Source organism: Peromyscus maniculatus, chromosome 20 (assembly GCF_049852395.1).
Source record: "Peromyscus maniculatus bairdii isolate BWxNUB_F1_BW_parent chromosome 20, HU_Pman_BW_mat_3.1, whole genome shotgun sequence".
NCBI classification, from domain to species: Eukaryota; Metazoa; Chordata; class Mammalia; order Rodentia; family Cricetidae; genus Peromyscus; species Peromyscus maniculatus.
The window spans coordinates 55,224,035-55,494,682 of NC_134871.1; the positions used below are offsets into that span (position 1 = coordinate 55,224,035).

General features: G+C 50.2%; 4 protein-coding genes and 1 pseudogene across 11 annotated transcripts; 4 read left to right on the forward strand and 1 right to left on the reverse strand.

Annotated features, from left to right (window-relative positions):
• The first annotated feature begins 19,236 nt into the window (after window positions 1–19,236).
• LOC102919088 (PRAME family member 12 pseudogene) lies at window positions 19,237–23,424 on the forward strand (annotated as a pseudogene).
• Window positions 23,425–31,830: 8,406 nt separating this feature from the next.
• On the forward strand, window positions 31,831–57,237 carry LOC102918781 (tetratricopeptide repeat protein 38-like). Its single transcript, XM_076556508.1, has 14 exons — window positions 31,831–31,908; window positions 32,649–32,726; window positions 33,899–33,980; window positions 35,514–35,685; window positions 37,962–38,135; window positions 39,973–40,048; window positions 42,731–42,850; window positions 44,199–44,258; window positions 45,606–45,644; window positions 49,281–49,362; window positions 49,682–49,847; window positions 50,450–50,609; window positions 50,816–50,889; window positions 55,406–57,237. Exons 1-14 carry the CDS (start codon window positions 31,888–31,890, stop codon window positions 55,494–55,496), a joined length of 1,395 nt encoding a protein of 464 aa, XP_076412623.1. The 5' UTR covers window positions 31,831–31,887; the 3' UTR covers window positions 55,497–57,237.
• A 793-nt stretch (window positions 57,238–58,030) lies between these two features.
• On the forward strand, window positions 58,031–77,008 carry Gtse1 (G2 and S-phase expressed 1). Of its 3 annotated transcripts, XM_042264523.2 has the most exons (12): window positions 58,031–58,240; window positions 58,436–58,508; window positions 60,584–60,641; window positions 60,734–61,355; window positions 62,914–63,069; window positions 64,610–64,736; window positions 65,939–66,316; window positions 71,397–71,469; window positions 74,144–74,380; window positions 75,300–75,558; window positions 75,928–76,143; window positions 76,585–77,008. In XM_042264523.2, the coding sequence occupies exons 2-12, from the start codon at window positions 58,484–58,486 to the stop codon at window positions 76,666–76,668; spliced, it is 2,235 nt and encodes a 744-aa protein (XP_042120457.2). In that variant the 5' UTR covers window positions 58,031–58,240; window positions 58,436–58,483; the 3' UTR covers window positions 76,669–77,008. The 3 variants fall into 3 exon arrangements, with proteins under 3 accessions (XP_042120457.2, XP_076412622.1, XP_042120458.2); XM_076556507.1 differs by lacking the exon at window positions 58,436–58,508 and having other exon boundaries at window positions 58,132–58,240; XM_042264524.2 differs by lacking the exon at window positions 58,031–58,240 and having other exon boundaries at window positions 58,247–58,508.
• Window positions 77,009–80,224: 3,216 nt separating this feature from the next.
• Window positions 80,225–97,766, forward strand: Trmu (tRNA mitochondrial 2-thiouridylase). Of its 3 annotated transcripts, XM_015991335.3 has the most exons (12): window positions 80,246–80,381; window positions 84,099–84,264; window positions 85,831–86,064; window positions 86,248–86,354; window positions 90,121–90,243; window positions 92,510–92,623; window positions 93,770–93,823; window positions 93,898–93,964; window positions 95,000–95,100; window positions 96,523–96,667; window positions 97,080–97,162; window positions 97,353–97,766. In XM_015991335.3, the coding sequence occupies exons 4-12, from the start codon at window positions 86,259–86,261 to the stop codon at window positions 97,503–97,505; spliced, it is 936 nt and encodes a 311-aa protein (XP_015846821.3). In that variant the 5' UTR covers window positions 80,246–80,381; window positions 84,099–84,264; window positions 85,831–86,064; window positions 86,248–86,258; the 3' UTR covers window positions 97,506–97,766. The 3 variants fall into 3 exon arrangements, with proteins under 3 accessions (XP_006998576.2, XP_015846821.3, XP_015846820.2); XM_006998514.4 differs by lacking the exon at window positions 85,831–86,064 and having other exon boundaries at window positions 80,225–80,381; window positions 92,451–92,623; XM_015991334.3 differs by lacking the exons at window positions 80,246–80,381; window positions 84,099–84,264 and having other exon boundaries at window positions 85,928–86,064; window positions 90,048–90,243.
• Window positions 97,767–99,405: 1,639 nt separating this feature from the next.
• Celsr1 (cadherin EGF LAG seven-pass G-type receptor 1) lies at window positions 99,406–243,063 on the reverse strand. 4 transcript variants are annotated; one of them, XM_042265391.2, is made up of 35 exons: window positions 239,331–243,063; window positions 178,963–179,601; window positions 161,702–161,924; window positions 158,417–158,532; window positions 157,505–157,593; window positions 142,671–142,828; window positions 141,155–141,318; window positions 140,555–140,680; window positions 139,498–139,664; window positions 133,583–133,768; window positions 132,608–132,721; window positions 131,902–132,076; window positions 131,039–131,180; window positions 130,629–130,749; window positions 128,514–128,697; window positions 128,071–128,172; window positions 127,112–127,206; window positions 126,471–126,680; window positions 125,410–125,593; window positions 123,792–123,935; window positions 121,452–121,656; window positions 120,296–120,463; window positions 118,052–118,178; window positions 115,667–115,867; window positions 108,055–108,229; window positions 106,551–106,663; window positions 106,086–106,165; window positions 104,691–104,817; window positions 103,972–104,097; window positions 103,277–103,371; window positions 102,914–103,017; window positions 102,581–102,730; window positions 101,950–102,183; window positions 101,448–101,709; window positions 99,406–101,255 (listed from the first exon to the last, which is right to left on the reverse strand). In XM_042265391.2, the coding sequence occupies exons 1-35, from the start codon at window positions 242,914–242,916 to the stop codon at window positions 101,231–101,233; spliced, it is 9,117 nt and encodes a 3,038-aa protein (XP_042121325.2). In that variant the 5' UTR covers window positions 242,917–243,063; the 3' UTR covers window positions 99,406–101,230. The 4 variants fall into 4 exon arrangements, with proteins under 4 accessions (XP_042121325.2, XP_076412633.1, XP_042121326.2 ...); XM_076556518.1 differs by having other exon boundaries at window positions 99,406–101,222; window positions 101,950–102,180; window positions 239,331–243,032; XM_042265392.2 differs by having other exon boundaries at window positions 101,950–102,180; window positions 239,331–243,032.
• Window positions 243,064–270,648: the final 27,585 nt, after the last annotated feature.

Sequence of the window (270,648 nt, forward strand, 5' to 3'; positions counted from 1 at the left end):
AAAGCATGATCAGGCCTATCACAACAATATTCCAGTCCCTGGTACAACTTCTGTCTTAGTTAGGGTTTCTAAGGCTGAGAAGAGACACCATGACCACTGCAACTCTTTGTCTGTTTTGTTTTTCTAGACAGGTTTTTCTGAGTAGCCTTAGCTATCCTGGAACTCACTTTGTAGACCAGACTGTCCTGGAACTCTGAGATCCACCTGCCTCTGCCTACGAAATGCTGGGATTCAAGGCATAGGCCCACCACTGCCTGGTGACCACAGATACTCTTACAAAGGAAAACTTTTCATTGGAGTGGCTTACAGTTTCAGAGCTTTAGTATATTATAACTATGGTCAGACATAGTGATGTGCAAGCACACATTGTGCTGGAGAAGGAGCCTAGAGTTCTAAATCTTGATTAGTAGACAGCAGAAAGAGTCTGTGTGCATACTGGCTGTAGCTTGAGCATAGGAGACCTCAAAGCCCACACCCACCGTGACACACTTCCTCCAACAACGCCACACCTATTCCTACAAGGCCACACCTCCTAATAGTGCCACTTCCCATGGGGGCCATTTACATTCAAACTACCACAGTGAGGACAACTCTCCATGCTATTCTCAGGAACACTATGGACCTCCTTTGAAGAAGGGATACTCATTGGCCTGGGCTCATCAATTAGGCTAGGTTGACTGGTGTGAAAGCCCCAGAATCCTCCTGATTCCACTTCCCCAAGTGTGGGATTATGAGCAGGTGCCACCACACCTTGACAGTAGGTTACATTCTTAATGCTTAAATAATGATCCATTGAATAGTGTGGTCATAGCCTTTAACTTTAGGATAAATGTCTCAGAAATCAAATAATTAAGTATAGACTTGGTTTATACCAAAATATCTTCTGAAAACCAAGGGTCTTTCCAAATCGTTTCTAGAAACAATCCAGGAAGAACTCCTGTTTGGTAGGCAAACAGCACTCACAACATCAGTTTCCTTTTATCCCTAAGGCAGTCAGGCCCCGTGTGCATCACACTTCTCAGGAAGCGAACACAGTTGGATGTTTCCGACTTAGGAGATGTTTCAGATATTTTCTTGTTTTGTGCTCTCACTTTTCTTTTCCTCTTAACTGCAAACATGGTTGGAGGTAATTCTAATATCTTTGGATTTTACACTGGGTTCCTATAGAGTATTGAAACATCCACCACTAACAAAATGGATCAGTAGATTGTTACTAAATTAGCATATTTTCTGATTCAAAGGGCACTGTCAGGGAAAGAAAAGATAAACTGTAGCAGGGGAGAAATAGTGTATTAGATAAGGGCCTAGTATCCAGGATCTATAAAGAACTCTTAGGACTGGAGAGATGACTCAGTAGTTAACAGAACTTGCTGCTCTTGCAGAGGACCAGCTTTCCTTACATGCAGAGCCAAATTCCATGACCCCTCTCTTGGATCCTTGACTCTAAAGCCAGAACCTCAGGGCTGAAGCTGCCAAGTTCTGCCCCTTGCTTGGGTTGGAATGTGGTCCCTTGTTCAGTTCGATCTTCACCAGCATTCTGCTTTTGATTGTTACCTTCACTGCCTGAGCTTGGCTGTCCTGAAACTGGAACTGTAGACCAGGCTGGCCTCAGACTCAGAGATCTGCCTTCCTCTGACTCTGGAGTGCTGGGATTAAAGACATGCACTACCACACCCCGCTCTAAGCTTTTCTTTAATTCATATCACAAGAAGGAATTCAACTGGGTAGGAACTTTCCCTGAGGTCACCAGGCCCTTTATGTAATTTCTTAATACATTTTGTATTTTTATTTGCTCAGCTTGCTCCTTTTCATAATAGATCTATATGGAAATGATCACTAATAATCACACAGCAGAGTCCATAAAAGGCTGTTTTGAGATTTCCTCTAAAATGGAGATAATCTAAATCTCTTTAGTTTAGCCTCAGGAAGACTCTTTGGAAAAGAGCAAATGGCAGCCATGTTGTTGTTCTTCAGCAAAATATCACAAGAACAACCTCTAGGACACATGTGAATGTTCTTCTCCTCTGAAACCTCTTCAGCCAGCCCCCACAGTTCAAATAACCCTCAGTACCTGTCTCTTCCATCTTCCTACTAGTATGGCCTATTAAGCAGCACTTAAAGCATTCTTCTGCTTTACTAACCCAAACTCCCAAAGTCCTAATTCCTCCAAACCAAAGTATGATCAGGCCTATCACAACAATATTCTAGTCCCTGGCACAACTTCTGTCTTAGTTAGGGTTTCTAAGGCTGAGAAGAGACACCATGACCACTGCAACTCTTTGTCTCCTTAGTTTTTCTAGACAGGTTTTTCTGAGTAGCCCTATCTATCCTGGAACTCACTTTGTAGACCATACTCTCCTGGAACTCTGAGATCCACCTGCCTCTGCCTACGAAATGCTGGGATTCAAGGCATAGGCCCACCACTGCCTGGTGACCACAGCTACTCATACAAAGGAAAACATTTCATTGGAGTGTCTTACAGTTTCAGAGCTTTAGTCCATTGTCACCATGGTGGGATATGGTGATGTGCAAGCAGATAGTGTGCTGGAGAAGGAGCTAAGAGTTGGGAGGTTCACAGTGTTGTAGCTAAGTGAAAGAAATCAGGCATAAAATGACGCACATCACCACCTCTGCCACCACCACCACCACCACTACCACCATCACCACCACCACCACCACCATCATCATCATCATCATCATCATCAGGTACAATAAGTCTATCATCCAGAATAGCCGATTGGTATAAACAGAGGGCAAACTGCTGGAGGCCAGGGCAGGGAAGGATAAGAGACAAGTGTCAGGGGTGGCAGGGTTTTTTTGTTTTGTTTTTTTGGTGGTACAAAACCTTGTATATGTACTTAATACCACTTTCTTTACCCTTCTGAATGGGTCACTTCATGTGATTATCACTTTGATAAAGATCCTGTCTTGATGAAGGAGGTTTTGTGCTGCATCCCCTTGAATCTTGCCCCTGAGTTGGGTTCTTGTTCCCGTGTCATACTCCATACCCTGGTGTCAACCCGATCTTCACTTTAGAGAAGAACCTGGGCACTGCTGGCCTCCAGTGAGGCTGGAGTGTCCCAGATCCCAGATGACCAGCATCCCATCCCTGCACAACCAGAAGGCCCCCAAATACCATGAACAAACCAACGGGGTGAGAGAAGGCTCAGTGGTGGGTGCTTGCTGTCAGGCCGGACAAACTGAAATTAATTCTTAAAATTCAACTCCAGCAAGCTGTCCTCTGATCTCCACATGTGCATGTATTTGCCTGCCCCGCCCCAACAAACAAACAACTAAATGTAAAAAAAAAAAAAAAAAAAAAAAAAAAAAAAAATGAAGGGTGTTGTTTTTAACTAAATCTCAATCCTTCGATTTTTACCAATAAGGACACCAATAAAGGGAGCCAAATGCTGGGGTGAAGCCTGCCAGCTCTGAGAAGCAGAGAGAGCACTCAGCTGGCCTTCCTCCTCAGCCAGTGTCCCTGAGAAAACTCCCTCCCTCCTCTGCTTCCCTCTCAAACAAAAACCCTCAAACCTGATGTCTCTCCTTTCTACTTCCTGTACGTCTCTCCATCTGTTCTCCTGACTCCCTCTTACTCTCTATGGGTTTTCTTTCCTATGTTCACTTCCTGTCAACTGGTTGCTTGCTACACCTCATGACCTATGGTTGATTTTGTTGAATCATGCTGACAATACTCAAGCAGAAGCACTTGGATTAAAGTGTGTGCAAGGGTTAGCCACACCACAACTAGAACATGTTATTCCAGTAAATAATGAAATTTCGAGGTTCACAGTGTGATCAATATCCTGCAACCTAAGAGTTTCAAGGAAGCCTCTGCAGAGGCCTCTGGGGGCCTGGGTCTGTCTCCTTGCTTGCTTCAGGCACAGAGGCTGAAGAGGCAGCAGAGGGCGCCCCTGAGAGCACTGGAAGTGCCAGCAGGATGTGCTTTCCCCACTTCCCCACCCCACTGAATAGCAGGAACCTCCTAAAGCCCTCTGGCCCACACCTCTGGGTCCACTAGCTGGGGCTGCTGGGCAGCAGCTCTAAGGTATGAGCAGGAGCAGGGCTGTGCTCTCCCAGCAGGGCAGAGGACACAGGTGTTCATGTTTACTCCAGCCTTGATATAGCCTTGACCGTGAGGGGAGGCTGGTCCAAACTCTACAAACCCAGGGCTCAAGAATGTTCTGGGAAGTCCTAGTTAATTGAGGGACCCCAGGTGAGAAGGAGAGCCTTGGAAAAACCAAACACCAATCCTCAGGGAAGAACCAGGTGGAGGATGTGCAGCCTAATGGCATCAGAGACACAGGCTTCCTCCTGACTCACTTCCACTTTGGTGGACAGAGGCGACTTGAGAAACAGCAAAGGCCAGAACAGGGATGGCGAGGAGTTAATGTAGTTAATAATCAGAGTTTTACTATTTGTTACCTGTCAAATACTGGGAAGTGAAAAATACAAAGCACTTTTAATATAGACTTCTAACTATTATACCTCACATTCTGAGGCCTGAAATCTAAGAGAAACAGCATGGTCCCGGTCTTGGTGAGGACCGACTTCTAAGTCTGCAGATGGCCACAGAGAGAGAAGCAGGGAGAACCTTTGTATAACACCACCAACCTCATCATGAGGCCCCTTTATGTTCATTAAAACACGCAGCTCTCACTTCAAAGGAAACAAGAGTTTATTCTCGAGCCAAGTATGTCTGATCAGGACCCAATACACAGATTTCAGGTTGTCCCCAAAGTCATGTTCTTCTGTGGACGTGTGGTGATCTGAAAGAAAAGGACAGCCATAGGCAATGGCATTCCTAGGAGGTGTGGCTTCGTTAAAGTAGGTATGGCCTTTGTATAGGAAACCCTAATACAGAAGTTGGTATCAGGGACCAGGGTGTGATAGGCCTGACCCTGTTTTTGCTTGGAGGAATTTGGACTTTTGTACTTTGGGTTAGGAAAGCAGTGGGATGGTTTAAGCACTGATTAATGGACCATACCCATAGGAGCATGGAAGACATTGGTGCTGAATGTGATTTGGACTGTGGGGATCAAAAGGGTTCTGAGAAGAAACATGTTAATATATGGCCTAGCGATTGGTCTTGTGATATTTTGGTGAAGAATGTGGCTGCTTTTGGCCCTTGTCCAAACAGTCTGCCTGAGGCTAAAGTGAAGAGTTTTGTATTAATTCCATTGGCAGAGGAAATCTCAAAACAGCCTAGTAGAGACTCTTTTGTGTGTTGAATAGTGTTAACTCTGATGAAGATTCATAATGAAAAGGAGCAAGCTGAGCAAATAAAAATACAAAGTTTACAGATTGAGAAAAGGGACATCAAGAAGTAGAATAGAGATAATCCTGTGTACAAGGAGACAAACAGACTAAGAAATGAAACAATGGTAGTGGTGACTTCAAGGCAGTATCCCACCCAGCTAAGTTTCCAACTAGTGAAAAGGAACTAAAGAAAAGCTTAGAGAGGGGTGTGATGTTGCATGCCTTTAATCCCAGCCCTGGAAAGGCAGAGGATGGTGGATCTCTGAGTTTGAGGCTAGCCTGGTCTACATACAATGCAAGTTCCAAGACAGCCAAGCTAAGGCTGTGAAGGTAACAATCAAAAAGAGAAAGCTGATGAAGATGGAACTGAAGGAGGGTGGCATTCCAACCTGTGCAAGCCGCAGAACTTGGCAGCTTCAGCCACATGCTTTTTGCTTTAGAGTTGATGAAAGAAGAAAGGAGTTATGGAATCTCCCTCTACATGTAAGAAAAGCTGATGAGGCCTTGCATGTGTCAGGGGTGTCACTGAATGGAGGCCTAGAGAGGCCATTTCATGAAGCTGTGAAGGTGTAGCCTGAATTGCATTGCAGTCCCCAAGATGCTGGAGATGCCAGAGCCATGGATACCTGCCACGGTGAGGTAATACCATGGAGTAGAACCAGCCCAAGAGAAAGAAGTGTGCTGCAGTCAACGAAGCTGAATGGAGCTGGAAACATGAACATTTTGACCTCAGACATGGAGATGCAGAGTTTGGTTTTAGCCCAGCTTGTTTTGGATCTTTTCTGGTCCAGTATTTCCTCACTATGTATGCTCCATTACCTGTATTTTGGAATAGCAATGGATATACTGTGGCATCATATGTTGGAAGTATGTGATCTGTTTTTGATTTTGATTTTATAGGGAATTAGTTAAGAGATTGCAGAAATCTCAAAAGAGACTTTGAACTTTGGACTTTTAAACATTGTTGAGACTGTAATACACTATTGTTTTTTGACTTTTGATGTTGAACTAAGTGAATTTTTTTTTATGATATGGCCACAAACCTTTGTGCTTCAGGTGGTGGAATGTGGTAGTTTGAATGTAATTGGACCCCATAAACTCATAGGAAGTGGAACTATTAGGAGGTGTGGCCTGGCAAAAGTAAGTCTTGTCAGATGAAGCAAATCACTGGGGGGGTGGGGGGGCTTTGAGGTCCTCTATGCTCAAGCTAAGCCCACTGTCACAGTCCACTTCTGCTCCTGCAGATCAAGATGCAGAACTCTCAGCTCCTTCTCCAGCACCATGTCTGCCTGCACGCTGCCATGTCCCACCACGGTGATAATGGACTAAACCTCTGAACTGTGAGCCAGCCCCAATTAAATGTATTCCTTTAAGAGTTGCCATGGTCATGGTGTCTCTTCACAGCAATAGAAATCCTAAAACACTCACATATGCACACATGCACATAAACATGCATACGCATGTACACTCTCTTTAAAAAATCCAAACTACGGGTGCTAGAGAGATTGCTCAGGAGTTAAGAACACGTGTTGCTCTTGCAGAGGACCCAGCTTTGGTCCCTAGCACCCACATTGTATTTCACAACTATCTGTAACTCCAGTTCCAGAGTATCTAATCCACTCTTCTGGTCTCCATAGGCTTAACTAAGCACACACTCAGACAGACCACTCACACCTAAAGTAAAATAAATAAAGCTAGTAAAAATGTTTATAATTTCAAGCACAGTTTGTGCAATAGCCAAGCCATAAAATGTCTCTATGTCCATCCCTAATCATACCTGTGTCATGATATTTAGAAGGTAGTTAGGTCTTCATAGTTGCAAACTAATTTTCTAATCAAACAGAAAAGCTGCAGGCTGTAGAGCAGTGGATCTCAACCTCCCTAGAGCTGTGACACTTGAATACAGTTCCTCATGCTGTGGTGACTCCCAACCGTGAAATTATTTCATTGCTTCTTCCTAATCTAATTTTGCTAATGTTATGAATCATAATGTAACTATCTGATGTGCAGGATATCTGAAATGTGACCCCAAAGGGATTGAGACCCACAGGTTGAGAACTGCTATTGTAGAGTCTGCCACTCCATATGAGTTTATGGGGTCCAATTACATTCTAACTATCACATTCCTCTCCTTGATCCCTGAAAGTCTGTAGTTATATCATAATGGAAAACGCATTTAGCCCAACCTCAAAAGTTCACATAGTCTATCAGAGTCTCAACAATGTTTAAAAGTCCAAAGTTCAAAGTCTCTTTTGAGATTTCTGCAATCTCTTTACTCAGAGATCTTCCTTCGTTTGACTCTGGAGTGCTGGGATTAAAGGCATTCCCTACCACACCCAATTGGAAATTCAGGGGTGGGATCTTGCCTTGAGGTCACCATGCCCTTTATATAATTTTCTAATACATTTTATATTTTTATTTGCTCAGCTTGCTCCTTTTCATTATAGGTCTGTATAGAAACAACCAGTAATAATCACACAACAGAGTCCATACTAGGTTGTTTTGAGATTTCCTCTAAAATGGAATTAATCCAAATCTTTTTAGTTTAGCCTCAGGCAGACTCTTCGGACAAGAGCAAAAAGCAGCCATATTCTTCAGCAAAATATCACAAGAACAACCTCTAGAACACATACAAATATTCTTCTCCTCTGAAACCTCTTCAGCCAGCCCCCACAGTTCAAATAACCCTCAGTACCTGTCTCTTCCATCTTCCTACTAGTATGGCCTATTAAGCAGCACTTAAGGCATTCTACTGCTTTACTAACCCAAACTCCCAAAGTCCTAATTCCTCCAAACCAAAGCATGATCAGGCCTATCACAACAATATTCTAGTCCCTGGTACAACTTCTGTCTTAGTTAGGGTTTCTAAGGCTGAGAAGAGACACCATGACCACTGCAACTCTTTGTCTCCTTAGTTTTTCTAGACAGGTTTTTCTGAGTAGCCTTAGCTATCCTGGAACTCACTTTGTAGACCAGACTGTCCTGGAACTCTGAGATCCACCTGCCTCTGCCTACCAAGTTCTCGGATTCAAGGCACAGGCTCACCACTGCCCGGTGACCACAGATACTCTTACAAAGGAAAACTTTTCATTGGAGTGGCTTACAGTTTCAGAGCTTTAGTATATTATAACTATGGTCAGACATAGTGATGTGCAAGCAGACATTGTGCTGGAGAAGGAGCCTAGAGTTCTAAATCTTGATTAGTAGACAGCAGAAAGAGTCTGTGTGCATACTGGCTGTAGCTTGAGCATAGGAGACCTCAAAGCCCACACCCACCGTGACACACTTCCTCCAACAACGCCACACCTATTCCTACAAGGCCACACCTCCTAATAGTGCCACTTCCCATGGGGGCCATTTACATTCAAACTACCACAGTGAGGACAACTCTCCATGCTATTCTCAGGAACACTATGGACCTCCTTTGAAGAAGGGATACTCATTGGCCTGGGCTCATCAATTAGGCTAGGTTGACTGGTGTGAAAGCCCCAGAATCCTCCTGATTCCACTTCCCCAAGTGTGGGATTATGAGCAGGTGCCACCACACCTTGACAGTAGGTTACATTCTTAATGCTTGAATAATGATCCATTGAATAGTGTGGTCATAGCCTTTAACTTTAGGATAAATGTCTCAGAAATCAAATAATTAAGTATAGACTTGGTTTATACCAAAATACCTTCTGAAAACCAAGGGTCTTTCCAAATCGTTTCTAGAAACAATCCAGGAAGAACTCCTGTTTGGTAGGCAAACAGCACTCACAACATCAGTTTCCTTTTATCCCTAAGGCAGTCAGGCCCCGTGTGCATCACACTTCTCAGGAAGCGAACACAGTTGGATGTTTCCGACTTAGGAGATGTTTCAGATATTTTCTTGTTTTGTGCTCTCACTTTTCTTTTCCTCTTAAACTGCAAACATGGTTGGAGGTAATTCTAATATCTTTGGATTTTACAGTGGGTTCCTATAGAGTATTGAGACATCCACCACTAACAAAATGGATCAGTAGATTGTTACTAAATTAGCGTATTTTCTGATTCAAAGGGCACTGTCAGGGAAAGAAAAGATAAACTGTAGCAGGGGAGAAATAGTGTATTAGATAAGGGCCTAGTATCCAGGATCTATAAAGAACTCTTAGGACTGGAGAGATGACTCAGTAGTTAACAGAACTTGCTGCTCTTGCAGAGGACCAGCTTTCCTTACATGCAGAGCCAAATTCCATGACCCCTCTCTTGGATCCTTGACTCTAAAGCCAGAACCTCAGGGCTGAAGCTGCCAAGTTCTGCTGCTTGCTTGGGTTGGAATGTGGTCCCCTTGTTCAGTTCAATCTTCACCAGCATTCTGCCTTTGATTATTACCTTCACTGCCTGAGCTTGGCTGTCCTGAAACTGGAACTGTAGACCAGGCTGGCCTTGGACAAAGAGATCTGCCTTCCTCTGACTCTGGAGTGCTGGGATTAAAGACATGCACTACCACACCCCGCTCTAAGCTTTTCTTTAATTCATATCACAAGTTGGAATTCAACTGGGTGGGAACTTTCCCTGAGGTCACCAGGCCCTTTATGTAATTTCTTAATACATTTTGTATTTTTATTTGCTCAGCTTGCTCCTTTTCATAATAGATCTATATGGAAATGATCACTAATGATCACACAACAGAGTCCATAAAAGGCTGTTTTGAGATTTCCTCTAAAATGGAGTTAATCTAAATCTCTTTAGTTTAGCCTCAGGAAGACTCTTTGGAAAAGAGCAAATGGCAGCCATGTTGTTGTTCTTCAGCAAAATATCACAAGAACAACCTCTAGGACACATGTGAATGTTCTTCTCCTCTGAAACCTCCTCAGCCAGCCCCCACAGTTCAAATAACCCTCAGTACCTGTCTCTTCCATCTTCCTAGTAGTATGGCCTATTAAGCAGCACTTAAAGCATTCTTCTGCTTTACTAACCCAAACTCCCAAAGTCCTAATTCCTCCAAACCAAAGCATGATCAGGCCTATCACAACAATATTTCAGTCCCTGGCACAACTTCTGTCTTAGTTAGGGTTTCTAAGGCTGAGAAGAGATACCATAACCACTGCAACTCTGTGTCTGGTTTGTTTTTCTAGACAGGTATTTCTGAGAAGCCCTAGCTGTCCTGGAACTCACTTTGTAGACCATACTCTCCTGGAACTCTGAGATCCACCTGCCTCTGCCTACGAAATGCTGGGATTCAAGGCATAGGCCCACCACTGCCTGGTGACCACAGCTACTCATACAAAGGAAAACATTTCATTGGAGTGTCTTACAGTTTCAGAGCTTTAGTCCATTGTCACCATGGTGGGATATGGTGATGTGCAAGCAGATAGTGTGCTGGAGAAGGAGCTAAGAGTTGGGAGGTTCACAGTGTTGTAGCTAAGTGAAAGAAATCAGGCATAAAATGACGCACATCACCACCTCTGCCACCACCACCACCACCACTACCACCATCACCACCACCACCACCATCATCATCATCATCATCATCATCAGGTACAATAAGTCTATCATCCAGAATAGCCGATTGGTATAAACAGAGGGCAAACTGCTGGAGGCCAGGGCAGGGAAGGATAAGAGACAAGTGTCAGGGGTGGCAGGTTTTTTTTGTTTTGTTTTTTTGTTTTGTTTTTTTGGTGGTACAAAACCTTGAATATGTACTTAATACCACTTTCTTTACCCTTCTGAATGGGTCACTTCATGTGATTATCACTTTGATAAAGATCCTGTCTTGATGAAGGAGGTTTTGTGCTGCATCCCCTTGAATCTTGCCCCTGAGTTGGGTTCTTGTTCCCGTGTCATACTCCACACCCTGGTGTCAACCTGATCTTCACTTTAGAGAAGAACCTGGGGACTGCTGGCCTCCAGTGAGGCTGGAGTGTCCCAGATCCCAGATGACCAGCATCCCATCCCTGCACAACCAGAAGGCCCCCAAATACCATGAACAAACCAACGGGGTGAGAGAAGGCTCAGTGGTGGGTGCTTGCTGTCAGGCCGGACAAACTGAAATTAATTCTTAGAATTCAACCCCAGCAAGCTGTGTTCTGATCTCCACACATGCATGTATTTGCCTGCCCCACCCCAACAAAAAAAAAAAAACTAAATGTAAAAAAAAAAAAAATGAAGAGTGTTGTTTTTAACTAAATCTCAATCCTTCGATTTTTACCAATAAGGACACCAATAAAGGGAGCCAAATGCTGGGGTGAAGCCTGCCAGCTCTGAGAAGCAGAGAGAGCACTCAGCTGGCCTTCCTCCTCAGCCAGTGTCCCTGAGAAAACTGCCTCCCTCCTCTGCTTCCCTCTCAAACAAAAACCCTCAAACCTGATGTCTCCCCTTTCTACTTCCTGTACGTCTCTCCATCTGTTCTCCTGACTCCCTCTTACTCTCTATGGGTTTTCTTTCCTATGTTCACTTCCTGTCAACTGGTTGCTTGCTACACCTCATGACCTATGGTTGACTTTGTTGAATCATGCTGACAATACTCAAGCAGAAGCACTTGGATTAAAGTGTGTTCAAGGGTTAGCCACACCACAACTAAAACAGGTTTCTCCAGTAAATAATGAAATTTCGAGGTTCACAGTGTGATCAATATCCTGCAACCTAAGAGTTTCAAGGAAGCCTCTGCAGAGGCCACTGGGGGCCTGGGTCTGTCTCCTTGCTGGCTTCAGGCACAGAGGCTGAAGAGGCAGCAGAGGGCGCCCCTGAGAGCACTGGAAATGCCAGCAGGATGTGCTTTCCCCACTTCCCCACCCCACTGAATAGCAGGAACCTCCTAAAGCCCTCTGGCCCACACCTCTGTGTCCACTAGCTGGGGCTGCTGGGCAGCAGCTCTAAGGTATGAGCAGGAGCAGGGCTGTGCTCTCCCAGCAGGGCAGAGGACACAGGTGTTCATGTTTACTCCAGCCTTGATATAGCCTTGACCGTGAGGGGAGGCTGGTCCAAACTCTACAAACCCAGGGCTCAAGAATGTTCTGGGAAGTCCTAGTTAATTGAGGAACCCCACGCGAGAAGGAGAGCCTTGGAAAAACCAAACACCAATCCTCAGGGAAGAACCAGGTGGAGGATGGGCAGCCCAATGGCATCAGAGACACAGGCTTCCTCCTGACTCACTTCCACTTTGGTGGACAGAGGCGACTTGAGAAACAGCAAAGGCCAGAACAGGGATGGCGAGGAGTTAATGTAGTTAATAATCAGAGTTTTACTATTTGTTACCTGTCAAATACTGGGAAGTGAAAAATACAAAGCACTTTTAATATAGACTTCTAACTATTATACCTCACATTCTGAGGCCTGAAATCTAAGAGAAACAGCATGGTCCCGGTCTTGGTGAGGACTGACTTCTAAGTTTGCAGATGGCCACAGAGAGAGAAGCAGGGAGAACCTTTATATAACACCACCAACCTCATCATGAGGCCCCTTTATGTTCATTAAAACACGCAGCTCTCACTTCAAAGGAAACAAGAGTTTATTCTCGAGCCAAGTATGTCTGATCAGGACCCAATACACAGATTTCAGGTTGTCCCCAAAGTCATGTTCTTCTGTGGACATGTGTGGTGGTCTGAAAGAAAATGACAGCCATAGGCAATGGCATTCCTAGGAGGTGTGGCTTCGTTAAAGTAGGTATGGCCTTTGTATAGGAAACCCTAATACAGAAGTTGGTATCAGGGACCAGGGTGTGATAGGCCTGACCCTGTTTTTGCTTGGAGGAATTTGGACTTTTGTACTTTGGGTTAGGAAAGCAGTGGGATGGTTTAAGCACTGATTAATGGACCATACCCATAGGAACATGGAAGACATTGGTACTGAATGTGATTTGGACTGTGGGGATCAAAAGGGTTCTGAGAAGAAACATGTTAGTATATGGCCTAGCGATTGGTCTTGTGATATTTTGGTGAAGAATGTGGCTGCTTTTGGCCCTTGTCCAAACAGTCTGCCTGAGGCTAAAGTGAAGAGTTTTGTATTAATTCCATTGGCAGAGGAAATCTCAAAACAGCCTAGTAGAGACTCTTTTGTGTGTTGAATAGTGTTAACTCTGATGAAGATTCATAATGAAAAGGAGCAAGCTGAGCAAATAAAAATACAAAGTTTACAGATTGAGAAAAGGGACATCAAGAAGTAGAATAGAGATAATCCTGTGTACAAGGAGACAAACAGACTCTGAAATGAAACAATGGTAGTGGTGACTTCAGGGCAGTATCCCACCCAGCTAAGTTTCCAACTAGTGAAAAGGAACTAAAGAAAAGCTTAGAGAGGGGTGTGATGTTGCATGCCTTTAATCCCAGCCCTGGAAAGGCAGAGGATGGTGGATCTCTGAGTTTGAGGCTAGCCTGGTCTACATACAATGCAAGTTCCAAGACAGCCAAGCTAAGGCTGTGAAGGTTACAATCAAAAAGAGAAAGCTGATGAAGATGGAACTGAAGGAGGGTGGCATTCCAACCCGTGCAAGCGGCAGAACTTGGCAGCTTCAGCCACATGCTTTTTGCTTTAGAGTTGATGAAAGAAGAAAGGAGTTATGGAATCTCCCTCTACATGTAAGAAAAGCTGATGAGGCCTTGCATGTGTCAGGGGTGTCACTGAATGGAGGCCTAGAGAGGCCATTTCATGAAGCTGTGAAGGTGTAGCCTGAATTGCATTGCAGTCCCCAAGATGCTGGAGATGCCAGAGCCATGGATACCTGCCACGGTGAGGCAATACCATGGAGTAGAACCAGCCCAAGAGAAAGAAGTGTGCTGCAGTCAACGAAGCTGAATGGAGCTGGAAACATGAACATTTTGACCTCAGACATGGAGATGCAGAGTTTGGTTTTAGCCCAGCTTGTTTTGGATCTTTTCTGGTCCAGTATTTCCTCACTATGTATGCTCCATTCCCTGTGTTTTGGAATGACAATGGATATACTGTGGCATCATATGTTGGAAGTATGTGATCTGTTTTTGATTTTGATTTTATAGGGAATTAGTTAAGAGATTGCAGAAATCTCAAAAGAGACTTTGAACTTTGGACTTTTAAACATTGTTGAGACTGTAATACACTATTGTTTTTTGACTTTTGATGTTGAACTAAGTGAATTTTTTTTTATGATATGGCCACAAACCTTTGTGCTTCAGGTGGTGGAATGTGGTAGTTTGAATGTAATTGGACCCCATAAACTCATAGGAAGTGGAACTATTAGGAGGTGTGGCCTGGCAAAAGTAAGTCTTGTCAGATGAAGCAAATCACTGGGGGGGGGGGAGGGCCTTTGAGGTCCTCTATGCTCAAGCTAAGCCCAGTGTCACAGTCCACTTCTGCTCCTGCAGATCAAGATGCAGAACTCTCAGCTCCTTCTCCAGCACCATGTCTGCCTGCACGCTGCCATGTCCCACCACGGTGATAACGGACTAAACCTCTGAACTGTGAGCCAGCCCCAATTAAATGTATTCCTTTAAGAGTTGCCATGGTCATGGTGTCTCTTCACAGCAATAGAAATCCTAAAACACTCACATATGCACACATGCACATAAACATGCATACACATGTACACTCTCTTTAAAAAATCCAAACTACAGGTGCTAGAGAGATTGCTCAGTAGTTAAGAACACATGTTGCTCTTGCAGAGGACCCAGTTTTGGTCCCTAGCACCCACATTGTATTTCACAACTATCTGTAACTCCAGTTCCAGAGTATCTAATCCTCTCTTCTGGTCTCCATAGGCTTAACTAAGCACACACAGAGACAGACCACTCACACCTAAAGTAAAATAAATAAAGCTAGTAAAAATGTTTGTAAATTTCAAGCACAGTTTGTGCAATAGCCAAGCCATAAAATGTCTCTATGTCCATCCCTAATCATACCTGTGTCATGATATTTAGAAGGTAGTTAGGTCTTCATAGTTGCAAACTAATTTTCTAATCAAACAGAAAAGCTGCAGGCTGTAGAGCAGTGGATCTCAACCTCCCTAGAGCTGTGACACTTGAATACAGTTCCTCATGCTGTGATGATTCCCAACCGTGAAATTATTTCATCGCTTCTTCCTAATCTAATTTTGCTAATGTTATGAATCATAATGTAACTATCTGATGTGCAGGATATCTGAAATGTGACCCCAAAGGGATTGAGACCCACAGGTTGAGAACTGCTATTGTAGAGTCTGCCACTCCATATGAGTTTATGGGGTCCAATTACATTCTAACTATCACATTCCTCTCCTTGATCCCTGAAAGCCTGTAGTTATATCATAATGGAAAACGCATTTAGCCCAACCTCAAAAGTTCACATAGTCTATCAGAGTCTTAACAATGTTTAAAAGTCCAAAGTTCAAAGTCTCTCTTGAGATTTCTGCAATCTCTTTACTCAGAGATCTGCCTTCGTTTGACTCTGGAGTGCTGGGATTAAAGGGATTCCCTACCACACCCAATTGGAAATTCAGGGGTGGGATCTTGCCTTGAGGTCACCATGCCCTTTATATAATTTTCTAATACATTTTATCTTTTTATTTGCTCAGCTTGCTCCTTTTCATTATAGGTCTGTATAGAAACAACCAGTAATAATCACACAACAGAGTCCATACTAGGTTGTTTTGAGATTTCCTCTAAAATGGAATTAATCCAAATCATTTTAGTTTAGCCTCAGGCAGACTCTTCGGACAAGAGCAAAAAGCAGCCATATTCTTCAGCAAAATATCACAAGAACAACCTCTAGGACACATACAAATATTCGTCTCTTCTGAAACATCTTCAGCCAGCCCCCACAGTTCAAATAACCCTCAGTACCTGTCTCTTCCATCTTCCTACTAGTATGGCCTATAAAGCAGCACTTAAGGCATTCTACTGCTTTACTAACCCAAACTCCCAAAGTCCTAATTCCTCCAAACCAAAGCATGATCAGGCCTATCACAACAATATTCCAGTCCCTGGTACAACTTCTGTCTTAGTTAGGGTTTCTAAGGCTGAGAAGAGACACCATGACCACTGCAACTCTTTGTCTGTTTTGTTTTTCTAGACAGGTTTTTCTGAGTAGCCTTAGCTATCCTGGAACTCACTTTGTAGACCAGACTGTCCTGGAACTCTGAGATCCACCTGCCTCTGCCTACAAAATGCTGGGATTCAAGGCATAGGCCCACCACTGCCTGGTGACCACAGATACTCTTACAAAGGAAAACTTTTCATTGGAGTGGCTTACAGTTTCAGAGCTTTAGTATATTATAACTATGGTCAGACATAGTGATGTGCAAGCACACATTGTGCTGGAGAAGGAGCCTAGAGCTCTAAATCTTGATTAGTAGACAGCAGAAAGAGTCTGTGTGCATACTGGCTGTAGCTTGAGCATAGGAGACCTCAAAGCCCACACCCACCGTGACACACTTCCTCCAACAACGCCACACCTATTCCTACAAGGCCACACCTCCTAATAGTGCCACTTCCCATGGGGGCCATTTACATTCAAACTACCACAGTGAGGACAACTCTCCATGCTATTCTCAGGAACACTATGGACCTCCTTTGAAGAAGGGATACTCATTGGCCTGGGCTCATCAATTAGGCTAGGTTGACTGGTGTGAAAGCCCCAGAATCCTCCTGATTCCACTTCCCCAAGTGTGGGATTATGAGCAGGTGCCACCACACCTTGACAGTAGGTTACATTCTTAATGCTTAAATAATGATCCATTGAATAGTGTGGTCATAGCCTTTAACTTTAGGATAAATGTCTCAGAAATCAAATAATTAAGTATAGACTTGGTTTATACCAAAATACCTTCTGAAAACCAAGGGTCTTTCCAAATCGTTTCTAGAAACAATCCAGGAAGAACTCCTGTTTGGTAGGCAAACAGCACTCGCAACATCAGTTTCCTTTTATCCCTAAGGCAGTCAGGCCCCGTGTGCATCACACTTCTCAGGAAGCGAACACAGTTGGATGTTTCTGACTTAGGAGATGTTTCAGATATTTTCTTGTTTTGTGCTCTCACTTTTCTTTTCCTCTTAACTGCAAACATGGTTGGAGGTAATTCTAATATCTTTGGATTTTACAGTGGGTTCCTATAGAGTATTGAGACATCCACCACTAACAAAATGGATCAGTAGATTGTTACTAAATTAGCATATTTTCTGATTCAAAGGGCACTGTCAGGGAAAGAAAAGATAAACTGTAGCAGGGGAGAAATAGTGTATTAGATAAGGGCCTAGTATCCAGGATCTATAAAGAACTCTTAGGACTGGAGAGATGACTCAGTAGTTAACAGAACTTGCTGCTCTTGCAGAGGACCAGCTTTCCTTACATGCAGAGCCAAATTCCATGACCCCTCTCTTGGATCCTTGACTCTAAAGCCAGAACCTCGGGGCTGAAGCTGCCAAGTTCTGCCCCTTGCTTGGGTTGGAATGTGGTCCCCTTGTTCAGTTCAATCTTCACCAGCATTCTGCTTTTGATTGTTACCTTCACTGCCTGAGCTTGGCTGTCCTGAAACTGGAACTGTAGACCAGGCTGGCCTTGGACAAAGAGATCTGCCTTCCTCTGACTCTGGAGTGCTGGGATTAAAGACATGCACTACCACACCCCGCTCTAAGCTTTTCTTTAATTCATATCACAAGAAGGAATTCAACTGGGTAGGAACTTTCCCTGAGGTCACCAGGCCCTTTATGTAATTTCTTAATACATTTTGTATTTTTATTTGCTCAGGTTGCTCCTTTTCATGGTAGATCTGCATGGAAATGATCACTAATAATCACACAACAGAGTCCATAAAAGGCTGTTTTGAGATTTCCTCTAAAATGGAGTTAATCTAAATCTCTTTAGTTTAGCCTCAGGAAGACTCTTTGGAAAAGAGCAAATGGCAGCCATGTTGTTCTTCAGCAAAATATCACAAGAACAACCTCTAGGACACATGTGAATGTTCTTCTCCTCTGAAAGCTCCTCAGCCAGCCCCCACAGTTCAAATCACCCTCACTACTCTCTTCCATGTTCCTAGTAGTATGGCCTATTAGGCAGCACTTAAGGCATTCTTCTGCTTTACTAACCCAAACTCCCAAAGTCCTAATTCCTCCAAACCAAAGCATGATCAGGCCTATCACAACAATATTTCAGTCCCTGGCACAACTTCTGTCTTAGTTAGGGTTTCTAAGGCTGAGAAGAGACACCATGACCACTGCAACTCTTTGTCTCCTTAATTTTTCTAGACAGGTTTTTCTGAGTAGCCCTATCTATCCTGGAACTCACTTTGTAGACCATACTCTCCTGGAACTCTGAGATCCACTTGCCTCTGCCTACGAAATGCTGGGATTCAAGGCATAGGCCCACCACTGCCTGGTGACCACAGCTACTCATACAAAGGAAAACATTTCATTGGAGTGGCTTACAGTTTCAGAGCTTTAGTCCATTGTCACCATGGTGGGATATGGTGATGTGCAAGCAGATAGTGTGCTGGAGAAGGAGCTAAGAGTTGGGAGGCTCACAGTGTTGTAGCTAAGTGAAAGAAATCAGGCATAAAATGACGCACATCACCACCTCTGCCACCACCACCACCACCACCACTACCACCATCACCACCACCACCATCATCATCATCATATCATCATCATCATCATCATCATCATCATCATCATCATCATCAGGTACAATAAGTCTATCATCCAGAATAGCCGATTGGTATAAACAGAGGGCAAACTGCTGGAGGCCAGGGCAGGGAAGGATAAGAGACAAGTGTCAGGGGTGGCAGGTTTTTTTTGTTTTGTTTTTTTGGTTTTTTTGGTGGTACAAAACCTTGAATATGTACTTAATACCACTTTCTTTACCCTTCTGAATGGGTCACTTCATGTGATTATCACTTTGATAAAGATCCTGTCTTGATGAAGGAGGTTTTGTGCTGCATCCCCTTGAATCTTGCACCTGAGTTGGGTTCTTGTTCCCGTGTCATACTCCATACCCTGGTGTCAACCCGATCTTCACTTTAGAGAAGAACCTGGGCACTGCTGGCCTCCAGTGAGGCTGGAGTGTCCCAGATCCCAGATGACCAGCATCCCATCCCTGCACAACCAGAAGGCCCCCAAATACCATGAACAAACCAACGGGGTGAGAGAAGGCTCAGTGGTGGGGTGCTTGCTGTCAGGCCGGACAAACTGAAATTAATTCTTAAAATTCAACTCCAGCAAGCTGTCCTCTGATCTCCACATGTGCATGTATTTGCCTGCCCCGCCAAAACAAACAAACAAATAAATGTAAAAAAAAGAAGGGTGTTTTTTAACTAAATCTCAATCCTTCGATTTTTACCAATAAAGACACCAATAAAGGGAGCCAAATGCTGGGGTGAAGCCTGCCAGCTCTGAGAAGCAGAGAGAGCACTCAGCTGGCCTTCCTCCTCAGCCAGTGTCCCTGAGAAAACTCCCTCCCTCCTCTGCTTCCCTCTCAAACAAAAACCCTCAAACCCGATGTCTCTCCTTTCTACTTCCTGTACGTCTCTCCATCTGTTCTCCTGACTCCCTCTTACTCTCTATGGGTTTTCTTTCCTATGTTCACTTCCTGTCAACTGGTTGCTTGCTACACCTCATGACCTATGGTTGATTTTGTTGAATCATGCTGACAATACTCAAGCAGAAGCACTTGGATTAAAGCGTGTGCAAGGGTTAGCCACACCACAACTAGAACATGTTATTCCAGTAAATAATGCAATTTTGAGGTTCACAGTGTGATCAATATCCTGCAACCTAAGAGTTTCAAGGAAGCCTCTGCAGAGGCCACTGGGGGCCTGGGTCTGTCTCCTTGCTGGCTTCAGGCACAGAGGCTGAAGAGGCAGCAGAGGGCGCCCCTGAGAGCACTGGAAATGCCAACAGGATGTGCTTTCCCCACTTCCCCACCCCACTGAATAGCAGGAACCTCCTAAAGCCCTCTGGCCCACACCTCTGGGCCCACTAGCTGGGGCTGCTGGGCAGCAGCTCTAAGGTATCAACAGGAGCAGGGCTGTGCTCTCCCAGCAGGGCAGAGGACACAGGTGTTCATGTGAACTCCAGCCTTGATATAGCCTTGACCGTGAGGGGAGGCTGGTCCAAACTCTACAAACCCAGGGCTCAAGAATGTTCTGGGAAGTCCTAGTTAATTGAGGAACCCCACGTGAGAAGGAGAGCCTTGGAAAGACCAAACACCAATCCTCAGGGAAGAACCAGGTGGAGGATGGGCAGCCCAATGGCATCAGAGACACAGGCTTCCTCCTGACTCACTTCCCCTTTGGTGGACAGAGGTAACTTGAGGAACAGCAAAGGCCAGAACAGGGAGAGGGAGAAGTTAATGTAGTTATTAGAGTCAGAGTTTTACTATTTGTTATCTGTCAATTAAAGGGAAGTAAAAAATACCAACCCCTTTTAATCTAGGGCCTCACAATCTGAAGCCTGAAATCTAAGAGGCACAACATGGTCCCATGCTTGGTGAGGACTGACTTCTAAGTTTGCAGATGGCCACAGAGAGAGAAGCAGGGAGAACCATTGTATAACACCACCAACCTCATCATGAGGCCCCTTCATGTTCATTAAAACACACAGCTCTCACTCCGAAGGAAACAAGAGTTTATTCTTGAGTCAAGCATGTCTGATCAGGACCCAATACACAGATTTCAGGTTGTCCCCAAAGTCATGTTCTTCTGTGGACATGTGTGGTGATCTGAAAGAAAATGACACCCATAGGCAGTGGCATTCCTAGGAGGTGTGGCTTTGTTAGAGTAGGTATGACCTTTGTATAGGAAACCCTAAGACAGATGTTGATAACAGGGACCAGGGTATTGCTGTGATAGGCCTGACCATGTTTTTGCTTGGAGGAATTTGGACTTTTGTACTTTGGGTTAGGATAACAGTGGGATCCTTTAAGCACTATTTAATGGATCATACCCATAGGAACATGGAAGACATTGGTGCTGAGTGTTATTTGGACTGTGGGGATCAAGAGGGTTCAGAAGAGAAGAATGTTAGTATATGGCCTAGCGATTGGTCTTGTGATATTTTGGTGAAGAATGTGGCTGCTTTTGGCCCTTGTCCAAACAGTCTGCCTGAGGCTAAAGTGAAGAGTTTTGTATTAATTCCATTGGCAGAGGAAATCTCAAAACAGCCTAGTAGAGACTCTTTTGTGTGGTGACTAGTGTTAACTCTGATGAAGATTCATAGTTAAAAGGAATAAGCTGAGGAAATAAAAATACAAAATGTATAGATTGAGAAAAAGGACATCAAGAAGTGGAATGGAGATAATCCTGTGTACAAGGAGATAAAGAGATTAAGAAATGGAATAATGGCTGGGCAGTGGTCGTGCATGCCGTTAATCCCAGCACTTGGGAGGCAGAGCCAGACAGATATGTTACTTCAAGGCCAGCCTTGGGCTACCAAGTGATACCAGGAAAGGTGCAAAGCTACACAGGGAAACCCTGTCTCAAAAAAGCAAAAAAGAAATGGAATAATGTTAGTGGTGACTTCAGGGCAGGATCCCACCCAGCTAAGTGTCTAACTAGTGAAAAGGAACTAAAGAAAAGTTTAGAGAGGGGTGTGGTGTTGCATGCCTTTAATCCCAGCCCTGGAAAGGCAGAGGATGGTGGATCTCTGAGTTTGAGGCCAGCCTGGTCTACATACAATGCAAGTTCCAAGATAGAAAGCTCACTTAGTGAAGGTAACAATCAAAAAATAGCAAGCTGGGATACTCAGAGACCTGGAGCCTGGAGTAAGTGCCTGGCTCAGCCGGGATAAAGAGATTGTCACCAGTGCTCAGAACTGTAGCCTTCTGACTGAGTACCAATCGTGACGAGTGTTCAGACCCCACCTACAGTCACAAAGCTGCCAAGGCACGAGCTGCTGAGAAATGAGGCCTTGGCCATCTCTGCTCTGGAGGGACTGGCCATGGAGCTCTTCCCAGCACTGGTCAAGGACACCACACTAGGATTGTGAAGGCAGTGGTGGCAGCCTGGCCTTTCTCCTGCCTCCCTGTGGAGACACTGATGAAGACCCCCAATTTGGAAACCTTCCAGGCTGTGCTAAATGGATGAGACATGCGGCTGGCAAGAAAGGTTCACCCCAGGAGGGAGAAACTTCAGAGCCTCTGCCTGAGGAATGTGCGTCATGATTCTGGAGCATACAGACTGGAAGAGAGGATGGGGCCTGCTCAGCAGAGACTGTGGATGAGAGGCCTATAGTGAAGGTCCTTCCCAGATATGCACTGAGGCGGCGGCATCTGAAGGTGGTAACTGACCTCTACCTCAGGCTCCCTCTACATGAACAACAAGCATGCTTCTTGCAATGGGCCCAGCAGAGAAAAGGCTCTCTAAAGCTCCGCTGTACCAAGAGGAAGAGCTGTACTCTGCCAGTATGCCCTATCAAAGAGTTCTTGACTGTTGTTTACCCTCCAGGACACACTGAGGAGCTGGAGTTGAACATGGGGTGGGTTGTGTTCACACTGGCACGTTTTGCTCCCTGCCTTGGACAGATGAGAAGTCTTCGCAAACTCTCCCTGGCACACCTCCACAAGGTCACTTTCAGGATTGGCAACAGGACAGCAGACATAGAAGAGAAGTGTGTCAGCAAGGTTGCTGATAAGTCCCCCAAATCCAACTGTCTGGAGCATCTCTCCATGAATTGCATCTACTTTATCCAAGACGACATGGAACAGATACTCAGGTGCCTGACAAGCCCCTTGGAGACTCTCTGCATCACTCACTGCCATCTGTCACAGTCCGACTTGAATTATCTCCCCTGGAGCCCCAGCCTGTGTCAGCTAAAACCTCTGGACTTGAGAGGAATCATGTCATTCCCTTCATGTCTCAAGCCTCTTGGAGTTCTGCTAGAGAATGTAGCAGACACTCTGGAGTCTCTGGACTTGCAGGGTTGTAGGATCAAGGACTCTCAGCTCACTGACCTCATCCCTGCCCTCAGCAAGTGCTCCCAGTTCACCAAGGTTAACTTTTGGGACAATGACTTCTCCATGCCCATCCTGAAGGACCTTTTGCATCACACAGCCAACTTGACCAAGATGAATGTGGAGCAGTACCCTGCCCCTCTGCAGTACTATTTCGGTTTGAGTTTCATCTCCATACAGAGATTTGCCCAACTTTGTCTCAAGCTCAGAGCCATAAGGCAGCCCAAGAGGATCTTGTTTTCCACAGACACCTGCCCTGAATGTGGTGAGTGCTGTGTCTATGACCTAGGGCCCAGACTTTGTCCTTGCTGGCTGTAAATAGGGAACATGACTTCTGGATTTGGGTGCTCTTCCTCTGGGGTCTTCCTCAGTCATTAGCCTCCCTGCTAGGTCCAGACGCCCTGGAAAGTCTCTCAACTGGCTTCAAGCATCTCCTGAATGAAGGAACTGTATTTGAAGTCTTCCATTGTGATCTCTTTATTAATTGTGTTTTTAAAAAGTCCCTATGCCTACCCATTACATTCTCCTTTTTTCAGTATAATTAGGCAGCAATAAAATAATTCAGTATAAAAAAAATAGAAAGCTGATGAAGATGTAATTGAATGAGGGGGCCACATTCCAGTCCCAGCAAGCAGCAGAACTTAGCAACTTCAGCCACGTGCTTCTGCCTGTAGAATCAAGGATAAAAGAAAGGAATCATAGAATCTGCCTCTGCATGTAAGGAAAGCTGGTGAGGCCAGGCATATGTTAGGAGTTTCCCTGAATGGAGGCCTAGAGAGGCCATTTCGTGAAGCTGTGAAGATGAAACCTGGGTTGCCTTGCAGAACTCAAGATGTTGGAGATGCCAGAACCATGGGATACCTGCCAAGGACAGCTGACATCAGGGAGTGGAACCAGCCCAAGAGAAAGAAGTGTGCTGCAGTCAACAAAGCTGAAAGGAGCTGGAAACATGAAGAGCATTTTGACCTCAGACATGGAGATGCAGAGTTTGGTTTTAGCCCAGTTGGTTTGGGGTCTGGCTTTGGTCCAGTATTTCCTCACTATGTATGCTCCATTCCCTGTGTTTTGGAATGACAATGGATATCTTGTGCCATTATATGTTGGAAGTATGTGATATGTTTTTGTTTTGATTTTTATAGGGAATTGCAGTTAAGAAATTGTAGAAATCTCAAAAGAGACTTTGAAATTTGGACTTTTAAACATTGTTGAGACTGTGGTAGACTATGTGGACTTTTGAGGTTGGGCTAAATGCATTTTCCATTATGATATAACTACAGGCTTTTGGAGATCAAGGAGAGAAATGTGGTAGTTTGAATGTAATTGGACCCCATCAACTCAGAGTGAGTGGCAAACTCTACAACAGCAATTCTCAACCTGTAGGCCTCAATCCCTTTGGGGTCACATTTCAGATATCCTGCACATCAGATAGTTACATTATGATTCATAATATTAGCAAAATTAGATTAGGAAGAAGCAATGAAATAATTTCATGGTTGGGAGTCACCACAGCATGAGGAAGTGTATCCAACAGTCACAGCTCTAGGGAGGTTGAGATCCACTGCTCTACAGTCTGCAGCTTTTCTGTTTGATTAGAAAATTAGTTTGCAACTATGAAGACCTAACTACCTTCTAAATATCATGACACAGGTATGATTAGGGATGGACATAGAGACATTTTATGGCTTGGCTATTGCACAAACTGTGTTTGAGATTTACAAACATTTTTACTAGCTTTATTCATTTTACTTTATGTGTGAGTGTTCTGTCTGCATGTGTGCTTAGTTAAGCCTATGAAGACCAGAAGAGAGGATTAGATCCTCTGGAACTGGAGTTACAGATGGTTGTGAATCATGATGTGGGTGCTAGGGACCAAAGCTGGGTCTTCTGCAAGAGCAACACGTGTTCTTAACTCCTGAGCAATCTCTCTAGCACCTGTAGTTTGGATGATTTTAAGAGAGTATACATGCGTATGCATGTTTATGTGCACGTGTGCTTATGTGAGTGTCTTAGGATTTCTATTACTGTGAAGAGACACCATGACCATGGCAACTCTTAAAGGAAAACATTTATTGGGGCTGGCTCACAGTTCAGAGGTTTAGTCTGTTATCACCATGGTGGGACAGGTGATGTGCGGGCAGACATGGTGCTGGAGAAGGAGCTGAGAGTTCTACATTTTGATCTGCAGGAGCAGAAGTGGACTGTGACACTGGGCTTAGCTTGAGCATAGAGGACCTCAAAGCCCACCTCCCACAGTGACATGCTTCTTCTGACAAAACTTACTCCTACAAGGCCACACCTCCTAATAGTGCCACTCCCTCTGAGTTTATGGGGTCCAGTTACATTCAAACTACCACATTGCACTCCCTAATCCCTAAAAGTGTGTAGCCATATCATAATGGAAATTGCATTTAGTCCAACCTCAAACGTTCACATAGTATATCAGTCTCAATAATGTTTAAAGGTCCAAAGTTCAAAGTCTCTTTTGAGATTTCTGCAATCTCTTAACTTAATTTCTCTATAAATCAAAATCAAAATCAAAAACAGAGCACATACTTCCAACATATAATGGCACAGGATATCCAATGTCATTCCAAAACACTGCCTATACTTGGCTGTTTTGGAACTTGCATTGTATATAGACCAGGCTGGCCTCAAACTCAGAGATCCACCATCCTCTGCCTTTCCAGCGCTAGGATTAAGGCATTCATAGTGAGGATATACTGGACCAAAACAAGATCCAAAACAACCTGGGCTAAAACCAAACTCTGCATCTCCATGTCTGAGGTCAAAATGCTCTTCATGTTTCCAGCTCCTTTCAGCTTTGTTGACTGCAGCACACTTCTTTCTCTTGGGCTGGTGCCACTCCCTGGTATCAGCTGTCCTTGGTAGGTATCCATGGCTCTGGTATCTGCATCATCTTGGGTTCTCCAAGGTAATCCAGGCTTCACCTTTTCAGCTTCACGAAATGGCCTCTCTAGGCCTCCATTCAGGCAAACCCCTGACTCATGCTGACCTCAGCAGTTTTCCTTACATGTCCAAGCAGATTCCATGACTCCTATTTTTTAATCCTTGATTCTACAGCCAGAAGCACATGGCTGAAGCTGCTAAGGTTTGCTGCTTGCTGGGACGGGAATGTGGCCCTCTCATTCAGTTCCATCTTCATCAGCTTTCTATTTTTTGATCTTTACCTTCACTGCCTGAGCTTGGCTGTCTTGGAACTTGCATTGCATGTAGACCAGGCTGGCCTCAAACTCAGAGATCCACCATCTTCTGCCTTTCCAGGGCTGGGATTACAAGCCATGCACCATCACACCCCTCTCTAAGCTTTCCTTTAGTTCCTTTTCACTAGTTGGAAACTTAGCTGGGTGGGATACTGCCCTGAAGTTACCACTCCCTTAATTTCACTGATTTTTCTGTTTATCTCCGTGTACACAGGATTATCTCTATTCCACTTTTGCTGTCCCTCTTCTCAATCTGTACACTTTGTATTTTTATTTGCTCAGCTTGCTCCTTTTCATTATGAATCTTCATCAGAGTTAACACTAGTCACCACACAAAAGAGTCTCCTCTAGGCTGTTTTGAGATTTCCTCTGCCAATGGAATTAATCCAAAACTCTTCACTTTAGCCTCAGGCAGACTTTTGGGACAAGGGCCAAAAGCAGCCACATTCTTCACCAAAATATCACAAGAACAGTCTCTAGGCCATATACTAACATTCTTCTCCTCTGAACCCTCTTGATCTCTACAGCCCAAATCACATTCAGTACCATTGTCTTCCATGCTCCTATGGGCATGGTCTATTAAATAGTGCTTAAAGCATCCCACTGCTTCTCTAACCCAAAGTACAAAAGTCCAAATTCCTCCAAGCAAAAACATGGTCAGGCCTGTCACAGCAATACCCTGGACTCTGGTACCAATTTCTGTCTTAGAGTTTCCTATACAAAGGCCGTACCTACTCCAACAAACCACATCTCCTAGGAATGCCACTGCCTATGGCTGTCCTTTTCTTTCAGATCACCACACGTCCACAGAAGAACATGTCTTTGGGGACAACCTAAATTCTGTGTATTGGGTCTTGATCATATATGCTTGGCTCAAGAATAAACTCTTGTTTCCTTTGAAGTGAGAGCTGCATGTTTTAATGAACATAAAGGGGCCTCATGATGAGGTTGGTGGTGTTAAAAAAGGTTCTCCCTGCTTCTGTCTCTGTGGCCATCTGCAAACTTAGAAGTCAGTCCTCACCAAGACCAGGACCATGCTGTGTCTCTTAGATTTCAGGCCTCAGAATGTGAGGCACAAAACTTTGATCCCTACATTAAAAGTGCTTTGTATTTTTTACTACCCAGTAATTGACAGATAACAAATAGTAAAACTCTGACTCTAATAACTACATTAACTTCTCCCTCTCCCTGTTCTGGCCTTTGCTGTTCCTCAAGTTACCTCTGTCCACCAAAGGGGAAGTGAGTCAGGAGGAAGCCTGTGTCTCTGATGCCATTGGGCTGCCCATCCTCCACCTGGTTCTTCCCTGAGGATTGGTGTTTGGTTTCTCCAAGGCTCTCCTTCTCACCTGGGGTCCCTCAATTAACTAGGACTTCCCAGAACATTCTTGAGCCCTGGGTTTGTAGAGTTTGGACCAGCCTCCCCTCACGGTCAAGGCTATATCAAGGCTGGAGTTCACATGAACACCTGTGTCCTCTGCCCTGCTGGGAGAGCACAGCCCTGCTCCTGTTGATACCTTAGAGCTGCTGCCCAGCAGCCCCAGCTAGTGGACCCAGAGGTGTGGGCCAGAGGGCTTTAGGAGGCTCCTGCTATTCAGTGGGGTGGGGAAGTGGGGAAAGCACATCCTGCTGGCATTTCCAGTGCTCTCAGGGGCGCCCTCTGCTGCCTCTTCAGCCTCTGTGCCTGAAGCCAGCAAGGAGACAGACCCAGGCCCCCAGTGGCCTCTGCAGAGGCTTCCTTGAAACTCTTAGGTTGCAGGATATTGATCACACTGTGAACCTGGAGATAGCATTATTTACTGGAATAACCTGTTCTAGTTGTGGTGTGGCTAACCCTTGCACACACTTTAATCCAAGTGCTTTCTGCTGGAGTATTGTAAGCAAGATTAAACAAAATCAACCATAGGTCATGAGGTGTAGCAAGCAACCAGTTGACAGGAAGTGAACATAGGAAAAAAAACCCATAGAGAGTAAGAGGGAGTTGGGAGAACAGATGGAGAGACGAACAGGAAGTAGAAGGGAGAGACATCCAGTTTGAGGGTTTTTGTTTGAGAGGGAAGCAGAGGAGGGAGGGAGTTTTCTCGGGGACATTGGCTGAGGAGGAAGGCCAGCTGAGTGCTCTCTCTGCCTCTCTGAGCTGGCAGGCTTCACCCCAGCATTTGACTCCCTTTATTGGTGTCTTTATTGGTATAAATCGAAGGATTGAGATTTAGTTAAAAACAACACCCTTCTTTTTTTTACATTTATTTGTTTGTTTGTTTTGGCAGGGCAGGCAAATACATGCATGTGTGGACATCAGAGGACAGCTTGCTGGGTTTGAATTCTAAGAATTAATTTCAGTTTGTCTGTTCTGACAGCAAGCACCCACCACTGAGCCCTCTCTCACCCCGTTGGTTTGTTCATGGTATTTGGGGGCCTTCTGGTTGTGCAGGGATGGGATGCTGGTCATCTGGGATCTGGGACACTCCAGCCTCACTGGAGGCCAGCAGTCTCCAGGTTCTCCTCTAAAGTGATGATGGGGTTGACACCAGGGTGTGGAAAATGAGGCAGGAGCAAGAACCCAACTCAGGTGCAAGATTCAAGGGGATGAAGCAAAAAAAACCACATCCATCAAGACAGAATCTTTATCGAAGTGATAATCACATGAAGTGACCCACTCGGAAAGGTAAAGGAATGGTATTAAGGACATAATCAAGGTTTTGTATCCCCCCAAAAAAGCCCACCCCAACTGACTCTTGTCCCTTATTGTTCGCTGTCCTGGCCTCTAACAGTTTGCCTTCTGTTTCTACCAATCTGCTATTCTGGATGATTGACATATACCTGATGATGATGATGATCATGATGATGATGATGAAGAATGTGGTGGTGGTGGTGTGTGTGTCATTTTGTGCCTGATTTCTTTTACTTAGCCTCAAAACCGTGAACCCTCCAACTCTTAGCTCCTTCTCCAGCACACTATCTGCTTGCACATCACCATATCCCACCATGGTGACAATGGACTAAAGCTCTGAAACTGTAAGCCACTCCAATGAAATGTTTTCCTTTATAAGAGTAACTGTAGTCACCGGGCAGCTGTGGGCCCATGCCTTTAATCAAAGCACTTGGTAGGCTTAGGCAGGTGAATCTCAGAGTTCCAAGCCAGTCTGGTCTACAAATTGAGTTCCAGGACAGCTAGGGCTTCTCAGAAAAACCTGTCTAGAAAAACAAACCAGACACAGAGTTGCAGTGGTTATGGTGTCTCTTCTCAGCCTTAGAAACCCTAACTAAGACAGAAGTTGTGCCAGGGACTGGAATATTGTTGTGATAGGCCTGATCATGCTTTGGTTTGGAGGAATTAGGACTTTGGGAGTTTGGGTTAGTAAAGCAGAAGAATGCTTTAAGTGCTGCCTAATAGGCCATACTAGTAGGAAGATGGAAGAGACAGGTACTGAGGGTTATTTGAACTGTGGGGGCTGGCTGAAGAGGTTTCAGAGGAGAAGAACATTCACATGTGTCCTAGAGGTTGTTCTTGTGATATTTTGCTGAAGAACAACTTGGCCGCTCTTTGCTCTTTTCCAAAGAGTCTTCCTGAGGCTAAACTAAAGAGATTTGGATTAATTCCATTTTAGGGGAAATCTCAAAACAGCCTAGTATGGACTCTGTTGTGTGATTATTAGTGATCATTTCCATGCAGATCTACCATGAAAAGGAGCAAGCTGAGCAAATAAAAATACAAATTGTATTAAGAAATGGAATAAAGAGCCTGGTGACCTCAGGGAAAGATCCCACCCAGTTGAATTCCAACTTGTGAAATGAATTAAAGAAAAGCTTAGAGCGGGATGTGGTAGTGCATGTCTTTAATCCCAGCACTCCAGAGTCAGAGGAAGGCAGATCTCTGAGTCTGAGGCCAGCCTGGTCTACAGTTCCAGTTTTAAGGACAGCCAAGCTCAGGCAGTGAAGGTAACAATCAAAAGCAGATAGCTGGTGAAGAAGGAATTAACGAGGGGACCACATTCCAAGCCAAGCAAGCAGCAGAACTTGGGAGCTTCAGCCCTGAGGTTCTGGCTTTAAAGTCAAGGATCCAAGAGAGGGGTCATGGAATTTGCCTCTGCATGTAAGGAAAGCTGGTCCTCTGCAAGAGCAGCAAGTCCTGTTAACTACTGAGTCATCTCTCCAGTCCTAAGAGTTCTTTAAAGATCCTGGCCCTTATCTAATGCTTTGCAAGCATTTTCTCCCCTTCTACAGTTTATCCTTTCTTTCCCTGACAGTGCCCTTTGATTCAGAAAATACGCTAATTTAGTGACTATCTACTCATCCATTGTATTAGTGGTGGATGTTTCAGTACTGTCAACCCAAAGACATTAGAATTACTTCCAACGATGTTTGCGGTTAAAAGTAGTATTGATCCTAGCTGGGAGGCACATGTCTTTAATCCAATATTCTGAAGGCAGAGAGAGGTGGATCTCTGTGAGTTCAAGGCCAGCCTGGTCTACATGGTGAGATTGTCTTTAAGAAGAAAAAAAAAAGTATCTCTTCAGATTATTTAAGACAATAATTTAATTTATTTCTGAAAGTTTAAATTAACAGAAAATCTGTGACAAAACCCCAACATTTTAAACAAAGAATGATCTGCCTCTGCACCCTTCCTGCTCCCTCAACTCAAACACACTGGCTAGAAACTTTCTCACAGAAGAGGGGGGACTGAATTGTACTCCAAGCCCCGGAAAAGGGAGGGGCACTGTCCCAGGGGAACAGCAGAGGAGTGATGGGTGAACCTTGTCAGTGAGGGATTATCCAAAAACTGAGCTGTGAGCACCTGAGGCTGCAACTGCCTGAGGAGGGCTGCCTAGAACTTGCTAGGGGCAGGTCCGCAATGCTGTTAGGCATTATAAGCAAGTAATGAAACAACTCTAGGCAGGAGGATCGCAAGTTCAAAGTCCACCTAAGGTAAGAAGCTGATCTCAGACTAGCTCAGGCAATTTAGTGAGAACCTAACTCAAAACTGGGGGAGGGGAAGATGGGGGGAGGGTAGTATCTCAATGGTACAGCTCTTGACTACGGTGCCTGAGGCTCCAGGCACTGGACCAGGGCTCCCATGCCTCCTGAGGGCCCTCTGGCCTAGTGAAGGAGGCTCAGGCTGGGAGAGGCTGGACCGTGGGCACCCTTGTCATCAGATGGCAAGGTGAACATTTAAGTTCTTTCCTGAGCTGGGCACCCCTAGCAAGGTGGGGTTTGGTAGCAGGGGCAGCAGTAGCTAGCCACCAGACTAGTTCTGGGCATCCCAGATGAGGAATATGGTCAGGATGCCCAGGTGTGTCCTCCCATCCACCTACATCCTCCCCCTTCTTTATCCATACCCACACCTACACCCACACCTCCCACACCCACTCTGGGTTTCAGGGGGCAGGCAGGTCTGGGCACTGAGCTGGACAGGATCCCTTAATGCCACCAGTGAGCAATCAGGAGAGCCACCCATGCCCCGCCTCTTTCTCCAGCAATAACACCCACACCTCACTGGAAGGCCTCAGTGACTCCTGAGAGCCTTGAGCCTGTGGCCTTTATTCTGCAGACCAAAACCACAACTATGTCACTGCGAGACTGCCAGGTATGCGCACCCCCTCCGCTGCGTCCTCCTGGGTCCGGGAGTTGGTCCAGGGCCGAGCAGTCGGGAGCAAACCTGCTGCTGGTCACCCGGTCAGGCCGGCTGGGGACCCAGTCCTGAGCATGCTGTGTCTCTGCAGCTGAGGGTGGGGGCGGGGGACCGCCAAGTTGTTCCCAGGCAGGGCACCAGAGAAAGCTCGTGCACTGGGCTTGGCTCCAGGAGGCGTTTCCTATGAAGCCACCCAGGACGGGGACCTTGCGTCCATTTTTCAGACGAGGAAGATGAAGGTGGGAGCAGACAGGCACCTAATTTCCAAGTCCTTGGAAGTGCAGCCCTTTGCTGGCCAGGACTCAAGGTCATGTCCCACACCCTAGGGAGACACTGGCCTGTGCACCCTGAAAGTCAGGACACTGAGGGCCGCTATTATAATCTGAAGGATTTCCAACCTGTCAGATTCCTCCCACACAGTGGGTGAGGACTGTTAGGTGTCGGCGGGGAGAACACACCTTGCTAGGCAGGTGACAAGCCAGACATCCTTTGAGATGCACACCCAGGGCCCACCTTCCCATCAGTCCTGGTAATGAGACTCTGACTTACTGTCTCCCATTTCCTGGCTGACACTTGGACTCACCTCGCTGGGTCCTCTTAGATATTTTACAGAGGGGTAACCAAGGGTTTGGGGGCTCAGCCCAGTAACACCCCTTCACCCTCCCTTCCCCCGGTGTTCCTTCCCTCTTGTGTAGGCTTGGAAGGATGCTGGTCTCCCGCTCTCAACCACAAGCAATGAAGCCTGCAAGCTGTTTGATGCCACCCTGACCCAGGTACACCCACCAAGAGACTCGTGTCCTCCTTGAAGGGTTCTGAGGAGGAATTTCGATTGGCGAATGGTCTGTAAATCCCATCACAGTAAAGATCTGCACTTTACCACCGAGATCCAACAACATGGGGAGTGTCTCTGCCGCCCCAGTGGCCCTTTCCCCAAGATCCCCAGTTCCAGGGTAGATAGCAATGGATGACTCCAGGGGTCTGAAAATACTCTGCCTCCACGGCTGCCCCACTGTGGCCTGCTGGGGTTTGTTGTGAGCTCTGCCCTGAAGACATGGGGTCCTGTCCTGAGGCTCATCTCCAGTTAGCTGGACCAAGACCTTCCACCCATTCCCAGGTTCTTCCACACCAGTGAAGAATCCTGTAGTTCAGGGACTTGGGGGCTTCTGGGAGAGGGGACAAGGTCTCAGAAGGAAGGTCAAGTGGCTTTTTTTTTCTAGGTGGGATAATGGAGGCTCAGAGAATTGAGCTGTCTTGAGTCAAATGTCACCCAGTCCATCGGAGGCAGAGCCAGGGTACACCTGAGTCTGCAGACAGAGAGAAACAAAGCTGCCTTTCCATCTCTGGTCTTTGTGTCTCTCACTGTAATGACCACGGGCCACGGTCTTTGTGCTTGTTTGGGTCACACACTGTAGCCCAGACTGGCCCGGAACTCAGCAAGCGTCCTGACTCAGTCCCCCTGTTGTTGGCATTATGGATGTGAGCCGCCATGCCTGGCTTACTGTGGTTATTTTTGAGAGAAATGAAGCAGGAATTGTGTAAGTGACTCCAGGGCTCTTCTTGGCGTGGAAGAAAGGGACATGCTGTACCTCATTTCTTGGAGAGGACCTCCTTTTTCCCCACAGTTCTTTTCTGGCAGTGGGCATTCCTGCCCTAGGAGGTGTCTCCTAATTCTGCGTATTCAATCTCATCTTAGAAGGCCAATTAAGTTATGCCTTCTTTGAATTAGAGTCCAGAAAATGCTCAGTGTTCTAGAAAGAAAAATAATTTAGATCTGTAACTTCTGCATTCATAGAGCCTACTTGAGACCCCGAGTTTGATATTCAGCACCCCTGACAGAAAAAAATTGGAGTTTATATACACCCCCTCATATAGTATAGGGCTCCATGAGGACAGACTTGTTTTTTGTTTTTGATTTTGTTTTTTTTTTTTTTATTTCTCACTCCAGTTTATCAAGTGGACCAATGACAAGAGTCTTGGTGGCATTGAGGGCTGCCTGTCAAAGCTCAAGGCAGCAGATCCAACCTTTGGTGAGTAAAGCTCTCCCTAGGTAAAGGAGCTCAGTTCACACGCCCTGACTCTAGAGACTCACATGGTTGGAGGGACACAGTGACTGGGCTGACACTTGCACAGAGGAGGGATGATGACAGCTGCTGTGGAACAACGGCTGCTCCCATGAGGATGCCATTTCCTCAGAAGGTTCTAGATCTTTTCTCTAACTATGATCAGTTTGACATGAGACATCATCCCCACTTCTTAGATGGGGAACCTGGGGCTCAGGGAAAGACAGACACCAACCTGAGTCTAGCCGGCTGGAAAGCCCAGAATCCTGGAACCCTAGAGATGGCTCCTGAGACCTTTGTCAGGGATCTCAGGACTCGGGACATCTCCAGAGCCACTGGAGCTGGGTGGAGATGGAAGACAGAGCCTGGCTCGTGGGCAACCCTTGTGTGTAGTGGGGCTGGGAGAGGTCAGTCCAGTACATTTCAGAATCCAAGATGGGTAGCCCAAGTGTGGGGTGAGGTTCCTGGCATTTGAGAAGACTTATAAAATGAAGATGAAGATGGCTGTTAGGGATATTCTTTTCTTTCTCTCTTTCTCTCTTTCTTTCTTACTTTCTCTCTCTCTCTCTCTCTCTCTCTCTCTCTCTCTCTCTCTCTCTCTCTTTCTCTCTTTCTTCTCTTTTTTTAAGATTTATTTATTATGTACAGTGTCTGTCTGTATGTACTCCTGCCTGCCAGGAGAGAGAACCAGATCTCATTATAGATGGTTGTGAGCCACCTTGTGGTTGCCAGGAACTGAACTCAAGCCTCTGGAAGAGCAGCCAGTGCTCTTAATCTCTGAGCCATCCCTCCAGCCCAGAGACATTCTTAATACATGCAGCAGCCTAGCTAAAGCCAAGGGCTCTATTAACCTGGCAGGGACAGAATTAGAAGACCCAGAGAAATGCAGCCCTAGGGACAGCTAGTGGTCAGAGAGACTCAGGCTATAAGCAGGGTCCAATAGCTGGGCTGGGGGTGGGTATCCTAGCACTATGGTTCTTATCTTCAGGCCAGTGTCCTTGATTGAGTTCTGCCAATCAGGGGACACCCTGTCTTTCTGAAGAAGGGGCTGGGAAGCATGGGTAGGCCTGGACCTCAACACCTCCAGTTAGGACCACCCATCCCATCATCACGTGTGAGGACAGGGAAATGGGATCACAGTCTGTGCCCCAGGGCTTCGTTGATTCAGCTCCCTGAATGGCTTTCACTGAGCACCCCAAGAGGTCTGGACTGGTTGTGGGAATAATACCAACCAGTGAGCTGGATCACAGTTTCTGCCAGGCTCATGAGGGCAGAGGGAAATACTTCAGACTTCGGGGTCCAACAGAAGCCCAGGTAAAGAAATAACCTCGGGTACTTAGAAGGAGCTGCTGCCCTCTCTGCCTTCTGAAGCCAGAGCTGAGATCCAGGTTTTGATAGGGGCCTCACACACAGTGAACCTGTACCCAGTGTGGCTCACACCTTATAGAATGTGTGGCTGGACTAGGCTGAGTGACCAGCTGTTTTCCAATCTTCTGCTAGCCATGGGTCATGCCATCTCTAACGGCCTTGTGCTCATTGGTACGGGAAGTTCCGTGAAGCTGGACAAGGACCTGGACCGGGCTGTGAAGACGATGGTGGAGATCTCCAAAACCCAGACTCTGACATCTCGGGAGCAGCTGCATGTGTCTGCAGTGGAGACGTTTGCCAAGGGGTGAGGAGCCTCCCTGGGCTGGGGGGTTGGGACACTAAGCTTGTGCAAGGTGATGCCTCAGAGGTTGAGAGTCTCACCAGCCTGCTCTGCCCCAAATTGAATGCTGAATGAAGAAGTATTTAGCAAGGGTTTCCAGTTTATGGTTCATAAAAAGCTATGGTTCATTCACATGGTTATTATGTTAATCACCACATCTAGGAGAGAAAAGGAAACAATTAACCCATTTGTTTCTGCCCTGACGGCTGTGTTTGTCAGCTGTCTGTTGTAACAAAATACCTGAGACAATACATTTATCAAGAAGAAAGGTTTATTTTGGCATATGGCTTGGGAGGCTTCAGTCCTTGGGCACTTACCCTACTGGACTTACTTCTTGGAAGTAATAGGTAGTAGAGGAGGCTGCTCACCTCATAGCAGCAAGTGAAGTCAAGACGGGACTGAGGTCCTGATGTCCCCTCCAAGGGCATGCTTCCAAGGACCTAACTGAATATCACTGGGCCCAAACTCTAGAAGGGCGCCCTACTTCCCAACAGCACCACAGGCTGAGACACCCAGCTCACCACATGCAGGTCTTTAAGGTTTGTTCAGGATTCCAACACTATGTGCCCCAGCTCCATTCCTTCCAGATGGTTCCCTGTCTCCATTCCCACAGTCCTCCAGGGCAGTCCCATTGCTTAGACAGGTGAGATGTACTTAGAACAGATACCTAAAGCTGATTGTAGAGTTGCAGGGGCTTAGTCCAAGAAAGTCCCACCAGTTTCTAAGGACTCAGTGTAGATGTGGGGTTCTTGAGTGCCTTGTAGTGTTGGTGCAAATTGTCCTTGACAGTTGGTTAAGTCTCCCCGGGCTGAACGATGGCTCAGCTGTTAGGGTGCTTGTGACACAGGTTTAAGGATCTGAGTTCACATGCCCAGCACCCAGGCAATAAGCCAGGCATGGTGATGTGTATTGTAACCTTTGGGAGGTGGAGACAGGCAGATCCCTGGCGCTTATTGGCCTACCAGTCTGGCTGAATTGGTAAGGTCCAGGTTCAGTGAGAAACTATGGAAATGAGGGGAGATCACTTGAAGGGGACACCTGATGTTGACCTCTGGCCTGCCCGTGCATGCATGCACACAGGCACGCACGCGCGCTTGCACACACACACACAAACAAACCTGGTTTTATCTTTCTTCTTCTTTGAAGATTTATTTATTTTTATATTATGTGTCTTGAGTGTTTTCCTTATATGTATGTATGTCTGTATCACATGTGTGCCTGGTGCCCTAGCAGACCTGGGGAAGGCACCAGAACTCCCGTAACTGGAGTTAAAGATGGTTTTAAGCTGCATGAGGGAAGCGAAGTACTGAACCTGGGTCCTCTGCAAGAGCAGCAAGTGCTGTTAACCACTGAGCCATCTCTCCAGATCCTATTGGTTTTTTAATGTTATGAGGTACAACCTATTGTAGAAAATGTGTGCCTATATATGTCTATAACGTTTGTTTTTCCTGTGCAGTGTTGGGTATGGACTCCAGAGCATTGCCTGCTAAGCAAGCTCCAACTAGTTCAATGGAATTTTTTTCTTAATTGGATACATTTTCTCTTTTTATGAATTACTCTTAGTATACAAAGCAGTGGATGTTATCATACCTTACTCTCCTTCACCAGTGCCCCTACTGTCTGTCCGCAAGCCCCTGCCCCACTCTGGCTTATTTTCTTCCTCCCCCAAAGAATGTCCCTCTGTTTTCATCACACATAGTCCATTTCCTTTTCTATCCCCCATTCAGATTGCACCCCCTTTAGTTTCGTGCTCCCACTGACAAACACACATAGCTAACATATATATAATTTTATTGATTTTGTGTGCAGGGGTGTGTTATGGTGTGTGTTCACATGTCTGTCTTGGTGAGAATTCATGTGCCCTATGCTCAGAGGCCAGAGGAGGATGTCAAGTGTCCCATCTTATGGCTCTCCATCTTAGTCCCTTGAGACAGGGTCTCTCACCGAACCTAGAGCTCATGGTCTTTCAGCAGACTGGTGCCCAGCAAGCCCCAGACACCCTCCTTTCTCCACCACTGGGGTTACAGGGACATGGCCATGCCTGAATTTTACTCTGCTGCTGGGGATTTGAAGTCAGGTCCTGATCTTGTGCAGCACGTCCTCTTACCCACTGTGCCATCTCCCCAGCCCCAGATATAACTGCTTAAAGCAGCCCAGGCAGATAGTGACATAGGATGGCTTTCCACCACCCCCAGACCCGTGGATGTGGACTTCATGCTCAGTGTGTTCTTGTCTTGCAGGAACTTCTCCAAAGCTTGTGATCTCTGGGAACAGATTCTCCTGGATTACCCAACAGATATATTGGCCCTGAGGTTTGCCCATGATGCCTACTTTTACCTGGGCCAGCAGGAGCAGATGCGGGATTCTGTGGCCCGAGTTTACCCCTTTTGGAAACCTAATGTCCCTCTTAACAGGTACATGCTGTTGAGAAAGCCACATCATCTCATTTTTCCTTCTGTCCTCTGCCCTAAAGACTCAGAAACTCTATTGGCCCCGGCCTAGAGATAACGAGACTCCTGCTGCTCATCTAAAAGGCTTCTTTCTCTTCATTTCATCTTCATCCCATCCTGTGAATGAGGTAGTATCATTGTGTATTAGTCAGATAGGATTTTCAGTGCTGTAGTAACAAGCATCCCCAAGATTATACTCTCCAAAGTGTAACACCCTACTTCATGTCCATCATTAGTTTTATTTTTTTAAGATAAGATCTGATTCTGTAACCCAGGTTGGCCTCAAATCCATGGCAATCTTATGCCTCATCCTCTTTGGTATTGGCATTACAGGTAATGAGCCACCATGCCTGGCTATTTCCTATCATCTGCCCGGGGCCAAGGGTTCTGTGGCCACATCCTTGTCTGTTTTCAAGACAATTAGAGCAATGGACTGTGGATATACCAGTTGCTACAGGGAAAGGGGTGTTCTCCAGAGGGCAGTTTCAGAACCTGTAGGGCAGGGCGACAGGCTAGAAATTCCCACAAAAGTCAACTTCTTCTTTGTATCTAAAGGAACCTGGATAGGCGAGTGTCTTTTTCTTTCTGGGACTTTGTCTCTATGACTGTCACTTGATTGGACAAGACGCAACTCCATTATTGAGAATCTTGTTTGTGTCTAAGTCTACTGATTGAAAAGTAATCACTTCTAATACAAATACCTTTGTGCTGACCCATAGAATGGTGCCTGACCACAGGTCCAGCTACCATGGTTCAGCCTAATTGAAAATTAAACAACTCTCGAGCTAATTAGTACCTGACCTACAGTAATCCCTTGGTAAATTTTTTTGTTTGTTTGTGCCTTTTTCGAGACAGGGTTTCTCTGTGTAGTCCCTGGCTAGCCTAGAACTAGCTCTGTAGACCAGGCTGGCCTTGAATTCACAGAGATCAGCCTGCCTCTGATTCCTGAGTAGCAAATATTTTTTAAAGTCACCTGCTAGCCACTGCTCTCCAGTAAAGGCTGTCATGTGTCCCTGTGGTGGACAGTAAAAGTGACACCTGAGTCTTAGACAGTAGCTTCTGTCTTTGCTCACACAGAATAGAGCCCCTCCGTCACCTGTGACCAACCATCTTGGGGCTCAGTGCCTGGGTGACTGATGAGAAATGCAAGTATGTGGGCCAGAATGGAGGGTGAGCTGGACAAACAGGGCACTGGGATCAGTTCTGGGGATTGGCAGGCTCGTCAGTGGGTGCTCACAGACTGGGTGCAGGATGCTGCAACAGAAGACTGAGTGGAGTTACCCATAGTGCCAGGGTCCTCAGGTAAGTGCCCCTAGACCCTGTCATCCTCTGTGGAGAGACTCTGCATTGATGTCTGAGGGAGCAGATCTTGCTGAGTAGTGGGTGAGCCATGTGGTCAGCACAGGATTCTGGGAAATCACCATCAGGTTGAATTTCACTTTGTCTTGTACTAAAGGAAGTTCAAAGGAGGACTGCTGAGCTCAGCTCCTCTCTGGGTTGAGGTCATGAGTCAGTCTTTTAGTCCTGCCCCTTGCTGAGGTCCTGAGCAGAATCGGGGTGTCAGCATGTCCTTTCTTTGTTGACACCACCATCTCCACATGGCCGTCTTACAAAGAGGACAACAGCGATCAGATTGCCACCCACCACATCTCACCTCAGTTCCTTCTGTGAAGCCCCTGTGTCCAAACACAGTCACATGCAAGCCCTGGGTGTGTGGACTCCAGCCGCTGCTGCTGGGAGACTCCATCCCACCTGTTCCTGTTTGGCTTCCTGGGAACTGAAGTCTTTTCTCTGTTTACAGCTATGTGAAAGGCATCTATGCTTTCGGACTGATGGAAACCAACTTCTATGACCAGGCACTAAAGCTTGCCAAAGAGGTGAGTGGCCCTTCTCAAGGTGTGAGGCCCTTTAGGGTATGGCCCCTCATGTGAGGACCAAGCAGCCCTCCTCCCCACTTTGGAGTGTCCTCTTGGGAGGGGCTGTTGTTAGGGGAAACAGCTCCCTGTTCATGACTGCTCTAGAGCCTCCGGAGGTCGCTGGAGCTGATGAGGCAGTGACACTCAGGGAGGTGGTGGCTCTGTCCCTCAGGGGTTACCCGAGTCGTGGCTCTCTGCTCCTGTGAGTTCCTTTCGGCTCTAGAGCCACAGGCCAATTGGGACTAAAGCAGTACAGGAAGAGCATGCAAACCTTGGTTCTCCCTGCTTGAATTTCACCTTTCCACTGGGTCTAACCATGACCCATGAGGCTTGAGGTGGGTGGAGATTTCACAGGTCATGGCCGGATCTTGTTATGTTCTTCCTCCCTGAGTGGGGAGGCCGAGTGACTTTGTCCTGCACTCAGGATATTAAAAATCCATCACTCATCACTCAGGGTGCTTGCCAGCGGGAGGGGTGGAGCCATTGTGGAGCCTGCTAGATCCTCCAGCCTCGGGCACTGTTTTCTGTATTCTGCTGGGATGTGCTGGCTGATCTGCAGCTCTGGGGACTCCCCTGTGGGCCTGAAATCTGGGACAAGTGACAAGCGTGGGTACAGGGTAGCTCAGGCTCTGGAAGTCCTTCTCTGCCCCTCGTATCCTTGCAGGAGTAGAAACTACTGTGCAAGGAGGCATTGCCATGCATAGACAGTGACGTGTGCTCTTGGTCCCAGGTCATACCTGTCCTTGTGCCCATGGTCTCTGCCTACACGGTTAAACACCTTGGGGCCACAAAGGAGAGCTGCAGCTCAGAGAGAGGCTAGGCAGAGTCCTCCCATGGTGATAAAGCTTAGGGGTCAGATTGTCACCTAGGCCATCGGTGGAGATGGCTGTCTTTTAAGCAGTCTGGACTAGTACTTATCTTCCCTGCATCCCTGCTGTGGCTCCTGACCCAGGCATTGCCTCAGTTGGCCTGAAGTGCCCCCTCTTCAGGACAGCAATCTCAGGGTGTCTGGCCCTTGCCTGAATCAACTCAATTCAGATTCAGGAATCAGGTGAAAGCTTTTTGTTTGGTTGTTTTTGGTTTTGTTTTCTTTAGCTCTGAGTCAGCCCTGAGGGCTCCAGGTAGCTTCTTGGCCATCTAAGCTCTAAGATCAGGGTAGCCAGGTCCTGCATCTGTGGTTAAGCCACAGAAGGCTCCTCTGGTTGGGGGAACCACCTAGGCATCTGGAGGAGAGCAGGGCGGTTGAGGAACTCTGAGTGGCATTCTGACAAGCTGATTCCAAAGAGAGATGGCCAAGGATGCAGACTCAAGTCAGAACAGAAACAAGATGTGGCAGAACAGTGTCCCCACCCATTGCTTATTCCTGCCTTTGCTCCAGCTCTCCTGGTGCTATGGCCACACTGACCTTAGCCCCAGACCCCACAGACAGGTGGTAGATATGAAGACAAGGATGTAACAGTGTCCCCTAGGTTTCCGCAAGGCAAGAGTGGACAGCACCAGGTCCACTGAACTACAGTGACCTTACAAGGTGACAGCAAGCCCAGCAGATCAACCTCTGGTGTGAGGGGCAGGCAGAGAGTTGGAGTCTCCCAGGGAACCTCGCAAGGACTCCAGTTAAGTGAGGATGCTGGTCACAAAGAACAGGTCTGAGTCCTATTTCTCAACTGTCGCGTGTGAAAGCAGAATGCTTGCAGAGGTTCCTTAAAGGTGTGCCAGTGACCAGCATGCTCAAGATGCACCCTGTCATGTCCCCAGCTCCCCTGGTTCTCAGGCTCCCTGCACCAAGACCTCACAGACATGCTGTGTGAGTCCTGTCTTCCCACAGGGAGTGGACAAGACTGTGAAAGCTGAGGGGCAGGGCCAGGGGCCAGAGACTGAGGGGGACACATTGCCAAAACCCTTGCATCAGATGCCAGGCCAGTGCAGAGGCACTTGTAATTCTAGATATCAGGGAAGGCGGGCCTAAGGGACCCATGATTTGATGTGGGGCCCTGAGGACAAGCCAGTGATGGGGTTGCAGTGAGCCCCAGTTCACTGCTTCATGTCCAGCATTTAGAAGGCACTCAATAATCGTGAACTGACCTGGTGAATAGATGGACAAAGAGGTAAGAGCTAGTTCATGTGTCCATAGGCCTCTCTGTGGACTCCGGGGACTTGTAGATTTGGTTGTTAACAACAGTGCTGCTAAACCCAGTTCCTTCTAGCGTGGGAATCCGCCTGTGTAACCATCTCCTGAGTGTTAGTGGACGAGGCAGCCGCTTGTCCTTCACCTGAAAAGGATGTGACTGTCTACGCTATTCTGATAGCCCTGAGAGGAAGGCAGCCCTAGAAGCCATCATGGGAAACTGAGGCACAATATCTTGGGTAGCATCTTGCAGATGATGCGGGTGTACCCAGGAAGCAAGTGCTGGCCTCCTGGAGCCCCAGCTTCCTCATCTGTGAGGCTGTCAGTGATGCCCTCCTCAGCAGCTGCTGTGGTGGGTAAGGCACACACCGTTACCTCCCAGGCACGTAGGACATGGTGCTGGTGTCAGGATTGTCATTATTCTGAATTAGAGCTCAGTCTCACCCTTGTTCTTTTTGAGCCCAGGTAGCCGGTCTAACACCCATTTTCTTTGACCTCCCATCTCCTGCCTCATGCAGGCTTTGTCTGTTGAGCCAACAGATGCATGGTCAGTGCACACTGTTGCCCACGTACATGAGATGAGAGCCGAGATCAAGGACGGCATGGAGTTCATGAAGAACACCGAAGGCCACTGGAAGGTAGGAGTTGAGACTTGGATGATCCAGTCTGATACCCGGAATCCCACCAAGGCTTGCTGGGTAGGACTTACAGATGTGGCTTAGTTCCCCAGGAGCTTAGGTTCAGCTTGGAGGCATCCCTGACTGCCAAGCATCCTCTGGGAGCTCCACAACATCTCAACATCTCCAGCATTTTATAAGTGATTGTACAATTGGGGTCTCCCTGAGGTGTTTTGCTATGAAAGGAATGGACCCAAAGAGTCCTGGGGAAATAAGAGCCCAGCAAGTGTGGGCATGCTTAGGGCCTTGAGTTGCATGTGCCTCTGCTGCTGCCAGCAGGATCCCCATGGAATGATGGAGTGTCCTTCTGGACCACATGATGCAGTGGGTGGGAGAGAGGCAGGCCAATGGGGTGATGGTCCAATGATGTAGAACTGGCATATGGGAGTTAGGGTGGTTCAGACCCCTAGTGTCTAGCCTGACCCTTTCCGTGTACTGAACACAATGTGGCCTCATTGTCCATATTCCCTATTCTCAACGTTACTCATGCCTGCTTCTGTCAGGCTGGTACCCCTCTGGGGCTATTTCCCCCTTCCCCACTAGCTCTGGTGGTCCTTCTTCCTCTTTGTGTGCCTGTTTTCTCTGGACTTGCCTCTGGTACCTGACCTCGCGACCTCTCCAGGTGCCCTTGCTGCCCTGTCCTTCTGTGCCACAACAGGCTCCAAGGACACCACCAGCTGGGGAAACAAGTCCCTCCACAACCTGACACTGAGTGGCAGATGTTCAATACTTCAGAGACCGGCAGGATGCTGTGGCCACCAGCATCCCTCTTGAGCTGTTCCATAGGCTAGGACTGTGATTGACAGCCAGGCCAATTCCCAGCATCTCCAGCCATGACTCAGGGTTCAGCTGGCTTACAGGGAGGTTCATGAACATATCCATCCTAAAGATGCCCAGACTCCTGGGTCTGGAAAATTCTAAGCAGCTCCAGACTCTGCCATGGAGGCCACTTTTTCCTGGAACTTATTGATTAGGCAACACTATCTGGCTAGAAACCTCCTGGCTTCCTCTGTGATTACAGGCATACACCATCATGTCCAGGTTTTAAGTAGGTTCAGGGAGTCAAACTGAGCTCTTCAATGTTTGCACAGCAAACACTGTACCTAGTGAGCATCTCCTGAACCCAAAGTTGAACTTCTGATCCTCTGTTTCTACTCCCTGGATCACAGTGTGTGCTGGGATCACAGGTGTGGTCCACCATATCCAGTTGATTCAATGTTGGGGATTGAACCCAGGGGTTCGTGTATGATACCAACTGAACTTAGGGCCAGCCCACAGATGCTCTGACTTTCTCTCCTTCATTCCACAGGACTCGGATATGCTCGCTTCCCATAATTATTGGCACTGGGCCCTGTACTTTATTGAGAAGGTAGGATGCTTGTCTCTGTGGTTGTCTCACTCAGTGCAGATGTTCAGAGTAAAGCCCTAGCCCCTGCCGTGTGTCTGAAATCCGAGCAGCCCCTTCATGTGTTGGTACAAAAGATGGTGTCTTAGGGTTTCTATTGCTGTGTTAAGACGCCGTGACCAAAAGCAAGTTGGGGAGGATCGGATTTATTTGCTTTGCTTTATCCATCACTGAAGGAAGCCAGGGCAGGAACTCAGACAGGGCAGGAAGGAACCTGGAGACAGAAGCTGGTGCAGAGGCCATGGAAGAGTTCTGCTTACTGGATTTCACCATGGCTTGCTCAGCCTGCTCTCCTATAGAACCCAGGACCGCAAGCCCAGGGATAGCACTGTACACAATGTCCATCCCCCATCAATTAAGAAAACACCCTACAGACTTGCTTAGAGCCCAGTCTTACGGAGACATTTTCTTAGTTGAGGTTTCTCAGATGACTCTAGCGTGTGTCAAGTTGACATAAATCTGTCCGGCACAGATGATAGCTGAAACAATACTGCACATTCACATTCCAAGAGCTTTGTATGCTGAGCTCCTCAAAGACATTTTCCACTCTTGGGAACTGGGACTCCTTGACTTATTAGTTACTTTCCTGTTGCTGTGATACAACACTGTGACCAAGACAACTTGTAGTAGAGGGAAGGGTTTATGTGTCTGAAGGTTCCAGAGGCATTAGAGCCTCCATCATGGTGAGGAAGCTGGCAGCAAGCTGCAAACATGGATGCAGAACTGGGTGCTGAGAGCTCACACCATTCAGGCACAAAGCAGCATTGACTGAGAATAGGGTGAAGCCTTAAGCTCTCAAAGCCTACCTGTAGTGATACACTTCCTCCAGCAAGGCCACACCTCCTAAGCCCACACAAACAGTGCCACTAACTGGGGACCAAGTATTCAAACATCTGAGCCTATGGGGACCCTTCACACCTCCACAGGTGGTTTGCAACCCAGTGCCTCTTTACTGCCTGGGATACAGGGAGGGTCTCAGATTGGACCTACAGCACCAGAAACAATTCTAGGAGAGGGGGCAGGGACAGATGATGGAGATGGGTAGTGGCCCGTTTGTCAGGGTGCTTCTTGCAGTACTGTTACTGTAGAGAAAGACTTGGAGGCTCCTAAGATGCCAGAGAGAAGCATGTATGTAAGGTGAGGCCCTCATGACCCAAGGGTTGGGTTCACCTTCTCCCTTCTCCACATTGGGTGCCATTGAGACCTGCCCATCTCTCTTAGTGGGGTCCTTGGTCAGCTATTCCTAGTGTATTTCCAAGCATTGCGTTTTGACTTCTCCAGATGTTAACCACAGCAATTTCACCTCTGCAGGGAGACTATGAGACTGCGCTAACCATCTATGACAGCCATGTAAGTACACTCACATTGTATATGGTTTGTTGCTGCAGTTGGCTTTTGTCTCTCACAGCCTGGGGGCCTGTGTGTGTGTCCCAGCCAGAGCTAATGGTGGCAGCATGCCCCAGGGTTTGTGGGATAGCTGTTGTCAGAGCCATGTCCTGACTCTGTACCATGGGGTCTCTGCTGATGTTCACCCGTGGTGTTTGGAGACTGACATGTTTAAGGCTGTCTTCGACTGTCACTGTCCTTTAGATGGGTCCTCCTCCTCCTCCTCCTTCTCCTTCTCCTTCTCCTTCTCCTCCTTCTTCTCCCCCCTCCTCCTCCTTCTTCTTTCTTCTTCTTTTGAGACAGGGTTTCTCTGTGTAGCTTTGAAGCCTGTACTGGAACTCACAATGTAGACCAGGCTGACCTCTAACTCACATTGATCTATCTGCATCTGCCTCCTGAGTGCTGGGTTTACAGGTATGTGTCACCATTGCCTGGTTTGTTCACTTATTTTTAATTTTTAAAAAACAGCAGAGCCAGGCCAAGTGTCACATGCCTGGATCCCAGCACTCAAGAGGCAGAGGCAGAGTGATCTCTGTGAGTTTGAGGCCAGCCTGGTCTACAGAGTGAGTTCTAGAACAGCCAGAGCTACATAGTGAGACCCTATCTTTACAAAATCCCATTTATTTATTTTGTATGTGTATGCATGCCATGCCATGTCTGTGAAAGTCAGAGAATACCTTGCAGGAGTCACTTCTCTGCTTCTACTATGTGAGTTCCAGGCGTCAAATCAGGCTTGGCTAACAAGTGCCTTTACTAAGCCATATGGCCACTTGTGTGTGCCTATCAGTGTGTGTTTCATTTTTTAAAGAATTTGTTTATTTTATGTGTTTTGCCTGCATGTATATATGTGCACAGAGATTAGATGAGGGGACCAGATCCCATAAACCTGGAGTTATAGATGGTTTGTGAGCTACCATGTTGTCTTAGTTTGGGTTTCTATTGCTCTGAAGAGATACCATGACCATGGCAACTCTTGTAAAAGAAAACATCTAATTGGGACAGGCTTACAGTTTAGAGATTTAGTCCATTGTTGTTATGGTGACATGACATGGTGCTGGAGAGGTAGCTGAGAGTTCTACATCTGGATCTGAAGGCAGGAGGAGACTGCCTCATTAAGGCCTACCTTGAGCATGTAAGACCTCAAAGCCTGCCCCCACAATGATGCATTTCCTCCAACAAGGCCACACCTCCTAACAGTGCACTGCCTATGGGTAAAGCATTCAAACACATGATTCTATGGGGGCTATACCTATTTAAACCACCACACATGTGAGTGCTGGGAAATGAACCCTGATCCTCTGGAAGAGCAGCCAGTGCTCTTAACCATTGATGCATTGCTCCAGACCCCTGTCTGTTTTTACTGTTTTAAAATCTATATTACAAAAATTAATCTAGTCATGGTGGAAGAGACCTGCAATCAGGAGGCTGGGGCAGAAGGATTGCAAGCTCAAGGTCTGTCTGGGCTACTAAGTGAGTTCAAGGCTGGCCTGGGTAACTCAATGAGACTGTCTCAGAATGAAAAGTTTTAAAAAGAAGCCTGAGGCTATCATTGTTAGAGCACTTGCTTAGCATGCTTGGGATCCTTGGTTCAACCCCCAGGGTTACATAAAAAAAGGAAGGAACAAAAAGTTGTGGGACTAGAGAGATGGGCAATGTTTAAGAGTACCGACTGTTTTCCGAACTCATTATGTAGACCAGGCTGGCTTTGAACTCAGAGATCCAACTCCTTCTACCTCCCAAGTCCTGGGATTAAAGAAATGTGCCACCACACCAAGGTTCAAGAAAACATTTTTTTTTTTTTTTTTGGTTTTTCGAGACAGGGTTTCTCTGGGTAGTTTTGTGCCTTTCCTGGAGCTCACTTGGTAGCCCAGGCTGGCCTCGAACTCACAGCGATCCGCCTGGCTCTGCCTCCCGAGTGCTGGGATTAAAGGCAAGAAAACATTTTTTAAATTATACATGAAGCTGGAATTGTAGTTCAGTGTTATTATTTGCCTAGGAAATGTGCAGCCCCAGGTTCAGTCCCAGCATTGAAATAAATACATACATAAGTGAAAAAAAAGAGAGAGAGTGTATACCAACTGTTGTTCCAGAGGACCTAGATTCAATCCCAGCAATAACATAGTAGCTCATAATTATCTGTAACTCTAGTTTCTGGATACCAGAATCCACTTCTGTCCTCTGTGGGCATCAGGCACACATGTGGTACAAGACTTACATGCTGACAAAACACTCATATGCATAAAATGATGATGATGATGATGATGATGATGATGATGATGATGATAAATTGTGTAGCATTGCAGTATTAGCATTTTTACCTCACTGGGCCCCATCCTACCCACCACCTCCAGAACTTTGCCATCTCCCCAAACTCAAATTCTCCTTTGTTAGGGTCCTGGATGAGTCCCACAAAGACCACCATCCATGTATGCAGTCAACAAGAGCGTTTATTATCTTGAGAAAGCTTCCAGTGTCCTGGGACGGACCATTCTACACAAAGGCAAAATGCTGATGACCTCGAAAGGAGCTCACAGTAGCTCCTTGTAGGCATAGCCCAGGGGAATTCCTGAGCTTTTAGGTCACTTTAGATATGATAGGCCTAAGCAAGTGACAATCATATTAGTAGGTTCTAATTGGCCAGGACTAGTCAAAGGCTGGTCATGGCTACTGTTTTTCATTTTGGGACAGGTGTGGACAAGTCCCAGGCTTTGTCCTTATTTGGTTATCACCTTGAGCTTGATGACTGTGATGGCTTCAGCCATGGGGTGCCAGGCATCCTCATCCTTGCTGTCAGAGGTGTTGATTAATGGCCCTTTGGTTGTGGGTCCCTCTGAAACTGCTTGTTCAATCTCAGGAAACTGAAATTGAGGCCTAATCTCTGAGAGAAGACTGAGCAGTCTGTAATGACATCTACTTGTTCCTCTCACGCTGGTCCTCTCACTCCCAGTTCTTGGACAGTCTTTGAAAGGAAAAACTCCCAAGTGAGGACTTAGCAATAATATTTTGGTACAGGGTGCTCATGATATGGGGACCTGAATACTAGATAAATGCCTGCCAAACAATGGTCCCTGGGAAGAATCCTTATGTCTTAGTGAGAGATGGAGCCGAGTGGTGGTGGCACACGCCTTTAATCCCAGCACTCGGGAGGCAGAGGCAGGTGGATCTCTGTGAGTTCGAGGCCAGGCTGGGCTACAGAGGGAGATCCAGGACAGGCACCAAAACTACACAGAAAAACCCTGTCTCAGAAAACAAAAAGAAAAAAAAAAAGGAAATGGAGGTGATGTACACTGTGTTCTTTGAGGTGTAGACAGGTCTGTTAGTAAGCCAAGTTGAGCTGAGAAACATGACCAGGCAAGATAGGTGTCCTCTGCCAGACCAGCCTTAGGCACAGGGCTGGGGGGTATCAGGTGACAGGGCCCAGCACAAATCCAGGAGAGTAGAGTGGGCTGTGTGTGTGTGTGTGTGTGTGTGTGTGTGTGTGTGTGTGTGTGATGCTCCTGATGGCTGGGATGCTGGGGATGATACTTATAGCTTTTGTGTGCCGTGAATTGTTATTATTTGACTCTCTGAGCCCGGCTTCCCATGATCCTTGTCTTCCAGATCCTCCCTAGGCTGCAGGCCAAAGATACCATGTTGAATGTGGTGAACTGCTGTTCCATGCTCTACCGTCTTCAGATGGAAGGTAGCTGAATCTCTTCCCTCTTTGTATACAAAGAGAGAAAGTGTGATTCCTGGTCCTAAGGGCCAGTGCCCGAACCACAGCTCTTGAGATGAATGGGCCTGGCTGTAGCCCTGCATGCGAGCTTATGCAGCTGTCTCCATGCCAGTCTAAGACAACTGACCTGGCCTCAGCTGCCCTTTATTCTATTCTCCACTGCTCCTTGGTGTAGTGGCCTTAGACTCAGAACCTTGCCACTCTCATAGCCTGCCTGACAGGCCTTCAGGGCACAGGTGCCACCTGGCTACTGGCTGATGCCCTTGGCTCTTCTTTTTCTCACCAGGGGTGCCCGTTGGCCAGCGCTGGCAGGCTGTCCTACCTGTGATTAAGAAGCACAACCGAGACCACAACCTTCTGTTCAATGACGCTCACTTCCTGATGGCCTCCCTGGGTGCACAGGACCTCCAGACCACACAGGAGCTGCTGACCACCCTGCAGGAGGCCAGCAAGTATGTGAGGCCCTGAGACCTTGAAGCCTGCCAACTGAGAGGGTGAAGGAGGCAAGGGTTGTGCCAAGGCCTGCTAGGGGCCACCCTGCCTTGTTGGGGAAACCTTAGAGTGAGGTCTGGCTGGTGAGCAAGGCTTTGAAGATACCCATGCTTCTAGGTGGGAATCCCCTAGGTGGGTGCCCATGCAGGCATGTATTTCATAGGTGTCTGACTTCCAGGCGTCCAGCTGGTGTCCTCTTTGCTCTGAGCCTCAGTTCCTTTATCTGTTGGAAATGGTGTCTTCCGGGCTGATAGGGGCCCTTGGGGACAGACTGCTGCAGACACATTCATTGGTAACCATGGTAGTGCTGGCTGTTGGTGCCCAGACATTGCCTACAATGTGTGCAGTCCTGATCTCTCCAGAAGGGCTGTGATATCACACCCCTTTCCAGATGGGCAAACTGAGGCTGGAAACAGGGAGCCTTGTCCTCTCCCTACAGTGGGCAGATGCTTACTGCTCCCATCAGAATGCCATCAGGCAGCTGGGGAACGGCCTAATTTTGTGTCCCTTGCCTGGGTGAAACTTTGTAGAGGTGGATGCTTAACTTTGGTCTTGGTGACAGGTCTCCTGGGGAGAACTGCCAGCACCATTTGGCACAAGATGTGGGTCTGCCCCTGTGCCAGGCCTTTGTGGAAGCTGAGAACGGGAATCCTGACCGAGCCCTAGAACTTCTCTTGCCAATCCGCTACCGAATTGTCCAGATTGGGGGCAGCAATGCTCAGGTGAGCCATCTGTATACAGGGAACCAGAGGCTGGAGTGCCAGGTGTCTCCTGTGTTGTGGGTACTCGTGGGGTAGGGGTACCCTTGTTTCACACTGACACCAGGCTGTGCTGTTCAGGCTGGTGTTCGTCTCAGTGGTTCCTTTGGGTTGGGAGCCCATCCCTGGTCCCCAATGCAGATGCTTAACTTGCCTAACTGATTTCATAGAGAGATGTCTTCAACCAGCTGCTGATTCATGCGGCCATCAACTGCACCTCCAGCGCCCATAAGAATGTGGCCCGGTGAGCACTCTGCCCTCCCCACAGCCAGGCTGTTCCCCCATGATATCCCTATGCATGCCCCTGCCTTGGCATGTGTCCTTCTGATTTGGGGGTTCAGAAAGCAGGAGGCAAACTGGGGGTTTGGTTTTCTTTCATTAGCAGGCTGAACTTGACAAAGGGGGACAGCCAGTGCCACACTTTTGCCCAGCCTCCTGCCACCCCAGCCTACTTCCCATTTTAGCCATGCTGAAGTGAACAGATAGCCAGTGCACCTGCTCTCAGGTCCCTGCATGTGCTGTGCCCTCTGCCTGGGACATCCTGACCCCTTTTTTTGTCTGCTCTTTTAGGCCTCAGCTTGCAGTAATTTAGAAACTTCCTGGGCTGGGTGTGGGATGCAGGACTGAGTAGGTGAATGTGTGGATCCTATGAGAAAACTAGTTCATCACCAGTTCATCTGGACAGTCCCTTAACTGTGGTCAGGGGCAGAGGATGCTGGTGGATCTGGTGAGGGGTGGAGGCACATAGGGGTGTCCTGTGGGGGTGTGGAGGGAGACTAAATGCCCAGTGCACTTAGCCAGTGGGCCTGGTTAGCAGAGAACGCCATAGGCCTAGAGGCTAGGGGTGTCTGGACATCCAATAAGGAACTCCTACAGCCCTAACCATTATACTTCCCTCCCTGGCTTACCCCCCACCCTGCCAAGGAGAGGGCCCCTGGGTTCCTGTCCTGTGAGAAGTGTCTAGGCAGGTGCCCTGGCCATTGAGCCGGACCCCAGCAGTGCAGGTGATGCCTGGGAACATTTGAACTACTCTGAACTCAGAAACGCCATGGACACATGTCCCTGTATGTCACTCTGTAGATGTAACCAATCGTCTTATTAAAATAAGAAACACAGAGCCAATGCAAAAGAGAAAGCCAAGAGGTCAGAGCTCAGAGATAAAATCTTACCTCCTGCAGTGCTCCTAACTTCCCCGCGAGAGAGCTACTTCCTGTTTGTCTGTGTTTAAATAGTCTTTCTCTTCTGCCTTCTCATTGGTTGTAAGCCCAACCACATGACTGCCTCATCACTGCCTGTAAGTACCGCCCTCCAGGTCTTAAAGGCATATGTCTCCAATACTGGCTGTATCCCTGAACACACAGAAATCTACCTAGCTCTTCTAACCACCACACTCTTGCTATGGCTCTAATAGCTCTGACCCCAGGGCAACTTTATTTATTAACATAAAATTAAAATCGCATTTCAGTACAAATAAAATATCACCATATTTCCCCTTTTCTATTTTAATAAAAGAAAAAAGGCAAAAGGTTATAACTAACAAAAGAAAAACTATATACAAAAGTACAATAACTATATACAATATATACAAGTAACAAATACCTAAACGATGTCTAGTCCATTTGTATTTGACAAATCAGAGAAAATAATTCCCTTATCTATCCTATTTTAGTAAGTCCAAAATGTATCTAATTCACTTTCTATCCTAATTAATCTTCAACTATAACTAACTAATCTTCAACTCCCTCAGAGACCCAAGAAGGAAATAATATTAGCTAACAAAAATAAAAGCAGGAAGTGCACGCAAGCAACTTCCAAAAAATTTTGTGAGTTGACAGAAACAGCCAGCTGCCTGGACAGTCACCTGAGGTTTCTCCGCAGTGTTGGGGCATCATCTTCAGCCCATAGGCTTATCGTATCTGATAGACTCATTTGTGAAGTAGGTTGTACACAAGGTCAACAGTTCAACCTCACATTGGGTGAGAGCAGTCCATGTACCAGAAACACCTGAATTCCACTAGTGTCATGTCATGATTCAGGATTTTAAATTCTGGAAATTGTTGACGGTTTTTGAATTCAGCTGTCCATTCTTCTTGGCTGTGTATATATGGCTTCATCTCAGCATCCCCTTCTTCTCCACATCCGTCTATTAAATGCCAGTCTACTATTGAGAGGCGTGAGCTTTCAGTTGCTGTTCCATTGCACAACAGAAGCCATCGGCCCACTGCCTGTTCAGCTGCCTTCGAAGAAAAGGGTACTGTACCTTTTCCAGATTGTGAAGGCCACTTCAGGGATGGTGCCATATTGTCCTGGCCTCAGAAGATGCCTTCTGATAAAGCCATAACCACACTTGTTTTGGCAGGAATCAGTAGTCCTTTGTTTCGTGTTCTGTCTGTCCATTTTGTCCTGTTGATTTGAGGATACTTTGTTGTCCAGTGGCGAACTTTTGCCACAATGAAAATTAACTCCATATGCAGTTTCTTCAATGCCCATATTTTCTCTGAAGTAGATTGGTACTGCCAGGAGCCGACATGTCTCAAAAAAGAAAAATTTCTAACTTATTAAAACATTTTAAATGCCATATTCGGTAGATCTCTGAAGGGTTTGAAGATGACCTGTCTAAAATATATCTGCTCAATTTTTAAAACATATCTAATATGACTACAATTTCTATTGTAATGTCTAATTACTAACTTTCATTTCTTTATATCCTAATAGTTGGTAATAATGTAAAGTATTTAAAACTAGTAATTGTCTTTTTCTTTTCTTTTTTTCTTTTTTTTTTAAACAATAACCTTAAGTCTAATCTCCTTTGCTTAGCCTTTTTCCTAACCCTTGACAACAACTTGTAACCAACCCCCCTAAACAATGAAAATTATCCCAGACCCAAAACCCATTAAAAGAACCAAAAAACCACCTGCCCCACACCACTTCTTTGGCAATGTGGGTGTCATATTCTTAAAATTGCTTCCTGCTGGGTATGGGCGAAGTTATCTTTATCCTGAAAGAAAAATTTTAGGTTAATTGTCAAATTCTAGGAAAGGTAACTATATCCTTCATTATTATCCAGTCTGTGTATAAAGCCAAAGTTCAGGGTTTATCTCAAGTCCTTATTCAAGTAGTCTTTGAGACTGGATCATCTCAGCTAGTCATCCCAAAATTGCTCTAAGCACCTTGTAGTTCAAAGCTGATCTGTAGATGATGTTTGTCAGTTCAGTGATATTATTATTGTCCACGTGGAATTGTTGTTGTTGTTGTGGTGGGGCCCCATCTTCTTCCCGGAGACTTCAGTTGATGTTAGGCCTGGCCGTGATTTCCTGCAAAAAACTGATAAGAGACTCGAACACAAAGACATATATATGCAGCTAATTGAAGCCTTTTTTCTAGAATTAGTTAGTACTCTATATGACCATTCATATCTTTTTTTTTTTTTTTTTCGAGACAGGGTTTCTCTGTGTAGCTTTGCGCCTTTCGACCATTCATATCTTAACAAAGTTTAAAATGTATATGTATATATTAATCTTGTAAATTTTGATATAAAATTTATACTTTAAGAAAAGTTTAAAGAATCAGAATAGAATCAAAGAGTTGAGATTAGTAATAGAATAGTCCCTTAATTAATTTGGCTTTTGTCCTGTCCCATAGCAGAAAATGGCTCTTTTATTCTGGCATGATACAGGGAGTTTGTATTTTCCTTTTAACAACATGCTTGAGTTTAAAGAAGGAGAGAGCCATTCTCCAACTCCAAAGTCAGCTTTAAATTTTAATTGAACTGGGACTATTAGAAGACCAATAGTGTTCTTTGTTTCCTGGGATAGATGATTTGTCCCTTTTCTTCAGTTGTCTCATTTGTCTTGTGTTCTTCAGATTCCTTAACCTTCATCCTCCTAAAAGACAAAAACAAAAACCTTTCCCCAAGACTAATTTTGGGGATGTTCCCTTTTGGCAAGTTATTATCTGATTAAATGAAAAGACATGTGTTACTGGTACAAGTTAGTTTAAATTGGATGTTCATGCTGGTTGATGAACTATCACCTCCTCTAATTAAGAGGTTTCTCTTGTTCAAATCGAACCTTTATCAATTTTGATGGAAAAAAACAAAAAACAAAAAATAAAACAAACCAACCCAGACATGATGGTTTGTTCACACACCAGACTCATCTCGTCTTGTAGTTCTGAATCCTGAAATGTCCTGGATCAGTGCCCAGCAGGGTTCAGACTCTGGCGCTCCTCTTCCTGGCTTCAGAGCTTCTTGCTGTGTCTTGCTTCTCCTGAGCACTTAGAGAGCAGGCCCTTATGTTTCTCACTGGGACTCTAATCACAGTGTAGGGGTCCTACCCCCTCAGTCATGCTGATGACCAGGGCGTCAAGGGTATCAGGATTGAGCCACAGCAGGCTTTGAGTCTGATTGATCCCGTCTTCCTTTCTTTAAATTAAGCCTTCCCTACACCTGCCTGTTCTTTCACTTGCTTTTCCTGACCAGTCTCACATGTGGCTTCCTGCCAGACACCATATCTATCTCCTGTCCCTCTGGTCCTCAGTCTTAGCCTGTGACAGGAGCTTGAGCTATGAGGACTTCAGCCATGGCTTCCCCAATACAGGCTACGCCTCAGTGATAACCCCACACTGGAATCCTTTTCTCTAGTGTTTTCTCTCAGGCAGAATCAAAGTACTATCCAGCTGCTGTATCCATTTGCTCCTGCCTGTCTGCTCCCACATCCTTCTAGAAGGTTCTATAACAAAAACTCTGTGTGTTTCCACAGGAGTCTTCTGCTGGAGCGTGATGCCTTGAAACCCAACTCACCCCTGACTGAGAGGCTCATCCGCAAGGCAGCTACTGTCCATCTTATGTAGTGACCCAGGCCAAGTCCTTGGTCTACAGCTCAGCACTGACCTCCTGGCATTGGGTTGACTTGTCTGGTTGGGTTAGAATTAGGAAACAGAGGATAAGATTCAGTCCTGAGCAGAATCCTCCAAATCAGTAGTTTGATAGAAATAGGGGATACAAGTTAATTTTGAATGTTATTCAGACGTCTCAGGGCCAACATGTATTTTTAAGCCTCTGGAACCCGAGCAGTGCTATTATTTGTAGATGCCTTGAGCATTGGATTTTCTTGTCCTGAGGCTGGCAGTCAGAGCAGAGCTGTGGCCAGCTCAGCTGGGAGGTATAGAAATGCCTTCCACATATAACGGGTACTGTGAAAGCTTTTCATTTACTTTTTCTTATATTCTACACAGGTTCTGCTGTCCCATTTCCCTGGGGGTGGGGATTCCAGTGAGCTGCCTGGGGTTCCAGCTAGCAGAGGATTTCCCTTTGAGTGGGGGAGGGGACTCTGCTTCATTGGCTTTGGTTGTCAGCCTCAGACTGCTGCACCTGCCACCATCCCTAAAGATGAGGGGAAGGATGGCTTCTGTGTCCCTGGGGAATTTGGTGGTGCCAACTGGAGCTTCTCTGAAACTGCACATGGGAGTGAATCTTGAGGGGTGTGGCTTCCCTGGCAGACCTGATTCTGCTCCTATGCGTAGGTCTGAGCCCTGAGCCCAGAGCTGCTCTGCTGTGGCAAATAATGAGAACCCTGACATGGCTGCCACAAGACTTCAACCCATCTCCTGCTTCCGTGACTGGGACATCCTCCTGGAAGTGCTGGTGCAGGCTTGATGCTTCCTCTGGAAGGGCAGGTGCAAATGCAAAGATGTTCCTCAGGTCCCTTCAGTTCCCACTCAAGTGTGGACTGATTGGGCAGGTCTCCCAGGGGATATGGAGGTCTCCACACCCCCCAACCTTTGCTCAGTCTGCCCAGACCTGGACAAATTCTGGGCATTAAAATCATTTAACTGGTTCTTGTGATTATTCACTCCTATGGGCACCTGTGAGCATCTATCTCCTAGGTGCCAGGTTTGGGTTGAGTCCTGGGTCAATGGGCAACTCCTTCAATTTTCAATGGAGGGGGCAGCAAGTCAAGAAATTGTATAATTGCTGTAGGATTTTAAGAGGTACTTTCTCACTGGGACAGGTGCCCAGTGGGGAGCCTCCACATGATTTTTTTTTTTAAATCGGATACCAAATGATACATAATTTACCCTGGAAGCAGAAGCCTTCCTCCCTCTTTCAGGAAGCCTGTCACCCTGGCTGTGGGCTGGCGACAATGCCTTCTCTTTGCCTGACGGCCCTCAGCACCTGCTCTTGCTATTACCCCACTTTCTGCTATGATTTCTCTCTGGTCAGGAAGCGTAAGCTCTGTACCACCCAGCTACTCGGTGGCTTCCACTGAATCCCTGCCTGTAAAAGCTGGTGTGTAGGCTTTAATGAAGAACAGCATGAGTCTACCCAGTACAGACACTGATTTAAAGACAAAGTGTGAGTGTCTGTGTCTGTGTGTGAAGAGATGGCCCCATAGTTAAGATCAGATGTTGCTCTTCTAGAGAGGACCAGAGTTCAGTTCCCAGCACCCATGTGGCAGCTCACAACTGCCTGTAACTCCAGCCCTCAGGGGATCTGACACCCTCTTCTGGCCACTGTAGGCATCTGCATTCTTTTACATATTCACACATCAACAAAAAAGGAATAAAAGTGTATTGGTAAAGCCTAAAGAAATTGCAAATAGTGAATTATTAATGTAGGGGTATGCTTTACTGATCATCTACTATGAATGATATGATACAAGGTGAAGTGTTGGTGGACTTGCAGATGCAGTGACCTAACTCTTTAGAGGGCACAGAAGGAATGGGGAAGGAATGGGGCCAAGAACTCTCCGGGCTTGGACCGTATGTAGATCATCTGCCACTATGGTTCTGCCCATCCTCTTGGGTATGAGTCACGAGAGCCTGGCTCTTACAATTCCAGATATGGTGCAGGTCACACGGAACTGGTCACCATCCCTGGCAGGTGGGAAAGCTTGGGCTCAACAAAGCCAGCCTGCCTACTGGTGTGCAAAAAAAAAAAAAAAAAATGCAGAGAACACAACCAAACTTGGTCTTGCGGTTCCCTCTATCCAGGCCACCCCTAGACTTCCTTGAGCGACAGTCCTTGAAGCTGGCTGGCTCCGTCATCCTCACTCTTCTCCAGTTGAATGAAACACGGAGCTAAAGATCAGAGGATCTGGGGGACGGGCGTGGGGGTGGGGGGAGCAGAGAGGGCCAGCACATCAGAGTACAGGAGCGTGGCCTCAGGCTGCGGAGAGAGTCCCCGGACGCAAGAGAAATCCGGATGCCAAGACAATCACCGAAGAAAGCAGCGGTCAGGACGAACTCCTTCCTAGCTGCCTGACCATCCTCCATATCCCACCCTCACCTCCTCAGCCCGGTTGCCTAGAACAGCCACAGCCTGAACGCAAATACACTCGCAGTGCGCATGTAGAGACTTCCGGGGACTTCCGGTGGGAGTATCCGGCGCCTAACGGAGCCAATCGGTGGCGTGGAGTCCCCGAGAGTGCGCATTGGTCTCTCACGTCAGCATTCTGACTACAATTCCCAAGGTGCACCGAGAGCGTCTCCCTGTTCAAACGGGCCAATCGGCGGCCAGCGAAGGCCGGCGCCGCATTTAAACCCGTATCCGAGTATCAGCTGGGATATTTGACCCTCCAAGTGAAAATCTAGGGGTAAGAAGTGGGCGCCGGGTGGAAGAGAGTGGGGTGCCCGGCCTCGCGCCGCAGAGTTCGAGAAGGACGGGGTGTCGGGCCTGCTCTGCAGCTCAGAGTCCGGAATCCGTTACTCCGTCTCGGGGCGCACTGTCTCTGGGAGACAGGGAACAAGCTGGGAGCAACCTCACCCTCTGGTCCCCTTGCTTCCCGCAGCGAACTTTGTGGAAGGTGCCTTTGGCCAGCCAGGCGAGAGAAGTGAAGATGGATGCTGGTAGTAAGCAGGAAGGTAGGTCCTTTCTGTTCGTTGCGACTGTGGAGTTCAGGCGTGTAGGGTGACTGTTGGAATAGAATCGATGACTACAACAGACATAAGAAATGAACAAGTCTGGCTGGGTAAGCTAATGGATTTGGATTTAACCGGAGTTACATTAGCAACTTAACAGCTTCACCGCCAAAGAAAAGGTCCCCCGCCCCCAGCAATTGTAAACCACTGACATATTTTCAGAGGGACCTCCTGTGCCTCCTGAGTCCGTGGGCCCTCCCCCTACTTCCAGAAGGGCATTACTGGGCTCAGTCTTGTGAGTGTCTCCTGTGGGTCATCACAGTTGCTGTGATATCAAATTGGTAACAGCTTCCTCAGGCACAGAGGACAGAGTACCACCACACTCCACCCCTTCCTTTGCCTTTTGCATTCTTTTTTTTCTTTTGGTTTTTCAAGACAGGGTTTCTCTGTGTAGTTTTTGGTGCCTGTCCTGGATCTTGCTCAGTAGACCAGGCTGGCCTCGAACTCAGAGAGATCCGCCTGCCTCTGCCTCCCGAGTGCTGGGATTAAAGGTGTGGGCCACCGCCGCCAGGCTGCCTTTTGCATTCTTTTCTCTTCTTCCTCCACCTTCCTTTATTTTCTTTTTTTGAGACAGGATCTTACTTTGTAGCCTGGAACTCACTTTGTAGACCTGGCTGTCTTTGAAAGCACAGAGATCCACCTGCTTTTGCTTCATGAGTTGCTAGCAGACTCTTTCTTTGAAAAGAAATTCTTGCTGGGCGGTGGTGGTGCATGCCTTAGGTGGATCTTTGAGTCTGAGGACAGCTTGGTCTACAGAGAGCAAGTTCCAGAACAGCCAGAGCTACAACAGAGAAACTGGGTCTCGAAAAACCAAAAAAAAAAAAAAAAAAAAAAAAAGAAAGAAAGGAAGAAAAAGAAGAAACAAAACCTCTGTCTCAAAAAAAAAAAACCCAAACCAACAACAAAAAAAAAACACAAAACAAAGAAAAAAGAGAAATGAAAAAATTCTGTACATTCATTAATTTTTGGACGCAGATGCTGTGATGCACATGCCCCTGTGGAGGTTCAGAAAGCAGCTTGCAGGAAAGAACTCTCCGTTTGTCTTGTGGGTCCCAGGGCTTTGAACTCAAGTCGTCAGACTTGGTGGACAGTAACGTTACTTCCTGAGTCTTGCAGGGCTGATGTAGGGTTTACAACTGTTTTCCTCCTTTTAGGGCGGAGCACTGAGCCGCCATGCCCTATCAGGTTATGCGTCTTCTTCACTTTGACCCCTAATGAGGCTGCTTCGTACAGTCACTGCTGCCCACTACAAGACACGTCCCTGACCAAGGCTGGCAGCGCAGTCATCTAGGGGCGTACACATAAATGTTTAGAAGACAACTTGCCAGCCATGCCTGTTTAGCAAAACGACAGCCGTGAGTCCCGACTGGAGCCTGTGACCTCCCTCAGCCATAGGTGTCTGTTTTGAGTGACAGTTCCACACATAGGCTCCCTGTAATGCAATTGGGAAGCCGCTGGTCTGTTAGAGGGAGCTGATCAAATCAACATCTGGGCCCACCAAGGCCATGCTAGGAATATGGACTGGGTGGAGGACAGAGTGGCCCGGGAAGGCATCCGAGGAGCAGCGGTGGTCCACAGGTGCTTACTGAGTCTCTGGTGTGAGTTTGTCTCACCCTTGAACTCACCGCTGATGCTGCATAGGTGTCTCGTAATCGACAGCTCCAGGGGAGCTGAAGTAGGTGGTCTTTAGAAAACCTCCTGTACCCGAAGGGGGCTTAGCTCTCTCGGAAACCCTTGGGACGATCTCTGGATGTGTGTAGATTGTCACAAAAGCGAGGTTCTGTGTTTCGGGGTTGGATCAGCACACTCAGAATGGCTTCTGGAACTTGAGAGTGAAAACGGAAAATAAGATGGACTTGAGTTCCCCACGAAACGCGATTCCGTTAAAGCAACAATTGATAACTTTTCTGAGAGCGAAACCTTATAGCAGCTGTGAAACCAATAGAGACACTGGTAACGTTTTTCCCTGTTCTATCCTAGCCCTAAAATAACAGTGGACTTTTCCCTCCACCCCCTAGACATTCTTCTTTTGGAAGATGAAAAATTTGACTTCGATCTTTCCTTGTCTTCTTCAAGGTAAACAAAAGCGTTTTCTTCCCTCCCCATTAAAGCCCTTCATCTGGATGCCGGTGTAACTCCCCACTGATAATCCTTTTCTTTAAACACAGTGCAAATGAAGACGATGAAGTCTTTTTTGGGCCGGTTGGACATAAAGAAAGATGCATTGCTGCCAGCTTGGACTTCAGCGGCCACGTTCCCGAGCAGACTCTTGCCGCCGCCCCCGGCAGCCCTTGTACCTGGAGCCCGCTCACTGGGGAGAAGTTTGTAGAGGTGTACAAAGAAGCCCACTTACTGGCCTTACAGATTGAAAGCCACAGCCGAAGAGAGGTGACCCAGGCTGCCAAGCCCAAACAGCCTGTGAACCAGACCGTGGAAGGATTTGTGCAGAACTCACAGTTAAAAATCAGCCTCTTTGAAAAAGAGCAGAAGAAGGAAAAAAGCCCCATGTCACTGAAAAGAGAGACATTCTGCCTGCCATCTTCAGGGGTGCAGCCTCTCTTGGGGGAGCCCCAGCTTCTGGCTTCTCCAACCCTGCTCAGCTCCCCTGTCCCAGCTGGCCCTGCTCAGACCCAGAGCAACCAGGGTCTGTCCTGCTCCTCTCAGCCAGGGGAGTCAAGGACCTCCCAACCTCCAAATCAGCCTGGGCCTCAGAGGAGGATCTCCAGCAAGCTACAACCACCCCGAGCTTTGCCTGTGAGAGGAAGACATCCTCACCTGGCCATGGAGAAGGTAGACAGAGTGCATAGAAACAGTCTGGGGTACACGGCTCCCTGCCTCTCCTCAGTCCACGCCCTGCCATGGAAGCCTCACGGGAGGGCTTGCTGCTCTAAGGATTGGAACGCCCAGGAGTAGTGCCAGGATCTGGACAATGACGGGGATAGTGATGGGGAGCTGCCCAGTGTGGGCCCCTCTGATGAACACCATCCCCCAAGTTGGGCTCTGGTTGTTCTCTGCGGCTGTGACTTGATTTCTTTCCAGGCGTTGCATGAGTGGGCTGTCAGGGAAGTGGCAGGTGACCAGTTCACTGTTGAGCAGCCGTGGAAAACTCAGGGTCCTGGAGGCTGGGCTGGGGTAGGCAGAAAGGCAGATTGCAGAGCCAGCTGCCTCCAGGTTTGCCCGCTCTTGCTCGGGAGAGGGGGCGCCTGAGAAGAGACACGGGCTAAAGGTGTGCTAGGGTGGCGCCTGTCACGATGTCCTGCACCAGCCCCATCGTAAAGAGGGTTGCAGTTGGAGGAACGGCTCTGTGAGGTGGTCGGAGGTTGAAGCCCCGCACTTCTCCTTACCCCCCCCCATCTGTAGGCCCTCTCCTGACCACATCTGCTTCCCCCAGAGGCCAGGATGCTCTGGGGGGGATCTGCTAGCAGCACATGTGGACGTGGAGCAGGACTCGAGTGGGATTCATGCGTGGTGGTAGGGCAGGGGGTGTGGTCACAGCCCATGCAGGGTACCAGGCAGGGTTCATCAGCTAACGTATTCGCAGCAGCATTCGTGATGCCAACCTGGATGTCTATGAACTGATGAACAGATAAATAAAATGGGGGCACACCCAAATAATAGGATAGTTTTTTAGTAAAAGTTGCAGTATCACTGAGTATGTCTTGAGGCCGTGGGTTTTATGTCTCATGAGTGCTAAAAGGAAAGCATCACTGTCACACTGTCACACTGAAGCTACTGCTTGTGCCTTCAGGACACCCTGGCTGCTTATGTGCACGTGGAGCAGGTCCCTGATGTCCTTGTCCCCGAATGTGTCAGGGATTTGGCCTTTGACTTGCAGGCCAGAGAATGTGGCTTTCAGCACTCAGCCAGAAAGCCTCGCTGCGGCCGAGCTGTTACTGTGGCAGAGGGTGACCACACAATGAAGAAACCTTTCCACATAGCGTGTAGAACACGTGTGGCTGAGGCAGCTTCCTCACTGGGGCTGCTCTTTGTCTGTTTTCAAGATAGGGTCTCACTATGTAGCTCTGGCTGTTGTGGAATTCACTATGTAGACCAGGCTGGCCTTGTAGAACTCAACGAGAACTACCTGCCTCAGCCTCAAGTGCTAGGATTAAAGGCGTATGCCACCCTACTGGGCTCCCTCACTGAACTGAGGGCCTGACAGAGGAGAAGCCTTAGAGATGTTCCTGCAAGCCGCCCGCCCCCGTCTGACATGGCTTTAGTGGGCAAGCCAAGTCTGTCATTCTGTGCTGTTTCCCTCAGTTGGCAGTGGCAGGGTTTGGGAGAAATGGTGCCAGCTCTGGGCTTTATCAGACCATGTAGTCCTCACCTTTCAAATTAACATTTTCAGCTCAGAAAGGAGGTGCCAGCTGGTCTTCAGAAGATGAAACTGCTGAATGAAAAGGGATCACAGAGTGATGTGCCCCTGGACAAACCCAGCACTGCTCCAGATGCTGTCAGTAGAGGGAGCCGCCCAGGCAAGCGGTCCCTCCCTGTTCCTAGCAAGGTGAGTGGCTGGGGTGCAGGGCTGCCACTTGCCCTGCATGGGAACAAGGTGCCAGTTTTGTATATTTTGATTAGATTACGTTGGTGGGGTGATAGTTTATTTGATGAGTGCTTGCGTGAACATAAGTGAGATCCTAGGACTCGCTATAAAAGTCCTCGTGTGGCGGTGTGCACTTGTAATCTCAGCACTGGGGAGACAGAGACAGTTGGATCCCTTGGGCTTGCTGGTCAGCCAGCCTAGCCTACGTGGTGAGTGCCAGGCCCGCGAGAGACCCTGTCTTTAAAAGAAAAAGGTGTCTGGGCCTGGCAGTGGTGCATGCCTTTAATCCTAGCACTTGGAGGCAGAAGCAAGTGGTTCTCTGCAGCTGATCTGCATAATGGATTCTAGGTCAACTAGGGCTACTCAGCGAGACCCTCATCCAAACTAAATAAAAGTGGAGTTGTCCTCCAGTCTTCATGTGCACGTGCGCGCACACACACACACACCAGTTAAGGAAAGTTGGAAACAATCCACAAGAGGTGGCTGGGTTGCAAAAAGAGAGGCCTGAACAGGCAGTGTGCGCTGAACTGGCCTTGCCACTTGGGCTGTGGGGGTTAAGAGTCTACACTTGGTTCCCAGCAACTGGTTTCCACTGATCCCTCATAGCCTCTATGGGAGACTTGAGGTGCTGGGTTTTATAGTCTGAGCTCACATAGAGGTGATCACCTTTTTGGTACTCTGAGTTACCTATTAGAAGTCATTTATTAAAGTTGCCCAAAGCTACGCCTACAGCAGGTGACTAGGTTGAGCCCCACAATCTTGATTGCTGCTCGCTCTCCTACCTCTCCTCTAGCAGAGGTTTGGACATTACATTCTAGACACAGTCGCCCTTCCGGGTCCATGGGCTCCCCATCTGCGGATTCATTCAGTCAAATTGAAACTATTCAAAAGAGAAGTTCCTCTGTGCTGAACACATACTGCTTTTCCTTGTCAGTGTTTCCTAAGTGAGTGTGATGGCATCCACAGCCTTACATCAAAATTAGAGTCATCCTGAGGTAACTTAAAGTCTGGGTGGATCTGTGTAGGTTCCAGGCAACTATCACACTCTTACATTTGGAGGACCCCTGTAGGTTAGTATCCACAGGGTCCTCAAAGCAGTGTTCTCGGAGACTGAGGGATAACTGTGCTGCTTAACTCTTTTCTGTAAAGTAATTATTACTGAAGATTATAGAGTTTTTAAAGATTTTTAAATTTTATTTTATGTGCATGAGTGTTTTACCTGAGTGTATGTTTATGTACCATGTATGTTCCCAGTACCCAAAGAGGTCAGAAGAGAGGGTCAGATCTCCTGAAACTGGAGTGATAGGTGGTTGTGAGCCACCACGAGGGTGCTGAGAATGGAACCCGGGTTCTCTGCAACAGCAACAAGGGCTCTTACCTGCTGAGCCATCTTTCTGGTCTCACTAAAGATTATTTTTAAATCCTACCTTTGCAGAGCTAACTGTGTGTATGTAGGTAACAAAATCCTTGCTGATTTTCTTTTTTTCAACCTTTTTCTCAGTTGGGGCTGAAGAAGACCCTGTTAAAACCACCAGGCTGTACTGGCAGTCTCACAAGGAAATCCTCCGCCTCAGGGTCCGCCTCGAGCCTCATGTCTGGTGCCTGTGTGTCTCCAGCAGCAGGCAAAGGTGAGCAGATCAGCTAGTCAGGTGAACCCTGGAGCACCATATGTTTTGGCCTCCCAGAATGCTGTGGAATTACAACTCAGGGCTGAGGGCTAGGCAGGAAGAGACTCATTGTCCCTCTGCCCCTGAATACTTCCTGCAGTAAGGAGGTAATGGTTTCGATTGGAGGCACACAAACTCATGAATCCACATCATTGGACCACAGGTACTAAGACAGATCAGCCCAGCCTGGGTCATCTGGGGCATGTGTCCTTGGGTTCACCTGCCTAGACAAGGCTGCCATCTAGTGGTGAAATGGTATAGAGGCCAGGGAATGCATCTGTTTCTGGAGTTTGCCTTGCATTCTGGCCATGTCCATTGTAACCAGCACGGTGAGATGTGAGAGTAGATGTGAGAAGTCTGAGCTCTAGAATCAGCCTGATCTAGAGTCCTGACTGCTACTCAGTGGTTAAGAGAAGTCTGCGTCCTTACCTTTAAGTCAAGTGATATTGTTGACCTTGCAAAGTTCCTATGAGTCTGGGAGCGTTCCTGGGCCCTTCTGTGGCCCATGAGTCCATGATGAGGAATGCATGCACCTGCTGCTGCCCAGGTGTTGTGAGGTGGGTCTTCCTCCACTGATTCAGGACTTCGACCCCATGTGTTGTATATGGTAGAGTCATAGGGTCAGATTCTCGAGATTGTGGGAAGGGCCCTGGTGGGGCTAACACACAGTGTACACATGGCTACAGCATTATTCCCTAAAGTTTCACTTTGAGCCTTCACTGTGTTAACTCACACAGTGAATCCATTCCTAGGGGAGCAGATGTCATCCTTGCTATCCACACACCCTGCTCTGTTTCCAAACCCAGTCCCAAGTTTTCTGTCCTTGAGTTCCTGTCTACCGTGAGGGTGGGGCAGGACATGTGACTAGACTGTCCACTTTGTATACTCAGCAAGGAAGTGAAGGAAGGAGAGCTTAACCTTGTGACTGGACACACATTTTAGTAACTACTGAGCACTGGACAGCACTCAGCTCGGGTTAGGTGTCCTGCTGGTCCTGATTTGATGATCACTTTGGGCATCCACATGTTGTCAGTTAGGTAGTCTGATGTTAGGTAGCCAGTCTCGAGGTGTCAAACCTTGTGTGTGTGTTGGCGTGTTGGTGTGTTAAAGTGTCTGGAAACAGTGTGGCTTGAGTGACAAGTCTTGATTATCTCCTTTTGCAGCAAAGTCCAGCGATCTTTCAAATATTCCCACCAGCAGCTCTCGGCCTCTGTCAAAACCCAGCAAATTGGGCAAAATAGGCCCCGCCTCTCTGCACCAGGCTTTGCCAACAGCCCCTGCCAGGGCATCTTGCAGACAAGCCAGAAGGGCTAATGCTGCCCAGACAATGGCAGAGCAGCCCAAGGCCTCCATCCTGACTCCTGTCAGCCAACAACCCCAGACTCCGGAACAAAGAGGACCGAATCTGGATCCTGACACCCTGACATCGTCTCATTTGAATAAAACTGGCAGTGTACAACGGCAGGACTCCGATCTGAACCGCAAGCCAGAGGCTGTGTGTACCCCTACAAACCCATTTAAAGTCCCCCAGTTTTCTGTTGGTAAGTACTAGATACGTTTGGTGGTTTTTAAGATTTGAGGAGGTTACCATTGTAGCTAGTGCTGTTTTCACTGAGCACTGACATTCTGTCCAAGGCGTATTGTGCTGCCCACTTGGTGTGTCCATCCTCCTTGTGGTGAGCCACAGCTGCCCACTTGGTGTGTCCATTCTTCTTGTGGTGAGCCACAGCTGCCCACTTGGTGTGTCCATCCTCCTTGTGGTGAGCCACAGCTGCCCACTTGGTGTGTCCATTCTCCTTGTGGTGAGCCACAGATGCCCACTTGGTGTGTCCATTCTCCTTGTGGTGAGCCACAGATGCGCACTTGGTGTGTCCATCCTCTTGAGGGTCGACATAGCTCCTGGGCTGCTTCTTGCTCCCTGTTGTCTTCAGTGTGGTCATTACGTCTGGAGCTGTGGCTTTTAATTTGTCGCCTGGGTGGTTAGAGCTTTGTGGGTCTGTTGGGATGGTATTGGTGGTTCTGCTTCTGTGGGTCTTTGTTTTTAATCATCTGGATTGTGTTTTCCTAAAGAGGCTGAGCTTGGCAACCAGTGAATGTGCAGATCAGCCTGCTCCATGCTGGCCTTTTTAACCTCTCACAGATGGTCTAGAAGGGTGTTGTCTGGAATGGTCTAGCCCCGTCACTGGTGTGGGGTTTTGCCCAGATAGCTCTCTTCTAAGCATCCTGTTATTTTGTTTCATCCACTCAAACTGGGTGGAATGGGCTCCTTCCCAGCCCTTGTTCCCCACTCGTTTCTTGTGGTTGTTTATTTTTTTTAAACTCTTTGTTCTTTGGGGACCTGCCACCCATCTCCCCAATAAAGACAGACAGACAGACAGCCATCTCCCCAATAAAGACAGACAGACAGACAGACAGACAGACAGACACACACACACACACACACACACACACACAGTCTTATTCTTTCTTCTGAATGCCTGGCCTTAGCTTGGCTTATTTCTAGCCAGCTTTTCTTAAATTATCCTATCTTACAAAAAAAAAAAAAAATCCCATCTACCTTTTGCTTCAGGGCTTTTACCTTCTCTATTTCTGTATATCTTTTTCTTTCCTTCTTACTTTGTGTATGGCTGAGTAGCTGGCCCCTGGCATCCTCCTCTGTTCTTATTCTCACTCCTCCTCCCACATTCTTCTTCTATTTATGCTCTCTGCCTGACAGCCCTGCCTCGTCCTCTCCTGCCTAGCTGTTGGCTGTTCAGCTCTTTATTAGACCACCAGATGTTTTAAACACACATAGTAACACAGCTTCACAGAGTTAAACAAATGCAACATAAAGGAATGCAACACATCTTGCATCATTAAACAAGTGTTCCGCAGCATAAACAAATGAAACACACCTTCAACTAATATTCCACAACAGTTGCTCCTCTTGACCTCAGGCCTGTCACCCTGCACGGTGAGCTGCTGCTGTGTAGCTGCCTATTCAGGAGATTCCACAGAGTTTCCAGAGTTCTTTGTCTTCGTGTGACTTTTCTCCAGTTCTCTGACTCTCACGTTCTCGTACCTTAGTCCTCCCGACTCCAGCCATTGTCTGCTCCAGCCACTGAGACTGTCCTGCCCTGTTTTATCAACACCAGCTTGTGCTACATAATGAGTTCTGGGCCTCCCATGACCACACAGTGAGACGATGTTAAACAAAATGGCCAGGTGATGGTGGCTCACACCTTTAATTCCTGCACTCTAGAGGCAGAAGCAGGCAAATCTCTGTGAGTTCAAGGTCAGCCTGGTCTATAGAGTGAGTTCCAGGACAGCCAGGACTGCACAGAGAAACCCTGTCTTGAAAAACCAAAACAAAAAACCTAAAATGTTCTGATTGTCTTTTCCCATTTAAAGCACCTCTTAAATCTTGGGCTGTAGTTCAGTGGCAGAGTCCTTTCCTAATATTTTAGTCCCTGGATTCAATCCCTACCTCCACACACAAATATAAACAGAAATCTCTTCATCAAAAGAATTTTGAAAAATTTTTATTACCTGTGGGTGTGTGCCTGCACCATGACACACCTGGAGTTCAGAGTACAACTTACAGGAGTTGGTTCACAACACTCAGGGGCAAGCATATCTGAGTTCAAAGCCAGCCTTGTCTACAAAGCAAATTCTGATTGAGCCAGGCCTACACAGGAAGTCTCCAAAATAAATAAATGAATAAATATAAAAATAGAAAGAGAGAATCAGCAACAGAAGAAAAGCATTGGGAAGGATTGTCCCTGGTGAGGTGGTGGAGCCTTTCAGTCTCCAGAGAGCAAAGGAAGCCCTGAGCAAAGAGCAGTAAGGCTTGACAAGTGGTCAGAATGGGAATCTTTCTCCTTGCTTGTTCTGTGGAGGTCAGGCAGTCGCTGCACCAGAACCTGTTATCAGATAGGGCGCTTGCACATGGGGGCAGCCGCTCTGTTGGCTCCTAGTTGGCTGGTCTCGGCCCCCCATTCATCATTTACTATTACTAATTGAAAGTTCAGCAGAAATAGGGGAGGCAGAGGAAGGTGGATCTCTGAGTTCAGGGCCAGCCTGGTCTACATAGGGAGCTCCAGGATAACTAGAGCTGCAATCCCTCCCTCAAAAACAAAACAAAAACAAAAAACACAACAGAAGGAAGAAGAGGAGGAAGGAGAAGAAACAGGGAAGGGAAAAGTGAAAAAAGTCAAGACATAGTGGGAGTCTGAATATGAGGGAGGCTGAGACAGGAGATCACAAGTTTTAGGCTAGCATGGGCTACAGAGTGAGACCCTGTCTCCAAACAAAACAAAACCCCATATTGTGGCGTTCTGCTGAGTATCTTTATGTGTGGGATTGTTTTGCCTGAGTGTAAATGTGCACATCTGTGTGTTGCATGACTTGTGTAGAGGCCAGAAGAGAAGTATTAGATCCCTAGGAACTAGAATTGTGGACAACTGCGAGCTGCCATGTGGGTGCTGGGAATCAAACCTGGGTCTTCTGGAAGAGCAGCTAGTGCTTTTAACTGCTGAGCTATCTCTCCAGCTCACGTTTACATTTAATAGAAGACTTGGCTCCTATCAAGGAAGTGTCCTTTCAGATCTTCAGTGCAGTGGAACAAAAAAGGTTGGAGACAGATTTAATGGGTGCTTAGGTGTGGTTGTTGAATGAGGACGGCCGCCATAGGCGCATGTATTTGAATACTTGGTTCCCAGTTGGTGGAACTGTTTGGGAAGGATTAGGGAGTGTGGCCTTGTTAGAAGAGGTGTGTCACTGGAGGGTGAGCTTTGAGGTTTCAGAAGCCCATGCCATTCCCAGTTAGCTCTCTCTCTGCCTCCTGCTCATGGTTCAGGTATAATCTCTCAGCTGCTGCTCTAGCGCCATGCTTGACTTCCTGCTGCAATGCTTCCCGCCATGATGGCATGGACTCTTTGAAACAGTAAGTCCCCAGGAAGTGCTTTTCTCTAAGTCTCCTTGGTCAAGGAGCTTCACAGCAGAAGAAGAACATTGGAGACACTTCTAGTTTGCTTTCTGTTGCTGTGATAACCACCAGGACCGAGGCACCTTGAGGAGGTCATTTGGCTGACACTCCCACATCCCAGCCCATCACTGAGGAAAGTCAGATCAGGAACTCGGGCAAAGACCACAGTGGAGTGCTGCTTCCAGGCCTATCTGCCCAAGGATGGTACCGCTTACGCTGCTGGGCCCTTTACTACATCGATTAGCAATGGAGAAAATGCCCCATAGAGCAGTCTGATGGAAGCTGTTCCTCAACTGAGGCTCCCTCTCCCGCATGTGTCAAGTTGACAACAAAGATGAGCAATCACGGATGGGGTGGTCCTTTTGGCAGAATAATTGCTCCAAACAGCAATGCTGAGCTGAGATCAGACGCCCAATAAGGAGCATCCACTAGATAACCCAAAGAGAACGTTCCAGGCAGAGGAAATGATGTTGTCAAGGTCCCATGGCAGAAAGGCCTTGAGTTCCTAGAGGAGAGGGAAGACAGAGTTGTAAGAATGCAGCTGGAACAGATCCTACTGCAAGCCCAAGCACTGCTTTTATTTAAAGAAGAAAGATTTATTTCTTTCCCATATCAAAGGCTAAATAGAGGACATGGGGACACCTGTGACCCTCTGTGTGCAGCTGTTAGGAGGAGTGAGGCGAGAGGCTTAGCGTGGTTGGTGACAGAAGGGTGCTTCTAGGGTGCAGAGGAGGACATAGTACTGTCCGTGGTAGTGGTCTGGAGCCTTAGGGTTACTGTAGCTGTGAAACACTGTGACCAAAAGCAAGTTGGGGGGAGGGGTGTTGTTTCACTCTCAATTCCATATAACAGGTCATCAAAGGCAATGGAGGCAGGAACTCAAGCAGAGCTGCTGGGGTGCAGAGGCGACAGTACTGTGGGCAGTGGCGGTGGCCTGGAGCCTTACCTGGCCTTGCATGGCCTGCTAAGATGGGCCCCTTTGGTGGCTAGGGCCAAGGATTCTGGTGATGGCCTCTTTGTCCATAGCTTCTAAGACAACCAGGTAACACACGGAGGTTCTGCTCCTGAGACTTTGGGGTCCCAGATTGACTCTCAGGATCACGAGAGGCAAGTTTGTATTTCATCTGGAATCTTATGGTAGAGGGACCGTGGTGTGACAGGCCATCTGGGTTATGCTGGATTTTGCTTAGGGACTGATGAGCCCACACTGAATTCTGACTGATGCCTGTCACATACCAGCTGAGGCATCCACTTGGAGACACTGGTCACTTGTAGAAGGTGTATGTGATGTGTCTCTGAGCTAGGGATGCGACAGCTCTAGGACTCCATGCACACGACATCCTTGTGCCTGGGAGTTCAGGGAGCAGCCTGACAGGCACAGGAGACTGGGGATGAGCCTGCCACAAACTCAGACCCAGGCCAGCTGGGGAAAGGGACTGGTAATGGTCCAGAGGGTTCTCAGCATCAGACCCAGCCCATGCCTCAATTGGGTTCTTAAGAGGATTTCCTTGTGTGTCTTATCTGACCTTCTGTCTGTACTTTACATGGACAGTTGGGAAAGTGGGGACATCTAAAGGAGAGTGCCCGGGTGGTAAGGGCACATGCCAGCTTTTCCACATGGCTCTCTTCTGACCAGCCTTCTCTCTTGTTCTTAGGCGACACAACTGATGGTGTGACCCCGAAGTTCTCGCGGACACATCAGCTGCAGTCCTGGACACCAGCTAGCAGGTAACTGACAGCAGTTTGCCTCCTTTCTTACCTTTGAGAACCACTGATGTGTCTGCAGGCTCCTGCCGCCTGGGCTTCGGGTCCAGCTTCCGAGGTGAAGGCTTTCTGTCACACTCACTGTGTGCATGATGCCGAAAATCCCAGCTGGGTGCAGACCAGGCCGAATCACAGAAACCCCTTCAGCTGCTTTAGGTGCTGTGCCCAGACCCCCCAAGGCTTCTCACTGAGTGGGTCAGGGATGGTGTGGGGACAAAGAGGTAGAGTCCAGCGTCCACGTATTTCCAGAGTCCCCAAGTCACTGGTTTGTGCAGTTAGGGACCATGGGATGGTGCAGTTGCTCAGACTTGGGTTTCAGTCCTGGTCTGTGACCCAGTATGAGTCTATAAATACCCTGAGTATGTTTCCTCATCTCTAGACGAATTTCTAATTAAATAAAAAACATGGAACCAAATATAGGGGTGAAAGCCTTAGAGATCAGGGAAATAGTGAGAGCCACTAACCAACCTTACCTCTCCAGCTCTGCAGCTCCCAAAAGTGAGCTACTTCCTGTCTACCCGCACCTTTATTGCCTTGCTGTTCTGCCCTCTCATTGGCTCTTAGCCTAGCTACCTCACTTCCTTGTCACTGCCTGTCTATATAGACCTCCAGGTCTCTATGGTTGGTACTGGGATTAAAGGCATGTGTCACCATGCTTGGCTCTGTTCCCTAGTAAGGCCTTGAACACACTGAGACCCTGCCTGAAAAGTGATCGGATTAAGGGCGTGTGCTATCACTGCCTGGCTTTTGTGTTAATGGCTTGCTATTTCTTTTGATCTCCAGGCAAACTTTATTTATTAACATACAAATAAAATATCGCCCCGTTTCAGCACAAATAAAATATCACCACACTCATCTGTCCCTTGAGTGCTCTCTGGCCCAATAGGGCAGTTACAAGGAACACTGAGAAGTTGTCCACTCACATGCAGGTTCCTGGGGACCTACAGGAGCTCCTAAAATGGCAGCCCTGACCCCTACTGCCCCTTTTGTTACATCCTTTACCACCCATAACCACTGGTTATGACATGGTCCAGCTGACGGCATCAGCCAGTCTTGGGCAGCTTTAAGCTTTCACATCCTCAGGGTGATCATGGAAGTACACTTGAGGGGCTGGGGGTTGCTGTAGCCATGCCCAGGTGCCTTCCCCCCATGCAGTGTTAAAAAAACCAACTCTGGTGCTGGGTAGCTGCTTCCCACTTCTCCTGCCTCCATGGCTCAGCTACCTAGAAAAAGAGAAAAACTGTGGGCACTTTGGTCTTCTCTGGAGTTTGTGGCAGAGCCAGCGTGTCTACAATAGCAAGATGAGTAGGCTTGGCCCTTGGTGGGAGCTTGATCTGAGAGCACCCCTCATGCCTGGATGTGCTCTGTGTAGGGAGCCCTTCTTTCAGATCATGCCATTGGAAGTCTCTTTCCAGACTCTTTGAAGAACACAGACGTTGTCTTTGATGGATGGTAGAGTTGGTGGGTGACTCCCTAGGCCTGCCAGGGCTCTATGTTAGTAGTATGTCCTAGAGCTGCTTTAGCAGAACGTCTTAAACTCTGGGGCTCTTGTAACAAGCGTACCAACACCTGGTTTTTGTTTAGTTATGAGTTGGGGGGCGGGGTGTCTTCCTGTGTCTGCTGGGTTAACCTTACACTCAATCTTCCTGCCTCCTTCCCCGATGTTGTTATTGGCTTGTGCCACCATGCTGGGCATCTGGGGATCTAAACAGAGGTGTGTGACAGTTCTGAAGCCTGGTCCTCCAGATCAGGGCATCTACAGATGGAGTGTCTATGGGTCCATCGCTTGCCTCATCATGTCTTCACATGGAAGGACAAACATGGCGTCCGGGCCTTCTTTGTGATGGCACTAATCCTATTGATCGGGGCTCGCCTTCTGACCAATCACCTCCCAGGGGACCTGTCTCCTATGCCATCATCTTGGGGGCTGGACTTTCAACATGAATTTGGGGGATGCAAACATTTAGCTGGTAACAATTGACATGACAGTCTCTGGTTTAAGAACAACAACAGCCAGGTGTTGGTGGTGCTTTTAATCCCAGCACTCGGGGAGGCAGAGGCAGACGGATCTTTGTGAGTTCAAGGCCAGCCTGGTGTACAGAGCGAGTTTCAGGAAAGGCTGGAAAGCTACACAGAGAAACCCTGTCTCCTGGGGGTGGGGGGTGGGGAGGAGAAGAACAACAACAAAGTAACATTTGGATAGTTGGTGGTTAAGGCATGGGAACTGCCTGCCGGGAATCACCCAGTTCCCTGACTTGGTTTTTACCTTTGACTCTAGGATGTTAAGCCTAGGTATGACTGACCAAGTGGGGGAAACCACCATCAGGTCACCTCTTAGCCAGACTTTGATGGAGGACAGATGTCTTTCAGAGAAAATCTGCTGGCACAAGTATCTGTTTAAGACCCTTCTGACTCTTCCGTGGATGGCACCATGAATGCAGCCATGGTCAAGGATGTTCTGGTTTCCTGAGGCATGGCTTGCCGAGGAACCTGGCACTCGTCCAAGGTCTCACGGGGGCTGCTAGTGCCTTGAGTCCTGCCCATGCTGGAGTCCCTTCTCAAGAAGCACCCACTCCGGCTCCCTGGCTGCCCATTCAGCCTCAGTGTCTGGTGTTCAAGATTTCCATGTCTTCTCCAGGGTCCTCAGCAGCACTCCTGTGAGACGCTCGACAGGCCCCACTTCACAAGGGCTGCCCAGCAGTATGAGGACCCCTGTGAGCGCAAGGCGGATGTCAGCATTGCCCACACCTGCCAGTCGGCGCCTCTCTGGCCTTCCATTAATGGCACCTCAGTCCCTGCCCAGGGCTCTGGCATCCCCACTGTGTGTGCCTGCCCAGCGCCTTTCTTCTGAGCCCAGGAGAAGATCTGCAGTCAGGTAAAAAGATGGGTTCGTGAGCTTTTGCCTCTAGTTCCCCAGACCTCAAGGTCCCCTGTGCTGGGAAGGTGCAGGCAGCAGATAGAAGAATTATGAAACGAGGCTCAGCACGAAATTAGGCATGTATGTGTGTATGTGTGTGTTATGCCTTGTATGTGGTGTGTGTATGTGTGTGTGTGTGTGTTGTGCCTTGTATGTGGTGTGTGTGTGTGTGTGTGTGTGTGTGTGTGTGTGTGTGGTGCCTTGTATGTGGTGTGTGTGTGTGTGTGTGTGTGTGTGTGTGTGTGTTTTAAGTATAATCCAGAAAGAGCTCTCCTCAGGTTGTTGTGAAGCCCATGAACTATGACAGAGAAGGTGTTGTGTTCTGGTTTGTGGATATCGCTGCTGTTCCGTGTCCTCGGTTCATTCAGATGCTTAGGGGCATGCTAGGTGCCGAGAGGTCTGGCCTAGAGGGGAGCATGGTGGCGTACCAGATGTACCCGTTAGTGAGAGGCATGCTGTAGTGTGGAAGGCGTGCGAGACTGGGGCCCCAACCTGGTCAGCGTGCAGGACCAGGCCTCCTGAGGGAGCCGTGGGCCTGGGCACTCGGGCAGGCAGGCACTTGGCTCACCTGGGCCTGGAGGGCTAGCCACAGCCTGTGGTGGGCAGAGTTAGAGCCCTGCCTATGTAATTTAGTAGCTCTAAAGGAAGGGGCTGACGTGGACACAAGGTGAGCTAGACGGCTAGAACTGGAGAAGTGCAAGGAGCCTTGGAAATCTTTGGTCCTCTCGCACAGAGACCAGGGTCTGGCCGTTAAATTGTCCTCAGAGTTAGGCCACCGGCCCCAGGGTCAGGTGCTGCTTCAGAGACTGCTGTCACGTCATAGCTGGTGAAAGGTGTTTTAGAAAGATCTTACAAGTCTCTCCCCCTCCCCCGCCAGAGCGGAGCCGACCCAGGAGAAGCCGACCCAGGAGGAGCCGACCCAGGAGAAGCTGACCCAGGAGAAGAGCAGCAGCAGTGCCAGTGGTGGGCAGGGCCAAGGCCTGTCCTCAGATGAGAGCTCTTCCCCTCCGTCCTCCTCCGTGCCTCACGCACTTGACTTTTCTCCACAGAAGAGTGACTTTCCTCCTCCCCAAGGCTCCAGCACAGGGGCAGCTCAGGGTGAAGCAGAGCCTCATGAAGACACGAGCCCCAGTGAGGTACATGGAGGTGGTTGTAGTTACATGCCGTCTGAGGTGCATGGAAAGTCATGGTTTCCTTCCTCCTTCACCCTGGGCCTTTGGTTCCAGGAGACTCACAGGGGGGCTCAGGACTAGGGACTAAAGAAATGTTTGACAAAGGAGTTGGTTGGGGGTCAGAGGGCAGCAATGGGAGCAGGCTGAAGCTCCCTCCTAGCTGTGGGTAGGGGTGCAGTGCCCAGAGGGAACTTACTCCCACTCAGGGCCCACTCCAGCCTTCCTTGGGCTCCAGGCTGTGAGTCCCAGGTCACAAGCAAAGCCTGGCTTCCCAGGGTGGTTGCTGGGCACCAGCGTGGTACTGGACTTTCCCTCTCTCCGTGCCCTGCCTAGGGTCTTCTCCTGGACATCAAGCTGGACCAGCTCACCATCACTCCTGAAGCGGGGGGCAGAGACCTGGCGGATCGCCCTCTCATTGACTTCAGCAACACCCCTGAGTCGAACATGGCTTTGGGACCCAGCAGCTGGCCCCTGATCGACCTTGTAACGAACACTCCAGACATGGATAGAAATGGTGTGGGGAAACCTCCAAAGGCTGAGCTCGGGCAGGTGAGAAGCGGCAGGGGATTCACGCCGATTTCAGCCCAGGGTGCTGTCGTCAGCCCTGGACCCTGCACAGTGCCCTTGGGGCTCACAGGCTTTGTGTCTCACACTCATGTTGGGCAGGCTTGGCTTCTCTACAGTCACCCATTGCCATCAGGCAGCTTGCTGGGCCCGGAGCAGCCCTCAGGGCAGCAGTCATGTCCCTGTCCCCGACACCACACGTCCCTGCCCGCTCTGTCAGGGAGTCACACGGGGCTTGGGTTTGAGGGTTCTTCTAAGAGTCTTTGACGGGGTGCTTGAGTCTCGTTGGCCTCTGTGCAGTGCTGGGTTGTTTTTCTGTCCCTGGGCTCCAGTGGGATTGATTGGCTCAGCCACTGCAGCTGCTCGGGTCTGTGCGATGGCTGCCCGGACAACTGTGTTCACCTTGACATCTCCGTTCTCTTCCAGCTGATCGACCTGGGCTCCCCGCTGATCCAGCTGAGCCCTGAGGCTGACAAAGAAAATGTGGACTCACCCCTTCTCAAGTTCTGAGCAGAGAGAGCACAACCCTCTGCCCTGTAGTCTGTTTACTTCTGCTGTGGCTTTAGACTCCGAGAAGCACATTTGGGAAGGAATTGTATTTGATTTGGGGGGAGCCTATTATACTGCTGGTGTCTGGAGCAGGTGAGGTCCCCACTGTGGACCTAAGCAATCCACCTCTGTGGCACTCTGCTCCTTGCCTTTTCTCTGGACTTGAACATAGCTCTAAAAGCTTTGTTTTGATTCTTTTGTATATAAAATAGAAAATGACTGTCTGTACACTTAAATTTGTTTGAAAGGTTAAATATTCTAGATTTAAGTTATAAAGTAAAATGTATTAAAGTATGCTTGATTTTCAGACTTGTTATTTGGACATGGAGAGTTGTTTTTATCTCTCCAGACACTATGGGAGACTCTCATTATCCAGCCTTGAGTGTATAACATGTAGGGTAATAAAATTGGTATAAATATCAGTCTGTGGCCCACCCCAGGTACACCAGCCTGTCATCTGGGCTGGCCTCATAACCTGCATTGTTAATACAGTTGGCTAATTCTGATGCAGTGGTCTAAGGACCACACCTTTCTCAGGATGCACTAGATAGCTAGCGTGCAGAGAATAAAGGGAGTTGGGCTGTGAAGGAGGGTCTGCTCCATGATAGTCAGGGGCTGAGCTGCAGCTCCCTTCCCTGGGGTACCTCTGAGGACACACCAACCAGACGATGCGGGACACTGGGAAGAAGAAGGTCATTGGAGAGCCAGTCCCTGGCTTCCAGCCTCACTTGCCAAAGACTAGCTGCCTGGAAGCCACTGACCTATGGATGACAGCAGAAAGCATTATGTGGACCCCACTCACGTCTCTGCTTCAGTCCAGGGCCTCTCATTGTCCGCAGTTGAAAGGGAAGTCTAGGTGGGTTTCTCATTCTCCGGTTATGTGGTGAGTACAGAGCTACCGGCTGGAGTATGGTTATGGCATCAGCAGTGACAAAGTGAGGTGTCACATGGCACTACTGCTTCCATCTGCCCATCTAACATAGATCTTAGATGGGTTCGGCCTAGCATGCTGCGTTCCCTGAAAGGATGGCAGATTCTTCCCCAGTGGGCAGTAAGTTCTGGGCTCCTGAGCATTAGCACTGTAAAGTGCCCTTATTTTCCCAGATCCACTCCTCCTAAATGGGAAAAGGGAAATGTGGACTTGAACTCATCAAGCAAGTATTTATTGAGTTTTCAGTAGGGACTGGATTGCATTTCCCTCAGGGTACAGTGGGGTGTTTGGTGGGAAAAAGACATTAACCCATGGTAATAACCAAGCTATCTTGGTGGTGTCCACTCAGTGTCTGTACTTAGCCCTTAGGTCTGTCTGGCTCAGCCCATGTGCCTTTTCCTTATGTAGCTGGGCTCTTCGCTGTCTACCAGGGCACCTGACGTTTGGCGGCATGTGTTAAACAATCCCTCTGCTTTCCCCTCCGAAGATGCTCTAATTCCCTAAGTCCTTGCTCTTCATGTGTCCTAAGCTGTTCAAAGGGTCAGCTCTGTGTCGCTGGTTGGAGACTTGGGCTGAGGGGCTGGCGTGAAGTACACAGTCGTTTTTAAAAAACGACTTTGTGGGGCAGTGTTTCTGAGACCTGCATGCCTTGTGTATTGTTGCCACACAGCCCTTTACCATGTCACCTTTGCCACAGCGGGCCCATGCGTCACACTGAAGACTTGTAGAGCTATAGGTTAGCTAAATACCATGTGTTTCATCAAAAAGACATGTCTAGGCTAGTGTGCTTTCTGGTGTCCTAAAACATGGACCAAAAGCAGCTTGGGGAAGAAAAGTTTTTTATTTATTTGGTTTGCACATCCTGAGCATAGTCCAACCTGAAGGGAAGTTAGAGTAGGAACTCAAAACAGGAACTGAAGCAGAGGCCTCAGAGGGATGCTGCTTACTGGCTTGCTCCCCATGGCTTGCTTAGTTTGCTACCTTTTACAATCCAAGATCCACCTGCACAGGAGAGGCCCTGCTCACAGTGGTCTAGGCTCTCCCATGTCAGTCGTTAATCAAGAAAATCCCCCCAGGGGCTGGAGAGATGGTTTATCGGCTAAGAGCACTGGCTGCTCTTCCAGAGATCTTGAGTTCTAGTCCCAGCAACTGCATGCTGGCTCACAACCATCTATAATGGGATCTGATGCCCTCTTCTGGCATAAAGGTGTGCAGGTAGTATTCATATACATACAATAAAAAAATAAAATCTTAAGAAAATCCCACGGGCTGGAGAGATGGCTCAGCTGTTAAAGGCTAGGCTCACACCCCAAAATAAAAGAAAATCCTACAGACTTGCCTAAGGGCCAGTCTCATGGAGGCATTTTCTCAACTGATGTTCCCTCTTCCAAGATGACTCCAGCTTGGGTCAAGTTGACAAAAAAATTCTAAACAGGACAACACAGGTTGTAAGTTTGCCAGGTTTCTGCTACTTTGTGGTTGGCCCTACCACGGGCTCTGGCAGAGAAAGTGAGACTTGCTATATTAAATGCCCACGCTCAAGGAGAAAGGTGCTGGTCCTCTAGGCTGACCTGTGTGTGTTATCCTTGGCTGGGATACTCCAAGGACATGACCCCTTGTCCTCTTGCCTGCCCAAGTCTCCTACTTGGCTTTCTTTGCTCATACCCTGCCCCCCTCTTCAGTTTTTAGGTCCAGTACATTTATATAGCTTCTTCCAGCAGCCACCCACCATCTGTCAGGTGCCAGGTTCCACACACCGAATTCAGAAAGAGCCACAGCTCCAGTCGGAGGTCGCAAAGGCATCTACTCACCAGAGCTGCCCTGCAGAGTGCTGTTCATCCACCAAGAATGGCCTATGAGACACACACATTTTTATTTTTCCGAGATAGGGTTTTTCTGTGTGGCCTTGGCTGTCCTGGAACTCTCAAGCTGTAGACCAGGCTGGCCTCAAACTCAGAGATCGCCTGTCTCTGTCCCCCAAGTGCACTCTTACTTAAGTCGTGGTATTTCCATGGCCACAGCGCCAGGTTGGACTCCAAACGCTCCTATCCGCTGTGGCCCACCCTTCCCAGCTCCCTGGGCCTCCTAACCATGCTCCCATCGCCTACTCCAACACGCTGACTGAGCATCTAGGAAAACCTTACTGAGTAACAGTCCACTCTATTCTGTCCACTGGCCTCTGCACCCTCCCGGCCTGCAGCAGCTCCAGGAGGACCCGCTGTCAGCTCTCAGGACATCTAGTTTGTCTAGAATTCAGTAGGAACGTGATGACAGTTCAGTCCCTCTAGCTGGTAACCGTGCTGCAGACACAAGACGGTGTCCTCGCCCTTGGGACCTCAAGCCAGGCTGTTAGAGCTCCTGCTGTTCCTGGTGCAGCTAACAGGTGAAACACAGTTAGGAACAGAAGAAAAGGCGGAGCAGGAGCAGCGGGTAATAGCTGGGAAGCCCGACCCGTCCAGTTCATCGCTGACCTCTCCCGGACAAGACCCGCCTAGCACATCTCAGCCAATCGGCGGCGCGGAACCAGAAGGCCGGCAGAACGCTGGGTGGGCGGAGCACGTTTCCGGCCGGGTGAAGAGTGAGGACGCCCCGGAGGCCGGGACTTCCGGCGTAGCGTAGACGCGGCCAGAAGGCTGCTGGTAGGAGTTGCCGTGCGGGCAGATGTCGGCGCTGCGGCACGTCGTGTGCGCCCTGTCTGGCGGCGTGGACAGCGCGGTGGCTGCGCTGCTGTTGCGGCGGAGAGGTGAGGCCAGGGTTCCTCACTGGGGTCAGGAACTGGGCTCATCCAGGCTGTAGGCCTGGCCTCTGCAGACTCCGCGGGCCTCCACTTGAGGATGGCCAGCTGCTTGCCGATTAAATCATTCATGTGATCCCCCTTCGTTGGATAACAAACTTTCCTCTAAACGGCCACCCTTTCTTCCTGATTTTTTTGTTTTGTTTTTGTATTTTTCTTTTTGGTTTCTTCGAGACAGGGTTTCTCCGTGTAGCTTTGCGCCTTTCCTGGAATTCACTCTGTAGCCCAGGCTGCCCTCGAACTCACAGAGATCCACCTAGCTCTGCCTCCCGAGTGCTGGGATTAAAGGCGTGCGCCACCACTGCCCCGGCTCTTCCTGACTTCTAAACGTAACCCTACAGGACCTTAGGGTCTGGATCTGGTACCAACTACCCATCTAAATTCCTCCTGCTGTGTGGCCCCACCTTATTTCAACCTCATTCTGCTTTCACGTGACTGTTTATGGAGCCTCCGCCGGGGATCACCTTCCCTGAGGCGTGGGCAAGGAGCCTGAATTTGAGCCAGTTAATTAAGCACCCCACTGTAAAGTGGGATGACCCCAAATTTGGGGTGACTGGAGAGATTAAATGATATAGTATGTATTGAAAGGGTTAGCCATGCAATGTGAGATAGTTTGGAAAGCACGAGCAATTCTTGTATATTATAATCACAGCTGCCATCAGAGGTATAATAAAGAGATGCCAGAGAGGATGGGCACAGCATACACGTGTGTACTGTGTGGGAAATGGGGAAGGAAGCTACGTCTAGAGGCAGAGGTGCTTGAGGCAAGACTGAAGCTCAGTAGGAGTTCACTATACAGGGCTGGCTGCTCAGGCAGAGTCAGTAACACAGGCAGGAGTCAGGAGACGGTCTGGCCAGGGTAGGATGTAGGTATTGAAGCTGACACGGTATTAGGGACTTAGGGGTCATGTTGAGTTGGCAGCTGTGAGTCTTTGAAGGTTTCCAATGAGGATTGTAGACTCGATGCTTTGGGAGATGCAGTAGGTTCTGTGCTCTCCCAGATCTATCATTTTACTACTTAAGGAAGATAAGCCCTGTTGGTAATATTTATGTCAACTTGACACATGCTGAGGCCCTCTGGGAAGAGGGAACTCAGAAAATGCCTCCATCACACTGGCCTATAGGCTAGACTGTGGGGCATTTTCTTGATTAATGATTGATGTAGGAGGGCTCTTCCCGTTATGAATAACGCCACCCCTGGGCAGGTGGTCCTGGGTTGTATAGGAAAGCAGGCTGAGCAAGCAATGGGGAACTAGCCAGTAAGCAGTGCTCCTCCATGGCCTCTGCTTCAGTCTCTGCCTCTAGGTTACTGACCTGAGTTCTGTGGTGGTATTGTGTTCCCCAAAATATTATGCACCCTAATAAACTTATCTGGGGTCAGAGAACAGAACAGCCACTAGGTACAGAGGCTAGAAAATGGTGGCACTCATGCCTTTAATCCTAGCATTCCAGAGGCAGAAATCCCTCTGGATCTCTGTGAGTTCAAGGCCACATTGGAAACAGCCAGGCATGGTGACACACGCCTTTAATCCCAGGAAGTGATGGTAGAAAGCAGAAAGGTATATAAGGGGTGAGGACCAGAAACTAGAAGCATTTGGCTGGTTAAGCATTTAGGATTTTGAGCAACAGTTCAGCTGAAATCCATTTGGATGAGGACTCAGAAGCTTCCAGTCTGAGGAAACAGGATCAGCTGAGGAATTGGCAAGGTGAGGTAGCTGGGGCTTGTTCTGCTTCTCTGATCTTCCAGTGTTCACCCCAATACCTGGCTCCAGGTTTGATTTTATTAATAAGATTCTTTAAGATTCATGCTACAGAGTTCCTGCCTTAGTTTCCCTTGATGATGGCAAAATAAACCCTTTCCTCTCCAAGTTGCTTTTGATTGTGCTATTTATAACACATATAGAAATCTAGCCAAAACATAGGCTCTCTCCCTCCAGGTTGCAATATCTCTTGTTTCTATCTTTCTTTGGATTTTTTTTTTCATGGAAGAAACTGATGGACATATCGGGGAAAGCATTATCCTCTCATTTTGGCATCGAGGGCTCTTGGAGGTGATGTTCTGTCATGCACTCCCTAGAAAGCTGACCCCTCCTGGAGTGCCTGCCCCCCTGTATGTGGGTCATGTCTCTTTGTGAGACAGTTGACCAAGCAGATATGGCATGGGAATAGTGAGGTTCTAAAGCTCTGTGTAGTCTGTTCGTTCTATAAGCTTGCCGGTTTTTAGCTCTCCTTGTGAACTGGGCATTGTACTGGCTCTGGGGATATAGGATTGGATTATTGCCACCTCTGCCCTCGAGGAGTCTTCTGCTTTAGTCAGTTAAGTGCAAGACTAGCTCAAGAGCTGAGCCCAGCATGGTTAATCTCTGTGGTAAAGCAGAGTCAGGTGCTTCCAGATGCAAAAGAGGGCCTCATCCCATATTGGGATGTGTATGACCTTAATGAGCATGGCATTTCATTTGTCAAAAGATTTGTCAGCAAAATCCCTGGAATTTTTGGGGGTGATGGGGGACGTGCTATTTGAGGCTTTTAATACAGCTGCTGTCTTTTCTTACATTCAGCTTATTCAGGAGAAACAGGGTTTTGATGCAGGTTGAGCATCTGTGAGTTTTCTGAGATGCTGGTGAACCAGTGCTATCCTATGTGATATTTGGTTGGATGTTTATCACAGTAGAGAAGGAGAAGATGGATCATAAAATATGTGGGTGGTAGAGCCCTTATGGAATATCCAGCACCTTAGTTTTCATTTTTGGTGTCGAGGATTGAACCCAGGGCTTCACATATGCTAAGCCTGAGCTTCCCCCTGCACTACACCCTCAGCCTGATAAAATGTCTAATAATTTAATTTGTCTTTATAGTTGATGGCTTAGAATGTAAAAGTCTTAGGTGGTAACTGGGTAACTTTTAAAATGAGTTTACTTTAAAAACAACTGGCTGGTGATTAGTTAAAAATATTTTTAATTTTGTGCGTATGGATGTTTTGCCTGCATGCATGTCTGTGCACCATGTGTGAGCTTGGTAGGTATTAAGGCAAGCCAGAAGGAGGCATCAGAGCTCCTGAAACTGGACTTACACACAGGTGCCTGTGCCTGCCATATGGGTACTAGGAATTGAACCTGTGTCCTCTGGAGAGTCAGCAAATGCTCTTAACCTTAGAGCTATCTCTCTAGCCCTGATTTTTTTGTTTTAACAGAATCTTGATATGTAGCTTGGGACTAGCTTCAAACTCAGTATCTTCCTGCCCTAGCCTCCCAAAGACTGGAATCATAGGTGTGTGTTATGGCATCTAGCTGAATGATAGCTTACATTTGCATTGGAATCTGAGTTTCTGCTCACTGTTCAGCCATTCAGCATATATCTGAACAGTGTTTTATATATATCTGCTGTGAGTTAAGCATTGTATTGATATGTAGGTAGAGACACAACATGGGAGAAAGTTCATTCTATTTACTTTGGGAACACAAACAATTTCAATGCACAGTGTGCTACAGTGTGGAGGCCTTAACAGAACAAAGAGCTCTAAAGGGAAGAAGAGCCTGCAGGGATTACACTACAGTGTAAGCCAGGCCCCAGGCCACATGGACTTGGACTGCCATTCAATATATACAGAGGCATCAGGGCTGGAGGGGCACAGAAGTCCCTGCTTTTTACCCTACCTTCTCTCTCCAGGTTACCAAGTGACAGGGGTGTTTATGAAGAACTGGGACTCGCTGGATGAACATGGTGTTTGTGCTGCTGACAAGGACTGTGAGGATGCGTATAAAGTTTGTCAGATCTTAGACATCCCTTTCCACCAGGTGTCCTATGTGAAGGAGTATTGGAATGATGTGTTCAGGTGAGTGCAGGCCACTGCACATGCAGGGTTTATTGTACTGTGAATTTCTTCCAAGGAAGGAAAAAAACGGTGCTTCTCCACAAAGGTGGCCAAGACTGTGCTCAAGTTGGAGCACCAGAGGCCTGCCCCATAGCACCCTCACACTCTTTCTTTGGATATTTCCCGCCTGCCAGAGTTTCTTTAATGCTTTTCTGAACCATGACATTTGGAATGAAGGCTGAGGTCTTCCCAGAAGGTGCTGGGAGATGAGTGTCAATACCCATGTACAGTGCCTAAGTGGTTATGGGAGTGTTCTGGTTAGTTTTGTATCAACGTGACAAAAGCCAGGGTCATGTGAGAAGAGGGAATTTCAACTAAGAAAATATAGGCAAGTCTGTGGGGCATTTTCTTGATTAACAATAGATGTGGGCAGATACAGCCCACTAAAGAGCAGGTGGTCCTGGGCTGTGTAAGAAAGCAGGCTGAGCAAACCATGGGGTGCAAGCCAGTAAGCATCATCTCTCCATGGCCTCTGCATCAGTTTCTGCTTCCAGGTTCCTGCCCCGACTTCCCTTAAAGATAGACCGTGATCAGGACATATAAACCAAAATAAATCCTTTCCTTCCCAAGTTGCTTTTGGCCGTGATCTTTCTCATAGCAATAGAAAGCAAAGTAAGACAAGAGGTTGGTTGGGGGGAGTTTTGTAAGGTACTGCCCTTGCCTTCTGAAAACAAACAACAAGCAAAACTTTCATCAAATCAAACACAGTAATATTTATTTGCTTTTTTATTGGTTTTTCAAGACACCACCTGCCTCTGCCTCCAGAGTGCTGGGATTAAAGGCGTGTGCCACCACTGCCCGGCCCAAACACAGTCATTACTGTTTACTATATGCTACGCACTGTGCTATATCTAAGAACACAAAGTATGTACATGGTGGCCGATTTTGTGGGAATTGACTGTCTAGTTGGGTGATAGAATCCTTACCAGAGGTGCTGATGGTGGTGGGCATCCTGTGGGAAATCCCCTGGTTTGAGAGGAGGGAGAAGGGTATGGCACAGAGTGTGGTTGGACAGCCTCGTGGAAGAGGAGAGGGCTGAGCCGCTTCAAGGAAGGCTTAAGTAGAGGCTGTTATGTGGGGTACATGAGTGGCAGTAAAGGGGGAACATCCCCTTGTCTGTCCCAGGAATGTGTGAAGTTTGGCTAGCCACTTATTCCTGCAGAGAAAGACACCCAGGGCTAGTCTCTGGTGAACCCTGACAATGCTCAATGCCTGGAAGGCCTTGCATATCTCGGAGACAATAGTCCATGTTCACTGTGGGGTTGCCCTTGCCGAAACAGGCCTGTCTCAACTCTGCCACTTAGAAGACCTTTGACAATTTATTTGATTTTTCAAAGTCTCAGTTTTCTTATCTTTAAATTAAGGATAATGCTCATACCTGCCAGGAGCATTGTAGGAATGAGCTGAAGTCATACAAAGTTCTAGAACAGTGTTTGGTCCATTTACAAGTGTTTTGGGTATTTTCTGTTGCTGTGACAAAACACTATGACCAAGCCAGCTAATAGAAGAGTTTATTTGTGCTAACAGTTTCAGAGGGATGAAGGTCTACCATGGCAGCAGGCAGCAGACATGGCAGCAGGAACAGCAGCAGAGAGAGTGACCTGGGAATGGCACATGGCTTTTAAAACCTCAAAGCCCGCCCCCCCAGTGACACACTTCCTCCATCGGGGTTACACCTCCTAAGCCTGCCCAAACAGCACCACCAACTGGGGACCAAGTATTCAAACATCTGAGCCAATGGGGCTGTTCTCATTCAGACATGTGAGTTTTGAGAAGCCGCTTGACATAGTAGGATGATAATATGGTTTGATAACGAAGTTCTCGTGGGAGGCGAGTACAGTTTGGGGACAATAAAGTGAAATTCCACATTAAATAAGCAGCTTGACTAATTGGTTTTTTAAGGGTTGTATCACTTAGATCTGAGGGTATTTTCCTTTGTTCCAGTGACTTTTTGAATGAGTATGAGAAAGGAAGGACGCCCAACCCTGACATCATCTGCAATAAGCATATCAAGTTCAGTTGCTTTTATCATTACGCCGTGGACAATCTTGGTAAGGAATTGGGATTTCTTCATCTGCTTGTTGAAATCATAGCTTTCCATGTAGTTTTGACTTTCAGAAGGAAAGTACTCACTGAAGAAGAAAGAACTCTAGTTCAGTGTGAGCAATAGGAAAGGGTGCCCTCCATCGTGGCAGGCAGCTGGCTTCACCCACTTCAGTACTCTAAGCAGAAGACTCTCCGGAAGTAGGATCAGATCTAAGTCAGTAGTGACTCAGGAAAGCGCATCAGTCAAGGAAACAGCAACAGCACCACGGGTCACCTGTCTCAGCTGGACCGTGGGAACGCTGGAGATGGATGGCAGAGCTCTCGAGTGTCTGCCAAGCAGAGAGCGATAGTACACACTTGTAATCCTAGTACTGGGAAGGCTGGGGCAGGACTCTTGGGAGTTTAAGGCCAGCCAAGCTTCATAGCAAATTCTAAGCCCTTCTAGCCTATATAGTGAAACCCTGTTGTAGCTAGAGTTTTTCTGCCTTGCCCACAGTCAGGACAAACTTTTTCACCTGCCAGTCCCACAGCCGCTCAGACCCAACCAAGTAAACACAGAGACTTATATTGCTTACAAACTGTATGGCCGTGGCAGGCTTCTTGCTAACTGTTCTTATAGCATAAATTAATCCATTTCCATAAAGCTATACCTTGTCACGTGGCTTGTGGCTCACCGGCATCTTCACATGCGGCTTGTCATGGGTCATGACGGCGGCTGGCAGTGACTCTTTCTGCCTTCCTGTTCTTTCTTTTCTCCTCTCTGTTAGTCCCACCTATACTTCCTGCCTAGCCACTGGCCAATCAGTGTTTTATTTATTGACCAATCAGAGTAATTTGACATACAGACCATCCCACAACACTTCCCCTTTTCTTTTTTTTTTTTTTTAAAAAAAAAGAGGAAGGTTTTAACTTTTACACATCTCCAAAGCTAGCTTGGTATATTTGGGAATTTGGGCATAACTTCTCTTACTACTTCCTGCTGGAGGGGGGCGCTGTATCTTATGGGGACACAAAGAAAATTTTAGGATTATGGAGCAGTCCATGAGGCTGTATCATCTGAGCCAGTTGCCTTGAAACGGTTCTGGATGTTGGATCATCTGGGCCTTGGTGTCATCGGAGACCTTTCAGGGGGTCTTGGCTGGTCAAACCTGATGTATCTTAATCTGGGACAAATCCATAGCCTCTGGCTTTCTGTAGAAACAAAAGCAGAGCCTCTTTTCCAAAGCAACATATCCTTAAATCCAAATTTTGAAGTCAAGGTACCTTTAAAATATACATTTTGGCATAACTCAACAGATTTTGCAATCAAATGTTTTTCTTCAGTTACGAATATCAAAGATTCTCTGTGTGGTAGCCATCTTTATGTGGCTTATTTTTTATATTACCTTGAGCCTATTGCTTTAAACTGCAGCATTCTAAGACTGAAATGGCGCTGGCGCTGTGGCTGCTGGCTCCACCCACTTCAGCTTCCCAACATGGCGGTGGTACATTTCTGGAGCCCTCAAGTCTCAAAAATAGTGGGTCTATGCTTCTATCAAAGCAGCATGTAGCCCAGAAACCTCTTTTTGTTTTGTACTAGCAAAGCCTAAATCCACCATGCAGCTTAATGTGCCACTTGCAGAGGCTTCATTCCCACCATACTGCAGGTTGAGCTCGTACGCCAGGAACCCGCCATAGTAGCTCAAACACGCAGTCTGACTGCTAGCTTGAAAAAGACAACTAGGAACTGTTTTTAGCTCTATTTTAGAATCTTTTTACTCAGGTTTTAAGTGGAAACTCTTGCCAACACGTTGGGCACCATTTGTAGCTAGAGTTTTCCTGTCTTGCCCACAGTCAGGACAAATCTTTGTTACCTGCCAGTCTCACAGCCGCTCAGACCCAACCAAGTAAACACAGAGACTTATATTGCTTACAAACTGTATGGCCGTGGCAGGCTTCTTGCTAACTGTTCTTATAGCTTAAATTAATTCATTTCCATAAATCTATACCTTGCCACGTGGCTTGTGGCTCATTGGCATCTTCACATGCTGTTTGTCATGGCGGCGGTGGCTGGCAGTGACTCCTGCCTTCCTGTTCTTTCTTTTCTCCTCTCTGTTAGTCCCGCCTATACTTCCTGCCTAGCCACTGGCCAATCAGTGTTTTATTTATTGACCAATCAGAGTAATTTGACATACAGACCATCCCATAGCACCCTGTCTCAGTGAAGGAAAGAAGGAAGGAAGGAAGGAAGGGTGGGTGGGCACATGGGCAGGCCAGTAGGCCAGCCTGTCCAGGGTGTGGTCACGGGAGCCCAAAGGACACCTAGCCTCTTAAATGCATTTGTGCTGAGGTTCAGTCAAGCTGTGACCTGGTGTGGTGATCTGTGTCACATCTTACCTGGTTCCCTGTTGCAGCATTTCCCTGCCTCTCTGGGTCCCTGTTCTGTTCTGTGTTGGAGACCTGCACTCGAACCCACCTGATGGTCAAACACCTGAAATCTAGGCTTCTAAGGTAGTAGGGCTTCTCTTAGAAGAGCTCCACACTTCTTGCAGCATAGGTAGTAGTCCCTAAGAACATGAGAAGATGTGTCATGTTGTGTCCCTGAAGGTCCTAGTTGAGTGGTTTGCGTGCAGTGCTAATTGTCTGGAGGCTTCCTGTGTTAGCCCCGCAGTCCAGCTGCTCCGGTCGGAGTCTGCTTCGCTGTGCCTTCCAGGTCAGTTTCCCGCAGTGCCAACACTTGAACTTCTCATGGTGGAAAGGTATCATGGGGACAGAAGAGATTAAGTATGTTGAGTGGTCCTTCCGTATGATAAAATAACACACTTACCAAAACTTACTGCCAGTGAAAAAAGAGGAGTCGCTTATCTACGATTTCACACTAGTATCAAAGGAATTAGACTGAGGTTGTCCATTTTCTCCTGGACATTAAGTCATGGGTACAGTATGACGTCCCTTTCCTCTGCTTTCCACTGCCATGGGTGTGGTCTCTTATCAGTCAGGGCTGCAGCATCAGGATTCAGGACTCCTGCTGTTGAATGTTTTAGTTTTCAGTTTTTCCTTGGTGTTGTAAGAAACAACACTTGTGTGTGTGAGCTAGAGTAAGTGAGTGGGTCGACTCTGACTTTTGAAGGCTCTTTAAAGATTCGCGGTTCTGTTAGCTCACACTGGGAGTTGAAGGGAGCTGCCCAGTGGGCTGCCCCACGGGCCTCTGTGGTCAGATGGGTCGACGGTTGTGCGGGTTTCAGGGTGGGGCTGGTTCTGCAGGCTGCTTTATCTAGGCTGGTGTCCTAGTTTACCTTCTGTAGCTGTGATTAAAATTATGACCGAAAGCAACTTAGGGAAGGAAAGGTTCATCTGGCTTCCATGTCCCAATCACAGTCCGTCATCAGGGGAAGTCAAGGCAGGAACTCAAGCAGAGGCCCTGGAGGGACGCTGCTTACTGGCTGCTCTCCTTCATGGCTTGCTCAGCCTGCTTTCCTTTACAACACAAGACCATCTTCCTGGTGTAGTGCTGCGCACATCAGTCATTTATCAAGAAAATGCCCACAAGCTGGTGGCAAGCTGGTGGTCCCAGCATTCAGGAGATAGAGAGAGTTCAGAACCAACCTGGTCTACACGGTGAGTTCCAGGACAGCCAGCACTATGTAGAGAGATCCTGACTCGAGAGAAAGAAAAGTCTGATGGAGACATTTTCTTAATTAAGGATTCCTCTTCCCAAGTGACAGAAACTGCAACACAGTGCCAGTAGCTGTGAGTCTCACACTGGATCCCTGTGTGTTGAAAACCCTCCAGGAGCAGATGCTGTTGCCACTGGCCACTACGCAAGGACCTCACTGGAGGACGAGGAAGTCTTCGAGCAGAAGCACACTAAGAGACCAGATGGGCTGTTCAGAAACCGATTTGAAGTCAGAAATCGTAAGTTGATGTGTGTGGCCAGAGCTATAATCTCTGAGCACAGGAGCACTCAGAAGGATGGCGGGGGTGGGGTCTGAGCACACAGCTGCCCGCCTGATCCTCTGTGCTCCTGACTAATGAGCGGTTCGTTTAGGTTCAGATTTGCAAAGGCACAGGTAGCCACAGGGTCGCTTCCCCAGGGCCTGTGGTTGAGCATTGCGATGCCCTGGTCAGGAGCCAGGGTGAGAGCTGAGGAAGGTGATCAGGAAACTTATCTAGGTTATTACATGTTGGTAAGTTGAACTTCTGAAAATATTTGGGAAAATATTTGACAGTAATAATTGGAGTGGTTTTAACAGGGTCCCAAGCAGATGGAGAGTCACTTCCCATCTGGAATGGCTGCATCTGCTGGTGTCAAGCACATGCTCACCTTTGTCTATCCATGCTTGTTCTGCCCCTCCTGAGATAGCTCAGCACTGTGTGGAGTGACTTGACTGTGGTAGTTGAATGATGCCTTGGTTTCCAGCGTGCGTTTTAGGCAAACCAAAGCTGTTTTGTGGCTTTGGTCTGAGTCCTAGGGGATCATCCAAGTGGAGGCAGATGAGGTCTTGGGCTCAGGGGATGGCTGTAGTTGTGGACCTGACCTTGTAACCAGCTGGTTTTCATCGGAACATGGTGCTTGCAGTGTGTAGCAGAATAGGAGGGCAGGATCCCGGAAACAGAGAAGCTCTGAACTCCAGTAGGCTTCACCAGATGTTACCTCCATCCTGCTTTTTCCTCCATGGCATTTTTGTTAGCATTGCCAGCTTCCTGTTTCAAAGTCATAGGTTTTCATTGTGTTTTAAAATAACTCAGAAGGTGGATGTGGGGACACCTGTAAATTACTCAGCACTTTGGAGGCACAAAAAACCGTCAGAAAGAATCGAGGACAAAATAACTCAGAACCAAGAGAAAATGCACACAAATACTGTTTGAGAATTTTGTTTGGACAGAGATTGAATTCTAGCCTTATTTCAGCCAATTGCATTGTTTTTGACCAAGTAGCAGGACAGCAATGGGAGGCAGCTCAGTCTGTAGCACAGCTTTTCAGCAGACCTTAGTCCTTCCTGTAAAGATGGGGGAAATTCTCCTTCACAGGAGATGTGAGAGCCAGCGGGGGGAAACCTACAGGCAGTATGATGCTTACTGCTGGCTGGTGTAGGAAGTGTGCAGTGGTTTAAACTGTGTGGAGCTGAGGAAATGGCTTCGCTGGTAAAGACCTCAGTTCGAGTCCCAGAACCTCTGTAAAATCCGCAGGCATGGTGGCATGTCAGTAATCCCAGCACTGGGGAGGCAGAGATAGGCTAGACAGTCTAACCTCGTTGGTGAGTTCCGAACCAGTGAGAGACCATCTCAAAAAAGAAAGGAAAATAGGTGACACCTGACTTCCACCCTCGTGTACTGGCACGGACAAGCTCTCAAATGCATGTGCACACACACACAGAACTGAGCTGGTATGTGTGAAGTGCTCCACATTTCACTCCGGGGTGTCTCCTAGCACTCTGTGTGAGAAAGGGTGGGAGAAGCAGTCTACCCAGCAGCCGCAGCAGCCCACAGACCTGAGTAGGAACTGTCTTCTCAGGGAAATTTACCTGGCCACCTTCTCAGTCCAAAGACACCAGGGCCAGCGTCACTCACAGCTGTGTACATGCACAAAGAGTTCCTTACAGTTACCTGGAAAGTCAGAGAAACCACAGCAGGGCTGGCGACAGATGTCAGTTTGGACCCTATAGCAAAACTGTTTCCACCCTGTGGCTGGGCTGAAGGCCAGAGCCTGGGTGTTCCTTTGCACACTTCACGTGCCTGCAGTTGATAGGCAGGTAACACTGCGGGCACTACTTCAGCATGATTCCGAGTGAGCCGTCTGGTCCGGTCTCCACATGGGACTAGATTTATTTTAGGACCATTGCTTCTCACTTCACATTTTTTTTTTCATATGGTGTTTCATGTTTGAAAGTCTTACAATCAAAATCACAAGCAGGGATAAATCTCCCTTTCCTGTGTTGTTCCTTATGGATAAACCAGGGGCCAGCATTTTCTGTACATTAGCCATGCTGGTATTTTTCCCCGTAGTCTTTTGAGATGGGTTTGCTTCGGGCGGACTGGGGGTAACTGCTCGCACAAGGGCAAGAGAAGAAAGAGTTGTCGTCTGTGTCCCTGCAGTGACTTTTGTTCTTTCCTCTTGGCAGCCGTAAAACTTCTCCAGGCAGCTGACAGCTTTAAAGACCAGACCTTCTTTCTCAGCCAGGTTTCCCAGGATGCCCTGAGAAGAACCATCTTCCCCCTGGGGGAATTAACCAAAGATTTTGTAAGGAAAATAGCTGCAGAGAATAGACTGCATCATGTGCTTCAGAAGAAGGAGGTAGGGGGGAGCAGCTTGCCACCGAGTCGTGAATGTTTCCACCCATGTTGTCATGGCACAGGCAGGGCTGGGCTCTCGGGTGCCTCTGCTAGGACCCCATCAGGCCAAGCCACAGAGCACAGCTGCAGGTGAGGAGCAGCTGAGGCCCTCCTCCTCCTCCTCCCCCCAACTCCTGTGCCTGCTGTGGCCGACTGCTTTCTCAGCAGACATGCCAGCGGGCTTCGTCGGCCAGGTCAGTGTGGGCAGGAGCAGCCATGCTGGTCCATCCCATGAGACAGGAGTCTGCAGCCCTCTGCACACAGTGCTGCCTATCCAAGCAGACAGTTCCTCTGCACCTCTCAGAGCTCCCTACAAGGACAGTCATACACTGCATCTTGGAAACCAGGCTCACCCCTGTGGAGGGAGAGCTGGGATCCTGTGAGAAGCCCCGGTAGTCCAGGTTTGATTAGAGGTTGGTACAGCTTCACCTGTAGCCACTATTTATGCCAGTCTTCCGGGACACGCATGGCTGTGCCTTTTATCAAAAAGCCCGCGTTGCCAAAGAGAATGCCCTTCGCTGTTCTCCTGTCTTCCCTGCTGTTCATCCAACAGCATTTCTCCATGGTAGGAACTGACGGAGTCACTGCAGTCAACACATGGGGCAGGTCCCTGCTCTCCTGCCCTGTGCTGTGCAGACACACACCGAGGACTGATGCCCGAGCTGCTCGCCCAGCACAGTCCTGGGGAGATCAGCCTCTTGCCTGGTCCCTCAGCTGGGCTCAGCCAGCTGCAGCTGTCTCCTCCCTGACTCCCCCGCTGCCTTGAGTTGCCTTGACCCTGCTTCCTGCTCCTGCCTTGGGCTCTGGCTCTCCAGCAGTGGACAGTCTAGTTTGCCCTCCTGGATTGCCCATGCGGGTTTTCCAACAGTCTGGTTGCAGATAATGCAGTGTTTACATGATAGCATCTACTTTGGGGCCAAACTCGGAAAGACAAGACAGTCCCTAGGCCCTCGAGTTCCGGTTGTGTCTGTGCTGAGTTCGGGGCTCCCTGCAGCACAGCCTGCTCTCTGCTTGGCAATGCTGCTGCCCTCCTAGTCCAGTGGCTCTCTGTTCCCTGCTTTGCCTCCTGGCTTCTGCTCACATCATGTTGTCCTTCCTCTCGTTACAGAGCATGGGCATCTGCTTCATTGGTAAAAGAAACTTCGAGCATTTTATTCTTCAGGTGAGTGTCCTCTGACATGAGTGGCTGTCTGCGCTGGGCCTGGGTCTCCAGTAGTGATGAAACTTGTCTTCCAGTATTTGCAGCCTCGGCCTGGAAAGTTTATTTCTATCGAGGATAATACAGTTCTGGGAACACATAAAGGTGAGTCCTGTCAGCTCTGGGCACCAAAGGCCAGGGCTAGCTCCTGTCCATTCCATGAAGGGCTCATGGAGGACTTGAGGGGTAGGTTGGGGTGGGTACATGTGCCATGAGCAGTCACTCTGACAGGAACTGTGTGTGCTGTGATGCTCTATCTTGTATTTAACCCCGGCATTCAGAGCTGGACTCTGTGTGTGTGTGTGTGTGTGTGTGTGTGTGTGTGTGTGTGTGTGTGTGTGTTTCACATTCCTAAAAGTATGTTGTTGATTGCCATGGGAGTTCAGGGGAGACTGCCATTGGAGAAAGAAGGCAGCTGACCTCATAGCCAGGCGACTGAGGACCGTATGGGTGCTAGTCACATAATCACAGAGGAGGTCCACCATACCTGCACTGTGCTGGGTGTGAGGACAGCCAGTCCCAAGTGCTCACAGTGCTCATGTGGGGACAGACAGTATGGACTGGAGGGGACATGCCTCCTGAGACTTGATGTCTGGACCCAATCTGTGAGATTGGCTAGAGGTCAGAGTGCCCTTTTTTGTCATGTGTGATCCCTGGGGAGGGAGCAGAGAAAGACCCAGCTGAACTACGTGTTATCCTGGAGATGAGAGCGACTTGGCTGGGAACAGTGCTGCTGTTCCCAGCAGCCAGCAGTTTGGAGACTCGTGGCTTTGGACTGCCCAGGGTGCAGTGAGTCCTGCCACTGTCTCTGCAGGACATGTGCATTCCTGAAGAGGTAAAGCTGGTGACGAGGAGGGTGTACGGTGCAGATGCAAGGAACGTGCTCAGTAGGCACACGACCTTTGAGAGCCGTGTCCCCATGCCGGTCATAGCCACCAGACGAAGGAGTTGGCGTTTGTGCCCAGCTCAGTACCATCCTAGTCACTGTCATAGCCCCCAAGTCCTGACCTTAGGTGGAATGTGCACGGACGTGTGGTTAGGGCCAAGAGAATCACAGTGTAAAGTCAGCATGCCCTGGAACACTCCGTAACCTCCTATTTATGAGGGCTGAGATGTGCCCTCTGGAACACTGTTTCATAGGTTGGTTCCTGTATACTATGGGCCAGAGAGCTAAGATCAGCGGCTTGAGAGAGCCCTGGTACGTGGTGGAGAAGGATGGCATCAAGGGTGACGTGCTTGTGGTGAGTGAAATTGGCCTTCACTGTCTAGTGTGCCAACAAAACCGGAGTGCCCAAGGGCCTGGAGCAGCAGACCCGTCCTCCCTAGCTCCTGGGACAGCTGTAAGGTAACAGGAGGTCTTCATATAAATTATCCTTAGACTCCTGTTGTGTGCTGGCCGTGCGGGAATCATTGCAACCATTCCTAGAAAAACTGCCCTGTTTTGCAAAGAAGATTGTGACTCAGATTAGATAACTGGAAACATTATCTAATGGAGAGGAGGTTGTCATAGTGCCTGTTCAGCCCTCACTTACCCTCCATGGGAGGGTCCTAGAAGTCCTAGAAGGCTGAGCCAGGACCAAGCTTGCCCTTGGTCACATGGGACCCTGGCCCATCCTTGTCTGTGCTAGGCTCTGGAGCAGAAATTCTCCAGGAGGGCAAGCTTTGAGGGGCTTGACGGCATCAAGAGATATTTGGGTTATGAATTGGGTGGGGATGGAGGAGTGGGTGCTGCTGCCATCCTGCCTGTGCATACACGGCAGCCCCCAACCCTGACAGACTCACTGAATCCAGCTCTCAGGAGTGCAAGGGTGGGAACCCTGCTCGGGCAGGCTGAGCTGTCAGCCAGCTGGTGCCGTCAGAGATGCTGGAGGACCCACAGGCCCCTAGGCCGCAGACTGCATCACGGAAGTCTTCTAGAAGAGCAGTATGGGAAACACCTACTCAGGCTTGAATTAAGGCATCTTTAGCATAAGCTCCGATGGGCCTCCTGAGAAAAGCCAGAAAGGTCATTGGCTCAAGGGCCCAGGCGATCTTAGTGTCTTAGCACCCAGAGTCTCAGGACTTGGTGCTCCTGGTTCTGCCCCAGGGGAGACTTGGCCGCCCTTGGCGGCACCAGGGTTCTCTGGGTGGTCCCAGGATTCTTTTGTGCAGAGACTATTGGTGACGGGAACAGGAACTTCAGAACCAGTCCTGCGTGTGAAAACTACTCAGGCCAGGGCCAGCCTCACAATTCTGCTACCACCCAGGTGGTTGGGGGCCTGCGTCTTTCAGCCCCTGCTTTCCCCAGCCAGTTGTTGCTGGTGGTGGGATCCATGGCCCTTCCAAGAGGCCAGTTGTGTGGCTGACCTACAACTCTAGGATAGACAACAATCTTCAGAACATGACGGGGTGCAGGGTGACAAAGTGTGGGGGGAAATCTCACACCTGCTGCCCCATGACCGACCACTCTCTTGTTCCTTTCTTTCTCATCTGAAAACCAGGGTAAACAAACCCTGCTGAACTGGATTCTCCATGTGGGCTGACACATGCAGCTGAGTGGGGCTGGCTTATAATCAGTTATGGATATGCTGTTAGGGTTTTTCTTATTAATGGTAGCTGCTGAGAGATTTGGGGTGAGGGCTGCTCCCCTCAAAGGATCACAACATTTGTATTCTCCTCTGCAGGCTCCCCGGGTAGACCACCCAGCTTTGTACAGGGACCTGCTTAGGACCAACCGTGTACACTGGATTGCTGAGGAACCGCCTGCTGCCTTGGTCAGAGACAAGATGATGGAGTGCCATTTCCGATTCCGCCACCAGATGGCACTAGGTGACTGGATGGAAGGGGCTCTTGCTAAGCTCCCTGGGGTCAGATTCAACCAGAGAGGCTGTGTACATGTGCGGTGCTCCTTTGAGTGCATCAGGAAGTCCCCATCATGGATACCATGTAGCTTCAGAACTCCTTATCCTGTGCCTGCCCCAGAAAGGGGACTAGTGTACAGGAATATCATTTTGTCAGAACTGCTGGCAGTTGGGTCCTAGTAGGAGGGATTGAGTTACAGTGTATGCTGCTCTGAGGTGTCATGTCCATCGCCAGGGCTGCTCTGAGCCCTTTGGGGCACTGTCGGGTCCTCCCGCAGGAAGGATGTTGGGCACCCCTGCACCCCCAGGCTGCCATTTCCCCCCGAGGGCTATGGTTGGCCTTGAAAGCAGACCCACACCCATCTCCACTCTCCCCACAGTGCCCTGTGTGCTGACACTCAACCAGGACGGCACTGTGTGGGTGACAGCGGTGAAGGCTGTGCGGGGCCTGGCCCTGGGACAGGTGAGTGGGGCAGTGGGAGGTGGAGTGGGGGCCTCAACATTGCTGTCCTCATCAGGCCAGGAGCTTGGCCAGCTCCGCCCTGGAGTCTGAGACAGACACAGACACACACACACACACACACACACACACACACACACACACACACACACACACACACACTGATTCTCCCCCTCTCCCTCTTTCTTTCCAGTTTGCTGTGTTCTACAAGGGTGATGAGTGTCTTGGCAGCGGGAAAATCCTACGGTTAGGGCCGTCTGCCTACACACTCCAGAAAGGCAAGAATAGAACCAGAGTGACTCCCGAGGTCTCCAGTGACAGCCCAGGCCTGCACCCCACACCCTGACAAAGGCCGAGCTGCTGGGAGGAAGCATTAGAGAAGTCTGGGGCAGACGGTCAGTGATGGGCTAGGTGCTGCCAGATCAGTGGTCCGGCCGGCCGGCTGCAGAGCCACCCGAGGAGGGAGTGTCTGCGCCGGGCTCCAGTTTACCAGGAGCACTTGCTGGCTGTGGGTCTGCCTCGAGGGCCCTGAGGGAGCTGCTCTTCCACAGTGTAGTGCATGGAGGCTGCACAGGATCAGCGTTAAATAAAACTGTCGAACGTCTGACCACTGTGTCTGGGGCTTGCTGGAGGCCGGAGTGGGCTGCTGTGGCTGTCTCCCTTACACGGAGCCTGCACAGCAGGCATAGGGAACCCCCATGTGGCACAGCAGGCATGGGGAGCCCCCATGTGGCACAGCAGGCATGAGAGCCCTGTCCCCCTCCCTAGGGCCTGAGCTCTCTCCCAAAGGCAGGCCGAGTTATGGGTCTGAGGCCTCCTCTTGTCTGGAAGCCTGTTGTGTGTGAGATAACCTTTTCCCTGGCGGTGCCCACTCCAGGGGGAAGCCAGAGTTTTCCTGTAAGCTTGGCACTGGGTTGACGTGCACAAGCATGTGTGAGGAAAACACACATTGGAAGACGACCTTCAGTGGGGAGGGGTGCATGGGTTACAGGCCTGGGCTGGGGACGAGGACCTGTGGGCCCTAGGGAAAGGTGCCCACTACTTCTCTGCTCCCAGTTTCCCCAAGGGTGGCACCACTGAGCAGCTGTGTGAGATAATACAGGGGCTAAAAGTCTGGGAAACTCACCTTTTTGGACAGGAATCAAGCAAAGTAAAGGCCCTAAGGGGTGAGGGCTGGATACAGCACTGTCAGGAACCAGTGCCTGGAGCCAGCCAGGTTGTGCTAGGTTAGGGTGAGGGTTTAACCAGGCCAGGCTCAAAGGAACTCAAGATGCCCCTGGAGTTTCCAAGCCAAGAGAAAGATGACGGGTGGAATCCTAAAGTCACCAGAGGGTTGACCACCAGTCCACCGTGCCTAGGAGATGAGGGGATGCAGAGCAGTCGGCACAAGGAAGAACCAGACTGTAAGATTGAGAATCACACTTGAAATGTCAGAAGCTCACTAGAGAGCAGTGTAGGGCACAGGAAAGAATGAGCGAGCACCAGGACTACCATGAGTGCTCAGATCTGCAGAACAAGAGGTTGGGGACCAGTGGGGCACCAGAGCAGCACCAGAGGGTCTGACATGTCACTGCAGTGCCAGGAGGAGGCAGATGCAGAAAACCAGACTGCAAGGAGAGTGGAGAAGTTCCCAGACTGGAGACTGCAACAAGGTAGGATTGCTCAGTGGTTAGAAGTGCTGGCCGTGCAATCCTGAGGACCAGAGCTTGGACTCAGCACCTACATAAGCTGTGTGGCCCGCACATGCCTGTAACCCCATCTCCAAAAGGAGACAGGACTAGTGGGGTTGCTGGCTTCCGGTTTAGCTGAAAATCAAACCACAAACCCCAGATTCAGGAAGAGACCCTGCCTCATGGGGGTGATAGAAGACCCTGGATGCCCTTTTCTGGTCTCTATACACAAACACTTCTCCCCCGCACCCCTCCCTTTTTTTTTTAAATGTTCCCTGTCTGGAAAGGTGACGCTCAGTGGTGAAGAGCACTGGCAGAGACATCCATACACACAGATAAATCTAAATTCCTAAATTCCCAAATTTGGTAAAGACAGACTGAAGAACTGGAAAACTTGGGCAAGTCCATCCCTGTCATGGCAGGCCTGCACATGAATGGAAAACTATGACTAGACTCCATGGCCTGTCCGCCACCTGCACCCCACTAGAGGCCTGAAGCTGTCGTCAATAGTCCCCCTCCCATGTCACCTTCGGGAGCAGGGTCAGTGGGGACAGGAAACACCCAGCACAACATGGGTACAAATCCAACAATTTTAATTTATTTTAGATGCGTCTCACCTGTGTGGTCATCCAGTGCTGAACAGTAATAAATACACCTGTTAAAAACCTCCAGTGTTGAATCTGTAAAGTCTTAGGTCATAAAAACAGTTTACAACTGACGGCTCGGTTTGTTTTGGTAACAGTTGTGCTCAAATTAAAAACTCCGCCTTCTGGGGTGGCATGGGCTTGTGGAGTTGTGAGCAGTCACAGTGCTCCAACTCCTGGAGACCGAAGCTTCCCGGTGCCAGGTCATTCTCTGTATCCTGGCCATCCTCAGAGGCCACTTGGGGCCGCCCTCGCAGCAGCGAGTGACCTCAGACCACGTCACGTAGACTTTCCTCTCACACGGGTCGATCCTTAGCAGTCCGGTGCACTCATGGGAGCGCAGCGTGCCGTGAAAGTCCTTGTATTTGACGGCCTTGTTTAGTGTCTCCCATCCGAGAGCAGCTGTACGCCTCACCTACACCCGATTTGAACAGCGGTGAGTGCTGAAGTAGACGGGTCTGAACTCTGGACCCCAGTCCCTTGGGCTTGGCCGCATGGTGGCTTGTGGTGGGCTGGTCACAGCAGTTCTTGGTGTGAGTTTCCAAAAAGAATTTGGTAACCATTGAAAAGTGGGACTGTGGCTTTGTTTCTCTGCACAATTGGCCACTTAAAGCAAAATGATGTAATTGGTCAGATTTCGGGGGTGGAGCCCCTGCCTGCCCAGAGAGCCCTGGAGTTTCAAAGAGTAGAACATTGGCAGGAAGGAATGTAACATCTTGGAAGACCTCAGGGGTCTCTGAATCAGGAACATGAGCACTGAGATCCTATGGGGAGCAGGGACAAAGAAATTCTTCCCCTGCAGTAGTGGGCTGACTGGGAAGCTCCAGAGACGTGCCAGGAGTGGACCTGGCACAAGGGTATGGGGGCGGCAGAGCGCACGGGATTTCACCCTGTGGGAAGTCGGCTGTGGCAGCCACACTTCACAGGCCAACCCCGTCCTGGATCCAGGGAGCTGAGCGCACACAGCTGTGTGCTCCAAAGGCCAGCAGAACACCCACACTCCCTGGCTTGCAGGCTGGAAGCAGCTGCAGGAGTTGGTGATGGCTGTATCAACTTCAGAGCCCATGTCGTCCCTCCCTGGGCACTGTGGGACCAGCTGTGTTGACATTCCAGATGCAAGTACAACTGTGCAAGCTTCCTTGGGATGCCATTTCATGGCTCTCCAGTGTCAGCAAAGTCAGGACATTGTAAAATATATACAGGTACCCATCTTCTCCAAGTCCAGGACAGATTTACTATGTATTTACAATTTTAAACAGCAACAGGGTACCTTTGCAGAGACTGAGACTGAGACACCATGGTTTTGTACTGCAAGGAGATGCCCCCGGGGACAGCTGGGCCTTGCCTGTGTCTGGTATCTGAGCCCTGGCAAGCCAAAGGGCCTGGCATAGTAATTCACCAAGTCCAGCTCAGGCTCTCTATGGCTTCTGTCGAGGCCTCTCGTGGCCAGGTCAGCAGTGCAGTTTGGGTTCTGTCTGCAGTCTGGGGACGGAGCCATGCCAGCCTGAAGTCCATCTCTCCCTCTTGAGACATGCCTGTGGCTTTGGCACTTGTCACAGAGTCTGATGGGCCCTGAGCTCCTGAGAGGGCCAAGGGCTCCCCATCTGGACATTCTGTGTAGAGCCGGCTGCCATTGCAGGGGCCCTCATACCAAGGGCCGGCCTGCCCCACAGGCAGCAGTCCCAGGCTTCACGGTCCGAGGGCTCGACTGGCAGTTGTCTTGTCGAGCTGACTGTGCCTCATGGTTTCCTGATGGTTCAAATTGAAGTTTCATTACTGCCTCTGTGTGTGGGAAGAATTGCCAGGCGTGTGGAGGGTCAGTGATGGTGGCCATCGGATGGAATCCAAAGTCGTTTAGGGGCAGACACTCCCAGTCAGGTGGGAGGGGAAGCCTGGGGGCTCTAGGGGCCCTGGATGGGGAGAGCTGGTGCCCCCCACCCACCCCCCAAAGCTGTGGAATCCAAGGCTACTTACTCTGAGTCAGAGCCATTGGCCTGAGCACTGCCGGTGCATACGTTCATGGCCACCCCGTTGAGATGTTCACGGCCCGGCTCCCTCCTTGGCGTCTTGATGGTAATAACACAGTCAGTGGCCCGGACGCCATCACCAGAGCCCAGGGAGGACGTGCGGGAGGACGAGGGGCTTTGCTCACAGTCGGCCAGCTTCTCTCGAAGGCGGCACTTCAAAGGCTGCTCTGGCAGTGGTGGCGGGTAGGTGACTTTGTTTTTCAGGATGCCTGGGAGGAGGGGGGAGAGCACCCAGTCAGTCCAGGCGGGCATCGGTGCAGCGGCTCAGTTGGGGATGGACGGTGTTGAGCAAGCGAATGCACCCAGCCTGGTTCTCACCGACTTGCCCAGGCCTAAACCCAAATTCTCCACAGGAACCCCCTCCACCTGCTGAACAAGGACTCCTGCCCCTGTCCCAGGTGCTGCCTGAGGGTTAGCTCCAGGGACACAGCAGGGCCCTCCCGAGGTACCTTTCCGCTGCTCCTGGGGCTGGCTGCTGAGCACAGCCACTGGCTTGGCCAGGACCCCGCTTTCCAGGTCAGGGGGCCGGTCACCACAGTGATTGCCCTGTGCCTGCCGGTGGAGCTCCACGCTGACCTTGGTCTCCACCTTCAGGTGGGGCTCAGTGTCCAGCTCCTCACTGTCGCTCCCAGCCAGGCTTTCCTCGGGCCAGCCAGCTGGGACATGGTTGGCTAGGACATCTGCTGAAATAAGAATGACACTGGGTTAGACTTACAGACACACCCCTGTCATACCCCAGGTCGGCTAGACCCCACGAGTTGCCCTGACCTCATTCTGGCTTGCTGGACTAGCAGGGTCATATGCTAAAGATGGAGACACTGAGACCACATCTTGATGTTGGGGACCCTGGTATGTGATCCCCACTGCTGTAACCAACACCGGGAGCCACATGCTGGCTGCTCTTTGCCTGCCTTGTCCAGCCTTCCACAATGATAGTCTGTGGAGGACCCCAAATTCCTGCCTCTGCCAGGCAGATGGTATGGGCAACTTTCTGGGGTTTCTGTTCCAATCTGAGCTTGGGGTGCGCCCACAGCCCACTGTTGAAAGTCCCCTCTGGCGTGCTGTGTCTCTACTGCTCACCTTTTGGGGTGCTGTGGACGGGGGCCCCAGCCGGATTCCATTTGTCTTCAGCATCCCCCGCATCGTCCTCACTGTCTGATGAGCGTGAAGAGGCGTAGGAGCTACTGTGTTCATCCAGGGACAGTTCACTGTCAGAGTCAGAGTCAGGGCCTGCAGGGGCAGAGTAGAGAGGGAAGCTCAGCCCTGACTCCAGCTGAGCACGAGGCCACCAGTGCTCTTTCGGGTCTATGCAGTCCAGTACCTCAGGGTTGGGGGGGTGGGGGTGGGGGGTCAAGAAAGGGGAGGAAGGCAAGAAAGGGGCAGGGGCTCTGGTGCCTGCCGAGGAAACCATACCGTGGGGTTTCTTGGAGTTCCTAGGGATGAAGGATGTATCTGGTTCTCCGTGGCTACCACGCGCTGGTCCAGAAGACACACTCAGCTTCTGGACCCCTTCATCCCTAGACAGGGTAGAAGTGGGGTAGACTCAGCACTGGCCCTGAGTGACAGCGATGGGCTGTCGGTGTCCCAAGCACATCCTATCGGAAGCCGCGTGAGGCTCTGGAAGATCCTCTAAACCCACCCCATTTGTACTTATCAACAGCAGCAACTGATTCAATAAACAGCCTTGCTGGCGTACGGAGGGCAGACCGAACAACAGGGCTCTGTTTACCAGGGTGTTGTTTACCCCCAAGGAAACAGTGGGTACAGAGGCCCGACCTGGTGATGCTGTCCAGAGAGGCTGTGGACTCCCCCAGGGCCGTGCGGAGCATGTCTGGTCCTTCGCTGTATGTGTTGTTGCAGTTGAGGGAGCGCTGGGGAGAAGGGTGGGAGGCCATTGGTGAGCAGAAGCCACCGAGGTTGGTACTGCCCCCCAAGCAGCACCCATGATAGCGCTGACTGGCCCCCGCCAGCATGGGGAAGGGGAGACAGGGCTGCGCACTTAAGCCTCGTGGCAGAGGGGAGAATATTCCCTGGCCCACACAGTGGGGACACCTCACTCCTTAGGGACACACTGCTTCTGGTTGGCCTGGGGAAACCTGTCCTTGCCATATCTTCCAAAGACCTTGCAAGTGGGACTATAGTTTTTTTTGTTGTTGTTGTTTTGGTTTGGTTTTTTGAGACAGGGTTTCTCTGTGTGGCTTTGCGCCTTTCCTGGAACTCACTTGGTAGCCCAGGCTGGCCTCAAACTCACAGAGATCCACCTGCCTCTGCCTCCCAAGTGCTGGGATTAAAGGCATGTGCCACCACTGCCCAGCGGGACTATAGTTAGAAAGAGACGCTGCCAGGCCAGTTCTGTCCTGTGGCATGTGGACAGCTCCGAGATGAAGTCCACCGGAGCGGAGTTTGTTTGGTCCTCACAGCTCCCCCACCCTGCTGTGAACAGGCCTGGAGGGGTCTCTGGCGCCTCCTACCGTTAGCAGGGTGGCCCTTGTAGTGGCTGAGTCATCCAGATGCAGCTTCTTCCCGGCCAGCACTGCCCTCAGGTGCTTCCGCACCTCCCGGTGGGTCACGCAGTGGAACAGGAGGACAAAGATGCCCTGGAGGGAGGGATGGGTATCAGGTCAGTGTGACTCTCAGGGTCCTGATGCTGCTGCTGCACCAGGCACCTGGCTGTCCACCGAGGAAAGCCTAGTTCACAGCAGCCTGGCTGACGCGATCCAGGAGATGCCCCAAGGTCCACTGGGCCTCACCTCCAGGCGGGGCTACTGGTTTCTTCATAGGGGAGCCTCAGCAAGTAAGATATCTGGACAGGGCAACCGTCCACAGCCTTAAGGGCCATCAGGGGCCCCCAACATTATGCCATAAACTCACTAGGCAGCAGCACTTGGTATGAAACACAAAAGGCTACTCCTATTTCTTGAGAACACCAACGGGCTTTGGGCCAGCCTGCAGCAGTGGGTGGGGGTGGGGTGGGGGAGACAAGCTTTATCCTGCCCAAGCCATGGCAATGTCCTGACAGACTCAGGGCCTGGAGGCAGGGCTGGGACAAGTAGAGAACACAGGCTTCCTCCTCTGCAAGTGCAAGTACTGGGGCTCCCCCCGTCCCCCATCCCCAACATCCCTTTCTCACTGTAGCTGCCCCAGGACAGAGGTCACAGAGCGGCCCCAGCAGGTGACTGCTGGCCCCTACCTGCAAGCAGCTGAAGGCCGCGAAGAGGTAGTGGAAGCTCAGCGTGTCACTGTTGACAGCCAGTAGTCCCAGCAGCCAGGTGGCGCTGACCACCAGCAGCAGCAGGAAGGCAGTCCTCAGCAGAGAGCTGTGGGAGGGGAGCGTGAGGACAGGTCTTTCCCTCTCTCTGGGGTTCATTCAGACCATCATCCTATGTGTGTCTGTCCGTCCATCCACCTACAACTCCGCCCCAACCCTAGCTTCCACTAGGGACAAGGCAGACAGAAGTTATGTGGGTAGAGGTGTAGGCATAAGAAGATAACTCAATTAAAACAAAGGATGAGCCTCGACCACCGAAATGAGCCACGGCTTGCAACATTCCTTAATGTCACTCGGATCCAATGGCTGCTGTGCAAGGCCATGCTAGCTTCTGCGAAATGTGAACACACAAAAGGGGTGCAGAGCAGAGTGGCCAAGGCCAGAGAGACCGACTGAGACAGAGAACTCCCACACCAGCCTCTACCACCATGGGACTCAGGCAAGCACCTCCCCTACTAAGTCACCCCGTTAGTCAAAAGCACATGACCACTGCACGTCCCTTTCGGAGAGTCGTGGAAGAGCTTTGTGGCTGTGTGACTTAGGGTCACAGTGGGACCTGGAGATAAAGTGGACTCAGGTAGGAAGCTGTAGCCTCTGGACCGGGACTCTATTCACTCCCTCTCCATGTCAGACTCGGCTCCATCCCTCAGGCTGGGGAGCTGGCACCCTCCTGTGTTTCTTATGGTCACTCTCTTCTCACCCTGCTTCTTGCATACCATGCTAATTCTAAGGGGTATAATAGTCATAAACACACACACACACACACACACACACACACACACACACACACACACACACACACACCTACCTAAAACTCAGCATGTCCCTCCTAGGCTACATCAGGGGGTGTCCTACACTCCCGAGGCCCTGGCATCATCACCACAACCAAAAGGAAAGCTCCATTCCCAGCCCACCTGCCAGCTGTCACCCAACACTGAACATGTGTCTAATTGTGAATTCAGGACCCTCTCCTACCCATGTCCCTCCTCTTCCTCCAGCTCCTATGGCCTGGTCTGTCTCAGGACCTGAACCCACTGTCTCTGCCTTCCTGCTGGGCTAATCACCGCTGTGACCATGGTGTCTTCCACATCCATGCCAGCCTTATCCCGGAGGTCCAGTACTTGTCCTCATCCTCTGCCTGACTCCCTGGGGTGGGTATGTGGCTAACAGCCCAGACAGCTGGGTGATGGGCACTTTCATATGAGACTCAGTCCAACATGTAGTCTCTATCTTTGGGGGCTCTCAGGGCCCAGCTGAAAGGCCTGGTGGGGGTTAGTTAGTGTTACATCCCACCCACTGGATTCAGCCGCAACTTACACAACCCCCTTTCTCTCATAGTAATGGCGTTTTCTTTGGCAGGAAACCTTTGCAGACAGGACGAAGATGACCGTGTTGATCTAGGAAACAAGAATAGCAGCTGCAGGCAGTGGGCTCTTCTGATGTCTCCAAGGTGATCCTCACCAGCCAAACACTTCTGCATATTTTCAAACGTATCTAGAGGTGTGGTGGGGCGAGAGGCCTTGGCCCCAGATGAGTTAAGCCAGGCCATGCTGTGGCCAGGCCTTAGCCTGCCACTCCAGGCTTCCAGTGGGCATGAATTAGGCCCCAGAACCTGGGGGGGGGTCTAAAGATGGGGTCCCAGAACAGCCTGGGAACTAGGATGACTGTTACTATGAGGCATATCCTTCCTGTCAACCCTGGCCACCCTGAGGAACTGCTGACCACAGCCAGCCCTGGGCTCGTGTGTCCTGAGGGGCATGTCTGGGGACTCATAACACTCACGATTATAACCATTCCGACAGGCCCAGCAAAGCTCCAGATCAGGCTGTCCTGAAGGGACAGCCAGCAGAAGTCAGGGTTCCCGTAGCCCTGAGGGTCCAAGCCGACAGCCAGTCCTGTGCGTATTAGAGAGAGAAGAGAGTGAGGGCCACGTACCTGGGTGGTCATCTACCTGCCCAGGAGGAGAGCTGAAGCCAGCCAGGCAGGGCCACCCAGAGACCCCAAACCACCCTCATCAGAGACCGAGGAGCCAGAGGGAAATGTATCGGCACTCCTTAAACTAAGTTAGGGGCTGGCTACTCCCTGCGGTCAGGAGGCAGCCATTGCCTGTAGCTAATACAGGCAATGGCTGTATAATTTCATCTGCTTAAGGGCCCTTAGGTATAATCTTATGACCTTTTAAAAGATACATGTTTGTAAAAACAAATCAACTTTGAAACGTAAGCTAGAACTGTGAACTGCCTGGATCGAGAGAGCAGCGTCCCTTGGAAGCAGTGGTATTTCCCATTCGGAACTCAACAGGTCATTGGGGAGGCCTCCCAATGGCACCTCAAGATGGCGTCTACACTGAGGAACATATGTCATCTTCTAGGTGTCCCTCATGTCAGTGTTCTCAAAATGACACCAGACCTCGAAAGAGATAACACCTCCGTCAAGCAACAAGAGGTACCTGTCCCCCTCCGTCTCCCACCCAGCCTGCGTGTCTGAAAGTATGAAAGTCACTCAGGGTCCCTTGGAGTAGGGATGAGTTATATGAGAACCCTAGAGGCCTGGGGGATTGTGTCCAGATGCCTGAAATGCCCCCAGAGTCTGCCAGGAAGGGGGTTCAGGCCTCCTGTTGAGAATGGAAGTGTGGATCTTCCTCAACAGGAGGCAGATGTTGGCTTTCTATAGTTATTGAAAAGTGTAGGCCAGGCATGATGGCGCACACCTTTAATCCCAGGTCTTGGGAAGCAGAGGCAGGCAGATGTCTGAGTTCAAGGTGTTAGCCTGGTCTACAGAGAGAGTCCCAGGATACCCAGGGCTACACAGAGCAATCCTGTCTCGGAAAACCAAAGAAAGAAAGAAAAGGCGGGCTGAGGAGTATGCATAAAGCAGTCCTCAGCTGGAAGTCATTCAGTCGTTTTATTGGCTGATTTGTTTGTTATATTGGTGATAGACACAGTCATGTCCGTCCATCCATCTGCGCACCCCCTGGCCCACCCTTCGTGACCTAATCACTCCCACCTCTTTCACTCACTCACACCCACACCCACTCCTCCTGTGACCGGAGCAGAACATCTTCCAGTTAGGCCCTGCACAAAGAACCCCAAAGTACCCTGGGCCAGCAGCTCACACCTCACCAGAGAGACCCATCTCCACAGGGCCCAGGACTGGCTACCCTTCTATACACAGCTAAATGTAGAGGGCCCGGAGAAAAGGCGGGCGGACGGACGGACGGACGGCTCGAGGAAAACCTGTGTTTTCACACAGGTCGCCCTGGCAGGGCTGCCCTGTGCGTCCTTACCTGTGACAATGGCAGGGATGCCCCAGCCCACCACGTGGTAGAACCTCATGGGCCCCGTGTCGATGTTGCGCACTTCCGTCAGCATGCGGTAGACATGCAAGTTCTCCACCAGGGTCCAGGCAAAGGTGCTCATGGAGACGTAATGCAGGAGGATGGCGACCACCGTGCAGAGAAACTGGGCAGAGATGAGGAGGCTCAGCAGGCAGCCCCAAGGCCCGGGCACTGCTAAGGGGGCAGGCTGGCAAGCACCCTATAAAACTGCACAGGGGTGGTTCACGCCTAGGGGTGACCCCCCTCCTGAAGCAGAAGCCAAATTGTCAGGAGTGACCACATGAGGCTATTCTGCAATGTCAGGGTCTCTAGTGTCTCCAAAGGGTGGGGAAGCTCCTCTCCTCCTGTGTGATGCAGCCGGAGTGGCTGAGCATGACTGCACCTCTCCTGATGTAGATGATAGAAGAAGGCATGGGGGATCCACCCGAGGACCCCTCCTCAGCCTGGGGTCACTAACAAGAGTGGGTGTGATTCAGGAACAAGGCACAAATACTAGTCTTTCCGAGAATCTGGAAATCACGTACTTTTGCGAGCTGCTTCTAATCTTTAAATACATAAAACACTTTATAAAAACACTAAGAAGTCGCATCTGCTCAGGCTGAAAGCTCCCAGCCTGGGACCTCGGCCTGTGTTCCCAGAATTGTCGCCACATGGTTTCTACAGCCGGGTACAGCTGGGGGGTAGGGGCCACTTCCTTCAGGGTCCTCTGTCCAGTAGGAACGGTGTCTTGAAGTTTTTCTGCTGATCTAAGACCAGGGAAGAAGGGGACTGTCCCACCTGTCTGTCCTTAACTGGACAGGGCTATGTGTCGGGCCAAAGCCCAGTGCTATAAAGGAAAACTCAACGTGTGGGCTGGCTGAAGGCTGGCATGCCTCTCCTTGGGTAGGCAGCCAGCTGCAGAAGCCAGGTCCTCCTGCCTGGGTTCAGAAGACCCAGCGGTACCAGGAAGAAGGTATGGGAGTAGGGACAAGACATACTGGGCCCCCTAAGTTCAGCCTAGGAAGCTATTGGCATAAAGCCAGCCCCAGGTGGTCCACAATGGGACTTGAAGATGTAGCCCAGGGCAGCCGCTCATGGGCCTTTGGGGAGGACCTGCCCTAGCTGGGGCTTCCATGCCAGTGGGCTGGGAGGTGACCGCAGGTTCCCAATAGGAAGTGAAGGCAGACAGGGTAGAAAATAAGGGGAGAAGGAGAGAGAAGTGGAAGAATCTGGCCCTATTCCAGTTGGCCACCTGGACAAGCTAGCCCTACCTTGAGCCACACCCCTAACCCCAGCCACAACTGACCCTCCCCCAGCTGGGCCAAACTCACTGCAGGCTTCCACCCAGATGGAAAGCACCATCGAGCCCCACAGCTGGTCACACCCTTATCAACGCCCACCGCTGACCACACCCACAGATGGGGCCCACACTGGCAGGGACAGTCAGTCCTATGCTCTGTCCTTGACTGTCCTCTGGGCCTCCGTGTCTTCTCTGGGAAGACCCCCCCCTCACAGATTCACACAGGTAGGATGGGGGCCACCACTCAACCTCCTACTAGACGTGGCTGTGTTCGAATACCAGGTCACTGCACTCTGAGGAAGGTCAGCCGAGCACAGGCTGGAGGGCGCCATGACAGAACCACCCGCTGCCGGGTCAACCTCCAAGGGCCAGGTGCTCTCCGGAAATGACACCCAGACAGCACGAGGGACTTACGTAAACATCAACGCTTGTCACCTACAGTGCAAAGCCCAAGACAAAACAGTGCCCCAGCTGGGCCATGCCCTCTGCTGGCATCAGAATGCCAGCCTCGAGGGGCAAGCCTGAGCTGGATCAACCCACACCATGTGCCATTTCCTGAGTGGGAAGTGCAGCGGGTTCAGTTGGAGGGCGAGGGTGAGAAGGTTGGCTAGCTGTTGCTTTAAGTGGTGCAAAAGTAAACCCTCAAACAAACAAAAAACACCGTTTAAAAAAAAAAAAGGTCTAGAAACTGACAGTAGGACCTGGCGGGCTTGTGTGTTCACACGTCTACACTAAACATACTTGCTTTTCCAGAACAGAACAAACACACACTAAATCATTTCAGCCTGTCAGGCTTCTGAGAGATAAACAGCCTCGCCCAGAGATAGGACTGTGAGTTTAGATAAAACCCAGGCACCATGCCAAGCCCCAGCCACGGCACACCTTCCTCCCAGGATGCATTAGCCTGGTCTGTGCTCAGTGGTGCCCGGAAAGCTTTCATTTCAGGCAGGCGCTGAGTCAGAAATGAGCGGTGGCCTCGCAATGCTCCACACGCCAGCCATACTTAGTTGCAGGGAGTGGCCTGCAGCTGATGACGGTACTTTCCTCTACCCAGACCTTGAGGAAGCACAGCTACAGGACCCAAAAGGAATCTCAGCTCCCTGAGCTTGCACCCAGGCTATGCATGCAGAGGAGGGTGGGCCTCCTGTGTCCATGCCTGTGAGGGGTAATGCCTGGCTCAGGAAGTGGCAGGGCATTGGTCCTTGTTCTTAATCCAGCCCTGTGCTTCTGTGACCCTGCAGGAAAGCCACCCAGTTCATCAATGGGACTAGGTGGAGGACAGCCTGGAAAAGTGTGCCTAGGAGGTCTAGAGGGCCTGCCCTCTCTCCCGAGGGTTCTGGCCACTCAGGAAGGTGTCTGTGCTTGCTGGGGAATTCCAGCTTTGCAGCCTTCTTCCTGCTCCTATCCCAGAGCCTGGCTTGGAGATCAAGTCTCCATGCCTGGGCTCTGTGCTTTACGTCATGGGTAGCTGTGTCCAGCTGCCACCTACTCATCCTATTCCCGGCAGCTGCATCTACCCTCCTACACCCCAGAGCCCTTAAAACTACCCCAACCCTTCCCCCTTCCCACCCTGGCCTCTGTTCTGAGCCTCAACTACCAGGCCTGTGCTGGAGCACAGAGCTCTGGCTGGTTGCCATGGTACTTCAGGGCGTGATAGAGCCCGCACACAGAAGATGGCATTCTGTCAAGTGCCCCCCCCCCCCGCCCCCAGGGTACTGATGGATTGTTTCATGGAATGGGCCTATTCCTGCATCTTTCCTGGACACCTTCCAGTGGGTGGCACTGCGTAGTCTCACACAACCCCCTTCCCTGACCCAGCTCACAACCAGCCAATGGGTAGAGGGTGGGAGGTATTCCTGAATCCTGGTAGATTGAATGTATAGTTGCATTTTTATATCCAAGGGCTCTGCATCCAAAAATGGCGAACATTTATGGTAAAAAGAATTACACCTGTACTAAGTGTGCATCGTTCCCTCTTCACCCTTTTCTAAACAGTACAGCCAACCCTTAGTCACATTGCTATCAGACAACCCAGGGACACTACGACATACCCAGGAGAAAGTGCCCTGTGCAGACGCTACCTCCTCTGATGTGTCTTTTGGTTTGGTATCCACGGGATCCAAGACAAGTCCATGTAGAAAGGAATATAGCTGTAGTACCCACCCCTGGGGGACCAGAGCAAGGATGAAGGAACAGCTAACTGCAGCATCAGCACCGCATAGGGCACCACCCTGCACCAGAGGCTGCTGCAAGCATGATGGTGTCTAGGTCAGGGTAACCCCTGAAAGTCTGGGTCACTGTATGCATAAGTGAACGTCTACTAACCTTGTAACACTCTAGGCTGTCAGTCACTGTTCAGTTACAAGTGTGAAACAATATACACACAGAGTGCCCTGTGGCAAGTCCAGGGCAAGCAACAAACTTCGGATGGGAGAGTGATATCCCTCACCTCTGGTAGTTAAAAGTCTACATGGCAGAGGCCTCCTTGGGGTCTACAGGGAGGTGGCACCGAGGGCCAAGTACCTAATACTCTGACGACTCTACCACCTCCACCTGAGTGGCCCTGTGGGTGACCCCGTTTGTCAAGATTGTCTTTCCTTACACATCTGCCTCTCAGCTCCAGGAGGTTAATGGGTGGACCCTGTAAGTGAGCTTCCAACGAGGTCCTCACAGGAGCAGAGCTGACCTGCAATCACCCTCCCTCCCCAAATTACCAACAAGTGGGCTGGACCTCACATATTTTGAAATTCTCATGTGGATATATGGAAAACCACAGCTGGTTTGCTGGGACCACCCAAGGTCACAACCCCCATTGTGTCCTACAATTTTGCCTTTCATCAAGTCATCAAAGACCTCGACACTGTCAGCAGCAGTGTGGACCTGGGCTACCTCCTCAGGGCTGCTCCCTTTTTCCCTGAGACATCATCTCTGGACACCAGTCTGTCCCTCCCGGAGCCACCGTCACCAATGGACTATACAAAAGCTCCCCAGTCCCGCTCCACGTAGCTCAGTCAGAGCCAGCTCTCCATTCCTTCAGAGCCAGATTTAATCGGCTCTCACACGGATGCCCACACCCTCCCTCCGCTCCTCCGCTCCTCACGTTCAGATGCTCTGGAGAGTCCTTACACTCAGGCTGCTGAACTTCCTGAATTGTCCCCAGGACTTTATCCGCAGGTTGTTTTAGAATTTTCTGGGGAATCCAACATGTCAAGAGTTTTCATTCTTTCTACATGTGGCCCCATCGAGGCCTTCCTCTAGGAATAACCACCATACCTTAATGAATAAAAGATTGGAGTAAGGTAGGTTCCTGCATTTGGAACCTCAGCTAAGGCCGCCTACTGGTTCCCTCCACTGCGGTGCTATGTGTTTGTGTGGTGGTCCTTGTCCTAGGCTAAGGAGCCCCCTTTCCTAGTTTGTTCAAAGGGGGTTTTCTCCCGCCCCCTTCTTTCTAATCATGGAAGAATATAAACATTATCCATCTTTTTCTGCATTAAGAAAAAATATTTTCTCCTTAAATGTAGTGTTAGGGATGTAGCTTAGTGGTTAGAGGGCCTCATACCAGAGGCCCTAGGTTTGTTCAGTCCCCAACACTGCCAAAATCAGGGAGTGCAGGCAAAGGGCCTATGGTCCCAAACTCTCCAGAGGTGGAAGCCAGAGAGTCTGGACTTCCAAGTTCATGCTGGGCCTCAGCTGACGCAAGCCCACTCGGGCTACATCAGCCCCTGCGTCCCAACAGCGAAAGGAAACTTGGATCATTCCTTATATGTGGTGATGAGAATGACATTTATAGGTTTACATGCTACTAAATCAGCTTCACGTCTGTCCTAAGATAAACCCAGCTGGGTTCTGTTATCTACATACAGATACTGATGCATCCCCCGTGCCAGCCTTCCTTATCTTAGATGAGAATGCAACCACTCAGCCACGGCTCAACTGGGTTGCCCGAAACTGTTCAAGCTGCCTCCCGGCCTCCCTTCCCAGCCCCAGTGTCTGTGATTGGTGCTTTTTCCCCATTAGAGAATTTTCCCTTCAAATAACACCTTATGACTATTTAATCTTCTTATCCCCTTCTTCTCCACTTGGTTTCTGCCTTATTCTTCCCTTTCCAAACCTCCTCAAGGTCCCAGTGTTCTTTTGCTAAAGACCCTTAGCTCACTGGATTTCAGGCTCCCTTTAAAAAAGATGCTGATTTTTATGTATATGGGTGTTTTGTCTGCTTGTAGGTGCACCATGTATGTGCAGTGCCCATGGAGGCCAGAAGAGGGTGTTGAACCCGTGGAACTGGGGTACAGATGGTGGTGAGCTGCCAGTGGTTGTTGAGAATGGAACCCAGGTCCTCTGGAAAGGCTCTTAACCTCCGAGCCATCTCTCCAGCCTCCACTTCCTTTATTCTATCATCAGCAACATGATTTCAACTCTTTGATTTTACTATACCCTGTGAATTATTATTTAAATCACATTTACTCATTTTGAGTGTGCATATGTGTGTAGAGCATGCATGTTACGGGTACATGTGTGGAAGTAAAAAGACAACTGATGGGAGTGTGCTTCCTCCTGCCACTGTGGGGATCCTGGGGACTGAACTCAGGTCATCAGGCTTGGCAGCAGGGACCATCACCCACTGCGCCATCTTGCCCAGTCTGCGAGGTCCGACATGATATTTCTAGCAACATTTTTCCTTCAGTAAGATTCCTAGAAAAATTTCTTAAACTTGTGTCTTCTATAGGTGTATTTTGAGTTTGTTTTACCAGGTACATAGAAGAGCAGGCATCTACCGTCCCAGTGTGTAGACCCCTGTGATCATTCCATAGCTGCCCTCTGTCCCTGGTACAACCATTTGTCTTCAGTCTCATAATCAGAGATCCTTGGCTTTGTCTAAGCTGGCACCCTGTCACATCTCATGACTGTCAATCTTGGTGCTGCTTACAAATGTCCCTCCTGTGGGCTATCTTTGCACCAGTGGCCATTTCTACCAATCACCCGTGTCAGAGATGAGTATGTGCCCGGGAGCTGTGCCTGGACAGGCCTTGCTGGCCTGGACAGAGCATGCTGGCCACAGGTCCAGCTGTGTAGGTACAGGTAAGGATTCCCATTGCTTTCCATGTCCTTCCTCCACAACACTTAGGTTCTGCATGCTAACATCTGGAGACATGAACGCTAACATCAGGAGGCTCTCTAGTCTGGACACCACTCTACCCTGGGGACCTCTAGAGCATGGAGTGCATGACCGCCATGAGCAGCCAGGACCCCTGTGAGGTTCTGCAACATCTCTCAGGCTCATATAGTTCTCCAGGATTCAAGGCAACATTCAACAAACCTACCCAACACTCAACATCCCTGCATTTAATCATATCAACTGGAGGTTCCCCGTCTTTCTTCTCCTCTCCTCCTCTTCCCCACCTGTCCTCTCAGCAGGTTCCTTCCTCTTCTTTGGTCATATACATTCTCAGAAACCACTTCCTTGCTCTATGCATTGGTTGCTCCTTGAGCAAAGCCCAGGGCTGTCATGGACGTGGAGACAACAGAGGGGTAGGGAACCTGTGCACCACTATCCACTAAAGCTACTGTAACCCACAGGACTCTGGGATTTAGCACATGACTACAGCGTCATGATGGTGAACTCTAATTGTCAACTTGACACAAAATTAGACTCACCTAGGAAAACAGTCTCAATGGGAGACTGTCAAGGTCAGGTAGAACTGTGGGTCTGTCTGGGGGTTGGATTTTCTTGAGTGTTAACAGATGGGAGAAGACCTAGCCCACAGTGGGTGGCATCATTCTCTAGGCAGGGGGCCTTGGATTATATAAGAGTAGAGAAAGATGGCTGAGTACTAGACATGCTTACATTTACTCTCTCTCTGCTCTTGGATATGAAGGGACTAGCAGTCTTGAATTCCTGCCTTTGGCTTCCTCACAATGACTGACTATGACCTGCAATCATGAACCAAATAAATCCTATCTCCCTTAAGTTGCTTTTTGTCAGGGTGTTTTTCTCACAGCAAGAACCAGAACACCACCTATGAAATCACTAATGCCCATGTCAAGAGGCTGAGACTCACTGTGTGTGTGGCCTTTGGAGGACCCCATGGGTGCCCTTGGAGGTTTCCATAGGTCATAAAGCCTCAGCTTCCCCAGAGACTCCCTGACACAATGCCTTCACAAGGCAGGTACGACTCTTCCACTTCTCCAGGATGACCAAGAGCACACCCAGGTGACAGCATGCCCGAGTGACATCCCTTAGTTCCTGTGGCAGGCTCAGGGGTGGGGTGTGGGGTGTCTTACCGGGTTCTCGGTCTGGTTGATCCCGACCATGAAGATGAGCTGGGAGAAGAACAGTGCCCCAATGAGGTTCTTGTGAATGCTGTGCAGGTTGGAGCGCAGTGTCCGGACAAGGGAGAGGAGGACGAAGGCCACCAGGAGGGCCACCAGGGACAAGGACAGGGCGGCATAGGTGATGATCTTCAGGGGTAGAACCTCCCCATGCTGCAGGTGGGTTTGGATGAAGAAAAGTGAGGAATGGGCTCTGATGTTTGAACAACACAGACAAAACACAGTGATGGGCGTCAGATATCATAGGCTGGCAGGGGACCACATGACTAGTTTGGGATGCTGAGTAAACTCTGGGGATGGATCAGTGTTGGCAACGGCTACCAGCACAGGGATATACTAATGCTACCCACCTGTGTGTTATATACTTTAGCCAGTGTGGCATGCATACACATTTAATCTCAGTCCTCAAGAGGCAGATAGATTTCTGTGAGTTCGAGGCTAATCTGGTTTATATAATGAGACCACTCCCTCCCCACTGCCCCCCCCAACATTTTTTTAAAAAAACCCTCCTACATAAATCCCACTGTTAGGAGTGACCAAGACAGTCATTCCAATCCTAAGCTGGCGACCTGCCAAGGGGACTCAGTTTGTGCAAACCCCACATGTCTCTAGTAGCACTGTCCCCCCAAACCCAACTCAGCCAACAGTCACAGCAGACACTTTACAGGGAGACTGGGTAACTTGTGACACAGCACCTTCCGCTGCTACTTAATACACAGTAGGAGCCTGTCACCTCTCCATGGCTGCATTATTTCACGTCGTCCTCAGACGGAACCCACGAGGAGAATGAGCACAAGGTAGGCAGGGATGAATGAAGCCGGGAGAGTCTAAGCTCCCTCGGTATCCTGACTAGACAGCCTGGAACTTCAGCTCTAGTAACTTGGGGCCTAGACGGTCACCTTTGCCCATAGAATCCTGCAGCTGGTTCTTCCTTTCTTGCCCTCAGCATACAGCCTGTGGCAACCGAGGGTGCCTAACGAGATGGACCATTCTGAGTCTCCAGGCATATGCTTAGTGTGACTAGAGAGTTTTGGCATCTGGGGTACAGGTTATCCAGCACCTTCCAGGCGGCGGCAGTGACCGAGCTGTGTACCATGGCTGCTCAGAGCCTACTACCCCAGGCGTCAATCACACCACAATGGCCAGCTCACATTCTCAAGCTGCTGAAGATACCAAAGGCATCATCCTCTCCCTCTCAGTGGCTTTCTCTCCTCACATCTTTGTTCCTGGGGACAATGTGTGGCCTGAGAGACATTCCAAGTGGGTGCAGAAGCAGCCCAATCCAGCACGGCTGGGGGACCCTGCCCTGAGAGGAGGTAACAATTCTAGAAACTTCTGAGCCTGAGGGTAGGTTTTACCACTGTGCTGGTTGATTTCTGTCAAGTTGACAAAAACCTAGACAGATCTGGGAAGAGAAAAACCTTAATTCAGTAAATGCCTCCATAAGATGCCTGTAGGCAAGTCTGTTGGGCATTTTCTTGATTAATGATTTATGCAGAAGGACCCAGCCCACTGTGGGTGGTGCTACCCCTGGGCTGCTGGTCCTGGGTTCTATAAGAAAGCAGGCTGAGCAGGCCAGTAAGCAGCACTCCTCCATGGAGCCTCTGCTTCAGTTCCTGCCTCCAGGTTCCTGCCTCCAGGTTCCTGTCCCGACTGTGGACTGATGGACTGTGCTAGGGAACTGTAAGCCAAATAAACCCTTTCCTCCCCAAGTTCATTTGGCTATGGTGTCTCATCACCGCGATAGAAACCGCAAGGCACCATCTAACACCTTTACAGCTACTACCTTTATAGCCTGGGCTCTTTGAAAACGTTTTTTTTTTTTGTTTACTTGTTTGTTTAGACAGGGTCTCACTCTGTTGCTGGTTGGCCTTGAACTCATAGCGGATCTTCTGCTTAAACTCCTGAGTGTTGGGATTACAGGCCACGTCCTGTTTCCCTTTTTTATTTTAACTTTCCCTTTTAAAAAATTACATTTGTGTATGTAGGCTTGTGCGCAGGTGCACAAATGCATGCCACAACGCTATGTGGAGGTCAGAGGACAATTGGCAGGAGCTGGTTCTCTCCTTCCACAATGTGGGCCCTGGGGTTGGAACTCAGGTCATCAGGCACCTTTAGCTACCGAGTCATCTTGCTGGCCCCTAACACCCCTTCAAGGTTTTCTCACAGACCTCTTCAAACACAACTTTCAGTGGGCACATTTGGTTTTGCTCAACCCACAATGATATGAGGGCCTCGGGGGGGGGGGGGGGATGGGTTAGGGACTAGGCCATTCCAGTTGCCATATGGATTAGCCCCCAGGCTTGCTGAGGGCGTGGGTAGTGGTGAAACGCCCACCTCACGCCTGGAAATGTCCATGAGCACCGCGCAGCTGGCCGAGCGGCTACACTGGCATGTGACGTGGGTCCGGTTCCTTGACAGCAGCTCACAGCCCTTAGCTGACCACCCTCCAGTCCCACCGAGGCTGTGGAGAAGAGAGAAAGGGGTGAGTCTGTTCCATCTACCACTGAGGTAGCCCAGGAGCTGGGTGAACCCAGCCCCAGAGGTCTCTGAGGCCGTCCTGACATCGCTGGATCTGGTTAGGAAGGAATGGCCAAGAGCAGAGAGCATCCATCCATGGGGTGCCGAGTCTCACCACCTCTCTGTCAGCTCCTAGGCCAAACCTTTCCCCTTCTTCACCACACTGAAGTTGAGGGCCATGGCCACTGTCACCAAGGACACAGCCCTCACAGCCACTTGGCACTGTGTGAAAGCTTTCCTTTACCATTTCATAGCTGGTCTGGGCTCTCGTGAGAGCCTCTCAAGTTCAAAGGTTACATGCCAGATACAGAAAACTCCAAAGAGAACAGACCCTGTGTCCAGAGGCAGCCGCCAAGGCTGAGGCAGCCTCTTTGTTCACCAGCCATACTGGGAGCCTCAATGGCCTCAGCAATAAACATCTCTCTCCATTGTCCACTTTCATGTTCACGTTGCACAATGTTTTACAGGAGCTGCCTGGAAGCCAGGGTCCAATTAGTGTTGCTGTTTCACTGATGGAAAGCCCCAAATAACAAGTTGTTACAAGGGCCCTGCCCTCTGCGGCTCTGGGAAAGTCCTATAATCCCTCTGATCCTCAGTTTACTCATCTGTAAAATGGGGTGTGACGGTTGCCGCGCTTTGCCAGGAGCGCTCTAAGTTCAGGGGATAATGGCAGCGACATAAAGCAGGGGGCAGATCACTAGAGCTCCTGCTAATTGCCATTATTCAAACAAATAGCCAGGAAAAGACAGCCATGCCTGGCCGCCGTGGGGCCCACACACCAGACACCAACGCTTCCCTTCACTCTCCCCTTTGTGAGCCCAAGATCTTTTATGCCCCAGACTCAATGAGCTCACTTGTAAATGGCCTTTGGAAAGTACCGAGAGAGGAGAAGACGAATGCTCTTGCTGGAGCATGTGCCGGACACCGAGCACAGACTCATGTGGGAGCATAGCTCTCTGTTCAATCCTGGGGGACGGTGAGGTGGGAAATGTCCCCGTGGTAGGAGCTTACAGACGTACAACATCCAGGCCCAGCTTTAGGCATGCAGAGAGGGCTTGGGTTTTGGCTCCCCGTGATGAAGAAAAGCATGGATGCTCTTCATTTTAGACCGTGTGCCAAGCCTGGAGACCGGGGCTATTCCAGCACCTCCTCATTCCATTCCACCCTGAGTCCCTCTACGGAAGGGTGACCACAATGAGGCGGAAGAGCGAGTCAAGGAAGTGAAGGCCTGGCGTCTCCCACTGCCGCTAAAAAGACAAATGTGATGGTCCCATTGGCTTCAGCCACCGATGGAATCCAGTGTCACATGGGTACAGGGAAATGGCATCTCACGTCTTTTAAAATCAACCACCTCCCTTCCTTGATTGCAGGTGCGATGCATCATGAATCTGGTCATTCTTGGAGTTATCTCTGATGGCTCCAGAAACAGGCCAAACAAACCCTGCTGGCGGGGGACAGCCTGGGACCATCACCACCACTTCCCTGCGTGTGTCCATTTCTGAGTCCCGTATCCTGCAAGGGGCCTTGCCTGGCAGAGAAATGGGTGCTCGTGTGGACCACCAGATCGCAGGTGTTCTATAGATGAGCAGCCCATCTCGGCCATGGCCTCCTGGAGGGAGCCTTGTGTGTGCATGCCTGCTTCTGTTTGAGTGTTATGTGTGCATCTGTGTACATGCCCCACGTATTCCTGCATGTGTATGCATGCACGGATCTATGTATTGTTGCACATGGATCATGTCTATATTATGTGTGCACATTCTTGTGGAGTGTGTGTGTGTGTAAGTCTATATTTTTCCATGAGAATATGAGTAATTCCTCAACATGCACACGGATTTATGAGCTCGCACGTGTGTATGCGCACACACATGTAGGCACACACTGACACTCTTAGAGGCAAAATGGGGGAAGCCTCCCATCTTGTTAAGCCCTGGAAGGGGAGTAAGAGACCAGAAACAGTCTTCCTTCTGCCGGCTGAGACTTCTGAACTCAGCAAGGCCCTCCCGTCCAAATACAGGGCTCCCACAGAAGAGGTTGCTTGTAGGCTCTTGGGGACCCACTTACTCAAGGGAGTGGTTCCAGAATACACAGACAGGCTTGCTCCGCTCCTCGGTCTCCAACAGGGCAAACTCCACCAGGACGGGCCTCTGCAGAGAGCTGGGGAGTGGGGTCCCCTCACTGTACACCATAGCACTCACTACCGGGGTGTTGATGACGGGCCGGTTAGGCAGTCTGTGGCAGAGAGGGATGATTACAGGGATAAACATGATTAATTCACGTTCTGTGAGAACCTGAGTCCAGACACTATGAGGACTTGGACAAATGAGCGACTGAAACACAGGCTGTGGACACAGGTCACAGCAGCGCCCTCGGGAGGGTCTGGGCTGCACTGCTGGTATTCTCAGGAGTGCAGGGAGAGGAACCGGGCATGTGTGGCGCACGTCTTTAATCCCAGCAATCGGGAGGCAGAGGCAGGTGGATCTCTGTGAGTTCGAGGCCAGCCTGGTCTACAAAGTGAGTTCCAGGACAGCCAATTACACAGAGAAACCCTGTCTTGAAAAACCAAAAAAAAAAAAAAAAAAAGACTTGTCACTTCTAGGGGAAGGGGGCTTTAGAAACTTTTCGGAACAGGTGTGTCTCTGTCGGATGCCATGACATGTGGCGGTGACCCTGGGAGCAGTAGCATGGCCACACAGGGAATCTGGTTAAGTGACCACAGCCTGGGAACCCAATCACCCATCTCTAAGCATGAAGCAAAAACAAGGAATGGGAGACAAGGAAGCGCCCACAAGCTACAGCAGCTGAGAAGCATGGCCTGTGTGCAGTCTTCTGTTCAAGGGCAACATGCACTGTCCAGCACACTGGCTGGGTGGCCCTCGGACCTGGGCCAGCAGAGGGCAGATGCACCTATAGGTATCTATCACCCATGACAGCCTCTGGGTGTGGTGTGGGGAACAAAAGAGAGCCCCCAGAGGCACATGGTTGTGTAAACCGTGTTCATGTGAGCATAAATCCAAGGACGAACTGAGGCAGAGGGCATGCACCATCCCAGGGCACAGCACTATGGCAGGCACAGGACCTCTCCTTGGCAGTCAGTGCAGGCCAGGGTCATGGCATAATGTTATTGGGGGTGGCAGTGGGTGATTAGGACTTTGACTCATGGAGGACTCGGGGCACTGGGGAAATGGGTCCCCTCAAGGTCCCTGCACCCAGGTCTCACCGGAGGCTGCGGTGGTCGGGGTCATAGTGTTCAGGCAGCAGCTGACCCAGGGTCCGGTAGATGATGACCAGGGCAACGGCAAACTGGCCGGGTTCATCGGGGTGTCTCCTCTGTCTGCTGAATGAGGTTTCTCTCTCAGCCCTGGGTTCCGGTTGTGCTGTCTGTGGTGCCGTCCTCCGGGCGGCCGGCCTCACCATGGGGCCTTCTGTAATGTGAGAACAGAGTGTGAAGACTCAGGGCAGAATCCTGGGCCACCAAAGTTTCTACACTCTTAAAATTGGTAGATGGAGCCGGGTGGTGGTAGTGCACGCCTTTAATCCCAGCACTCGGGAGGCAGAGGCAGGCGGATCTCTGTGAGTTCGAGGCCAGCCTGGGCTACCAAGTGAGTCCCAGGAAAGGCGCAAAGCTACACAGAGAAACCCTGTCTCGAAAACCAAAAAAAAAAAAAAAATTGGCAGATGGAGCCGGGTGGAGGTGGTGCACGCCTTTAATTCCAGCACTTGGGAGGCAGAGGCAGGTGGATCTCTGTGAGTTCAAGGCCAGCCTGATCTACAGAGCAAGTTCAGGGACAGCAGGACTGTTATATAAAGAAACTTTGTCTTGGAAAACCAAAAAATAAAAAATAAATAAAAAAATTGGCAGATGCAAACTAACATGGAGTCTCCTCAAAAGCCACACATCAGTAGCCCATGGCCCCGTAGTTCCACTTTTGGGTATGAGTTAGAAGAACTGCATACAGGTTTGAAGACGTGTCCACAGACTGTCCAAATGTACAGACAGGAAGCAGCACAGTGGCCACTGGCGTTGGCGTTGTGAGTGACCAGTGGCTAGTTTCCTAGCAACAAGAGGAAGGGCTGGCGAGGCTGAGCTACACTGGGGATGTAGCAGACGCCTCCGGACGGGGTGTTTAAAGTGGCAATAATGTCATGTGGCGGGTGGCTGGGGTCTTAGCAGTGCTAGGAACTGCTGGAGGAGACAGAGGCCTTCTGCACACACATGGGTTCTCTGCCCTGTGCTTTCTAACGTCATGCTAAATGCAGACATGTTTTCACCTGGACATGAGACAGGCCATGTATAGACCCCGCACATAAGCACATATTTGGGGTGCCCAAGCCTACAGTGTCTTGCAACTCGCCGAAGCAGCCACGATGGGGGTGATTCTGGTGTGGGCCTGGCTGTCCCAGCACCTGGGCTTGGTGAGGGAGAGGACAGGGAGAGGGATGTTGTCATGTTCCCTGGGTTGGGTGTGGAAGGGATGGGCCTACTCCCTGCCTGAGTCCGGCTCTGTCCCAACAGCCGACCTATCAGACAATACGCTGCCTAACCACCGGGGAGTGTGGTTCTGTGCCAGCCAACCCTAGTGTTTTAGCAGCTTTCAGACTTGGCACTATCAATAAAATGCCACTCGCAGGGCTATGTGGAATTAGGGACAGGACAGTATGGGATTCCTTCCATGGGAGTGTTCTATGGCAAACTGGGTTTCCCTGAGCCATGCCTCAGAAGCAGATAGGTGACTTGACGGTATCCCAGAGACAGAGTCCTCTTCTAGGGAACAATGCTAAGGGACAGACACATGCACACATACATAGGAACAGTGGACCTGTGACAATGTAGGCAATATATATATATGTATATGTGAATACATAGAATGTTCACATGCATACACACATGCATATGGAATATATGTACACACAGGATATAAACATATGCACACAGAATATACACATGTACACATATATACATGCACACCTGGAATACAAACATGTGCATACATATATATGCATATTAATATGTGTATAAATGAACATACTGAATACGCACACATATGCACACTAACATATACACAAATACAAACATTCTGAACATACACACATATGAACATTAATATATGTGCATATACACATACTGGCTATACACACATATGCACACACATATTAATATATTAAAACGTACATATACATACTGAATATATACACAACACATACATGTATAGACACAGAATACCACACATATGCACATCAGGAACATACACACCCATGCATAGATAGGAATATACACACACTTGCGTGCAAGAGACACTCATAGCTAATGCTCTTAAGCTCACAACATAATCACTTCTGGGGTCAGCCCTGAACAAAACACGTGGAAGATGGGGCCTGTTCTGAGCTCGGTCCTACATCCATGAGAACCTCTCACAGTGTTTATTGACGATGCCTGAACATCACTCAGACCTGCTTGCTCCGTGACTTGTCGGGGTGCACACTCACACTCTTAGAGGGTCACTCCCTCCCGAAAGGACGGAGACACCCAAGGCCACAAGGGGCTTCTAGGCGGCTTCACCTTTTTTCTCGGGTGGTTTGAAGGTGTCAGCTGGGAAGGACACGGAGGACGCCAACTCCCTTGGAAACTCTTCCCGAATGTCCTCAAACCTCGGCACCTGGGCACCGGTGAAGTTAAACTTGTCGAAGATGTCAACTGCAAGAACTGGGACAATTCCTTTACTCACCCCCAAATGTCAGAGCTTGCTTGAACCCCCAGTTTGGAAATGATAACTGTGGTTTCAACGGGAGCCACGGTCTCTAGGGAACCTACTCAGAGTCACACAACAGGACACCTGAGGGCCACACAAGGCAGAGTGTGGCCCTCTGGCTCTTTGTGGTGGCCCCTGGCCCTGTCTTGCATGGCTCTGGTGGGGTGGAACGTGAGGGGCAAGACTAGCCACAACATGGCTGCGAGAGGTACTGTCCCGCTCTGTTCCACGGGCTGTGCCGTCCCCGGAGCCTTTCCAGGTGGTAGAGACAGACAGAGGCAGAGTTGGTGAAACAGACACAGTTGACTGATCCAGCTCTGCAGCAGGGCTCACCCTGTCTGTCTGCTCTCTGCCTTGTAGAAACACCTACAGGCCCCGATGGGACACATACTCAAGCTATCCCTCAGCTGGCGCTGGCCACCACCACTCTGACAGAGAGGCAGAGTCATGCCGCTATGTGCCAGGGGCCTCCTCATACCACCCTGCCCTGTGTAAGACTCCCTGATAAAAGCTGAGCACAGTGGTGCACACCTTTAAACCCAGCACACAGGAGGCAGAGGCAGGTGGATTTGTGAGTTCCGGGACAACCTGGCCTACAGAGTGAGTTCCAGGACGGCCTGAGATGCATAGTGAGACCCTGTCTCAAAAGAACTCCTCAAGAAAACACCCACTGCTAGGACAGTACCCCCTTGAGTCACTGCAGGAGGAGGGAGGGACAGGAAGAAAAGCTTATGGTGTGGGCTAGGGCATCTCAGAGGGTCAACATCAGCAATGTTGCCGGCCCCATCTCTAGTGAGAGGAACTTTCTCTGTGGGATGGAGATCCCCGGGACTTGGGGACTTCCTGCCAGCTTTGTCTGGACAGGTTGGGAACTGACTTCACCAACCTGGGGCTTTCTCTGCTTGAAGGAATCGGGACAGTTAATCTCCCAAGCCCAGAGCAGTGTGTACTAGCATTTGAGGTAACATGGGCCATGGGCGTGCTGGTAGCACTGATTGCTTAGGGTCTGGCCCAGGGTGGGAAAGCCTGCACCTCCATCCGCACATGTCCCTTTCACGCACGTACTTTCATCTCTGGTGAGCGGGGAAAGGGGGATATTGTCCCCAGACAGGCTGCACTGTGGGGAATCCCAAACCTGGATGTCTGAAAGGTCGGCTGGACTCCAAAGACCCTAGGGTAACATCCACAGAAGTATCTGGCCCCAGGAATGACATCGGCGATTATGGATGTCTTTCGGGTTGGGCAACTCCTCCCGTTGTAATAGACAAGAAACTAGAGGCCCGCGCTGCTGGCTCACTTTTCTACAGAGTGCCTGGGCGGAGGCTGTAACCCCACCCACATCACTGTCAGGGGTCAGCTTCTGGACAGAATGACCGAAGTCCCTGGGGTTTTGCCTTCCACAGGTCCCTCCCACAGGTCAGTCCGTACTCATGTTGGCAGTGACGATGACGAAGGGCCTCAGATAGGTCCTTTTCACATTCCGCGCCACATTGCTGAAGTACGCCTCGAAGTGCCTGAGCAGCTGCGCGGCGCCCCCCTCACTCCGCTGGATCTGTTCCCACGCTGCCTGTGTAGCCGGGGCCAGGAGGGCACTGCCTGTGTGGACAACATCCTGGGCAGGACAGACAGACAGATAGATGGTATTCAGTCTTCTGTCCTCAGATGCCTGGTCCTGAGATGGAGCAAACCATCTCCTAGACAGCCATGAGCGGACCAGGACTGAGCTGGTCCAGGAGAGCAAGGATTACAAGTCAACATCGGAGGACAGAACTGCCAGGAGGGTGTGAGGACCATGCCAGGGAAAGGGAGGGAAGCAGGGCTACAAATTAACATCAGAGCTTCTACCAGGAGCGTGCCCTGCTCCTGGGGTGGGGGTGGGGGCAGGGGACATCCCCAGACACTAAGGGGGAAGACAGGCAGGGATGCCCCTTCATTTTAAAACACACAGGTAAACCAGGGAAGGGAACTGCAGTGTACTACGCTGAGGATGGAAGTGTGGCGAGGCCAGATATGGACATAATTATGGGGTGATGCCCCCCACCTATATCCACCCCACCAGGGTTTATGTGAAACAGCGTTCAGCATGGTATGGCATGTGGGGGCTTAGATGACCTGGAGCAGAGAGCCTTGGAAGGAGGCATCAGTAGGAAGCTGAAGAGCCTATCACTAGGCTCTGCCATTCTCAAACTGTGCCCTTGGGCAAACCCTAAGCTCTATGTGCCTCAGTTTCCTTATCTGTCAAGTGGTAGGAAAATGTGCATAGCTAAAATACACACCACTCACAGCACTGGGCCTCTCAGTGGTCCCTAACTGTTAGCATTGCTGCTGTGAGGTTGTGGTCCTCCCTTGCCGAGTCACAGCACTAACGAGGCTTTCTCACACCCCAAACCAAGGGATGCCTTGACAGGACCCCATGCTACGCTTCACCAGCTGAGCCCAGCTCCGGACCCCACAACTCCCAAGCTGCACGAGGGTCGCCCTCCTCTTACCTCATGGAAATCAGCCTCACGAGTGGCCGCCAAGTCGAAGCCCTGCTGGTGGCTCTCGTGCTTCAGGACGCGGACCAACAGCTGGTAGGCTGTGCGCACATCATTGCCGAAGAGCGTACCATTGTGCCGTGTGGCGTTCCTCAGTGCCTTTGCCAGCCTCAGGGACCTGTCTCCATCCATCCTGGTCTCATTTCGGCTCAGCTTCTCATTCTGGCACAAAAAGGAAATGGCGATGTTTGCAAGCGGATCTCATTTGTTGCGGCCCTTCCCGCCAAATTCTCTACTCTGTAGTATCCTCGAGAGTACTTCAAAGAACCCAGACCCGTGAGGATCCCGAGTTGACAAACGGCAGCAAGGAAAGGACAGGCCCGCTGGGCAAGAGTGTGTGGGAGCAATGTCTGAGTTTGGCGACATTGACGACTCTGTGTCTGCAGAACCAGAACCAGAAGACAGAAGACCCACTTACTTGAAGCCAGCCTGACTCACCTGAGTAAAGGGAGGGGGCCTGGCCCCTGGCCTCTGAAGCCCCAGGATTGCCCCTCTTCTCCATCTGCTTCCAGATCCATGGCCTCTGGGGAGCCATACCTGACCCAAATGCAACCCCTCTGGCACATACCCCAGAGGCAATGACTGTGACCTACCATGGCCTTGAGATCCACAAAGGAGCCTGAGGTACAGTTGAAAAGCTCTGGGGGAAGCCAGCTCTTCTCCCCGCTGCAGTGCCGAATTGCGTTGCCTTGGGAACAGAAGCATGCTCAGGCTGTGGGTGGACACCTAGGCACACCTCCACCTGATGCACTTGGCCAACCCTTGCACGGAGCACAGATGAGGATCCAGGTGGGGGCTGCGCCAGTCAAGTTCACAGCCAGGGGACAGGGCCAACACATGCTCTCATCTTCCACGACGACGAAAACCCTAAGCTGCCCTGACAGTTAAAGCCAGACCCTCTGGGTGCCCAGCAATACAAGCAACCATGTGGGTATGGGCAAGTCTGTGAGACGACGAGCCAGTGCTGAAGATCCCCACACAGGGCTTCTTGGAGACAGCATGGACACCACTCCTTGCCATTTTACAGAGAACAAACGGCATAAACAAGGTGGCTTGTCAAGGCCCTAGGCGGAGAGTAGCAAAGCCCAGGATCCAGGTGGAAGGGGGTGAGTCACGGGTCATTTTCATCCGTTACGCCCCTTTCATGTTCTGCCTCTTGCTACTGAGGGGAAATTTATGTCATTTCTCCCAACACATTCCTTAATGACATACCTTAAATTCAAATTAAATGCATACAGGAGTTTTGTCTGCATATATATCTGTGCACCACCACCACCTGCATGGCCAGTGCCAGGGGGGGCAGAAGAGAGTGCCAGATCCCCTGGAACTGGAGTTACAGATGGTATGAGCCACTACCTGGGTTCTGAGAATTGAACTCAGGTCCTCTAGAAGAGAAGCCAGTGCTCTTAACCAAGGAGCTATCTCTGTAGCCCATGACATTCATTCAACGTGGACATTCAAAAGCTCGGATGCCCCAGGTCACCTGCCCAGAAAATGTCTGCCTCAGACTGGTTTCCTACCCCGAGGACAACCCAGGCTGTACAGGACTTACCCACTGATCCTTTGGGGCACGGCACCGCTGCTGGCTGCCCAAACTTCGTCTGTGGCCACCAGATGCCAGCCTCAAATGCTCTGGGACACCCATTGTAGATCACTGAGGACAGAGGAAGGAGTCATTCGGCCCAGCTCAGCTGTCTCCACAAATGCACCAGTCCTGTGTTCCACCCACCAAGGGTTCCCAACGAGAGTGACCCCAGCACCTTCCAGTCACAACACACATTAGAACAGGCTCTGGTCTAGGGCCTCTCACAAAGATCAGGTTTCTAGAAGGCCAAGAGAACTCAAAAAAAAAAAAAAAAAAAAAAAGGCTGCCAGGATTCTCCAAGCCCAAGGGATGTGCAGGCACAACAATGCACATGCTAGCATACACACACGTTAAACATGGCGGTCTATTCCACAGTGCGACCAGAAATTGGTCAGGGGACAACAACAGACCTTCACAGCCGAGTGAGGTGACCTCAGCGAAGGGGTTATCGCAGCGGTTGCATTGGCGGCCGATAACACCAGGCTTGCAGGCACACTGCCCGGTGTCCATGTCGCAGGCACGGCTGTGGGAGCCATGAGGGAAGCAGTCACAGGGAAGACAGGCATCCTGGGCTGGGGGCTTGTAGTAATTCTCCTGTAAAAGTCACAGGTGGGGCCAGTGAGATGGCTGGGTGGGGAAAGGTGCTGGCCACCCAAGTCTGGCCGGCTGAGTTCAGTCCCCAGCACCTACGTAAAGGTGGAGGGAGAGAACTGTCTCCAGAGTTGTCCTCTGCCCTCCCCATGTGTACCATGACACATGCACAGTGAATAAATACATGTAATAAAACTCTTTTCTTACACTTCCTGTAAGTACCGGGATGGAGCTCAGGGCTTTGTGCATGTTTGACAGGATCTCTATTCGAAACTATTTCAAAGCCTTAATGTTTTTTTTTTTTTTTCACCCCCAGACAGGGACTCCCTTCACAGCCCAGGCTGGCTTTGAACTCACAATCCTTCTGCCTCAGCCTCCTGCGTGCTGGAACCACAGGTGTCTAGAACCACACCTAACTAAACTCTTACATGTATTTTGTACGTTTGTGTGTGTGTGTGTGTGTGTGTGTGTGTGTGTGTGTGTACAGTGGTGTGTCGGGAGGTCAGAGGGCCACTCTAGGGTTGTTCTTGCCTGCAGCCTATGGAATCAGGGGATTGAACTCAGACCAGTAATGCACAAGTGCCTCTAAAGCTAAGCCAATTTGCCTGTCCACTTTAAGTGCTGATGAGAAAAAGCTGTAGGCATTTTCTCCCATAATGCTGTATACATGGCTCTTCCTTCCTCCTGCCACCCACAGACGCAATTGCCCGATCAAAGCACGCAAGGCCAGGCCTGAGCCACATCCATCCACACTCAGTTCAACTTGACGCTCGGAGTATACAAGGCCTGTATCACTACTGCAAGACTGACATTGGAGAAGCATCTCAGGGACAAAGCATCACAGCCCACAGTGACAGTGTCCTTCCCTGGGTTCTCACCCTGTCTCCTTGACAGCATGTCCCTTACTGAGTGACTACTGCTACCCCCTCAAAGCCAGTGGCAATCTTCCAGTGGCAACTCTGGAGGCCCCTGCAGTTGGGGGCGGGGCTTCCCACAGCTGCAGCTAAGCACACAGGAGCATATTTCAGAAGCTGTGAGACCAGGCGTCCCATGCTGCACACACATTAGGTCTGGATACCAAGACAGGGTATGGCTTGTATATATGTGTGGGTGGCGGGGGGTGCCAGGGATCAAATCTAGGGCCTGTGCAAGGCCGAGTGTGTGAGCTCTACCTTCCGAGCCATATCCCCTGCCCTCCAGATTTTAAAAACTCTGACATCACTGAGTGCCAGCTTGATAAAAGGCCAGGATGGCAGCCGACCAAGAAAACCAAGGTTGATGCCAAAGATGTGGCAACCTGCACAGAAATGGCTTGATCTGGTGTTACTCATTGGATGTGAGGCTGAAGAAAGACTGCAGAGGCTTCTAGATCTCACAGTGGGACAGTCTGAACCAGTTTAGATGTAAGAAGCCCTGGAGTGTTCACAGAGCACAGGTGAGCAACCCAATATACATTTGTTTGTTTTGGTTTTCAAGACAGGGTTTCTCTGTGTAGCCCCGGCTATCCTAGAGCTCTTTCTGTAGACCAGGCTGGCCTTGAACTCGGAGGTCCATCAGCTTCTGCCTTCTGAGTATCCAGATTAAAGGCGTGCACCACCACTGCCTGGCATAACCCAACATTTAAATGCATGCAGGGAGGGGGGTATGTATGTATGTGTGTGTGACTGTGTACAGGTAGGAATGCACACAGATGTTTGTGCTTATATAGGGGTGCATGTGAATATAGGTGAATGTGTGTATATGAAAGTATGTGATACACACACACATACACACACACACACACACACACACACACACACACACACACACACACACGTACGTGCATCTGTCCATGTGTGTAGACTCATGTTTGTATGTAGGCCATACTGTGCATGCATGGCCAGCTTGCTGGGCTCACGCCTAAGGTAGGTGGGGACAGGCAGATGGCTCCTCACCTTGCACTGGCATTGGCCATTGGTCTTGTTGCAGTCCGGATCGAAGCCCTGACTGACAGCACAGTGACAAGGACCACACACCGGGTTCCCCCACCAGCCTTTGGGGCATGGAAGGTCGACTCTGATGGAGAAATAAGATGACAGATGAAGGACACCCCAGAGTTTTGTGCCCTCATCCCTGCCTTCAGGGGGCCACATACCCAGCCAGGCTCTGTCTACAAACATACTGTTTAGAATGATGTTTTTCTCCGTGCTTCCATCTGTCTTAAAGATGCACGTGAGAAGCCCAGTGAGGGCCTCAGGTTAGCGTGGAATAAAGGCATGGTGGGGATGGCATCTGTTTGTACCTCTCCGGGAGGATGGGGACAGAAGCCAAGAGGGCCACGGGGCAGTGTCACGGGCTCCCTTACTTGTTCTCGCAGTACTGCCCATAGTGGCCGGGCCCACATTCGCATGAGTAGCCTCGAGGACTGTTGGGGGAGCGCACGCAGGCCGCGACATGCTTGCAGGGGTTCAGGAGACACGCGTCTACACACTTTCTTCCAAAGTAGCCTGTGGGGGGGACAGGGCCAGCGTGACCTCTACACCAAGGCTTCTCTGCATCCCACGCTTCCTGAAGCTGACAGTTCCTGCCGCTCAGCAGGAGGGAGCAGCAGCCTCCCCTCCAGGTCACAGGAGACAGACTGGGAAAACATGGAAGGCAGGCAGCCCGGGCCAGGGGAGGGCTGGGTGTAGGGGTGTAGCTCCCGGGTATTCCAGACACCTAGGAGTTGGGGTTATCAATGAATACTTTCGATGCTTCTCCACCCACCGAATTCAAAGGTGGCCGGTGAAATGTGTCACTTTTTCAAATATGTCACTTTACACTGACTATTCTAACTGCACTTTGAGATTAAAGTCCCCAAAGTTCCCTAGGCTGAGTAGGAAAAAGCAAGGCTTTTTCAAGTAGGAAGGCTTTCTGAGGGGAGTCGGGAGACCGAAAGAAGGTCTACCTTTGTAGCCCAGGCTGGCCTGGAATTCACCATGCAGACCAGGCTGGCCCAGAACTCACTATACAGCCTACGCTGACTTCAAACTTGCAGTTTTCCTGCCGCGGCTGATATCATAGGTTCGAGTCACTATGCATGGTACAGAGGCCACTTCCCGTAAAATGGCTCGGGTCCCTGTCGTCTCACTGGTTTGACCTGGGAAGCGGCCAGCCCAAATCAGTTTCCCCAGAGGCACCCACAGGCACCACAGGCTCCTCCACGATGGTGTGAAGTGAGGGTCCCACCTCTGTCACAGACGCAGGAGTAGCTGTCCCAGGTGTCCCGGCAGTGGCTGTGTGGAGGGCAGGGGCTTGAGGCACATGGGTCCTCCACGTCACAGCCATCCTTGACCCTGACCTTGAGGGCGTCATTCATGTTCAGGGTGGCAATGTTGGTAGACGTCTCCCCCATCCTCACGCCCTGCATTTAAAAAGTGGGGGCAGCCGGACTCAAGTCTCAAGAGTGGTAGAACTGGAGGGTGTACCCCCGAGGGTAAAGAGAAGTTAAGAGAGCCCCCCAAATTCTCTCCCAATCTAAACAGTTCTTCTTATCCCCACAGCCCGGAGGCCAGAGACGTGGGCAATGTTGGGACACACAGCATGACCGGCGGCAAAGGGATGTGTGGTTCGTGTCCACTGCGGGAGGGCTGTGAGTGGGACAGGGCTTAGCCGCTCCCTCGCCAGCTGTGGGACACCTGCGTGGATGTGAAGCCGGACCAGCCATGGCAGAAGCAAGAGGCTGAAGGCTGGGGTTTTGGGGGTCGGATCCCTGGCATAAGGGGAGCTAGGCGGGAAGGTGGGAGTGAGCAGGAAACATGAGTTAAAGTCTGGGGTGCCTACTAGGTGGATCATTTCTTTGCCAAAGACTAACCACCGAAGAGCCATACCAACTGTAGTGATGGAGGCCTGAACCACTCTAGCTGGTAAAGATGCAGTGCCATGCCCGCCATACCTGCATACAGCCTCGGAAGCCACGGCGCACAGACAACTTGTCCTCGGACACACCTCCGAGAACAATAGTCCGCATCTTCAACCCAGGAAGCTGGTTCCCAATCTGCACCGTGCTCTACATGGAAAGGACAGGGCGGGGTGTGTGTGTATGTGTCTGGGCACACCTTCCCAATGGGAGGAATGTGTTCAAGACAAAGGCAAGGGGACATGAACCACCTCCCTAGAGCCTCCAAAGGAACACTTGGCCTTCTGGAGGAAAGCAGGCAGACTGTATGTGACACATAGGGCATGGGATCCGGATGGTCAGTGGGAAAGACATGGGCAACTCTCCTACCCCATGATGGGCAGAGCACCAAAAATGCCATGGTGGGGGAATGAGTTGGGTAAACAAGGACATCTAACTCAACAGCTATGTACTCTTAGAATGTAGTGCAAGGCAAGTTAGACCCCAAGCCCCTCATGAATCACTAGGCATTCTCTCAGTATGTGGTAACTTCTGACAAGTGCCATGTTCTCTGGCAGAAACTGCAGAAACCATTCTGGTTTAGTGAGCATTCTGAGGGAGCTGTCCAGAGACAGCTGCATACAGCTGGGACCGATGTGTATCTGTGTCTTCCAGGCCCTCAGGCAGGGCCCTGGTCTTTTCCAGCTTAATTCACTATTTCCCTTTCCAGGAAATACTTGGGCAGAGGCACAGGGCTGAACAATGAGATGCTACTCAAAGCAACTTCACCAAGAGCATGCTCGGCAAAGGTACCCGGAGCACCATGATGGGAGACCCAGGTGGGCAGAGCCCAACTCCAGACTACAGACATGTCCTCAGCATACATGCACTAGAAGATGCAAAGCCAGGGAGGCCCACCAATGCTTCTCCAAACCTGCATGGTCCCTGCAGTTCTAGCATGTGGAGCATCATTGTGCTTTCCCATGGGCTGATGAAGGAGCTGTTCCCAGGAGAGTACAGGTACACACTCACCTGGTCCATCCCATAGTCCAAGGTCATGACTGCCAGGTATTTGATGTCCTTGCCCTCCTTGGCGCTCCTCAGTTCTATTAGCAGGTGATGCCATTCTCCATCACTTATACGGGACTTGGACAGTTGCATGGATGCCACATCGGAGGGACTGTGGGAGACCTCAAACTGGATGTAGCTGTTGAGAATCTGGAGGGCAGAGAGAGCCACACCAACTGACTGGTGCAGTTACGGTAACATGGAAAGCATTCTGCAGACATCTGATAACAGAGCCATGCAGACAGACTTAGGACATGGCACCAGAGTGAAAAAAAAAAATTAAAAATTAGGAGCCAGGCATGGTGGTGCCCACCTGTGATCCCAGGACTTGGTGGAACAGCAGGAATGATCCTGAGTTTGGAGACAGGTTATTCTAAATAGCAAGTTTCAGGCCAGCCTGGGCTACGTAGTGAGACTATCTCCAAAGAGAGAGGAAAAGGAAAACAAAGGCAGACACAGATTTGGCTGGGAATGTAGCTCAGAGGTAGAGCACTTGCCTGGCCATGTAAGGCCTGGGCTTTGCTCCCTAACAACACACACACACACACACACACACACACACACACACACACACACACACACACACAATTTGGTACAATTTTAGTTTGTCGAGATCTAATCTTATTTAAAGATATGAATGAAAATCAAGAGTATTGCACCTGGCCTAGAACGGTGTTTTAAATGAATGCAGTTAAGGCCAGCTGCAGTGGTGCATGCTTTTAATCCCAGCACTTGAGAGGCAGGGACAGGGGCAAGGGCAGGGAAAGGGGTAGGTAGGGCCCAGAAGCATAGGGGTAGAGGCAGGGCAAGTGGATCTTCATGTGTTTGAGACCATCTTGGTCTACACAATGAGCTCCAGGCCAGCCCTGACAAAAGAAAAAAATTAAAAAAGAAAAGAAAGGAAGAAAAGAAAGAAATGCAGTTGGGGGCTGGCAAGATGGCTTAGGAGGCAAGGGCATTTGCTGCCAAGCCCAATGACCCCAGTTAGATGCCTGAGACTCGCAAGATGGAAAGACAGGTCTGACTTCCACAAGTCGTCCTCGGGGTCCCATAGGCGCACTGTGACACATACATGCACACATATAATTACATAAAGAAATACATAAATGTCAAAATTTTAAATTAATGCGGCTGGAGCAATGCCCAGATGATGATGATGATGATGATGATGATGATGATGATGATGATGATGATTTTGACCTGACAGAGAACTGGGTGAGTTGGACCATCGTCCTCCTCCTGTGAGTCAGGACACCTGTGTGAAGGTCTGAGTGACAGAGCAGAGTTGCAGGGCTGAGGCCAGGGAGAAGGAAGCTGCAGCTCTGCTTCCCCCAGGGCCACCTGCTGGTGCCGAAGACTCAGCTGCAGCAAGAGCTGAAGAGGGTCGTGCAGGCCCATGGGAAAAAGATGAGAATTCCCATCCCAACCAAGCTGGATGGGCAGGCGTCTTCCAGGCTTAGCGCCGGGGAGCTGAAGGGATAGACACTCGGAGTAATCAAGAAACAGAGCGGATCCTGCAGGGACAGAAGCCTGGCTTTGACTCTCTGTGACTGTACCAACATGTTCTGAGGCAACTAGTTGCCCTGGCTGCTGCCAACGACAAACAGGATGACAAGGACGTCCGTTCTCTCTAGATTTTCAGTGCGATCCCTAGCACTCAATAAAAATATCCCAAAGTATGAGGACACAGTAGCATGTCTAAAGACACAGAGAAGCGTACAACGGACCCATAGGGATGACAGACTCGTCAGAACCAGACTTGTAAGCAGTCAGGAGAGCCACAGGCAGACTTGGGGACCAGGAGACTCTTGTTTCTGGCTGGCTGTGTAACACTCCAGAAGGATCAAGCCACCAGATTTCAATACATGGAAGAAAAAAACAGAAAGCAGGGCTATGGCTTACGTAAGATGTTCACAGTTAAAGATGATGCCCACCAAAATGAGACTTAGATTGAAAAGCCACTGACCATGACACACCTGAAATGTAAAGACATAGAAAATGTTGAAAGTAAAAAGACGGACACAGCCGGGTGGTGGTGGTGCACACCTTTAATCCCAGCACTCAGGAGGCAGAGGCAGGCAGATCTCTGAGTTCGAGACCAGCCTGGACTACAGATTGAGTTCCAGGACAGCCAAGGCTACACAGAGGAACTTTGGAAAAACAGAAACAAAAATAAGAGGACGGAGAGAGACCCTATAGACAGAAGGGCTAGTGTGGCTGTATTTGTAGACAGAGCACTTGAAGGCAAGCATCATCACTAGAAAGAAAAAGGCTCTCACCATGACACCAGAGTCAGTCTGCCAGGAAACAAAACAGCCAAGCATTGAAGTCCAGATACAGACTGACAGAATAATAGGCATAAACCTGGAAATGGCATAGTATTTTTAGAGGTTTGTTTTCGGTTTTCTGAGCCAGGGCCTCCCACAGCCCATACTGGCCTCCAACTTCCTATTTGAGCCCAGGATGACTTTTAGTTTCTGATCTTTTGGCCTTCACTTCCTAAGTGCTGGGATTACAGGCCTGTGACACTACACCTGGTTGATGTGGTGCTGGGAATCCAACTAAGGGCCGTGTAGACATACGATAGGCAGGCAATCTACCCACGGAGCTACGCTGCCAGCCCGACACAGTCTGTTTAAACACAGTTAACGCCACTGCCTTGACATGAGAGGATCTCTTTGCAGCTCCTTGCTTGACAGCTGCAGACTACACATTCTTCTCCAGTACACACGGAATGTTGACTGCATCCAGGCTTGAAGGCAGGTCTCGACACATTTCCAAGGACTCAACTCACTGGGCCCAAGTTGTGAGGCCTCCAACCATGTTAGGAACAACTATCAAATGGTTCTGGTACACCGTGCCTCGTGCTGGCTAACTCAGAGTCCTCCACAGGCCCCAGAGGAAGCCCTGATGAAAAGGACTAACGTCATGACTGCTGCCTCCTGACTTTGCCAACAGTTGATTTCGGGAGGTAATTTTCGCCTTTTTACATATTGCTTCCTTTGGCTCACAGCGGTCTCCTGGGCTGTTCTCTCTCTCTCACTGGCCTTCCTGGGCAAACCCCCGAAGTGATAGATCAACAATGAAAATGAAAATGCCATGTGCCTACAGCCAAAGGAGAAGCCGTGAACAAACCCCAGGACAAGGAGAAGCTGCCGCCCATCTTGGACTGTCCCCCGATTGAAGACGGGTGCCAACAACTGTGTGACTGTTCCGCTTGACAATGCAGGGGGATTTGGGGTGCCTGAGAGCAATTATCCAAATTGTCTGGGCTTTGAACTGTCATGGGGTGGGGACACCCAAACAGGGGTGTCAGGAGGCCACAAGTTGAACATGTCACTCAACACATAACCAGAAAATTCCTGGGATGTCTGGTAGACCAGCCTCTGGGAACCATACTGAAGTGGTCTCGGGTTACCCCTGAGGTCTACAGGACCCCTCAAGGCCATCTTTGGTGCACCCAGTCTTCCTGGCTGCAGTCCCTGAATTTGTGGATGAGCAACCAAACGTAACTCACTCAGCCAGGCCTAACCCTGCTGAACACAGCCCTTTTTTCCTACAGGTACACTAATGACAGCCTGTGAGCGCCCATCATCACCTGAATCGAAACAGCCAATTTAATGTGTTCCGACAGAGAAACACCCACAGAGAAATGCCATCCCCAGGCAGAACGGGTGCTTCCAAGTTCAGCTCAAAGTGAGGTTCTGGGGCAGCGGGTAAACTTGTGAAATTACAGCTAATGAGAGAGGAATAATGACAGCCACAATTACCCTTGACGCACACGCCAACACCCCCCAACCCAGTGGGGTGCTAGAGCCATGACCCCAGGTGAGTGGGCAGGCAGGGGCCAGAGGCAGGTTTCTGTCTGGGCTGACGGCCCCACCCTCCTGCCAGGAGGGCCCTATGACCTCCAGCAGAGACCTGGGAGAGAGGCGGGCTCTGGTATTCCTGTCTCCTCCCATTCTCTGAGCAGAGCCCTGCTCCAGGGAGTTGGAGAGGGTCCTCTGGCCGACCCAGGACCCACAGGGCCTAGATTACACAGCCTCTAGCCTCAGTTTCCCCTCATGCAGAATGGGAGCTTGGTGCAGACACTCCTTAGAGTCCACCTCTCCCTGACCATCTCCGATCCACCCCAACTGGCTGACTGGGAAGGAAGAATGAGGATCCAGGGCCCAGATTAAAGATTAAAGAAACAAGCCAGGACTCTTTGTGGACATGGGGACAGCAGCGGCCATGAGCACCAGTTCCAGCAGCCACCACCTCCAGAGCCGTAATCTTGGGACAGAAGTGCTATGTGTTTCACACGTTGGTGTGGCCAGACTCCTCAGGAAAAGAAGAAACTGATATGTAGCAGAGACTGTGCTGAAGGGAAGGAGGGAGAAAGGGGAAAGAGGATGGCTTATGGGAAGGCAGTTCATGGGTACTAGGGCCCATTAAATGCACTCACACATGGACACATATGGAGACATACATGCACTCATGCATAAACATACACACACGTATGGGCACACATGCACAAGCATACATACACATATGGACACACGTGCACTCAGACATGTACACAAATGTGCATACAAACATATATACACAGTCATGAACACATGCAAACACAGACACGTGCATAATGACATGCACAGATGTACACACAGATGCACGCATACACATATGCCCAGACACATTCACATACATAGGCAGACACAAGCACACAAATAGACATAGGCACACATGCATGTGCTTACATATACATACTTTGGAAAAGCCTGGAAGAAAGAAAGAAACACCCAGTTATTAATTCCTCCAGATTGGAGACCAAGTCCCTGCTTGGGCACGATTCTCCTAAGTGACAATTGATCCCCTGGGATTCTTGCACATCAGGAGGGTGTTAAATCCAAGGAGAGCTAAAGATGGAGAATTCCGACCCTGCCCAGGAATCATGGGCCACGGTTTGTACGAGACAATCTGTCTGGTCAGTGTGAATGGGAACTGTCAAGAGATACAAAGGCAGAGGACGAGTTGCGGGCTTGGTGGGAATCTCCAGGCCAAGCAGTGATTCCCAGACTGGGCTCATTCTAACCACCTCAAAAACCTCATGGTGAACACTGCACCGCCAGTGAAGAGGTGGCGAGGTGAGGCTAGCTCAGTGAGGGAGCACCGGGTGATCCTCCTCAGACCTCTGGCTCCAACAACCGATCACAAACTGCCTGTGATGCAGGAGATGCGCAAACGTGTGAACGGAGTGCCTGAAGATCATCTCTAAAAACGTTCAAGGACCCAGACCTAAGGTTTCAAACAAGCCCAACAGTAAAGAGGGAGAAAATGAAGAAAACACACATGTGGCGTGAGGCGGTGGGTCCCCGAGAGCCCTCTAGGCAGGGGCCTGGCATCTGGTAGCATGCAGGTTTAATATGGGGGTAAGGGGCTGCAGTCTAAACTGATGGAGAATCACTCACAGCATCTGAGGCAACCCTTTGCCCTCAAAGCTCTCAAAGGCTGTGAATCTAGCCAGAAAAAAAGGTCGAATTCCAGGCAGGACAGACCAGAGCTGCTGTCTAGAGCAAGTTACACAGAGCCAGCAGCGCCATGGTTACACGCTCCACCCCGTCAAAGGAAGCGGGCGCTGGAAAGGAACTCCACGGGAGCCATTAGCCCTATACAATCTCTGCACTTCGCCTCTCCTAAATGGCACAACAGTGCTGTTGCCTCAGTCACCTATATTTCCCTTCTGTGTTCTCTCCGTCCACCATAGGGCAGGCACAAGAGGAGGTAGGTGAGTGGCAGATGCCCTTTATAGGCATCCCGGGAAGCCCCTCTGTCTGGTTTTCTTCCTGAGGGCTCCTGTCTGCTCTGCAGGTGCCCACGTGACTTACAGACACACTCACCTGGAGATGGAGCCTGGAAGACGTGCCAGCTGTGGCCTCCATCAGCACGCCATCCTCCTTCCGGGTCCGGAACATGAGCCCCAGGTACCAAGGCACAGAGATGGTGATGTCTAGGTCGCTCCAAGACACAACGCTCTCGCCATTGAAGCGCTGTGGGTGTGGCATAACTGCAGATACAGACCAGGACCTCAGGCGCCTCCCAACATCAGGCAGAGAGCATCTTCTCAGCTACCAGCCAGGTGAGGAAGAGGTCTACCATGTTAACCCAAATGCCAGCCTCAGACTTGTATCAGTGCTCAGTAACTACCCTAAGAACCCAGCAACGGACTGTGCAGATGCCCACCATGGCTTTTGTACAGCTCACTGGGCAAAGACGCCCCGAGAATTGCCAGACACATCCAGAGTGAGGCAAGGAGCACCCAACACAGATGGATGACAGTCAAGGGGGGGTCCTGTGGTGCTTGGGAGTACATGGAGTAGGTTCAGGTTTCGGTTGGGTGGGTGGCACCATTCCCTGGGCAGGGGATCATGGCTTGTACAGTGAAGAAAGCGAGCTGGGCGCTAGCATGCCTTGCCCTCTGCTCTTGATTATGGTGACTGTGATGTCCCCAGTTCTCTCCAAGCTCTGCTGCTGTGACATCCCCATCATGAGGGACTTATTATGGTCTGGAATTGTGAGCCAAATAAATCCTTAAATTGCTTTTGTCAGAGTATTTTATCACAGCAAGGAAAGACACTAAGATTCCCCTCGAACCCTGAAGCACTTCCAGGAGATGAGCGGGAGGTTGTCTTCCATGCTCCTCACCAGGCCCCAGCAGCAGCAGCTGCCGGGAGAGGCCTCCCCGAGAACTCCATGAGGATCCGGTGTGTCCCCATAGTCACCTTGCTCTTCTGATCCTCATGGTCACCTGCCTCTACATCCTTTAGAGCTGGCCCCGGGCCCTGGACCTCTATCCCAGAATCCTTCAGACTGCTTATTGCCTGTGTGTCGCCCCATCCCCCCCCACCCCCCGCCAGCTACCCCACTGTAGTTTGAGGGGAAGGGACAGGTGCTTACCTTGTTCACAGTTCTTCCCACCGAAGCGGAGTGGACATTCGCACAGGTATGTGTTCCACCTGTTCACACAGGTGCCACCATTCTGGCATGAGGTCCCATCGCAGAAGTTCCGCTGAGAAGCACAGCCTGAGGGGCAGAGGGTATCATCTGGCCTTGAGTTGAAGACCCAAGGCAACTTCTCTTAAGGAGCTGCACCATTCCCCGCCCTGGCCCACTCATGAGCACCACTAGCTAGAGACAGCCAGCCGGGAATCCACTGGCCATGGTGAGAACCCCAGACCGGGGTGCTTGGAATTCTCTGTCCCACTCATATCTGAGACTCAGGGACTCCATGCCATCCCAGAGTCTGATCTGACCATCTGGTGACAAGTTCAAGATCTTAGGATTGTGTGTCCAGGTAAACGATGTACCCAACGTCGGGGACACAGCAAACGGCAGGCACTGTGGCCATGCCCACGGAGCCAAGCTCTGTACCCATTCCCAAGAGGTCTTCACTCACAGGTAGGTACGTTTCAAGAACTCTCTGGGAGGCAAAGCACCCCTTCTGTCCCTGGTATGGTCACAAATGCTAGTCCTACACACCCAGGGGGCCGTGAATACCTGCCCTGGTGCCATTGTTGGCAATGAACGCAGCCATGTCCACAATCCTGCCATCGACGGACAGGTTTCGCATGCAGCCCACAAACTGCCGGCTATGCACGGGGAAGTCTTCTGGCAGGTTGGGGACACCACCCAGGAGCAGAGGTCCAGTCAGATCCAGTGACCTGGGAAGGCAAAGCCGCTTTCTATGGTATCAGGGTCCATCACTGCCGTAACATTGTGACTACTGCTAAGGCTTCGATCACAGAGCAGGTCCAAGCCCAAGGCAGATGACTGGGGGTCTGGACAAAATCAACTCTGCTCCGGGGTCACTGGTGGCTCCTCACAGCTTCTCTGGGCCTCGGCTTCCTTACACCCGCATCACTTCCCGAAAAACGGGTGTTTGGGGGTAACTAAGGCCCCCCTACTGAGTTCCACTCTGCACTAGAGGGAAACATCCCACAGTTCCTGGGCTCTCTAGGGAGAAAGTGTAATTAGAACAGAACTCCGGTTCCAGCAGAGGGCAGCTGAGGTCCCAGGCAGGGCTCTAGGCCCAAGAAGGCACAGTTCACCACGACAGTAAAGAAAGTGAGGACATGTGACCTTCATCATGTTCACCTGAACATGACCTTCAACGGGGATAAAGATTCAGGGCCAAGGGCAGTGGCAGAAGCCTGTAATCTGGCCCCTAAGGATATGGAGGCTAGGGAATTGGAAGTTGAAGGACAGACAGCCTGGGCCACATAGGAAAACAACATCTCAAAACAAAAATCAAACAAAGATTTATCTATTTATGTATATGGGTGTTTTGTCTGCATGTACATTTGCACACCAGAAGAGGGTACCAGATCCCACAGGACTAGTTATAGACAGTGGTGAGCTGCCATGTGGATGCTGAGAATTTGAACTCAGGACCTCTGAAAGAACAGCTAATGCTTTTAAATGCTGAGTCATCTCTCCAGCCCTAAACCCCAATGTTCTTATAGTCCACCTACACCCCATCATCTAGACAGAGCAGGAGTAGCTTCTCACCTTTTGAGGCTGGTGCAATCAAAAGAAAAAAAAAAAGTGAGGCTGGCCCTGCATGTGGCTGTTAGAATTTCTTTGTCCTGAGTTAAAAGAATCCCTGGGAGACCCAGAACCAGCAAGGACACCCAGCCACTTCCACCTCACGGGGACTGGCAACCCACGGAGACAAGGCAACAGTGGCCAGTTGCTCAGACTGACTTCTTCTGAATGGTGGCTCACTGCTTAGCCCAGGCTGGCCTTGAATTCATAAGTAGACCAGGCTATGTAGACTCTCAATTCATGTGCCTCCACCTCCCAAGTGCTAGGATTATTGGTATGCCATCTGGGGACTTAGTCTTGAGGGTTCTAAAGTCTGAGAGAGAAGATGCTATCCACAGGAAGACAGTCTGACACCAGTGTAGACAGAGGATACCAAGGACCTCTGCATTGTCCCAACACGGGTGACTTGTATTTAGAGGAGGGCCTGAGTGGTTGGGGACGCCCCATGTTTCCCCTCCAGGTGTCTCACTTCTTAGAGCCGCTCTGAGTACCCTGGGCAGCACAGCTGTAGTTCCCAACGTAACTTCCAAAGTGCACGGCCACAGCTGCGTCACAGTCATCCACGGTTACCACAGCTACCTTCTCTCCAGATGGCCCATGGGGCAGGCCCAGGTGGCCGATGTTGGGCTGTAGGGGCAGAAAGAATAAAATCCGTCAGCTCTGTCTGTCAGCATGCCCTGGGTGGGTGCCCCAGCTCTGCACACTACCTGCAGAGGTGGAATGTGATGAAAGGTGAGGTACCCTAACCCCGGACCTGCGACTCGGGATGCAGGGAATCTTCCTAGAACACAGGTCCTTCTCAGAACCGCAGGATGAGAACTTTTTGGGAATAAGGCAAATCCAAGGTAGAATATAGGAGCCTGAGACCAGATGACTGGGGTCCACAGCTATAGTCAGCACCCAGGAAGGGGCAGGATCCTCCCTAGAAAGCTGGCTTATAATTTTTTTTTTTTGGTAGTGCTGGGAATGAAAGTCCAGGGCTACAGACAACCACTCAACCATCGAACTACATCTTCAGCCACACAGCTGTCCGGGTTCAGTTCTCCACCCGAGAGGAGAACAGCTGTTGTCTAAGCCACACAGCTGCTAGCCCTTCCTTACAGTGGCCTCTGGACACAGCCATATCGTTATACAGAACCTTCTTTTTGTCCCTCACTGGCTCCTGGCCGCCACGACCCTGTGTTCAGGTTGCCGCTTCCTGGTCCAAATATGGAGACCCGTTTCCCGGCCATCCAAGATGGCGCCTGACCATACCGAGTGCTGAAGTACAGAATGCCTGTGCTGACGTCACCCTCAAATGATCTTTATTCCTTCACTGGCCTGGAGTTGCCTCTTCTAAGCTTCCAGGCCAGACCTGGAGCCTCTTGGCCTTGGCTTCACTGCTGACCTCAAGTACCAGCCTGGGCTCCCACCCCCTCAAGCCACCTAGGGATGGCTTCTTTTCTGGGCAGCCCTCATAGTCCAAGTACCCACCCATATAACCTCTGAAATCCTTCCTGGAGTAGAAGAGAAGCCAACTGCACTGTCCATGCTAGACCAAAGGTATGAGGGCCTCAGAGTTTTAGAAACAAGCAACTAGAGGGCTGTCAGGCTGACAGGCAATGGGATTTCCTTTCTGACCTGCAAATCAGGGTACCAAAGCCTGTGTCCCTAGGTGCTGTGAGCATAACCCCAGGGTGGTGTCACCAGACCTTCCAAATGGCGCGCGTGCGCACACACGCACCCCCCCACACACACACACACGAGATCCCTCCTTCCTCACAGACAGCCCTCCTCAATCCCCCCAAAACAATAGGCCCAGACAGGTATGTTGGCACACCTACAGTCCCAGAACTCAAGAGGCTGAGCCAGGAGGATCATTTAAGTTTGGGAGTTCAAGGCCAGCCTGGGAAACATAGCAAGACCACATCTCAAAAGGAAAAAAAAAAATCTGTGGGCCCAGGGCTGCCTCTTTCTATAAAACTGCTGCGTCTGGTTGCATTAACATGGCAACCTTACGTTACTTTATACTCCTGGAAATAGCTGTAAAAAACAGACTATAATTAAGTCATCCTTAATGCCTTTTAACAGGGAATGACTGTGCAGCTCATTCAACACGAAGCCTCAATATTCCCACAGGAAGGAAACACCGTTTAACGGGTCCACAGGGCTGGAAGGTGGCACACGGAGCCACTGGTAACAGGAGCTTAACCAAGTGTCTGGGGCGTGGGAACCAGGGTCCATCTGCCCAGGCCACAGACCTTGGAGCGGGTGACTTGGCATGTAGCCATCCAACATGAGCCCTCCACTCCGCCCCCTCCAACCATCTGCCCTGAACAAGCTCACGGCAGTAATTTCTCTGGGTATAAGGTAAGATTTAGGATTAAAATACCCACTGGGTATTGTGTTTGCCGTGCAAGTGAGGACCTGTGTTCAGAACCCAGGACCTACAGAAAAGCTCAGCAGAACTGAGCCCAGGTTCAATCCCCAAAGTTGGCCAGCCAGCCTAGCTGATCGGTGGGCTCCAAGTCCAGTGCAAAAGTTAGTGTGGGGAGCAACTGAGGAAAATATCCATTGATGACCTCTGCCCTCCACAAAATGCAAGTGCACCTGAATACATACATGAGCCCTCAAAATAAAAATGCATGAACACACACATGAACACACACACACACACACACACACACTCATCTACATAGATATATGCATACGTGCATACACATACACACATATGCATGCATGCATGCACGCACGCACGCACGCGCACACAACCAACTAACCTGTTGATGTTAGAAGAAATGTAGCGTCAACTCTACATGAGTCTCCCACAAACCTTTCTTTGGGAACTCTGAGGGGAGTCAATTATCTTAGGTCACTCTCTGATTATCTATTTCCTTAGAGAGTCCACCTCTGGGTTAAGTAGTAGTTAGACAGTTAAGGAAAATCATCTGGTTTCTCACTTGGGAGCAGCAGTCTGCTTCGGGAGATTGGTGAGGTGCCCATTAGGGGTGCTTAAGTGTTAGGTACCATGCTGAGAAAGAAGGACCATCCCCAGGCTGTCCGAACCCTGTATCATCTCCAGAGCGTGTAATTTACATTTTTGGGGAATGGGTGTGAGGTTTTCAGAGGGTGGATGTAAACAGCCTTTACACGGGGAGGCTTTAATGAAACTGAGCTGCTATTTACAAAACTGTGATTGCTGTACACTCCACTTTGTAATCAACAGCTCAGCACCAAGGGATTCAAGCACAGACAGGGAGGAAGGGAACACTGGGGTGGAAAAATGGGATGTGGGGGCGGGGAAGAGGGGGAGGGAATGCCCAGGTTTGTATCCAGAGTGGCTCCTGCTGATAAGGAGCAACCACTGGTGACATGCTGACACCCGGCTCCATTCTGAGGGATCAGAGCTGGTAGCAAGGCCCTGGGGTGATGGCTGCTAGTCATCACCCCAAAATAGGCACCCTGACCTTGCAGATGAAAGTAAAGGAGTTTGTAGACAGAGGACCAAGCACTTGTGGGTCAAACAGGGTCAGGAGGAGGGGAGAGATGAGGCAGGGGCAGGGAGCACCTGCTGGGGCTGGAGCAGCCAGAAGCCGGCAACCTCAGTGAGTGGCCTCCGTCTCGGTTCCTGACTGTCCAATAATGGGCTCACAGCCCACTGCGGGAGGGGAGCTCAGGGACAAGGTTAAAGAATCGAGAGAAACCAGGCGTGGTGGTGCACACCTTTAACCCCAGCACTGAGGAAGCAGAGGATAGCCTGGTCTACATAATGAGTTCTAGGATAGCCAGGACTACGTAAAGAGACCCTGTCTCACATAAAGGGGGGGGGGGGGGGGAAATACAAGAGGTGACCAGGATGCATGTAGGGATGTCATCAGAGCCAAATGTTGGCCAACACAGGGCCCACCATGTCACTCCCAGGGACATGCCCAAGGGAATACAGAGAACCAAGACCAAAAAAAAAAAGCAGGTTCACACATGCTCACAATTGTACTCCCCACAATTTCCCAATGACAGCAGCAGCAGCTCAAATGCCCCTCAATAGAGAGAGAGGGATAAACACTGACTGGCCCATCCCATGATATGAGGGACTGGGGCACTGCTATCCACCACAACTTTGAGGAGCCCCGAGGCGTGGCATGGAGGACTTATGCTATACGACGGCTGCCACGCAGCCCAGAGGCCCAGAACACCCCTAACATAAAGACACTGGCTGGCTGCTGTGGGGGCTGGGGAGACTTCGTGGGTGACTGCTGAGAGCAGCAGGGTATCATTGTGGGATTAGGAGAGACAGCAGGTTGCTGCGCTGCACTGTGAGTGTTCTGAAAGTTGTTTCTTGGGGTGCGTAGATCTCATGCAGCACTCACCAGCTGTCCACCGGGCTCTCTCAGGAGCACCTCTGGGAAAGCCTGCCTGCTTCCATCACTGGTCCCCATGCTGCTGCGGTGGGTGGTAAGACAGCATGGGAGACGGCAGCTGTTGGTAAGGCCTCGGGAGCGACACAGGCGGTTTGAATCACGGGCACTGCAGCAGGTGCACTGATGGAGGCGGTGGCTGGCTGCTTTGGGCAGAGACAGACATGGGACTGGGCTCGGTGGCAGAGCCTCACCTAGCATGCAAGAGCACCTGGGTTCCCTCCCCAGCCTCACCACACCAAAAAGAAATATTCTTTTTAAAAGGGGGTGGGGAGGGTTTGGCTATACTCAGTAGGTAAAGGTACCTGCTATCAAGTGAGGACATGAGTGTGATCCCTGAGCCCACACGGAGGAAAGAGAGAATGAGTTTCTCACATTTGTCCTCTAACCACACACATACACATACGCACGCATGCACGCACATGCAAAGAAAGGTAACTGGAGCCTGGGAATGTAGCTCAGTTGATACAGTACTTGCCTAGCATACATAAAGCCTGGGTTCAATCCTTAGCACCCCATAAATCCAGGCATAGTGACACACATCTGTAATCCCAGGCCTTGGGAAGTCAAGATCATCTAGCTACACAGAAAATTTGAGGCTTGTAACTAGAGTTTTCCTGCCTTGCCCACAGTCAGGACAAATCTTTGTCACCCGCCAGTCCCACAGCCGCTCAGACCCAACCAAGTAAACACAGGGACTTATATTGCTTACAAACTGTATGGCCGTGGTAGGCTTCTTGTTAACTGTTCTTATAGCTTAAATTAATCCATTTCCACAAATCTATACCCTGCCTTGTGGCTTACTGGCATCTTTTCATGTTACTTGTCAGGGTGGTGGCTGGCAGTGGCTCCTTCTGCCTTCCTGTTCTTTTATTTCTCCTCTCTGTTAGTCCTGCCTATACTTCCTGCCTAGCCACAGGCCAATCAGTGTTTTATTTATTGACCAATCAGAGCAACTTGACATACAGACCATCTCACAGCACAGCCAAGTGCAGACCATCTCAGACACCTGCACTCAGGCCTGTGGTCCTAATCATCCTCTATGTGGACCTGCTGGGTAAAGCCATGAGGAACCCGAGAACGGGTTCCCACAGGACATACAGAACATCTCACAGCAGAGGCTAGCCTGGCTTACATGAGACTCTGTCTCAAAAAGAAAACTTAAAATTAAAGGTAGTCAGATGGTGGTGGCACACACCTTTAATTCCAGCATTGGGAAGGCAGAGGCAGGTGGATCTCTGTGAGTTTAAGGCCAGTCTTGTCTATAAAGCGAAATCCAGGACAGCCAGGGCTATACAAAGAAACCCTGTCAGAGAGAGAGAGAGAGAGAGAGAGAGAGAGAGAGAGAGAGAGAGAGAGAGAGAGAGCATGTCCTAGTGAGGAGGGACAAAGAACAGGACAAAATGAGTTGCCTTTCTAACATTTTAAAAGTGAACCTTTAAAAACCTGCCACATATTTATACAAAAGAAAAGGAGCATGTGATCAAAGGGAGAAGCGGCAGGCTCAGAGATTCCCTCTGTTTTTGTGTGAGATGCTGTGGGGAGCAGACAGCCAGACCAGGAAGACCCCCAAGTCTGAAGTAACTCCTTCAGCGCCCCCCCCCCCCCCGAACCTTAGGCATCATCTTCAGGATGGAAAGCTTGGCAGTGGCCAGGCCAGGGCACTTGGACAAAAGTGGTGCAATACACACAGACCAGAGGTGATACCCACACTGCAGATCAATGCATGATGCCTGCAGCCGCGTCTACCATTGTCAGTATCTACACATGTCTACAGCCTTAGTGTCCCCACCCCACCCCCTGCCCTGGGCCATACACGCTGCTCTGAGCAGGAAACCCACTACCCACCCCTGGGACAGGTGGAAATGCCAGTGGGTGGAGCCACCACGGTAACTCCGTCTCCACTTAAAAAAAACCCAAGGGCTACAGTGCACTTCAAAGTGAGGCCCCCAAGGGCCAGCCCTACCAATCCGTGCAGATCTGGATTCCTGATGCCAGAGCGTCACCAGGCCTGCCCCTTGTCATTTTCCCCCAGCGTATTTTCTTCCCCGAGTATGGCCCCTCCCTGATGGCTTCCACTTAGATGCCTAAAGTATCTGCAGAGAGCTTTTGTGTGCACACAAAAGCCTTCGGTCCTCCGAAGCGCTCACATTTCTGCAGTCTTTTAACCTGCTACAGACAATTCCTCGTTGGGAGGCCGACGGGGGTTTGGTTTCAACATGGGGGCGGGCAGAGTGGGGTGCCTCTGAAACCAGATGCACTAGGGTAAGACCCAGGAGGTGAATGGATTCACACTCAGTGTCAGAAATGACCAACCGACATTCATATCAAAGAATTCACAGGTGGCTGGAGCCCGGGAATGTTTGCAGGAGCCGAAGTGTGGTGCCGACATTTCTCCAACAGCAGCCCTGAGTCCCCACCCTGCTGGGTCTCCCATGCACAGGTTTGCACAGGCACACTCTAGTCTGCCTTCTCCAGCCATTGAGGCCCCTAGCATGTGCTTGGGACTATCTCCCAGTAACAAAGTTGTGTTTGCTTCTCTGGTGGCTCACATTAAAGACAAAGGCAGAAGTCTAGTTGTCCTGGTCACAGAAACCCGGGAGGCGGGGCAAGGGTGTATCTGGGAAGCGTCCCCTGAGCTCTCCTTTACCGGTGCATATCCCAGATATCTGAGTCAAGGCCACTAAGCTGAGGCCATACAATGAGGCAGCCTGGGTGACCAGGAAGTGCTCTGGAGATGAGAGAGCACAGGCCAGTGCTTACAGGAAGTGTGCACTTTGCACACTCATACCATGTTACACACTGCATTATTCTCAATGCACCTCCAACCAGGCTCATCTGCCCAGGCACACTCATGTTTACTCATGCTCATGGATACATGCACACTCACACAGGTGCTCACCAGTACTGACTGACGCATGCACGCTCACATGCACACACTCACCAGCAGATCTTACACTTTGCATACCGCAGACAGAATCTTAACACATTCTTACAAGTCATTCTTACAAAGCCTGGCCTACTCTAGCCAGGACCCGAAAGGCCTCTTTCTGATCCCCAACCCCCAATCTGGGACACAACAGAGAGACCCTACATTCCAGCTCCTTATCTTTGACCTCACCTCAGAGGACCACTACATCCTCACTGATAGATCCTGAGGACAAGGAGCTCAAACCTTCATGATTTGAGGGCTGGTGCTGAATTGGTGGGAGAAAGCATGAGCTTGCTAAGAAAAGCGGAGGGACTGTGGAGGAAAGGGAGGGTCACAGCAGGAGGGCGCGTGCTGGGCGGAGGATGACCCATTTGAGAGACACTGATACATCAATAAATGACAGACACAGGAGATGGCTCAGTCCCCTGCCCCTCTGCAGTTCTGTGCCCCAGTTCCCCGTCTCCTCCCAGAACCTCGAGGACCACTGTAGACTTATATACCCTAGTACCAGGCAAGATGTTAGTGCCCGTGGTCCCAGGACGAGGGCGGAGAAGAGGGGGGCAGGCTTGCTGCAGCAAACAGCACCCCAGGTTGCACAGAGTGAGTACAGGAGGAGCACACTGGAAGAGGCTGAGACAGATGGAGGGTACAGGAAAAAGCCGCCATTCCACCGGACAGGACACACCCTACGACAAGCTGCCTAGCTCCTAGAGGACTTTCCATAACAGAGCAATGGAACACAAAGCTCCCCAGGGCGAGATTGGGAGCTGTGACGTTTCCATGCAGGTGACTCTCTACCATCTGACCCTCCTGTGTTTAGGAAAGGAAGCCAGGCACCTTATCTCCCAGCTCTGCCACCTGTCAGAGGACGGGGTGTGTCCTTGGACCTGCTGCTGCATACCCCATTACAACCACGGCAGCTCTAGAGAGGGCCACCCCAGCCACCTCTCCCACAGGGCTCATTGGCCACTCCATACCCCTTGGGTTGGCTTCTGTTACCTACTAAGCTCGGCTTCAAGGGAAGCATTTAACATTCCAAAGGCGGAGATGGAGGACAGATAACCGGGGTCTCAGACATCACCCGGTGACCCACCGAGAGCTGGCGGAATGTGCCTGTATGGAAGTGTCGCTACTCGATATTTATGGAATACCCATGTCGGCCAGACGGGAGCTCACTGCTCTGGCAGGAAACACCGCCGGAAAGAAACAACTGATTCACACTCCAGGCTCAGGCCTGCGGACAATGAGAGCTTTTATGGTAACCGAACCCCCGAGGTGCACTCCCATAGGCTCCTATGAAACCCCGCACCCCCCTTTGTTGGTGAGAGGGCCTGGTGCAGTGGGAGGGTAAAGAAAGTAAGTTCACATTGCTGCACCCTTGGTCCAAACGGTTTTAGGTACTACGCAAGGTTCAATGAACTTCACGAAAATGTGGCTTCTTCATCTTTCATCGTCTTCAAATTTGCAGATTTGTTGAAAAAAAATATATATATATATATAAAAGAATAAGACCAAAAATGGTTCATTTGCCACTGACCCAGATGGTTTGAGGCTCTGCCTGTAACTCCGGTGTGTAGAAGATGACCCACAGAAGGACTTCAAAGGATCATAGGTCCACCTCAATTCATATCCTTGGTCACAAACATACCCACCAAGCTTGCTGTTTGCAGAAAGAGCCACTACCAGGACACTGGCAACACTGTCCTCAACAATGCCTTGAGATTTTATACCTCTAAGAACCTGGAGGTCCCTTGCGGGGTGTGGTGGTACACACCTTTAATTCCAGCACTTGGGAGGCAGAGGCAGCTAATCACTGTGAGTTTGAGGTTAGCCTGGTCTACATAGTGAGTTCCAGGATGGTCAGAGCTACATGGTGAGATGTTCTCTCAAAAAAAAAAAAAAGAAGAAGGAGGAGGAGGAGGAGGAGGAGAAGAAGAAGAAAAAGAGGAGGAGGAGGAAGAGGAGAACCTGGAGGTCCTGGGGAAGAGACTTGCCCATGTGTCTGAGCAAGGGCCCTTGGGTTTTCTGGAATAGTAGAAAATCTCCCCTATCTAGAGGGGAATGGAGGTGGGGTCACAACCCACCTCTTCTGGATCTTGGGGTCTCACATGCAGCACAGACAAGAGGTTTTGAACCATGTGAACCCAGCCAGGGCCAGGCAATTCCTAAGAAGATCTGCATGCAGAGGTCAGCCCAAGGTCACCTGCCCCCATCAGAGAGGTGTCAGTTCTGAGAAGAATGGTACATTTCTGATAGAACCCCCTTTTCTCACAATAGAAACACAGCCAGCCTGAACACATACAGCAATCCTTTCTCCAAACCTCTTCTCAGATTTATGCAGCCAAGCAAAACACAGCAAACCAAACTGACATAAATAATAAATCAAATTGACATGATTAATCATTTGAAAACACTATTTTGCAAGCCCTTTGGATTTTTTTTTTAATGTGTATGGGTGTTTTGCCTGCACGTGTATGTACATCACTCAACATGCAGTGTCTGGAAGAAGAAGAGGATGACGAATCCCCTGGAACTGGAGTGACAGATGCTTGTGGGCTGCCACGTGCACACTGGGACCAAACCCATGTCAGCCAGTGCTCTTTTTTTTTTTTTTTTTAAAGATTTATTTATTTTGGTTTTTAAAATTTTTTTTTAATGTGCATTGGTGTTTTGCCTGCATACATGCCTGCAGGAGGGTGTTGGGTCCCCTGGAACTGGAGTTACAGACAGTTTTGAGCTGCCATACGGGGGCTAGGAATTGAACCCAGGTCCTCTAGAAGAACAGCTAATGCTCTTAACCACTGAGCCATCTCTCCAGCCCCCAGCCCAGTGCTCTTAACCACTGAGCCATCTCTCCAGCCCCGGGATTTCACAGTTCCTGCGCAATGTGTTTTCTTTTTCACCGAGATCACGTCTGCACAGCACCACTCTTCTCGAAGCTAACACAGTTTGCCTGATCACACATTTGCTCCCTAATTATGGGGTGTTCGCAAGCAGACTCTATGCACGACAAGGTGGGAAAGAAATACTGATTTAGCCCATGTTTCAGAGGGAAGATGCATGAAAACCAAACTAGATGCCATAACTTGCTACTGGGGACTTGGATTGGTAGGTTTAACTTACTAGGTTACTATGGAATTGATGGAAAAATAAAAAAATGCTGCCCTGGATGATGATGATGACGAGGAGGAGGAGGAGGAGGAGGAGGAGGAGGAGGAGGAGGAGGAGGAGGAGGACTACCACCATTCCGGTCATTCCTTGAGCAAGAAGGGTATAAGCACCCCATAGCCAGCCTGACAGTTAGGAACTTCACAAGCCCTGTCAGCTGCAGGAGGCCAGTGTGGCAAAAACGGTTACTGCAGTGATGCCTCTGTGCAAGAGGCTGAAGGCTGAGTGTCCTTGAAGACAAGCTACCTGCTGCTACCACCCACCTGTCTCCTGTCCTGGCTTCAGCTACTCCTCTCCCCACCTTAACCATTGCAAGCCCCTCCCAGCTAACCCCCTATCCCTAGCCGAGTGCCCAGGAAGAGACAATCCTTTGAGACGTCTAGCAGCAATTAGAGACATTTGAGTCTTCACTAGGGCATGGATCCTGTGACATCTCATGAGTAGGGGCCGGGGACACAGACTGGACCCTCTCCCAGCAAAGAGTTATCAACCCCAAATGCCAGTTGTGCCAGGTGGAGAAGCCCAATCAGTATCTCACCTCCTAATCCCTTCATAAAAACTCCCCTGCAGACTCACCCTGACCTCAGGCCCCACTTCCTGCCCACATCCTGAGCACATACCTCCACAGAAGAGACCACACTGCCCTATGTATTCAAGTTGGACACACAAACCTCACTAGCACATCCACACTTCCCCAATGGGCTGGGGGTTGCCTCAGAATTGAGGTGGGAACAGCCAAATCCATATGACACCCCTGATTCGTCAACCAAGGCAGTGAGGAGGGTCCCACTAAATGGCTCCTCATGTGGAGAGCACATGGAGTCCTGAGTGATGTGTGTTATTTGACATGGGCATGGCCATATCAAGGACCCCAAGGCCTCACTCAGTCCATGGGAGTGGCAAAGCCTTCCCTGGGTGAGGCTCAGAGGGACAGAAAAGTCCCTCTGGTCCAACTGGGAATATTAATAGTGTTTATAGAAACCATGGACCATGGCTTCCTCTTCAGGGATGACTGCAGCCTGGGACTGCTTCCCTGAAGAGATCCTCTATCTCAATTACCTAAACCTGCTTTCTTGTGCAGTTGTATACCATAAACTTGCCTTGATTCAGATGGCTGAGATATATATGCTGGGCTGGGTGGTGAGGCATGTCTTTAATCTCAGAACTTGGGAGGCAGAGACAGGTAGATCTCTGAGTTCCAGGCCAGCCTGGTTTACATAGCAAGTTCCAGGACAGCTAGAGCAATGTAATAGAGAGACCCTGTCTCAAAAAAACCAAAACTAACACACACACACACACACACACACACACACACACACACACACACACACACACAAAGACATGCACACTGGGGTTCTAGGTCACAGCTGGTGCTCTCCATCAGAGCCAGCACAGCCTACCTGATCTCAGCTTTTCTGTACATGTGTCTATATGTCAGCCCCTGTAGGGTCATTCTCTGAGACATCCAAGAGGATGAGGCTTGTATGCCTGCATCCCCAGCCTCCACTGGGGCTCCCTAAGCAAAAAAAGGTATAGCCATAATCCTTCACGAAGCAAAAGAGTTGCTCAAAAGGACCAAGCATCCAGTGTCCTCGCCTCCAAACAGCACCTTCTTTTGGAAGCAGCCAGATGCTACTTTGAGCTGTAAAATGGGTAGCATGCCTCTTCCAATCCCACAAGCACCCCTGGGTGCTGAAAGGTGACTTAAAAAGGAAACCCAGTGTTGAAACCTGAGTTTCAAGTGCAAAGAAAAGTTTTCAAATGCTCTGTGCTGAAGTCAGCCATCATAGGCTGGAAGTGGAAATGCTTGACTGCTTTTTACAAAAGCCTCAGGAAAAGAGTCTACAGTGGGTCCCCAACCACAAATCCCCACCCAGCCAAACCTCCCTAGTGCTTCCGGAGAAAGGCTGGGGGAAGGTGCTGAGCAATGCCTGCCTCGGAGAAGACCTCGCTAGAACCACTGATGATGATGATGATGACTACAGCATGATACAGAGACCCAACAGAGAGAGAGTGACCTGCCTTGACAGGTCACTTTCAGAGTCTCCTTTGTTCCTTATAGACTGGAGTACTGTGACCTCAGGCTGCTGCCCCCAATCAGTCTATACATTATTCCCAGCCTGACAGGTCTTCCTAGGCCCCCACAGATCCAAAGCATGTCTGTCCCTGCACCTGGATTGGCAAAAGCAGCCACCTCAGAGGCAGAATCATATAGAAACATCAGGGCCATCCACAGACACGTACTATAATCTCTGCTAATGTTCCCTGCTGTGTGGCCCGCTCAACCCACACACGGAGGCTTAAGGATACAGGGGAGACTGCTTGGTTTCCTCCCTAAAATACCCTCTGACAAGAGAAGGAAACAACCTAGCAAAGGCCTAATCCTGTGCTCAGGGCTCTGTTTGTTCATTGGGAGGTGGAGGGAGCTGTTGAAAGGACCCGGCCCTGGAAAGGGAAGCATAGATTCCAGTAATCCACCTCTACCTGCTGATCCTGTGGCATGGGGGCCACCTTTCCTCTGGGCGATTTGGGGTAGCCTTCTGTAATGCTGCATTTCTCTGAGCTGGCTCACAGGACAGAGAATTTACCACGGGGCTGAAAGGTCAATGCTGGGTGCCGATCTGGTGCCCAATCAACCACAGCAGACAGATGGAGAGGCTTCTAATGGGGAAATCAAGGCTGGTGCAGCCTCCCACACCCACCCCTCCCTCAGCAGCAAGCTTGCAGTCTGGAGGTATCTCTGACATAAGCAATAAAGGACATACACACTGAACTTCCCTGACACCTCAGGGCTTCCTATGGTTCATTCTGACAGGCCTATACATTCTGGAAGCACAAGCTACTGGGCGTGTCCACCCAGGGTATGAGGGAGGCAGGAAGAACATGTAAGAGAAGCCACAGGATCAAGGTGCAGCAAGGTAACAGCGTGAATATTCCTGGATGTTCTTTCTGGGAGCAGAGGTCAGCAAGGCCATCACCCCTTTGCAGGATTACAAGGGCATCCCTTTGTGGGATTATCTGTCATTCTTTCTACTCAAAATCTTTAATCCCAGCACTACGGAGGCAGAGACAGGTGGATTTCTCTGAGTTTGAGGCCAGCCTGGTCTACAGAGTAAGTTCGAGGACAGCCAGGGCAGTTATACTGAGAAACCTTGTCTTAAAAAACAAAACAAAAAAACATGGGGCTGGGTGAATGGCTTAGTGGTTAAGAGTGCTGCTGTACTTCCAGACAACCCAAGTTCAGTTCCCAGCACCCACAGTGGGCAGCTCACAACTGCCTGTGAGCTCCAGTTCCAGGGGATCCAACACTGGTCTAGCATCCGAGGGTACCTGCATGCACATGCTGCATATACTCAGGCACACACACATAGGTATAAAATAAATACATTTTAAAAGCCTTAAAAAAACAAACAAGCAGAAAGAGAAAGGAAGGAAGGAAGGAAGGAAGGAAGGAAGGAAGGAAGGAAGGAAGAAAGAAAGAAAGAAAGAAAGAAAGAAAGAAAGAAAGAAAGAAAGAAAGAAAGAAAGAAAGAAGAAAGAGAGAAAAAGGAAAGAAAAACAACAAAAAGTATGTGAATATCGAATATCAGGACCCAAGGAAGGGCGCATTTGGGGCACACAAAACCATAGACACTTTGTCCTCAAGCCAAGTGTGTTCCACTTCCTGCGAGCTCTGCAGCCTGTATCTGTCATCATCTGGCCAGCTATCCAGACAGTACAGACGGCACTCAAAGTGCCCGAGCATCTCAGGTGACCATGCCCTTCTCCACTGGGACACAGAAAAGCAGTCCCAAGCTCCAGAGGCTTCCAGTGCCCCAATCATGGGCGCTCAGCCCTCACCTGTGTGCCCAGAGGTCATGGACTATCCTTTAGCCACAACAAGGATGGACGGTTGTAGGCTGCACTTTTTCTGGGGTAAGAACAGGGTGGGAATCACTGATTTACAATGCAGAACATGGTGTGTGTTGGGGGGGGCACCATGGGAGAACATGGGGGTGGCACCCTCAAAGAAATAGCTGAGAACAACGAGGGATTAAGACATCACAGAAAGGAACACAAACCCAGTCCAACTGTGAGTTCTGGGAGGCAAGAAGAGAGGGGAGAGACCCACATCCTCCTGCTTCTCATGGGGCTACTGGGAGCCAGTCAGGGGATGTGCAAGCAGCATCCCTTATATGGATAATAACTGCCCCCAAAGTGCACAGGGCCAGTGCTTCATGATCAAATCAAAGTCTCTGAAATAGGACAGCGTGGACTGCAGAGACACTTCTCTCTGGCAGCTGTGCCCTGTGAATCACCACGACCACCCCTGGGGTCAGACCTGGGGAAGTCCAAACCCCAATCCAAGTACTGCCGACCAGCTCGGTGCTCCTCAAGGGCCCCAGGGAGTCTTTGGCCCCAGGCCCTGGTAACTCTTCCCTTTATCTCCATCAGCATTAAGGCTGCAGAGGCTATGCTCCATGAGAGACAGCTCCCACCTTCAGAGCTGGGAACGCACCTTTCAGTCACAGCTCAGGGCAGCTCCGCATCTGGGCTACGTCTGAGCAGCCTAGAACTGAAGGAAGCCACAGATAAACCAGTTCTCTGTGTCCCGTCTTCGTGTAGCCGAGTCCCTGGCTGTCCCCACGGCTCCAGCTCAAGGCTTGGCTACATTCACAGGACCCTCCATTGAGATCAGACCCTTCACTCCCTTCCAACAGTGCTTGATTTTACATCGCAGAGTGCAAATACCATCTTCCGTGGAAACGCCACCGGGCCACCGTGGCTGGCCTGAGTGGGAGGTGAGGAGGCACCGAGGTACCCGCCTACCTTGTTGTAGTACTGAACCAGCACCGAATGCCACCGCCCGTCACTCACACCGCCAGGGACCTGTGGTGTCACCGTGGTCGTGGTCTCACCTGCACAGCGAGAGGGAGATCCAGAGAGAAACAGGTTAGGGGGCCTCCAATCAGGCACCCGGGCTGCAGGGTAGGCATGCTGTCCAGAGAGACTGGCTGTGTGTCCTTTTCTTTGGCACAGCCACCACTGGAAGCCATCCCCGACCCACCCGCTACATCGAGGGCTTCAACCTGAAAGGTGGCAAGATTCCCAAAAGGAAAAAAAAAAAAAGAGAGAGAGAAGAACCCTGAGTCCAAAAAGGCTAGCCCCCACTCTCAATTCCTCATATCTGTGCCTGCCTGGTCCTCACATGCTGGTATAAGTCATCACATTGGTTTACAGGTGCATTGCACTTTATTTATTATTAGATTTATTTATTTGATTTTTATGTGTATGAGTGTTTTTCTTCCGTGTGTGTGTGTGTGTGTGTGTGTGTGTGTGTACTGTATATGTGCCAGGTACACATGGAAGACAGAAGAGGGCACTAGATACCCTGGAACTGGAGTTATGAACAGTTGTGATCTGCCCCATGGGTGCTGGGAACCGGACCCAGGTCCTCTGCAAGAACAGCAAGTGTTCTTAACTGTTGAGCTATCTGCTGAGCTATCCATCTCTCCACCCCCATCACTGAACTTCATTCTGATTTAGGAAATAGGCTTTGTCTGGTGTTAGCATTACAAGGAACACTGCAATCATGTCACCTTCCTGCACTCTGATTTCTTCTAGAGGCCAGATTCCTAGACACAGAATTCGGGTTGGAAGCGTGAGCAGCTGGGAGCTGCTGCGAGGACAATGACAAACTTAATCCATAAAGTGCCTGGGAGATACTCCGTGGCGCCCCACCTGCCGAGAATGTGAGCTGCAGCTGCTCCTCCACAATCTCCAGGGCGATGAAGTCATGCTTCTCGTTGAAGCGGCCATTGTAGAGCAGCAGGGCGTTCCTGTCTTGGGTGGCAAACCTGCGGGTGAGCGGCATGTCACTCAAGTGAAGGACCCCGGGGCCATGAAGATGGACAGGGGTGACACAGCCAGTCAAGGGAGTGAGCCCAGAGGGCCTTGGTTCAGGAGCGCATCTGCCCCAGCACTCCTGAGATGCTGACGGCCCACCAAACCTGATTCATGCTCGGAGCCTTAGGGAGCACGGTGATGATGGCCTGCAGAGTGTGAGAGGACTCCAGGCGGGCTGGGCAAAAGGACTGCGTGGGCCAAGGTTGGTGGTGCAAATATCAAGACCAGAGTTTAGATTCCCCAGCACCCAGGCACCAAAGCCAGGCAGGTATGGTAGCCACCTGTAATCCCAGCACTCGGGAGGCAGAGATGGGGGGTCCTCAGGGTCAGCGAGACTATCTGGAGATGGGGAGCATTGGGCTTAGCCAGAGACCCTGCTTCAAAGATACAGTGCAGAGTGATTGGAGAAGACACCCAATATCAACTTTCGGCCTCCGCGTGCACTCATACACGTGAACACACACACACACACACACACACACACACACACACACACACACACACACACAGAAGAGAGAGAGAGACAGACAGACAACATGTTTAAATAAGGATGACAAGCCGAGTGGCGGTGGTGCACACCTTTAATCCCAGCATTCGGGAAGCAGAGGCAGGCGGATCTCTGTGAGATCTGGTCTACAGAGTGAAATCCAGGACAGGCACCAAAACTACACAGGGAAACCATATCTTGAAAGAAAAAAAAAAAAAAAAGGATGACACACGGCCCATTTACCGACTAGAAGCATGTCTGGAGACAGAACACATGTAGTTCATCTTCTGCTATGGATCAGATGAGACCCCCAAGGTGCTCTCCCTTATCACCAATGTCTCTGCATGAACAGGTGCCATGTCCTAAGCCTCTTGTACCAATGGGACCATCAGATCCTGGACTCTCCGTGTCCGGGTTAACCCCTCTTACACGGCGCCCTCCTGGCAAGCACCCTCGTCCACTGCTAAAGACGGAGAAATGGAGACGCCCCTCCCCCCCCCCCGGGGGGGGCTGAGGGGAGGGTGGGAACAATGCAAGTAAAACGAGGAAAGACAGAAATAGAAACCAAGGCTTGAGGGGCCAGAGGAGAAGGAGCCAAGAACAAAGGGAATGAAAGGCAGCTGGGAGCGGGGCCCACTTGGGAGCCCCAGCGCTTGGCAAACAGAAACTAGAAAGAGGAGACGAGCCTTGACAGAAGCCACCTGAGACAAAGGCGACTCAGCCGGGCTGGGCAGTTCTCCACAGGAAGAGGGGCCGCAGTTCTCCACAGGAAGAGGGGCCGCAGCCTCAGCAGCTTCCAGGATGTGTGCCCTAGGAAACTATGTGCCTGGAGGTCCACAGCTCTTCTGTGAGCATTCTGGGGGACCTTCTTGTCGTCTCTTTTTGTGACTTGGAGTTTTAAGGCAGTCACATGTAAAGGCCACCACAAGTCACCACAATGCACGTGACTGTGAGCTGCTGGCCATACCAAGGTGGGAGGCAGCCATGACTATACTCCAGAGTTATGTAACCCCAGCTGCTCACACCCATTATATGCTGTGATATATTCACCGGGGGACACGAGACTCCTCTGATGTGGAAGGGGGCTATTCATGGGAGTCCTCTGTTGCACATACGATGTCACAGGGGATCCCACAGCAGGGCCCTTGCTCTGCAGGCTTGTGTGGTAAGGGGTAGCCTTCCTAGATGGAGAGCAGAGTCTTGACACAAACAGGCAACCAGAACAATTATCCCAGCCTGGATATACAGGGCTGAGTGTGTACTGTGCATTGAGGTAGACACTGTTCATTTTATCAGGCAAGTGGAGGGTAGAGGGGACAAGAGAAAGTCCCAGCTGTCACACACACACACACACATCACCCCACATCCTCGGACCTCCCCACCATGCACCAGTGGGAGGGACCTGGGTAGCCCACTGTACAAGAGATGAGTCACAAGGAAAAGTCACTTGTCTGTGGTCAGAGGGACATCACTGGAGGGATTCATCCTTGGGGCAGAACCCAGGGACAGGCTCCTGCTCAGCCCATCCTAAGAGGCCTGGTCCTCCGCAGGCAGCTCAGTGAAGAGTGAGGCTGTGGAGCGACCCACAGGGGAGGACAGAGAATGCCACACTCCTAGCTGGTGAGCGGGGCTGCAGACACCCACGGAAACGCCCTGCGGAAACCTCGCCCTAGTCAACTAACTTGAACTTAGCAGAAATCTTCAGTGGAAAGTCCAGATTGTCTTTGAGCTGAGCGACCGTCACAGGCTCATGCTGCCTAGAATCCAGTGAAGTTCATTTGGTATCCTGTGTGCATGTTTGTACATGTGTGTGCAGGAGCATGTGTGCATGTGTGCAGAGGCCAGAGGCTGACATCGGGTGTCTTTGATCACTCTCCATACATTTTATTTTGAGAAAGGGTCTCTTACTGAACCCAGAGCTCACTCATTCAGCTGGACGGGTGGGAGAGTAAGTCCCTGGAGTCCTCCTGCCTCTGCTTCCCTAGCTGTGGGATTACATGTATGGGCCACTGTGCCCGGCCTTCTACATGGGTGCCGGGGATTTGAACTTGGGTTCTCATGCTTGCAGTGACTTTAACAACTAAACCATCTCCCCAGTCCCAAATGATAGCTTCAAACATTTTAAAATAGCATCTCCATTCTTCTGGGGGAGAAGGTATGGACAGCAGATAATCAGCCGGTTACAGATCAGGACCAGGGTCGGGGAGTTGGGGTCTGAGCAGCAGCCTGCCTGCCTTGTGACTGACACACACACACACACACACACACACACACACACACACACACGGAGGTCTGATTCCTCGGCCTGCCCCATTGGCTCTTGAGAGGTCAGCAACGCCCACATGTTGGCTGATGGGCAGGACCTGAGTAGCCAGGTTCGTTTCCAGGCCTGGGATTTGGTCTGTCCCCTCTCAAAAGCACTGGCACTGATGCTCTGCTGTCACTGTGCAGAAATGACCTCCTCCCTCATCAACACGGCAACGGTCCTACCCTTGAGCAGCGGCCCGGCAGCTGGCCCGGCAGCTGGCACCGAACAAGCCTCCTCAACCAACCATCCGGAGCCTGGAGAGTTGAGATGCGCAGACCCCATGACACCTCCCCAAGGGATGCTCACGGGCACGGGCTGTACTTACGAAAGGGAGACGGTGAAGTGGAAGCGTTGCCGCAAGCCTCGGAAGGTGACAAAGGACTGGGGCGGGAAGCTCCTGGTGCTGACTTCGCAGTAGGGATGCTCGTACTCGCCAGGCGGGCACACACAGTGGAAGCCTCCGATGAGCAGGTTCACGCAGGTGCCCCCGTTTTTGCACACTCCGCTGGCACAGCGGCCTGAGCGGACGTTCACCTGGCAATGCTCCCCTGGAGAAGAAAGCAGAGGTCACACACAGGCTGTCCTGGTTGGCTTCCCCGCTTCCCCGCCCCCTCCCCCAGTGGTAAACACTGACCAAAGGCAACTTGGGGAGGAAATGGTTTATTTCAGCTATTGTCCATCGTTAAGGGAAGCCAGAGCAGGAACTCAAGGCAGGAACCCAGAGACAGGAGCTGAAGCAGAGGCCTCGGAGGAGTGATACTTGCTGGCTTGCTCTCCAGGGTTTGCTCAGTTTGCTTTCTTATACAACCCGGGGATCGTTCCACCCACAGTCAGCTGGGCCTCCCACAATCATCAATCATCAATCAAGGGCATGCCCTTGACAGGCCAAGCTAATGGGGGCAGTTCCTCAATTACAGTCCTCGATTTCCAGGTGACTCTAGTTTGTTTCAGGTTGACATAAACTAACCAGCACAGAGGTTAAGGGAGAGCCAGCGGACTATGGATGTCCCCCGAGACACACAGTTGACAGCTGATGGCGAGGGTTCAGGCTCGGGGGCTTAGACGCCACAGTGACACCTGGGCCTGGATCTTCGGCAGAGCTTCAGAAACACCCTGCTCTGGAGGTGACCCAAGGACGATGGGTTAGAGGGCTAAACTATGCCCTGGGAGTTCTCCTTTGATGAATGTGTTGGGGCTGAGTCCCACTGAGTCCAGAGAACAATTCCGCTGAGACAGAAGGCAGCTGGGATCGCTAATTCGCTACACACCTTTATAACCACACAGGCCATGGAAGGACCCTACATGCCTCGGGTACCAGGCCAGGCTGGGCTTAGGCAGGGAGGGTGTGTTCTCATCCACCTACTGGTTCTGCACTGGCTGAGAGGGGCCCAGAGAAACAGGGACAGAGAGAGGCTGCCAGTGTGCAGAAGTGAGTGAGGACCAGTTAGTTTGGTCATCTCAGGATCATCACAGTGGACACTTTATCTTCCAGCCACTTCTGGATCCCAGGGCCCTGCCTGTCATAGCTCAGGGCTTGGCTGCTCTGCAGGAAGTTTGGAGTTCAAGTGCTTGCATGCACACCTGCACACGCACGCCATCATATACACCAGATGACACACTCAAACCATTATATCCTCACAAACATGTCTATGTGCACATGTTTGTAAACATGCCATTACATACATCCTTACCACCCATGGTCTCAGACTCAGTCTCAACCACACACACACACACACACACACACACACACACACACACACACACTCTCACACCTGTAGCTGCACACTCTCCTCACAGACCATATGTATATGTACACACACACACACACACACACACACACACACACACACACACACGTCAGTCAGTGCTCACAGCTTTCTATGCATCCCTTGTGAGTACCCATCACTGATGTGCAGTTTCATCTTAAGATATATATCCCTCTTTCTTCGGACACTTTGAATTCTCTCCCTCGGGAGTGTTGCTTTCCTATATTCCAGGTTAGCCCATGAGCAGTCAAGCCCAGCACTTTTCTGTGAACAAAACTGCCCAGGAGACATTCTGGCTCTATACTCACTAAACCGTAAAGAAAAAGGGCCCTGCCATCACCCTGTCCACAGCAAGGGCCTGGGAGTAGCACATCTTGGAGGCTCCAGGCTCCAGGGAATATCTAAACTTTCCCATCAGAAAAGAAAGCCAGCCTTGCCCTGTAAGACCCCGCTATCTCCAGTCCCGCCTGGCCGTGGGACTGCAACGTGGCAGTCCTGTCCTGCTACCTGAGCATGGGGTTCTCTTCCTCTCCTAGAGCCCAGGAATTCCTCTCTAAGACCCAGAAGAGGCCCCAGGGGTATCTAGTTCCCTGACACACAGTTTATCTTCTAAAGACCCTGAAAATGGAAGCGTCCACCTTAAGTCCTGCATGACTTTCCTTCAAGTGTCTGGCTGCATCTGGAAAGACCTGATTTCCCAGTGAGGCCACATTCTGAGTGTCTGTAAAGATAGGATGCGGGGAGCTGTCAGTCTACATCGTAGCTCTGTTTGTCTGAGAACAGCTGTCTGTCCAGTGTGGCCTCTGCAACAGCAAGTCCACCCGAGACTGTGTGTGGGGAGGGGTGCTCCCCAGGCTGTGTTCCAGTGCTCAGGGGATGGTGCCCCTGACTTTTCCCCTCCAAGCAGAAGGTGGTACATCTCGGCACCCAGTTTCAGCCTGCAGCCTCTCTCATTCTTCCCAACAAGCGTACCCCACCCAGCACCAACTTCTTCCCATCATCTCCTGGCCTCCAGCTTAGACCTCCTCCCTCCAACCTGCTTCTCTTTGGGTCCCCCCATCTAGGGTAGGCATTCCACCATCTGCCCAGGGAGGTAGGCTTTGAATCTTGGGGCCACCAACACCCCTCACCTCCCTCAACACTCCTCTACCGTTCTCACCTCCTGGGCTCTCATCCCATGGCCCTAACCTTCACCTACACCCAAGCACCCCCAACACGCAGCTTTTACCAGTTCCACTGACTGACAGAGCCACTTGCTCTGCCTGTGACACCAGTTTCCCACAGTGCTGGCCTCTGATCAGACTGGTCCCACTGGTTTAGTACCCCACTACTCCACAAAGATGTCACCCCACCATGCCCCTGGCCCTCAAGCACAGACCCAGCTCATCTGCCCCACATTCTTGGGGCGAATGTAGCCACGCTGCTCCTCCACCCAGGATCCCAGGACCCAGTGCATGACTACAGGGGTCTTGCAGCTGTCCAGCACTGATGACGAAACCCAATGATGGCTGATCTGAGGCTCCTTTCCCTCAGTTTCTGGAGGCCACACTGTGTCCCTTCCCCAAGCCTGTCCCTGACTGTAGCTCGCCCCATAGGAAGCTTCACTATTTTCTGGACAGGTCCAGGACTTCAGATCTCTCCCAGCTCCATTTACAGCACCAGTATGTGGGAACATGGGGTAGGGGTACAGTCACAAGGGTCTGTTTTAAGGGCCAAGTCTGAAAACATCTGGTACACACTGGGTGCCTTGCATGTTAGGGTGCTGGACTGGTGCCCATAGTGAGGGGGCGTCTGAGGAGAGCTGGGTATGCAGCAGGTACTGGCGAGTGCTTGTGGGATGAAGTCATACAACGCCAGGGCTCCCCAGATCCAAGGCAATGAATGATTCACATTTGAGTTTAATCCACGAGGTTACGAAGCCAACACCACTCATCCACTGAGCCAAACAGTGTGGGTAGACATCCATACAAAGAAGAATTAACTGTAGGGTTAAATACACCACTTATCTATAAGGCATGGTGAGTTATGGTCGCTGGGCTTCAGCTGAACCCCTCCAACTTGAAATGGAGCCTCCTCTCCGGGTTCTAGTACTTCCCTCCGAGTCAACTCTGGGTCCAACACAGGGTCTGCTTTGATGTTCCTGTGAGGACACCTGTCACAGCTACCAGGCCAGCCAATGTGTCAAAGCTGCGTGTCGGCCCACGAAGGCCTTTCCCTGCACTTACCTTCCACGTGGCGTCTCTGCCTGTGGTTAGTCAGCTGCCCTGGGGGTGGGGGTGGGAGTGGGGGGGTGGTTCAGTTTACAGAGTGCCCATGCTCCCAGCACTGCCAACCTGGAGCAGCCAGCAGTGTACACACTTGAGACCTGTGCTGGGATCGTCTGCAAGTCATTGAAGCTTAGGTCAAAGTCTGTGAGTCCTGCATCCTTAATTCTCTCACAGAGCCACTGAAAGAGACCTGCTTCACTTCGGTCTTTTCTAAGATTGAGGGAGAGGGAGAGGAAGAGAGGGAGAGAGAGTGTTTGTGTGTACTGTATGTATGTACCTGTGGAGGACAGGAGAGGGTGTTAGATTGCCTGGAGCTAGAGTGGCTGGCCTTTGCAAACCACTGCCCCTGGGGTTAGGAACTAAACTCGGGGAGGGACCTCTGGAAGAGCAGCAAGCTCTCTTAACAACCCCAGCCATCTCCAGCCCACCCTTCCTTCCTTGCTTGCTTTTACTTTTTCTTTGGCTTTTTTCGAGACAGGGTTTCTCTGTGTAGTTTAGGTGTCTGTCCTGGATTTCGCTCCGTAGACCAGGCTGGCCTCGAACTCACAGAGATCCGCCTGCCTCTGCTTCCCGAGTGCTGGGATTAAAGGCATGCCCCACCACTGCCCAGCGCTTGCTTGCTTTTTCTATGGGTCTTCGATTCACACTCAGGTTGTCAGGCTTGGTTGGTGGCAGGTGCCTTTATCTGCTGAACCCTCTCTGATCTATCATTTTTTTTCCTTTCTGAAACAGGGTCACTCTATGACCCAGAGCGCTCCATCCTTAGCCTTCCACCACACCTACCAAGCAATGCCATTTTGATGAAATAAATCTTCTCAGGGCTTACTGGCATGATTTAACTTTGTCCTTTGCTAAGATTTCACGGTTCAGTATCTGGCATTCCCCGAATATCCAGGTGTTCTACTTGGAGTCAAATGCTGCTGAATCATTCTCAATCCTTGGAACATGCCTCCCCACCTCTGCCTGGCATCCCCATTTCATAAGCAGCCCCTCCATCCCCACCGGGGTAAGGTTAGCTTGGGCAATCTAATCGCTGAGCTCAATAATTCATGGAGCATGCCATAAGGTCCCTGGCCACGAGGGACACTGGCTTCAGCTTGGTTAAGGCTGCAGACACATACACCCACATGGAAAGACCAGAGAAAGTTCTGCAGACAAACACCCCGGAGCTGAGGCCAGCCTAGCCCTGCATGTCATACATGTCCCATCACTGAACAAGTGCCCTACCCAGATGTGGGTGAGTAATGTCTTGTCTGCCCAGAGACTCAAGCTGCTACTGTCAGAGCCACTGACCCTCAGTCTCAGCAAAAGCCCCAGCATCGTAAGATGCAAATGGGTTGCCTGTCATAGGTAGGAAGACAGGTCAAAAGGCTTTGGGCTCAGAATGGAGGCTCTAGGAAATGAACGGACACGGGTTCAGGGAAGCCACAGGGCAGAGGGTAATCATGTTCAGTTTGAGAGAAGGAATGGCGGTCTGAGCTGGGGGGCTGCTGGCTGTGAGACCCACTTCAGTCACCACACACAGGGACGAGGGATGCAGAAGGCATGGCCCAGCTTCCGAGGACCACAGTGCTCAGAGCCTCAAGACTTCCAAGAGGGTGGGATGCACTCCCTGGAAGGGAAGGGCAGGTAAAGGTTTGCCAAGTTAAGTTTTTAACTAAATAAAAAGACAATCCTTTCTCCTTTAATAAAGACTTAAGGGCTTTAAACTAGAAAAACCAGAATTTCCAGAGGTACCAAGAGTAAAGCTCAGACCCAGCACACAAAAGGCACACTTGGAAGCTGGAGGTTGGGGCAGAATTGAGGATCAGCAGGACAGGTGGAGAACACAGCATGGAAGGGAGTGGGGGCGGGGCTGGGGGCGGGGCTGGAATCTGAGCGCCAATCATCCAAAGTCAGGTTAGACACACGGAGCCCCAGAGTGGCCTGAAGCCCCACCAGAACGCAGGCCCAGAAAGGAACCTTGTGTCCTAGCAAAGAAGATGCAAGCCACTGTGTAACTGGGTGCGGAAGCATACCATAGGGAATGCTGGGATCGGCAGTGGCCCTCGGGGCATTGAAAGGCACATGAACATCAGAAGTCACTGAGCACTAAGCACACTGGCCCACCCTTTCCATGTTTCCACTCAGTCATTCATCCATACACCACCCATCTTTCCACTCACTCACCCATCCTTTTTTCTACCCAATCAACTAGGCATCCATCTCCATCTACCCATCCTTCCTTCATCTAGCAATCTGTATCCTTCTATGCATCAACCCATCCACCATCTACCTAGCCTTCCTCCATCTATTGATCCACTATCCCTTCAGCTATCTATCCATCTACCATCTAGCTGCCCATCCCTCTATACAATCTTCTACCCATCCACACGCCTATCGTCCATCAATGCATGCAATGAATTGCCCGGCACAGGACACTTTGAGACACTGAGGTTACAAGAATGAACAGGACCGCCATGTGCAGCTGTGGAGTCTCTTAGTTAAACAGACCAAACATTTAGGAAAACAGAAAAAGATGTGCTAAGAGTCTTAAGGCAGATCTAAAAGTGATGAGGAGGCAGGAACGGTGAGGGTTGAGGTAGAGAGAGGGTGTCAGGGTCAGGCTACAGGGATCAGGCCGAGCAAACCCTTGACACCCCAGGGGGTGGGTCAGGAGGCTACATTTGGACCTGGGATCCCTGCCACGCCCACAGATTCTAAGTAGATCTAAGAACCTCCAGCCTCAAGCACGCCCCGTGTAGAAGCCCACACACGTGCAAAATAGTCCCTATCACAGACCAGCTGAGAGGCTCTCTCTTGGTGCCAACCCAGCAGCCTCCCTCTCCCCTCTTTCCACATGCTTCTGGAGAGATGAGGTGGGAAAGAAGATCACGTCAGCAAAGCCTCACTCCACACGGGGGTTGTGTAGTGGTCACTCAGACCAACCCAGTGCCCGGGACACGAGGCTCCAGTCCAGAAACAAAATCTGCACAGGTCCTCAGCCCAGCAGCAGAGGTGTGACAGAGAGCATCCTGCAGGTCTGCTTTGCAAAGGAGACCACAGAGACCAGCAGATAGACAGGGCTAGCCTGATGCTTTCTCTCTAGCTGGGACCAGGGCCACAGCGAGGGCTGAAAAGTGCTATGACCACCATGGCAGCGGCGCCTCTCACAGACCAATCAGTGCCGTCATCAGCCAACCTCCCTTTCTAGGCAGGGCCTCAATGTGTGAGAGTCTCAGAGAGGGTCAGAACATGTGCCAGATCACAAGGGGCACCAGTAGTGTCTGTATGGAGTCTGCAGGGATGGGTCTGGAGTGTGTAAACATCCAGGATCAGCCTTTGAAACCACTGTAGGAGGGTGTCGGGAGATGATGGTAAGGGTCTCATGTCGTCTATCAAACCCCAAAGCCCCACTGCCAAGGGCAGAGGTTCACTGGCCAAAAACCAGCCCAGTGACTCTTGCTTGGCTGGCTATCCTGGAGGCAGGGAGTCCAGTCAACGGTGTCCGGGAGCCATCTCCAGCACTTGAGAGGTTGGGTGAGGGAACAGAACTCATTTGGCCAGGGTCCTGGACTGCCACTGTCACTCCAGCCCCTGACTCCTCTTCCAGGCCACTGTCACTCCAGGCCCCCACTCCTCACCCACCCTGCCCCAGGCCCTCCTCTTCTTCCCTACGCCAGGCAGACTGCCAGGCTCCAGTCCCTCCTCCCCTCCCCCTAGGGAGCTGCCAGATTTGTTTGGCTTTCTCACCTCCTGGGGATTGAAGCCCAGTCTCTAGAGCCACAAACTCAGGGGGCCCAGGCCCTCCCTGCTGGCCAGGCTACCCAGAAGGTCTCAGCAGAGGGCCCAGACACCTGCTGCCCCTCCCCATGGCTCCTGTGAGAAGGGAGGGGGGAGCAGGAAGCCCCTGAGGCCAGGAGAAGCCACAGTGCTGGGGCTTGTCCAGGGTCTGTCTCTTTCTGATGACTTCATTGTCTTTGAAGCAAATTCTCAGAACTCCAGTCACACCCATTTTTTTTTTTTAAATATAAATAAAAAACGCATTCCAGTGGCAAGGAACCAGATCTCCACCCACCCACACTACTCCCTGAGAAGCCACCTGCCTGGCTAAGGGTTGAGGCCCACAGAGCCTGAGGGGGATGGGGGTGTCCCACCAAGCCTCTGTGTTCAGAGCAGCTCCAAAGGGGTTCTGTATGGCAATGGCATTTGGAACTCGGCCCTAGAATAAAGCCACCTCCATAGCCTTGAAGCCACTGTGGGCTGGGGAGGCCAGAAGATAATCTGCCTTGTGTGGCACACAGGACGGCTGCCAGAGGACACGCCCACAGCCTGATCCCTAGAACCCAGCAAGAGGAGCTCAGAGTAAAGACACTGAGATAGGAAAACTCTGACCCAGAGGTGAAGGACCCAAACAACCACAAGCAACGTGCTCTTTGTCAATTTAAACGAACATGGAAGGAACAGGCCTCGAACCTGGAGATCCGTCCGCTTCTGCCTCTTAAATGAATTTTTTTTAACACAGCAGTTTTCAACCGGTGAGTTGCGACTCCTTTTGGAGTCGAGTATCAGATAGTTACATTACGATCATAACAGTAGCAAAATTACAGTTATGAAGTAGCAATGAAATAATTTTACAGTTGGGGGTCACCACGACCTGAGGAACTGTATTAAAGGGTCGTGGCATTAGGAAGGTTGAGAGCCACTGTTTTAACACAGTTTTTAATTAAAAAAAAAATTTTGTGTGTGTGTGTGTGTGTGTGTGTGTGTTTGTGTGTGTGTGTGTGAGAGAGAGAGAGAGAGAAAGAGAGAGAGAGAGAGAGAGAGAGAGAGAGAGAGAGAGGAGAGAGAGGAGAGAGAGGGAGTGCACATGCTTCTGTGAATGTGCAGAGGTCAGAGGAGACTGTGGAGGTGGCCCCCTCCTTCCACCTCTGCACACAAACTCAATTGCCAAGCGTGTGTTACAAGCGCCTTTGCCCCACTGGGCCATCTCATTGGCCCTTTAATGCAATCTTTAACAGTTATCAGTTAGGGTGCAATCTTTAACAGTTATCAGTTAGGGTGCGATCTTGAACAGCTGTTATCAGTTAGGGTGCTACGGAGGAGACATGGAGACAGAAGGAAGGGGGAGGGAGGGAAGGAGAGAGAAAGACAGAAAGGGAGGGAGGGACAGACAAACAGAGATAGGAGGGAAGGAGGGGGCAGGGAAGGAAGACCTTGAGACTGGGGGGCCTTTGTCCTGTGGTTGTGAGGGTCTGGCTGGGAGCCTGAATTACCTAGGGTGAGCGCAGCAGCCAACTGGAAACTCTAAGGCCTCCGCAGACAGAACTACCCAGGACACAGATGGATATGGATACACACACATACACATACACACGCGCACACACACACACACACACATTGCATGCATGCATGCACGCACGCACGCACGCACGCACGCACGCACGCACGCACTCATGTACACAAATGTTTGGCCTGAGGAGGACACCCTGGTGTGTGTCAGTCTTCAGGAGCATGAACCCAACCCCAACAAGGACGCTGAAGACCTCCCTCAGCATGGGACCCCTCCCCACACAGTGGTGTGCAGAGGAGACCCTCCCTGGAGCAGGTCTTGTGCAAACTTCTTGCTTGGAGTCAATGCCTTCACAGCTCTAGCTCTGGCCCCTGTGGTCCCGGGCAAGACAGAGGGGCTTTGTCTGATGCAATGGGGAAAATGGATGGGGCGGAGACTGGCAGAGGGATGCATTCCCTAAAGTCCTTTGGGGTCACCACTCAGGTCAGAGGCTCAATTTCTCCAGCGAAGCTTGATGGTCAGAGCTCCACAGCGGCATTAAAACAGGGGGGGTGGGGGGTGGACAATGACCGACAACCAAGCTGAGGTCACGGGGCCTGCCAGCTCTCTTATGCCCTTAGCAAGCTTTTACTGACAGCCCAGGGGGTGCCAGATGCTGGTGGGGCCAGAGTACGGAGTAATCACAAAATTATGGACCCAGAGAAGATCACACCCAACACCTGAGAACTGGGCCTCTACACTGCAAAAGGCATTCTGAAGACGGGACACATTGAGGACCATGGGAGGGAGGTCACCCTGGATGACTGCGGAAGAGACAGAGCCATCACAGGATTCTGTGGGAGGCAGGTTGGGAGGTCAGGGTGCGGGATGCAAGGGCAGAGGGTGTAAAGGGCAACACAGGAGACTGCAGACTCTGGAAGGAAAGCGGGCTCTCCACCGGAGCCTCCAAGAGGAGGCAGACTGGCCCAAACCTTCAGTTTAGAGCCTGACACCCTGCTCATCCTCAAGTGAGTCCATCTGTGATGACCTGCACCCCTCTGGCGCAAATAGTGGGTGACACAGAGACACCCACAACCAAGGTGAAGGAAGCTAGGCCCTATCTCACCAATGGCAGAGACACCAAGTACAGGGCCAACTATGTTTTCAGCACTGACTGGTCAGTCACTACCTTATTAACTCTCTCTCCTCACTTACTCTTGACTTGGCCATCTGCAAGCTGATTGCTAGCCCTCAGCCCACTCTTTCTTCTGGTGAGGATCCCTGAGGAAAGCCAGGCTCGGGAGACTGCCTCTTAACAGGAGTACCCCTGACCCAGACAGATCCTTGACAAGCAGTTGAGTAAGAAGCGTGAGGGATCCTGGGACAGAGTGAGTTATGGTCCTCAAAGTGACAGACTAGTACCGCCTAAGTCTGGTACCGGTGAGTAAGACCTTACTTGGATATAGGCTCTTGCAGGTAAAGCCAAGTTCAGAGGTGGTCATGTTGGATTGGGGATGCTTTAGTCCTGTGGCTAATGCCCAAGTAAGAAATTTAGACCAAGGTACAGGAAGCAGACACTGAATCAAGGCAGCTGCAGACCAAGGAGCTAAGAAGCTGAGAAGAGGCAGGAAATGCCGACCGCTGGAGCCTTCAGCTGGTACACCTCTTTGGGGACACCTTGACAATGGCCTTAGAACCATAAAGGAATACAGCACAACTGTCTTAACTCACCTGTGCTAATCCCTTATCCAAAATACCTGGAAGACCAAGTATGATGGCATAAGCCTGAAATCCCAGCAGTCAGGAGACTGAGGCAGGAGGATCATGAGTTCAAGCATCTACCTCTACTCCCCAGAAGACCTTAATTTTTTTTTTTTTTTAAAGCATGCCTGGGATCATATTCTTTTTTCTTTCTTTTTTTTTTTTTAATTTTGGAACATCTGCATATACATAACGAGATCTTGGGGATGGGTACCAAGTCTAAACACAAAATTTATTTATGGTTCACATATATCTTTTACATGTAGCCTCGAGGTCATTTTATACAAATTTTTAAACACACCTGCATTCTCATTGCAACCTATCACGTGAGTTCAGGTGCGGAATTCTCCACTTTGGCATCATGTTCGTGCATGCAAAGTTTTGGGTTTTTGGAACATTCTGGACTTCAAAATTTGGGTTAGAGATGCTCAACCTGAGTTCCATTAACACCATCCACAAGAGGATGTGGGGAAAGTAGGGGATCATCCTGGTGGTCCCTCAGCTACGCCTGACACTTGTTCATGATGTATGGGGGATAATTATCAGTTAAAGTGAGAATCATTACATTGACTCTAATTAAAATCTCAACTAGAGCAGCGGACACTTTCAGACTTAAGGGGAGACATCACGTTTTCCTTCAGTCCTAGCCCTGGCTTTGGGGGTTAAAGTTCACAGGAGCTTCCAGGCTGGCTCTGCCCACACCTGGATCCCTAAGGACAAGACCTGGTGAAAAACAAGGTCACCCAGAAATGCAGTAACACCTAGCTTCGGGACAGCCCAGGAGAGAGAAACGCTGTGTGTTGCAACCCACTCTGTGGAAAGAGCCCGAGCAGCAGGTAAGTACGCAATGTCGAGGAGAAAACGTAACGTCTTCTCCCTGATGTCTGAAAGTGTTCACTGCTCTAGTTGAGATTTTAATTACAGGTAAGGAAAGGATTCCCACTTTAACTGGTAATTATCCCCCACATTAAGGACTAATGTCAGAGTGCTAGGAACCACGCCCAGTGCAGATGCGCTAGACCCTGCCGACTTCAGTGCACGGGGCGCCCTCCTCCCTGTCCTCCCTGTGCCCAAGAAGGTGGCTCTGCAGGACCAGGACACAGCTCAGAAGCAATGCACCACACAGCGTGGAAGTTGACGGGGGCACCTGGCATGTTAGTATCCTCCATGGTGACCGGGGCACCAGCCCTTTATCTCAAACAGTAATGGAGCTGGATAATGTCTATATTTACAACAGGGGCAGAGGAGGCCAGCGGTTAACCTTCCCACAAGCAGACAGGTGACTGGGTTTTTGCATCAAGTATTTCTCTGGCCCCGAACCTACACAAAATGTCCTCAGCTTCAGGGGGTATTAGAGGGTCCTGCAGTCGGGGGAGGCTCTTAAAGCAAAGTGGGAGGGTGCTGGGGGAGTTGTTACCAAGTTCAAAGTGAATACCACTGAGAGTCCCCCAAGCTCTACCTCCTCCTAGGGAGCACCCAGCGCTGCTCCATGGTTGGGGGCAGAGGAGAGCTCATGGCCCAGGGCTGCGGCTGCGACTTTTTTTCTGCAGCTGTGCAAGCATCCAAATGCTTGGATTTGCTGAAACACGCTGAATGAAGACAAGCAGCCAGAGGTGGGGGTGGGGGACACCCCGGGAACAGAGACCAAATTAGGGTCAAGAAGGAACTTGACCCTAACAAAGAAGTTCCACCCATGAGCACCCCTGGGAAGGACACCCAAGGCTAGCTTTAGCTGCGACGGTGACCACCCCGCCCCTCCCAGATCTGGAGGCAGCTGAACTATCCCTCCTGCTGACATCAAAGCTGTCATTCAGGAATGTACCCCAGGGGAGATGTTGATCTGTGATGATTAGGTAGTTACTCCCAGGTCTCTCTAAAGAGGGGAGAGAGAGAGAGAGAGAGAGAGAGAGAGAGAGAGAGAGAGAGAGAGAGAGAGAGAGAGAGAGATGAGAGGGAGAGATGAGAGGGGGAGCCTTCCTAGAAATGCCCAGGAGCCTGCAGTGGTGGGTCCCAACTCAATTCGGAGCTTGGCCATAGGCCTGAAACCCATAGGTGGGAGGACCTTAGTGATGGGGGAGGGATACTGGACAGATAGGATTCTGTCTCTTCCCACTAAGGACCAAAAGCAGCGAAAGTTTCACTCTGACCATGGCATATGGCAAATGGCAGGTGCAAGGACACGTCTTCAGCCGTGTGGAAGAGGAGCAACTCTCCCTACAGGGTCCCATCTGCACGTGCCTCCGCCCCCATAGGTCACACACAGCCGGCGGGGTGGGGGGTGGGGGGGTGGGGGGGGTGTCAGTAAACAGAGCCACACAGGGGTGGGAAGGGAAATGCGACTTCCACTTGAGATACAAGGGTCTGTGGTGAGAGAGGCCAGCATGTACTGGAAGGCCTGCACAACCTGAGTGTGGAAAGCGAGGAAGGGGCAGCTGGCGTTTAGGGCTGCAGCCCTCAGGGTGGGAAACAACGATCTACCAGAGGATATGAAGTGCTCACTAGGAATGAGCTCCAAGTCACTGTTGGCTGAGGACAGACAAGAAGATGAGGAAGCCTGCCCTTGGGAGAGTGGAGCATTGACTAGAGAGGGCACCTGGGATGGTCAAGGAAGAAACTGAGAGGTTCCTAATGAGAAAGTGCAAAACCACCTTCCAGAACCTTCCTAGAGCAGGGGACAGTGGATTCAGGGGAAGATGCATAGGATATATAGGTGGACAGGAAGGGAGAACATTCAGACAGGAAGACCGCAGATGTGGAAGCTGGGAGATGAGTGTGAACAGACTGAATTAGGGCAACATGGGGGTTCGTGGCCACACACAAAAGTATTTAGCAAAAACCCAAACACCGTGTCCCCCAAATGAAGACTGAGAGGCCAGGCATGGGGAGAAACAAGTTAGTATTTGTTTATGGGCTTGGGAAGTTACTTTTGTCTATTTATAGAAAGTGTGTGGAGTTCAGAGGAAAACTTTTAGGAGTTGGTTCATTCTTTGCGCTACGTGGGTCCCAGAGATCAAATTCAGGTCCTTAGGCTTGGCAGCAAGTGTCTTTACCCACTGGGCCATCTCACCAGTGGGGCAGAGAAATTTAGAAACTCACCAACATGCATCCAGTGCCCACATTGAAGTCTTCCTGTCTCATTCCTTTCCAGCTATGAGATAGTTGCTGACCCCAACCATGGTCCCAGTTCAGGGACACACCGTTAGAGGCCAGCTGCTCCTGTCCCCTGACAAAAACCGTGGGATCCAGGTGTCCTAGGCCGGGCACACCTCTAAAGCCAGGATGGATTCAGAAATCCAGGAGAGCTATCTGGAATACGTTCCCTGGTGAATTCGGTGAGCTTTTCCTGAGATTAATTGATGCCTTCCTTCTGCCGGCTCCTGCTGAACCTCCTGTCCCATAACACAGGAAGCCAAGGGCTCCCAGTGCAGTTGGGCCAATTCCAAGCTCACCATGAGGAGGCCTAGAGCTCCAGCTCAGCTTACCGGGAAGCAAGAAATGAAAGCCGTGTGACGACAGCGCGGCTTTCATCGGGAATAAATGAGCACAATTACCTCCCTGCAGAAAAGAGAGCGCTTCAAAGGCCGAACGGAGGAGAGGGAAGGAAGAGGATCGAGGAGAAGCAATCGGTCTTAATTAGTTTTATCTCAAGGGAAATAGCACGATGCTTTCCAGTACCCAAAGAGAATCAAATTAGCCTCATGTCAATCACCGCATCTCACTAGATGATAGATGCGGCCACTGTCCCTTTATCATCCTTCTAGAAATGACTTTGCTGATGAAGAGGAAACCTGAGAGCTTCAGAAGTCAGTTGGCTGCATCCAATGGCTCAACCATCATCGCAGAGGAGCTGAGGGTCCACAGATCCACAGTGGCCTTACGCACCTGCCCCAGCATGGCCACATCATACCCTAAGTATCTCTAACAGGTCAACTGTGGTAGCCCCAGGGATGAAGCCTGATGGCGAAGCTGTTACATGCCACCCTACAGATAAGGAAAGGCGGGAAGGCTCCTAAATATTAAAGAGAATGCATCAAGTGATGGATCACTGGCCCACACCGATAGGGTCAAGTTCGACTGAACATTGGTCTGGCATACAGTAAGCACTCTGTAAATGTCCGCAGCAGGTGCTCAGCGCCGTAAATGCCTGCGGCATGAATGAGCATAATGAAGATGGGTGTTGTTCACTCCCTGGAAGGGACCAATCCTCCCTGCGATGGTGGCCTCAGCTTCTCTGAAGCAAGAGTCTACAAATCATTCCACACAGGGCCAGACGACAGGGAGGGACTGAGGAATGAGCCGGCTCACGCTGGTGTTTCTCTGTCAGGAGGGAGCTGACCATGCGGCTAGCTGGGTTTCATACAACATCTCCAAAGAGATGCCCGCTGAAGCCGGGGTGGGAGGTAGGAAGGGAAGGGACGGAATGACCACTCTGTTGTGCCCTGATGGTGGCAAAGAATAGACTTGGCTAAATTCAGAGCAGGGAGGCAGTAGAGGGGAGCCCCATACACACACACACACACACACACACACACACACACACCCATCACACACACACACACACACACACCACTCACCATCCACCACACATACACACATACCACTCACCACCCACCCACCCCCCACACACACACACACCACACACACCACACACACCACACACACACCACACACACACCCATCACACACACACACACACCCATCACACACACACACACACACCACACACACCACACACACCACACACACCACACACACCACACACCACACACACACCACACACACACCCATCACACACACACACACACCACACACACACCCATCACACACACACACACACCACACACACACCCATCACACACACACACACACACATACACACACACACACACACACACACACCACACACCCATCACACACACACCCATACCACTCACCACCCACCACACACACACACACACACACACACACACACACACACACACACACACACGGGTGTACGTACACTTTGCCCAGCACTTCTAGTGCACACCGGCAATTAGAGACTCTCCCAGGCCTCTGCCTCCCTTCCTGCTCACCACCAGGCACCTGAGAGGCAGGAATCTGGGATCAACACATGCCAGACAGCAGGAAGAACTACCCGCATCCTGTTGGCAGCCAGCCACAGACAGGGAGGAGAACAGAACGGGGTGGGCGGCCAAATGTCCTTCTCCCTCCTCCACATTTCCAGACAATAACCAGCCTGAGATGCCGATGGGCCAACCCGGCAGCTCATCTCATGGGCTGTGAAGCTCTCCAGGTGACGTCCCCTCCTCTTTGGATGCACAGACCCACAGCTACCCACTTTCCTCTCTCTATGCTCACTGCCTACATCTTCTCTCTCTCTCTTCCTGCTCCACACACACCTGCTAATACCTACAGGCCCCAAGGTAAGCACAATAAATGTGTGCTATATGCAGATAAGATTCCCACACGAGAGGACAGAGATCCCTAAAAAGATCCCTAAAGATCATACTAAAGTCCTTAAGTACAGATAGAAGGAACTCCAAGTCACCTCCAGTCCAAATCAAGTCCCATTTGATCCCCAGAAAGCCTTCCAGAAAGATGGTCTGTTCACCACTAAACCTACTGGGAACTGGCTTTCCAAATTGGCTGTAACTGTACATAACAGGGGACCAAAGACCATAAGGAGATCTGTGGGTGCACACGGCGTTTTATACCCCTCTCAGCAGTGGCCTCTTTATTTATTTATTGTGGTTTTTCGAGGCAGGGTTTCTCCGCTAGTTTTGGAGCCTGTCCTGGAGCTCGCTCTGTAGACCAGGCTGGCCTCAAACTCAGAGAAATCCACCTGTCTCTGCCTCAGTAGTGCTGGAATTAAAGGTGTGAGTCATCGTTGCCCAGCATGCCTCTTTATTTTTAAAGTGGCTGCATTCAAAGAGGCTGGTCTTCAAGACTGGTCAGGTCATGCTGAGCTAAGAGTATCTTCAGAGGTGAAGAAGGTGAATCAGTCTTCACAGCAACAAGGCATGACTAAACTAGCAGCTTCTTTCAGGACCTAGCTACACAGTTTTGTACTATTCAGTTAGACTGGAAATCTGGACTAAAAAGGGCTTTAACTTTAAATCCACTCACAACTAGCTGAGGCAGGGGGATTGCCATGATTTCCATCCCAGGCTAGGCTTTGGAGCCAGATCATGTCTCAAAACAACAGAACCCACTTAACTGCATACATGGTATCTGATGCGTTTGGGTATCAAAAGCAGGTCCCACTTAGAGTCTCCCTCCTAATGAAGGGAGAGGCACAGTCCCCCAGGGAAGATGAATGAGGCCCAGGAGGCTGGCAGCAAGCAGCTTCCCTTGCTAGCTAAGGAAACTGCCATCTGAGGTCGCCTTAAAATGTGTAGAGCTGACACTTGTGCCCAGGACCTGTCTTCTAACATCGTGCCTCTCGGAAACCCTCACACCTCACGCATGCACTGTGAGCCTCTGTGCAAAGCAGAGGTCAGCCCCTGCCAGCCTGTCCCCACATGCTCCAGACACTTACCAGTGAAGTCCTCAAAGCACTCACAAGTGTAGCCACCCTCCCGGCTCCGGCACCGGCCATTGGCTCCACACGGACTGGAGTAGCAAAGGTCAATTTCAGTCTCACAGTAGTCCCCGGTGAAGCCCGGTGGGCAGCGGCAGCGCAGGCCAGTGATAGGATGGATGGGTCGGAAGAGCACCGTGGTGGAGCTGATAAAGGGTGCCGAGCTGTCGAACCTCAGCACAGACACGCACTTCATGTAGTTCTCGCAGGGCTCCCTCAGGCAGATGTTGTCATCGAAGGGTAGCACGCGCTGGGCAGAGATGGTGGTCAGCAGCGTCCGGTTCAGGTAGATCTGCTCCTGCAGGTCCTCTGACGGGAAGAAGCGGCCACGAGCACCACCGGGGAGCAGCGCCGAGAAGGTCACATTCAGGATGTTGGAGCTGACATCGGTGTCATTCTGGATGTTGAAGACGAAGATGTCATCCTTGGTGGTGGACAGGACTGTGGCCACCCCTTCTACAAAGAGGGACAGCAGCGGGGACAGGAACTTCTCCTGTGACATGTTCTCCAGGCGGACAGTGATGCTGTTGGTCAACATGTCATCTGTGATGATGGTTACACGCAAAGTGCAGAGAGCCGTGACACTGTGGATGCCATCTATGGGACACAAGGAGACCTGGGGTCATTACAAAGCCCAAGACAGTAAAGGCTCCTACAACCCCACCCAAAGAACAGCCTTAGATGTACTCAGCAAAGGAGAAGCCAGCCTGGGTACCCCAATCTCATTCCCCATCTTGACCTCCTCCTTCCTCAGCCCCATTCTCTGCTAACTCTACTGCCCACACTCACCATCCCAAATCACAGCTCCCAGTGTGCCTTTTTCTTGTAGAAGCCCTCAGTGGTCCCAAACCACAGACCAGGGCACTCCAGAGACAGTGATGATTCAGCCCCTTAATACCCAGGACTCCCCCGTTCATATATTCTCTAGTCATGTGAGACCTGGGATCTTGACTGTATCCACTCTATTCCACCCCAGCAACCTGGACATCTCACCCTGTCCTATCATGCCCTCTACCCACCACACTCTTCCCATGACCCTCAATGTCAGCTCAAACTCCACCAGTAGGTCAACACTGGTGCCACCAGGCAACAGCTCTACCCAATGTGCCATGCCGTGGCTTAATTTATCTTAGCCTTATCCACTTGTATCTTTACATGGCCAGCATGCAGGAATGCTGGAGAAATACTGCCTTACAAGGGTACTAAGAGCTTCATCTGTATCCGTTTCATAACTGCCAGTGCAATAGGACTACCTGTCCCCCCCCCCCCCCGCCGCCCAACCACTGCCATACCTTCCCCTGTCCCCATTAATAGACTGTATCCCTCTGAATTGGTCAGCACACAAAGGTCAATGCAACGATGGTCCAAGGGAGCCAAACTCAACCCCACACTGGAAGCAGAACTTTGCAGCAGCGTCCACAAGCTACTGGCTTTACAGGCATAATGGGTCAGAAATGACAGAACCATGGGATGTCCACTGAGGAGAACTACAGGCATGGAGCGGAGCTGGCCCAAGAAAGAGGTTATGTGTGCTATGGACAGCAGAGTTAGAGATGTTGGAGACTCCACCTTAGCCCTTTGGAGCCCAGAAGATTCCATCATAAGCCCTGTAAGCTATTCACGGAGTTGCAGGATTTGGAGTTCTCCCTGCTGGGCTTCAGTCTTGCTTTGGTCTGATCACTCCCTGCTGTGCCTCCATTTCCCCCCCTTTTTGAGTGGAATGTTTAGGTTGTGTCATTGTATATTAGAAGTAATGCACTTGTTTCTTGATTGTTCGGGAGGTCCCAGTTAAGGGACTCAAAAGAGACTCGGCACTTCCGCTTTCGAACTGTTGTTGGAGTTGTCCAAGACTGTGGGGACCCCTGAAGTGGGACTGAATGCATTTTGTATGTGATGGTCATAAGCCTATGGAGGACGGGGGTTGAAGGTTACGGCTTTAAAGTGATATGTTTTGGGTGTCAAATTGATAGGAATGAACTTGTGATAGCTCTAACTTCCACTTGACAGTCTCTAGAATCATGGGGGTCAGTCGTGGTATGCGTGTGAAGGATTACCTAGATTAAATTAACTAAAGAGGGAAGGGTTCACCCGAAAAACAGGATTCATAGAAAGGGGGGAGCAAGCCTAACGCTGGCTTTCATCTCTGCTTGCTGACCACAGACACTACGTAACCAGCCACCTCCTGCTCACTGGCCAACACTGGTGCCTCATGCCAACACGCTTTCCCTACTGTGATGGACTGACATCCCCTCAAACTGTGAGCCACAGTAACCTCCTCCCAACTCAGGAAACAGAAGGTCACAAGATGACAGACGCTGAATCTTGGCCAGTGCCAGAACCACACCATGATGACAGGTACTTGGGATTCTGGAACCGAATGAGAAGACGACTCTAGCTGTGAACCAAAGCACATTAACTCCTAGCCAAGAATCAGGAGACAGGTATACCATGACAGGTCTCCAGGACACCCATGGTAACTGGTGGCTCCCCAGACACAGGACATCAATGAAGGACTCTACCCAGGTGGGTTCTTCCTCGCCTCCTAGGTGCACCTCAAACCTGAGAAACATCTGCCCAGTGGAATGTTTCCTGGCATATCTTAGAATCCTAGCTCCCTGGAACACAGAGATCCTTACCCACCCACCATATTGCTCCTTGTAGCTCCACCACAAGCCCTGCCTTGGTTTTCCTGGACATAGGCGCCTTTCTGTGAAAAACCCTCTCTTGTTCCCCAAGAGTGCTCAGCTCTGGCAGGAGCCCCACCCAGAAGGCAGAAGCCAGGAAGGGCACTGGCCCCTCTTCCCACTTGGTTCTGGCAAATGGCGAGACAGCCTCGTGGAGATCACTGGGAGGTTGCTGTCAAGTGACAAAGCCCAGAAGCCACCTTGTCCTGACAAGGCACAGCAATAGCAAGGCGCCTCTGTGACAGCAGGGAATACCCATGGCAACTTCAGGGTCCTAATGCTGCTCCTCTTGGCACCGGCAGCCACAGTTATTTCTCAGAGGGACCATTAGTCATGTCACTTGTCCTTACAGGGAAGAAACATCACCATTCTGAAGTCACAACTGAATCCAGATACTTTGGATACCACAGCGAGCCCAAGGTTCAATAGCGCTGGCCTTGTCCCCATTTCCCAGATGAGGAAAACAAGATAGAGAGAGGCCAAGTTTATGCCCAAGAGCACAGCTGTGATAGAGGAGAGGCCAACTCTCTCAGCAATACCCCAAGTCACAAGCTACTTGGTTGGTCACAGCCAGGCCCAAGACTCCATTGGGTCCTCAGGAGACCCTGAGGCTGAACCTGGGACGTGCAAGTTGCACTCATGTCGCTGAAACACAAGGAGGGCACGCCACCTTCCACACTAACATCCACAGAGCTGCAGAGTGACCCCACCCATGAGGTCCCCGAGAAGTGAAATCTGTAGACAGACTACAGGACAGGTGCTCCGCCAGGCTTGGGGGAGGCCGCAGTGGGGAGTGAGCATTTGACAGGTACAGGGTTTCAGTTAGGGAAGGGAAACATTCTGAAGCTGGAGGTTTTCGACAACCCACGAGACTGGAAGATATCAGCCATGAAGCCTGATGTCTTGAGTTTGATCCCCAGGGACCCACACAGCAGAACGGGAGCACTGCCTCCTCAGGTTGACCAGATCTCCACATGAAAGTTGCAGTAAGCCTGCCTGTTCGCATAGTCCCATTCATATTCTCTCTCAAAAATTTGTGATGGAGCTAGATAGATGTCTCAGTGTTTAAAAGCACTGACTGCTCATGAAGAGGACCTGGATTTGGTTCCCAGCACCCACATAGTGACTCACAATCTCCTATAACTCCACACTTCCAGGGGAATCTACACCTCTGTCTGCCCTGTGAGCACCAGGCACACATGTGGTGCACACATGTGCATGCAGGCAAGACATCTATATACTTAAAATAACATTTTAATAGAATGTGAACATTCTTAATGACACCAAGATGTATTCTTTAAATGGTTAAGATCATGATTAACAAAATTTTAAAAAAATTAAAGCCTGATTATAACCCAGGGGTATTACTAGGTTACATATAGGATCCACACATCTCCAGATCTGCCTGCCTCAGTTTCTCTCCACCATCATCCTCACACCTATCAGTCACAGTGAATGTCTTAAAATGCAGCTACATCACCCCATTTCCCTGTGGCTGCTAATGACACCTGGAATAAAATCCATGCCTGAAACCCCACCTATGGTACTTCACAATCTGTGCCCAGGGTCCTTCCCCATCACCATATGACACCTCCTGTCATCTTGCGATCTCTCAATCTGCCTCAGGGACTTGGTGTATGTATGTCCTGATTTTTTTTACCTGGAGTGATGTATTCATCAGCCACCGGCTGCCCCCTCACCACCCAGGTCTCATCTACCTGCACCTCATTGAGAATATCTACTCTGAGCACCTTCCTACTCCACTTGTCCCTCACTGGGATGCTTTCATGCTAAGCATCCTCCCAGGGTCTCCATGCTGAACATCCCTCTGAATCTCCACATCCCCATTTCTACTCCTGTTCAGGAGTGGCCACGATCTCACTTATTCCCATTGTTTATCTCACAGAGTCCTTAGACCAAGAACTTTCAGCTTGTAGCCTATATAAAGTACTGTGTGCCCTGGTACTTCTAGAACATTCCCTGTACTCTGAAGCTTCTGGATAAACAAGTGTGGACAAAGGGGGAGGGCAGAGAGTGGGAACCTGCTGGTTCCTCCACCCCCGCCCCCAGCACTGACATATGCACAAACACCCAGAGACGGCTTTCCACCCAGCCACATTTTCGTAGCTGTTTGATTTGGTTTTGTCACAGTAGTCTGAGTAAGACAGTGCTCGCTTCCTGGTGGCAGCTGTTACAAAACATTCTTTAACCCACACAGGGGTTTGTTTGTCCTGGCCTAGGATGTTAAAGGTCATATGATTTTAAGCTAAGCCCAGACCTTCTTCCTCATAGTGCATTGTGTTAATCGGACCCAGGGTGCAGTGGGGACTCCAAGCCTCGGCCCTTACAGGAGCAGTCCAGGAAGCCACAGAAGAGAGGAACACACCAGAACAAGGAGCCACAGCCGAGGGGACACCTATCTTTACTCGGGAGCAAGACAAACACAACTGGAGAGCTTTGGGTACTGATGTGCTAAAAACACGGCCTGTGTGCCTTACTCCCAGCCCTGATATTAACTTCTTCCAAGAGCCCAGAGCCCGGGGTGTGTGTGTGTGTGTGTGTGTGTGTGTGTGTGTGTGTGTGTGTGTGTGTGTGGCTTCGGTGGTCTGGGTTGGGTTTCTGGGCCAACCTGCAACTTACCTTGCCTTCAGGACACACACCCAAATGCCTGTCACCAAGGCATCGCTGAAATGAAGGACAGGCCAACCACACAGTGAAAACAAGATAGGGACAAATACCAGTCAACAGGGCAGATCTAGATAACATGACATTAGAAGAGAGGAAACAACCGCTTTTACACAAGATCAAACAAGATCCCATTTGCTCATGAGCCCAGAGAACTCAACCTGGCTATTCTCTGCCAAGCAGACACTGGTTCTGTCTACGCTGTTGACTTTAAATAAACTATTTTAGAGCAGCTTTAGATTTGCTTAAAATGTCTGAAGACAGAGGTCATGACCACCACATGCCCGCTCTCCCCATTAACCACATCACAGCATTAGTGTGGGCCAACTGTCATCATTCATGGGCCATATCAATGCCTACTAACCACAGCATACGCTGCCTGCAGGTTCGCTTCAGTTTTTACCCACTGTTCTTTTCCTGTCCAGGTCCCCACCCAGAATCCCAGACGACACTCAGGCGCAGAGCCTCTGGGCTGTGGCAGTGTCTCAGGCTCTCTGTGCCCCAAGCCCTGGTGGTTTGAGTGATGGACACAGCTTGAGCCTTTGAATGCATGGATGCAGAGAGCTAACTTTCTTCTCCGTACCTTCGCCTGTTTGCTTTTCTGTGACCAGTTTTGGGTGTGCAGGGTCAGGACGCTCGACTTTGGAAAGCTCTGGGCTTATATAGCTCCCCAGATCAGTGCCGAGGACTGTCCTCCACAGCTGTGAGAATGGGACAGGATCCAACCACAGCTGTCACAGGCTTTACAGCACCCTCAAGCAGCCCAAAGTTATAGCACCCTCGAGCGGCCCGATGCAACTTCAGAAGTCACTACACTGCCCCAGCCAACAGGAAGGAGGCAGAGAGCACTAGGCTCTGGTGTGTCCGCCCGCAGGGGCTCTCAATGCTTAGAAGAAGTTTAGGTCTCCACAGTACGGGGGTAGAGCCTGATGCCTGATCAACTACCAACCGATTACAGCCAGATGCTGTGTTCCTGTCCCCAGCCCCTGTTTCTCCAGGACTCAACAGGCACAAGGCCCCTGGGAACTGTGGCTCCCAGTGCCTCCCCCTGGAGTCACGAGGGGAGGGATCTGGGTCCAGATTGCGACTAGACAGCAGGTGTTTTTTGGCTCCTGCCCTCAGGGCATCTTTTTAATTTTTTTCCCTTCTCCCTGGGAAACAAAAGCTGAATGTCAGGGGACAAGCTGACAGGAGCTTTCAGGGTGGAGTCAATGCTTAGGTGGTGGGCATGGACAGGCATGGTCACGGTGGCATGGGAACACTGCTTCTGGTCCATTTGTGAGGAGCAACGGTGCCCCGCATGCCCAGCATCAGGATGGAGACACTGGCAGGTAGGAATGGTGCCACACACCGGTGCCATGACAAAGCAGGCCACCTGTGCTGGTGGCTCTGGAAAGACCAGTGTTAACCTTGTAGTCAAAGCACAGGGCACCACAGGCGTCTGCCACCACCGCTGCAGGACCTCTGTTGCCAGGGATCCAGAGGACAAAGCCAGTGGCCCTTCCTCCATCCCCTGCTGCTGGGTCCTGTCTTCACTGGTCTCTCCTGACTCCCCCACATCCCCATTCACTCACACTTAGGGTCTCTTCCTATTTGGAACCCACATCCTATTTTTTCCATGGCTGTCCCCTGGAGCTGGAGGAGGGGTCTCCACACATGCTCTCTTCTTCTGGTCCTACTGAATCTTTGCACCAAAACCTAGGCAGCCAGAAGCGAATCTACACACACACACACACACACACACACACACACACACACACACCACTGCTAGTCTGCTAGTGTCCAACACCTCCCGTCTCCACTTACTCACGTCGCACACTTACTTAGAGCCTTCCACCTGTTTTGGGTCACACTTCTGTAGAGAAGTCTGTATTCCAGCCTTAGAATCCTGGCCACGGTAAGCATCCCCACTCAAACATTAGAATCCCTCAACACGCTCTTTTTAATTTAAAATGTCTTTGGGTTCCACCCCCACCCTAGTCCTGAGTTCCCCCACGACCTGTGCCCCTGCGAGGAGGCAGCCAGGCCTCAGCACAGTGTCCCTCAGGCCATCTGGCATCTCCCTGCTGTGAGTGACCTCCCTATAGCCTACCTCCCAGCACCTGCCAGGCAGGTCGAAGATTCTAGGGCCCCCCAGCATAGCAGCCTGCCCCTCCTTCCTAACCCTAACCCCCACCTCCAGAACATCCACTGAGGCATTTTGTCTTATTTAAATGTGAGACCACAAATCTGGGTCACAGGGGAAGGCAGCCCCAAGATTCCTCCTACTGCTGGTTTTATAATTAAGTGTCTGAAAGGACAAGGACTCGCCATGGGACAGAGGCAACTCCTGCACATTCAGGATGGCCTGTCTGATTCTAGTCCTCTGCACCTTCTGCAGATATGACAGGACAGGAGTTCCCGTAGGCTGTCCCATTCCTGAGAATTCAGGGATAGTGATGAGTTGATCCACCCAGAGACACGAGAATCCTGGGCTTGTTGACACACTCCCCCAAAGTACAGGGTGTGGAGTTCAAGAGGCAAGACTGCTAGCTGCCAACCCACAGTATATCTTCTGCACCCTCAGACTTTCACCATGGGGGTCTGCCTCCTGCTACAGCCTGGATAGCCAGAGCCCAAAGTTCGGGAAGGGCTGGCTGCACACATGACATGCCCCAGCCAGCCAGCGTGGGCCTCACACACCTGAACCTCTCTACTGGGAACACACAGGCAACAAAATACTAGTCAGCACATTCTTTACTGGGCAATCATCTGAATGTTAGTGCCAGAGAAGATTTTTAGGAAAGTTAAATGATGTGCAAGACAATCTGGTCCCAGGTTGGGGACAGCCCAGGCTCAGGAGCTGACAAGCCGTCACCCATCCTGACCTCTGGTTCGCTCCACAGAGAACCAGGTCAGCTGTTCCAGGTCTAAGCCTTGGCACCTCTGCTAAGGGGTTAAGCATGATGGCACCAGCCTCACTGGGTGCTGGGGGAAGTCAGGTATAGAAGGCAGACTCGAGCCCAGTTTGTGTATGGAGTGTTCTCGGCTGCTACCGCTGCCATGAACGAACGAGGCCACATCCAACCCGTGAGGAGACTTCTTACCTATGACTGCCAGAACCCCAGCCAGCACTCAAGCTGCACGGCTCCCCCAGTGGGTGTGGCCTGTGAACTTCCAGCAGCAGATCCTTCCTCCCACTCCAAGCAAGATTTTAGCCAGGCTTGGAATCAGTCAGCTAAGAGCACTGTGGTGAGTGCCTGAAGCTTCAGAGCTTCAAACCCACCCGTCCAAACAAAACACCCACTGCTCTCCATGCTCATTTGGTTTCCAAGACAAAGTCACCTAGCACCTCCCTCTGCTCTTAAAACTTAAGACTGTAAATATCAAGGATTTACCCTCTCACAAGACCCCCGAGGAGAAATGACATCCCAGGCCATTGGAGGGCTCAAGAAAGACATTACATGTCCTAGAAAGGACAACTTTGGGTAGCACAAGAAACGGAGAGACTGCAGAGGCAAGGCCTGACACCATTGATTCTCAACCTGTGGGTCACCACCCACCTGGGGTTTTGAATGACCCCTTCACAGAGGTCACATATCAGATATCCTGCATATCCGATATTTACATTATGGTTCTTAACAGCAGCAAAATTACAGTTATGAAGTAGTAATGAGAATAATTTTATGGTTGGGGGTCACCACAACACAAGGAGCTTTATTAAAGGGTCGCAGCGTTAGAATCATTGTGCTACATGGACCCGGAGGGAGTTGGGGTCATCATCAGGCTTGGCAGTCAAAGCCGAAGGTCCACCAGCAAAGAGGTTCCTGAAGAGGCCAATTCAGAGTCAGGCAGTGGATGGAGGTCACTGGCCTGGTAGCCTGGTGGTTTTACAGTGCCAGCTTCCATCTGACAAGATGAAGATGAGCGTTCTAGAGGCGGACGATGGTACCATCCGCACAGCAGTGACAGTGGACTCGATGTCCTCAAGCCACCAATTCAAAAACGGTTAAAACATGGCTGGAGGGATGACTCAGCGGGCAAAGGGGCTTGTCACCAAGGCTGACAACCCCAGCTGGATCCCCAGGACCCACATGATGGGAGGAAGAGAACTCACACCCAGACCACTCACGCCTTCTGACCTCCAGTGTGCACATGCATGTGTGCACCCCCCCCCAAACACACACATAAATATAACAGAAAATGGTTAAAGTGGCAAAGTTTAAGTATTGTTAGATTTACCACTGGTAAAGAGCAAATGAAGAAACAAGTAGAGGGGGAAATGAGGAGACACCGGACAAAGACACCCAGAGCCCCCACTCAGCTCCCACACCGACTATCTTCAGTAAATCCACAGGCCTTCAACAACACTGATTTAGAAATGCTCTCTTTGAAGCTTGGCACCTGTCATCCCGGCTGAGGCGGCAGGAGGATGCTGTGAGTACAGAACCATCCTGGCCTTCAGAGTGAGTACCAGTTCATTCGGGGGATACACAGCCATCCTGGCCTTCAGAGTGAGTACCAATTCAATCGGGGATACAGAGCCATCCTGGCCTTCAGAGTGAGTACCAATTCAATCGGGGATACAGAGCCATCCTGGCCTTCAGAGTGAGTACCAATTCAATCGGGGATACAGAGCCATCCTGGCCTTCAGAGTGAGTACCAGTTCATTCGGGGATACAGAGCCATCCTGGCCTTCAGAGTGAGTACCAATTAAGTCGGGGATACAGAGCCATCCTGGCCTTCAGAGTGAGTACCAATTAAGTCGGGGATACAGAGCCATCCTGGCCTTCAGAGTGAGTACCAATTAAGTCGGGGATACAGAGCCATCCTGGCCTTCAGAGTGAGTACCAATTCAATTGGGGATACAGAGTGAGATGCCGCATCAAAAAGTGAGGGAGAGAAGGATGGAGAAAGGGAAAGAGGAAAGGAGAAGGAAGGAAGGGAAGGAAGAAGAGAGGGAGGCGAGAAGAGAAAGGAAAGAATGTTCTTCCTGATTTCACATAGAAAATGAGGCTCCACCCCAAGGCGGAAGGCAGCATCTAATTCAAAAAACTGAACCATCACTTATCCCATTAAAAACTTAGCTTGGGGCTGGGGAGATGGTACAGTCTATAAAATGCTTGTGCAAGCAGGAGGACTTGAGTTCAGATCTCCTGCAGCTGGGTAAAAAGCCAGGTGTGGCAGTGTACAAGAGGCTCTCTGGGGCTCTGACCCATCAGCCTAGCAGAACTGGGGAATTCCAGGTTCAGTGAGAGACCTTGCCTCAAAAACTAAGGTGGAGGGCGGTTGAGAAAGACACCCGATGTGATGCTCAGGCTTCCCCATGCACATGAACACATATATACCTGCATGCGCACAAACACACACACAGAGAGAGAGAGAGAGAGAGAGAGAGAGAGAGAGAGAGAGAGAGAGAGAGAGAGAGAGAGAGAGAGAGACTTGTTATGATTATGCTTAATGCCTGAAATCCTAATAGGCTCCCTACCCCATAGTAGCCAGCCTGCTCCTAGCTACAAGTGCTGTAGGCTTAGATACCAGAAGGAACATTCTTAATGAGAAAAAAAAATTCATGAATGCATTGAGGGTTGGTTCCTTAAAAGGCCAAACATAGAATTAACGTAGGACCCCAAGTTCCCCTCCAATGTGTGATTTAGATCAACTGAAAATACTCAGACACCCAACATGTGGGTGAATGCTCATCCCAAAGACACCCAGCATAATGGACAAAAATGACCATCATCATGAATGGAAAAACATAGTGGATCCATCCAGTGATGCAGGACTCCAATGTGTAAGGGCGCAAGGTCTTGCTTGACCCTCCTACAAGGAAGAGGTAGCTCAAAACCTTCTTCTAAATGGAAGGTGCCAGACACAAAAGGTCACAGGAAATACCCAAATGGGCAATGCCACAGAGGCCAGAGGAGGGAGACAGGGAGTGATTAAACCCCACGGGTCTACATTTTGGGTCTGGACAGAGGCTGAACACCATAGAGATGTCATACACTGTTGTAGTCCTCACTTTAAATGGCTTGTTTTATCTCATGTGAATTTATACAATTCAGGTTTTTTTTTTTTTTTTAGTTTTAAAAAGTTTTATAGTTTAGGTTATTTTTAGTTTATGTGTATAGGCGTTTTACCTGCATATATATCTGTGTATCACATACACATAGTGTCTATGGAAGCCAGAAAGTGGCACTGGATCCCTTGAAACTGGAGTTACAGATCACTGTGCATCACTGTGTGGGTGGTAGGAACTGAACCTAACCTGAGTCTTGTGCAAGAGCGGCCAGTGCCCTTAACTACTGAGCCATCTCTCCAATCCCTGTTTGTTTTTGAGGCAGGATCTCATGCAGCTCAACATGGTTTTGGACTTGTTATGTAGCTAAGGATGACACCAAACTTCAGATTTTCCTGTCTCCAACTAGATTATAAAAACGCAGCACCAAACTGGGCATGGTGATACATGTTTTTAATCCCAGTACTGGGAGGCAGAGGCAGGCGGATCCCTGAGTCCAAGGCCAGCCTGGTGTACAGAACAAGTTCCAGGACAGCCGTGGCTACACAGAGGATCCCTGTCGAAAGAAAAGAAAAGAAAAGGAAAGGAAAGGAAAGGAAAGGAAAGGAAAGGAAAGGAAAGGAAAGGAAAGGAAAGGAAAGGAAAGGAAAGGAAAGGAAAGGAAAGGAAAGGAAAAGGAAAGGAAAGGAAAGAGACAAGACAAGACAAGACAAGAAAAGAAAAGAAAAGAAAGAAGGAAGGGAGGAAGGGAGAGAGAAAGAAAGAAAGAAAGAAAGGAAGGAAGGAAGGAAGGGAGAGAGAGAGAGAGAGAGAGAGAGAGAAAGAAAGAAAAATATATTTTTGAAAAGCTTTTTTAAAAAGGAGTTACGATTATGATCCTTAATACAAACTGTTTTATTTTAGTATGAGATTATCCAAAGGGGGAAAACTTCCTTAAATGACTTCCTTAAAACCCAGATGGAGAATGAAGCCAGGGGAGATAAAGAGACTGATTGTAAACGACAGAACCACCTTCTCTTTCAAGAACTGGGTGGCCACCTGCTAACCATGGGGTTACCAAAAGCACTGGCTGTAGGAATGCTGAGTTACTGCTCACACAGAGCCAAAGCCACCACGGTCTGTTTATGGAGCTCGCTAAACATTGTGCAAGAAACCCAAAGGCAGGTGCATTCAGTGCCCACAGAGAAGCCTCGCTCCCAAGGCTTCTAGGGCTTCACTTAGAATCGCGTGGTGACTCGGTTGGGGACCTTGCATTGTGCCCGCTTGTTTGATCTCAGTGCTCATGAAAAAAAAAAATGCGTACCAACTCTTCTGCTGAACAGGACCCAAAGTCTGTGTCCTCTAACCTGCCTTCTGGGAGGACATCAAATGACAGCTTCAAAGGGCAGGGCTGACACCGGGGACCTGCAGGTGGTGGCTTCACTGTGGGACGTGGCGAAGTGTACCTGGCTTCTACCCAGTCGATAGTACCCACGCCTCCCCTACTGCGTTGTCACAACCAAAACCCATCTCCATTGTCCAATGTCTGTGGGGGCAGAATCGTCCCCAGCAACCACCCTGCTCTGGGAAACAACACAATCTAGGCTCTTCTAAGCTAAGGCTCTCAGGCACCCAGAGCGTAGGAAGCAGCTGGGCTGGGGGGGGGGGGGGTCCTCCTGGCTCAGCGCCCCAGATACTGCCAGGCCAGCCCTCCACATCTCCCGGCAGCACTGTCTGGGGCTCCCTCTGCCAGCTGGGCCCCAAAGGTGATGCTGGCTGGGCCAGTGGGGAGCCATCCAGCTTCACTCTGCCACAGCCAGAAAGCCACCTTTCTACCTCCTCCTCCTCCTCCTCCTCGTGAAATGGGTGAAGCTCCCCCAGGCAAAGATTAACCAACAATGAAGGCTTAAGTGAGCGCCTGGTTCTAAGCCAGATGACGCCATCCGGCATAACAAGGTGCCCTGAGCACTTGCCAACGGACAGCCATATGTTCTCCAGCCCCAGACATGCCACCAGCCCAAGAGGGCAATGAACAACAAAGAGGAGAGAGCTTTTAACCAACACCCCACCCCACCCCTGCGGGGCGCACTCCTCAGCTCTGTGCCTGGTTCTCTCCTACAGAGAAGCAGCTTGCACTCACCTAGGGCTCTGAGCGGCTTTGGAACAGTCCTGGCTTTTAACTAACCCAGCAAGGCTCCTCATCGGATTGATGGAGGAGAGAAAGACCTGAGAGGTGAGCCCTTCACACCCTGGAGACCGTGGCGAGAAAGAACGCCAGCACAATTAACCGCTTAAAAGCCTTTCCCCCGTCCCAGCTGTCAATCTGCAATTTTCTCACAGCAACCCAGCCTTGCCTGGCTTTAGTGGCTCCTGGTTCTATCTCATCGGATTATAATTTCTTTGAGGGCACCTCTAGAGACACTCTATAGTCGCACTTACCAAAAGGAAAAAGGGAGGGGGGGGGTCTTAGCAACCTTTGAACTGTAACTTGAGAGCCACCCAAATGGTACAGAGGGCTAGTGCTAAGACACGGAATTGCATCTCCTGAGGAGTCCATATCCATACCTGGGTATGTCTTACTCTTGCCCTGAGTGTGTCTCTCTGCGTTGAGTGTCTTTTAGCAAACTGGCTCTCTCTTGGAGAAGCCGGCACCCATGCTCTTGGATGTGTCTTCTTTTCTTTCTTTTTTTTTTTTTTTTTTTTTTTTGGTTTTTCGAGACAGAGTTTCTCTGTGTAGCTTTGAGCCTTTCCTGGAACTCACTTGGTAGTCCAGGCTGGCCTCGAACTCACAGAGATCCGCCTGCCTCTGCCTCCCAAGTACTGGGATTAAAGGCGTGTGCCACCACCGCCCGGCATTATTTTCTAAGTGCCTCTCTTTCTCTTACTCTCCTCCTTAAAGTCTGTATTAAAATACCTTTATTAAGCCCCCAATTCTGCCTCCTACCATATAGTCCTGAAATCCTTCTCTTCTGTACATCAAACCACAAATCCTGGTATGGCCTGAGTTCAGGTCCCCCAAAATTTAGGGAAACTCCTCAAGCTGCTGTAGGCAGCAGTATGAAGCTGTTTCTCTACCCCTGAGCCTGCCACCATGGACACAGCCACCAAGATAGGCCCCACATCCTTCATCTGACATCTGTGAGGAGTTCTGAAGTCCACGGCTCATGTGCTGAAGGCTTGGTGCCCAGTAGGTGATGAGGCGACTCGTTCATGATGGGTCTGGCCTCATCAGTACATTAACTCATTGATGGATTCATACTGAATGAACTACTGGAAGGCGGGAGAAGCCACAGGAGGCGGGAAAAGCCATGGGAGGAGGGAGAAGCCATCGGAGGCGGGAGAAGCCACAGGAGGTGCGACCTGACTGGAGGGTCATTGGGGTGTGTTTTTGAAGAATTTATCATAACTCAGCTTCCTCTTCTGCTTCCTGGCCACCCTAAGGTAAACAGCCTTTCCAGCTGCATGCTCTTCCTGTCATGTTTCTGCCTCACCTCGGGCTCAGGGCAACGGAGCCAGATGACTCTGACTGAATCCTCTGAAACCGTGCATCCAAACAAACAAACAAACAAACAAAACCTTTTCTGCTTTATGCTGTTTCTCTTAGGTATCTGTTATAGCAACCAGTACCTCAAAAATATGCTCTGCCTACCACAACAGCAGGTGGTACAGTCAGCAAGAGCGAATGTTACACAGATGGGAGAATTTGGTCTTATCCGGTCTGGGTCATGTTTTGCTGCTGAATGAATTTTTTCAGAAACTGATTTTGGTTTCCAGAGCTCTGTGTCTAAGGATAAGAACCCAAAGTGATGGATCAATGTCCTCTTGGGGGAGACCACCAAAAGTCAAAGCAAAAATGCTGTCCAGCCCAGACACGCCACCAGCAAAAGAAAATCAAAATCATCACCATGGCAACAGAGTAGTAAGACAGAAGACACAAGGAAGTGGCAGGGGAGCCACGCCCCCTTCTTTGGGACTTTAGTCTCATTAATAGAAGAATTTTAGGAGCTCAAGGACAATTATATTCACGTTTAGAAGATAAAAATGCCAGGGCAGGCAAGTGCAAGACCTCACCAGCTGCTCAGAGGAGAGGATGAAGGTGGGGAGGGAAAAAGGCCATGTTATCCATCACCCAGGGATGTCCAGGACAACCATGAGGTATCTAACAGCGGCCTAAGGGATCTCAGCTCGAAATCCTACTGCACCACCCACTTCCTCCAGGATCTCAGGCAAGCTAACAGAGCCTGTCTTGTCTCTATTTCCTTGAAATCGGCCAAACCTAGAAGCTTGGCTTTTCTGCCCTCCTATGAGGAAGAACTGCCATGTTTTCTGTGATGACATTTGATCCTCCAACAGCCCAGCGAAGGGCATAAAGCAGTTCTGCTCCCTTGAGGATGAGCATATGGGACACATGGGACACTGCACTTGGGGAACACGGCTGTCCAAAAGACACCTGTCATGTGCAGTGGGGCCTGTCAGGCTCCAGGTGGCTCTGTGTGTGTGTGTGTGTGTGTGTGTGTGTGTGTGTGTGTGGTTTTTCAAGATAGGGTTTCTTTGTATAGCCCTGGCTGTCCTGGAACTCAATCTGTAGATCAGGCTGGCCTCAAATTCACAGTGATCCACCTGCCTCTGCCTCCTGAATGCTGGGATTAAAGGTGTGCGCCACCACTGCCCAGCTCCAGGTGGCTCTTTAGCTGTCTTACCCTAACATTTTCTAGGGAAAAAAAATCATCCGTGGAAACTATAATAAGTGCAGGGAGCTGCAGCCTCGACTCTGCCGACCTTGGACCTATCTACAAGCAAAAGAGCAGCATCCAAGGTGACCAGCACCCGCAGTAGTATCAGGAACCACAGCCAGGTGAGTCCTCACCACCAGCGGTTATACCAACACAGGGCACCCTGGTTCCTAGACCCACCTACAGGGGCACTGTCCACACCCCTCACCCCAGAAGACCAAAGGAAGAGGCAAGAGGAAGTTGCCAGGAACCCGCTTCAGAGGTGAGGATGGGGTACTAACCACCACAGCTTGCATGCAGTCCAGCAGCCCAGACCACGAAGCCCCCAGAAGAGCTGCAGCAGAGAGGCTCATTTCCTAGACCTCTGCCCAGCCATGGCAGGCGCCATCATCCTACAGGGATGTGGACAGGGAGCCGCCATCCCTCTTAGCTCCAAGCTCTTTAGGAACCATTTAGGAATCCTTCAGGTGACTTCCAGAATAATTTTACTGAGCTCTGTTTTGAAATGCAAATACCCCTTAGAGGCTGTTTTAGGCCCTAACTCCCCCCTCTCTCCCCACAAGTCAGAGCCAGCAGCCCAGGACACACCTGAAAGCCTTCAGCCTATCCTTCCCTGCTGCCCCCAAGCCACGGAGGCTGTCAGAAGTACAGGAGTGGGTACTCAAAGTCACATCATCAGATGCTGGGGGCCCAAGTACCCACACAGCCTCCTCCATCCTCCATCACTAAAGGCATGTAGCTCACCTCCATGACTCCCAGAGACAGCCTCCTGCAATCTGGTGAAGGAGGGGCCCATGTGGGCTTTTCTTCTGGGAAACAGATCAAAAGCTGGCCCCAGAGTCGGGCTCACAACCTGCTACTGCAGGTTTTTTTTTTTTTTCCTCCCCCTAGTTAAATATTTGTTAACAAAATTCCAGGCCTAAATTTCAAAAGACTGATTCAGCACGGCATTGGAAGAGTGTACACGAGCAGTTATAGATTGTTAACGGCAGACGGTGGAAGAAATAAGAGGTTGCTGCCCCACCCCCACCCCACCCCGGTGAATAGGGCTCTTCAAGCGAAAGGGAAAATGTGAGTTCTAACATACTATGTCTTTAGGGAGGCATGACCGGCTTTCTATGGCTGAGTATTTTAATGTACGTCTTCCAGGCCTCTTTTTCCTCCTCCAGATGGTGGAATTAGTCTCTGGTATTCAAAGATGGGAACAAAAGCCCTTTCCCACCTCAAACTGGTCCTGCCTCTAGACAAGCTCCATGTCACAGGGGTTTCTGGGTCCTCTCGCTGGTCTTTGTTGCCACCCGGCTCCTTCCTCATGAAACTAATGAGATGGGCCTATTTTGAGGTCAGCCAGCGCAAAGATCCAAGCTTGGACTTGGACCCCCCTGTGTGGGCTGGCGGCTGGGGTGGGCACAGTGCCCACACCACTCAGCAGCTTCACCCAGCTCATTAGCAGGACTTGAGGAGCCGAGGGAGCTTTGCAGTGAAGCCATAGGCACAATCTGGCAGCCAGGGCGTCCCCTTCCACCGCTCACCCTAACTCTGAGTGCCTCTACGCTGCTCCTGTGGCAGAGAGCGTGTGTGGCTCAAAGACCAAGGCTCCTCTTCCATGCTCGCCCACGTGGGCTGGTACAAGTGGCACTGCCCTAGGGCCCCTCTGTGATGCCAGATATGGGCTGCTCAGGGCTACAGCACCAACCTTGGAGGAGAGGATATGTAGGCTGGGACAGAGGGGACCATCTGCTGCTTCTGAGAGCCAGCTCTGGGCATCAGATTTGCTTGGTTTTGCTATGACATTAACAAGCTTGAGTGGCACTCTGTGATCAACTCCTAATTGCTCCAGGGCTCTGACCCTATCTACAGTCGCATACCAGAGCGGTCTGCGGAGGAGGTCTCTGAGAGGCCCCCCGCCCCTCACCCTATCTGCCTGCTTCTCCTCCAGGAGGTCTGACAGGTCTTCCCTGTCCCTACCCTTGTACCTTCGGGCTCTGGGAGGTCCCTCCTACTGTACACTCCTTTGGTCAGCCTCTTGTGCACATGGTCTCTAGTCTTCACACCCAGACACTCACCCTCTCACACCACAGTCTAAGGTGGCCCAAGGGCATCGTCAGTGACAAACCCCTCCAGCAGCACCTCCAGCCCGAGTCTGAACAGATGGGCGAGATTAATATCCAATATCCTCTTATTAAGAGGGTAAAGGAAGATTTAGCAGAAACAAATTGGATTTCCCTCTCAGAACCCTCCCTCCCCCACCCTCCAGGGTCTTGAAAACGGTGGGTAAAGTTGGCTCCATAATTACTGCAGCTGACTCCAGGTACACTCATTCACAATTAAAAACTATCTGGCATAAAGTGTTTAAAGATTCTAATCTGCAGCCTAAACTCAAAGGAACTCTAATTAAAAATGTCGTCACTCATTAATTCAACAAATATCTGCAGCACTGTGTGTGCCAGGTGAGGTGTCGGGATGCCAAGAGGAAGCCTAACAGTGGTGCCCTCAAGACGGCCTCAGCCTGCTGGGGGCAGATGAGCCACACAGTTACCTGGCAGGAGGTGCCCATGGGAGAAGAGGAAAGAGAGAGGAGCTGTGCACTAGCGGGAGGTAGGGGAGGCTAGTGAAGCTGACGGGGTGTCGGGGAGGATACCCAGTGTGTATGTGGGAGATGTGGGAGATGCCTACTCTTCCCTTTAGTTGCATGAAAGGGCACCAGGGGGTGGGCAGCAGCTTTGCGAAGGTGAAAACCATCCGTAGCCAGTTCCTGATGGGACTGGAAGTCCATGGTGACAGCAGAAACTAGCGACGACACATGTTATATCTTCTAGACGGTACCCAGAGATACACAGCAAACCTGTGCCTTCTCTACTCAGCCTTTCAGGGACATGGGGACAATGTGGGAATGACAGTCCCACTCAGAAGTCCACGCACTCTGCCTTGGAGTCCCTGGGTGCCAATGAAAAGGTGTATGTGTGCCCGGAAAGGTGTATGTATGTGCCTGTGTGCACGCCTGAGACTGTTTCATGGAAGGTGGCTTGAATCACTCATACCTGAGTCAAGATTCTGCCCAGGCCTGAGAAGCCAGGCAATGCCATATGGGATTGGCCATGGGTCACAGAAGAAACAAACATCCCATCCCAGCTCCATTCTGCAAGCCTTCCAGAAGCCATTTCTTCAGAACGTCCCTTTAGCAAGCATCACCCGGGGCCAAGGGGCAAGAAGGGGTAGGTTAATCAGGGCCACAGCACCCACACCAATGGCCAGGCTGGCTACCTTGTTGCAGGTCATAAACACGGATGGAGTGGGCAACATCAGCCCCTTTGTTCTTCCCAAGTGATCACTCACTTTTGGCTTTTCCGTTTGTCCCGTCTCGGGGCTGTGTAAGTGCATTCCCATCGCTCTGTATCTTAAACCAACATATGGCTGCTCTACCCAGTTCCTCCAATCGTCACAGCCAAATAAGCTGGCCGGTAATTACCTGGAGACCGTTTCTTCCCAGCTCAGTGGCATGAGGGGCGCCGCGCCTGCTGACCACAGTATGTTTACCTAGTAACTCAAGCGAGACTTTCCCACCCTCTGCTCCAGGTGGAGGGAGTCCAGCTCAGCACTGCGAAGCATTTTCTAATAAGCCAAGGGACAAGGCTCAAGCACCTGGGCTTGACAAGCACACCTTCCAACGGCTTGGCCCCCAAGGCCTACAGGGGCCCATGACTGCCCTCAACTCCGAGAAGAGACGGGGCCTATACTGGGGCAGTCTTGCCTCTGCCAGGAAATCCACTTCATTCCTTTCTGTGGAGTCCCGTTTGCAAGAACTGGGAACCTCCATGAGCCAAAGTGCTGCCCAGCCCAGCTCATGTGGAAACTAGCCCTGGCCCAGAGTCTGAGCCGGCTCACCCTGCAATGGTACCCACCCTACAAATCAAACAAGCATCCCTGTGCGAGACCCTGCCAAGAGGTACAGGAGCCCCCAGCATGGCCCCTCAGACTAAGGCTTTAGTCTCTTAGTACTATTCTGGTTTTCTTTCTATTGCTGTGTGAAGGCCATCACCAAAAACAACTTGGAGAGGAAAGGCTCTGTTTGGCGTACACATCCCAGGTCACAGTCCACCAGTGAGGGAAGTCAGGACAGGAACTGAAGCAGAGGCCACGGAGGAATGCTGCGCACTGGCTTGCTCTCCAACACTCTCTCAGCCTGCATTTGATAGAAGCCAGGACACTTGCTTCGGGGTGGCATCACCCAGAGTGGGCTGGGCCCTCCCACATCAATCATGACTCAGGAAAATGCCCCACAGACTTGCCTGCAAGGCAATCTGATGGGGACATTTTCTCAATTGAGGTTCTCTCTTCCCTAATAACTCCAGTTTGTGTCAAGTTGGCAAAAAAGCGAACCAACATAGGCCTTGACTCACTGGGTCCTGCGCATCATCTAGATCCGACATGATGGAGCACAGAGGGATTCGAGTCAGATTGGGGAAACAGGGGTCTGGGAGCATCACCTGGGGCCTCCTGCCCAACCCAGATGTACACAATGTTCTGTGTTACAGAAGACAAAATAAAAAATAAAGAGTCACCTGTGTACTCCAGTAAGTTGTAAGACTATACTACACTTACATTGTTGCACTTTTCAGAGCTCTACAAATGTGCCTCCAGCAGCCACTGCCCCAGGCACTGCCTTCTGGGGTCACTGCTGCTTCAGGAGCAGCCAACCACCCGCTCTAGGAACTGTGTCCTGACCCTCCACTACAGGCTTCAGTTCCCTTTGGTCACAGACCAGGCCCCAGAGGGTCAAAAGGTCACGCAACTTGTCCATTGTCGTGTGGTTGGTTAATAATGTGCCAGGACTCTGGGTCCTCTGCGACACTTACCAAATCCACTGCCTCTTGCACACAAAGAATTTTTATCTCCCAGTAAATTTTAATCTCCAGCACTAGAGTCAGGGCACACGCTCACTCACCGGCACTGCAGTCAGGGCACACACTCATTCACCAGCACTGCAGTCAGGGCACACACTCATTCACCAGCACTGCAGTCAGGGCACACACTCACTCACCTGCACTGGAGTCAGGGCACACACACTCACTCACCTGCACTGCAGTCAGGACACACACTCACCAGCACTACAGTCAGGACACACACACCCACTTACCTGCACTGCAGTCAAGACACACACTCACCAGCACTGCAGTCAGGACACACACTCACTCACCAGCACTGCAGTCAGGACACACACACTCACTCACCTGCACTGCAGTCAGGACACACTCTCACTCACCTGCACTGCAGTCAGGACATACACTCACTCACCAGCACTGCAGTCAGGGCACACACTCACTCACCTGCAATGCAGTCAGGGCACACACTCACTCACCTGCACTGCAGTCAGGGCACACACTCACTCACTCACCTGCATTGCAGTCAGGACACACACTCACTCACCAGCACTGCAGTCAGGGCTCACACTCACTCACCTGCACTGCAGTCAGGGCACAAACTCACTTACCTGCACTGAAGTCAGGGCACACACTCACTCACCAGCACTGCAGTCAAGACACACACACTCACTCACCTGCACTGCAGTCAGGACACACACACTCACTCACCTGCACTGCAGTCAGGGCACACACTCACTCACCAGCACTGCAGTCAAGACACACACACTCACTCACCTGCACTGCAGTCAGGACACACACACTCACTCACCTGCACTGCAGTCAAGACACACACACTCACTCACCTGCACTGCAGTCAGGACACACACACTCACTCACCTGCACTGCAGTCAGGACACACACTCACTCACCAGCACTGCAGTCAAGACACACACACTCACTCACCTGCACTGCAGTCAGGACACACACACTCACTCACCTGCACTGCAGTCAGGGCACACACTCACTCACCTGCACTGCAGTCAGGGCACACACTCACTCACCTGCACTGCAGTCAGGACACACACACTCACTCACCAGCACTGCAGTCAAGACACACACACTCACTCACCTGCACTGCAGTCAGGACACACACACTCACTCACCTGCACTGCAGTCAGGACACACACTCACTCACCAGCACTGCAGTCAAGACACACACACTCACTCACCTGCACTGCAGTCAGGACACACACTCACTCACCTGCACTACAGTCAGGACACACACTCACTCACCTGCACTACAGTCAGGGCATACACACTCACTCACCAGCACTGCAGTCAGGGCACACACTCACTCACCTGCAATGCAGTCAGGGCACATACTTACTCACCAGCACTGCAGTCAAGACACACACTCACTCACCTGCACTGCAGTCAGGACACACACACTCACTCACCTGCACTGCAGTCAGGGCACACACTTACTCACCAGCACTGCAGTCAAGACACACACTCACTCACCTGCACTGCAGTCAGGGCACATACTCACTCACCAGCACTGCAGTCAAGACACACACACTCACTCACCTGCACTGCAGTCAGGACACACACACTCACTTACCTGCACTGCAGTCAGGGCACACACTCACTCACCTGCACTGCAGTCAGGGCACACACTCACTCACCTGCACTGCAGTCAGGACACACACTCACTCACCAGCACTGCAGTCAAGACACACACACTCACTCACCTGCACTGCAGTCAGGACACACACTCACTCACCAGCACTGCAGTCAAGACACACACACTCACTCACCTGCACTGCAGTCAAGACACACACTCACCAGCACTGCAGTCAGGACACACACCCACTCACCTGCACTGCAGTCAAGACACACACTCACCAGCACTGCAGTCAGGACACACACTTGCCAGCAACACAGGACTCCCAGCATCTTCCCAGCCTCTGCACCAGGGACATTTCAGATTGGCCAATCCCTTCATGCATGCATCTGTCCTATGCGTCATAGGACGCTGAGCTGTGTCCCATGCTTCCACACATGAAATGCCAGTAAGGCATGATGACAGCAAGAATGTCTAGCCATGGTCAACTATCACTTGGCTACAAAAATCACTCCCACTTAAAAACCACCACAGAAAGAAATGGAACCAGCCTCGATGCCCATCAACAGATGAATGGCTAGTGAGAATGTGGTACATATCCACGACAGAAACTGAGTGCAGATACAGGCCCTAAAATAAAAAGGAAACCTTGAGAGGGGAAGGACACTGTAAGGAGGGGGAGGGGTGGAGGGTGGCAGAGAAGCTAAGATGGGAAAATGGAAAGAGGATTACTGGGGTGGAAGGGGCAGTGGGCAGGGAAAGAGGACCAGCCCCCACACACACCCACACACAGTAGGTCTGAACCAACCAACACACAGTAGGTATCAACGTGCCATAAGGAGACTTGTCACACTTTGAACACTAATTGAAAATAAATTAAAAAAAAAAAACAAAAATGGAATGCTATAGATACCTAGCCAAAATAAATAAATAAACAAACAACAACAAAAACATGTATTTTAATTTCTTGTAAGCAATCAAAAAGGAAGAGAAATGAAAGTCCCTCTGTTTTTAATATTCGCAGGTAAGGAGGCTCTCTGGGCCTCCCCTTTGTTGACAGGTGTGTGGCAATGGGTGACCAGACTGAGTTCAAACGCACACGCTGCCTAGACGGTGGTCTGGACACCTTGGAGGTGGGGAGGAAGCAGAGGACAATAAGGATGCTATGAGCAGTGATGACCAGAGCCCCAGAGCCTAGCTGCCACCTCAGGGAGCTCCCCCGGCTCCAGACACGTGGAGCCTCAGGTGCCCCTCCCAGCAGTCCCTGGAAGGCAGCAGCTCCCCATGTTCACTACCAACCCTGTTTCAAAACAGAAGTTACAATCTCATTAGAGAAGGAGTCTTTGAAACTGGTCAGCCATGCTTGGTCTTGGCTGCACCTGGGCGGCATTTACACAAAGAAGCGAGAGAGAAACCTGTGTGGCTTTACCTCAGCAGCAGGGGCCTGCTTCTATTTCCTCCTCGGTCTTGCCTGCCTTCACTCCCACCATGAACAAAAAACCACCCATTATTTTCCTTAGAAACGTGTCCTTTGTTTTAAACCAACAGCCTGTGCTGTTCCCACTTGAGTGCATCTTTATCTAGATAAGAAAGGGGTGCCTGGTCCTTGAACAAAGAATTTAAAAGCAGATGAGAAGGACACTGGAAACATTCAACATTTTTTCTGGGTGAAAAACGAAGTCCAGAGCTGGGAGCTTATGGGTACAGTGTTTACCTAGCATGCACAAGGCCGTGGGTTCAATCCCCGGACCGAGAGAGTTTGTCTTAGTTTGCTTTTCACTGCTGTTATAAAACACGGATCAAAAGCCATTCGGAAGAGAAAAGGTGTTATCTGGCTTACATGGGCACTTCGACGGCACGGTCCATCATCAAAGAAGTCAGGACAAGAACTCACGCAGGATTCTAAAAGAGCATGGAACTGAAGCAGAGACCATGGAGGAATGCTGCTTACTGACTTCCTCCCCCTGCATTGCCCAACCTGCTTTCTTATACAGCCCAGGCCCACCTGCCTAGGGATGACACCGCCCACAGTGGGCTGGGCCCTCCCACATCCACTAGCAATTAAGGAAATGCCTCACAGACAGGCCCACAGGCAAATTTAATGTAGGCAATTCTTCAGCTGAGGGTCCTTCTTCCCAGGAGACCGAGTTTGTGTCAAGTTGACAAAAACTGAACTGCACAGGGTCTCAACCTTCCTAATCCTGCGACCTTTTTGTTTGGTTTTTTCGAGACAGGGTTTCTCTGTGTGGTTTTTGGTGCCTGTCCTGGATCTCGCTCTGTAGACCAGGCTGGCCTCGAACTCACAGAGATCCGCCTGGCTCTGCCTCCCGAGCGCTGGGATTAAAGGCGTGCACCACCGATGCCCAGCCGATGTTGCGGCTTTTTAATACAGTTAGTTCCTCATGTTGCAGTGACCTCCAACCATAAGATTATTTTCACTACTACTTCATAGCTGTAATTTTGCTACTGTTCTGAATCATAATGTAAATATTTTTGGAGACAGAGGTTTGGCGAAGGGGTCTAGACCCACAGGTTGAGAACCGCCAGTCTAAACAAAATCTTTTTTTCAGGCAGACAAGGTCACTGGGTACCACCCTCATTCTTTTCCTATGCACACTGTGGGAAGTGCTATGACTCCTTCAGATAAAACAGTCTGCGGGCTACCGACACCTATTCAGGGACAGTATGACAAACTGGTCACAGGAAACAGGCGTCATCTTCTGGCATGAGTACCCAGGTATATGAAACTCCAAAAGTAATTACCGCCGGAGACTTCACTGCGGGTGCAGGCTCTGCCGGTCTAGGTAAAGGCTGCACTCTGGGAGACCACGCTCACACTCTTTTCTCTGGGTGACTCATCTCTTCCCTAGCCTGTCTCAGATATGAGGAAGAAGAGGTGGCTGTGGGCACAGCCCCAGTTCCTGAGCCTGCCAATGACATTTCAGGGAGACCTCAGGCTCCATCCAGGAGGCGGGGCTCAGCCTTGGGGACCACTCTAGAATAATACTCTGGTATGGAGTTCTTTCATACTTTCAATAAGATGGCACCTGGGGACGCTGCAGGAAAGATCTAGATTTGCTTCAGCACAGCGTGTGCCTGAAGCCGGCCAATCTACTGAGGGGTCTCCCAGGCAGAAGGATAATTAGTTACTAATCTCAACGTGGGACACTTCAGCCCGGCAGCCAAGTCATGAGATCGCTAGGCAAAGCAGCCATGCCATGCTCGCTGCCATAGCAACCCGAGGCAGAGGAGACAGCGTCTCTCCTGGCGCCTTGTGCCCCGTGGTGAGTGCCTGGGCATCTGTTAGCAGCGACACAGCTCTCTGAGACCCCGGCAAGACCAGCGCTGTAACTTTGACTCTTTGGGTCTCGGCACCCTTAACTCATGCCTGTTAAAAATGAGCGCGGGGTCACAGCCCAGTGACTAGGTCGATTTCCTGAGCCTGCGGCGGCTGTGCTGGGGTTCTGACACTCCCAGCAATCCCTGCAGCCGCAGCCACAGATAGGCCTAAGGGAGCTGGAGGAAGTACTCAGGCCCCTGACCATTCCACTGGCTCGGGCTGTCCTTACGAGCAATTCAGCAAATCAACTGCACTCCTGTCCTCAGAACATGTCTGTAGAAAGCCTCTATTCAAAAGCAGGACCACATTTCTGTGGAAGCCATGACTGGTGAGGGTTACATCTGCCGCTGACCTCCATTATGGTTTGTGGGGAAAGGGAAGAGGGTAGACAGAGGGACTTTCATAATGGCGGTCACCCACAGAAGAGTACACACTTACACTAAAAACTGTCCTGGCCTGAGTCCACGCTAGAACTTATTTTTTTAATAATTGATTTATTTTTATTTTATGTGCATTGGTGTTTTGCCTACATGTTTGTCTGTGTGAGGGTGTTGCATCCTGGAGTTACAGACGGTTGTGAGCTGCCATGTGGGTGCTGGGATTGAAACCCAGGCCTCTGGAGGAGCAGCCAGTGCTCCTAACTGCTGAGCCATCTCTCCAGCCCCATGCTGAAACTTACATTTGTTGGTGGTTGCTAGGAATAGCAGAGTGCTAGTTTGCTTTCAGTTGCTATGATAAACACTCACCAAAAGCAACTCAAGGAAGTGTTTCTTTGGCTTATAGAAGACAGTAAGTACATCATCAAGGGAAACCGAGTCAAGAATGCAAGCGGAGACCTTGGAGGAACATTCTTACCCTCATGCTCCTAGGCTCTAGCTCAACTACCTACCTTTCTTCTCTCTCTCTCTCTCTCTCTCTCTCTCTCTCTCTCTCTCTCTCTCTCTCTCTCTCTCTCTCTCTCTTCCTTTTTGACAGGGTTTCTCTGTGAAGCAGTCCAGGCTGTTCTGGAACTCACTCTGTAGACCAGGCTGGCCTCGAACTCACAGAGATCCACCTGCCTCTGCCTCCCAAAATGCTGTGTGTCATTTGGATGCCTCCCAAATTAAAGGCGTGTGTCATCTTCCTTCCTTCCTTCCTTCCTTTCCTTTCCTTTCCTTTCCTTTCCTTTCCTTTCCTTTCCTTTCCTTTCCCTTTCTTTCTTTACTTCTTTTCTTTCTTTCTCTTTCTTTCTTTCTTTCTTTCTTTCTTTCTTTCTTTCTTCTTTCTTTTCTTTTCTTTTCTTTTCTTTTTCTTTAAAGACAGGGTCTCACTATGTAACTGATTGTCCTGGAACTCATTATGCAGACCACGACTGGCCTCAAAGTCACAGAGATCCTCCCAAGTGCTAGGATTAAAGGTGTGCATCACTGTGCCCAGCCAGCTCCCTTTCTTCTACATCCCAGGACCACTTGCCCAGAGACAGTACTGCCTGCAGTGAGCTGGGCCCTCCCACATCCATCAGCAATCAAAACAATGCTCCACAGACCCATCTGGTGGAGGTAGTTCCTCAACTGAGAGTCCCTTCTTGCCAGCTGTATCTAGGTCTTCATCAAGATAACACAAAGTAGGGCTGGAGAGAGGGCTCAGCAGTTAAGGGCGCTGGCTGCTCTCCAGAGGACCAGGGTTCAATTCCCAGCACCCACAGGGTAACTCACAACTATATATAACTCCTGCTCCAGGGTATCCAACACCTCCACACAGACATACACGCAGGCAAAACACCAATGCTCATAAAATGAAAATAAACAAATTATTTTTAAAAAGATGTAACTATGACAACCAGTCAGTTCCTACAGATGTTCATGACCCTGACTCACTAGAATACCTGACACTCTTTCCACTGGAAAACAACAGCATCCTGGGCCCCATGTGATCTCCACAATTATAAAAATATAATGACACATAGAAAATAGCCAGGGGAGTGGGGGAGATGGCTCAGTCGGTAAATGTTTGTCATGCAATCATGAGGACCTGAGTTCAAATCCATAAACCCACTTTTAAAAAGCCTGGTGTGGCAGCACACATCCATAATCCCATAATCCCAGCACTAGGGATGTGGAGACGAGGATCCCTGGAGCTTGCTAGCCAGCCAGTCCAGCTAAGTCTGAGGGCTCCAGGTTCAGTGAGAGACCCTGTCTCAAAAAATAGGGTGAAGAACGCTTTCAGAAGACACCCAACATCAACATGTAGCCTTCACAGGAGCGCACACAAAAAATAAAAATAAGGTATCATAATTTATCAGGCACATAACCAGACAAAACAACCTGAATGATACTCAACAGACACACTGAGACAATGGGAAACAGACTGCAGAGGAGTCAAAGCACAGACCTAAGAATGGTCGTGTCTACAAGTTCAAGGAAGCAAAAGGTGGGACTGCGAATCTCAGGTGACCACAGAAAAAGAACACAGATCAGAAACACACTGAGAGAAAAACACACGGAGAGGAAAACTCAGAACTGAATAACACGACAACCAAAATCGAGAACTCCACAGGAGAATTTAGGAATAGATTAAAGTCTGTGACAAGAAAGGAAGTAAACCGAAAAGGAGGGAAAACTCCAAAAGAGAATATTCATAATGAAGCTGGTTGGAAAAAGACTCAGAACTCACTAGATCACAGGTAGACCCAGTCAGATGAGTGGGTTTCCCTTTGTTACTTATTACTTTACTTATTACATTACTTTGTTACTTTGTTACATTAAACATGCCAAGCCTGCCTCTGGGCCTTTTTCCATCCCACTCATCTCTAAGCATCCTTGGCCCCTCTCATGATCACAATGGTTTTCTTTTTTCCCTTTTGTTCATTTGTTTGTTTTTGAGACAGGTTTCTCTGTGTAGCCTTGGCTATCCTAGAATTAGCTCTGTAGACCAGGCTGGCCTGGAACTCACAGAGATCTGCCTGCCTCTGCCTCTGGAGTGTTGGGATTAAAGGCACAGGCCACCACTGCCTGGCAATTTTATTTTATTTAATTTATTTTATGTGTATAGTGTTTTGTCTGCATGTATGTCTGTGTATCACATGCATGCAGCACCTTCAGAGGCCAGAAGAGGGCGTTAGATCCTCTGAAACTGGAGTTACAGATGGCTATGGGGCTCCATGTGGGTGCTGGGAACAGAACCCCAGGTCCTCTAGAAGAGCAGTGAGTGCTCCTAACTGCTGAGCCACCTCTCCAGCCCCTGCAATGTTCTCGTAACAAGCATGACATCCGGCCAACCATTTCCACCTCACTGTTCATGGTGGTCCTGCCTGTTGTCAGATAAGTTTACTCACACAGACAAATTTTAGAATAAGTTTGTCAGTTTGTTCAATGTCCTCTTACAAAGCTGTGGGTTTTGATTAGCACTGCACTGAATGTATATACTGACCTGGGGAGAAATGACATATTCCCATGACTACATCTTCTAATGCAGGAATGAGGCAAACTCCCCCCCCCCCCCCCCCCCCCCCGCCCCACACCCGCAGCACCCTACTTACTCAGGCCCTCTTGATTCTCTCAGTAACGGTTTCATTATCTTTTGACAAATCTTTTACTAGATTTACTCTTAGATGTTTGCTCTTGTGTGTGATTATACACTGTTTCATTTTCCATTTAGGGAAACATCTCATTTTATGTTTTTAAGATTTATTTTTAATTATGTGTATATGTCTGTGTGCCTGTGCATAAGGGTAAAGTGCCCTCAGAGGCCAGGGATGTTGGATCCCCTGGAGCTAGAGTTACAGGCAGTTGTGAGCCACCTGACCTAGAGGCTGAGAAACCAACATGGGTCCTCTTCAAGAGCATGAAGCCATCTATCTCTTCAGGCCCCACAACCCACTTTAGATAGTAGCTAAGTATCCTGTGATCTCGCTCAGCACACTTACCACTTGCATTGGCTATGTGCTTATTCTTTTGGATTGTCTTGGTATGCAGCAGAGGCGGGCAAGCATCGGGAATCGTGGACTCGGATTGTTTCGGGTTCTTCACACATGGCTCTTGTAATGATGCACTTGGCACCTCGGGCCCCTCACCTGCACACACTCTGCATGCACAGCACACTCCACTCGGAACAAGGGAGTAAGGTCTTCTCCCCCTGCCATTTTTCAAAATTATTTATTTTTATTTTATGTACATTGGTATTTTGCCTGTGTATATGTCTGTGTGAGGGTGTCATATCCCTTGGAACAGGAGTTACAGACAGTTGTGAGCTGCAATGTGGGTGCTGGGAATTGAACCCGGGTCCTCTGGAGGAGCAGCCAGTGCTCTTAACTGCTGAGCCATCTCTCCAGTCCCAGTTCCTCTCCCCTTAAGGACCATCCAACTTGGATTCTATTCTATCTTACTCAGCTTACTTCTGGAATTAGAGTTAGAAGGCTGATCTGACCAACGGTTTGGGGTGAGGAGTAATCAGGCAAACTGTGTTCTCAAAGTGAACTTTTAGAGAGAGGCTCTTATTTACCATCTGATGGCTATGCATGACTAGGTATGCATATGTCTAAACTCAGATATATTATGGGAGGGGACATGAGACACTTAGCCTGTCAATCAAATAGATAACGACCCAAACTATATTCCTAGGAACCAAACTCCCCATAAGAAGAAGCCCCAGGCAATAACCCAGTAAGCCCTGGAATGCCCTTAATCATGCAGCCTGCTGTTAATCTTGACAGTGGATTTCTGACCTGTACCACTGCTTTCCTGGTAAAGGATTCTCTGCCCAGTCCCTGCATGGCTCCAGGGAGCTGACCTGAGTAAGCATCGGAATGAAGACAAACAACCATACACAGAGACAATGGCCTCAGTGGACTGGGCTCTGATGAAGAAATGGCGGCCTTCAGGCAGCTCAGCGTGTTCACTAGACAGAGTTGAACAGGGAGGTAATGCAGACAGGTGAATGAGGAGGCAGGAGTTATGTAGACAACTGGATCAAGGAGACAGGTTTAGCTTCTCTCAGTATGAGGGGTCTCTATAGGGGTGCAGTCTTCAGACCATAAACATGTAGGGGGGATAAAGCCATGGTGGATACAGTCTACAAACACAGTCAACATCCCACACATGGGCCAGAGGAAGGCTTTGCCATCCCTCCGAGCCTCAATCTCTGGGACAGAAGTAAGGCCTTGCCATTTTCCCATGGGCCTGAGGCTATGGGGGTCCTTCACAGGATTGTGCTCATGTCAACAACACACATTCACTCAGGACTTCACTCACTTGAGGGTTCCTAGAATTCTCAAAACTTTACACTCTGTATGAGTCCTTATTTTATTCTAGAAGAGGAAATTAAGAACCTAAAAACACCCAGCCCAGCCCCAATCATCTGTGAATAAGAGCAGTGTCCATTCTAGCTGGATGTAGTAACACATGCCTTTAATCCCAGCACTTGGGAGGCAGAAGCAGGTGAATCTAGTTCAAGACCAGCCTGGTCTACAGAATAAGTTCCAGGATATCCAGGGCTACATTGAGAAATCGGGTCTAGAAAAAAAAAAAAAAAAAAAAAAAAAGGAAAAAAAAAAAAAAAAAGAGCATTGTCCATTCCTCTTTCCAACACTTAGATCTATTTTTTTCTTGTCTTACTGCATTGGCTGCAACTTCCCATACAACCACAGTGAACATGAGATTCAGTAAAAAGTCTGGTAAACAATGAAAGCTAAAGAAATATTAACTGATGAAACAACTTAGGTCTCATGAGGTATCAGAAATGATTTTACTCATTCCTGACAACTATTGTCAACAGAGTCTCTGGGCAGGAGTTAGCCTTCAGGCTGTGTTGTGGGATAGAATACTTGTTTAACTATGTAAAGATGTGTTGCATTTGTTTGTGTTGCATTTGTTTAACTATGTAAAGATGTGTTGCTGTTTTACCTTGTCTGCCCAAGGCACCTGACTGGTATAATAAAAAGCTGAACAGTCAATAGCTAGGCTGAGGAAGTATAGGCAGGGCTGGTGGGCCCAGAGGAAAGGGGAGCTAGCCAGCTAGCTAGGGGCCAGACAGACGGACGGACGACACAGAGGAAGCAGAAAAGTAGGATGGACAGTATGTAGATGAGGTAAATGAGCCTTAGGGCAGCACATAGATTAATAGAAATGAGTTAATTAAAGTTTAAAAAAAGCTAGCTAGAAACAAGCCTAAGCTAAGGCTGAGCGTTCATAATTAATAATGTCTCTATGTCGTGATTTGGGGCTGGCAGTCCAAGAAAGCCTGCTACAAGGCTGTGTAACAGCACATGCCTATGATTCCAGCACTAGAAAGGCCATGGCAGAAGGGTCCAGAGTTCCAGGTCAACCTGAGCTACATAGTGAGACCCTGTCTCAGAGAGAGTAGGGAGGATAGGGGAGGGAACAAGCCTGGACTCTTGGACTTTAGACCAGGGAATCCTACCCCTGCTTATAATCAAATGAGAATGGGCCGTACATGACCTAACAGGTAAAAAGATAAAACATCTGACCACAAAATTTTAAAAAAGAAAACAAAAGATAATAACCGAAGGAAAGGAATAAAATCTACATCATTTCGAGTCGATTTGGCAGCTGCTATGAATAACTCAATTGGGGAATTAATTAATAAAAGCTTGATGGGAAGGCTGAGTACAAAACCACCAGAAAAAAAAAAGTGGTTTCTAACCCCCAACAGAGCAGCTGGAAAACGTGATTTAAAAAAAAAAAAAAAAAAAAAAAAAAAAAACAGAAAAAGAAAAGAGTCCCTTTTATTTTTATTTTAATATTTTGTTCTATTTTTTTGAGACAGGGTCTCTTTATGTAGCTCTGGCTGTCCTGCATCTCACTATGTAGACCAGGCTGGCCTCAAACTCACAGAGATCCACCTGCCTCTGCCACCAAGAGCTGGGATTAAAGGTGTGAGCCACCATGCCCAGCCAAGAGTCCTTTTTATAACAGCAGTGAAAGCCATAGAATTCCTAGAAATCAGCCCAGAATGGAGAACATGATTGGTTTTAATAAAGTACGCAGGATGGAGAACATGATTGGTTTTAATAAAGTACACAAAAGACAACAATAAGACAAAAGGCTAGAGCGGCAGCTCTGCGGTAAAGAGCCCTGGCTGCCCTTCCAGAGGACCTGGGTTCAGTTCCCAGGACCAACGTGGTGACTCACAAGCATCCATAACCCCAGTTCCAGGGGATCTTACGCCTTCTCCTGGCCTCCTAAGGAACTGCTTGCATCTATGCATATATACAGACACATAAAATACTACTACTAATAATATCCTTTTTTAAAGAGAAGATACAAATCAGGTATGGCGGCCAACTCCTCTAATCTAGCATTTAGGGGGCAGAGGCAGGCAAATCTCTGAGTCTGAGGCCAACCTGATCTACATAGCAGGGTTCAGGCCAGACTATGCTATATAATGTGACCTCACTAATAAATAAATAAATCGATAAATAAATAAATAAATAGAGAAAGAGAGAGAGAGGGAGGGAAGGAGGGAGGGAAGGAGGGAGGGAGGGAGGGAAGGAGGGAGGGAGGAAGAAAAAGAAAGATCGAGCAGGTGAGAAGGCTCAGCAGGTGGACACTTCTAAACCTGATAACCCAAGTCTGATGCCTGGAACCCACACAGTAGAGAACCAACTCCTGCCAGCTGTGTTCTGACTTCCAGATGTGTACTGTGGCACCTGTATACACACACACACACACACACACACACACACACACACACACACACACCAAACAAATAGATATTTAAAAAAGAAAGAAAGAAAACAAAGAAGATACACACCATGCTTCTAAACAGAAAAGGTATTTTAGGAAAGAGCTGCTATGTCCCCAAAGAGTATCAGTTTCTTACAGCTACTGTAACAAATTACCAGCGACTTGGTAGACTAGAACAATAAATCCTGCTGGCAGTTGTGGAGGCTGAAAAGTCTGAGTTCAAGCCGTGGGCAGACTGCTTTCACAGTCTCTGAGTGACAGTCCATCCAAGCTTCATCTCTGGTGGGAGTCAAGAGTCCCAGGCGTCCCTGATCTCAGCCCATCTTCACATAGCTTCTCTCCTCTATCTCTGACCCTTCCCCACCCCTTCCCAGGGCAGGGACAGATACAGGACCTCAAGCATGCAGAGCGGATGCTCCACTACTGAGCTCTGTCCCCACCCATCTCTTCCTTTAAGAGGCCACTGGACTTAGGGTCCACCCTACTCTGGAATGATCCGCCCCCTCCAGATCTTCGGTTTAAACATACCTGCAAAAAATTCCTTTTCCAAAAAAAAAAAAAAAAAAAAAAAAAGTCTCTTTTAAGTTCTGGGCCTGTCTCAGGCTGAGCACTCTCTTCAACTCACTACACGAGTAATTCCTAAATCCAATGCTATTCTCACAGAAGTTCTGGGCTGGGCGGGGTGGGGTGGGGGTGCTTTCTGAATCCAACAGACCCTTATAAGTCCTTATCGGAAAGCAGCCACAGGGCTAGCCTGAGAAAAACAGAGCAGGGAGGGCATGGTGAGCCCCGGGAAATGTGTTCTCAGTGCCCCGCCAAATCTATTGGAATGTGACCGGCAGCCGAGGCACCATGGCACTGTGGGCTAGAAACAAACAGCCCCGTGAGATGTCCTCAGTGCCTGTGGGATGCAGTCTGTGACAAAGGTGGCATTTTCGGGAGAGGTGGGGGAGGGGGCTTCGCATAGAACTTACAGAACTGGAGTGTCACTTTCCACCCGACTCTCAGTTAACTCCATAAGGGAAGGAGTCAGCACGGTGCCAACAGGTAGATCTCAAGAACAGCACAGGGCGCCGGGGAAGGTGACACCCCCCAGTTCAGTTAGTTCACCCTCAAAACCCAAGCCACCAAGGAAAAGCAAGGCGGGTGGGAGCCAGCTGACCTCAGAGGGAAGAGGGCTGAAAAAACAGCCCCACCTGAGGCAAGCAGAGACACGTGGGGAAGTGCAGTACGTCCTGTTCGCCATCAGACAAGGTAAAGAGCAAGCTGGAGAGGGTACGCATGGATACGCTTAGCTGACGGCAACAAGAATGTCAGTTAGCGAAGCGTTTGCAGAAGGCCGTTCAGTGATTTGATCCAAATCTAAACACGATGTGCCCACAGAGCGGCAAGTGAATGTCTACACATGCATCCTCAAGAAACCTTGGCATACAAACAGAGGCCTTCGTCCCAAGGACAGTCACTTGGTTAGGATACAAAGAAACACACGAGATAGAACACAGCCTAAACCTCCATTGACCTCAACCCCAAGCCAGGTGCCTGGTGGTGACTGCTGATGCTCCATATCCAGGGAGCCCCCATGCCCACCCTCATCCCATTCCCACTAACTCCAGGTCACTCCCAGCATCCCCTGACTTCACCTCTAAGATTGCAAGCATCAGGTGCCAACCGTCTTGGCAGCTGCTGGCTCAGCCGGCTCCCTCTGGATCCTTCAGACACAGGACTTAAAACCTCTCCATTGCCTAAAAATCAATGTCCCTAAAACCAACCAACCAACCAACCAACCAACCAACCAACCAACCAACCAAAACCTCCCAAACTATGGCCCCTCTTCTCCTCCAAACCCACCAGCCTCAGGGGTGATTACAATCACCCCATGGCCTCTCTCTGCCCCGGAACATCCATCTCCCTCCACTCATAGTCAGGGCACAATGATCTCCCCTAGCAGCCCACACAGGGCCTTGGCAACCCCAGTGGTCTCTGAAAAGCTGGGCTCACAGGCCAGGGACCCAGCAAAGCCTGGTGCTGCTCCACCGCCCCCCCCGCTGCAGATGACCTTTCACATGTAGCTGCCGATGGCCCCCTGCCCCCAAACCTCAGATTCCACTGACAGCAGTGGCGGTAACCATGGAAACAGGCAGCCGGGTGCAGGCGATAAATGGTTGATGGGTAACCACGGGGACAATGACAGCGCCTCTGCGCTTATTCAGATGACCCCAGTTCTGAATGGGAGCCAGCACAAAGGCCAGTGGCAAAATGACAGGGGCTCCAGGAGCTTCCAAAGGGGGCGTAAATGACACCCATAACTTGTCACAAAAGAACAGAGGCCGGTTGCTGGCCCACACCTGTGCTTTTTGATCTTCTAGAGAATTCGCAACAATGACTCAGCAGGCCTCTGTCAGATGCCATTTTTCTGCAAGTGTACTTTATAACAGCTATCTGGTCTCTCCCTTCAGCTGCCGCCTCAGAATGAAAGGCACCCTGTCTCTGCAGCCCGGGTCTCTCTAACAGAAATCAGCCGGGTGGCCAATGGCTGGCCACTTACTAAACTAAGTTACTGCAATACACAGCTTCATATTCCATAGGTGGGCCAGCCCTGTGGCCACCAAACTATGCTGGCCAGCAGGCGCTGAGAATCGGCCAGTTTGTCTACATGCAACATTGTTACAGTCAAATTGTTTAAGATCCTCCTGTGGTGGAACTAATATGTTAGTTTTTATTCCATTTGTCTGTCTGTCTATCTATCTATCTATCTATCTATCTATCTATCTATCTATCTATCTATCTATCGTGTGTGTGTGTGTGTGTGTGTGTGTGTGTGTGTGTGTGTGTGTGTGTATACCACTGCATATATATGGAGGTCAGTAGACAACTTGTAGGAGTCAGTTCTCTCCTTCCACCATGTGGGCCCCAGGGATCAAACTCCGGTTGTCAGGCTTGGTGGTAAGTGCCTTTACATGCTGAACCAAATGGCTGGCCTAAAAATGCTAGCTTTTTCTTTTATTTATTTATCTTTTTTTTTTTTTTTTCCCTGAGAAAGGGTCTTATGTAGCCCTGGCTGGCCTAGAACTCACTATGTAGACCAGGCTGGCCCTGAACTCATAAAGATCTACTTGCCTCTCCCTCTTGAGGGGTGGAATTAAAGGTGTGTGCTGACAGATGTTAGTTTGGGGTTGTTTTTTTTAATGTATTTTATTTTACATGTATGGGTGTTTTGCTTGCATGTATGTCTGCCACCGTGCGGGTTCTTGGAATAGAACCTGGGTCCTCTGGAAGAGCAGTCACTATTCTTATCTGCTGAGCCATCTCCCCAGCCCCAAATATTAGTTTTAACGTTACTTTAAATAAGCTTAATATTAGTTTGAATCACATCGCTTCTTTTGACATTTGAGCATCTCAGAGGAAAAACCACTTCCCCAACTCACAGAGTAACTCCTCAGGAAGAGCTGTTCTGTTCTGTGATCTGTCCCTACTCCTAAACTTCCTGAGCCTGAAGAGAAGGGCGTCTGTGTGGCTCCTTTGCTCTGAAGGAATGGAGGAAGAACATTACGTTCGTTTTTTAATTTATTTAATTTTATTTTATGTGCATTGGTGTGAAGGTGTCAGATCCACTGGAACTGGGATTACAGGCAGTTGTGAGCTGTTGTGTGGGTGCTGGGAATTGAACCTGGGTCCTCTGGAAAAGCAGCCAGTGCTCTTAACCACTGAGCCATCTCTCCAGACCCAACCATTACATTCTTATCAGCTACTCAAACAAACAAACAAACACAGAACAGTCAATCAGGGAATCAGTGGCAAGGCCACTCATCAATGACAGTGAGCTAACTCCACTGCGTTTTGCAAACACTTGTGGAATAGTCCCCACTACCTCATTATCACCGGAGGGTCTCAGGTCTGTGACAGACCCCAGTCACAGCTTCATCATCTACAGCCTCTCTGACTTTTGCCCCAGTAACTTTAAGTCACAAACAAGTCACTTTTCAAATAAAAAAATGTATGCTCCCAAAGAGGCAGTACAGGTTGGACATTCTTAATCCAAACATCCAAAGCCTGAGCATCAGAATGTAGTGTCAGTACCCCCAAAGTTTCAGATTATGGATGTCAGTACCCCCCGCAGATTGTGAAGCAGTTTGGATTTCGGATGCCGAGAGGTTCAACTGTGTGAATACTCCCAAATCTGGAAAATTCTGAAATCAGAAACAGGTTAGATAAGGGGACCTCAGACTCTTGGTGATGAGTGGCTACACCAGAGGAGTGGGTCCCCACTGGGGACTTGAGTCCTGCTGCACTCTGTCAGCATCTCGAGACTGTCCCGGGAAGTCTCACTTCCAGCGTGCAAGCTGCCCTCAGTTCTGCCCCGTCAGCTCCAGGGCCTCTGTCACTCAGTGGTAAGGAGGGACTTTTTTTTTTTCCCCTGGTGGCTTTGGGTGGAGAGTTCGCAGCACAACAATTCCATGGGAGGGAAATGGGATCTAAGAACTGGCAGGCTTATAGCCTGCCCTCCCTGGGAACAGCAGGCACTCGGGAATCCAACCTGTCAGGGGTGTCAAGTTACGAGACACTTTCACTGTGCGGCCATTGAGGGCTGAGAGCTGGTGCCGGGGATTCTGGGATTCAGGGACTCGGGGATAAGGCTTCCAGCTTTCCCTTTCTTGGCAGAAGACACGGTTTGCAGCAGTCACTGCTGAGGGCCTCTGCCTTTCTTTCCTTCTTCCTTTTTTATTTAGATTTGCTATTTTATTTTTCAGTAGGTGTATGGGGAATTGACAGGGGGTGTGGGATCCCCCGGAGCTGGAGTTAGAGACGGAAAAGACAAACTTCCCATAGTAAAGTCCGCACTAGATCTACATGGCAAAAGATACTGTCTACTTAAAGGAAAACTCTGTGATTATTAAAAAAAAAAAAAAAAAAATTGCAGTGAGTTACACAACAAGACCTTACAAAGAGAAATGTAAACTAATAAAAGGTAAGTGTCTGGCTGAAAACAGACAGGCAGTTCACAGCAGTGTTAAGAGGATGAGAGCCAATAAAAACTGTTTACGGCCACTCAAGAGAGACATGCAAATCAGGCGGAGAGGACACTTACCCCAGAGGGCTGAAAAAGACAAGGGAGCCTCTCGTCTCCGATCTGGAGGGCTCCACGCACTGCTGACTCTGAAAAAACCGTGCCAATCTTCCCAAGGCCACTCGACCAAGGTCACCTCATTTCGGAGTGTTCAAAACTGCGCCCATCATCCCCCCCCCCCCCCGAATCTGTTATTCAGCATGGCCTCCACATGTGCCCACACCACAGGCGTGTTCACTAAACGCTACGTGGAAACAAGCATACATATAGCAGGAGGGCACTGACTGAGGACCACATCCTACCCGTGTGAGGGGAAGTGGAGCTGTGATACACAACCAGGCTGTGTTTCTGTTTGTTTGTGTTTTTTGTTTGTTTGTTTCCGAGACAGGGTTTCTCTGTGTAGCTTTGTGCTTTTCCTGTTTGTGTATGTGTGTGTGTGCGCACATGAAAATTCACACATGCATGCCACTGTGTGTGTGTGTGTGTGTGTGTGTGTGTGTGTGTGTGTGTGTAAGGACAACTTGCAAGAGTTGGCTTGCTGCTCCCACCACATGAGTCCTGGGATGAATCTTACATGATCAGACTGGATGATGTCTTGTAAAGTGTGAGGATGCCCACAAAACCTGAGTTATCTTCTGTGCGCCTGTACTCGTTTGGGTGCCTACAAGGTGGCTTTGGTTTTTGAGTTAACAAGATCTTTGTGGATTTCTAAACATAACCCACTATCCTACCCATCCTTGCCCTCCCCTGGAAACCATCATTGACAACTGCTGGGTTCTGGGTGGCTCTGACAGGCATCCAGTGTGGTGCCTCCAAGCATGGCACTGAGAGGCCCCTCCCTTCTCCTCCTTTTCTTTATTCCCTTGTTTTTTCTTTTTCTTTTTTCTTTTCCTCTTTTTTTTTGGGGGGGGGAGGTTTCGAGACAGGGTTTCTCTGCGTAGTTTTGCGCCTTTCCTGGAGTTCACTTGGTAGCCCAGGCTGGCCTTGAACTCACAGCGACCCGCCTGGCTCTGCCTCCCGAGTGCTGGGATTAAAGGCGTGCGCCACCACCGCCCGGCTTCCCTTGGTTTTTCAGACCCACTCCTCAACCTCATCCTTGGTCCTGGCACCAGGCCGAAGCATAACAGACATCACCTAGTATCCCACCTACCAAGCCCCCAGGTCTCTCCTTGACTAGCGCCTCCAGACACCTGTCCTACCTCCCTACCCATTTACTGCTAATACTGTATCTGAAGAAGGATGCTTCTAGACCATCCCACGTTTAACTTCTGAAACTGACTCAGGGCTCTGTTCCCCTAAGGAGGCACAGCAGCTGAGACGCGCAGAAATGGGTGCTGCAGGGCTCCAGGGAAGGTTCACTGCCCGCCGGAGAACAGGCTGCAGGATCAGGGCACCCAGCTGCCGCGTACCAATGTACCACCTGTGTACGGGAAGCATTTTTTTCCAAACTTAAAAAAAAAACAAAGGTGGGATTTCTCTAAGCTGTGGCTGAGAGCTCAGAGGGAGCCACACTTCACTTAAAAATCACACATAGGGCTGGGTGGTAGTAGCGCACACCTTTAATCCCAGCACTGGGGAGGCAAAGGCAGGTGGATCTCTGTGAGTTCAAGGCCAGTCTAGTCTACAACTCAGTTCCAGGACAGTCAGGGCTGTTACACAGAGAAACCCTGTCTCAGAAACAAACAAACAAACAAACAAACAAACAAAAAACCACACATGGGACCCACCAGCTGTAAGGAGAGGCCATACTAGTCAGCACAGTAGTCCTGGGCATTCATGAGGCCTGTAAAATAGCTGCCCGGTGTGGGATGAACTGGGTCTATGACCAGGCTCCGGCCTGGGTGGCCCCATTCTGCCTTAGCAGACCGAGCATCAACAAGTGAGGTGCAGTCCCCCAGCCTGAAGCCTGATGTTGTGGTGGACGACACCCTTGTTCTCTCTGCTGAGGATCCATCTCCTAGTCCCTAGGAAAGGCAGAACATAGGTTGGCAGAGTCCTCTATCCTCTCTGCCTCACATGCCAGCACACACAGGGTCTGGGCACTCACAGGAGGTCCATGGGCATTTAAGAAAGTGACAGTCCTGACCTCAGGAAGCCTTGGGTCCCAACCAGCCAGACCAGACCTTACCACCCAGCTCTTGCTCTTAACTGTAACTGCCCCCACAGTCAGAATAGCAAACTGATCTTGGACATTGACCAATGCTTCCGGGAAGCAGGCCAGCTCTGTTTTTACAAACGCCATGTCAGTTGTGAGGGGGTGCTCCAAGGATCAATCAGAGGAGCCGTGCAATGCAAGTGGACGCCAGCCCACACTGGTGGCTGTGATATCTCTTTGCTCACATATCCTCTGCCCAGCACCCTGCCTCCTGCAGGAGCCTTCTCACTGTGTGGCATTTCTCACAAGCCCAGCCCCTCTCCCAAGGAAATAACCTTACCTCCTCCCCAAACCCCAGCTTTCCCACGGGCCCTTCTGAGTAACCTCCCACCTCTTCATCCCCACTCATGCGGGCATCCCTGGAGGCTACCTCACTGAGCGTCAGAGCTCTATCCGTGACCTCCCATAGCTTCCCTTGAAGACTGCAGGGTGCTCAGTTTGTGTGAATTTAGAAATGTCTGTTTAGAAATGAGTCTGGCCGGGCGGTGGTGGCGCACGCCTTTAATCCCAGCACTCGGGAGGCAGAGCCAGGCGGATCTCTGTGAGTTCGAGGCCAGCCTGGGCTACCAAGTGAGTTCTAGGAAAGGCACAAAGCTACATAGAGAAACCCTGTCTCGAAAAACCAAAAAAAAAAAAAAAAAAAAAAAAAAAAAAAAAAAAAAGAAATGAGTCTGTCCAATGGTTTGTAAGCAGCAGCATCCCCCACAGAAACACTGCCACACCCCTGCAGGTGGGACAAGTCTTTGAGATGCTGACACGCCCATCCGGAGATGGTGACAGAGATGATAATAGGTGACACAGCCAGCTGTGTGGGATCCAGCTGTTTCCTCCATCCCAGCCAGAGACGGATGTGAATGGTGAACTCCGCTTTCTTGGGAGGCTCCAGCACAGGGGTGGTGCCCTCTACCAGGTCTAGAGTTTCTATAGTTCTGGCTGAGGGCAGGCCCCTTCAGTAGTTCCCTGCCCTGTTCCATGTGATAAAAATGACCTCCCTCTATCCTATTGCATGCCTGTTGTCCCAACTCTAATCAGTGGGAGAAGGCTTGGGTAGACAAAGACACCCCATTGTCCACCCTGGTCAAGTTCCAGATAATGACCCAAGCTGGTCAGAGGGGCAGGGGTACAGACCTGCAGTGGATGCTCCAATGACCCTGTGCATCCACGGCACCTGCAAGGTGACACTTACCACATTCTTCCAGGGATGAAAATACAACAGACATTTCAAAACACACAGCCAGGTGGAGTCAGACCGAGCCAGCCTCCCTCTGCCCAGGACCCACAAGTTACAACACTGTCTGGTGGCACCAATCACTCCAGGCTAGTCCCCCAGCCCCAACCCAAACCACTGGCCATCCGTACTAGACCTTCAGTGGTCTTGGGGTGCCCTGGAGGCGCCAGGAGCTATACCAGGCATGAGAGTGGACTCTGTTTCAGAGTGCCGGTTTAGTTCTGTGATAATCATCTCAGTGGGGAGAGGTAAGGGGGAAGTGGGCCTTTGGGAACATACGGAGGTATTTTGAGTTATCATGGCTACTGGCATCTGCTACACTGTTCATCATTCTACAGTGCCTACAACACTTGCCCCACAGTTGGCATTAACAGTGCCGAGGGAGACACCTGCCGCAGGATCAGACAGAGGAGCGGGCGAGGGGAAGGAAGTGGTCCTGAGGGCACATGGGGAACTGTCCCCAGGGAACTGAGGAGACAGGCCTAACAAGGGAAGGTGCTACATGGCATGCCCCACAAGACAGGGCCTGGTCCAGTGACCCGCAGTCCGTAGGTCCTTTACTGAACACAACACGACTCATTTGGTAAGGGACCAAGGACACTTTTTGGCCCGATACCCGCTCAGGTACACGGACTGAGAGTGCTCACCCCTCCCAGGGCAAAGCCACCTTCCCATCTACGGTCAGTGCTCCGAAGACCGTGGCACAGGCGAGGGAGAGAGCCAGAGGCAGGAGGACGAGTCCCTTTCCATGGCAGGTGGGGACAGAAGATGACAGGCCCAGAAGGCTGGCTCTGTCCTCTGGGCCCAGTGAGTGAGGACCTGCAGGTAGCTCCCTAGAGTCTATTACAAACTTAAGTCTTCCGGTATGAGGTCATTGATATAAGACCAGAGCTCCAAGCTGGAACATTCCAAAACACCCACCAGGCTCGTTCCTGAAGGGTAGAACACCCCTTTCCTGGGCTGCCCCTTGGAGGTAATTAAAGTGAGCTTGATATACAAACGGCCCTTCAGGGCCCCACTGTTCCTGGACAAAAGACCAGCTCTTCAATGTGAGGGCCCCCCCCTGAGGTGCCTCCCATGGGCTCAGAGAGGCCCATCACCATGGCAACCCCTGTTGCTGCCAGGGCCCGGAGGAGGCTGAGTTCCAAAGCAACAGAGGAGTTGCCAACATTATATGCACCCCTGGATACCACCCACCCCAGAAGCCGAAGCCAGGAAGGTCTCCTTCCTCACGTGAGCAAGAACGCAGCCTATGAAGCCTGAGATCAACAGCCACAAGAGCTGTCTCTGGGCCTGGAGCCTAGCTGGGGAACTTCTTGCTTCCCACTTACAGAGCTGGTGGAGTTTTCTAACGTGACCATGCTTATCTTTACGAACAGAGCAGAGCAAAACTATTTATATTCCAAAGAACAACTTGCAGGGTCATAATCGATCCCTAAAAATAAAAAAAATAAAAAAATAACAAACAGGAAGTGCCGGGCCTCTCCACCTTGTGCTTACCCTGCAGCACCCCCGCCCTCCCCCCCCCCCCCCGCCCCCCCCCGTCGGTTTCCACCTGAGAGTGTACAGTGCAGTAGGGCAGAGCAGGGAGGGGCCGGAAACACCCAGCTGGAGGCTCCCGAATCAGGTCATGGGACAAAGCAATGGCCAGCGAACCCGCAAGCCTTGCAGTCCACTCAGCAGAGTGGCACAGACCATCTAGCGCGCTTCCCAGCAAGCAGCCCAGGACACCTGCCACGCATGCCCCACGCACCCCCAAGGTTCTTAAATCCCAACTGGAACCATCAGGGTTACCCAGGTATCCGAGCTCTCCCAAACAGCATGATGTGAGCAAAACCACCCTCTCTTGGGCTGATGACACCATTGCTGTCTTTCTTGCGCCTTAAACTTGGGCTCGGCACCTACAGCATAGAGAACCATGGGAAGCTGCTCCACAAGAAGCCCAGGGTAAGTAGTGGGATTGGCTACACAGAGCCCCTTAGAGGCTAAAGAGCCTACGCAGGGCTCCTTAGAAGGCCTCAGGTATGATGACCTTATGGGGAGAGGTGCTGAGAGCAGGTTGGGAGGGTCAAGGGCAGCAGGGGTGGCCCCGGGATGAGGCGTCATGCCCAATACACGTGCAATCTCTAAGAACAGTTCTCAGACAATTATTGGCCTCTCTGTTTACTGTTCAGCCCAGCACAGCACAGAGGAGTGTCCTCTGCCAGGGCCACAAAAACGTTAAGACAGTCACTTCTGACTTTCTCCTTGTGTTCTGCCAACTCTTGGAGAGACATCAACTCATCCAGGGCCTAGGGTCCTCAAAGCCACGAGCCCCCCCAGTCCAGCCCCTCATCTGCTTCTGTGGGCATTGCACACACATTTTGCATATACATAAATGCAGACAAACACGTATAGACATAAAATAAAAAGAAATAAACTTGAACAAAAGGCGGGGGAACTGAGTGGCGACCTTGAGCTTCAACCAAATTGAGGTCTGTGCACCTCCACAGCTACGACTCAGAATCACACCACTCAGGCCAACCAGGCTGGGAGTAAACTGGGACCCAGCACTGTAACAGGGACAGAGAATATAAGAGTGAGTCCCTTGAGGGGAACAACAGTTGTCCCTCTAGATAGCAGACACCCAATGGGAAGAGCTTCTGTGACTCTCCATGGAGACTTAAAACCCAGGCTCACCGGGGATTGGTGGTGCACGCCTTTAATCCCAGCACTCAGGAGTCAGAGGCAGGCGGATCTCAGTGAGTTTGAGGCCAGCCTGGTCTACAGAGTGAATTCCAGGACAGCCAGGGTTACACAGAGAAACTCTGTCTCAAAAACACAAACAAACAAATAAACCCAGGTTCAAAACCATCCCTACCTATCCCTACCTAGGGCCCCGAGTCTTACAGATCCTTGTCCACACCAAGGTGTCCAATGAAACCTGGTGACAGAAACCATGTACAGCGAAGTAGAGTGAGCCAGCACCCATCAGCTACAGCTGGAGCATGTGAACAATATCCTCTGCCACAGAATCTGAGAGGCAAGATCAACCTGATACTGCCCCTGGGCAGTGTAATTAGTATCATTCTCCGCCCTGCTGAGGGGCCAGACCCATGGTAGACATGCCACGCGGGCATTCAAACTTCACCTGCACAAAGAACTTCCCAATGAACCCTGGCTGCACTGCGACCCTGTAGGAAAGCTCATTAACGCGCGGGTGGAATCACAGTGACTCTGTAAACTGCGAACTACTGTGTGAAACGTGTAAGCCGCCACAGCTCTTTCCCTCGTTTGTTCACATCCCTCCCCGGACTCCTGTTGGGGAAATGTCAAGGCTGGGATCACCCACAACCTTGACCATGGGTCTCCCTTTACCCAATGGGCCCTGTTCAGCTTAGTTTGAGGAGTGAATGTCTGAGGTGCCCACCCTCAGACCCAAGAGCTAGACAGATGGAGGTGTGGGCAGGCATCTGGTGGGAGTCCCCCCAGGGCTCAGGATAAAGGCACAGAAAGCTCCCGGGGCCAGGGCTTCCAGACTGCACCTCCACCACAGCCTGCCTGCCACCAACATATAAGTAGTGAGGCCCAAGGTCCTCCTCCCTCTGGGGAGGCCAAGGTTATGCCTGGCTGGCTGCCTGTCAGTCTAACCTAGAGTGGTGGAGATGGGGGGCCGAGTGATAGAGGACATGGCCTGATGATACCACAACAGCATTTGTGTGTCATTACTCAGTGTCTGCTAGAAGATAGAAACAATGACGTTCCCAGCTCCTCCTCAGGCCACACTGGCTCCGTGGTCCCTCCTCCCTATGTCAAAGGTCATCCAAACCTCTGGAAGAATCTCTATTCCAGCTCAGCTGAATCCCAGGCCTCACCTCATACCTCAGCGTTGCAGCAAGAGCTGTTTCTGAATGAACTTCCCGCCTCACCCACCTCGCTGAGTCATCCCCACGCAAGTTACAGCAAGAAAGCCCCAAGGCTCCCCCTCATCCAGGGGGTGGGTGTTGCCTGTACCCTAGCAATCCTGCCCTCAGACTCGGGGGTGGACATCCCAGACCTACTCGGAGACTCCTGGCATCTCCTCCAAACCCCACCTCTGCCCAGGGTGCTGTCTCCGTCCTAAGCCCCACCCTAACGGCCTTGGTAGCCCCTTCTACACAGCACCCGCTCAGCTGTGGCCCTGGCTGATGCTAGGACAGATCCAAGGGCACGTTCCTGGCGCACAAGATGGACAGAGAACCTTTCCGCTTGCCAGTCAGTCCTCTGGCCAGACAGTGAAACTCCAGGTCTCTGCCTATCCACTCTTGGCCTTCACCTGACCCCCAGGAGAGGCCTGGGCAGCTAGGACCACACACCGCTGGTCCCAGAGTTTGTGGAGTCAAATGGCTTATTGGCAGATTGTCCCAAATCATATGGTCCAGGGTGGGTCATTAAGATAAGAAACAGGTTCATCTCAAGCACAAACTCCATTACTCCATTACATCTTTAGACAGAACACAAGAAAGCTGGGCGGTCTGTGGTTCCTGGTAGCAAGAGGTCTAGAAGGGCTGAGCCCTGGGCCTAGGATGGAAGCTGGGGGGTGCAGGACAAGGGGACAGGGCTCCATCTACATACAGCCCTTAAGGAGAGTGAAGAAGACTCAGGGCACAGATGTTGGCTAGGCTTTGTACATCCTACCGGGCCCTCCTCCAGAAGGCAGGCATTATCTACATAATTACTAAGCTCACAGCAGCCAGTATGGGCTGGCCAGCCCTTGGGACGGGACCAACTAGAAGAGTCAGCCCTCTCCAAAGGTCCCCAACATCAGCTACCTTCCATGGCATAGTCAATGGGTTAAGAAAGCAGGACTGGAGGGCTGGGTATGTGGCTCAGTTGGCAGATAGTTTGCTGAGCACGCACAGAGCCCTGGGTTCGATCCCCAGCACCACATAAACCAGGCATGATGGCACAGGCCTGTCATCCCAGCACTCCAGAGGTGGAGGCAGGAGGATCAGAAGTTGAAAGTCATCCTCAGTTACCTAGTGGATTTGACACCAGCCTGGGCTACATAAGACCCTGACTCAAAAAGAGGAGGGGCATGGGGAGGGGAGGGGGAAGGAAGGATGAAGAAATGAAAGCTGGAACAGAAAACGATCAGTATTGCCCCCCACCCAGGCCTACTCCTAGGAAGTTACCATCACAGAGGACATGGATCCTAGCCAACAGTTAAAAACTGGCCCAGAGAGATGCCATTTCATCATTTGAAAGGGAATGGCAGAGACTTAGTCACTGAAATCTCACGGTAGACTTGTAGTGAAAAGAGCCAGTCACAAAACAGTTTACATAAGATGACTTATAAAAAAATACACACACACACACCCATATGAATAAGTATCTAGGGGAAAAAATCTGTTAAGATGCACTGTGTTCATAATCATCACTCCTGGGTGGCAAGAAGGATGAGAGGCTCTTCCTTCCTACGTTACTGTGTTAGTTGCACAAAAGTTAGTGTTTTATTGCTGATCCTAGCGGGACCTGGGTGCTAGGCCTGCCTTGTGCTTCTCTTCAGAGCAGGGATCTAAAGATCTGCAAGCTGCCAGGCTGTAGACCTGAAGGTCCTCTGACGCTGCTACCCCTTAGGAAGATTGAAGCCATCCTACTACAGCTGTGGTTATAGTCCAGTGGCTGGAACAGATCCCTGGGGCCTGCTGGGAGCTAGACAGGGAGTCCACGGGCCTCCTGCAAGACAGCTGCCCAAGGGTGAGGAGGGTCCTGAACCCCTCTCTTCTTGAAATAAGTGCCTACAGTGGCTTGATTCACACTACTGGACCTAGTTGATAAAGTTAGATTTTCAAAAAAGGGAAGTGTGGGAAACATTGAAGAATGGGGTTTTCCTCTATCTGGCAAGAAAGGCTCTCAGAAAGCACACATTCACATGGTCTGGCCTGATCCCAGCACCTCCTGAGCACAGAGACAGTGAGCAGCAGACATGAGTGCCCAACTCTAGGGAGGCGAAGGCTGCCAGGAGTCCCAGAAATGACATGTCCTTATATGGATGGCTGGGAAAGATCCGGTGGATGAAAGAGAGGATGAAGCAGGATGTCCATAAAAGACACAAGAGGAAACAGAGATATATGCTGGTCCAGGAGTCCACTCTGTAACATCGGCAGCCTGTATCCCAGAGACAAGTGAGGCCCAGAGGACACAGATGACCCTGAGTTCAGGGATCTACAGTGGGAGAACACAGGCCTCCACAGCAGGTATTCAGTCAGAGCTGGGGCCCGCGCAACATGTGAATGTACTGACCGCCTCCACACGGTCCACTTTTGATGGCTCTGTGAGCTGCAAGCTGAGCCACCGTTAAGTACAGAGAGGTAGGGCCAGGGAGGTGGTTCCGTGGTTAAGGGCACTTTCTCTTCCCAGCACCCACCTGGTGCTTGACGACCATCTGTAACTCCAGTTCCAGGAGATCTGATGCCCTCTTCAGAACCTCCCCCATGGTACACAGACATACATATGGGCCAAACATTTATACACAATAAATAAATCTCTTTTTTTTTTAAATTAGAGGTAAACTGGATTGCCTCAGGAATCAGAAATTTGAGGGGGTGGGGCTGGAGAGACGGCTCAGCAGTTATGACAACTCGCTGTTCTTTCAGAGGACCCAGGCTTCATTCCCAGCACCCACATCAGGCTGTTTACAACCACCTATAACTCTAACTGTAGGGGATCTGATGCCCTCTTCTGCTCTCTGCGGGCACCCGCATACACGCAGTATACAGACAAATGTGTAAGTGTACACACGGATGTAGCTAGAGTTTCCCGGCCTTGCCCACAGTCAGGACAAATCTCTGTCACCCGCCAGTCCCACAGCCGCTCAGACCCAACCAAGTAAACACAGAGACTCACATTGCTTACAAACTGCATGGCCGTGGCAGGCCTCCTGTCAACTGTTCCTATATCCTAAAGTAACGCACCTCTACAAATCTATACCTTGCCACGCGGCTCGTGGCTTACCAGCATCTTCACATGCTGCTTGTCCTGGCAGTGGCTGGCAGCGGCTGGCAGCGTCTCCTTCTGCCTTCCTGTTCTTTTATTTCTCCTCTGTTAGTCCCGCCTATACTCCCTGCCTAGCCACGACCAATCAGGTTTTATTTATTGACCAATCAGAGCAACTTGACATACAGACCATCCCCCAGTACAGCCAAGTGCAGACCATCTCATACACCTGCACTCAGGCCCATGGTCCTAATCATCCTCTATGCAAACCTGCTGGGTAACGCCACAAGGAACCCAAGAAGGGCTCCCACAGGACATACATTAACATCCCACAGCACACGGACACATAAATAAGTATAAGTGAGTCAAGGGGGGGAGAGGGGGGGCGGGAATTCAGATGGTGAATGCAGTCAGTCCTTTAGTAACTGCTAGTGTCAATATCAGTGGCCCCAGACCATGCTAACCCAAACAATGGGCCACTGGACAAGACACACAGATTAACTCTGACCTCCAGGCATCAGTTCCTGTGCCTTCATCATGCCATCTATAGATCCCTGGTATCTGGCCAAGGCAGTTCCCACCCAGGGACACCCTTCCCAACCTTGGTGCCTCAGTTCCCTGGCTACAGAGGACAGAAGGGCTCTGCCTGATACAAGCCTAGCCATGGAAAAGTTTAGCCTGATGCTCACACTATTCTATGAGCTTCTGGCTCAAAAGAGACCAGGCCTATGAGCCAAAAAAAAAAAAAAAAAAGTTCCTGCTACAAACACATAGATCTCCCAGACCAAACCGGGAATCTGGATGGCTATGACAACCCTAAAGCCACCAGCTTCCTGCCTAAGAGGCCACCTTGGCTTGCTGTCCCCGACAACTCCATCCAGCACTGGTCATTGGTCATTTTCCCTTAAGCACAAGGTCGTTTCCAGAAGGCAGAATTGGTCACTGCCTGCCCTAGCCTGGCTCCTGGTGCCGCCTTCCCAGGCACAAGTGTTCACACTGGGGAGCGCATGCAGCAGGCCATAACTTTCCCCCCTGGATTTCCTGCCCTGTACACATGCGTGTACCCCTGACCTCTGGTGACCACATGCCAGAGAGACAGGAAATGTCTGAGAACAATAAACCTTCATATTTTTCCATTCTCTGTGCTTTGAAGATGGGAGGCGCTTTCACTTACACATCAGAAATTTCCACGCTTAGGAGAGAGGGTTAACTTGGCTTCCGGACACAGGGAGGACACACTTATTGTCCTAAATGCTCCCGCACCGTTCCCATGCTCTCCGCCATGTGACCAGCATCATCCCCGCCCTACAGGACACCTGGAAGCGCAATATTCCCTCAGAACCCAGAGCACCATCATTTCCTGAGTTTTTTAGGGGGTGGGAAGTCTGTGGAGACACTATCAATGGGGAACTGATGCTGTGGGACACTCCTTCTAATCAGGGGAGGACAAGGGTGGAGGAGGACCAGGCATCAAGCTTACACATCCCTCCCTCTGGGTCCCGAGAAGCCCCCCTTGGTCTTCATGCTCCAGGAACACTGAGCCAAACTGCTAAATATTTTAAATATCAACTAGAATGCATTCCCAGGGATTCTGGAAGCCAGGACTCGGTCTTCAGGTGGGGAGAGCCGGCAACAGTGAAGGCCTGCACAGGGGGGTCTCGGACTATCGGCACCCACTAGAAAAAATGTCGATTACCATTTCCATCCATTTTTAAAATCAAGTTACTTTCTTGTTGGGTTGGTGTTCTCTACACACTCTGCCTGCTATTTCCCTCACCACCTACCAGTTTGCAAACGTTTCTTAGCAGGTTTTAAGATTTGTTTTTATTATTTTTAATTATACGTGTGTGTCTATGGAGGGGGGGGTATTTGCACATGAGCGCAGGTGTTCTTGGAGGTCAGAGGCATGGGATACCCCTAGAGCTGGAGTTATTGGCACTGTGAACTACCCAATGAGGGTGGCAGGAATTGAACCGGGGTCCTCCGGAAGAACAGGAGGCGTTTCTAACCACTGAGCCATCTCTCCAGCCCTTACAACAGTTTTCTCCTGAGATGCATTCTTAGCACCTATAGTATACAGGACTAAGAAGGCAGGCTCCCAAGCCACAGTGGGCCACCTGCAGGCTTCTGCTTTGCTCATTCTTACCCTAGAGAAAGGCAGGAAGGGGCAGGGGAACCATCAGCCCCTATGAGACCCAGAGGTATCAGCAAGGGACAAAGAGAAGGGTACAGCCCAGAAGTCATCTCCTAAAGACCCACCTACATCTCCTCCCACAAGGAGACACTTTCTCCAGGAGCCTGCAGAGTCTGGCTTCTGACCTGCCCCCCCCCCCCCCCCCACACACACACACACAGGGTTTCACAGAGCAATGTCCAGAGTGTGAGTGGTGCAGCAGTCTCCCTCAGGGGAACCGTGGGCCACCACCAGATCACTGCTTTTGGTCACTGCTCTGCAGGAGCACGCTTATCTCTTAACGCTAACACACCCCTTATGGGTTTATTTGCGTTAGAAGCTGTTAGTTTACCTTAACCAAGCGTCATTTAGATTAGATATGAACCACATCCTGAAACTGTCTTTAAATAAAAACACAGAACTGGCAGAGGAAAGACTATTAAAAAAAGAAAGAAAGATAAGTTGGATATAATAGTTCACACCTCTAATCCAACATTTGTGCAGCTGAAGCAGGAGGATGGCTTGGAGTTTGAAGTCAGCCTGGACTATATAGTCAGTTCTGGACCAGCCTGGACAAAGCAAGAAGGGAAGGGAGTGAGGGAGTGAGGGAGTGAGGGAGTGAGGGAGGGAGGGAGGGGGGGAGGGAGGGAGGGAGGGAGGGAGGGGGGGGGGAGGGAGGGAGGGAGGGAGGGAGGGAGAGGGAGATTTAGAGAAAGGGAAGAAAGGTAACTAAGGTGGAGGGAGGGGGAAGACAAGAAGAAGGGGTGGAGCAGCAGGTAAAGGCATTTGCCACCAAATCTGATGATCTAATCTGAGTTTAATTCCTGGGACCCACATGGTAGGAGAGAACTGACCCCCACAAGTTACCCTCTGACTGACCTGCACATGCCACAGCATGCACATGCACCCCCCAAATAAATAAATAAGCAAATATAAAAAGGAGGGGCTCACAGTCTGGAGGGAAACAGCCTCAGAGGGCAGTTGTGCAGCTCAGCATGAACTCGGGTATGCTTCCTCAAACCTCAAAAGGAACATCACTGGCCGAAAGGCTGCCCCACACCAAGAAATTTGCACCCCTGTACCTGGTGCCTCCACCCAGAAGTCCACAGCTTCCTATGGCTGTTCCTCAAACAAGTGCGCACAGAGACACAGAGTCAACTCCCCAAGACCCCCTTTCCTAGTGTTAGCCCCTCAGCTCTGCCATTCATACCGTGGGGCTACATCTATGCATGCTACCCAGCTCTGCAGCCTCCCCCATTGCGATCCTGCCAAGACCACCCCCTCTGCAAAAGACAGGCATTGGCCACATGACCATGAGGCGTCAGGGAAGGGAGGGAGAGTACAGGGGGCAGGAAAGGGGCACTGTGCCAAGGGCAAGACCAAGCCAAAGGGGTGCAGAGTGAAGAAGGCGGAGGCATCCACCAGGCACCTGGGCAGAAGACAAGATCACCCAGTACCTGGGGCCATACCTGAGAGTGAAAGGGGATGAGGGGATGTTATATTCTGGTATTGATAGAATGTCATCCATCACACACAAATGGACACAAACAGACACACACAGAGACACAGAGACAGACAGACAGACGGGAGCGCTCTCTCTCTCTCTCTCTCTCTCTCTCTCTCTCTCTCTCTGTCTCTCTCTCTCTCCCTCTCTCTCCATGCTAGCTCAGTGAAGGGAGAGCTGGAAAGCAGTGTGAAGCCACGGACTGAGACACAGGGTCCTGCTCCACGCCTTCTGGACCACTGATAGCAGACTGCTATGCAAAGCCATCCCAAGGCCACCCTCAGCTGGACCACACTCTTCAGTACAAGCTAACACAGGTGCATAGAGGTCCCAGAACCAACCCTTCTTCAAAACTGTGCCAACCAATCCGATTTCCCTTGCTCTGTGGCCACGACCTCTGCTCAAGGGGCATTCTAACTGCCCAAGGTCTCTGCTGGCTGCCAGTGAGGCCTCTTATAAGTGGACAGAGACATCCCTGAGGTCCTGGCATGCTGGAAGCAGAAAGGACAGACAGACACAAAGATGGGGGAGTGGAGCAGCAAGGGAGAGCAGTCCCCACAGACTGCTCACCAGCCCCCCATTGCCACTGGAAGGAATTTAGCCCCTCCCATCCAGTCCAGTCAGTGTGGCACCCACAGTCCCTGATGCCATCACATCTTAGCACCTCTAGCAGCCCTCACCATACCCCTACAGATGGGGCCTGTCAGTCCTGCTCCACTGAGGTAACTGAGGTACCTCAGGAAGACAGACCCTGATCTCCACATGCCACATGAGCCAGGGGGCAAAGTGGACCCAAAGGCCCAAAGGAGAGGCAGCCACACACCAATCTCTGAGCCACCTCCTAAACTCCTGTCCTCCACCCACCTCCCCACAGCTAGCAGCTCCCTGTGCCCAGGCCTGGGTGGAGATGACAGATGCTACCTGTCTCCCCCTCCATCAGTAGCACCCTCCCGGCTCCAGAATCCAGGCAGGAGGTACAATGGTGGGACATTGGAGATGAAAGGGATGTGGTCCAAGAAAGGCAGTACTCCCACCCTAGGGAGCTGCCCTCTCCTGAGACCTCAGCCACCACTAATCCCCAAACCAGGATCCACAGCTTCCTGTGTTTGGTGGGGACCAGCAACATCCAAACATCCTAGCAGAGCAACCAACCCCAGGCTGACAGGAAGCCAGGAAAACCCAATGCAGGGACAGAGAAAAGAGGCTGGTGATAAAGCGTGGGTGAGACACGCTTTATCTCTCCTCTGACATTCGCGACATCTGTATAGCGACCTGGGGGCATGAGGCTATCTCCATGTCCAGAGAATAGGGAGCTAAGCTGTCACTCTGATGGAAAAGCCACAGGCACTCAGGGCTCGCCTGCTCACCCAAAGTTCACTTTCACCAGCAGCAGCACCCCAGGAAAATGCAGGCACAATGCCCCCAAAGACAATATACCTTTTCCAACAGCTCTGGAATGTGACATGTCACATACTGTGCACATTTGACACCTGATGTCAGCTGACCAGTCTAAGGAGCTAGGAGTCAGCATGACTCCTTTCCCTTATACAGGACCCTGAGGTACTGGGGACACATTCAAGCCCCCAAATGAGACTGTCTCCCAGAAACCCTCTGTGTTCTGCAGGATTGCAGGATGTCTGCCCCCATTGCCACTGGAAGGAATTAAAATTGTGTTGGAATGGCTGAAGTGGACCCTATCTAAAGTGGACCCTGGTGTGTGTGTGTGTGTGTGTGTGTGTGTGTGTATACACAAGGACCCCTGGTCTTTCTCCTGGTCTTCAAGAGATCAGACCCTATAGCAGTGACAGTGACAAGGGGATGGTATGGACTTTCGCACCTTTGGAATGTCACATCCCCAAAGGTAAGTGGATCAAAGTGTCCCCAGGTTCTTACCAGAAGTATATGTGTGAGAATTAACCACCGTTTCCTGGGGGGAGGGGATGCACAACCCTGTCCTTCATGGCCAAGTCCCCCTGCACACAAAGAAGAACTGAAGATGTCTTGGGGGGGGGGTACCCTCGCCTTCAATGCCCCGTGTGGAGGCCTGCAGACCCCTGACCTAGCAGGAGCTCTGCCCTGGAACCCCTTCAGATGCATGGCGAGCTCATTCCAGAAACAATCCACACAGGTTAGCTGAGCAGCTGGTCTCTCAGACCCTTGCAGTGAAGGATCCAGCCCTCCATGTCTCCTCGGGTGGCCTCTTCTTACCCATTCAAGCACAGGTCGCCATGTTGGGAGGCAGCAGGAAGCCAAGGCCCTTCACTGTACCCCTGCCCCACACTAAACCAAGAATTTAATTCTAGACATTTATTTGAACCTGTGTTCAAGTTACAGAGGAAAAAAAAAAAAAACTTAGTAAACTATTTCCCCCAAGGCTACAAGCTGAAAGAGTCATGCCAAACTTATGAGTATTTTCCACATGCTCTGCCTCACACGATAAGATCTACCTGTTTGAATCCTAGTGCTGGCAGGGACAGAGGCCCATGGCACAGGGCCACACACCACGCCCCAGGCACACACATTGCTGCCAGGGGCCCCCACCTTCCACCCATCTACTTCCCCAACAGGATCCTGATAGAAGTGCGTCAGCCCAAACCCAAGTGGTCTTTTCAACGGTGACAGCAGATCCTGAGTGAGTCCTGGTGTCTCCAGGAGCATGGACCACTTTCGAGGCATCTCACATTATCCTTCTCTGACTGCTGCCAAGGGCCATAAGGTCACCCCACTGAGTTCATCTGCCTGCCACTATACCCGGTGCTGAGGTAAGTGTCCAGATGGATCCAGGTACCCTGTGACTGGTGGTTGGGCCACATCCCAGGCCCCTCCTCCTTATGCAATGACCCAAAGAGACACAGCACTACTCCCCAGCAGTGATAGGCACCCCAACTCCCAAGCCCCCTGAAGGTACTGCCAGGCCCCTCAACAGGTAAACATTTGCATGGCAGCCTGTGCATGCCGTCATCCTTTCTTTTTTTTTTTTTTGGTTTTTCGAGACAGGGTTTCTCTGTGTAGCTTTGCGCCTTTCCTGGGACTCACTTGGTAGCCCAGGCTGGCCTCGAACTCACAGAGATCCGCCTGGCTCTGCCTCCCGAGTGCTGGGATTAAAGGCGTGCGCCACCACCGCCCGGCACCGTCATCCTTTCTTGACCTCACCTTGGCATCGTGCCCCACCCCCACCCCCCACCCCCAACCAAGACTTAACCCTTTCTATACCTTACCCCCCAGAAATGGTGTCACCTATTCACCAGCTCTTACGGAAATACAAGGACCTGCACCGGGCTCACCTTAGCCATACCACTAATCTCGACTCCCTGACTCCGTGTGCCATTGGTCACCCCCCCTCCATTCTTCTCTGTGTGTCCCTTCCTGGTCCAGTTCACACAGCCCTTTCTAAGCAGCAGGTCCACTCAGGCTGTGGTTCCCAAAGGGAGGCCTGGGCCCTGTCCTGAATACACATCTTGTGTATTACCAGACCCTACTGCCAGCCACAGGCTAAGCGCCCTGTGCGCCTTGCCCTTGCTTATCTCTGGGATGGGAAGCTGACAGTATTGTCTGCATCATGAAGCAGCAGCTTGAGAACGGAATAGGCCCTGACAGGCCTGGAGAAAGAGTTCCCGACACAGAGCAGCCAACTGCCATTGACGTTCTCGTCTTCTGGCATCTGATGTCCTAGCCCGGCACATCCCTGCCCTGCCCATCACACTCCACGGGCGCACCCTCAAGGGGCGAGATCAGCCTCCTGAACTTCCTGTAGTCTCCTTCATATCCCCAGCAGCGGCAGGTGGGACATGGCACAGCCATTGCTCTAAACGCCCTAGACAAAGGTTGATGGCGTCTATGGTCAGCCTTCTCCAGATGGAAGGAAGCATGACACTCCAGGTCTCCCCACCAGGCATCTGCTGCCCGGTCCACACTGGACAGTCCCTCTCCTCCATTATTCCTCCAGTCCTCCCTGCCCTCTGTGCTTATCCATCTCCATCCATCTCTAGACAGTCTGGGGCTACACTGACTCATCCAGATTTTGCACACAGTAGGTATTCAATAATAAACACTAGCTGGGCGTGGTGGCGCCAACCTTTAGTCCCAGCACTCAGGAGGCAGAAGCAGGTGGATCTCTGTGAGTTCAAGGCCAGTCTCGATCTACATAATGAGTTCCAGGACAGCCAGGACTACATAGAGAGACTCGGTCCCAAACAAACACTCCAAGTTATCAGAGTCCTCAAACAGTTAACTGGTTGCCCAAAGTGCCTAACTCTTCCTGGTGGCTTGTGGCAGCAGGTGAGGCCAGCTCTGCCCAGGGGGTGGTTTAAGTGCCTCTGATTCTTTGCTAACTGTTGAGTTTTAGGGGAAACACAGCACAGCGCGTCCAGACCATGCCTGGCACAACCATCTGCTCGTTTCCTTGTCCGTAATCTCCTATTGAAAAGTCACTTCGATATCCTGTATTTAACTGGGGCAAACACTCTCGAAAGCTGGTCAAGCCTAGACGGCTCTGTGCCGTGCACTCCCCACTAGGGCAAATAGTGAGGTTACCCAACCTCATTATTTGGCTGAGTCCTGATGTCTTCTAACGTGCCTGACATGACTCATCAGCCACTCATTTTTACCCCACAAATGCTACTTTTCCCATATCCACAAGTCCGTGACACACATTAATAGTAGCGGCAGGAACTGTGCCTTCCTGCCAACAGCCAGGTTCTCCAAGGCAAGGTTGAGTCCCTGAACCTACAGGCACCTACACATTCCAGGTGTGTTAGAAATGTCAGTGTTGGAGGCCTATGAGAAGGCTCACCAGGTAAAGACGCTCGCTACCCAGACTGACAAGCAGAGTTCAATTCCTGGGACTCACATGGGCACCATAGCACCCTACACCCATACACATTCACACACTAAATAAATAAATAAATAAATAAATAAATAAATAAATAAATAAATAAATAAATAATGGAATAGAGTGGAATGTCAGCATCACTAAAAGACCAAGGAGGGGAAAGTCCTCAGCATTTGAGCTTCTTGGCAAGCTACTAGAGAAAGGCCAACATAGGTTTCCCCAGTGCCCATAAGACAAAGTCCCCATCACAGGACAGAAAATGGCATCCAAACATCCACATAGAAAATAAACACCTAGAAAGACCAGCATACAAAAATGCTTGCTGTTTGAATGATCATATACAGACTCAAATATTTTTTAAAAACTGTTTTGTCTTTAAGGAGCGCCACAAAACCATCAACAAGCATTTTCCAGCCAAAAAGACCATGCAAGACCCAGGGCTCCCTCCCCTGCACATCCGGAAACCTCCTGCACATCCTCTGGGTCCTGCCCCCAGAGACACCTCCCCAAGCCAAGGGTCTCCTCTCCTGACCAGGGCTCACAGCCCTTCCAGGAAGGGCTCCCACAAGACCCAATCACTGCCAGGCCTCACATCTAGCACTCCAGGGCGGTAATAGCGCTTCAAAGGCTTTAGGGCATGGCTGTAAATCCTGTAGAGCCAATTACTGGGCACCGAAAACAGTGCTGAGTGAGGCTGAATCAACAGCTTTCCCACACTGTTCCTTAATAAAATATAAGAGTCGCCTCCGGGGAACCGAGGCCTGGTTAGGTCTCTTCGTGGGCCTGCTGTTGAGACCTGTAGGCCTTGCGGCCACAGCGAGTCTCTTCTTTGAAGAAGGGAACAAGCCAAATGGTCTAAGGGCTGCGGCGTGGCAGCATGCATATCCCAACAGAGCACCCGAATGACAGCGGAATAAAGTCAGTTCAGCAGCTCAGGTGAGAAAGGGAAGGGGGAAGGACGAGGTGGCTTCATGCTGATCACAAGCCCGGGCTCCACTGTGAAGGTGTGGCTTCACACCACTGAGTCTCACTCAGTGTCTTGGTGTGTAAACCTCCAGTTGCCAGAGGTATGAGCCAGAGCCAGATGTAATCATTATCACACATGATGTGGAGAGGCACACAAGTTCATAGCAGAAAGCAACCCCAGAAAAAAATCACCAATGGTCACCACGCAGTAGGAGCCCTGAACGGCCACAGCTGTGGTCAGACGATGTACCCACACGTGTCCTATGAACCAGCTTCTTGTGAGTCGATCCATGGGAGCCTGTCCTCGAGTCTCACAGGTGCCCACAGGGGGGGCACTGCAGACACACAAATAACTCTGTTTCCAGCATGAACCTGCTCCCCATTAACACTCTCCCCAAATCTAAGCCTGACCATTTTGCCAAATTTTCTACTCTGCTTTATCTAGAAGATATATAACCACATAGGAAACCAGAATCTGCCACGAGTCACCACAACCCTGGTTAATAACCTATAAGTACATTCCGTAGTGATCTCTACACTTTCTCCCCAACAGACAGTGACCAAAGCCATGCTGGGTCACCACTGCTTCAAAACCAAGCCCTGATGTCCCAGATAGTATTAAGAGACCATTGGAAGGGAAGCTAGTCACCCCCAGCCCCCAGTACATAAGAATATCAGCCAAGCCAGGCGGCGGCGGCGGCGGCGGCACACACACCTTTAATCCCAGCACTCGGGAGGCAGAACCAGGCAGATCTCTGTGAGTTCTAGGCCAGCCTGGTCTACAGAGCGAGATCCAGGACAGGCACCAAAGCTACACAGAGAAACCCTGTCTCGGGGGCGGGGGTGGGGGGGGGGAGGGCAGTGAGGGGGCAGAATATCAGCCAACACTTTGATGAGACAAGTAGAAAATCGACCTTCAGTTTTCCCCTGTTCCCATGGAGATACCATATCCCATAACCTAGTGCCCACATGAAACATGGACTCAGGAGTCCACACACCTGAGCCACACTTTCTGGTATATTGGTCAGTTACCTGAACCAGCATCCACACCCATGAACCCCTCCCAGAGTCACTGGGGCCCTTTCATTGTCCCTTAGCCTCTGCTCAACCCTCTCTCCGCTGGGTCTCCCGGCACCCAGGCCCTGTCACAGCCTGTGAGGGTTGAGCTGACATTTCCTCTCCTCTCCGCCCATCCTCCCGCCCCTCCCCCGCAGGCTCGCTGGTTCTCACACTAAGTTGAACAGCCTATGAACAAACTCCCAAATTACAAGCCCGAGTCCAGGGACAGGAGCCGAGATCAAACAGGGCTGTGCTTTTCAAAGAGTCCACCCCAGAGGCAGCCAGCACACATGAGCCCGATTGTTATTATCTAGAGGAGACAGAAAAGCTAGACCAAGGAACACCAGCCATATTACAGGGTGACTCAGGGACCATCCAGCAATTTCCAACGGTCCCACCCGGGGAACTAATTGGCACATGGAGCAGGGAGTGACCTTTGATCCTTCCAGACAGCCATGCATGCAGCAGGCTTACCAGACAACTTGGATAACCCCGAGGCCAGGTTTTAACAGCATGGTTTGGGAAAAGCACAGGAAAGCCCTGCACTTGAGCTTGAAGTAGCCCAGGCCTGCTCCCTGAAAAAAACTGCTGAGGGAGGCAATGAGGGGCCTCCTCCTCCTCCTCCATGGGCCTGGGGGTGGGGAGCACACCCCCAGCATGCAACCAATCCTAACCGCAAACGCCAGGATGGTTGCCGGGGCCCTGCCCAAATGTGTCTAGGCATGCCCTGGCGGCCATTGGCGGGTCCCCGAGGCTCTCTAAGAGGCCCAAGGGAGCAGTTCCTCCCCACAGGCCACTCACCTGACACAGACACCTCCATGAGGGCCTCCAGAGGCCGGTTGTTGTCCAGGTCCCTGCTGAGCTGCAGCTCTCCCGTGGCGGGATCCAGCAGCAGCAGACTCAGCTCATTGCCCTGAAGAAAGGTGTAGTTGAGGCTGTCGGATAGGTCAGGGTCATGGGCTGGGATGCGGCCGATCACGCCACTGGGGAAGCTATTGGATTTATTGGTGACATAGTTGTTGAAGAGGATCTGGAAGTCCGGCAGCTCGGGTGGATTGTCATTCTGGTCCAAGAGACGGATGTGCACGGTTGCCCGGCTTACCAGAGGAGCAGATGTGGCCTGCACCACCAACATATAGTCCCTCCGGACCTCAAAATCCAGCTCCACCAGGGCGCGGAGGTCGCCACTCAGTAGGTCCAGCTGGAAGACCTCAGGCACGTTGCCTTCCACGATCTGATACATGATCTGGGCGTTGGGACCTTCATCGGGGTCGCTGGCCCTTATTCTTGCCACCACTGAACCCACAGGGCTGTTCTCCTCCACAAACAGCTCTAGCTCATCCTTCTCAAACACTGGGGGGTTGTCGTTGATGTCCAAGACAGTCACCTGGATTTCCACGGAAGCACTGAGGGGGTTAGGGTTCCCCCGGTCTACAGCTAGAGCGTGAAGGTTGTACACGGCCACATTCTCTCTGTCCAGCCGGCGCTGGGTACGGATCACACCAGACGTGGGCTCGATGTAGAAGTCTCCATCACCATCATCCCCACCCTGGAAAGTGTATAGGAGGCGGCCATTAGGGCCCGAGTCCCTGTCAGTAGCAGAGACCTGGAGGACACTGGTAGATGGGGGGGCATCCTCGAAAACAGAACCCTGGTAGAAATCCCGCAGGAATCTGGGCGCATTGTCGTTGGCATCGAGGATAAGGATCTCCAGAGAGGTGGTGTCTGACTTCTGAGGAATGCCGTTGTCCTGAGCTGTGATGGCCAGTGTGTAGGCAGCCTGGTCCTCATAGTCAAGCTCCGTCATGGTATAGATGGTGCCGGTGTCCGGGTCAATTCGGAACTGTGGTACTGGATCCTCTAGCACATAGGTGATGCGGGCATTCTCTCCTGTATCTTCATCTGTGGCACTGATGGTGGCAATGGAGGTGCCCACGGGCCGGTCTTCACTAACGCTAACCGTGTAGTGGGAGCTCTGGAAGACCGGCCTGTGGGTATTGGCATCAGTGACATTGATAAAGACCTGTGCAGTGTGTGAACGTGTGCCATCGGACGCAGTCACAGCCAGCACATACTGCCGTTCCTGCTTGTAGTCCAGGGGCAAGGCCAAGGTAATGAGGCCACCACCACTCTGGCTGCTGAGTGCAAAGCGGTTCCGGGTGTTGCCGCCTGTCAGCTGGTAGGTGATCACACTGTTGGCATCACGGTCTCGGGCTCTTAGGGTCAGCACACTGCTCCCCACAGCTGCATCCTCGTTCAAACGCAGCTCATACACAGGCTGTGTGAACATTGGGTCATTATCGTTTACATCCAGCACTGTGATGGACACACTGGCGGAGGAGCTCATGGGTGGTGAGCCATGGTCCACAGCTTCTACCCCAAAGCTATAGTGTTCTATTTCCTCACGGTCCAACTCTGCACACACAGTAATCCAACCAGAGCTGTTATGGATCTGGAAGGGGAAGTCTGGAGCAGAGGCAGGGTTCTCGGGGTCAACACTGCTGCCCCCCGAGATAGGCGCGGTGTCCACCAGGCGATACTGCAGCCTGGCATTCTCCCCTGCATCCGCATCCACTGCTTGGATGTGCAGCACCGAGTGGCCCAGGGGCACATTCTCCAGCACCGCAGCCTGGAATGGGCTACTCACAAAGATGGGAGCATTGTCATTCACATCTAACACCTGCACTGAGACCAGCCCTGAGGAATTAATGAGAGGAGGCCGGCCCCCATCCTGCGCCTTGATTCGCAGGGTGTACTCCCGGATGGCCTCAAAGTCCAGGGGGTTGATGACATCCAGGCTCCCACTAAGCGAATGCAGGTAGAACTGGCCCTTCAGGTTGCCACTGACAATGCTGTAGTGTATGGCTGCATTCTGCCCCTGGTCCCGGTCAGTGGCCTGGACTCGAAGCACAGCTGTGTTGACAGCTACGTCTTCTGGGACTTGAACCACATAGCGCTTCTCACTGAACTGGGGGTAGTTGTCATTCTCGTCTTCTACCACTATGTGGACGGTGGCTGAGGCACTGAGTGGGCCTGGATTTCGACCCTGGTCATTGGCCTCCACCAGCAGCTGGTACTCAGCCGCCTCCTCCCGGTCCACCACAGCCCGGGTGCGCACCACACCCGATCGTGCGTCTATCTCAAAGACACCACCCGCGCCCTCCAGCAGACGGTAGCGCATATTGGCGTTGGAAGGCGCATCCCCGTCGGTGGCACGGATGGTTAACACCTCATAGCCCACCTCGAGGTTCTCTCGAATTCGCTCTCGATACTCAGACTGCTCAAAGACTGGGCTGTGGTCGTTAGTGTCACTGACAGTTACGGTGAGGTAGGTGGCAGCTGAGCGCCGCGGGGAGCCGTGGTCCACAGCACTAACTTTAAGTACATGAGTGTCCTTGGTCTCGCGGTCCAGGGCGCGGGCTGTGGTCACTGCGCCCGTGGCCGCGTCGATGAGGAAGTAGCCATTGGAGCGCTCATCGAACAGCGCCTCCATCTGGTAACTCAGGCGTCCGGCTTCGCCTTCATCTGGGTCGTGTGCGCGCAGTTCTATGACCGCAGTGCCCGCGGGCTCGTTCTCAGGCACTGACACCTGGTAGCTGGGCAGCGGGAACTGCGGGCTCGTGCTGCTGCCCGCGCCCCGCCTGGACCGTCGCACCGCCCCCGCCCGGGGCTGAGGCAGGCTAGGCGACGATGGCGACACCAAGGGCGACTCTGAGGGCGTCCCGGAGGTCGCCTCTATTACCAGTTCTACCCAGACGGCGCCGGCCGCGCGGCCCAGGGCGCACACCAGGCGCAAGCCCGCTGAGCCTCCGGGCGGCAGACAGATGGGTCCGCGCCTGCAGCGGGTCCCGGCCAGCGGCGGGCAGCTGCAGGCGGGGAAGGTGGTGATGGCCTCGAGCACCGAAGACAGCGAGGCTGCGCCGCCGCCTGGGGCCGGGAAGCAGAGCGCATCACCGAGCCCGGGCACGGAGCGGACCCTTCGAGAGCGCACCTCCGCACCGCTGACCGAGCGGCGCCGCAGCCGGACCCCACAGCGGGCACCGTAGGCGCGCGCCCTCAGTACTAGGCTCGGGGCCGTCGGGGAGTCGCGGGTGACCAGCCGGACCTGCAGCGGCAGCAGCCTCCCTGTCAAGCGCGCACAGTCCCGAGTCCCCGAGCTTGGCCCACGCCGCCGACCCGCCGCCAGTCCCTCACGGTTCACGTCCAGCAACTCCCGAGATGTGCGCGCGGTATCCAACCTGTAGATCCAGCCCGGTCGGAGGGCGAAGGCGCGGGCCCCACCAGGCACCCGCAGCTCCCAGGCGGCTGCTCCCAGCCCCAGAGCAGGCAGGGCGGCGGCGGCCAGCAATACCAGCGCGGGCAGCACGCGCGGCGGTGACGGCGCCATGGCCCGGAGCCGCAGCCCGAGCCGGGCGCCGGAGCACAATCCATGCACCCGGCGCACCTCCGCATCCACCCGGCACAGCCGGGGGGCGGCTCCCGCGCGCCCGGCGCCGGGCCCTCGGGGCGGCCCGCGCTCTGCCTCCCCGGGGGCCCTGGCGAGGACACCGGGGGCCGCGCGCCCGGCCTCCCGCGCAGCTTCCACTTCGAGAGCACTTTGCGAAAGTTTGCCAAGTTGGTTTCAAGATGGCTCCTCGGCGCGTCCCGGGAGGGCGCCGCGCATCAACCTGCAGCAGCGCTGGCTCCAGGCGGCTCCAGGTGGCCCCAGCACCGACTCCGCTGGGCGGGCGTGGGAAGCTGGGCGGGCCCGGGGCGGGGCGGGGGCTGCGAGCACCGCACGGCCTGCAGACCTAGGCGGCGGATTGCTGGCTGGGCGGTGTGTTTCGCCTGCGCCCCCGCCGCCCGCGCTCTCCCCGCCCCCGGTCCCGCCCCGCCCCCTCCCAGTCTCTCATTGTTCAACCCTGGGCCGGGAATGGAGGTGGTGGGGAGCGGGAGCCAGCCGGGAGGTGCGCGCCTGGATGATCTCCATGGAGACGTGGGGGCGCGGCCCGGGCGGGGGCTGGGGTTCGGCCCCCTCCCTTGCGGCCTCCCCACCCAGCCTCCGCGGGAGGCGGGGCCCTGGGAGACTGGCGCTCAACTACTGCCCTAGGGTCCCGGACCGTGTCTGCCACTGAGGCGCTGGCATAGTTCCTCCCGGGGCCGGGTGCGGTCCAAAGCCTCTCACCGCACCTGGCAGGGCTGATCATCGAGATAGCCGTCCCTGGCGTCTTGAGGGTTAGACCCAGGGTTGCAAGACACAGAGATGCCGGAGGACTTCGGTAGTCTAGGCGGTAGCAGGGGACTGGGGACTGTTAGATTCGAGACACATGGTGGCTAAAAAGCTTGACTCCAGGCCAAAGTTCCTTAGATTTTGAAATCTACTGGGCAGCTAACCGGATTCGGGTACCACTTTAAAGTTTAATTTTTAAATGGAAAGAAAAAGAATCTGGTTTGGATGCTGTGGGGGCTAAACATTGGTGGAGGCCACCACCTGTCACCAAACTACTAGTTACTGCCCATCAGGGGACAAGCAACCACGCTGGGGCAAGCTTTATGAGGGCTTGAGGAAAACAAGGGGAAGGGGCCTGAGAGCCTGTGAAGATGAGACAATCACTCACGCCCTTCGTGAAAGGGTGGGGCGTGGCTTTAGAGATGCAAGACAACGCCCAGACTCCTTAGGAGCACACCTTGGAGGCGGTGCCTAGAACTTGGGAGGGGAGAGGCGGAGCTTTGCAACATTTTCCCCACCCCCTTGAATGGGGTCCAAGCCCACAACAGCCCCAGTCATGGACACACTGGGGCAGGCCTCTTGCCTTTGAAAGATTCCTCCTGGGAGCAGCTGAAGGGCTCTGAAGGCTGCTTGGTCACCTTCAGAGTTGGGGTTTCAGTGCAGTCAGGGACCAGCATGGTGGCAACAGAGGACAGAATGGCTTTAGAAATGAGTCAAGGGATCTCCCTTCAGTATTTATAACACGTATCATAGATGTGCCTCCAGGTTTCCCCAGTTGCTGAAAACGATCCTTTCTTCCCACTGGCAACAATTGAGGACATAACACTGACCTTAAAAAAATAGAGTGGTTTTGGACCCTTGTAAAGCTTGGGAGCCTGTTCTAGAAATGTGTGTGAGGAGAGTCGGGAAAGGACGGGACCAGGACCACTCTACCCCAGCCGACTACTGGGTGTGCACTTGCACTTGACTGGTAATAAAGTCAAGGTCCTGGAACCTCAAGAAGAAGAGCTCCCAGATGTGGGAGGGAGAAAGCTGGAGAACACACACACACACACACACACACACACACACACACACACACAGAGCGCCATGGCAGAGCATGTTGCAATAGGGCTTTAAATAGGGTGGGTTGGGTTTAAATAAACGGAATTCAAATGTAGCGAGTAAGTTGGGTGTGGGTGCTTTTCCTGGAATCGGACACCTGCAAGCTGCAAGTTAACATTTCCTGGTCCCAGCGACCAGGCCAGACCACAAGGGCAAACTGGATTGAAATGCTGTCAGCAGAAGCCAATAGACAAGAGTTTTCTGTTCTCAGACAGGTCAGGAGCAAGCCCCCGTCCATCGGGTGGGGGCAGCGGGTGCCCCTTTTCTGAACCTGCAGGTCCGGACAGAGTTGGTTTCATGGTGCCACCAACTGCACGTGCTGCACACTCTTTCCCTGTGCACACTCAGGTCCACAGCGTGCACAGGGCAAGAGTGTAAAGGGGAGGGATAAACAGACAGGCTGTGGCTTGTGATGGGGTTGCAGGGTGGTCCAGTAGCATCCTAGGGACAGAAATGGGGTGTGGTTCAGTGGTGGAGGTAGAGCGCTTGCCTAGCATGCTCTAGGCCTTGGCTTCTAGTCCCAGCACTAATAGTAATAATAATAATAATAATAATAATAATAATAATAATAAAATATGCAGACTCCTTGTGAAAATGAATGTCATCTATCGGGGCCTGGGCATATGGCTACATGCTAGAGTACACACTTTATCATATGTCCACAACCAAGGAGAGGGAGACTATAGCTTTAAGCTTTCATCCCATTTCCCACTGAGTCTATGCTAGGCCATGATCCAGTCACCCAGGTACTTACTGAAAAGAAGGCATACGCCTGGGCCTTTGTAGAGGGATGTGGAATAAAGTGGGAGGTGGCCTCATCGAGTACAGCCTGGAGGATGTCCCCTAGCCTGGGTTTCTAGCTGGCCACTATCTTGCTCAAATGTCTTTGGTTTTCAAGGTGGCTTTGAGCAAGGTGCTTTCCTTTACATTGCAAGCCCTCGGCGGCCTCCTTCGACTCTTAGGGCCTCCTTGTATTGGTGACACAGGAGGCTGAAGAGAAGCCTTGGAGCGGCCCATGCCCTTCTTGAGCTGACCCCTTGAGATGACGACATGAGGCCACCTGTTCGTGATGATTGACATGTGTGAGATTGCTGCCACCATCCTCAGGGGAACGGGGGGGGGGGGGCTGTAACTGGTGTTTCTATTTTGCAAGCACTCCAAGGTATTTTGTATGAACTCAAGTGTTTTTAAAAGTAGAAACAATAAAAAATAATAAGCAGAAACTATGAATTTCTAGAGTTGAGTGTGTGTTCAAAGTACTTTCTGTGGGGGGCTTGAATTGAGACCCACATGAACTCTGGCCTCGGTTCCTTACATGGTGCATTTCTGAACCTCCCTACCCCCCCTACCCCCCACCCCCACTTCCCCACCCCCCACCCCCCCACCCCCCCCCACCCCACCCCCCACCACCCCCGCCAAACCATCCTGCAGGGCGAGTCCAGGTGTGGTGTGATCCACTCCTCTGCTTTTAGAGTCCTCTGTTCTTGGGAGAACAGAGCTGGGTCCATCCACCACCCACCAGGCACTGGCACACTCATGGTTTGGTGGGGTTCGATTCATGGAAAATCATGAAAGTTGCAACATGCAACAAAAACTGAGTCCTGAATTAATTAGGATGCTAATAGAGGCAGGAGAATGAAGGGATTTAGATCCTAATCACCTGTGTCTTCTGGCCTGGCTTCTCAGAGACTGGGATAACTCACAACAAAAAAGGAAAAAAAAAAAATGTCCTGCTAGCAAGGCACAGAACCAGCCCAAACATTAGCACCACCATTCTACTTCAGCACAGATGTGGCTATCCCGGGTCCCTGCATAGGACGGATGGGACTGGATCTCTCAGGTGTCCCCTGAGATGCCAGCCCCTTATCCACCTGTATAACTTTTAGGGAAACCCAAGCTTCAAAAAAGATCACAGCCTAAGCAGAAATGCAGTCTCCCCACTGACTGTAAATGGGGTGAATACAGGGCAACTCACCTCATGTCCACAACCTCCTTGTAATCCCTCTGGGTGGAGAGGGAAGACAATGTATTCCTCACCCCTACTGCACACCTTCCCTAGCTTTTGCCTCCTTTGGTCCCCAATATTCATGGTTAGTACACCCTGCATAGGACCGATCTCCAGGCTGCACTGGCCCCTAGTGGCTGAGTGATGTCTCTACCTCTCAGAATATTCCAAGGCGTCATCTCCTATTCCTTACAAGTGCCCACCTTCCTGAGCGCATGGAAATGTCAAGGACAATAGCCTCTGGGCTCCAGGCTGCTGCACTGAGAACCACACTCCAGATGGAGTGTGCACTCCAAGGGGCGCAGACCTGCACCTCAAGCATCCCCTGAACATGCAGCCCCTGCTCCAGAGATTCTTGAGCCTCTCAAGGTCTGCCTGCTGCCCAAGGGTGCCCAGCTCTACTGTGAACAGTGGCAAACTGAGGCTCTGAGTGTACTGCAGGCTGTCTGAGCCAGTCGCTAGCCCTGGGAAGGAATGTACCAGAGCACCTGGAAGGGTCAGCTGCTGCAGCAGAGGAAAACCACACAAAGGAAAGCCATCTGGGATGGATTGGAAACTGCAGAAAGAAGATGGCAGTATGCAATCAGAACCTCAACCACCCTGCTTATGTCCCAGGACCGAACGTCCCTGTGTTCCTGTCCCTGGTGTTACAGCTGTTATTATCTCTTGGCCCCATCAAATACACACCCGTGAGGTTGACATGGGAGAGGTACCACTGTCTTGCTTGATGGTGTTCTTTCTTTCTGCACCTCCTGTTTGGGTGAAGAGAGGTTTAAGACTTGCTGTAGCATGGTAGCTAGGATGGACGAGGTGATATATCCAGCTACCACTTACATGACGATTCTAATGTTTTTTAGCCTGCTGTACAAGAAGCTTTGTAAGTAAAATCTTAACGTTTTAAAAAGAAAAGACCTCATGTGGGCAGAAGTTCACCTTTCTCAAAGCTTATGACTGGGTGAGTGTGAACTTACTTATTCACCAGCTTAAGCTACTTTTACCATCAATTCCATAACATTTCCATCACCCCAGGCAACCTCAAATCAAGTCCAATCTTCCATACCCTAATCCCCCTCCACCCTCAGACCTGCTGGTCCACCTCCTCTCTGGATCCATCTAGTCCAGAAGCTTTATAGTAAGCTCTCGACGCTTGCCTGTGTGCCAAGCCTTTGTCCCTCAGTGCGACATCCGCTCTTACATCCTTCCCTGAAGGCTTAGTCTCTGTGGTGTGGGTGTTCCATGGTCCAATTAGCCAGTCATCAGTGGACTGGGGCATTGATTCTACCCTAATTAATTAATTATTAATTAATTAGCTAATTAATTAATTAATGTTAACTGTTTGGAGTAATCTTTCCCTTTCTTTTAGTTTCCTTTTCCTTCCCCCCTCCTCCCTCCCCCCTTCTTTTTTCCTCCCTTCCTCCCTCCTTCCCTTTCTTCCTCCCTCTTCCTATTCTTCCTTCCATGCTAGCTTCAAATTCACCATCCTCCTGCCTCTGGTTTTGAAGTACTAGGATTATGCAACACCCGACTCTCCCTTCCTTTTGAGTGTGGCAAAAAGAACAAGATACTGTTCTCTGTGCAAAACTGCACATGAAAATCTTTGAATTTCTTTATTTTCCCATTTTTTACTTTATTGCTACAACTCCATCAGGGACTTACCCTGGGGACTTTCCTTTGTCCCTGACGGGCACACAGAGGAATGCTAAAGCTGACCCAAGGCAAGGCAGGCTGGTGGTGTCTGAGGGGATTTAGCTGCCTCCTGCTCCACACCATCAACTGTCCTTGATACTTGTGGCTGGACTTAGGGGACTGTGGAGAACATAAAAATGGTCATATTTGGGCTGGAGTTTTAGGACAACTCAGTGGGCCTTGCTTGTGGAGTGAGACATCAAGGGTCCCTCACCATCTTGGGTGGGGACAGAGCAATCAGAGTCTAGGTCACTGAGCCAGATGTTAAAGCCCTTCCCCTGTTCCTCTAACCCTGTGACTAGCACACACTGGTGCTTCACTGGAGAAGCCTTGTCTCTGCAGAAGCCCTGCAGGTATCAGGTGACAATTCACTCAAGCATCCTTCCTACCCACTGATGCAGAGGAGGTGGAGTGGCCCCCAAGGGTCTCCGGCCGGGGTTCTCTGATAGCCTATTTGTTGTGGGATAATCTTTCTGTTCACTGTGAAGATGTGTCTTTGCCAAGGCACCTCCTTATTGGTTTAATAAAGAGATGAACAGCCAATAGCTAGGCAGGAAAGGATAGGTGGGACTTCTGGGCAGAGATTGGAACTCTGGGAAGGAGGGAGGGGGATTCTCCCAGCAGACATGGACGAAGTGGGACACACAGTACTGAGCAGAGGTAACAAGCCTCATGGCAGAACATAGATGAATATAAATTGGTTGATTTAAAAGAACTAGTCGGGAACAAGCCTAAGCTAAGACCAAGCTTTCATGATTAATAAGAAGTCTCCGTGTCATTGTTTGGGAGCTGGTGGTCCAAAGAAAATCTGACTACATTTGGTGTCCAGCATGGAGGCCCGTAAATCCAAGCAAAGGGACTGTGAGCAGCTGATTCAATACTCTGGGTCGGGGTGGGGTGGGGGAGATTAGGTAGAAATGCCTCCCACAGTTCAGCCCAGCAATTTCCCAGGTGGATAAACAGGGCTCCCAGCAGGTGCCCATGAGCATGAGGCTAGGCTCTCATGGAAAGGCAAACAGTGGCTGTGGCCCAGAACCAGTGGGGTAGCCTGATGGATCCACCTGAGGGGGCCGGAGCCAGCCACCAGCGCCATACAGAAGGTATCCTGGCCCTTTAAGGCTTGGCTCACACAGGCAGAAAGCCACATAAAAAAGCCAGATCCAAACCAAGAAAACACCTGATCAGATACAGTATGCTTGAAAATGTGTTTAGGTGCTGAAGAAAGAAAAGAAAATGGGTAAAGACAGCTACAGAGAAACAATAAATAGTTTAAAAATAATAAAGTAAAGAGAATAAAGTAATTATAAAAAAGAATGAGCCGTGTAAGGATGAGAAATATTATAACACAGGATGTCTGCATTCTATATAGTGCTTTATTATTTTAAAAATTTTAAAATACTAATGAACAAAAAGCAACACCTCCTGAGAGATATTAGACTGTGGAAAAAATACTAAATTAAATCATCCTATATATTTTAAGGATGTCTTAACTTCAGAATGGAAGTCAGGACATGTGTTGTGTCGGGGGAGAGGCTATGTATGCCTTTGCTTCCGCAGGAAATGAAAAGCTAAAGGATTTCTTCAAAATTAATAAAGATCAGATTTGACTGGGGGAAACCTGAAAATCTTGGCTGCAGACATAGAAGAAGAAACCAAGAAAAACTACAAGACAGGTGATGTATATGCTGATCCCTCTACATGGGAACAGCTCTGAGACTGGATGAGATATGATACAGCTTGTTGGCTACAGAGTCCTCATGACTTATTACATGCCATCCTTCCACATGGCATGGATGGAGATTTATATTACAGTTTGGTTATTCAGTCCAAATGGACTTGTAAGTTGACAGATGCCTTTTACCTGCTCAAACATAGAACAGAGAATCATCTTTAGCAGATCTGTGCACACTGCACATTTCATACTTGTGCTAATGCAGATATCTATGTCACCTTTAAAAGTTTGTGTGTTTTCAGAACAAAGGGACCAGATGTCAATGAAGACAAGACAAGCAGCCCAGGTGATCTAGCCTCTCAGAATGCCTCTGTTGCAGTTTCCTCAAATATCTGCATCCAGAACAACTTCAAAGCTGCTAGCTGAGCCGGGCGGTGGTGGTGCACGCCTTTAATCCCAGCAGTCGTAGGCAGAGCCAGGTGGATCTCCATGAGTTGAAGCCCAGCCTGGTCTACAGAGCAAGATCCAGGACAGGCACCAAAAATACGCAGAGAAATCCTGTCTCCAAAAAAAGCTGCTAGCTGAGATGGTCCAGCCTCACAGACTACTCCAGCCAGGACTCCAGATAAGCTCTTCACGTTTTATCACATGGAGACTGGACAGAAAAAAAAAAAGATATAGCTAGCTCTCTCAGGACTTGACCATTATCCAAATTTTCTCAGGGTCCTCTAAAGATGTTATCACACCCAGACAACAGGAAGTAATTTTAAGAACATGATGCCCACATTCCTGAGAGGCGGGGTGGGTGTCTTTTGGTTGTTCAGTGGGTTGTGGATGTTTGTCATTGTTTAGGGCGGTTATTGCAAGTTGTTATTGGTCATGGTCAGGGAGGAAACTAAGCAAAGGAAGTTAGATTCAGGGATCTCTTTCTGAAAAGAAAAAAGGGGAGCTATAGTAATGATAGGATAGAAGGGTAGATTATTGAATATACTTTTAGACTAAAAAGCAACTACTAGTCTTAAATATTTTACATTGGCATGGAGTTTTGTATATTGATACAAATTTAAGGTTATTTTTGTTACAACATACTGCAAGAGTTTGTGACTATGCAACTCATTTAAAATTGTAATGTAAAATTTTAATCCTTGAAAGCTATTATTACAAACTGTTTAGGTTAATTAAGATAGCAATCAAACTTGTAAGAGTTTAAATGTAGGCAGAAATTGGCTTTATTTAGCCTCATGTATTTTAGATAGATAGGTGGTCTTCAAACATTTCAGAGATCTACAGAATATGGTATTTAAGATGTTTTAATAACATAAGACTTTTCATGACAGTGAGACATGTCTGCTCCTGGCAGCACCAATCTACTTCAGAGAAGACGATGGGCATTGAAGAACCTCCATATGGAGTTTGCTTTCATTGTGGCAAAGTTACCCACTGGGCAAGAAACTGCCCTTGCCTCCACTGCTGACAATATGCTGTCAGAATTGGATAAGCAGGACACAAAAGAAGGCAACTGCCGAACTTTGCCAAGACAAGGTAGGGTAGTCCTTCAAAATTCCTGCTTCACAGAAAAGTCTGTCAGATATTCTAGGCCTGTAGGCCAAAGATGGATACCTCAATGTTGCAGAGGGACCTTGGGTGACTGTCCAGGCAGCTAGCTGTCCCTGTCATTTCTGTAGTTTTGGAAGTTGTTTGCTCTGCACTTCCTGTTTACTCAGGCAATACGTTATCCTTCTGGGGTTTCTGATGGGGGCTAAAACCTACACAGTTACAGTTTTACTCTTTTCCTTGTTACCAAATTCAGAAAAGAAACTTACAAAAGAGATGTAACATGAATAAGGTTGAGAGACATAAATACTTGTTTATCTAAGGAAATGTTTTAAGGTCTAAAGGATATTTTTAGACTGGTAATACAAGTTATGATAGACTGGTAATACAAGTTATGATAGAAAGTGATTTAGGTATAAAACGTTGAACTCACCAAAATAAAGTAGGTAATAGAGTACTTTCTCCAAATTTGTCAAATACAAATGGATTGAACATTGTGAAGGTAATTCTTACCTGATAATTGTTCTTATTGTATATAGTTTTACTATGTAGAGTTAAAACCTTTTCTTTTTATTTAGAAAAAAAGGGGAAAATATGGGATATCTTTTTGTACACTGTGAAGATGTGTCTCTGCCAAGGTACCTTCTGATTGGTTTAATAAAGAGCTGACTGGCCAATAGCTTGGCAGGAGAAACTAGGCAGGACTTCCAAGCAGGCAGAGATAGGAACTCTGGGAAGAAGAGGGGGGAATTCACCAGCCAGACATGGAGGAAGTGGGATGCATGGTACTGAGCAGAGGTAATGAGCCATGTGGCAAAACATAGATGAATACAAATGGGTTAATTTAAGTTATAAGAACTAGTTGGGAACAAGCCTAAGCTAAGCTAAGTACAAACTTTCAGAATTAATAAAAAGTCTCTGTGTCATTTGGGAGCTGGTGGTTCAAAGAAAATTTGACTAATACCTACTTGCTTCTGCAGGGAAGACATGGCTGGACACATGCACGTGGTGGCCCTTGTTGATTTCTTTGGCTCAACTGGTAAGGCTTCTGGAATATAGGTGATGTGGGCAGGAATAATTTTCTTAGTGGTTCTACAAAGGATGGGGAAGGTAAAGTTGACAGCCATATCTGAATTATAGTGTGTGTGTGTGTGTGTGTGTGTGTGTGTGTGTGTGTGTGCGTGTGTGTGTGTGTGTGTGTTAAGGTCTCATGTAACCCAGGCTGGTTCCGCAGTCACTCTGTAGCTGAGGATGAACTTGAACTTCTGATCGCCCTGCTTTTAAAGATTACAACCATTTGCCACCACGCTTGGTTTATACTGGAGATATAACCATGCATGCTAGGCAAGCACTCCACTGACTGAGTTACATCCCAACCCTGTAATTACAGCAGCTTAAAAAAAAATAAAATGAGGGTTGCAGAGATAGCTCAGCAGTTAAACGCTGCTCTTCCAAGAAGAGTCAAGTTCAGTTCCAGTGGCTCACACTTGCCTATTAATCCAGCTCCATGGGTTCCCGTACCCTCTTCTAGACTACTCAGACACTGCCCTGACACAAATACAAACACACGCATGGTGGCACAGCTCTGTGATCCCAGCTGCATGAGAGGCAGAGGCAGGAAGATCGTGAACTGAATGCCAGCTTATACGAGAGTGGGACCCTGTCTCAAAAACAATAAAAATTAAAAGAGGACTGAGGCATGTAGCTCAGTAGTGCTTCACTTGCCTAGCATGAGAGAGGCCTTTGTACTAAATAAAAATAAACACACACACACACACACACACACACACACACACACACACACACACACACACACAATGAGAACCATAGTGCTCTGGTCTCAAAGCTGAGAACCACTCCTGTTGATGCTACTGTTGAGTTCCCTTCCTGGGACACTGGTGGCCATATCCAGGAGACTAAGGCATGGTGGAGGAGGACAAATACTTGTGACAGGTCAGCTCCAGTGAACAGTGACCAAAAACGTCTGGCTGTTTGGATCTCTGTCACACAAGGGAATGTCCTTCCCATATCTCTCCACTCCCGTTTTCACAGCTCTTAGTGCCAGAGTCCAGTCGCCCTACAGGGATGTGTTAGAGACAAAGCACAGGCCTCCTGGCTTTGATCACACGGAGAGGGTAGAGGACATTTGCCAAGTACAGGCAAGGGCCACCTTCTCCAAAATGCTAGGACAGAACATGTGACCAAGTCCAAGAGGCTGCTTGGCTGTCGGCATGAATAGAGGCCCTTGAAAAAGAGAGCCCCCAGTTTGAAAAGAACTGGGGCAGGGGTTGGCCATGCATGGCTTCCCAGCAAGAAATACCAACCCTGAGGAACCACCAGTGCTTAGGGGCTCCGTGATGCAGCTCTCCCCAGGGAGAAGAGGCAGGCTAAAGAGGCCCTCTTATCATGAAGACTGCCTCACAGAGTCTGCAGAGCTTGCTGAAATTTGGGCAGTGGGGGAGCCCCGGGGAACCAGCAGCATTGCTGGCAGAGGCCATGGTCCCACGGGGCACAAACAATGAGTCAGGCTGAGATGGAATGCTATTGAGCATGCTGAGATCTGCAGCTTGGAAGAGACGCTCAGACCCTGCCCTAATCAAAAGAGAAGAAGATGGATTAGGACACTACAAATGGGCTCGAGCCCCCAGCCAGCCAGCCAGCCTCTGGGGGCCAGAAGGTACATGTTCTAAGTGCTGGAGGAGCCAGAAATGCACATCCAAGCTCACAGTCATGGCATTTGCGAGGGAGAGGGGAACCCAGGAAGCTATTGTTGGAGGGATTGGTTCCTTTAAATTCTGACTTCTGCTGCAGTTGGTTGATTGGCTTTTTAAAATTTTATTTATTTTTACTTTATGTTTATTGGTGTTTTGCCATGGGTGTCAGGTCCCCTGGAACTGGAATTACAGACAGTTGTGGGCTGCCATGTGGGTGCTGGGAACTGAACCCAGGTCCTCTAGAAGAGCAGTCAGTGCTCTTAACCACTGAGCCATCTCTCCAGCCTCTTGACTGCCTTCTTTACATGACTGAGGGCCCATTGGCTTCTCTTGGCCACAGAATCCACTCTAAGTCCATCCTCTGGCCTCCCAGAGCCAACAGTGAACTTGTTTGTGGAGGTTATGTCCCTGACCTCTGGGAAGAGTGGGTGGAGCCTATGATGTCCCTGCCCTCTGGAAAGAGTGGTGCTGGTAGCAGCGGAAAGACCTGGCTGTGTAGGGCTGAAGAGATGGCTCAGCAGTTAAGAACACCTGTTGCTCTTGTAGAGGACCTGGGTTCGGTTCCCAGCCCCCACACTGGATAGCTCACAGTCACCTGCTAACTCTAGCTCTAGGAGATCTAACACCCTTTTCTGGCCTCCTTGGGCACCTGCATGCACCTTGCACAGACAGATGACAGGCAAACAAGCACACAAACATATAAATAAAAAATAATTCTTAAAACAGTTTTCATGGCATGAACCATGAAAACTCTCTTCTCTCTGGGCCTCCATCTCCATCTCTTGTATCCTGTGTAACAAAATCTCACACTCCTGGGACTTGAATACAATAGTCCTAGATTATTTAATAGTCCTGGGGTTGGGCACTCTGCAATGGGTCTAGCCAATGCAGACATCAGATGTCAGGCGTGCCATCTACCTTTCTGGAGCCTGAGAGGGATGGAACACCTTTTCTTGTCCAACTTTCTGATCTAAATCCACCTGCCTTCTTTGGCTCTTGACCCTTTCCTCCATTTTTTTCTTTTTAAAATTTATTTATTTTTATTTTCATGTGCATTGGTGTTTTGCCTGTGTGTATATCTGTGTGAGGGTGTTGGGTCCCCTAGAACTGGAGTTACAGACAGTTGTGGGCTGCCCTGTAGGTGCTGGGAACTGAACCCGGGTCCTCTGGAAGAGCAGTCAGTGCTCTTAACCGCTGAGCCATCTCTCCAGCACTACCCTCCCCCCAGCCCCCGAGCCTTCTTCTATTTTTAGAGTCAGCCATGGCAAGTTGAATCCTATATTTTGTTTTCCTGAAGCTGGCCCCTGCCTCCCTCCTTCACCAGACCAAATCCTTCTGGACACTGGGCCCATCTAGACAACACAGGGTACTCCCCTGTCTGTCTCAGAGTCAGCTGTTGAGCAATGCAAACACGCCTTACAGGAGAATCCCCTGTGAGGGACTCGGTTCTATTCCAGCTCAGGTTTCAGACACCAAGGCATAAACACCACCTAGAGGTGCTGGGGAGAACTCCTCAGCTCCCTAGAGCAAAGCTAGGACCCAAAGCAGGGTGGAGGAAGGGGGTGGGACACTGGCCACATACAGGTCTGTCCCCTGGGCTGGGGGCTCTCACAGGCCACAACAACCTTCATGAAACAAAACCCTGGCCAGGTGTGGAAGGCAGAGAAGCTATGCTTGTGGCAGTGAGGCAGAGGCTGGAAGATAGGTTGAGGCTGCCTCTGTTGGAATCTTCTGGAAGCATGTCGTTCAAACAGAGGGCATCAAGGTAACCTGGTCAGTGAGCTGTAAGAGGCATGGGGACAAGATGGAGAGGAGGCATGCCGAGCACCACAGCTGGTGTGGACTTCTTTGTTGCCGTGGCTCAACCTGGAACTCAGAGCCTCCAGGCAGCCAAGCCTTAGGGGAGCCATTTCTGAGAAGCTGAGACAAATGATCAGAGAAAGCATGAGCCTGAGATGGAAGGAAGAACTGTGTAGGGTGGGGCTAGAGTGCTCAGGAGAAGCAGAGCCTGGGCTTGTCCCTAACGGTGGGACACAGACATTTCTTCCAAGGAGCTCCATTTGGTCACAGACACACCCACTAAAACAGAGAATGAAGCTATTGGTTTTCAGGTGTTGTCCAATCCAGATGGAATGAACCTACGACTCTCCCCCTATCGCGAGTCATCCACGGTTCTTTCTCCTGTGCTCCAGCTGCTCCTTGGTCCTGAGCATCCTCAGAAGTGTCCACAAGATGACCAGCAAGAGTGCACCGGCAGGCCAAAGCCCAAAACTGAGGAAGAAGCAGGCACAGACCAGCCCCCTTCCACAGGCCACCCACAAACACTCACATCCTGAGTTCACTTTAAATACCTGCTCCAGGGCTGGCAAGATGGCTCATCAGGGAAAGGTGTCAGCTCCCAGGACACCCATGGTAAAGGGAGAACCAACTCCAGCAAGTTGGCCTCTGACTTCCACATGTGCATCATTGCACACACACACACACACACACACACACACACACACACACACACACACAAAACAAAACAAAACAAATAAACAAATGTAATAAGTTAAATCTGCTCCAAGCAAGGTAAGAGCTGTCTTGGCAGCCAAGAACACCTTCCTACCATGCCCAGAGTGAGCCTTGAGTTGATTGACATTTGACAGTGAGGAGAATCCCTGGTGCTCTCTTCCCTGTGAGTGCTCCCTCCCCTCACATGGGCAAATGTCTACACAGGTAGCATTGTCAGACAAAAGCCTGCCTTCTAGGAAGACACCAGAGAAACAGCTAGAGCCAGAGACAAGTGACAAACAGTTCTTTTCGCAAAGCAGAGTGGTGGGGGGCTAGGGAGAGGACACAAAACCCCTGTGTCAAACCGAAAACTTCAAAGTGTGGGGGGGGAGTGATCTCTTAGGGATCTGGTGGTTCCCAAACCTGCCTGTCAATAGAGAGAGCCCTCCAGGAATTGTGGGCCTCTGCTTCCAAACCCTAGGTAAAGATACTTCAAAAGGACAATAATTTCCCTGAGGAATGTGCGATCATAGGCCAGATCTCTACTCTTCCTGCGGAAGTCAAAACTCACTGCTCAGAGGCAGGGAAATCCCAACTCAAGAAATTAAAGTGGCTCCAGACTGAAAGCACTCCCTTATACCCGGCAGAAGTAAACACAAGCCCTTCCTGGAGAGACCCCAGGGAGGCCTCAGACTTCTCCCAACAAAGATTGGTCTCATAGGAAAGCAAACACAAAGAAACCAGCTGGAGAGACGGCTTGGTAGTTAAGGGTGCTCGCAGCTCTTACAGAAGACCTGGGTTTGGTTCCCAGCCCCCATGTAGTAACATGCAACCATCTGTAGTTCCAATTTCAGGGGATCCAACACCCTTCTCCAGCCCCTACAGGTACCTGTAAACAGGCGGTGTATATACATACATTCAAGCACACACACACACACACACACACACACACACACACACACACAAATAAAATAAAATAGGCCAAGCATGGTGGCGCACACCTTTAATCCCAGCACTCATGAGGCAGAGGCAGGTGGATCTCTGTTAAGGTTGAAGTCAGTCTGGTCTATACAGCAAGTTCCAAGACAGGACTACATAGAAAGACCCTAACTCAATAAAATAAAATATAAAATAAAATAAAATAAAATAAAATAAAATAAAATGAAATAAAATAAAATAAACTAGTTCCAAATATGATGTAAACCTTTAATCCCAGAACTCAGGAGACAGAAATAGGCAGATCTCTGTGAGTCTGAGACCAGCCTAGTCCACAGAGTGAGTTCCAGGCCAGTCAGGGTTACATAGAAAGATCCTGTGTTGAAGAAAATTAATTAATTAAATTTAAAATAAATATTTAAAAATGAATCATGTTTAAAAAACAAAAATATAATAAAATCAACAGCAAACACAAGAACAAGCCACCCATGGTAGAAAATCAACGGAAATAGTAGATTTGCACTTAGGAATCTTCAAATATTTGAAATAGATGGAGTTATAAAAGATGAAATAAGAAAAAATATTTTAAAGGGAAAAATATTAGAGAAAGACTACATTTTAAAGAGAACCTGAGAGTCTTGAGAATTGAGTGCTAATATAAGTGTTGAAACCATGGGAATAGCTGAAGAGAGAATTAGCGACTTGGAAGATGAAGTTGGAGAAATTGCCTAGTGTAAATCGTAGAAAGAGGAGAAGAGTGAGGGAAGGAGGCAGGGAGGGTCATTTGAGAGAGCATGGATGTATCTAAGTGGAGTTCCCGGATTCCAGACTTACAAAGTGAGGCAGTCCTAAGGGGTGAGGAAGGAAGGCAAAGGCAGCGGGAACAGAGTTTGCTAAGACCCTGAGATACAGGTTGGGGATTTAACTCAGTGTTAAAGTGCTTGCCTAGCAAGCACAAGGCCTTGGGTTCAGTCTTCAGCTCTGAGGAAAAAATAAAAAATAAATAAATAAATAAATAAATAAATAAATAAATAAATAAAGAAGGAAAGAAAGAAAGAAAGAAAGAAAGAAAGAAAGAAAGAAAGAAAGAAAGAAAGAAAGAAAGAGAGAAAGAAAGAAGAAAGTATTCTGCCGGGCGGTGGTGGCTTATGCCTTTAATCCCAGCACTCGGGAGGCAGAGGCAGGTGGATCTCTGTGAGTTTGGGGGCAGCCTGGTCTACAGAGCGAGATCCAGGAAAGGCTCCAAAGCTACACAGAGAAACCTTGTCTTGAAACCCCCCCCCCAAAAAAGACCCTGAGACACAAGCCAAAGCCCCCTGTTCTGTAGTCCTTGTTTGTGCTGGCATCTGCAGGACACACGGTCTCTGCACACCACCCCTGCCAGCTACACAAGGTGGGCAGCTGGGCTTGCTGTGTGGTCAGTTCCATTTCACTGCATATCTTCTCCTCCCCAGCTCTCAGGCCACAGTCCAGGACTCGAGTCAGAGGCAGGCAGATCACTGTGTGTTTGAGGCCAGCCTGGTCTACATAGTGAGTTCTAGGACAGCCAAAGCTGGATAGGATCTCAGTGTATGTAGTAAGACCGAGACCCAAAAATAAACAAACAGATAGATAAATAAATAAAGTTGTTTCAGATGGAGCCAGTGTGAGCTGCTGGATCTATAGTTTCTTTCTTTTTTAAAAAATTAATTTTATGTGTATGGGTGTGTTTGCCTGCATGTATGTCTGTGCACCATGTGTGTGTCATGTACACATGGAGTCCAGAAGAGGGCGCTGGATCTCCTGGGACTGGAGTTACAGACATTTGTGAGCCATGCTGTGGGTGTTAGGAGTTGAACCCAGGTTCTCTGGAAGAGCAGTCAGTGCTCTTAACTACTGAGCCAACTCTCCAGCCTCATCTATACTTTCTTAATCCACCATGAAGCACTGGAAGGTTCCATGGCTGGGGGGGTTCCAGGAAGATCTTGGCCACCTGGGGGTCAGGAAGGCTCCCCATGGAAGGGAATAGCATGGCTGCTCTTGCCCAATGTCATAGTGAGCTGGAAGTGAGAGTATTCCCGGCAACCCCTTGAAGATCCCGGATGTCTTCCAGAGAACCGCTATAACATGCTGACTCCAGGGCTAGGTTCTGCCTGGGCAGGTCTGAGACTTCCAGCTCAGCTCTCAGCAGCAATTAGTTTCTGGTGCCCTCAGGCCATGGCAGGAGCTGGAGGCCTGAACAGAGTAACTCTAGCTACAAGGCAATCTGATACCCTCCCTCTCCCTGCCTCCACAGACATGTGTGGAGACACATGTGGCAGACACACAGACACACATAAGCATAAATAAAAAAAAATAAAGTAAGTCTTTTAAAAATGAGAAAAAAACTTTAAAAATTAAAAAATGAGTAATTTCATTCTCTATGTATGTATCTACATAATATATAATGTGTTTGTGTGTATATTTCCAGGAAGCTTCTACAGTAGTAGGTTTCTGTATGTATTTTTGAAAGGTCTTTGGTGTTATTTATCCCTTCCCACACTTCCTCCTCTAACCTGCCCAGTATAACACTTCCTGCTTCCTGTTCTATTATTCCCTTTTAACCCTTTATACTATGTATTACCCTGCCCTTACATACCCATCTCCATGACTCTTTAGTAAGTTCCTGGCCTCTCTGGATACTCTAAATGAAACACACACACACACACACACACACACACACACACACACACACACACTCCTGAAGATTTAAAGCTAACATCGACTGATGAGAGAAAACATACAGTGTTTTGTCTTTCTGGGTCTGGGTTACCTCACTCAGAACGATTGTCTCCAGCTCTGTCCATGTACCTGAAAACTACATAATTCTGTTTTTCTTCCTAGTTGAATAAATATTCCACGGTGTGAATATGCCACATTTTCCATATCTATTTATCACCATGGATGTCTAGGCTGTTTCCATTTCCTGGCTATTGTGAGTAGAGCAGCAATGAACATGGATGAGTAGGTATCTCTATAGTAGGATATGGAGTCCTTTGGGAATACGACCAAGAGTAGCTAGCTGAATCCTACAGCAGATCTAGCTTTAGCTTTTTGAGGAATCCCCACACTGATTTGCATGGTGGCCGCACCATTTTGCTTTCCCACCAGGGAATACGTTTTCCCCTTCCTCACATCTATGCTAACACTGTCATTCCCCTCCCCCCACATCTACACTAGCATTTGTCACCATTGTCTTCAACCTTACTCTTTCTGGCTTGGGTGAGATGAAGTCTCAAAGAAGCTTTGTGGCTTTTCCTGATAGTCAAATACAGTAGTTCCCAACCTTCCTAATGCAACCCTTTAAAACAGTTCATGTTGTGGTGACCCCTAACCATAAAATTATTTTCACTGCTACTTCATAACTAATTTTGCCACTGTTACGAATCGTAATATAAATTTGTGATATGTGACTCCTGTGAAAGGGTCTTTTGACTTCCCAAAGGGGTCAAGACCCACAGGTTGAGAACCACTGGCTAAGGACACTGACCATTTAAAAAAGTGTTTCTTGCCGGGCGGTGGTGGCACACGCCTTTAATCCCAGCACTCGGGAGGCAGAGGCAGGTGGATCTCTGTCAGTTTGAGGCCAGCCTGGGCTACCAAATGAGTCCCAGGAAAGGCGCAAAGCTACACAGAGAAACCCTGTCTCGAAAAACCAAAAAAAAAAAAAAAAAAAAAGTGTTTCTTGGCAATTTATAACTCACCTCTTGAGAACTCTGCTTATTTCTAAGACCTGTTTTAAATTATTTGCTTGTTTTCTTGTTTAAGATTTTGAGCTCTTCATATATTCTAGATACTAACCCTCCATCAGACACCTAGCTGATAAAGCTTTTTTGTTTGTTTTTCTATTCAGTAGGCTGCTACTGTACTGGAGTGAGGGTGTCCTTTTCTGTGCAGATTTTTTGTTTGTTTGTTTATGAGGCCCTGTTTATTAATTGTTGATCTTCATGATACCTGCCCTCCCTGGGTTCTGTTCAGAAAGTCTTTTTATTGTTCCAGTGAGTTCAAGCCTATTCTTGACTTCCTCCTCTCTCAGAGACAGGGTATTGGGTCTTAATGGTTCTTGATCCATGTGGAGTTAACTCTTGCGCAGAGTGAGAGGTAAGGATCCGGTTTCCTTCTTCTACACAAGGCTATTCGTTTTGATGAGCACCACAGTTCCTCCCTGGAGAAGAAGCAAGCTAGATATGAGATTGAGCACAGCCCAGGGAAACGCTGCACTAAGTAAGCTGACTGAAGAACGTCAGAGTTTCCTCTGTACTCCCTCTAAACAGAAGCCCCAATGAGTGTTTGCACTGTCAGCTAGTGACCGTTAGAATAAGGATTTATGCAAAGCATAGTCTCTCACTACGGTGAAAACAAGTGCAGTCCAGTTAGGAAAAAAAGGCAACTGGACTCTAAGTTGCCCAGCTAGTGACAAGACTCCCTACCACTTGGGAATGTAAAACATTTCATCTAAAATGTTGCCATTATGATGTACAAAGTAGCTATTATAAACGCACCGGATGTAGTCTGTAGCTTCCAAGTTCACAGGTTTTTTATTTATTTATTTATTTATTTATTATTTATTTATTTATTTATTTATTTATTTATTTATTTATTTATTATGTATACGGAAGAGGGCGCCAGATCTCATCACAGATGGTTGTGAGCCACCATGTGGGTGCTGGGAATTGAACTCAGGATCTCTGGAAGAGCAGTCGGTGCTCTCAACCTCTGAGCCATCTCTCCAGCCCCCCAAGTTCACAGTTTTTAGGATCAGACTCCACAGTCCCAATTGTTACAGATCAGCATCTGTAACAGGTCATGACCAATTAAAGAAAGGCAGGCTGTACACAATTATTTATCAATTTCAGTCCTTCATGGCTCCCCTTCAAGTCATTAACATACAGAAACAGGCGTCACCAGAAGCAAGAGATGTCACCATCCCTTCTGCAAAGCAGTTACTCATTCCTGCTGAGACCCAGTGCTCACGCCACTCATCCAGAGTGACTTAAACACAAGGCAGCTTATTATAAGCAGTTTCCTATAGAAAAAAATCACAAATTTAAAAAAAATGTTACAGGGGCTGAAGAGATGGCTCAGAGGTTAAGAGCCCTGGCTGCTCTTCCAGAGGTCCTGAGTTCAATTCCCAGCAACCACATGGTGGCTCACAACCATCTGTAATGAGATCTGGTGCCCCTTCTGGCCTGCAGGCATACATGCAGGTAGACCACTGTATACATAATAGATAAATAAATCTTTTTAAAAAAAGGAACGTTACAAAAGAAATTACAAAATGCCATTAAAACTACCTTCATAAAAAACAAAACAAGAATAAACAACAACAAAGAAGAACAAAAACAAAAACCTACCTTCACTTCCACTCTCCGTGTATCTGGCCAGGTGACTACATGTCTTTGGGCATCCTGGTGACTCCTGGTGTGCTGGCACATGGATGTTACTTCGGGTGTACTTCGCCAGCCTCCTGAAGCACACCAATGGCTGTGCTCTACAATCTCAGGCTGGTCCTGAAGTTCCAGGCGAGTTCTCTAGCCAACCGCTGAAAAGCATCTTGGGGATTAGGAACTGTGTCAAGAACTATGAGGGGTTGGAGGGATGGCTCAGTGGCTGAGAGCACCTGCTGCTCTTCCAGAGGACCAGGATTTGGTTCTTAGTGCCCACATGGTGGCTCACAATCATGCTTAACTCCAGTTTCAAGAGACCAGATGCCTTCTTCTGGCCTGTGCAGGCAATGCACACAGTGGTATGCATACATACACGCAGGCAAAACACTCATACCCACAAAATAATAACAATGAGATCAAAGGATAAAATAAAAAAGAACCTCCAGATTTGGGACTGGGGAGATGGTCCAGCAGTTAAGAGCACTTGCTGCTCTTGCAGAGGACCCAAGTTTGGTTCACAACTGCCTGGAACTCTAGCTCCAGGGGATCTGATGTCCTCCTCTGGCTTCCTCAGAAATCGCATTCATATGCACATACCCCACTCCAACACACACCCAGCACACATACATATAATTTAAAAATAAAATAAATCGGGGGCTGGAGAGATGGTTAAAAGCGCTGGCTCCTTTTCTAGAGGTCCTGAGTTCATTTTCAGCAACCACATGGCGGCTCACAACCATCTACAGTGGGATCTGATACCCTCTTCTGGAATAAAGGTGTACATGCAGACAGAGCACTCACATGTGTAAAATAAATAAATGAAATCTTTAAAAAATACAATAAATAAATAAATCTTTAAAAAAAATTTAAAAAAATACAATAAACCTCTTTTTTAAAAGTTCTCCCATTTGGCTTTGTCTATCTCAAGGTACGGTGTAATGTGTTTATTCATTTGTGTGTTCCTTTCGTTCTGTTTTCACTGATGCATTATAAAAGTATTTCCCTGTTCATTTCTGATTATTTCCCTGTTCTTCCAGTGTACAGTTTTCCTCTGATTGGCTCATTCATTTTCTCACACTGAACCATGCTGTCCCTTCACAGACTCATCATTTTCGAGGTTTCCTTGGCTCCAGTTTCCACTGCAGGACGGCCGGTGTTTCTGCTCTACTCCATGTCTAGGCTTGCTCCCTCTACTACCCACACACACTGTTTGCATTTGAATCTGTTAAACCGAAACACGATTGCAAGTCCCCATTCCTTAAACTAGCTACATTTCAGTTGCTCAGTAGCGCATGGGGTTAGTGGGTGCACCTTATAGACAAGACTAGCTGTAGAACACGTCTGTAATGCTCAAGACTTGTGTAGAATATAGTGCTGGTCTATAGAATGGACTACCATCCTGTCTACAGTTCATTTCTTTCTTTCTTTCTTTGCTTGTTTGGTTAGGTTTTTTTTTTTTTTTTTTTTTTTTTTTTTTTTGAGACAGGGTTTCTCTGTGTATCCCTGGCTGTCCTGGAACTCACTCTGTAGATCAGGCTGGCCTCGAACTCACAAGATCTGCCTGTCTCTGCCTCCTGAGTGCTGGGACTAAAGGTGTGCACTACCGCCCAGCTGCAGTTCACGTCTACATCCTCTGCTCTCAGCGATCACAGGGCCCAGGAAGACTTTGCTGGCCATGGCTCCCCACCTCCCCACCTCCCCACCTCCCCACCTCCCCGCCCCTGCTCTTGTTCATTCTTTCCTTTGTAGTTCTCCCACAGACAAGAGGCTCTTGTCCTGGAGACCTGTCTTGTCTGCCCACTTCCTCTCTGCTTCTGGACGGCCCTGTTCCTTTGCCCCTGTGATTCCTGTTTGCCTCTAAATAGACTGTACGAGAGGATTGAGCAAGCATGTATCTTTAGGAAAGAAATCATGTCTGGGGTCCTCCATGCCTAGACTGTCCATATTGACAGATCTTGTACCCTGCTCTCCCCAAACCACCAAGAACCACAGGCCAGGAAGTCCCCTCCTCAACCAGGTACAGGGCCCATGAAACCTGCTCCTAACACTTGCCTTTCAAGAGGCCCCTGTCATCTTACCTTCTCATCCTTTCCATGTACCAACTTCCTCCAACATTCTCTGTGTAACCTCTCACTTCCCCTACAGCTCACTGCCCCAGCTCCTAAGCCCCCTGTACTGACTCTCTGCCCCCAGCCCCACATCCCTGCACTGACTCACTGCCCCAGCCCCTCGCACCCCTGCACTGACTCACTGCCCCCAGCCCCTCACACTACTGTTTTAATGTCCAAATTGCCTCACCTGCTCATGCACAAGCTCAAGCTCAGGGTTTACTTGCACCCTGTCCACCCCGAGGACCTAAAGATTCTGAAGGTTGTCACCCCTCCACGGTCTAACCTCCTCAGATGCCTTCCTAGGTTTTAAAATTCCCTTTCCTGATAGCCCCAAGTCTCACACCAGGACAGGCCATCCCTCCACTCCTCCAGTCCTAGTGAGCATGGGGCAGATGGTTCACATGTTGGTCTTTCATCCTCAGAAAGTCTTCAGGAGCCAGCACTGCTGGTCCTGGGCCTCTGTGCATGACTGTGGAGGGAGAAAAGAATAGGGAAAAAGTAAGGAGGCAGCCACCATCCTTTGAAGTAAAGGAACTAAGGCTCTGAGAGCTTACAGGGACTTACTTGCCAAGGTCACCGAGCAGGTGAAACTCAGAACCTAGACAAGATCAAGAGCAGCAGTCTGTCCCCATGTGGACAGAGACAGAGGTACAAAAAAAGAGAGAGAGAGAGACCCTGCCAAGTGGCCCCAAGTAGTGCCAGAGCTTAGCAGGCTGTTGGGTAGGGAGAGGGTAAAGGAGTTGGTACATGACCCCACAGTGTGACATCCAGGAAAGTGACGTCTGCTCCCTGTGCTGTGCTACCACCTGCAGCCACAAGGTGGAGCACCTTTCAGCTCTGAAGCCAGAAGCCTAACTTCTTCAGAACTTGGCTCCAAGGGGCTGGCCTTTTACTTTCTCCAGCTCCCTCATCCCCTTCCTTTGCACTGGCTCACTGCCTCCAGCTCCCCTGCCAGACTGGCAACTCAGAGCCTCCTTCTGCCACCCCAAGGAGGCCTGGCAAGGTCGTACAGAACACCCTTTATTCCAGGGGCAGAGTCTCTACGGGTAACAGCCAGAGTGGGGGTGCAGGGAATCTAGAGCAGAGCCCTCCACAGGTCATGTCACATCACATCTATGCTCCTTTCAGCCAAGATGCCCAGTAGTTCTTTGTCATGCTGTCATGGGAACAACTCAGAACAGGAGTGTACTCAATACATCAGGATTTGGGGGTTTCTTAAAAACAAAACAAAACAAAAAAACAAAAAAAACCCAGCTGTTATGTTGGTGGGACCTCTCACTCCAGAGGGCATTTTAAAGTCAAGAAAATATGTAAATTGGGTTTCTAGATGACATCTGACCATGTCCTGGGCCCCTACTGAGTGCATATGATGGGGAGAGGAACAGACACACACTAATCTGCTTGGCACCACCAGACTGCAGCCCTAACGGCACAGGCTTCCTGGTTCCCAACCCTTTCTTGGAGACCCTGAGCCCTGATCTCCCCACAGGCTGCGGCTTACCTCTTCAGTGGGAACAGAGACTGAGACCCAGTCCCAGCTGCCATCTGGTTACAGGGGGCCGTTCACTTCCGCACCTTATAGACAGAAATTGAGGCTCTAGGGCAGCGATTCTCAACCTGTGGGTCACGACACCTTTGGGGGGTCACGCATCAGATATCAGATACTTATATTACAATTCATAACAGTAGCAAAATTACAGTTATAAAATGGCAATGAAATGGTTTTATGGTTGGGGCTCACCACAACAGGAGTATGTAAGAGTCGCAGCGTTAGGAAGGCTGAGAACCACTGCTCTAAGGGTTCTGGATTTTGTGTGAGCTGAGTCACCTCAAGCTCACTGGTCTCTCTTGAGGAGTAAGAATATGGAATAAGCTGTAAATCGGGCTTGTCTGGTGGGCTGGGCTTGTCCTTGTCCCAGGGAGTTATTGTAGAAGTGAGTTTGTCTTCTCTTGCTCTACGCTGTTCTCTTATGCTGCGAAATCAGAAGATGGCGTCACTCTCGTTCCTCAGACCTCTGAGGCGAGGAGATAGGGAACAAGAGGGTCCGGCTGGCCACAGAGTGTAAACAGGTTCTAGCTACCTTCCCATGGATGCCAATGAGGCTCGGGAGCTTGGCAGTACCTGCTGGTGTGGCTCTGACCTTTGCTGTCCCCCACGTCTAGCTCACGAGTCAGTGGTGACATCGCTGGTTCTCAGTGTGTGGCCTTTGGCATCAAGTGACCTCTAGGGCGGCTGGTGCAACAGAGATTTCCTCACAGCCCTGAAGGCGAAGTTCAAGGTCAAGCTGTAGCAGGGCAAGTTCCTTTACTCCAGGGCTTGGAGTCACCACCTTCCCTGTTTCCACAGGGCCATCCCTCCGTGTGTGTGTGTGTGTGTGTGTGTGTGTGTGTGTGTGTGCGCGCGCGCGCATCCTATTGTCCTTTTATAAGAACCAGGCAGACTAGACTGGAGCTGGCCCATGTCATCCCACTGGCCTTACCGGCCTCCGTAAAGACCACGCCTTCAAATGCAGTCACATTCTGAGGTCGGGTGGATTAGGACTTCAATAGCCAGATCTTCGAGACACAGTCCAGACCACAATAACCCTTATCAGTAAACTAGGGGCCATGGTTGTGAGGAGCCGCTGAGTACATGATGGGCATGGTAACCTCAAGTTCTTGGGGGAGGGGGGGCAGTTGTATGTCCAAGTCTGTCTTTCTAGAATACACCACTTACTGATCAGTTTTATTCCCCACCAGGAAGTGCCTGGGAGTGGGCTCTCAAGGGATGTTTTGTCTACAGCAGGAGAGGGATCGGGATCTTGGGGAGGCCCTGGAAGTCTGCCTGCCTTGTTGGGCTCTTGTTTATCTCCTCATCCTAGCCAGTCAGGCAAAGAACTTTTTCTGGGCGCCTCCTCTGCATTATGCCAGGGTGGGGGCTGCCACGTGTATCTGCTGGCTCCCTTCCCGATGGGGGTACTGCTTTGGTCTCAGGTGGCTCAGCTTGTCAGGAAATCCCAGCATCCCCCAGGTCCCCAGCCACCGCTGCATCGGGCTGAGCCGGAAACAGCAGAGAATGATATATGGTAGAGGAATAAAGCCAGGGACGAGTCTCCCTGGGGTCACTGGGGTCAGGAGCTCAGGGCAGGGCCTGTCGACAGAGGGAGGAACAGGAAGTCAGAGAGAGAGAGTGAGTGGAAGTGAGGGGCGGGGCTTCCTGTAACCCTCCCCCTGCAGAGCGCCCTCTACTGGCCAGCTTCAGCATGTCCCTGTGTGATCCTGAGAGCTGTGTAGGAGTGTGTGTCAGGGAATGGCCCTTCCGTCTTAGTTACTTTTCTATTGCTTTGATGAGACACCACAACCAAGGCAACTTACAGACGGGAGTTTAATTTGGGGCTCACGGGGAGCATGGCAACAGGCAGCAGGCAGGCAGGCATGGTGCTGGAGCAGTAGCTGAGAGCTTAACACCCTGAGACACAACCATGAGACTGAGAGAAAGCTAACTGGGAATGGTATGGGCTTTTGAAACCTTAAACCCTCCTCCAACAAGGCCACACCTTCTAATCCTTCCTAAACAGTGTCACCATGCGGGGGCCAAGCACTCCAGCATATGAGCCCATGGAGGCCGTTATCGTTCAAAGCACCACACCTTCCATCAGGAGCCCAGTCATGTAAAAACCAGCACCGATATTAAAACCAGCCGGGCGGTGGTGGCGCGCGCCTTTAATCCCAGCACTCGGGAGGCTGGGCCAGGCGGATCTCTGTGAGTTCGAGGCCAGCCTGATCTACAGAGTGAGTTCCAGGAAAGGTGCAAAACTACACAGAGAAACCCTGTCTTGAAAAACAAAAGCCAAAACAAACAAACAAAAACAAATTAAAACTATCCTGAGGGCAGAGCCCTTCAAAGTAATCAACACAACACCACACTGCACTGGGCACTAAGCTGGTAAGGCAGAGCCTTTAGGGACACCTATACAAATGTGCTGGGCTTTTCCTTGTAGACGCTGCCCAGCTGAGTTCATAGGAGAGGGCTGGGGAAATGACTCCTGGGAACTCTGGCTTCATTGAAGGCTATGGCTGTTTTCTGACCCAGCTGGCCAAGGCGGGCTTTGTGGAACTGAATCTTTGGAGTTAGCCTAGCAGGCTGGTAAGGGTCAGAGTAGAGAAGCTCTCTCCGGGAGGATATGGCTAAGGCAATGGTCTGGAGGCAGGAAAGTCCAGCTTGTGTTTTGAGGGGGGGGGGACTGGAGTCCTGTTTTGCTGGGAGATAAAGAGGAGACAGGAAAAGCCAGGGACAGGAGGAGCCAGCAAGATTGGCATGGTGTTGGGCTGGGATGCCGCACAAAGGTGACTCAGAGGAGGTTCCTGCCTGAAGTAGCTCCCATCTTGCCAAGACCAAAGCCCTGCGGGCAGCTTACACAGGCACCTCCCGCTGCCAGCCAAGAGCTATGGGATAGACCCCACATTGTGCTGCACACGGGTACTTCGGAAACCACTGCTTCTCATTCTGCAGGGAGGAGAGGGTTCACCCACTGGAGCCCATCTGAATGCCAGCCCCTCACCCTGATACAAAGGGCTGTCTGGAAGGCAGGAAATGCTGGAGGACACAAGGGGCCTGGAATCCTGCCCCCAGGAAGCTTCAGGAGCCCTTGAGCTGGGGTGCTTGAGACATAAAGTGGGGGGCAGTTCTGGACTGAGAGGGTTGGAGGTTGATTGTAGCAAGCTCAGCGACCAAGGGTGGAGGGAGGTAGAGCATCAGGCCTCTGCCTGCATGACCCTGGTGGAGGGAGGCAGGCCAAGCCAGCAGAGCAAGCCTAGAGGCCCCTGTGCCTTCTCTCAGCTTCCCCTGCCTTCCGGTTCAACTCTGCAGCTGGCCTCCTGGGTCAGACCCCATAGGGTGCTACTGCTGGTTGGTTTTTCAACCAGGTTAGGGCCTGGGTTCCTGGAGGGCGCTGTCTTTACCCGGTCCATTAGTTATCTTTCCGGGAGCTTGTCAACTCTTGTTTTTTGAAAGGTGAGTCAAAAGGAGGAGGTGTCTATTAGAGGATCTCAGTTTCCAAGGGAAATGCCTGGGCTGAATTAGGCTTCCTGTGGCTAAGAAGACATTTAAAGGTGTGTGGAACCATTCCCGGCTAGGTACTGCGTGGGGGAGGACAGTTGCTCACTGGCCCTCTCGGTGCAGGTCCCACGTCCTTGTCTCAAAGTGGAGCCGTGCTCTGAGTCCAGCCTGGCGACGCCAGGACAAGTCTTT

Coding starts and splice junctions, on each gene's coding strand:
- Celsr1 (XM_042265391.2), bottom strand. CDS start 242,916: ATGGCGCCGTCACCGCCGCGCGTGCTGCCCGCGCTGGTATTGCTGGCC. Junction 128,698..130,628: donor ATGGCCAATGCCAGTGCAAG/GTGAGGAGCCAT, acceptor TGACTTTTACAG/GAGAATTACTACAAGCCCCC. Junction 125,594..126,470: donor GTGAGGCTGATTTCCATGAG/GTAAGAGGAGGG, acceptor TGTCCTGCCCAG/GATGTTGTCCACACAGGCAG.
- LOC102918781 (XM_076556508.1), top strand. CDS start 31,888: ATGTCACTGCGAGACTGCCAG. Junction 50,610..50,815: donor TTGGGGGCAGCAATGCTCAG/GTGAGCCATCTG, acceptor CTGATTTCATAG/AGAGATGTCTTCAACCAGCT. Junction 50,890..55,405: donor GCCCATAAGAATGTGGCCCG/GTGAGCACTCTG, acceptor GTGTTTCCACAG/GAGTCTTCTGCTGGAGCGTG.
- Gtse1 (XM_042264523.2), top strand. CDS start 58,484: ATGGATGCTGGTAGTAAGCAGGAAG. Junction 63,070..64,609: donor CCCTCCCTGTTCCTAGCAAG/GTGAGTGGCTGG, acceptor CCTTTTTCTCAG/TTGGGGCTGAAGAAGACCCT. Junction 76,144..76,584: donor CAAAGGCTGAGCTCGGGCAG/GTGAGAAGCGGC, acceptor GTTCTCTTCCAG/CTGATCGACCTGGGCTCCCC.
- Trmu (XM_006998514.4), top strand. CDS start 80,300: ATGTCGGCGCTGCGGCACGTCGTGTGCGCCCTGTCTGGCGGCGTGGAC. Junction 80,382..84,098: donor GCTGCTGTTGCGGCGGAGAG/GTGAGGCCAGGG, acceptor TTCTCTCTCCAG/GTTACCAAGTGACAGGGGTG. Junction 93,965..94,999: donor AGTTCTGGGAACACATAAAG/GTGAGTCCTGTC, acceptor ACTGTTTCATAG/GTTGGTTCCTGTATACTATG.